Raw genomic sequence first — 220,335 nt, forward strand, 5'->3', positions numbered from 1 at the left:
CAGACACAAAAATCCCTGAGATTCTGCCCCAGCCCTGGCGGCACTGAGAATCCCGCGTGGACCACGTTCACTCCGCAGAAGACAGGGGGCTGAATTGGTTCCAGGAGGCCAGCACAGCTGGAAGGCACAGCGCAGACACTAAATGAACGGACACTAACTGAACAAACCAAGTGGGGGTCACAGAGGAAGGTGCAGTGTATTGCCAGGTTAGGGGAGGCTTCTCACAGAAGGTGAATAAACCTTTGAATAAATTCTTATGAGGCAGGGAAGAAGGAGGGCAGGGCAGGGTACGGGCTGCATGAGTAGCCAGAGAAAAGGTTCTGAGGAGGGAAGTATTTGATGGGTTCAAGGCAAGGAGCTGCCTGGCATCGCTGGGGTCCAGGATGCTGGGAAGGTCTTGCTGGAAGCTGAGATTGGCCTGGACTCAGGAGGCCCTTGAATGCCAGGGAGTTTGCTCTCTGCTGGTGCTGCTGGGCAGTGGCTGACCTGAAGGCCCCATGGGTTCCTTCTCAATCAGCCTGTGGACCCTGTAAGGCTCAAGAAATCATTTGGTCTGGCCCTGCCATGGCATTAGAGAACGAGTTCATTAAATGTTTGACCAAATATAGCAGGCCAGTTTTTAGGTTTATAAGTCTGTATGGCCTGTGAAGGATGTTATAAATACCCAAATGGCCCTTGGCAGAAAAAAGGTTCCCCACCCCTGTGCTAAATGAAGCCGCAAACGGTGGGGTCACAGCTCATGCCTTACTCCAGCCACCCCCGTCATCACCACTCATTTCCCATTTCTCCAGCACTCAGGACTGACTGTGCAAATAATAGACGCAGGGATCATGGGGCAGACCCAGAGGTCATGCCCTCGGTGGGAAGGCAGGGAGCCCTGGCTCCTTCGGAATCAGGCCAACAGGCATCTCCAGACAAGGAAGTGTAAGGGAACTGCCCTCTGGGCGTCCCCACTTCACACAGGCTTTCCCAGCCAGGTTGCTCCCCTCATCCCAGCCTGGTCTATGCACAACCAGTCGCTTTTGGTCTTGAGAGAACTAGGTGAGAAGATGTGGGATCCAAACTCATCGTACTAACCCCTAGTCACTAAATGAAGTCAACCCTGCTAGCGGTTCTCAATAGGTTGAGAACCACTGCATAGAGCCTAAGACCAGGGGAAAACACAGGTATTTACATTATGATTCATTAACAGTAGCAAAATTACAGTTATGAAGTAGCAACAAAAATAATTTTTTCGTTGGGGGTCACCACAACATGAGCAACTGTATTAAAGGGTCGCGGCATTAGAAAGGCTGAGAACCACTGGCCCAGTGAAAGGCTCCAAACTCATCCCCAGGCACGGGGGTGAAGCTGGGCCATACCAAACTGGAATCAGGCTGGTGGGGTGTCTGATGGCACCACAAGGGGGGCTCTCTGAGGAGAGGGAGGGAAGGAGGAGCTGGAATTTGGCAAAATTTGGAATTTCTACAAGTCTCACCCCTTATTCCCCAGGGCTCAGTGGTGAGGATGCTACACATCTGCACCAAATTGTCACTCCCTGGTAGCTCTGTCCCAAAGAGAAGCCTTCCCCATTCTCCCCCAACTCTCACCAGACAACCCCACAGGAGCCGTGGCCTCTCTGGACGGGGTTAGACTTCACAGCCAAGCCTTCCTTAGATGGACACAGTCCACTCTCCTGGGGCTCGGGGTAAGAAGGCAGGTAACTACCATGCTCTCTTGACCTTGGAAATATGACACGGAGGTTGAGTGATGGGCCCATCTCTCCTCAAGCCACTGGAAGAGATGGGCACTGGCAGCTTTCTTCCAGAGTCTAACCCCAAATAGGCACAGAGCTGAGCCCCGGCACCCCTGATACGGATTCCCTGTTCAGAGATGATGGTGAGCACTGTTTCCTCTGCCTTCCTAGGAATGGATTCCAGGAGAACCATGGAATCAAAGCGACACCTAAGAGACAGTGTTGCCTAACATTCGCTGAACCTCGAAAACAACAAGCGTGATAATAATAGCACCATTTCACCGAGTACATAGCAGGTGCCAGCTGCTGTGCGGCATCTCACACACATTATCTGCCACACACCCACACCCGCAGGCCGCACTCGGAGGCTCAGTGAGGCTCTCCACTGCCGAGTCCCACAGCGGGTGAGTGGTGGGGCTGGGTTCCAGTCCACTTTCCCTGCCAGGGTCTGGGCACCAGTGCAGGGCTTCTGAGGCCACTGGGCAGTCTGCAGGGAGGTCAGAAGTTCTGTATGCAGGGAACCCACTTCTCCGTCTGGGCCTCCACTTCCCTCTCTGTAAAGGGAGGATGACCTCTAAGAGTTGACCTGACTGCGCTATTTTGGGCTTCCAGTTCCTTGGGCATAGTCTCCATTATGGCTCTGTTCTTGGGCATGGTCTCCTTCTAACACTGCATAAGCCAGCACTCCGGTAAGCTGGCAAAGTACCCTGTGTCCCTGTCACTCCCAGAGGCCCAGGGAGAACTCTGCCTGTATTTGATGCGGGATTTGATTGGTGGGTGGATGTCAGAAAGGAAAAAGCGTATCCCTCAGTATAAGGCTCTGGCTCTGGGGTTTGATAGCCTGAACTGAAATGCTGGTTCTGTCACATATTAGGAGAATGATTTCAGCAAATTCTTAACTCCTCTCAGCCTCAGTTTCCTCGGCTGTAAAATGGGGCACAACAGCTCTTAACTTTCAGCATTGCTGGGGAAAGTAGGATGAAATAAAACATGCAAAATCCAGGGCCTGGAAACTGGTCCTGTCCCCGGGGTCCCGCTCTCACGGGTGCTGCTGCTGGCTGCTGGGGAAGGGGACTCCTGAAGGGCCTGCCAGGGCACACACACACAGGAATGCTGGCCCCCGGCAGGCCTCTCAGCCACAGCCGAGGTCCATCAAGGACAATTGCCTGCCCTGCAGTCGGGTGGCTGCCTCTTCCAGTCTCTGCTGCGTGGACTGCAGGGAGGGTTGGGCGGTTGGTGTGCAGGGCCCCAACCTCTGCTGGTGTCTGTTCTTGACGGCATACCCATTGCCCTTGAGACCCTGGGCCAGCTCAGAAGCCTCTTGTCTGTCTGCAGCTGCAGGGGGGGCCCGGGAGCTGGTGAGGGGAACAGCTTAGACCCCCATGCCTGCTCTAAGCAGGAAAAGAGGCAGGGATGATGGACAGGATGGATGTTACCATGCAACAGGCACTGTGCTGATACACGGTCTCTGAACACTCCCTAAGAGCCTGTGAGGAAGGTGTGGCCATTTCCCCATCGCAGAGAGAGACGGATGCCTGCAGAGGTCAGGCAGCCGCCAAGGGGTGCATCTGCTCCCCACTGACAGGTGTCCACATCTAACACTCAGTGTGTCTAAGGAACCGTTATTTATAAGTGCAGCTTACATAAACTGTGATAGATGGGGGAGGAGACCTGGCTCTGTGTAAGGAGCTCAAAGAGTCGACTTATTAGTCGTCATTCTGTTTGTCTGATAACCATGGCTTTTCATATCAGTTTCTGCCCCTGGAATGTCAGCTCCTGTGAGGGCAGGGGTTCTGATATGTTTTGGTTACTGCTATCTCCCCTATGCTTAGAACGCTGGTTGACATGTAGTACATAGTTCATGTGCATAAAGTATTGGTTGATGGAAAGAAGGGCGGGAAAGAGGGAAGACAGAGGTAAGGAAAAAGTTAGGGTAGCTCTGTGAAACATGCACTTCTCTTTTTTAAAAATATATTTTTACTAGAGGCCCGGTGCACGAAATTTATGTACGGGTAGGGTCCCTAGGCGTGGCTGGCAATCGGGGCCTTCTGTCTGCTGGCCTTCCTTCACTTTGTACTGTCCCCTGGTGGTCAGCGCACATCTTAGCAAGCGATTGAACTCCCTTCTCCTGGTCAAACTCCCAAGGGGACAGTTTGCATATTAGCCTGATAGATAGATGATAGATAGATTTCAGAGAGGAAGGGAGAGGGAGAGAGAGATAGAGATATCAATGATGAGAGAGAATCATTGACTCAGCTGCCTCCTGCACACCTCCTACTGGAAATGGAGCCCACAACTGGGCATATACACTGACTGGGAACCGAGCCATGACCTCCTGGTTCACAGATTGATGTTCAACCACTGAGCCACACCAGCCAAGTCATGAACTTCTCTCTTAAGTCAAGCTCTTGAGAGTCCAGTGCAGTGATAGAGCCCGGAGAAAAGGAGGATACATCTGGGCTCAGTGTAGTGAGTAACCCAGGTCCCCTAACAGTGCTTCCTCAGAAGCACCAGGCTCCCTCCCCCAACCATTGGCCAGAGGCTAAACCCTGCTGCCTCAGGATGAGGGGGTGAGAAAGTCCTCTGAAGTCCCATCAGAAGTCAGAGTAGGAATGACCAATTTGGTGGATAACTGCAGAAACTATGAATGTTATTGCCGATCATGAAATAACCCAGCTGTTGCATTTAGGAATAATAGGATTGCAGAGTCTGAGGGCTAATTAGAAATGTGTCAAGTTGTTTTTATCTTAACAGCAAGGAATTCCTACAAAGGGGAAATGCATAAATAAAGCCATCTGGTCAGCAGAATTAGTCTGCAGGCAGAGCACTGTCCAAGTTCTTCCTGATCACCGCGACCCCCCCCCCCCCGCCGGCCCCCCCCAATTTTCACCACCTTCTTCCTGGTCCCTTCCCCTCCTCCACAACCTCTGCAGAGCTGAATGGCAGAGGTCCTCAGGTCCATGTGGCCCTCACTGTGAGGCCAGTGCCTGTCACATACCTGAACTCCCTGGAATGGGAGTTCCTCTGCAGGGCCTGGCAGCTTCTTTTGGGTATCACCAGTTCCTCTTTGAGCATCATGGCAGCATTCACTAAACATTTGTACAACAAGCAAATGAATGAATAAATACCTAAAGCAGTAGGCTGCTGCTTCTCCCCATTCTGCCCCATGGAAATGCTACATAGACTGTAAAACCAAGGCCTGTTTGCCCATTGGGTGGTATTTGCAAGTCCTTTTCTTCCCACTCCTTCTTGTACACCTACTATGTCAGGCACTTCTGGGTTCCAGGGATATAAAAATAAAGACTGATACACCTCCATGTGGGGTTGGGGGGGGGACCAGAAGAGACAAACCAAAGAACTTAGATGCTTATATGCATAGCCCATGGAATAGGGTAGGAAAGACCTTGGGGGTGGGTAGGGACTGGGATTAGGAGGGAAAGGGAGAGAGGATGGGAGATATATGTAATACTATCAACAATAAAAAAATAGCCCTAGCTGGTTTGGCTCAGTAGATAGAGTGTCAACCTGCAGACTGAAACGTCCCAGGTTTGATTCCAGCCAAGGGCACATGCCTGGGTTACGGGCTTGATCCCCAGTGGGGGATGTAGAGGAGGCAGCCAATCAATGATTCTCTCTCATCATAGATGTTTCTCGCTATCTTTCCCTCTCCCTTCCTCTCTGAAATCAATAAAAATATATTTAAAAATATATATATATATTTATAAAATATATATAAAAAAATATATATATATAAAATATTATATATATATAAAATATTATATATATCAGGTGAACAAAACCTGATCCCAGCTTCTGAGGAGCCCAGTAACTGATATACAGATAAGTAGTCAAGATCATATAATAGAGTTCCATGGATGCCCAAAGGGGGTTCTTCACAAGGGAGAAGTCATCTGAGAGCTGAGTCTTAAAGGATAAACAGGTGGGTAAGATGTGGAAGGGAATTCTGGGAAGAGAAAGAGGCAAACAAAGGAACTAAGATGGGGAAGTATATGGGAGCTCAGGAATGGTGATTGGTCTGGTGTGTATGGTGTCGGTGGTGGTGATGGTAATGAGGTTAGAGAGGCAAGTGTGGACCAGTTAACTGACATCTGCGATGCCTCTGTAAGAAGTGTGGACTTATTCTGGAAAGCCATGGAGAACCATCCAAGATTTTGAAACAGGAAATGACATAACCAGTTATAAGTTTTCACGAGGAGGCTGAGACAAGTGGCAGGGATCACAGTGATAAAGCAATTCTGTGGGCTGGATTAGTGCAGGAACACTGGAGCAGAAGAGAAAGAGGGTAAACGCAAAGAATTTGGTGATCAGTGGGAGGTGGAGGTGAGAAAAAGGATTTGAGAAGAACATGTAAATGTCTTGTGTAGGGGTCAAGTGCTTTGGTGTAGGGTAATCATGAACTGACATGGGAAATACAGGAGGAGGTGCAGATTCCAGAGGCATGTTCAACTACACGTGAGTCCTCTGTGGTCCATTCAGGAAGGCAGCTGCCAGTCCAGGTCTGGTGCTCAGAAAGAGGAGTGGAAGAGGCCAGTCAGGTAGAGATAAGGAAACCAGAATGCAATCGGGGAAAGACATTGCTGGTGGCTGCCCATGTACCCAGCACTTAGGCATGGGGAAAAGACCATGTGCATCGGAGATTAGGACCTCTGGATTTCTCATGAGAAGATGCAGAGAACTGAGATTTTTTTGGTCCTGCCTCCATCAGATGCCCTGATTCAAGGCCCTGAACCAAGCTCTTAAGAATACACATTTCTGCCCAGACCGGTTTGGCTCAGTGGATACAGCGTCAGCCTGAGGACTGAAAGGTTCCAGGTTCAATTCCGGTCAAGGGCACATACCTTGGTTGTTGGCACATCCCCAGTAAGAGGTGTGCAGGAGGCAGCTGATCAATATTTCCCTCTCATCGATGTTACTAACTCTCTACCCCTCTCCCTTCCTCTCTGTAAAAAAAAAAAAAATCATTAAAATATATATTTTTAAAAAGAATACTCAATTCTTTATCAAGGGGCTCATCATTTTGTACATAGTTAGGTTGGACTGCACACCTAGGGCTAGGACACAATTTGGCTCAAAGAGAAGTTAGATGATAAACCAGAGAGAATTTGAACAGAAAGACCCATGGACCTGATCCTGTGTTTCCTTCAGCCTAACAGAATTAGTATAATTGATGCTTCCATTTTTCTTGAGAAACTGGGAAGCAGAAACGAAGATACTGTTCCCAGGATTGGTGTATATTTTGAAGCTCTCAGCAAGGGTGAAAATATCCATCCATATATTTTGAAGTGTAATTTCTACTCCCTCACCAGCTGAAATAATTGAACAGGAAGAAAAAGCTGTTAATGCAGGAGGCGTGTAGCATTAGAGCCACACTGCCTGAAAACTTACCATTGCCCCACAATTGAGGGTTTTCACAGCCAGTGTTTATAGCACAGGCATACGTGCCCCCTCTCCCTGAGCCAGCCGCTGAGGCCATCACAAGGCCCATCCATCTGGCTTGGATACTGAAACCATTCACAGTGTCTGGAGCTGATGTCAAAGCAGAAAGAATATTTTAAAAAACCATCCTGCCGTTTGTCAGCGTATATATCTTGGGACATTTCCTCCTGGTAGGTGCTATAAACGGCTGGGGCTGTCAGTGATGGAGCCAGAAGGGGCGAGCTCTGCGGTGCCATGCCCGACACATCCTCCCCTCTCCCTTCCATCCCGCAGGTGTCCGTGCACAGGTTGTCCTCTTATTCTGGTCTAGGGGGGGCATCGCTCCCTCCAGCCCAACAAAAACCTGCCTGCCTGTGCCCCCAGCCCTGCACAGTAGGTCCAAAGGGGTGTGCCGCCTCTAGACAGAAAATAAACCTTACGGACTTTCATCTTTTCTGTCAATGCCTGTGTGTGGGAGGAGGGGGGGGGGCGCGTGCGCGAGCACGTGCATGTGCGTGCGTGTGCGTGTGTGTGAGCGTGTGTGTGTGTGTGTGTGTGTGTGTGTGTGTGTGTGTGTGTAGGTGTGCTATTTTCCAATTGGAATTTGATTTCAGGTTTTCCCCTTGGAATTTGACTTCAGGTTTTTCCAGGAATTACTGATTTCTTTCACTATATTTGTGTGTCCAATGATAAAGATTTCTAAATCTATGACCAGTCATTTATCTTTCCTTCCATTTCTGAATCACTTATTTCTATAAAGGCCAGTAGCTGAAGATGGAGCATGTGGTGTGTTCTGGGGCAAAGGGGGTGATCAGGAGGAGGGACTCCTGGGTGTGAGTCCAGGGCATGCCACCAGCTAGATGTGACTCTAGGAAGTCACCCGGACCTCTTTCTTATGTTTAAAGTGAAATCTTTGGTACAAAAGGACTTGGAAAGTGCTTTCTAGTGCTAGCATTTTAGGATTCTATTTATTTATTTAAATTTTTAAACTATCCCCTGCCCCAGCAAGAATTATTGTCAATAAACTGAGCATAATTTTCTTTATTATCGTTTGGCCCCCCTGCATATATTACATACCCTATATATACACTCCAAAACTTGAAAATATTCCATTGGATCAGTCTGAAAACATCTGGATTACAGCATACCTAAAAAGGAGAAATTAGAGCAGTGTACAAGAAATTGGCACATCCAGGGATCCGCCGAGGAGAACTTGAGAACAGGAGTGGGAGACTTTTCACTGTACGTTTTGTACCTTTTGAACTTTTCACCACATGCGTGTATTACCCTTCATTCATTTATTTTAAGCAGTAAAATAAAATAATTTAATAAATTAAATTTTAATTTAACTCATTAAAATTTAATAAATTGAAATTAATTTAGTTAAAATAAATTAATTTATTTTAAACAAGGGTGCAGGCCCCTCATATCTGAATCCCCTCCTTCCTGCCACCCTTCCTCTGATTTCTGACTCCTCCTCCTCTGGCTGACCCAGTGCACTGCTCTGTCAGGAAGCAGCTGCCTCCCCCAAAGGTCCATTTCCCAGGCAGGAGCTGTCCCGTTTCTCTTTTGCCATAGGCCTTTCTGCAGCTCAGTTCCCCGGAGAGAGGAGCCACCGTGGGGCTGGCATCACAAGCTGGAAGCTGCCCCTCAGCCCAGGCCCTGCCTAACACCAACTCCAGCCGGTGGCCAGCAGCCTGCCTCCCTGCAGCCCAGGACCGCCAGGACCTGTGGCTGAACAGCGCTGCTGGCTGCCCTTGTCACAGACACTCCGCTCGGCTGAGGAGCTGGTATAGGGACTCCATTCAAGGTGTTCAGTGAGAGGTTAGCTCCCCTGACTCCAGCAGCCAGATGGGCAAAGAAGCCCAGGACTTCAACAAAGGGAGACATGCATGCAGCCAGATTCTCCAGATCTCGCCATTCCCTCTCAAAGACAGACTGCCTTTTGTTTTGTTTTTGCTAATATAACATGAGGACAGGAACATAAAAAAGAAAAACAGCCAAAGGGCCAGAGGTGAGTGGGGAGAAAGGGTCATGAAGGCTCCCTGTCCTCCGGGCCCCACCCCCACGCCACTTGCCTCCACCTGGCAGAGCTGGTGCAGGGTCTGCAGGGCCCCCTCCCGTAGTCCCACCCCCAGTGCCCACTCCTCCACAGCTTTCCCGCAGTGCACCTAGCTCCACGGGGCCTTCCTTTCTCACCTCCTTTCCTGATGATCACCTTGGGTGGGTGCGGGCCCCTCACATCTGAGTCCCCTCCTTCCCGCAACCCTTCCTCTGACTCACTCCTCCTCCTCCTCTGGCTAACCCAGTGCACTGCTCTCTGCCAGGAAACAGCTGCCCCCTCTAAGGTCCATTTCCCAGACAGGAGCTGCCCCCGCCCACCACAGGGATGGTCAAGGCAGTTCCTCTGCCCTCCACTTGTGTGCCTTGCACCCAAGTTCTTTTCAGATGGGGGTGGGTGGCCCCCCAACAGCCATGGGAAGGTGGGGGCAAGAGGACAACTGAGAGCCATGGCAGAGTCCAGCTGGGAGCAGCAGACAGACGTGCACATGGTAGAGCAGACACAGACAGACTCCAGGAGATGCAACGATACAGCCCAGGAGGAAAGCAGCTGCAGGGAAAGATGAAGCAGAGAGTGGAGACCAATAAAGTGTCGTAAGTGCTAAGACCAGATGAGGCCTGAGAAGACACCATCCAGAGGACAACCAGTGATGATGAGGTCAGAGAAGAGAAGCAGAGGGATGGGGAGGTCAGTGTCTGAGGGGCTGTAAGCCAGAGGAACAGCACAACAGCAATCTCTCGGGTAGGGCCACTCAGCCCCCAGGCTGCTGGGCTTATTGGCTGCAGTGAGCAGGATCTATTTAAAACATACCAGGCATGTTGCCTTGTTCTTTTTCTCTGCCCAGAAAGGGCTGGAGCCAGAGGCTGAGGGAACCATTCCAGCATTAGGACCCTGCACGGACCACCGGCCCCAGAGCAAGAAGAAGATCCCTGCCCCATCTGGGAATCACCCGCCTCTCCACCCCACACAGGCTGCCCGCCACTGAGCTTGCGGCATATTGATCGCAGCCCCTGAGGTTGCGTGTGTGATCCACTTCCAGTGGGAAGGACTCAGTGAGCTGCTTCCGTCTTCAAGCTTGTCAGAAAGCAGATGCTGCTCAAATGTGACATCTGCTCCAAAGGGGGGCTAAAAGGGAGCGCTCCGACCAGTGGGGATATCCTTAATGAGGACTGGGGAGGCCCAGGCGATTGGATTACAGAAAGACAAAGAGGACCCGAGACCGGTTTGGCTCAATGGATAGAGCGTCGGCTTGGAGACTGAAGGGTCCCGGGTTCAATTCCGGTCAAGGGCATGTACCTTGGTTGCGGGCATATCCCCAGTAGGGGGTGTGCAAGAGGCAGCTGATCGATGACTCTCATCGATGTTTCCCTCTAACTCTCTATCTCTCCCCCTTCTTCTCTGTACAAAATCAATAAAATATATTAAAAAAAAAAAAAAAAAGAAAGAAAGAAAGAAAGAAAGACAAAGAGGAGAGCATGAGAGGACATCGAGGATAAAATGGCCCTCGGGGAACCATGTGGAACTCGAATTGGGAAACACCATGAACCTCACTCCTTTCCCAAGACCTACCGTGGACCTTTGGGAAGCTCAAATCTGGAGAGGGCCTGACCCCGCGTCCACCTGCCGTAGAGAACAGAGTAGGCTGGGAGCTGGGAGCAGTGGCCAGGGAAAGCCATCCCTGCACGCTCTGCTCTCCCCTCTGCCGGAGAGGGCGGGAGTGATGGGTTCCTTCTCCCCTGGCCATTGAGCCCACAAGCTGTGTGAAATACTGCTCTGCGTGAGGTTTCTGAGTGATTTATTGGTTTGTGATCAAATCAAATTCTGCCTGCCAGAGAAGTCGGCTTTTCAAAATAAGTTGGAGGTCAGTTCAATCCAATGTTTAAAGAGGAGGCCTGTGGGAGGTGAACAGCCATCCCGGTTCACGTCGTAACTTTGGAATGCTGATTGTCTGATTCGGGTCAAGGGTGGGAATGTTTATAGATCCACCTATAGTTTGCAACCAAGCATTACTTTAAAACAAACAAAAAACTTAGCTGGTAGGTGTATGCAGGAGTTATTGCTAAAGAAGTAGGAAAACAAAAAAAAAAACACGTTATTGTGGAAACTTTCAAATATATATTTAGAAAGTAATAAGCCTAACATGAAAAACAAAAAACACCCAGCTTCAACCATTATCAACTCATGGCCAATTCTGTGAGAAACAAGGACTTGGAGCCAGCGGACAGAGAGAATGAACTTTCAGTTCAGGACATTTGGGTTATCCTACTGCGGCTGCAGGATCCAAGTTTCTGCATGAATGTCCCAGACTAGGGCCTAGAGCACGAAGGAAAGGACAGAGAAATATTAGTGCTGGTTAACAAGCACAGAAGAAACCTGGGACTTTATAAACAAAATAGTATCTCTCTCTCTCTCTCTTCCTCTCTCTCTCTCTCTCTCTCTCCCTCCCCCCCTCTCTCTCTCTCTCTGTCTCTCTCTCTCTCTCTCTCTCTCTCTCTCTCTCTCTCTCTCTCTCTCCCCCCCCCCCCATCTCTCTCTGTCTCTGAAGGAGAGACCATGTACCAGTAATAATAACAGTGGCTGTCTTTAAGGACTGAAAGGACTAGCAAGGAGATTCCCTTTTCCTGCTATGTGTTTTTGTTTTTTTACTATCTTTGTATTGATTTCCAAGAGGAAGGGAGAGGGAGATATAGAAACATCAATGATGAGAATCATTGATCAGCTACCTCCTGCATGCCCCCTACTGGGGACTGAGTCCACAACCTGGGCACGTGCCCCTGATCAGAATCAAACCTGGGACCCACAGGCAATGCTCTATCCACTGAGCAAAACCAGTTAGTGCCCTGCTACATGTTTTTAAAAGTTTTGTGCTAGGTGCATATGTTACCTATTTTTTTTTTTTTTAAGTAACTTGCTAAAAACAAACATCATGGAGTTTTGCAGTAACCAAGTCCCCTAGTAATGGCAAACTGCCTGCACTCGGACCATCAGATCTTCATCATATTTTGACCTTATAGTAACTTGCTCAGCTAGATGAATGTACAACTTTCTAATTCCAAGCTCTACACTAGGGGTGTCGAACTCAATCAGAGAAGTGGCCAAAATCTAAAATCCAGCCTAAATCGCGGGCCGAATGGTTTACTGAACAGTCATAAACTGTCATTGTGATGGAAACGCAGCGGAGTGCAGTGATGACAGCGCGGTGCGGGCCACATTGCAAGGCCTGGCGGGATGGACTTGGCCCGCGGGCCTTGTGTTTGACACATGTGCTCTACACCATCAGGACAAACATTTCACATAAAAAAAAAAAAAAACCAGCCTTAATGGTTACATGAATATATACATTTGTCAAAATTTCACCAAGCTGTAATCTTAGGATTTGTACACTTTACTGTATGTTCACTATACTACCATCCAATAAAGTATTATTAACAACAATCTCAGCCTTTGTGTACAAACAAGGCAAAGAATTTGGGGGGTTACTGGGTTGGTGGTTCACAGAAAGCTGTTGTTTTGGGAAAACAACACGATGAGGACTTTTTGCAAAAACTCGCTCTTTGGAAAGCGCCACTACAGCATGTGCTTTCGGTTAAGCATTCCATGGCTGAAACGCAACTTCATGCTGACATGCCGAGAGGATGAGGCAAAATCTTGGCCAAGGTCAAGCTCTGCTGATGGTTGAGAGGGGATGGCAGCCAACTGCTCTGCACTTGTATAACATTTAAAAAAGAAAAACTAACCCGGAGTCATCTTCTCTTCCTGTTCTGAGCCAACGTTAGCCCTGCTCGTCATATCCAAGAACTCCGAGGAAACCATATGGGCTGCAGCACAGGCCGGCCCATCCTCCCGGGCCAGACAGACAGATCTTGATTAAAAAGAAACGAAGCCAACTGACTGGGACTCCAGTTGGCCCTCTGGGGTGTAACGGAAGATGTCTGGGTTTTGGATAAAGTTAGGGTCCCTCTAGGAGAGGGTAGAGAAAAACACTTGAGCTTCCCTTTAGGCTCTCTGGTCATTTTCTGGAATAACAACCAACCTGGTAGGAGATGGGGCTCTGGATGTGTAGGTGCTTACTGTAATAAGAGCTTCGCGTTTAGCATACTTGTCAGACATCACACCACACCCCCCGTGGGATAGAAAATAAGCCCAAGGATGGACTGGAAGTGTCTTTTCTGCCAGGACGCAGGGAATGGACACAGAGGGGAATGCCTTTCAGCAGCTTATAAAATGCAAACTTTATAGTTTGCACATGACTGTCTAGCCTGGCAGAGGTCAGCAAGACATGTCCAAGGCGAATCAGGGTTATACAAAATGCAGGTCCCAGACGCCTCCCAGCTGCCCTGTGAGTTCATGTCTTGGAATTCATGGTGGATAACAATGTGTTAACAATGTTGGCCTCTCAAATTTTCTTAGGTAATCATGACATTAAAAAAAGAGAATATTTTTTTAAAATATATTTTATTGATTTTGTACGGAGAGGAAGGGAGAGAGATAGTTAGAAACATCGATGAGAGAGAGTCATTAAACAGCTGCCTCTTGCACACCCCCTACTGGGGATATGCCCGCAACCAAGGTACATGCCCTTGACCGGAATCGAACCCGGGTCCCTTCAGTCCCCAAGCCGACGCTCTATCCATTGAGCCAAACCGGTTTCGGCAAAAAAAAAAAAAAAAAAAAAAAGAGAGAGAGAATATTTTTAACTTACTGGTTTACTACTTTCCCTTTAAAGTCTCCAATTCTACTCAATTCTCTGTATACAGTATAGATTTAATTTCTCCTATCCTTAAAATGGAAAGCAGTCACTCTTCTTAAAAAAAAAAAAATAAAAAAAAAAATATATATATATATATATATATATTATTGATTTTAAATTGATTTTGAATTTTTTTTACAGAGAGGAAGGGAGAGGGATAGAGAGTTAGGAACATCAATGAGAGAGAAACATCAGAAACATCCATCAGCTGCCTCCTACACACTCCCTACTGGGGATGTGCCCAAAACCAATGCCCTTGACCAGAATCAAACTTGGAACACTTCAGTCTGCAGGCCGATGTTCTATCCACTGAGCCAAACAGGCTAAGACAAAGCAGTCAACTCTTTTTTCTCAATATCCTCCCAGCTAGAATACTTGGAAAGCTTGCCTCATTTCCATCCTGCATTTATCTCTTATTAAACCTTATAGCACTAGTACGGTGGCTGAAGATAAAGATTTCTCTTCTTCCTTTACTGTTAAATAGTGAGCTGAGTAGAAATGCAATTCCCTAAGGCCACACACACACACACAGCACAGCTTGGTGAGAAGAGCATTTTGATCCTAGGGGGAGTGCCAGATGGAGGCAGCAGGCACTCCCCAGTCAGGGAGGCCAGGAGGACATGGTGTGGCACCCTGCTTCCCTCCCACCCCTCCTTTCCATGCACAGTGTCCATTCCCAGGGCTGGGGGCGGGAGGAGAGTGTGAAGCGAGGCAAAAGACTCTATCACCCCCGGGAAAGCGCCACATACAGAAGCAGTGGGATGAACTACAGAATGCTACAGCTAAGAAGGCCCTAATAGCACACCTAATTCCAACTCCTCATTTTAATGGTAAGTAAAGGAGCCCAGAAAAGTTACAAGATTGGTCCAAAGATACCAAGTCATGGCCGGACCCAGAACCCAGGTCACCAGCTCAGCCCTCTGATCCTCCACCTCGTGACAGAACTGAGTTTAAAAAAGAGCAAAATATAAAGCCTATGAACTGTATTTCCATCACCACCACCAAATAAATGTACCTCTTTTAAAACAACCAACGTCTCAATCTCATTTCTTTCCAGTCCATTAGCTCACTAAGCTCAAATTTCTGATTCCTGCCCAGGATTTCATGGAGACCCTGACAGCCTGAGTAATCAGGAGCCCAACTGTGCCCAGCATGTGGCAGCTGAGAAGGGAGATCTTTGCAAAGCAGGAGCAGAATATAAGTAGCCTCTTCAGCTCAGGAATATTGGGGGCCACGCGTCATGCTTATAATAATGCCGACTCCAAACTCAGCAGCATTTTGAAGTTTACGCTGGCAGAAAGGCAACGGGCTACCCATTTAGCAAGAGAGAGAAATATAAGAATGAATAACAAATAAGGAAGGAGGACAATGCTTTCAGTCTGGAGGGTGTGAGATTAACCACTCCATTCAAGAGAATGATCTTCAAGGCAGTCATGTTAGAAGAGGGACAAACCAGGACGCGTGAACCAGGTCCTTGACATTCCCTGTGTGCAAATGAAGTCAGTTCTTGATTTCCCCTCAGCGATACCCATTTGTTCCTGCCACCCACAGTGTCCAGGGACCTCCAATGGGCTGTCTGCAGTCAGAGCTGATGAGTAGAAAACAACAGTCTGATGTATCAATACTTCCCACCTTCCCAAAAAATGTATTGGAATTCCCAAAAAGGGCCTTGGTGCCTCAAGCAAAAAGAAAAGAAGAGTGATTAACGCATGTACAGTAGGCTGGTGGGGCGGGTACTTCTGAACAAGTGGGCTGCTGGCATGTCAGCCCTGTTCCATCACCTGATGCAAAACTGGTCCAGGATGAAGGTATTAGGCTCCAGCATGAGGAGGCAAGATTGGTGCAAACCTGAAAATTATAACTGAGTTCTAAACGAAAAATGTTTGGGGGATTATGTATTTTTTTATGTTATTCAGATCAAGAGTTAATCAAAACAAGAATCATTCTTATACCTTCTCATGAAAACAAAAAACAAAAAACTGGTTCTCATTGTTTTCCTAAGGGATTGGGTATGCTAAAAATGACAATCTACACAACAGAAGAGACAAAAGATCAGAAAGAGGAATCCTTTAAAAATATATAATAATTAGTGAATAGCAAACTGAGAAACTATCTCCTTTAGAAATAAAAAGTGGTATCTCTCATGAGGATGAGACAAAATGGAAAAAAAATTAAAGGAAGAAAGGGTAAATGAATGAGTAAAAATCTCAAAGGGGCAAGGTAAACTAAGAATTTAAATTACAGTCAAATGTGAGAGCCCTGAACTCACAGGCAGACAGGAAGCTGAACAAAAAGCTCCTCTGCCTGCTGGGTTCCTAAGCAGCTAAAATGAGGGATTAAAATGGCTTTATTTCTACAGAACACATTTTGTCATCTGATCTCCGTCCGTGACAGGGGTAAGAATAAGTAACTTATGGCTGCACTCTTAAAGAAGCAACAAATCCCTGAATATTGTGCTTTGTTCTCTTTCAGATAGTAAATCACCAATTGCTTATCTAGGAAAAAAAAATCTATAGTTTTTATTTTAAAATAAAAACGTTCATTTTAATTTTCAAACAAGCAGTTTTTCCAAAACACTTTGGCTGCAAGGGGCAAACGAGGCGATGGAGAGCGGGACACAGAGGGACACAGAGAAAAGGCCCTGACCGGAACACTCAGAGAGGCCCTTGCTGGGAACTGTCCTCTCGCTGCTACTCACAGAGAAGCTCGGCAAATGCACTGGAACATGAGCCACAGGGTCAACGAGAAGCCGTCCCTAACCCACATCCCTAGAGATGCTTTCAACTTGTACTCACACCAGCAATGTGAGGCCCCTCCTCCCGATCCAATCTCGAGGGTTCTATTCTAATGGAATTATATATTAAAGACACGGGCAAAGATGTACACATTAAGAAAGTTCACCACAGCATCACCGATATTAACAAAGAACCTGAAACAACCAAAATTTTCAAGTATGGGGATGGATAACTAAAGTAAGGTAGATCCACTAGAGATCTACTTTTCAATACTGACACAGGAAATTACTTACTTGTGATACCATGTTAAGTGAGGGGGGATATAGGATACCCAGCTGTATATATGTATGACTCTCAACTTGGTTTAAATACATATATTACATGCATTTTTATACACCAAAAGGAAATTCATAAATATATCAGCCAAGGTTAGCTTGTTCTAGATGGAGGCAAGATGAATGATTTTTATTCTTTTTTTAGACTCATCTATAATAAACATATATTACTTTTGTATCAGAAAAAAACTAAGTATTTCTAGTATGCCTACTCTAAAATATCTTATTTAAAATAGCAATTGTCAGCCTTAGGGAAAGGCTGCTAAAGCCCAAGGCTGATGAGCCCTGGCCAGTGTGGCTCAGCTGGTTGGGCATCTTCCTGTGGACAGAGGGTCGTAGGTTCAATTCCCAGTCAGGGTACGTGCCTGGGTTATGGGCTTGTTACCTGGTGGGGGTTGTGCAGGAGGCAGCCGATCGATGTTTCTCTCTCTTTCCTTTCCTCTCTCTCTCTCTAAAAAATCTTTACAAATAAAGTTCAACGTTGACTCAGTGAACAAAAGACTCAAATCTATACAAGTAACTTCTGAAAAGGATGCGACACCTTTTGTCCTAGTCTAGCCACCATGGCTTTGCAGGAAGGTCTGCTGGGGAGCCCAATCCTCCTTCTCACAGCAACCACTGCACCTTAATTGATCTTGTACAAGTCTTTTAACTCTTAGCATGAGGATCACATGGGAAGAGAACGAAAGAGTCTTAATCCCTGTTTCAGAAGAAGTTTTTCTTAAAAAGCTATCAAAATGACCCCAAATAAGGAACACACATTTAAAAATATATACTTTTATTGATTTCAGAGAGGAAAGGAGAGGGAGAGAGAGAAAAATCAATGATGAGAGAAAATCATTGATGGTCTGCCTCCTGCACGACCTCTACTGGGAATTAAGCCCACAATCTGAGCATATGCCCATGACTGGAATCGAATCCAGGACTCTTTGGTCCACAGGTCAATGTTCTATCCCCTGAGCCAAACCGGCTAGGGCTAAGGTCCGTAAATTTTGAAACATAAATCAAGGGTTGTGTTCAGGAACAATGTATAAAAGTCTTGGCTCAAGAAGGATGTAAAACAAAATCTTTGAGTGCCACCTTGTGGCAAGTCTGACTACTACATGACCACCTGTCAGTCTCCATAGGCTCCAAACAGTATGGGCAGAGACACAGGCCCCTAATAACCTACAGCATTGAACATATGGTCCCCACAGTGCATGGTACTATTCATTTTCAAGGATTTCTAGTTTAGACCCCAGAGATGACTTTTTGAGGAAAAGGTGGAATGAAGGGGCAGAGGAACAACATGCAGGATGTGCACGTGTGTTTGTGGGTTGCTGTTGACCTGCCAAAGCTGCACTGGGTGTGTGTGTGTGTGTGTGTGTGTGTGTGTGTGTGTGTCCATTCATGCTCACATATGATGGTACTGCTGCATGGACAACTATCTCTTCCCCCAAGAATATTTACCAACCAACTTTATAAAGTTATGAAGAAACAATTTTTTACAGTTACAGTCAGTAAGTTTTGTGCTTAGAAGTTTTATTTATCAATGTTAGAGCAACCATCACCAACTTGGGCACATTTCATGTGTAAAGTGGCGACCTCACATTTTGAAAGAAAAAACACCCCACTGTTTTAACATCTAAACACATAAGAAATCGCAGTGTTCCAGGTATGGGGGAAGGTGGAGAGATCCTCACTGCAACCAGACTCCAGGAGAGGATTAAGTGCTGGAAAGAGGTCAGTATTGCAAATTGATGGAAACAGAACTCTGCAGGGACCTGATGCTGATTCTGAGAAAAGATAATCTTCCTCCCAGAAAGGGATTAAGCTAAAAGCCTCGCAGTTATGGGCAGGAGGATGGCAACCAGCAGACAATGAACAGCATAAGAGGAAAAGCACAGCAACTTATCGAAGCTCTCTGGGGAGATGGTGCTGAGGCTCCCCCGCCCCCCCCCCCCCCCCCAGGTGGAAGGCCTGTCTCAAGAAAATGATTCCTCTAGTGCTAGTGTGGAAGCAAAGAAAGGATGTGCCGCTTTGGTCTTTGACATGTCGAGGGAAGTAAGCTCAAGTGTGTGAAATAAACTGAAGTGATTCCGTTGAGAATGGATCCCAAACAGGTGCATTGTGGGACAGCAATGGGCCAAAGAATTTATCGTTATGAGGCTGAACTGGGAAAATTAATCTGAACCCTTGATTGTCTCTCAATTCCCTAGAACTTTTTCTCCCCTCCTAGCCTGACGGTATTGAAATACTGACAGCCCATTTGAGATAAATCAATGTACTGAACAGGGAGAAATGTATTAAAAAAAACCTGAGAGTCCTGACAAGTCACTTCAGGGAGAATCTTTCATTTGCCATCTGCCCAGGGAAAGCAGAAGAGAAAGAGTAAAATAAATTCAAGACCCTCCTTATCCACAAAAAATAAAATAAAATGGAGAAAAAAGAGAATTTTCATTCTGCCCAACTAAAATTCAAAACCATAAGCTCCCCTTAAAACAAGAGCCATGCTCCATCCACCAGAAGCATCCTGGGATCAGTATGGGTTAGTATTCTGAGTTGTGTCACAGGCTTTGACAATTAACAACGTATGAAAACGGGAAGAGGTGACGGCTCCACCTTGGCTGCAGCTTCCCAGCGGTCCTCACGACAGCTTGATGGGAAGGTCCTCCCCGTATTTCCGGAGCAGCTTCTGGTGGTTGTGGTCCACGGACCACTGCTGGGGCAGGTGCTTGGGCTGCATGGAGTCCAGGAAGTGCTGGCGCCAGCGGCTCTCCAGCTTCATGAGGGAGCGCAGCCCGCCCCGGCCGTGGCACCGCACCACCTTCAGCCCATGAGGAATGTAGTTTTCATTGGAAATCCTGCCAAGATACAAAGTATTATACAAAGGTCGGAGGGAAATGGGCACAGGACGGTCTCACAGATGCTCCACATGCTGCGGGCCACGGGGCTCACAGAGTATGAGGGAGGCTGCTAGACTAGCGGGCGGGCTACATTAATGTCTCCAAAGCATCCTCTTTCTCTTATATGCTGCTGCTGCTGCTGCTGCTTCTTCTTCTTCTTCTTCTTCTTTTTTTTTTAAGTTTGGGCATGTTGCCCACAATTCAACAGAGGGCATTTGGGGACTCAGAGCTGACCTTGTGGGGAAGCCACTGCATCGTGGTCAGTCCCCTTTAGAGGACTCTCCTGTCTGGCCTATGAGGGTGAAGAGGGCTAGCCCTGTATTTACTCCAGGATGCTCAGTTACCAGCTCACGCCTCTTTCAAGTTATTCATCCTGAACCATGCCCAGTATTTACACGAGGCTGTTCAACCAGGCTGTTAACCTGTGTTCCAGTTTCTCATAACAGTGCAATACCTGAGTGTAAAATTCAAGGGAGGGGGGGGGGGCCTTTCTTTAGGACCTCCCTCCTCACAAAAGGAATGCTAAATCAGATCCAGAAGAATGATCACATCCTGAGAAGTGTCACACCCATGACAAGATCACAGCCTGAGAAGCGCTGTAGTCACAATGAAAGGCTGCGGTGGCTCGCTGTGCAGCTGGTGCTGTTTAACAGGAAAACAAACCCCTGCTTCCTTCCCAGCTATGCTGAGGGGCCTTAAAACCTGCTCTGAAGCCGGGAGAACAGTGCTTTCACCTCCTCTGAATAAAGCTCTCCTTTCTCAGGAGCCCCCTGCCCGGCAAACACAGCTCCTCTCCCTGCACCCACGCCCCTCTCATCCTCCTCCCAAGACCCCGCCAGTCTAGCAGCATCAGTGCCTTCTGAGTATTTCTGGACGTTTTACTAGTTAGCTGCTGAGCATCCCCACTAACTTGTCTATCTTTTCCAAAACAGCTGTTTTTCTTGGTCCTAGCAAGATAAATACTAGAAAGGTCTGTGGGTGGAAGGGGAAGTTTGGTTGCTTCAGGAAACACATTTGGGGAGTGGTTAAAGGAGCCAGTGTCATTAATTTCTAATATGACCTTGGCAGGTTACTTAATTTTAACCTCAGGGTATCTACGGCAATATGAAAGTTGGAAAACAAAATGTATTCTATAACCTCAATGAGGATAAAATTCAGTAATAATTTTTTTAAACTATGATTTTCTTTTTTTAAAGTAAGATACAATGTTAGTTAACAGTAAGAAGCCTAAATTATACCTCATAGGGTCTGCTAAAAGAAATAAAGCAACTTCTGTAAAGGTTAGTAGCCTGCTAGATAAATATATCTATAAATATTTTATAAATATTTGCTGCTACAGTTAAAGTATTTTGGGGTTATTTATAACAAAAATATTATAGGCAACCAGCATCACTAACAGAGTTTTGTGAACTTAACAGTTCAATTATTTCAACCCCTAGGACTTCTGAAGAAATTGAGTTGGGAAGCAGAACTATAGCAGGTGGCCCAGAATTTTTATCATCTGCATTACGGAAATATTCATTTCTTAGGACCACAAACTTCTCATTGAGGAACACTGACTTAAGGCATATGAATTCAACTGTGTACTAATGGAGGAGGAGGTCTGAGAAAATAAGGAACGAAGGAAAAAGGAGAAAATAGTAATGGGATTCTGGCCAGCTTCCATCAGTGGGTCAGTACCCTGGAGTGCAGGTGGAACAGGACACATGAATCCATTGTCACAATCCCCACAAACCTGAATGAGGTGAGACACAAACCACACATGCTGTGTTTCATGGACAACTTCAGTGATTTGAGGGCATTTCCTGACTATTATTTTCATCTTATGTGCTGACTTGAGGATTTACTTTTGCACTAAACATATAAAGCACAACTCTACTGCATTTCAACTTTCCCACTAATCATGAAAACTAGATATAAGTATTATGACTTAGACTCTAAGTCTTAGAGGGTCATATACTTTAAGATAGAAAGAAGGAAAGTCTCCTATAGAAAGGAAATTCTCAAATAGATTGTTCTATCTCACCCCCGAGGTATTTTAAACCATTAGATACTGGAATAATTATGAGATTATGCACTGCACCTAAATGACTAATGGCCCTTCTCCCCACCACCCCCCCACACACACACCCCCAGCCCCCCAGATTAATCCTCACTCCTTCTCTGACCAGAACTGTCCATTGTACCTGGTCTCCAGGCTGGCAGCCTCTTGAAGCATCTCCTCTGTGACCGTGTCTGTGCTATAAAACTCTCTGAGAGGTTTCAGCAGCTCCTCCTTTCGATGGGCAGGCAGGCTTTCGGCGTTGAGCAGGGCCCTGGCCCCGGAGCGCATCTGCCGGCGCTCTGGATCCTCCAGGAGGCGCAAGCCCTCCTCAGAGCCAATGGGGGCCTGGAACTCCTTGGCCAGCTGCTGCTTCAAGTGGTTGTCGTAGTAGTTGGAGATGGCATGGCAGGAGGTGCAGAGCAGCAGGACGTCGTGGGAGTTGTGGTCCTTCATCTCAATGGGGAAGTGCTTCCGGTACTCGTGTGGGATCACGTTCTTCCTGAACAAGCCCACCCAGAAGGCAGTGCTCATTAGCACGAGACAGAGAACACACCTGTAGCTAGCACAGGGGCCGCTAGGATTCTGATCTGGGCCTGAACAAAACTGTGAAGCCTTGAGTGCCACAACCCGACAGAGATGACATAAAAATACTACCTATTCCACTCTCGGCCCACCTACAGAGAGAGGCAGCTTCTGAAGGAACTGTTCTCCATTCTTCGATGAGCAGAAGGGACCACTCTCTTTCTGCATTCCAGAAACTAAGAACTGGGCTCAGGAAGAGTAGGGGCACCAGAGCAAGGCCAGGCCGAGTGGCAAAACTCTCAGGGAAACTGGGATGCACCCTCAGGATCAAGTGGGCAGACTCCAGCAAGGCCCCTGAGGGCTCTGCATACAGCTACAAAGGCAATTTCAGTGCAGGCAGACAAGCAGGCAACCGGCACTCACCGAATGTAGGAGTCTTTCTTGCCACACACTACACACAAGTTCTCTTTAACCATCAAGTAGTAGTCTCCTGGGGATTCCGGTCTTCCCGCAGGTTCAAACTGTAGCCTGACTACAAAAGGCTCTTGACTCACCAGCTCTTGGAGAAAAGAAGTCTTAGTTAGTATCTGCCTGTTCAGTTGTGCCCCAGAGAAGAAAAACCACCTTAACTGTTCTTGGCTGTCCTGGCAGACAACACTATTTCTGGGTCTTGAATAGTCCTGTCCCATGTGACTCAAGGTCTCTCTGCCTACTTCTATCCATCCCTCTCCCTCCTCCCACTCCCCACTCCTGCCAGTGCCCACATGCACCTAATTTATAGATCAAATATGACAGTTGACTCTCAAACCTCCAATGCCTTTGTCCAGGTACCACTGAGCTTTTCTTCGGTCACAAGTGCACAGGGGCTGCCCATCAGGAGCATGGAGGAAGCAGTTATCATAGAGTGGTGATTTTCTGCTGGGAAGGGAGAAAGAGGGCTAAACCTGAAAGCTAACTATTGGTCAAGGCATCAGTCATCTTCCCATGTTCTCTTCTGAGTGAGCTAGGCTATTCTCAACACCACCGCCAACAACAAAACTGAACATGGAAAGAGCATATTAATTCCTCCATTTGCACTGAACTAGGAAACAGAAATAAAAATGAAGAACGTATACTTCTAGTTTCAATACGTATGAACTGGGACATTACGGACTAAGTTCTATTGTGAAACAAGCAGGAACAGAGCACTGCCCTTTGGAGTAATCATTGGAATAAACAAAGTAAATTAAAATGAAAGAACTTGAAGTTAAAGTAATGAGGGCCACGTGGGTTTATTTCTGGCTCAAACACAACACTTGCTTCGATTTAATTATCCAGTTCCTGAAGGAACTTTGCTACAGGACCAGAGGTTATTAGTCATCTCTCTGCAACGCGGGCATAAATTGTGCAGGAAAATTCTCCTTGGCTGGGGCGTAACATTGGCTGAGAGCTGATGCCATTCTAAATAGTCAAATACTAAATGAACAAGAAATCAGATGACACATTTCTCCTGAAAAGTATGAGGCACTTTATGTTATTCACAGCTATCCTGAAGCAAGCAGGAATGATTAATTATACTTTCATTTATAACTGGAGAAAGTATAGGTCTAAGGTCAAATCAGGGTCTGAGACAAAGCTAAGTTAAGCTTTCCTCATTACCACTCCAACTGCTCAACAATGAAGAAGTAAGAGGAGTCCTAGCTGGTTTTGCTCAGTGGATAGAGCATCAGCCTGCAGACCAAAGGGTCCCAGGTTCCATTCCCGTCAAGGGCACGTACCTCAATTTCAGGCTCCTTCCCAGCCCAGGCCCTAGTCAGGCACATGCAGGAGGCAACCAATCAATGTGTTTCTCTCACATTGATGTTTTTCTGTCTTTCCCTCTCTCCACCACTCTCCCTAACAATCAATGGGAAAATATCCTCAGATGAGGATTTTTTAAAAAAGTAAAAGGAGGAAAGTACACAAATAAATCAAAGGATAGCTCCAAATGTCCTTGAAGGAAAGGAAGAATAACCCCTGGAGAACCATTGCTTCCTTACCACACACGCCTCCTCCCATCCCCAGGGGCTTTTTGTTCATGTGCCTTTTACTGGAGGCTGGGCCTCTGACACTTTACTAGACAGGAAACAAGTCAATTACCTGGCAGAATAGCCCACCCCCAGGGGCTTTCTTTTATGTTTTCTGGGGTCTCTCCCTTGCTGGTTGCCGGGCACTGTTACATCAACCTTAGACTTCTTATTTCCTGGTTTTTGCTGAGATTCTGTTGCTTCCCCATTAACCTCTTCTCCCAATCTGCTAATTCCTTTGCTTCGGAATGGGATGTCTACAAAATCCTGGTATTTCTCCAAAACTTTTCTCCAGCCAATGCGGTCATAATTTTCTTTTAAAGCTGGATTCCTAGAGAAAGGGTATCCAAGAAGATGGAGAAAGAGAGCCACGGAAATCTGGGCATCCCTGGCAGCATAAATCACCTGAAGAGAAAAATCAGAGATCAGTGGAATCTAGAAGGCAAACCAGAGAGAGAACTTCAAAGGCATCACAAAGATATAAACAACTTCCAGGTCTAATTTAAGATGTATGATAACCTAGACATCTTCTTAACAACTTTATTTTGAAAAATGTAAAACTATACAAAAGCAGCCGAAACCAGTTTGGCTCAGTGGATAGTGTGTTCGTCTGCAGACTTAAAGGTCCTAGGTTCGATTCTGGTCAAGGGCATGTACACTGGTTGTGGGCACATCCCCGGTAGGGGGTGTGCAGGAGGCAGTTGGTCAATGTTTCTCTCTCAACGACACTTCTAGCTCTCTATCCCTGTGGAAAATCAATAAAATATATTAAATATATATATATATATTTTAAAGCAAATCAAATGTGTAATGAATCCTCATGTTCTCTATGTTTTAACTAAAATAGTTAAAATAATTACTTACTTTAAATGCTTGAAAATCCTAATCTATATAAATCAGTGAGGTTTACTTCTGTTTACATAATTTTATTGTATCTGTTACCAAATGCACTGGACAGATTTTTTTCAAATCTGGGGTAGAGTAGTTACAACTAGTACATGAACTTCACTTTGGGGATAGTCATCATCTAGAACAGCCTAGACCAACATTCATTAAGAGGCCTGTGTGACTGCTCTCAATAGTTTGGCTCAGTGGTTAGAGCGTTGGCCTGTGAACTGAAGAATCCTGGGTTCGATTCTGGTCAAAAGCACATGCCTAGATTGTGGGCTTAATCCCCAGTATGGGTGTGCAGGAGGCAGCCGATCAATGATTCTCTCTCATCATTCATGTTTCAATCTCTCTCTCTCTCTCCCTTCCACTCTGAAATCAATAAAAATATGTATTTTTAAAAATCACAAAGCCCGCCGAAACTGACTTGGCTCAGTGGGAGAGCGTCGGTCTGCAGACTGAAAGGTCCCAGGTTCGATTCCGGTCAAGGGCATGTACATTGCTTGTGGGTACATCTCCGGTAGGGGGTGTGCAAGAGGCAGCTGGTCGATGTTTCTCTCTCATCGACGTTTCTAACTCTCCCTCTCCCTTCCTCTCTGTAAAAAAACAATAAAATATATTAAAATAAACAAATAAAAATAAAAATCACAAAGCCCATTTGTGGAATTTATTTATTTATAATGAGAAGTCATTATCCAAGCAATTGGTTATAAGCAAGCTGATGATAAATAAAAGCAGTCAACAGTATAATTAATAGCTTTTCTCAAAAAGGCTATAAAGACTTTAAGATTATTATTTTTTAAAATGTATTTTCACTGATTTCAGAGAGGAAGGGAGAGGGAGATAGAAACTTCAATGATAAAAGGGAATCATCGATCCCTCCTGCATGCCTCCTCCCCCACCCTCCAGCCCCGGAAATCGAGCCCACAATCTGGGCATGTGCCCTGACCAGAATCGAACCATGACCTCCTGGTTCATATTATGCTTATTAATTATTACTAGGTCGATGCTCAACCACTGAACCTCACTGGCTGGGCTTATTTTAATTCACTATAATAACCAACTCTGTCATGGGCATAAACAATAATGTGGTGATTTCGGTGGGGAAGAGGGTGAGTGAAGATGGAAGAGGGTATAGGGGGATAAATGATGATGGGGGAAATTTTTTAAAAATTAAATTTAGCCGAAACCGGTTTGGCTCAGTGGTAGAGCATCGGTCTGCGGATTGAAAGGTCCCAGGTTCGATTCCGGTCAAGGGCATGTACGTTGGTTGCGGACACATTCCTGGTAAGGAGTGCAAGAGGCAGCTGGTCAATGTTTCCCTCTCATCAATGTTTCTAGCTCTCTATCTCTCTCCCTTCCGCTCTGTAAAAAAAAATCAATAAAATATATATTTTTTTAAATTAAATTTAAAAAGCATACACACACAAAAAACAAGCCTGGTAAACGGAACTATTTTTTTAATTTTTTAAATGCTTAATAAAATTTCCACCTAGACCCAACAATCTACATATCTATCAGCAAGCTGTCTCCCATTGGAAAATAGTATACTTGAATGAAAAGTTCTGAGTGCTTTTTAACAAATTATTTTTCAAGTGATAAAAAAACAAAACAAGCCAAGATCGGTTTGGCTCAATGGATAGAGTGTCGGCTTGGGGACTGAAGGGTCCCGGGTTCGATTCCGGTCAAGGGCATGTGCCTTGGTTGCGGGCATATCCCCAGTAGGGGGTGTGCAAGAGGCAGCTGATCGATGACTCTCTCTCATCGATGTTTTTAACTCTCTCTCTCTCTCCCTTTCTCTCTGTACAAAAATCAATAAAATATATTAAAAAAACAAACAAAAAACAAAACAAAACAAAACAAAAAAAACAAGGTACTTGCAACAAGTGGTGCTGGAACAACTGGATATCTACATGCAAAAGAATGAAGTTGAACCTCTACCTCATAACACACACAAAAATTATCTCAAAATGGATCATAAACCTAAGTGTAAGAGCTAAAACATAAGACTTTTAGAAGAAAACAGAGGAGTAAATGTTTATGACTGTGGGTTAGGCAATGATTTCTTAGATATGAAGCCAAAAGCATGAATAATTTTTTAAAAATAAAACACTGACCCCATCAAATTTAAAAACCTTTGTGTTTCAAACGACTCCACCAAACCTAGCTGTCGGAGGAGGGCGGAGGGGAGAATGGCTGCTAATGGGTACAGTGTTTCTTTTTGGGGAGCTGAAAATGTTCTAAAATTAGATTGTGATAGTTGCATAACTCTGCAAATATACTAAAATCCATTTATTTGTACATTTTAATGGGTGAACTTTATTGTGTGTGAATTACATTTCAGTAAAACTATTATATTTGATCTTAGCCAAAAGGCAGAGAGACAATTCAGTAAAATTATTAAGAGGAAGGAAGCAAAGAAGGAATGAATGAACAAACCAAAGCACAAAGAAGTAACTTACTCAGGATCACAGCAAATAAGAAATGGCTGTAGAAACCAATTTCACATAATTTGACTCCTACATCTCTCTCACAGGATAATGTTAACCTTAAGATACTAGCTATTGCTAACTCCATAAACAACATTTTGGAAGGATGAACAAGTGGTAACTGATGTGGCCACCAAAAGAAGGCTGAAACCTAGACCTCTAATAGGGGGTAGAGACCAAAAATTAAAAATCAAATTAATTTGAGCCTCAAAAAACAGCAAAGCACAAGGAATGAGAGGCAGCAGTTGTCTGTGAAAGCAAGGAGACACACAGGGGTAAAAACAGGAGGATAAGGTGAAAGTCTCCATAAAGCACACTTAAACCCCAGACCTCTATATCACAGGGCCAATTACTCCTTCTCTAACCCAAAAGAGAGAAAGTTTGTAGAACCAAAACTAAAATAGAGTCATTTATGTCAGGGACAAAATGGAGCAGGCCAAAGCAGACACATTAAAGAAAACAAAACTTCACCTAACATAAATTGCAGGAATTTATAACTCTCCTCAGAAATTGGCAGAGGATGCCAACCAATCCCCAAACACCAAGTCTGTTCATCCCATCTTTGGACTTCCTTGTTCCTGTCTCAGCTACCCGGATCCAAATAAGGAAGAAGACCACTAGACAACCAATAAGCTGAAAAAGCCAAATAACTTCGGCATTTACCCTGGTCTGTGAGCAACTCCGAACTCATTGCTCCGGTAGCCTTGAATTTCTCGGCTTGCAAGTTGAAACCCTTACAATAAATTCATCTTGCCCTAATTGGTTTGGTTCAGTGATAGAGCGCTGGCTTTCAGACTGAAGAATCCCAGGTTCAATTCCGGTCAAGGGCATGTACCTTGGTTGTGGGCACATCCCTTGTAGGGAGTGTGCAGGAGGCAGCTGATTCGTGTTTCTCTCTTATGGATGTTTCTCTCTATCCCTCTCCCTTCCTCTCTGTAAAAAAATCAATTAAATATATTAAAATAAATAAATAAGTAAACTAATCTTATTTTATTCAATGTGTAGAATTTGGTTTTGACAAGTTTAATCATATAATAGCTAAATCACAGAGGATCTGGACCTAGTAAAACCAGGCATGGCGGAGGTTGGAGGCAAAGTGTCACTGAAAAAGAGGGATTCTGAGAAAATCTACACACTGAATGGTGAGACTAGCAGCACTCAGCCATCAGAATACAGGCTGTGGGCTTATACCTCTTGAGCAGAAGACTAGAAGATTCATCTATGGAGAAACTGAGTAGACTGAGAGGAAAGACAGTTACTGACATTTAACTATTACTGATAACATTATTTAATGTTTTTTTGGTGTTTTTTGTAATATATTTTATTGATTTTGTACAGAGAGGAAGGGAGAGAGATAGAGTTAGAAACATCGATGAGAGAGAATTATTGATCAGCTGCCTCTTGCACACCCCCTACTGGGGATATGCCCGCAATCAAGGTACATGCCCTTGACCGGAATTGAACCCGGGACCTCTCAGTCCCCAAGCCGACGCTCTATCCACTGAACCAAACCGGTTTCGGCATTATTTAATGTTTTATTATCTATAGTTATTGATTTCTAAAAAAAACCACTAGTTCAAAAGCCCTGGCCATATGTGTTATGGTCTCAATCCATTTTTTTCAATGTCAAAATTAAAAATTATTTTTTGCATTTCCTAAAATTTCATTAAGAATTATTTTAGACCAATTATCTTGTTTATCATCAGACCAGGAATCTATTTTAAGGCACTTCTGCCCAATACTTCTATTTGAGGATTAGAACTTTAACAACAATTATGCTTCCATTCTTCAAGCGCTCAGATAAGAAGTACCTGGTCCTCTGTAAGGTTTTCAGCATCCCAGTTGCTGCAACGAAGTACAAGGGACTTGTCAAGGGGAAAGTTCAAAACTGTCTCAGCGAGTGATTTCAGGCTAAGCCCATTACAGAGCAAATTGTTCCTACAAAAAATAAATAAAATCATGTATCAAAAATGGACAAATAAACATAAATAAACAGCTAATAAACAGATGATAGATATTCAATCTCACTAGACATCAAGTAAAATAAAATCCTATAATTTTTAAACCTATTAGATTGCAAAGATTTATTTAAAATAACCATATCTAGTATTGGTGGAGCATGAATAATTAGACAGTCTAACCTAACATTTGTGAACTTTGCATATTTTACAACCTTTATGAAAAACAATTTAACAATAAATAGCAATCAGAATGTTGAACATGAAAATTCTGATTCAACAATTCCATTTCTAGAAATTTAGCCTGAGGACAAATGTACATTATAATAATCTTCATTACAGCACTATTTCAGTTGCAAAGAATTAGGAACAACCTAAATGCCCATCAATAGAAGACTGGTTAAATATCCATGCAATTACATTATATACAGCTATTACAAATAAGTATGTGGATCTATATTGATGTGAAAAGATGTCCATGATACATTAGTTAAGTAAAAAGAGACTGTAAAGAAAAGCATATACTATGGTCCCTTTATGTTAACAGATATACTATATAATAAATATGTGTATGTGATTCTGGTATGTGATCACAGAGAGAAGAAACACAAAGAGATAACTAGAAACAAATGGATCAAATGTTAGTGGTATTATCTCTTATTGTGAGACTTGGAATGATTATATATCCTCTTCATATTTTTCTATGTTTGAGTTGGCTACTGTTCATGTATAACTTTTCAAATTTGAAAAAAATGATAAGGCTATTTTCATCGAGGGATAGAATCTATATATATAAAAGCCTAAGCAACCGTTATGACCAAACGACCAGAATGACTGGAACCACTGGTTGACCAGTCATTCTGATGGGCACTGACCACCAGGGGACAGATGCTCAATGCAGGAGCTGCCCCTGGTGGTCAGTGCACTGCCACAGCCAACCTCCCGTGGCCCCTCCCCCTGGCCAGCCAACCTCCTGCAGCCCGTTCCTTCCCTCCCCCCCAGACAGCCAACCTCCCATGGCCCCTCCCCACCCCACTGGCCAACCTCCCCCAGCCAGTCCCCAAGGTCCCTTCCCCTGGCCGACCAGCCCCCTGATAGGCTTTGATCACTGGCCAGGCCAAGGGACCCCATCCATGCACAAATTTGTGCACCAGGCCTCTAGAATACAATAACATTAAGTATCCTTTCTGCTCTCTAAACATTTTCTGGTTAAAATAGCTATGGGGTGGTAAAAAAAACTAATGAGTGCAAGAATAAGAAATTCCAAACAAGAGTTAACTGTGAAATTAAGAACATGTTGGTCAAGAGAATCCAAGACGGCTGCACAGGTAAACACCTAACCGTAGCCGTACACAACAATTTCAATAAAATACAACTAAAATATAAAATGGGCATTACCCAGAACTATAGGAAAGTCGATTGACTGGAAATTCTATAACGAGAAGGAAAGAGAAAACCAGAAGGAAAATCAGAGGAGCTCTAAAAGCCTAAGGTATGGAGACACGTTGCGCACGCCGAGAGGACAGAGCCAGAGAGGAGGGGGAGGCTGAGTGCCTGGCTGGCGTTCCCTAGCGGGAAGGAGATAAAAGCTCCGGACTGTGCTGAACCCCAGATCCGACAGCGCTGAACCCCAGTTTTAGGCCAGACCCTGGGGACCCAGGCTCATACAGAGAGAGCCGGGGCTGTGAGGTGGAATACCAGAGGAGCGGTGAAAGGCAGAGCCCCCGGAGGTGCGCACATTGCGCGCAGAGGACGGACTATTGACGCTGCTGCCAGATTGCCCTAGGGGGAAGGAGACAAAAGCTCCGGACTATGCTGAGCCCCAGTTCCGACTGCTCTGAATCCCAGTTCTAGGCCAGACCCTGGGGACCCAGGCTCATACAGAGGGAGCTGGGCTGTAAGGTGGAAACATGGGGGAGCGGCTAAAGAAGGTCCTGAAGGCGCACAGAGAACTGATGGTTGGCTGTGCGGCAGGATTGCCCTGGCGGGAAGGAGACAAAAGCTCCGGACTGCTCTGAGTGCCACTTCCAATCCCACTTCCAACTGAACTGAACCCCAGTTCCGGGCTCATTGGAGGAGAGCCTAGACTGTTTGGTAGCAGGCAAAAATTGAGGGCACCTTTCTCTCAGAGGTGCTTGCAAGGAGTGCTGAAGGACCCTGAGGAATACTGAGACTCAGGAGCTGCATAGGGCAGGGCTGACAGAAGCCAAGGCTGTAGGCTCCACCCTGAAACCCTGACCCATCCAAGCAGAACACAGAGACTTTTAAGGCTACCAACTCAGGAAAGCTGTGAAAATGCCGAGACAAGGAAATAGATCACAAACGAAAGAAATGGAGGACAAAAAGCGACTGGATATAGAGTTCAAATCTATGCTTATAAGGTTTTTCAAGAATTTCCTAGAAAAGGTCAGTAAGACCTATGAGGATATAAAAAGGGATCAACTAGAATTAATAAGGAATCAACAAGAAGTAATAAGGAATCAACAAGAAATAAAGAATACATTGTCTGAAATAAAAAATATTATACAGAGTCCTAAAAACAGAATGGAAGATCACAAGAATCAAGTCAAAGATTTGGAACATAAAGAGCCAGAAGACACTCCTCTGCAGAAGCAAGAAGGCAAGAGAATCCAGAAAGTTGAAGATAATGTAAGAAACCTCTGGGACAACTTCAAGCGAACCAACATCAGAATTATGGGGGTCCCAGAAGATGAGAGAGAGCAAGATATGGAAAACATACTGAAAGAAATAGTGACAGAAAATTTCCCCCACCTGGTGAAAGAATTAGACTTACAAGTCCAGGAAGCGCACAGAATTCCAAACAAAAGGAATCCAAAGAAGACCACACCAAGACAAATCATAATTAAAATTTCAAGAGCAAAAGACAGAGAGAGAATATTAAAAGCAGCAAGAGAAAAGCAGGTAGTTACCTATAAAGGAGCACCTATACGATTGTCAGCTGATTTCTCAACAGAAACCATGCAGGCCAGAAGGGAATGGCAAGAAATATTCAAGGTGATGAATAGTAAGAACCTACAGCCCAAAATAATCTACCCAGCAAAGCTATCACTGAGAATCGAAGGCCAGATAAAGAGCTTCACTAATAAAAAAAAGCTAAAGGAGTTCATCACCACCAAACCAGAATTATATGAATTGCTGAAGGTGGTTCTTTTGGAAGAGAAAGTAAATAAAGATAAAAATTATGAACAACAAATACGTAACTATCAACAAGTGAATCTAAAAACCAAGGAAATTTTTTTAAAAATCTGATGAACAATATTAACTGTTGAATATAATGGAATCAGAGGTATGGAAGGGGAGTGAACTGACGATTCTTGGGGAGAGGGGGCTGAGGGAAAAGACTGAACATAAACTGTGCACCTATGGATGAGGACAATGGGGAGTGGGGAAAGGGCAGAGGGTGGGGTGGGAACCTGGTGGAGGAAAGCAATGAGGGGGAAGGGGAACATTTGTAATAATATGAACAATAAAGATTAAAAAAAAAAGAGCCAGGACCGGTTTGGCTCAGTGGATAGAGCGTCGGCCTGCGGACTGAAAGGTCCCGGGTTCGATTCCAGTCAAGGGCATGTACCTTGGTTGCAGGCACATCCCCAATGGAGGGTGTGCAAGAGGCAGCTGATTGATGATTCTCTCTCATCGATGTTTCTAGCTCTCTGTTCCTCTCAAGTAAAATCAATAAAATATATTTTAAAAAAAGAAAAAAAAAGAACATGTTGGTCTATAAAAGTGAAGCTAGAGATTCCAAAATGGCTGCAGAGTAAGTGGAAGCTACACTGACATGCTCCCAAGACCAAACTAGAATTATAACTAAAATATAGAAAAACCTTCCCAGCCGGGACCGGTTTGGCTCAGTGGATAGAGCATCGGCCTGCAGACTGAAAGGTCCCAGATTTGATTCCGGTCAAGGGCATGTACCTTGGTTGCGGGCACATCCCCAGTAGGGGGTGTGCAAGAGGCAGCTGATCAATAATTCTCTCTCATCGATGTTCTAACTTTCTATCCCTCTCTCTTCATCTCTGTGAAAAATCAATAAAATATATTTTAAAAAAAACAAAAAACAAAAAAACTTCCTAAATCCACTGAAGACTAGCAGAAGTGAACCTTGATAACCAGGGATGGAAAGTGGAGACCGCATAGAAACTGGTAGGAAATGTGGAGGCACAAAAGGGCAGGCCAGGCTCCCACAGACTGAAGCTGAAATTCTGGAGTGATATCTCAGCTGTGGAGCGTTTCCACTGAGAACTATGAGGTCTAAACCCCAAAGTGGGTCCCCTAGCCCACAGCACCAGAACTGAGAAAGAAGCCCCCATAAAATCTGGCTGTGAAAAGGAGTAGTGTTTCTGTCTGCCAGGGAGAGATGGCTGGAAATGCAAGCACACACTTAAAGGGCCAACACAAAATTTTGTGTGCAGCCACTCACCTTGGGCTCCAGCAGAGAGAGGGCAGAGTGGACTGGAGCTGTGTGAGCAGAAGATAAGGTTGGGAGTGCTAGGGTGAGAGCTCAAAAGGAAGACACCCCCAATTCTTGTGCTGAATCATTCCCTCATACTGCAGAGGACATCTTTCTCTGGCAGACCTTTACCATCCAGGCAGCTTTTGCCTGGAGGGAGGGGTGTTTTTAATTGCTCCACCCTGTGGAGTTTCTTAGCCCATTAAGAGACTGAGAATAATAATCTGCTTGCAGGCAGAAGCAACTGCCCCACCATGTTGGAAAACCTGTCACCCCACCTGTCCCTGATAGCCTGAGATTAATCAAGACTAAATAACAATCACATTGTAGGCAGAAGCTGGTCTCTGGAGGCTTTGAGTCTTTGCCTGATCTAATTCTTGGCTTAGGGCTAGGAAAAGCAGAACATTGTACACATCTAGTTTCTTTTCAAAGGCACCAGCTCCAGCAGAGGGAGTCACAAGGTGTTAATTGCTAATAGCTCCAAACAGGGTGCTCATGGACAGTCACAAACAGCATCTGACATTTACACATTGTCCTGCATTAGAGATTGGAAGTCATAGCAGATCTACCTAATACATAAACACAAACACAAATATGCAGGCAAAATAGGAAGATTAAAAAAAAAATAAGCCCCAAATGAAAGAACAAGAGAATTCTCCTGAAGAGCTGAATGAAATGGAGATAAGAAATTTATCAGATAAGAGTTTAGAATAATGATGGCAATGATGCTCAAAAGTATGAGAAAAGATATAGTAACTATGAAAAAAGAGCAGTCAGAAATAAGAATGATGTAGTACTAATAAAGAACAGGCTGGAAGGAATACACAGAAGATTATGGGAAGCCAAGGATCAGAGCAGTGAATTATAAGACAGGGTTAGAAAAAAAAAATCAATCAATCAGAGAACCAAAATTAAAAAACAGGAAGACAACTTAAGGGAGCTATGGGACAATATGAAATGTAACAATATTTTCATCATAGGAGTACCAGAGGGGAAGTAACTAAGGGATAGAGAATGTATTTGAAGAAATAATGGCAGAAAACTCTCTAACCTGGTAAAGGAAAAGGTCACATAAATTCAAGAGGCACAGAGAGTCCAGAGCAAAAGGAACCCAATAGGCCCATGCCTAGACACATCATAATTAAAATGCTAAAATTAAAGACAAAGAGAGAAAAGCAAGCTGTTACCTACAAAGGAGTTCCCATAAGGCTATCAGCTGATTTCTCATCAGACATTCTACAGGCCAGAAGGGAATGGTATGAAGTATTCAAGGTAATGAAAAGCATGATTACTATATTCAGCAAGGCTATCATTCAAAATAGATGGTGAAATAAAGAGCTTCCCAGACACACACAAAAAAAGGCAAAAGGGGTTTATCACCACCAAACCAACAATGCAAGAAATGCTAAAGGGACTGCTATATTGAGAAGAAATGGAGAGAGAAACATAGGCATAAGAATAAAAATGGCAATAAATAAGTACCTATCAATAATATCATTAAATCTAAGTGGATTAAATGCTGCAATAAAAAAACATAGGGTACCTGAATGCATATGAATACATGACCCAAGTATATGCTGTTTATAAGAGACCTACCTCAGAACAAAAGACTCACACAGGATGAGAATGAAGGGATGGGAAAAAATTTTCCCTGCAAATGGAAATGAAAAAAGAAAATAAAACCTGGGGTAGCAAAACTAATATAAGACAAAATAGACTTCAAAGAAGACCATCACAAGAGACAATAAAGGTCACCACACTGTAATAAAGGGATCAACCCAACAAGAGGATATAACCCTGGTAAGCATATATGTACCCAATATAGGAGCACCTAAATATATTTTTTAAAAAGCTTCTAGAGGACTTTAAGGGAGAGATTGACGGCAATATAATCATAGTATAGGACTTTAACAACCTGCTGACTTCACTGGATAGCTCTTCCAGACAAAAAATTAACAAGGAAACAGTGACTAGATGAGGGAATAAAAAAAGCTGTGGTACATTTACACAATGGAATACTATGCAGCTATAAAAAAGAAAGAACTCTTTATCATTTGCAACAGCATAGATGGACCTGGAGAGTATTATGCTAAGCGAAATAAGCCAGTCAGAGAAAGTATTGCATGATCTCACTCATAAGCGAATATCCTAGAAAAAACTGATTGTAATGTATCAAAAGCTGTTCCTGCCGAGACCGGTTTGGCTCAGTGGATAGAGCGTCGGCTTGGAGACTGAAGGGTCCCGGGTTCGATTCCGGTCAAGGGCATGTACCTTGGTTGCGGGCACATCCCCAGTGGGGGGTGTGCAAGAGGCAGCTGATCGATGACTCTCTCTCATCAATGTTTCTAACTTGCTATCTCTCTCCCTTTCTCTCTGTACAAAATCAATAAAATATATTAAAAAAAAAAAAAAAAAAAAAGCTGTTCCTAAAGTATTAACAAAAATTATTATTGGCAGTTGATCTCATGGTAACATGTAATGAACCTAAAGCAGTCATATTGTAGCGCAAATAAAGGCCTAATATGCTAATTAGACCGTACAATCGACCCACCATCTGGAAGACATTCTGGACAACCGTCTGGATGACTTTCCAGACAAAGCTGGGGCTGTGAGGCCCAGCCGGGGCTACGAGGGGCTGTGAGGGCTGGCCCAGGCTGCGAAGGCTGGCCGAGGCAGCCGGGGCTGTGAGGGCTGAGCCCTTGCACAGATTTCGTGCATTGGGCCTCTAATTTTATAATAAAATATTATGATCAGAATAGATTTTAATCAGGCCTTCTCTTAGTTGATTAAATCCTCCATGATTTTAGAGAGTAAGGAAGAGGGAGAGAATGATAGAAATATCAATGATGAGAGAATCACTGATCAGCTGCCTCCTGCATGCACTCCACTGGGAATCAAGCCCACACCCAGAACTGAATCCTTGACTGGAATCGAACCCAGGACCCTTCAGTTAGAAGGCCGATGCTCTATCCACTGAGCCACATCAGCTATGGCCTCCAAACTTTAATGTCAGTGTCACTGAGGCAGGGATAGAGGCTGTTTCAGTCCATATTATTAAAAGGAGAACCTGTGTATACATACATGAAAGAGTGATTGGCAACTCCATTTCCATAAAAATAGACTTTTCAGAGAAAGAGAAATCTCTCTTCTTCCAAGTAAAGGATTGGAACTACCATCATTTTGGCCTAAAGCAGGTTTTCCAAACTCATGCTTCAGGATGACTACCAGTTACAATGGGAGAGGTGGGGACTCCGGCAAATGGAATAGAGCTTGTTCATCAAAAGTGAGCAGGGTACCCAGCCAATTGTTGCCACCTAGAATTATTGACCTAGTATATTCAAATCACCTCACTTTTTCAAGAGAAATCGGAAATATACATCTTCTGCATTTAAACTAAAATTTCCTAAAAATACTATATGAGGAAAAACAAAAAAGTAATCTGCAGCCCTCGTTTATCCAGTGGGGCCATTAGTTTACAACTTAAAGAGACATCTTATTAATGTTTCATTTAAAAAGACCAATTCTAAGAAAAATAAAAAATAAAATTAAATAAAAAGATCAATTCCAGGTAAGTAAAGTTTTCTCAGAAGTTGGAATATTTCCTTACAAATTTAATATGCATCTCAGAAGCCTCTAGGCTTGTGACAAATTTTAGATGCTTCATTACTGATTCTTATTAATCTATAAATTTGCTAAAATATTTGCCCCACAGCTACAATAATCCAAGCAGCATTCACACAAACCATACCTCTGCCTCATGGCTAGGTATCGGAGGTCCAGGCACCCCTTAACAATGAGGCCATAATCCTGCAGAAGCTTGCTGGCATCTTCTGAACATCCTACTCCAACTTTTAAAATAGTGCCATCTGCCAAAATGTTCAATAATGTTTTTGGTATTGTTTTTCCTCCACTGATCAGCTTGGGCAAGCGAACCAAGACACAGAAGCCACTTGGGGAGGCCATTTGAAGAAGCGACAGAGGATTGGCTTTCCCTTCCAAGTTCACCTGTGCAAGAGAAGAAAAATCAGAGCCACAGTTCATACCCTAGCGCAGTTCCAAGTACATCATGAAATTATGGCAAACATCTAAGAGGTACATCCTTAACTTCTCAAAGGGAGCAGTTGACCAGATTTTGGTTCCAATCTAAGAATCAGCTTGTGCTAATAAATGCAATGAACTCTGTAAAGCAGTAACTTAAACAAAGATTACTGAAGGCCCAAACTCCAGAGCCTGAAATACGAGCAGTCCATAAATAGTGACCAGCTGACACAGAGGCAGCCTGGGACACACTGGCAGAGTCATGGGAAATATACAGGTTTTAAAAGGCTAATGGGGGGGCCCCCTAAGGAGCAGAGAGGCCAGTTGATAAGCATAAGCATAACTCTTTTTATTATCCAGACTCTCTTACGTACATGCTAGTGACTTTGACTCATTTACCTTATCATCACTGCTTCAAGATGCAATGTTTAAAAAGAGGAAGGAAATACAATGCTAGTACAAGTAAGTGGTACCTGTCATAATAAATCCTGGTAGCACAGAATGCTTTCTCAACATTTATGGTTACAAATATTGGTCATAAAAAGAAAAAATATATACTGGCATAAGCTAGGATCCTTATACCTTAAGAGATGAAAATAACTATATATTAACTGATCTATTATAGTTTTAATCTTTTTTTGTTTTGCTTTGTTTTTAAATTTTATTTTTCAATTACAGTTTACATCCAATATTATTCTGTATTGCTTGCAGGTGTGTAGTTGTTTTAAGATTTTTTCTTTGTTTTTAGAGAGGAAGGAAGAGGGAGGGAGGGAAATAAGGAGGAAGGGAGAGGATGGAAAAGAGAGAGAGAGACAGAGAGAGAAATATTGATGTGAGAGTAAAACATCAATTGGCTGCCTCCTACAAGCCCCTTACCAAGGATCAAACCCGCAACCTGTGCCTTGACCAGGAGTTGAACCAGCAATCTTTCGGTGTACAGAACAATGCCCAAACAACTAAGCCATACTAGCCAGGGCTCAGGTGTATAGTTTTAATCTTTTTAAGGTAATAGATAAGTTGAAGAAAATGCTTAAAGCTAAGGAAGCTATTCTCAGAAATATTTACATACAAAGTTCACATTAATTAAAGGTTCCTTAGTATCCAATAAATTCCAATCCTCATTTTCCGAGAAGAAATGTAAGGCCTAGGGTAAAGCAGTTTGCTTACTCATGGAAAGAGAATGGCAAAGTCAGGACTAGAACCTAAACTTCCCTATCTCTAGAACAGTGGTTCTCAACCAGCATTGATTTTGCACCTGCACACCCGACCCAGCACTTCTGGCAATATCTGGAGAAATTGTTGCTTGTCACAACTTGGGAGAGAGTGCACTGGTATCCACTAGTTAGAGGCCAGAATGCTGCTAAACACCCTACAATGTTCAGGATAGACCCTCATAACAAAGAATCATGTCCCCCCAAAATGTTACCAGAGGAGAACTCTGCTCTAAGCAATGCTACTCTCTTACTACTACAGTAACAGTATGCAAGGCATTGCACCAGGTGCCGCTGTGGATATAAAGTTAATAAGAGATGGAACCTGCCTTAAGGAGTACAACCTTTCGGGTAGAGTACTATACAGCTCACACCTTTAGAAACCGCATGGTAAATAACCAAAGTGTTACAAGTAATCAAGGGAAGGATATGTCATTGTTGAGATGACCAGTATCACAAAGAAGCAATCAGGATCACAAAGAATTGTTAAAAACAAAATTCAGTACAGCCTTAAGCCCTCAACTTGAACTTCAATGCTAAGTAAAACCATGGTTTAACTCATAAAAGCCTTAGGATTTCCCTACTTAGGCACTGATTTATCGATGAGGGATATTTCCATATCCTCAAATGAAAGCATGCCAGATTGATCTTTAATGTGCCTACTTCTTGGGGCTCAGACAAGGTAAAAAAAAACACACAAAACTACAAGAAATTGACTATTGCGTTTTGTTCCATAATATTCATCTGGATGTGGCCAAATTGCCTTTTTTTTTTTTTAATTAATTCCTTTCCTCTGTAATGCCAGATCTTTCTATGAAAAAGCTATAAATCTCTTCTTCTAATATTTAGCCTGCTAATTTGACACAATACTCACTGCAAATTCCTAAAGCTGCATCTCTGCACCTCTTTTTCGTCAGGTTCCCCTTTCTAAAGTACATCTACCTAATAAAAAAGTAACATGCTTACTGACCATACCTTTGCAACATCCACCAGCCAATCAGGAGTATGCAAATTAACCCAACAAAGATGGCGAGTTAGTTTGCATAAGCAGGCACCAACCAACCAGGGATGAGGTAGGATGCTTGCATCGTTGCTCAGGGCCTCTGGGAAGCGTGGGAAGGCAGAAAGGGGTTCGGGGCTGGAGCAGAAAGGCTGATCCGGCCAGAGTGAAGGCAGTGCCAGGGGGAAGGAAGGCCCATTCTTGCACAAATCATTTGTGCATCGGGCCACTGGTTAAGTAAATAAGTATGTAGGTGGACAGATAGACAAGTTCTTGTCTTTTTAATACTGTTTCTGGATTGTGCTTAAGATCCAATATATTACAATTAAGGTTTTCCTACTGGGAATTCAAATGTTTATGATTCTAATAGGTATGCAATTTATACTAAAAGTATAATTGGAAAAATAAGGCCTCTTGCAGACTCTATATGGCTTAAGTAACAAAAGATCTAGCTTTTATTCCTCATATGTTTACCCCTTTTTCTTTCTGACATCTTCTTGTCTCAATATCACTTATTACTCATGAAAACCAATGAAACCCTTAATGGGAAAAGACATGACATATTTTAATTTTATTAGCATTTAATTCGGTGGTCTCTTTGAGCCTGGCCAGTTTGGCTCAGTGGGTTAAGCATCGACCTCACGGTTCAATTCCTGGTCAAGGCACCTGCTCAGATTGCAGGCTCAGTCTGCAGTAGGGGCAGTGTAGGAGGCAACCAGCTGGTTTGGCTCAGTGGACAGAGTGTTGGCCTGCAGGTTGAAGAGTCCCAGGTTCAAATCTGGTCAAGGGCACATGCCCGGGTTCTGTGCTTGATCCCCAGTAGGAGGTGTGTAGGAGGCAGTCAATCAATGATTCTCTCTAATCATTGATTCTATCTCTTTCCCTCTCCCTACCTCTCTGAAATCAATAAAAATATATATTTTCTTTTTAAATATTTGAGCCCTGGCTGGTAGTTAGAATGACAGCCCAAGCACTGAAGGATTCAATTCCCATCAAAGATACCTGAGTTTCAGTTTCAATTCCCAGCCCTAGTTGGTCAGGGTGTGTACAGGAGGCAACCAATCAATGGCTTTTCCTTCCTTCCTTCCTTCCTTCCTTCTCTGTTTTTCTCTCTCTCCTTTCTCTCCCCCTGTCCCTTCTACTCTCTCTGAAAATCAATACAAAAAATATCCTCAGGTAAGGCTTAAAAAAAAAAGTTTGGGACATAAACAACATATATGCATAGGTATTTATAATTATATACATGTAATAATATACTAATGTGTTACATTAGTATATTATTAAATGAATGATGACATCAATCATTACGGAAGAAGTTTCTAACACTTTTTTCCATATCTCAGTAACTCACTTAGAGAATACTGGTTTAGAATCCTCTTTCCTGGGGGCCAGTGGATAATCCATTTTAGCTTTAAGATCCCTTTTATTTTCTTTTAAAAAATAAATCACTGCATACTTATTGCCAAAAACATACAAAAATAAAACAACCTATCCAAACTCCACAACCCTGAAATAACCACTGTTAATATTCTGATATTTTTTCCAGACTTTTTTCTTTGCATCTAAAAATACTTGTAGTTTTAACATATTTGTGATTATATGCTATGGAATATTGTTTTAATTTTTATATTTTATTGTCTCTATTGTGTTTTTATATACTGTGATACATCAAAATGATATGACTTGTAATTTAGAAAGCATAAATAATATAATGAACACCTGTGGAATTATTCTAACCTTTCTGCAAAATTCTTAAAAGTCCAGAGCTGATGAATTTATAGAAAAGCTCGTGATTCTTGAAGTGGCCCCACGATGGCAGCAGAGAGTAATGAAGAACCTGATACCATGTTCTGGGCTTGAACGGGTTACCTAATGAGCACTCCTAGCCTGTGGCATTCATATACCAGTTAAATTTAAACTATGACTTTGAGACAGGAATGAGATTGTTCTGTTCAAGTGATCGAATGAAGGCCCAATGAGACTGGAAAGTAATGAGGAGGATGGGAAGCGACTAGGAGAAAATTTCAGATGTTGAGAGAGGCCAGAGCATATAAATCCTTAAGGACATGTAAGACATTAAGACATCTTCGTTTTATTTGAAGCTATAGAAAGGTTTTAAACAGAGGGCTGACAATAAAAAAGGTTTAAAGAAAAAAGACTCGGAGCAAGTTAAACAGCAGATTAGACAAAGGTAAAGGGAAAATATGAAAAAGACCCAAAGGAATTATGTAGAATAAATTCAGAGATTAAGATAGATTGAATTTAAAAGTGATTACCAGATATGTAGGTTAGCATAAAAAGTTGAGAATGTAGCCTGGCTGGTATGGTTCAATGGTTGAGCATCAGCCCTTGAACTAAGACGTCTCTGGTTCGATTCCCAGCCAGGGCACATGTCTAGGTTGTGGGCTCAATCTCCAGTAAGAGGCATGCAGAAGGCAGCCCATCAATGGTGTTTCTCTCTAATCTCATTAATGTTTCTATCTTTCTATCCCTCTCCCTTCCTCTCTCTCTAGAAATCAATAAAACATTGTTTTTTAAATGTTGCGAATGTAGCTGATCAAATTCCAACAAGAAAGTGGAAGGGGGAGGGAGAGGAAGAAGGGAAAGTAGGGGAGGGGAAGGAGGGGGAGAGGAAAAAGGAGAAGAAAACAGAGTAAAGACAATCTTCAAAGAGAATTTAAAAATTGATAAAATATACCAATCCTCATCTCTCTGAATCCAAAGCTGGAAATTCAGAGAGAAAACACCTAGTCTCATCATAATGAATTTTTAGAACCACAAACTCAAAGAGAAGACCTTAAAAGGAGCTATAAAAAATTACCTATAAAAAATCAACATGTAGATTAGCAGTGATTTTCAACAGCAACAATAGAAGCCAGAACACAATGAAAAATTATATATGGTAAAAATGATAGACTGCCAAACTAAAATTTTAGATCCAGTGAAAATATCTTCAAGATCAAGAGCAAAATAAAGACATTTTCAAAACAATCTTAATTATCAAATGAGACCTCAAAAAATGAACTTCTATAGTATGACCTTAAAGAAAATTACTCTAAATAAAAATTAAAAAAGGTCTGAGGTATAAAGACAAACGAGGCCCTGAGTAAGTTAGAGCATTGTCGTGATACACCAACGTTGTGGATTGGATTCCCGGTAAGGGCACATACAAGAATCAACCAATGAATGCCTAAAAAAGCGGAACAATAAATCGATGTTTCTCTCTCTCTCTCTCAAATCAATACATTTTTTAAAAAGACAAACTAAAAAAGGTGAATTATTTGGTAAATCTAAACAACTACTAACTGTAAAGTAAGAGCAAAAACAGTAACTAAACAAACATGAAAGTAAATGAAAGAGAAAGGGAAACAGAAATGGAAGAAAGGTGAACAAGAACGGATGTCTTTTTCATAAAGTTTTTCTGTGGCAGCAATTGGAGAAATGCAATCACTCCTCAAGGGAGAGGCGGCATCAAGCATGAAATTAATACATATCAAAAGCCCAAATGAAGTGGGTTTTGGATTATTTGCCCCTTTAACTTTTCCATGTCTCTGCTATAATTACACCCTATTATTATTAAGTCAATTGCTGTTAGTAACTATTCACTTCAGAAAACTCGGTCGTTGCTGTGCTTATTCTTCATTTAGTTAGAATAATCAAGGTATTTGGCAAATGTGAATTTTCCTAATCTACTAAAGCTCACTGTTTACTAATGTTTTCTTCTATTGTTGGTGTAAATATTTCTAAAAGGATATTTCTTATATAAAATAAACTAAAAGTGCCTAATTCTGCCTTTTTCTTATTTATTAACTTTTTAGAGAGAGAGGAAAGGAGAGAGAAACATCAATTTGTTGTTCCACTTATTTATGCATTCATTGGTTGATTCTTGTATGTGCCCTGACCAGGGAATCGAACTCACAACCTTGGTGTATCGGAATAATGCTCTTATCAACCAAGCCATCCAACCAGGGCCTCCAATTCTTTCTTGGTCATCATTGTATTGACATCTAGTAGTCACTCCTACCAACTTTGGTCTGATTTTGTGGCAACTATTCTGCTTAAAGTTTCTTTTGATTACATTTTCTGGTTTCTGGCTGTTTTCTAGATATCCAGGGGGAAAAAATCAGAGATTCTTGGTAAGGTATAACACTGAATTAGTAAGATGATGCTTCTGAGTTATTTGTATTTTTGTAATATCTTCTGTTTCAAGATTAAAGTTCACTCTGTGAATCAGAATGACAGAAGAGTAGGTGTGCCATATTATTATCATCATAATCAGGCAACAACTTCCCCAAAGTTAATAGCCATTGGAAGTAACCAGATGGTAGAGAAAGCCCTGGCCTCTAATGCTAGTTACCACTTCTGTGGCTTTTGGTAAGTAACTAATCTTTTTTATGCCCCAATTTCCTATCTATAAAAGTGAGCTTAGTAATAGCATCTCCCTACATAGAATTATTCTCCCTACAGAGAGTCTAATTAAACTAAATGATATGATCAAACAAAACAGCATAGTACCTGGCTTAGAATAAACAATATTTCAAATTTTAAATGTTATCTTTTAAAATTTTGACTTGTATAATAATCCCCATTTAATAGACTTCCTTAATAAACTTCTCCATGACATCCTTATGAAAATACTATTAAAATATTCATATTAGCTAGTATTCAATGATCACTTACCATATGTTAAAATTGTGCTATAGACTTTATAGAGGCTATTTGAACCTTTAGAAATTCCCTGGGAGGCAGATACCATTACATCCCTATTACTTAAGTACCATGTCCAAGTTCACAGAATGATAAGTGGTGAACATGGAACTCATATGGATCTGCCTGGCTTCAGAATCTATGATTATGAGCATTCCCTTATCCTGAGAAGAGAAGCAACTTCTGCTAAAATCTACTTACCAGCAAGGTGAGAACAATATAATATTTAATCTTATCCTTCACCTGATGACTCAAGACCTCTAGTGGGAACAGCAGACATGATGTGTCCTATTTTTGCTTTTTAACTTACCCACTCGCAGTCGATTCCAAGTACTGGAATATCTTCTAACCCACTCCGAAGCAAGGGTTCAATTTGATCCCACTCTGCCTCCTGGGACACAGTGACCACCTTTGCTTCCAGGATCCTCTCTTCCCATGAGGCTCTGGGGGCACTGGAAGGCGGCTGGTCCTCTTCTGGCGGGGGCAGCTCGCTCCTGCTTGGAGCTTGCTGCTGCTGCTGCTGCTGGGGCTGCCAGGTTCCGCGGCTGCTCCTACTCCTCCGGCGCTGGATGCCTTTCCACAGGACAAACGCCCCCACTGCCGCACCAAGGAGAGTGGTCACTGTCAAAGCCACCAAGTGTCTAGACATCTTCAGCTTCTCTGCTGTTTAGGAAAGCATGTCACTAATCCCACAATCTGCAAAACAAGTGGCAACAAGAAGTTTACACACAGAATTTGAGCCTATATGGAAAGGAGTTTCCACTAAAAGTGGGGGGTTGTTCCATTTACAATCCTGTGCCCACAAACTAAAAAATTGTTACAAATTTTGGCATGAAGCAGTTGTGTTTTAATTTTTTTCACTTTTTTACATTCTCTACTCCATCTCTATCTCTATTCTCTCCTAAGAAAACCCTCCTTCCCTCTATCAGTTGCTTAGGGCTCTCTGAACCATATAAAATCATATCAATTAAAACAGAATAAGCTAGTCCAGCCAGCATGGCTCAGTGATTGATTCCTGGTCAGGCTCAATCCCAAGTGTGGGTCATGATTCTTTCTCATCATTGATGTTTCTCTCTCTCTCTCTCTCTCTCTCTCTCTCTCTCTCTCTCTCTCTCTCTCTCTCTCTCTCTTCCTCTCTGAAATCAATAAAAATCTATTTTTTAAAATAATAAATAAAAAATAAAACAAAATTGAGCTAGACTCTGGCTTTCACTTAGTGATATAGACCTTCTTCAAGGTGTTTGCACTTTCAACCTTCAATCTCTAACAAAAATTGAGTGGAAATTTCTGCTTCAATAAAAATCTAATCATTGGCAAGCTAGTGGAGAGATTTTTTTTTATTTTTTTATTTTTTTACTTTTCTGCAAGATGTAAATAGTGGGGGAACGAAGCAAATGGGCTTCAGAAAACATGGGTCTTCTTGCACCCGAAATCTCAGTAGTTCTCCATAGAAACAGACTTGGATATTGAGGGTAAGCTAGGGCAGTACAAAGGAATGGGTGGCCTCCAAAAGGAATAGGATAGAACCATGAGAGAATTCCAAGATGCTCAGGAGGATGCAAACTGAAATGTCCAAAGGGTTAAGACGGGATAACGTACATTCCAACAATGGATGATGGATTTGTCAGTGCTCTGCCTTCATCTAGGTGGCAACCCAATTCTTGAGGTGTTAAAAACAGCAGTCCTTGCCCTAACCGGTTTGGCTCAGTGGATAGAGCGTGGACCTGTGGACCAAAGGGTCCCATGTACTTTGATTCTGGTCAAGGGCACCTTGGTGCAAGCTCCTCCCCCGCCCAGACCCTGGTAGGGGGTGGAGGGGGTGGGTGTTCCTGCAGGAGGCAACCAATCAATGTGTTTCTCTCACATCGATGTTTCTCTCTGCCTTCCACTCTTGTTTCCACTCTCTCTGAAAACCAATGGAAAAAACATCCTCCGGTGAGGATTAACAACAAAAAACCACAGCTGTCCTTACTTTACAAATGAAGTCTTTACAGGCCAGAGTTGTGGCTCCAGAAACAATTCAAAGCCCACCAATTCATTTTATTGTCCCCAAACCTCCTGTATTAACCTCAAAAGGCTTATAAATTCTGGGTTTATGAAACCATCAGGATAGGAAATACACATGTAACAGATTGATATATTTAAACATAACATTTAAAGCTTTGGTTCAACAAAGATGCCATTATGGCTAAAGACAAGCAACAACTTTTCTTTTTTAAAATATGTTTCTTTTTAAAATATGTTTTTATTTAGCCCTAGCTGGTTTGGCTCCGTGGCTGGAGTGTCAGCCTGCAGATGGATTGGCTGCTCCTGCACGCCCGCTACTGGGGATTGAGCCCAGAACCCGGGCATGTGCCCTGTCCAGGAATCGAACAGGTAACCTCTTGGTGCATGGGATGACACTCACCGATTGAGCCACACTGGCTGGGCAAGACAAACAACAACTTTAAAAAGCACTACATTAGCTGAAGCCGGTTTGGCTCAGTGGTAGAGCGTCGGTCTGCGGACTGAAAGGTCCCAGGTTCGATTCCGGTCCAGGGCATGTACATTGGTTGCGGGCACATCCCCGGTAGGGGGTGTGCAGGAGGCAGCTGGTCGATGTTTCTCTCTCATCAACATTTCTAGCTCTCTATCTCTCTCCCTTCCTCTCTGTAAAAAATCAATAAAATATATTTTTTTTAAAAAAAGCACTACGTTGGAGATGAATATTTAAAACATATATAAATGACAAAAAGATTACTATCCAGAATATATAAAAACACTACTATATGCATATAAAAAGACAACCCAATAGAAATGAGACATTTCTCAAAGAGAAAATACACCTAACCGACAATCATGAAAATGTAATTTCACGCTCTGGCCAGTGTGGCTTGGTTAGGTGTCCTTCCAAAAACTTTGGCAGTTCAATTCCCAGTCAGGGACATACCCAGGGTGTGGCTCAATCCCTGGTAAGGGGTGTGCAGGAGGCAGCCAACCCATGTTTCATCTGACATCTCTCTCTTTCTCTTTCTCTCCCTCCCTCGCTCCTTTCCTCTCTCTCTAAACATCAATTTAAAAACAACAACATAATCTCACTAGTAACTACTTGAGACACGCTCATAAGGGCACACACACACTTGGAGGATTTTCTATGAAACACTGTGTCTTAACAGTGAAAAACTGTAAGCAATCTATGGAATCTCACATGCTATGGAATCTTAACATACTATGGAATTTACAGAGCAAGCCGAAAGAACAAGGTAGATCTCAACATAATAACAAAGAAAAAGTTCTAAGACCAATCTTTAAGCACAAAAAGTCAAGTTGCTGAGTAGGTACATCATATTTGTAAAATATACATTTGTGAAAGTTTAACCCAAATATATTTTATATGTGCAAACACCTGTCAATACATATAAAGAAAAAGAAATAGAAAAGCACAACCCAAACAGTTCTTACTTTTGGGCAAGCAACTAAAGAAAAAGAAAAAAAAAAATAGAAATGCAAAGACCCAGGTCAAAGAGCATCTATTCTGTTTTTAAAATTCCACCTATGTTTTACAAGATTGTACTCACGGACTACAACTAAGATAAATAAAGAAGAATAAGTGCATTATTGCCCTGGCTGGGCAGCCCCACGGGTTACAGCATCGCTCTAATACGCCCAGGTTGCCCTTTCCATCCCTGGTCAGGGAACACACAAGAGGCAACAATGAATGCATGAATAAGTGGACCAACAAATCTGTGTTCCTCTCTCTCTCTTTCTCTGAAACAATTTCTTACAAAAGCACATTATTAAAACAAGGTCAACTTGACCAAATTTAATCATTCCTCCATATTAAACTTCCTCTCTCCTGCAATTCTGATCATCAGCAAAACCTTTCATTTTGCAGCTCCTTCCGTCCTTACAACTAAAACGGACGATACAATTAATATGGTGTTTAATAAGAGAGTTCGTCTGTGTCCAATTATACGTCAAAAGCTTATAAAGGTTTGGGTTTGCTTCTATTCTATTTGTTTTTTTTATTTGTTATTGTTTGGAGTATTACAAAGATCAGGTATGGATTTTGTGACAGATCCTCACGAGCGTCCTGGTTTCCATCTATCCCAGGGATGCGAGAAAACAAACAGGTGTTCCCCCGCGAGGCCGAGGCGGCGGGCGTGGCCTGGGCGGAGGCGGGGACCGCGGGGGCGGGGAGAGGCCCCGCGAACCACGCGAGGGAGTGAAGCGGCCGCGCGGAGCACGCAGCGCCCGGGAGTCACCAGGTGCTGCCGCCGGCGCTTCCTTTCCTCTGGGTCCGGGAGCCACCAAGATGTGGTGGGCGCTTCTGGAGGGAGAAGGGGTGCGAGCGAGGGGGTTTCTCTGGGAGGCCGTGGGGGGCCCGTGCACTGGGTGCGAGGAAGCCAAGGAAGCCACGCCGCAGGGCGGGGACAGGGGCTGGGCCAAGTCGCTCCGGGACAGCGGGGTCCCCGCAATGTAGCCGCCCCCGCACCCGGTGACATCATCAGCTCCACGACCCCTCCTCTCAGTCCGCACTGGGAACCCCCGCCGCCCCTCGCACAAGTCGGGGAAAGGCCTCGCGGGCCTCTGACCCTCCCTTACCTGTGGCCCGGATCCCACCCGAACACCTGCGGCACCTCACGCCGAGGAGGAGCTGGAACCTCCGCAGCCACCGGCGGCTCCCACCCGGATCCACTAGGGCCGAAACCACTTCCGGTCCTGCGGCCCGGGGACGTGATCCCAGCCGGGGCTGTACCAGTGGGCGGCGCCATCTTGTACGGAAGCTGCAGGGGCAGCTGCTGCCTTAGCAGTTTCTTCACTGCTGAACAAAGGGTCGGTCAAGATTTGAAAAGCTTAACGTCTCTAGAGAAAAATGGTGTTTTCTTTTTGTTTCTAGGATGAAGTTGTTTTTTCTGGAACCCTCACAAAGGCAATAGGGAACATCTAATTATGGCTAATTAGCTCCAGGAGTGTTTTCCTGCTGCATTAATCTGCTTAACTGTTAAATAATGAAGGTAAATAGGAGAGACACTTGTTTCAATAATGTATTACTCGTTAGCAATGTATTTTGTACCATAGCCATTATAATAATGTATGTCTTTTTTTTATAACAACCACAATACGTTTATATTTAAAATCGTTCTCTCAACCAGCCTTTATCAGCAATAAAGTGCTAGTATGTGAGGCAGCTAGCGTGTGCTGCGTGCTATTGCTTTGTCAGAAAATGTAAATCAGAAGGAGAAATGAGATGTGCATAAACAATATAAAGTATACTAATAGCTGCCATTGGCTGAATATGTGATCACAGTGTACTAGGAACTTTGCATATTTTATCTCGTATAATCTTCATAACAGCCTAGTAAAGATTTTATCTCGTATAATCTTCATAACAGCCTAGTAAAGCAGGGCTATTTTTAGTGCCATTTTGCATAAAATTAAGAAGGTTAAATAAATTTCTCGGTAACAAAAACAAGCAAGCATTGGAGCTGGGAATCAAACCTCAGGGTGTCTGAGTGCGAAGCTTGTTGCCCTCAGCCTCTATTCTATCCCCTCCAGCACAGGAAGGAGGTTCTAAGTTCCACTAGATAAGTAACCATAAAGGGGGAGTTTCTGGCAGATGTAGGGGATTAACTCCCTCATTTTAAAGAGTAAATGCGAATAATTAAAACCACATACTCACCAGAAAGCCTAAAATGAAAAAACAAAACAAAAACCAACAGTATAGATCAAGTATTGGCAAGCTTGTGGGGTAACTGGAACTTTAATATGCTGCTGAAGGAAACATAAACTGGCACAATCACTTTGTTGAAATGTTTGGCAGTATCAGCTAAAGCTGAATGTACGCAAGCCTTTTCCCAACAGTTTCCCTCCTAGATATGTATTCAACAGAAATGTGTCCATATGTTCACTGAAAGAACATGTACAAAGAAGTTCACGCCCATACTTTGTACTAATGCTGAACTGGAAACACCCAAATCGCCAGGCTGTTAAAAGTCAAAGTAATCATTAGTCTTTTTTTTTTTTTTTTAAGGTATTATATGTATACATATCTTACCATTGCCCCCTCCTCCACTCCCATACTTGCCCTCCCTCCCCAGAGTTTTGCGTCCATTGATTATGCTTATATGCATGTATACAAATCCTTGGGTTGATCTCTTATCTCCCCCATATCTCCCTACCCTCCCCGCTGTAATTTGACAGTCTGTTTGTTGCTTTACTGTCTCTGTATCTATCTTTTTGTTCATCAGTTTATAATGTTCTTTATTATCCATAAATGAGTGAGATCATGTGATTTTCTTTCACTGACTGGCTTATTTCACTCAGTCATTAGTCTTGGTGGAGTAATGACTGGAGGAGAATATGGGAGGTTCATGAAGTACTGACAGTGTTCTGTTAATCTGAATGCTGGTTTACATGTATGTTCAGGAGGCATATTTGTAGTCACTTTTCTGAATGCATATATACTTCAATAAAAAAATTTTAATGCCCTGGCCTTAGTGGAGTATCGTCCTATATACCAAAAAGTTGTAAGTTCCATCCCCAGTCAGGGCACATACCTAAGTTGCAGCCCCAATCCTTGATGTTTCTCACTCATATTGGTGTGTCTATCTGTCTCTCTCTCTAAATCAGGTATGGGAAACCTCCTGCCAAGGGCCATTTGGATATTTATAACATCACTAGAGGCCCAGTGCACGAAATTCATACATGGGTAGAGTACCTGGCCTGACTGGCAATCAGGGCCTATCAGGGCCATCCAGCTGCTGACCAGGGCCTCCCTTTGTTCTGCACCGCCCCCTGGTGGTCAACACACCTCATAGGAAGTGATCTGTTTCCTAGTTGAACTCCCTCAGGGACAATTTGCATATTAGGCTTTTTTATATATATATTTGTGGGCCATACAAAAATATCAATTTAAAAATTAGCCTGCTGTATTTGGTCAGATATGTAATTAACTCACCCCTAATGCCTTGGCAGGGCCAGACCAAATGATTTTGCGGGCCTTATACAGTGTGCAGGCCAGATGTTCCCAACCCCTGTTGTAAATCAGTAAAAATATATTCTTGTGTAAGGATTTTTAAAAAATACTAAAACAAGTATTTAATGAAATTAAAGGAGTGTCAAGTTTATAAACCCAATGGGGAAAAAAAGATCAGGAGAGAAGATAATAACAGACAAACAAATGCTAATATAATTGTAGAAGATAGATTATAATGGCAGAATATTGACATGTGAGGGATCCCATAATGAACTTTCTGGGTCCATAAGTAATCATCCTTCATTGAAAACCCAATCAATAAAGCTCATCTGTGCAGAAAGAATTTCCAATCAACTTTTTAATACAGTGGTGCCTCACACAACGAACTTAATTCGTTCCAGGAGCAAGTTTGTTATGCGAAAAGTTCGTTATGTGAAATGCGTTTTCCCATAACAATACATGTTAAAAAAAATAATTCGTTCTGTAGCGTAAAATATGCTAAGATGACATAAAAAAGATAAATTTTTTGTTATTATTTTTATTTAGATACATCTAAAAACATAATTTAAAAAAAAAAACCACACATTTTTTTAATTTTAAGACAGACTAAGTAGAGTCTACCGAATCTTGCACATCTTCATCCATTTTCTGCTTTTTGGCCAATGGTTTCATGAAAAACCTATCCAAAGTCGTTTGTTTTTCTCTTTTCTCCAACATCTGCCGGAAATAACGGACAAGAGTATCGGAGTAAAGATCGTTGATCCTGTTTGCTTCAGCTGAATCCGGATAGTGGGCATTGGTAAACTCCTGAACTGCTTTCCATTTGACCAGGATGTTCTTGATGTCAGCAGTTGGGATTGGTTGATTGTTTGATTGTTGCTCCTCGTTATCAGATGACGCTTCCCTTTGAGCATTGTCCTGTTTCATTTCAACAGAAATCACCTTCCTGCTTTTTTTAGAAGCCATGATATAAAAAAAATATTGAGTTTAACTTAAAAGGACGACTGCCGTGATACGTGCGTGATTTAATTCGTAATGAAGAACGATTGCCGCGATACGTGCTTAAGTTAAGCACAGTGACTAACGACTGCCTGCAGTGCCTGCGCGGAAGGATGCAATACATCGGCAGCGATCGTGGAAGCTCGGGCGACTTCGTTGTGTGAAACGAAGTTCGTTGTATGAATCATGAAAGGAAGTTCGTTGTGTGCAGCGTTTGCTGTGCGAGGCGTTCTTTATGCGAGGCACCACTGTACTTCACTCTTTGTCTTAGTCCATTTCGGCATTTATAGCAAAATACCATTGACTAAGTGGCTTATGAAAAAACAGAGGCTTATAGGCTTTGCTTATAAACAGAGGCTTATTTCTTACAGTTCTGAAGGCTAGGAAGTCCAAGATCAAGGCGCCAATAGATTTATTGCCTGGTAAGTGGTTGCCTCCAGGTTTATAGACATCTTTCCTTTTTGTTGTGCCTTCACTTGGGCAAAAGAGTCGGGAGCTCTTTTGGACCTCTTTTATGAGGCGCTAATCCCATTCACGAGAGCTCCACCCTCATGACTTAATCACCTCCCAAGGCCCCTGCCTTATGATACCATTATGTATATTGGAGTTAGTTTACAACATATGAATTTTGAGCAGACATAAAACATTCAGTGTAAAACATTCTTAAATATGAAGATATCCAAGAATTGCCAGTCATTGCAGGAATGCCTTCAATATTATTAACATTTTCTTTTTTTAATTATTTATATATTTTATTGATTTTACAGAGAGGAAGGGAGACTAGAGAGTTAAAAATTTTGATGAGAGAGACATGCCCCCCTACCCCTACTAGGAATCAAGCTTGAAACTAAGGTACATGCTCTTGACCAGAAACAAACCCAGAACCCTTCAGTCCGCAGGTCAACACTCTATCCACTGAGCCAAACTGGCTAGGGCTAAGATTTTTGAAGGAACATGTATAGATATCCACCCAGCATTTTGAGGTCTCAGCTATTTTTCAAACATAGGAAGATTTAAGAAAATTAATTTTTATTTAGCCCATTATGCAATTTCCTACAAATTGGGAGTGAAATGCTATCATACAGATCTCATTCTCTAGCCATATTACAATTAAGTTAGAAATCAATAATAAAATTATTTTTAGAACTCCATATATTTGGAGATTTAAAAAAACAACTGAAAGATCAAAGAAGAAATCTCAATAGAAATGTATAATATTAGATTTAAGAGGTAATAAAAATACTACATATGTGAGAATTTATAGGTAGGTATAGGTAAATTAATAATCTATGATTTTACACTAGAAAATAAAACTCAAAATTAATTATATAAGTAATTGGCTTAATACATTAGAAAAAAACAAAAGAATAAATCCAAAATTCTGTAGAAGGAAGAATATAATGATCAGAGAATAAGTTAAAATAGAAATAGATGTAATATAAGTGGCAAAAAAACTAAGGTTAGATCTTTGAAAAGATAAAATCCTGTGAGATGGATCCAGATAAAAGATAATATTAGGACTAAATGATGTCCTGGCTCATGTGACTCCGTTGGGCATCATCCCATGCATGGAGAGGTCACTGGTTCAATCTCCAATAGGGGCTTGCAGGAGGCACCGATCTCTCTCATTGAGTTTTCTTTCTCTCCCTCTCCCTTCCTTTTTCGATCTCTCAAATCAATAAAAGCACACTATTTTTTAAAAGAGAGGGACAGCCTGGCTCGTGTGGCTCACCAATTAAGCGTCGACACAGGAACTAAGAGTCACTGGTTTGATTCCAGGTTTCCAGCTCAATCCCCAATAGGGGTACATGCAGGAGGCAGGCAATCAATGATGTTCCTTTCTCACAGATCTCTCTATTCCTCTTCCTTCCCTTCTCTCTCAAAATCAATAAAAACATAAAAAAGCCATTTTAAAAAGGGGGACATCACAAAATACAGCAGAGATTTAAGAAACAAAAAATAAGAGCTACTTTATGCTAAAAATATTAAACGAGAATGAAAAGGCAAGCCACAGATTGGGAGGAAATATCTGAAAAACACATATTTAATAAATATTTGTTATACAATCTATACAAAAAACTTTTGGAAACTCAACAATCCAATTAAAAATGAATGAGAGACCCGAATAGACACTTCACCAAAAAAAATATGATCCAAATAAGCACATGAAAAGATGTTCAACATTACATGTTACTAGGGAATTGCAAATTAAAAAGACAATGAGACACCAGTGTTTCATAAATTAAATCCTATTAGAATAGTGAAAATCTAAATGCTGACAACACTAAATGCTAAAGATATGGAGCAACAGGAACTCTCATTCATTGTGGGAATGCAGAATGGTAGTCACCTCTGAAAATATTTTGTCAGTTTCATACAAAGCTAAACATAGTTTTACATGCCCTAACTGGTTTGACTCAGTGGATAGAGCATTGGCCTGTGGACTAAAGGGTCCCATGTTCAATTCCGACAAGGGCATGTATTAATACCTTGGTTGCAGGCACATCTCCAGTAGGAGGTGTGCAGGAGGCAGCTGATCGATGTTTCTAACTCTCTCCCTCTCTTTTCCTCTCTAAAAATGATAAAAATATATTTAAAAACAAAAACAAAAAATAGTTTTATGATACAGCCCAACAATCATGCTTCTAAACATTCACCTAAATGAGTTAAAAACAAAAACCTACACATAAATATTTAAAGCAGCTTTAGTCATAAATTGAAAGTAACCAAGATGTCCTTCAGTAGATGAGTGGATAATCAAACTTTGGTACATCCATACAATGGAATATTATTCAGAGACTGGAGGCCTGATGCATGAAATTCGTGCAAGGGGCTCGGCCCCCGCTGCCACAGCTGCTGCTTGGACCCCTGCCACTGCGGCTGCCTCTGCTGCTGCCACCACTGCTTCGTCCTGAAGATCGTACAGAAGGGCATCCGGTCTAATTAGCATATTATGCTTTTATTATAATAAGATAATGAACTATTAAGCCACAGAAAGACATGGAGGAAACTTAAATGCATATTGCTCAGTGAAAGAAACCAGTCTGAAAAGGGTATAGTGTATGATTCCAACTATATGACATTCTGGAAAAGGGAAAAGTGTGGTGACAGTAAGAAGATCATTGGCCCTGATCAGTGTGGCTCAGTTGGTTGGGTGTTATCTATGCACCGAAAGGTTGCCAGTTCAAATCCCTGTCAAGGCACGTGCTCAGGTTTCAGTTTGATCCCTGGGTGGGGGATGTGCAGGAGGCAGCCACTCTCACATCAATGCTTCCCTCTCTCTCCCTCTCTTCTTTCCTCTCTCTCAAAAAAATTGTCTTTCTGTTTAATAAGAAGATCAGGGGTTCCTTCGGAGGGAGGAAGGTGTGCATAGGATTTTTAGGGCAGTAAACTATTCTGTATGATATTGTAGTAATGGATACATGATGCATGTGTCAAAACCCATAGAACTCTGCAAAACGAGAAAACCTTAAAATCAACTGTAGACTTCAGTTGGTAATAATGTGTCAATATTAACAAAGATCACACTATGTTAGTAATAAGGGAAATTGTATGAGGGTGGTTAGGGAGGTGTATGGGAACTCTCTGTACTTTCTGCTAAAATTTTCTGTAAAGATCGAACTGCTCTAGAAACAAAATTAATTTTTAAAAAAAGATCATACTGTGAACTGCTTGATTTATCTATAAACGCATTATGAATTTATTCATTGAGTCTAAGGACAACCTCATGCCAAACATTGGGAAATCATGTACAGAAAACTCAAAAGGAACTGTGGCAGGGAGTGGCCTGCCTCAGAGCCATCCTCCTCTTATGCTTAATAACAGAAGGCAGGAGATTTTAAAATTGCACTTACAAAAACATTTTGTCTCCATTGAGAATGAGTATGACCATGTCACTTAAGTTCTGGCCGATGAAGTATAACTAAAACTTTTTGCATTGGACTTATGATAAAGTTCCAAAAAAGAGTGCAGACAACTACCACAGGGATTTTTTTTTTTGTGTGTGTGTGTGTGTGTGTGTGTGTGTGTGTGTGTATGAGTTTGTGGTTGTTTTGCCATTTTGTCATTGCCTTTCTACTTATTTCAGGCTAAGATGAGGGTCTGACTGTAGTGGCACCTTGACAATGATGGAAGCCAAAGGCTTAGAAATATAGAATGGAGAAGTAACAAAGCCTGGATCCTTTAAGCCTTCTGTCATTTTCATATTAACACTAAATTACCTAATTCTGGACTTTTTTTAACTGAGAAAATAAATTAAATTTTTTTTATTAATCCTTACCAGAGGATATTTTTCCATTAATTTTTAGAGGAAGTGGCAGGGAGGGGAGAGACATAGAGAGAGAAGCATGGATATGAGAGAGACATCCATTGGTTGCCTCGCTCACACACCCTGACTGGGGCCAGGGATCTAGCCTGCACCCTAAGAACCCGTCCTTGACCAGAATTGAATCCAGGACTCTTCAGTTTCAGGGGTCTATCCACTGAACCAAATCAGCTAGGGCAAAACTAATTTTTAAAAGCCACTGCAACCAAATCTTTGTTACCAGGAAAATAATCCCTAACTGATATAGGAAATGAAAGCTACTAATAATGAATGAGTGCCACACAGGTCAACTAAAACCTGTTGAATAGAGTATCCAGCGCTGAAGCTACACAAGAAAGGTTTTTAATATGGTACCTTTCTTGGATTTGTTTAGCGTGTTGAAAATAAAGGTCAAACTTAGAACCACTAATTAGGCTCTTTCTGAAAAACTATTTCCTTCTATTGAAATTCTATTCATACTTTCTGCCCACAGATCTCTTCTATAAACTTTTGTATTATGAAGATTTAAAAAACCTGTAGCAAGGCACTCAAGAAGCTTGCCAAGCTAGTTGGAAACATAAAAGACTTAGCAAGTGAGGACAGGGTATCCTTTTTTTGATAGTTTAGTAGAGATATGGGGAACTGTTTTTCTCCTAAAGAACTGGAATGAGACTACCTCTTGGGAAAGATGCCTGTATTCATTTCAAAAAAATTCCATGAAGAATGAGGGTGGAACACACATGTCTCCAATGGGACAAGTTCACCTAATAATAGGGGATGGGAAGACTGGTGAATCAGCATTCCTTTGGTTCTGCAGTGAGTGCTGTCATTGGGCTGAGTGTTGATCTATGAACCAGGAGGTCACAGTTTGGTTCCCAGTCAGGGCATAAGCCTGAGTGATGGGCTCAATCCCCAATGTGAGGCACATAAGAGGCAGCTGATCAATTGGTTCTCTCTCAACATTGATGTTTCTATCTTTCTCTCCCTCTCCCTTCCTCTTTTAAATGAATAATTAAAAAAAATATATCCTATATAATAAAAGGCCAGAGGCCATAAGCATCATGACCGGAACAACAGCTAGACCAGTTGCCATGAGGTGCATTGAACACTTCTAGGTGCCTCCTCCGTGGCCCATAGGTTCCAATTGCAGCAAGGTGGGTGGCAGGTGGTGTAAGGTGGTGAGTATGGCGAGGTGGGGCAGCACACATGGGGCAGGCTACCTTGTGTAATTTCATACGTTGGGCCTCTAGTCTATATATATAAAAGGCTAAGTGACTGTCCAACTGTCTATCTAACCAACTAGTCAGTTCATATGACACACACTGGCAATTTAAAAAAAAAAAGCATTGACTCACATATGCATATACATATAAAGCTCTCACTGGCACCAATCGCATGGGATGCCAGAATGTACCTGAAGACCAACTATTGGCACAACGTACCTCTGAAGCCAAAAGAAAGTGACATCATCGACAGAATATTGTTTACTTATTAATATATATATATATATTATTTTCATATACATTTTACTTTCTTTCATCTCTGAAACTTCTATGAAAGGGCAAATAGCGATATTAAAATATTTTGTATTTTAATTTTATACTATATTATATATACTATTTTGACGCGTAATTTTTTGCAGTAATGTAATTACTGCACGAATCTTTCTTCTAATTAATTTCCTTTCAATGTGCATGAATCCATGCACCAGGCCACTAGTATATATATATAATTTTATTGTTAATCCTCACCAGAGGATATTTTTACATTGATTTTTAGGGAGAGTGAAAGAGAGAGGAAAAGACAGAAACATCAAATGTGAGAGAAACACATTGATTGGTGCCTCCTCTACAAGCCCCAAGTAGGGCCCAAGGCTGGGGAGGAGCCTGCAACCAAATTACATGGCCTTGACAAGAATCAAAAACCCAGGACCCTTTGGTCTGCAGGCCAGTGTTCTATTCAATGAGCCAAACCAGCTATGGATGTGTGTATCGTAGCTGGATGTGGGAGATCAGAAGCAGAGGTAGCCTTGACTAGTATTCTCAGTGGTTAGAGCTTTGGCCCGCAGATAGAGTGGTTGCAGGTTTGATTCCCAGTTAAGGGTATGTCCCTGGGTTGCAGGCCTCCCATGGTTGGAGCACATGCAGGAGGCAACCAATTGATGTGTCTCTCTCACATCTATGTTTCTCTTTCTCCCCATCTCTCCTTCCCTCCCACTTTCTCTAAAAATCAATGGATTAAAAATCTATTTCATAAGTAGTTAAATCACCAGATTTTCCCCCTGGATCCCAAGTAACTGTCCCTCCATGGCCTTTGAAGAATGCTTAGGATTGATTCCTGGAAAGGGTATCTTGTCTGCTTAAGAATAGGGTGCCATACTAAAAATATGAGGATTCAGTGAAAATTATTTACTTTCGAGACTATTGCCTTACTCTCACATCAACAACCAATGTTCGAAGCCAAGTATTCAAGAAAACTTTTTAGATAATTTTGTTAAGAGCATATACCAAACTTTTGTTACTATCTTGAGACAAGAAGAAGGCTTATTGTAAGGTATAGGAGAAAGTATATGATATTGTACTTCTAAGTGGAGTAAAAGATGATTGGGAAATAGAAAGCTATGCATTGTTTTAAATATACCCTTCCATTGTTTCAAATACAATGAGGTTTATGCCTTTTATTGTTTTTGAACTAAATTTATCAACCCCAACAGATCTTTTCACACGCTATATACTCCAGCTCCTCTCTACTGCTCACTTCACATATATTCTACTTCTTTCTCTTTCATTTAGTTACTGATGCTAGAAACTTGTAAAATGCCCTAGACTCCTGCCTCTCCCTTATCCCCCTTTTTAAAAAAATATATATTTTATTGATTTTTTACAGAGAAGAAGGGAGAGGGTTAGAGAGCTAGAAACATCAATGAAAGAGAAACATTGATCAACTGCCTCCTGCACGCCTCCTACTGGGAATGTGCCCGCAACCAAGATGCATGCCCTTGACTGGAATCGAACCTGGGACCCTTCAGCTAGCAGGCTGATGCTCTATCCACTGAGCCAAACCGGATAGGGCCTTATTTTTTTGGATGTACTCAACAATGTTCGTCTAACTGCTGGTTATAAAGAAATTGTTCCTCAGCTTCCAACCTGCCCACCCATACTGTGTTTTGTGGTGCCGAGGCTGGGTCTCTGAAATTCCCATTTATCCTCTGCCAGGCTGACTCTCTGTTAGATTCTGCAAACAGTGGGAGATCAGAAGCAGGAAGAAGGGAGAAGAAACTTGCTCCTTCCTGTTTGCTTCCTGTTTCTATCAGTGTCGCCCAGGCAACAGTTCTTCCTGCCAGCACCAGCAGTTGGTTCTAGCTTTGGATTTCTTTACATATTCCCAGAGGGAGCCTCATCACATTCCTCAGAGATACCAGTACCAGTTAGTCAGCCACCCGCCTTAGAGGTCAGGGTCCCAGCACCACAGGGCCCTCCTCGGAGCTACTGAGGTGCAGAGGTAAATCCGCAGCATGTTCTCCGCTAGGTCCAGGGCCGGCTCTCCGGGGCCTCTACAAGTGTTTGGTCCCAATAATCCCAACCTTGACCCTTTACTATCCTATCTACTTCTTGCAGTTTCTACATCTTTGTTCCACTTTTCCTTGTCAATTCTCCAATACATATGTCTCCAATAGCTCTTTACATTAATTTTCTTAGGTAAGATAACTGCCATAGTTCTCGCTTCTTTATAGAAACCTAATATAGGAAATGGCCCCAAGAGTGGTTTTAGGAAATAGACTTTGAGATAGAGAATTGTGGGTTGGTTTGGTCATATCCTTAAACTCAAATTCAATGTTGAGCAACTTGTCAATGGGATATGGGATGTAGTGGCATCATAAGTAATCAACTTCACAACTTCAGCAATGCTCTAGAGCCACATTTGACCGTCTGACAGTAATAGTGACTATAATAACTGTGGGCTAGGAGTGGTAGCATTTGATTTCACTGAAGAAATTTCATAAATGGAGAAAGGAAAATAAATAAATAAATAAATAAATAAATAAATAAATAAATAAATAAAGCCCTAGCTGGTTTTGCTCATGGATAGAGCATCAGACTGCTGACCAAAGGGTCCCAGGTTTGATCCCAGTCAAGGGCACATACCTAGGTTGCATGCTCCTCCCCAGCATGGGCCCTGGTTAGGGGACATGCAGGAGACAATCAATGTGTCTCTCTCACGTTGATATTTCTCTCTGTCTTTCCCTCTCTCTCTAAAATTAATGGAAAAATATTCTTGGGCAAGTATTAAAAAAAAAATAAGAAGAAAGAAATGGAGCCCGGGCAGCATGGTAAAATGGTTGAGCATCAATCTACCGTGTTTCCCCAAAAATTAGACATCCTCTGAAAATAAGACCTAGCACATGGAAAGATAATACATCCCCTGAAAATAAGACCTAGTGCAACTTTGGGAGACAAAATTAATATAAGACACTGTCTTATTTTCAGGGAAACAGGGTATTAATCATTAACCAGGAGGTTGCGGTTTGATTCCCCATCAGGGCACATGCCCAGGTTGTGGATTTGATCCCTAGAGTGGGGCATGAAGGGGGCAACCCGTCAATGATTCTCTCTCATCATTTATGTTTCTATCCCTCTCTTCCTCTCTGAAATCAATAAAAACATATTTTTAAAAAGAAGAAAAGGAAATTTCAAGTCATTAAACATTCAGAACAAAAGCTTCAATAGTAGCCTTAACAGAAATCCTTATTTTTGTACCTGCAGATTAATCTTGCTGAAAATTAAACACAAAATTGTGCAGTTTCAAAATTACAACATTAGTTGATTTCATAGCCTTGCTACAAGTCTTTAAAATATAGGGTATTGATTGGGAAGGGTTTGATACTAAAACTTGAAATGGGGATCACACAACAAAATCAAGATTCTAGGATGCCCAAATTTCTCTAACCCTCCAGTATCAGTGGAAAGCATAAGCATCAGTATCACCCTTACATCCCTTGTTTAAAAGCCCTGTAATAACATCATCTGAAGGATTTCTATTTTCCTCAAGTTTCACCCCAACCACTCATTGTTATCTCATGATATTAGCTCTGGATTATTTTTATTTTTTAATATGCTTTTATTGATTTCGGAGAGAAAGGGAGAGGGAGGGAGATATGGAAATATCAGTAATAAGAATCACTGACTGCCTCCTGCACACACACACCCCCCCCCCGCCACACACACACACAACTGGGGAGAAGCCTGCAACCTAGGCCCGTGCCCTTGACCGGAATTGAACCTGGGACTCTTCAGTCCCCAGGCGGACACTTTATCCACTGAGTCAAATGGGCCAGGGCTGGATTATTCTTTATTGTGAGGAGATGTCCTGTGCATTGTAAGATATTTAGCAGCATTTACTACCTATAAAATACACACTTCAAATAAATAAATTATAAAGACACATAGTTTGAAAGTAAATAGAGAAAAATATGCAAATAGTAAAGCATAAGAAAGTGGAATGGCTATATTAATATCAGATAAATTAGATTTCAAGACACGGGTACTACGGGAGGTAAAAAGGGATATTTTATAATAACAAAAGTATCAATATAATAACAAATATCCTATATAATAAAGGCTAATTAGGTCAAATAGCAGAAGGACCATCCAGATGACTCTCTGGATAACCTTTCGGACAAAGCCAGGGCTGTGAGGGCCGAGCCCCTTGCATGAATTTCGTGCATTGAGCCTCTAGTAATATAACTATGTATATACCTATTAAAAGAGCCTTCAAAGATGTAAAGCAAAAATTACAGAATTAGCCCTGGCTGGGTAGCTCAAGTACTTAGAGCATCATCCTGATATGCCAAAATTGGGGGTTCAATCCCTACAGGACACATACAAGAATTAAGTAATGAATGCATAAGTAAATGGAACAACAAATTAATGTTTCTCTCTCTCTCAAAAATCTATGCATAAATTTTAAAAAATAAAATAATTATCTTGGTCTATAAATACCAAACAAACTGTTATTTTCTCTCAGAAATGAGGGGAGAGTATAAATATGAGTTTTAGCTTATTACCTAAGTTTAAAAACATTCTTTTCAATGTTGGAGATACTTGAACACACTTTCCAACTAAATGGAAAGGCCAGTAGTATTCGAGTGGATTATTTGGGAAAAGAAGGGATAAACGATGAAACAGAGACCAAAAGAAGATAACATGGGATGGTGCCAGAGCACAGTGAAAGCACTGTACTTACATAAGAGGAGTTTTGCCACGGGGAGACCTAAAAATTAGGAAATTCTCAACGGATGGCCTCTATGATCTTTGTGAAGCAGATGGAGAGGTCAGGGGTTGGGGAGTGTGCTCAATTTGTGAGGGTTTAAGAAATATATGATGGTGTCATTAACAAGGTTATTTAATCCTCACATCAGTCCCATAAGGTGTTATCTCCTTCACAATATTATTCCATTTTACAAATGTAGAAATGGAAGCACAGAGATTATATAATTTGCACAAGACTGATGAAGGATGGAGCCATTTTAGGAAGCTATATCTAACCAAAGCCTTGCTGGCTTCAATGAACTGCACCTGTCTAGGCCTCACATTCCCCGACAATGAAGCAGTCATTGTCTCAAGCTGCTCCATCCTCAAGTAATGGCCCCCGCAGTGGAGTAGGACAGGCAGGCACATCCAGGGTGTGCGTGATGGATGGTCCACTGGGATGTTAAAAGAAAATGTTAGATTTCTATTTATATATTTTTAAATCTAAAATTGAGCTTTGCCACTGCTTAATATACAGATGGACACTGCAGTCCTTATTTAGTCTGGATGCCAGCTGCTTATGAGTCATATGGGTATCTTGAGGGAGACAGGAGTTCCACGGTGCAGATGGATTGATAGTGGTGCTTGCACTTATTATTTTTTTTGTGATTAAGGTATGATGTCAATGAGTTCATTTCTGAAGGGGGGGAAAAAAAAAGACTTTTACATAGCAGAATCTTTATACAGTGGTGGGCTGTGATGAAATAGAATTGATGAAAAAGATATTTGGCTCCACTCAAAGACTTGCTGGTATTTCTTGTCTGAGTATTAAAGTAGTTGTCAGAGCCTATAAATAACTTGCACTTTTCTTTTACAAGAAGACAAGTGCATTCAAATTTTGCTGACTTTTTCAATGATGATAAGGTGGCTGTCAGAAGTATGCTATTTTATAGATACTAAAAAACAATGTTCTAAAACTGCTCCTTCAAGATAAAATTAATAGTGTAACAACTGAGAAAACTGTTTTTTGAAAGTTACTGCAAATGAATATTTTGAAAAATTATTTGGTGGTGTTCTTTTTGCCAAAAAAAGTATAGAGGAATGTCACTTCTAAAAATGCTCATATTTGCACACACAACACCTTGGAAATAGTTCCCTAATATTTTTAAGTATATCCTAAATAAAAGAGAATCGGTAGATTCTAAATATATTTGTCAAAAGTACATCTTCTGATTAATTTGCAAATGCAGCTGATAAGTATCCTGAAAAATAAAAATTAACCAGCTGAATTTCAATAAAATGAAGATGGAGAAGTCAAGGGTTTGGGGGACTGTGCTCGATTTATGGAGGTTTGAAGATTAGTTTCATGTTTGAATAAGACCAGTCTCACTATAACTTCTAAACTCTCTCATGTGGCCTATAAAACTAATGATTCATAAGCTGCAAAAACCCTTGCATTGTCAAGCTTTTTCTCCAATTTCCTACTTTATTAAAATCTGACTCTTTAAAAAATATATATATATTTTATTGATTTTTTACAGAGAGGAAGAGAGAGGGATAGAGAGTTAGAAACATCGACCAACATGCCCTTTACCGGAATCGAATCTGAGACCTTTCAGTCCACAGGCCGACGCTCTATCCACTGAGCCAAACCGGTCAGGCCCATTTTTTGATTCTTATATATGCCCTGACCTGGGATTGAACCCATAATCTTTGTGTATCAGGATGATGCTCTATTCAACTGAGAGCTACATGGCCAGGGCTGGACTGCTCAATTTATTTTTATCTCAACATCCTTCTCCTTGACTCCACCTAAGCCGCCCCTCCTCCCATCACCCTTTGGCCCTGTCTTCAACTATAATTGTGCCTGTTTCAGAATCTCTAATTAAAGCATCTTTGTCAACCACAACCTCCTCTCCCACCAAAGTGCCTGTTAGCTACTCCTACAACTTTCTTCGGACACTTATTCATTGATCCTGATCAGCTTTCTTTCTATTCCTTTCTAGTTTCCCCTTCTGATTTAGCTTAAAGTACAGTAGTCTATAATTTCATTATTTTGCCAAAAACCTAAACTCCTTTGTTCTTTTTTTTTTTTTTTAACTTCATCTACCTGGAAAGTCCCTAAACCTGAATGAACTGCGTTACCTGCTTTCTCTACGGCCCTGGTTATGAGCAGTTTGTTCACTGCTCTAGAAAGCCAAACAAGAAGGGCAATTTGGTTCCCGAGAACCTCCCAATCAACCCCAACATCATCCAAACTAGGTCTTCTCACTTTCCTAGTCTTCACTGTTAATTCAAACAGTCCCTCTTTCATCAAACGTTGGTTGCCCTCTCCTCCCCCACACTCCCTGTAGATGACCTTGCCCTCCTCCTTCACAGAACTGAAACCATCATATGTGCACTTCACATTTCTTACAAACATATAATCCTGCCTTCACCTGCACCCATCCTGTCTTCCTTCACCAGGTTTTTTTAATAGAGATTGTTTACATTTTTATTTTTTCTACATATTTTTTAATTGATTTTGAGAGAGAGAGAGAAAAAATGAGAGGGATAGAAAGATAGACAACTCGATGAGAAACATCATCATTCAGCTGCCTCCTGCTGGGGATCGAGCCTGCAACCCCAGGCATGTGCCCTGACCAGAATCGAACCAGCGACCTCTTGGTTCATGGGTCCATGCTCAACCACTAAGTCACACCAGCCAGGCTAAAAATTTAATTTTCAATTACAGTTTACTTTCAATATTATTTGGTATTAATTTCAGGTATACAGCATAGTAGGTAGACAATCATATAAAGTGTTTCCCCTGATATTTCCAGTATCCACCTGGCACCATACAGAGTTATAGCAGAATTATTGATTATATTCCCTCTGCTCTACTTGATTTACATCCCCAAGAGAAGCTGTCCTTTCTCCTAATTAGGACCAAATTCCTTTCCTGTGCTTTGAATCTCCTCTGCCCTGATTTCTCAGAACTCCTCCCTGTGTACTATACAGTCTTATTTCATCTGTATATATTTTTCACTTCTCCATTTTTTCTATTAAAACAAAAACAAACAAACAAAATTCTTCCTGAGTCCTAGGTTCCTCTTTAGCTACTTACCTAACAGCCTCTATTTCCTTTCCTTCCACTTACTATTCAGTCAGTTCTCCTCTGGGTCCCGCTAATGCATCCCTGAAGGAGTTCTGACTGAGATTCCTGGTGTCTGTCTCACTGGAAAATATCCCTCCCTCCAGCTTCTCCTAAAAATTAAGCTTTATTTTATATCACTGGTAAAATGTTGGTGTCAATAAACCCAGTATTTTTTACTGGTAGTCATCTCATTGACTTTTCAGCATCAATTGATACAATTGGCCACTCTTGTGTTGAAATGCTTTCTTGTCCCAGATTCCATGACAATACTCCTCCAAGTTATTTCTTATACTTCTAGCCACTCCTTCTGTCTTCTTGCAAATGTATTTTCCTCCTTTTAAGCATTATCCCTAAGCATCTCTCAAAGCTCAGTCCTAGGCCTTCTTTCTTCCCTATTCTTTCCCCTTGATACTTCTGAATCTTCTTGCCTGTGCCTAGGACTTCACCACTTCACCACAACCTCCATTGACACCAACCTCAAACATGCATCTGAGCTCAGGCTACTTGTCAACTCTTCTTAGAAGTCTCTGAAGCACCTCAAATTTAATGTGTATATAACTGAACTCATGGTTTTCCCCTCAAAACAGCCTTTTCTAAGGGTTCTATTTCAGAGAATAGTTATGCAAGTAAAAAACCCTGACATTTCAGCCCTAGCCAGTTTGGCTCAGTGGATAGGGCAATCGGCCTGTGAACTGAAAGGTCCCAGGTTCGATTCTGGTCAAGGGCACATGCCTGGGTTGTGGGCTCTGTACCCAGTGGGGGACTTGCAGGAGGCAACCGATTCATGATTCTCTCTCATCATGGATGTTTCTATCTCTCTCCCTCCCTCTTCCTTCCTCTCTGAGATCAATAAAAATATATTAAAACAAACAAACAAACAAACAAAAAACACCCTGGCATTTCATTAGGTCCTGTCCTTAGTCCCCCCACTTTCTCTAATCTATCACCAAATTCTATCTTTGTATATTAAACCCATTTACTTCTCTCCAAGTCCACTTTCACTAGCCTTATCTAAACTACCATCTTTTCTTCTTTGTGCTTCTTAATAACCTACACTAACCCCCCCCCTTAGCCCTCTCCAATCATGTCTTCATAGTAGCCAAAATAACCTTATCAAATGCAGATCTGATCACTTCAGCCCTCTGGTTAAAACCCTGCAGTGATTCTTAGATGAAGACTGAAATCCTTAACAAGGCCAGGCTCCTGCAGAATCCAGCAGCTATCTATCTAATTGCATCCTCCTCTGATAGCACATTTCCGTTCCCTATGTGGTCAGTCACCATGGCCTTCCTCTAGGTTTCTCCACCCACAGAGCCTTTGCATGTGTTGGTGCCTTTGCTTGGAACATGCCTTCCCAACCAGCCACGTGGCCTCATTTATACCTAACTTTCCTTCAGATTATAGCTCTCCTTAACCTAACAGGATTCTCCTATTTTAACCTATCATCATCATCATCATCATTATCACTAATACTCAGATGTGTTTGTAGTCAGGCACTGATCTAAGGGCTCTACCAATAAGAATTCATTTATCATAACTCCATTAATATATGTGGAACTGAGTTATCACATACGTTTATGTGATATCACAACTGTTATCTTCCTCTTGTGCAAAATGGAATAATACTTCCTTCATGGGGTGGTTGAGAATATTCAATGAGTTAATATCGGTGAAGGACTTGGAACAGTGAGAGCCACATAAGTGCTCAATAAAAGTAATATAATCTTAAGAAATGAGGGACCCTTGTAATAATATGAACAATAAAGATTGATTAAAAAAAAGTAATATAATCTTATATTTACTGCAATTCTATCTCTGTCCTGTAAGTACTATAAAAATTGGTCAAAGTTGTCTTTTCTTTGCTCATTATTACATCTCTTGTGTCTACCTAGGGCAGTGTTACATAGAAGGTGTTCAATAAACTCCAAATTTCTTGAATGACTTGATAATTCATGTCCAATCACACAGGATTTTTATAAAGATAAAAACATATTTTTTAAACTATTTTTTAATTTATATTTTATTGATTTTTAACAGAGAGGAAGGGAGAGAGATAGAGAGCTAGAAACATCGATGAGAGAGAAACATCGGCCAGCTGCCTCTTGCACACCCCCTACCGGGGATGTGCCCGCAACCAATGTAGTAGTACATGCCCTTGACTGGAATCGAACTTGGGACCCCTCAGTCCGCAGACCGACGCTCTACCACTGAGCCAAACCGGCTTCAGCAAGATAAAAACATATTAAAGCAATTTTTAAAATTACACAAGTAGATAAGTGGATTAAAAAAAAGCTATGTACATTTATACCATGGAATACTATGCAATAATAAAAAAGAAGAATCTCTTACCCTTTGAGACAGCATGGAAGGACCTGGAGAGTATCATTCTAAGTGAAATAAGTCAGAGAAAGACAAGTATCACATGATCACACTCATATGTGAAATCTAAGTAACAAAATAAACTGATGAATGGAGTGGATCCAGAGACAGAAGCACGGAACAGAGTGAGGAATCTCAGAGGGAAGGCAGGGGAGGGTGGGAGGTAATCAACCAAAGCCCTTTCATGCATATATTATGCAGAACCCATGGACATAGACAATAGGGTGCTGAAGCCTGGGATGGGGTGGAGGGAGGGGGCAGGGGCAGGCTGGAGAGAGTCAATGGGGGAAAGAGGGGGTCATATGTAATACTTTCAGCAATAAAGAATTATTTAAAAAATTACACATGAATATAAAAATGTTAAATATTTAGAAGATAATGCCAGCTGTAAGTATGAAAGGAATCTTAGGACAGGAAAACTAATGTAGCCTAGATTTGTGGAAGGGGTTCATGGAAGAAATAGACCTCAAAGTACATATAGGATTTGGGAGAGCAGTGTGAACATAGAGATATTTAGGGAAGAATGGGCTGCCAGCCTACTTGATTGGTGTATGGTGAGTAACAGGAAATCTAATTATAGATATGGTGGAAACAAGTCAAGGAGGGACTTGACAGGCAGATAAAGGAGTCTGGATTTGATAGGACAGAGAAAAGGGAAAGTCTTGAGCAGAGGGATTTCAGAAAGATTGCTTCACTGGGGAGCCAGGAACTCTTTTTGATGCTGTAGATTCAATGGTGATCAAAACACGAGAATATAAAACAGAAATCAACAAACAAGCGCTGCACTGGTGGCTCAGTTGGTTAGAACATCATCCCCATACACCAAGGTTTCAGGTTTGATCTCTCAGGTCAAGAAACATACAAAGGATCAACTAATAATACATAAAGTAAGTGAAACAACAAATTGATGTCTTTCTCTCTCTCTCTCTCTCCCTCTCCCCCTGTTCCTTTATCTCTCTCAAATCAATCAATAAAACATTTTAAACATCAACAAACTCATAGACACAAACAACAGTATGATGGTTAATGGAGATGAAGGAGGGTAGGGATAAGATGAAGAGGCTAAATGGGGTCAAATGTACGGTAATAGAAGGAGACTGGACTTTTGGTGGTGAACACACAATGGAACATACATTTAATGTATTACAAAATTGTACACCTGAAACTTAAAATAATATTATTAACCAACTAGAGGCTCAGTGTGCAATATCATGCTGCTGGGCCCACCTGCCTGCCCTCTAGCTGCCAGCCTTGCTGCAACTGCAGCCTGTGAGCCATGGGGGAAGGCCGGAGAGGTGCTCGACGTACCTCATAGTCACGGGTCGTTTTGGTCATGATGCTTCTTGGCCTTTTATTTTATTTTTAATATACTTTATTGATTTTTTACAGAGAGGAAGGGAGAGCGATAGAGAGCTAGAACCATCAATGAGAAAGAAACATTGACCAGCTGCCTCCTGCACACCCCTCACCACTGGGGATGTGCCCACAGCCAATGTACATGCCCTTGACCAGAATCGAACCTGGGACCTTTCAGTCCGCAGACCTACGCTCTACCACTGAGCCAAACCGGTTTTGGCCCATAGAAACAATTTAAATATGATCTCTGTCCCCAAAATCTTCTTGTTTCCCCTTGAAAATATTTAACTTTGGGGAAGGATTATTGCCCAATGTTATTTTCTAAAAGGTGTTTAACACACTGAAGATGCTTAATAAACATTATTCATCTCTGGGAAAGAAATCTTGGCTATTATGACTACATACCCAGTACAGTAAACAATAACTATTTTTAACAGTTTCTTGTGCCATTCATCAGGGATTATTCATGTGGAAGCCTAAAATTAAAAATAAGTAAAAACAGCTGGCTCATAATGATCTCTGTCAAGAAAATGTCAAATATATAAAACCCAGGTGATTGGCATAGAATAGTACAAAAAATATCACTGAGTAAATACCAAATGAATAATCTGGCTAGTGAGTATTTCTGTCCACTGCCACTCCATAAAGGTTATTTCAAACTAGATTTCTTCACTCATTGTGAAGGATTATGCATGGTAAACATGAACCAAATGTCTGGAAAGTATGTTGGAATGCAATTTGAAAATTCTAGTAACAAATATTCTGAATTCAACTACTTCACAAACTGGGTATTCACTTCAAGGCCCGTGAAAAATGCCCCCTTGGAAAAATGAATTAGTTCTGGTCTGTGTGGCACGGCTGGTTGGGCATCATCCCATGTACCTAAAGGTTGCCAGTTCAATTTCCGGTCGGGGCACATGCACAGGTTGCTTGATCTCCAACAGGGGGCATGCAGGAGGCAGCCTATGGATGTCTCCTCTCTCTCTCTCTCTCTCTCTCTCTCTCTCTCTCTCTCTCTCTCTCTCTCTCCAACAGGGGGCATGCAGGAGGCAGCCTATGGATGTCTCCTCTCTCTCTCTCTCTCTCTCTCTCTCTCTCTCTCTCCAACAGGGGGCATGCAGGAGGCAGCCTATGGATGTCTCCTCTCCCTCTCTCTCTCTCTCTCTCTCTCTCTCTCTCTCTCTCTCTCTCTCTCTCTCTCTCTCTTCAACAGGGGGCATGCAGGAGGCAGCCTATGGATGTTCCCTCTTACATCTCTCTTCCCCCCCGCCGCCTTTGAAAGTCAATATTTTAAAAATGAATTATAAATCATAACGAAAGGAAATTTGGGGAATTAAAAAATTTGTGGATATTAATCAATGCACTCTTTTTTTGCTAATCTTTACCCGAGGATATTTTTCTATTGATTTTTTATTGATTTCATAGAGGAAGGAAGAGTGAGAGATAGAAACATCCATGATAAGAGAGAATCATTGATTGGCTGCCTCCTGCAAGTCCTCCACAACCTGAGCATGTGTCCTTGACCGGAATTGAACCTGGGACCTTTTAGGTCCCAGGCCGACGCTCTATCCACTGAGCCAAACGGGCTAGGGTTCTATTGATTTTGTTAATACTGCTGCACAAATCTCTTAAAAATATGAACAAAATCACAATGTTATGCAGCTATAATCAAACCTCATAAGATTAATAACACTTTTAATGCCATCTAATAGTACCCAGTTCATATTAAAAATTTCTTTATTTCAATAATAGCTATTTAAAATTAATTTGTGAACCGAGACCGGCTTGGCTCAATGGATAGAGCATTGGCTTGGGGACTGAAGGGTCCCAGGTTCGATTCCGGTCAAGGGCATGTACCTTGGTTGCGGGCATATCCCCAGTAGGGGGTGTGCAAGAGGCAGCTGATCGATGAGTCTCTCTCATCGATGTTTCTAGCTCTCTATCTCTCTCCCTTCCTCTCTGTACAAAATCAATAAAATATATTTTAAAAAAAATAAAATTAATTTGTGAGCTCTCAAGTATCTAATCTAGAGCCATCCACTGTCCCTTCCTCCCTTTTTTGTTGTTGTTGCTAATCCTCACTTGAGGATATTTTCCCCTTGATTTTTAGAGAGAGTGGGAGGAAAGAAGGGGGAGAGAGAGAGAGAAGAGAGAGAGAGAGAGAGAGAGAGAGAGAGAGAGAGAGAGAGAGAGACAGAGAAACACTGATTTGAGAGAAACACATCGACTGGTTGCCTTCTGCTCATGCCTTCTGCACATGTCCTGACCAGGGCTGGGGACTGAGCCTGCTACTGAGGTATGTGCCCTTGACCAGAATCGAATCCAGGACCCTTCAGTCGGAGGGCTGACACTATATACACTGAGTCAAACTTGCTAGGGCAATACACTCTTAAATAACCAATTGGTCATAGAAGAATTCACAAGGGAAATTAAAAAACACCTTGAGATGACTGTATCTGAATAAATATTTCTCAAAAAAAGTTATGCAAATGGCCAAAAAGGAAACGAAAAGATGCTCAACATCAATAGCCATCAGGGAATTGCAGATCAAAAGCATAATGTGAAACCATACACACACTTGTATGATTATAAGAAAAAAGATGGACAATAACAGGGGTTGGCAAAGGTATGGAAAAACAGGAACCCTCATACATTGCTGATGGGAATGTAAAATGGTCAGCTTCTTTGCAAAAACAGTTTGGAAGTTCCTCACAAAGTTAAACAGAGTTATCACAGTGAAACATATTCAAACAAAAACTGTAACACAAATGTTAATAGCAGCAGTATTCACAATAGCCAAAAAAGTGGAAACAGCTCAAATGTCCACACCTATACAATGGAATATAATTGGATCTAGAAAAAAATGGAGTACTGATACATGCCACAAGGAGAACCTTGAAAACATGCTAAATAAAGGAAGCCAGACACAAGGCCACATATTGCCATGATTCCACTCATATGAAATATCTATAATAGAATAGGAAAAATCTATTCCTAAATTGTTGCCAGGAGCTAAAGGGAGGGAGGAATGGGGAGTGACTGCTAAAGTGATGGGGTTTCTCTTAAAACTGATGAAAGTGTTCCAGGATCAGATAGTGGTAATGGTTGCACCACTGTGTGAATATACTAAGCCACTGAATTTTGTACTTTAAAAAGATGAGTTTTAGGGCATGTCAATTATATCTAATAAAGATCTTATTTAAAAAAATGAAAGGATGTATGTCCTATAGATCTTGTTGGAGAAATTTGTATTTAAATATATCAGTTTTGCCTCGTTGGGGAGGCTTAGTGGTTGAGCATCAAACTATGAACCATGAGGTCACAGTTTGATTCCTCCCAGTCAGGGCACATGCCCAGGTTTCGGAACTCAATCCCCAGTACGGGGTATGCAGGAGGCAGCCAATTGATGTTTCTCATTGGTGTTTCTAACTCTCTCCTTTCCCCTCTGTAAAATCAATAAAAACATATTTAAATAGATCAGTTTCTCCCCCCACCACAAATTAAGATAGACTGCTATTTGAAATGACCAATAAATAATGTATCCTTTAAAAGTTAAATGACATTAAAATAAACTATATATATAATGTGCATTATTTGTCTGAATTAATGTCATCTATGAGTAGCAGTTTATTTTAAAGTTGAAAATATTTTTATTTTTTTAAATCCTTACCCGAGGATATTTTTTCCCACTGATTGTCAGAAAGAGTGGAAGTGATAAGGGGACTTGAGAGAAACATTGATTGGTTGCTTCCTGCATGCACCTTGAATATCAAACCTGTAGTCCTTCGGTCCGCAGGCTGATTAACTACTGAGCAAAACCGGCCAGAGCAAAAGTTGAAAATATTTTTAAGTGAAAAATTTCTGAGTGTTAGTATCCATATGTAGCCCTTACTATACTAACATTTAGTAAATGTTTGAGAGTATTTGAATGTTTGAGTATTTTCTTAGGTATTTTTTTTAAACAAACAATTTCTAATGTTTGAGCTTTTCCTTAGCATTCAGTCAGTTTTTAAAAATTTAAAGACTCTTTCACAAGTGGTGTCAGGGCTAAGCAAAATAGAAGTCAAAGAGGAGATGAATTTCTGGGAACTCTACATTTGAACAGTATTCAATCCTTGGTGGAGCGATTAAGTAAAAAGGGTTAAGTAACTTCACTATTTTAATTTTTCCAGGATGAGTTTATAAAATAGTGTTTCAGGGCTTCCTGAGTATGAATGTTAATATACAGAAGTTTCTGGGCCTAAGGAAGAAAAATGGGAATTTTCACTTTTCTCTCTCTTCCTCCACACTATAAATGCCTGTATCAGAAAGGCCATCCTCGCATAGTCACTGAAGTTGATATGTTTGTGTTATATAGTTATGTACAATATTATCAGTTTGCAATAAATGACCCATGGGAGTATGTTAAATTCTTAATAAAAGCAAATAGATTACTATGGGATTTGATCTTCTAAAGTTGGGTTATGTTATAGGTAGGGTTGCCAGATTTAGCAAATAATAATTATTGAAATAATTATTAATTGTTCACCTGAAATTCAAATTGAATTCAGCCTGTGTTTTATCTGGCAACATAATTATGGAAATAAAGAAAGAGCGGTTTTATGTGCTCTCCTTAAAATACAGAAAATAGCTGTAGGATATAAACAGACTGAGTTGTCTACATATCTGTCCTGGCTGGTCAGTGAAAGCTAAGGAAGTTTCCAGCAAAATCCTGGAATTGGGTTGGCATCTGACCAGGTCCTGGTCTATTTTTAGGCTGCGGTAAATGGGGCAGTTATTCCAGAGACTGGGGAAAATCAAGTCCCATTTAAAGTTGTGGAGAAGAGATAAGTGCTGAAAAGGGGAGGGGAGAGTGTGTCTTAAATATTGCCACAATGAAGGCCACACCATTACTGTGCCCATAGCCTTCACCCCAGGCAAATAAGATAGGTATAAATGATGCCCTATTCATTGGAATGAGCCAGAGGACTCCATTTTTTTAATGTGTAAAATAAGTATGCCAAGCAAAGAAACAGTGAAATGGAAAACTGGCCTTGAAATTGTCTGCACTGGAATGAAGACACCTCAAACTCACACTCCCACACCTGAGTCATTGCCTTTCTCTCCAAGTTCCTCCCCACTCCCTGAGTGCTGGCATGTGTGGGCTCTGGATATGTACCCATGAGCAGAACAGACATGGTTCCTGCTCTCAGAAAGCTTATAGCTTATAGCAGAGTGGAGGGCACTATGATATAATCACAAAATAAATGATTAATTATACACTATGACATTGCTATGTAATGACAAGATAAATGATTAATTAGACACTATGATATTGCTATTTAATCAAGCTGATATACTGCTGGTATACTGATTTTTATTTTTATTTTTTTAAATATATTTTATTGATTTTGTACAGAGAGGAAGGGAGAGAGAGAGTTAGAAACATCGATGAGAGAAAGTCATCGATCAGCTGCCTCTTACACACCCCCTACTGGGGATATGCCCACAACCAAGGTACATGCCCTTGACCGGAATCGAACCTGGGACCTTTCAGTCCCCAAGCCGACGCTCTATCCATTGAGCCAAATCAGTTTGGCTGGTATACTGATTTCTAAAAAAAATATTTTATTGATTTTTTACAGAAGGGAAGGGAGAGGGATAGAGAGCTAGAAACGTTGATGAGAGAGAAACATTGACCAGCTGCCTCCTGCACACTCCCTACTGGAGATGTGCCTGCAACCAAGGTACATGCTTTTAACAGGAATCGAACCCGGGACCCTTCAGTGTGCAGGCCAAGGCTCTATCCACTGAGCCAAACCAGTTTCGGCAGGTATACTGATTTTTTATGAGGCCATTATATTAAACATGAATGAAGCATCCTGAGAATAAAATTAACTTTTTTAAAGCACTATACATTTTCCTATTTAGGGAAATAATATCCCATTTAAACCATAGTTTCTGGAATTTTGTGAATTGCTGTTAACTTCAGCAATATTTGTGATAATGTTGACTTTTAAATTAAACATTTACTTGCATATTTGTCATTAGTATAGCAGTAATTTTTTAAATTTTTTTTTTTTTTTTTTTTTTTTTTTTTTTTTTTTTTACAGAGCTACCTGGCCAGGAAAAACTTTTTAAAAAATATATATTTTTAATTGATTTTTTACAGAAAGGAAGGGAGAGGGATAGAGAGCCAGAAACATCCACCAGCTGCCTCCTGCACACCCCCTACTAGGGATGTGCCCACAACCAATGTACATGCTCTTGACTGGAATCGAACCTGGGACCCTTAAGTCTGCAGACCGATGCTCTATCCACTGAGCCAAACCAGTTTTGGCAGTGTAGCAGTAATCTTGTTGTCATTGTACAAAAAAATAAAAGTAGGTGATTTTTCTTGATGGGTGAATGTTTTCCATGTTCAGTCCATCTTTTATGGCAGTATACTAAACTGACTACTATATGCCATCTCTAAGACAGAGCATGTAATTTCTGTGAAATTCAAAGGGCAAAACTGATGCCTGCCTATTCTAGTAGGTATTGCCATTTAAAGATAGAGGATAGCTCCTTGGAAAAGTACTACAACACACTGAAAAGGGGGCTTTTCACTGCATCTGGTAGAATTCCAAAGCACTTAACCTCACTGGGGTCAAGGCCAAGGCTCCCAGCCTCCTGACGTGCAGCTACTTCTGGCCTGGAACCAGCTGCTGGCTAACAGCTGTGCAGCCTCAGACCCCCGCACTTCAGACCTGGAAGAGGACCTCACCGCGCCCAACGAAGCAACATATACATATTCCTATTTTCTAATAACGCTTCTTGTGTCTCGCCAATACACTTGGATCTAATGGGCACAAGTCCCCTCTGCATCTTAGATCGTCCTCAAGTCGGTTTTGGCAATTTTCTTTTCACTTCTTGACACATCCTCCTCCCACCCTCTTTTCCCGATAATGCTCCATTATCTACCAGACGTTACAATTTAGCCTTTTTCCGAATAAATAGCTGGAGAGGAAATTATAGCACAGAATTGGGGGAGGGGCAGGGACAGTGTTAAAAACGTATTTGGTGGGATAAGAACGGATGCACCCACAAAAATCCCTAAGCAACCTTACCCCACGAGTCCCGGCTCCCTTCCCTTGGAGAGGGCTCGGGCGACCCCGGGCTGAGACGAGAGGAGGGAAGACGATTGACCACCAGCCTCTGCCCGCAGTGTCCCCTCATCTCTGTGCCCCCTCAGGCTGCATTTTGCCCCCCGAATGAAGAAAAAAAAAAAAGCGGGGAGCCGAATGAGGTCCGGGCGCGGGGCCTCCGGGGGGGGCGATGGACTGGGGACCGCGGGCGCGGGAAGCGGAGCCGCAGCCCCGCGGCGCCCGGGATTGTTACGCGGCCCCAACTGAACAGCGTGCGGCTCCGGGGGGTGCAGCGGGGCCTCCGCCCGGCGCCCCCACCCCGAAGCCCCAGCCGCCGCCCGCGTTCTTCCGGCCGCAGCCCGCGGCCCGCGGCCCGCGGGGGAGGGCGCCGCCGCCCGCGTTCTTCGGGCGCCCACGGCCCGCGGCGCGGCGCGGCCCCAGCTGGGCATCAGCTGCTGGTGGAGGCGGAGCGGGAGAGGGAGGAGCCTGGGGGGCCGGGGAAGGCGCAGGAGGAGGAGGAGGAGGAGGAAGAGGAGGAGGAGGGCGGGCGCCGCCAGGAAGCCGCGGACGCCGCGAGCCTGCACCCCGCGCTCCGGCTGCCATGGCGGGTTAAAGCGCCGCCCGGAGCGCAGCGCGGCGCGGGCGGGGAGGGAGGGGAGCGGCGGCGGCCGCGCGGGGCCCGGGGAGGGGCGCGGCGCGGCGCGCGCGGCGGCGGCGGTTCCAGGATGAAGAGGAGAGCTGGCCTGGGGGGCAGCATGAGGTCAGTGGTGGGCTTCCTGTCCCAGCGGGGCTTGCATGGGGACCCCCTGCTCACTCAGGACTTTCAGAGGAGACGCCTGCGGGGCTGCCGGAACCTCTACAAGAAGGACCTTCTGGGCCACTTCGGCTGTGTCAATGCCATTGAATTCTCCAACAATGGAGGCCAGTGGCTGGTCTCAGGTAAGTGAACCCCCTTCCCCTGCCCGCGCCTCTCGGCCCCTTCCCGTCCCCCCCCACCCCCCGTTCCTCTCCCCGCTTTGGCTCGCCCTCGCCGCCCTCCTCCTGCCCTCCGCTCCCACCTCCTCCCTCAGCCCCCTCCTGCGGTGGGAAGGCTCGGTGTCAGGTTAAAACCTCGGCCGGGGGAGGGAGGGAGCGAGCGGGGGAGGGAGGGAGGGGGAGGAGAGGATGTCTTCTGTAAAAAAAAAAAAAAAAAAAAAAAGACCCAAAATGGTTGACAGGTCCTTAATTCTCTTTATCCCGAGTGTAAAGTGATCCCCCCCGCTGGCCGCGCCGCCAGTGCGGGTCGGGAGGGGCGAGGGGACCTCCCGGTGAAGTTGGAGGGGAAACTCCTCCTCGCGCACTTCCGAGGGGATGGGGGCCTGTGGGGAGCGGGAGGGGAGGCGGCCCGGGGGCCCGAGCCCCCGCGGCGACCCCGGGAGGGACCTGGGTGCCGGGGCCGCCGCCGGAAGCGTCCGGCCCGGGGGCGGGGGGGGGGAGAGGGGGAGGGGGAGGGAGGGAGGCGGCGGGCGGTTCGCTGCGGGCCGCCCCCCTCGCGTCCTCAGGGACCCCCAGCTCCCTCTCCTTCCGAAGAGCTTGTATGATGGCTTGGGGGGCGTCGCGGGCTCTGCAGGTGGAAGAGCCGGCCTGAACTTGAACGCGCCCCTTGGGAGGCTGGGGGCGGCGAGGGGGGCCCCGGAGACGCCCCCTCCCGCGGCTGCCGTTGCCGGTGGTCTCCCAGCCTCCGGCCTTCCTCCGGGGCTGGGCTTAGCTGCCCCTCCTTCCCCCCCTGGTCCGCCGCTGGTGTGGGAGAGTGGTGAAATCGAGGCCGGGGCTCCGGCCGGGCGGGTAGGCCTCGCTCCCGGGGCGCCTAGCGACAGGCCGCTGAATCGATAGCCTATCGCTCCCGGGAGGCGAGGGGCGACGCTGCCGGGGGAGGTGCGCCTGTGCTGGGGGGGCTCCGGCCGGCGCCGCCCACTTCCCTCCTCCCAGGGGTCGTGACCTGAGGCTGGCGAGTGGGGATGGGGTGCTCTGGGGGGCGGCTCCCCGAAACTCGGCCCGGGGGAGGAGGGGAGCGATCTTGCTCCTCGTCCCTGTTCCTGCGTTGAGAGGCTCGGAGTCCGGGCTGGCTGGACGTGGCGCTTGGCTTCACCCATGCCGGTCGGGGTGATTTTCTAATTGACGTCAGTGGGCAGCTGGCCAGAAACGCCAGGGATCAGGGCAAAGCATCGGCCTTATTTCACGATGAACTGCCGGAGCGACACGGGGTGTGCAGTCAATGTTGGGGGGGTGGGAAGGGAGGAGCAGCGATAAGACCTGTGATCACTTCACCATGAACCTTCTGAGGTTTCTCTAGAACTGACTTGACTTTTCCACCTCAGATCGTTTTCTCATTGGCCAGGCAGGCGTTGGCCCTAGATCATCCCCGGAAGAAACCCGATATTCCACTTCAAGGCATACCCCGGGGGGGGGGGGGGGGAAGCTTTCTTCCCCCACAGGGCCCCAAATCCCAAAGGCAGACTAGGTAGCCTGTTTAAAACCCGCCCCTTTCCCCCCCGCTATGGCTTCTTCTGTAATTCTGTCACCTTTCCAGACTGATGTGTTCCAACAGACACAAGGAGACTCACCCAGTTAGGGCACATGCAAAATCAACCAGTGAAAGCATCAGTGAGTGGAACCGCAATCGGTGTCTCCTCTCTCTCCCTCTTTAAAGTATAGAAATAACAGATTTATTAAGATATAGTTCACATGCCATTCAGTTCACCCACTTAAAAGTTAACACTTTTTAAAAAGCACTAAAAAGCTGCCTCCGTTCTTCTCCCTACGAGTTATACTCCTGGTTCAGCACCTTCCTCTAACTCCATTTTCTCTAGTCTTGGCCAGTTAATTTCCTTTATCTGAATTTTAAGTCTGTAGAAGCCTAGCTCCTTTCCATAGGGCAGGCTCTGGTTCTGGGCATTGTTTCTTAACTTTTCAAGGTCTGGGTTGTCCATATCCCCCGTACTTTCTGGGTTCCAGCCATCTTTGCCCCTAAGCCTCATCACTTCCTTTAGCTCAGTTCTTCCTGTTTTCTTTTTATCTACTCCTGCCCTGTTTTTAGTCCTTGCAGCTGGGTTTTCCACCCACTCCTCCAGTTTAGCTCAGATAGACTTTAGCTTTTCTTATTTGTTCCCAGAATGTAGAATTTTGCTTAAAAGCCTGTTAAGCTATTCAGCTTTGTTGTGAGTACAACTTAGGCTTAACAGAATGTTCCTCCTGTTGGCTTCAGATAAGGAAGCCCCCTCTGGGAACATAAATACAGCTTAACTTGTTAAAGCTAATTAAATTTTGTTCTGGGGAGTCCTTCAGGAATCTTTCCAGTGTTTAAAACTATTTATAGTGTCATGTTTACATTTTATCTATCTGCTGTCGGTGTAGCACCTGAGGGGAGGGGCACAGTATTTTGAGGTTTATGTTGTCCATTCCTAGTGCTTCAGGATAAGGTGGGTGGGAGGCCAGACTCTAGGGTGGTAATGAGATTACTTTAATGCATTTTGTTCTTGTATCTTGTCTGGATTGGTTAGAGCCCTCAGAAAGTGGTGGTTAAAATGACTGTTCAGAGTTTGTTCATTGTTCTCATTTCCTAAGTGTCTAGGCAGGCTCACATTTCTTGTAACTGACATAACTATTTTGTAGAATTAAATTAGACCCAGGATAAAATAATATTTGCATGATTCCTGTGGCTTTATAAAATGCTATTTGTTAAGGATATGTCATTACTTTTTGTTCTAACTGTTAGCTCTCCTTCCAGGGTACAATGAAGCCAGTAAGTATTAAGAGTAAACTGGAGAAAATCAGTAAAGAGAAAAAAGGCAGTCTGCTGGGAAGTGAGAGTGTGACAGCAACAAGTGGCAGAATACTTATTTTTCTTTCTGACATTTTAAATCATTAAAATACTTTAACCTAAGATATTTTTTTTATTGTTGATCAGAAAAGGGTATTACTGTGGCATCATGTAAGGCAGTGTACATAGCATAGTGCCATGGTTAAAATCACTGCTTTATCACTTAATATATAACCTTGAGTTGCTGAGCCCCTCTGTGTCTTTCCTAATCTATGGGAATACCAGCACCTGAAGGGCTGTTGTAAGAACTACATTAGGCAAGGTTTAGGTTGGGAGCTAAACAGAGTACCAGCCTCTCAGAGAAAATTCCGAGTTTGTTTTCTTTCCCCTTCATACTTATGTCATTATTAGCTTGTTTTTACAATACTGGTAATGAACTTGTGCAAATGGGGCAGGCAGGATAGTTTTGTGACCTTTTGATGTGGAATGAGGAGGCACAATGCGGTGTGGAGGGAGCCTGAAATTTGGTGCCACATGATAGGAGTTGGAGGCTCTACCAGTCAAATGGTAAGAAGGCAAGTCCCTCATTCACCATCTGTACTGTGGGGTTCATAAATTGCTCTCACTACCTAACAGGGCAGTAGTATTCAATGAAATGTTATATGTGAAGGTACTTTATAAACTGCATGGGTTTGAGTGAACATTACTTTTTAGAAGGAATATTTATATTTGATGCTTGCAGTCTCAGACTATTTATGTGTTAATTTTTTGAGGGTCAAAGAAAAATGTATGTTGAAGCCCTGCTTACAAAAAAGATCCCCAACATCATCAAGGATGTTGTATACATATTTAAGGAAACCCTAAACGTACCTTTAAAGTCTTTGGTTTCATCTAGTACTTCCCATCGCCTCCCTTTATGCTTCTCTTTTTCTCTAGAATGGAGTTCTTTATATGTTTGCTGAAAGTGTCTTTTTTTCTTTGGGAAGAAGATGAATACGTTGGGATCTGATTGGGAGACCAATCAGGATGTAGCTCTGGGTATCTGAGTTGAACTCTGCCTTCTATTTATAACTGAGATATCTAGTTTATTTCTATTTCACGTGGGCCTCTGACTTTAGTGATCATTATAAGCATCCACAGTTATAGAGAGAGATTAAGAGCATGAACCCTGGAGTCAGGCAAAGGTGTGTGTGTGTGTGTGTGTGTGTGTGTGTGTGTGTGTGTGTGGGGGGGGGGGGGGGGGTGGGGGGGGTGATTGAGGAGGGATATTGGTGAGTATGACCTCAACTACTTGCTAACTGGGTTACCTTTGACAAGTCATTTATTCTGTTTCCTCATCCATATAATAAGGACAGTTGTGGTGAGGATTGAATGAAATAACATTTGTAAAGTTCTTACTTAGCACAAGGGTTTAGCCCCTGCTATTGCTCTAGTTGCTACTGCTGCTGTAACTGTTACAATTTTGGTTTAACTTGGAGCTCACAAAAAAGCTTTTAAGAGATTGACACCAGTAACACCTAACATTTATGGCAGAGTACAAAGTGAAAATTTGAGGAAGATCTTTTTTTTCTTTTAAAAAAACATAATTCTTTATTGTTGAAGGTATTACATAATTCTTTATTGTTGAATGAAATATTAAAAATACTTGTTAAATGAAATATTAAAAATACTTGTTAAATGAAATATTAAAAATACTTTATGGTCCTGGTTGGTCGGTTTGGCTCAGTGGATATGGAGTGTCGGCCTGCAGATTGAAGGGTCCGGGGTATGATTCCAGTCAAGGGCACATGCCTGGCTCCATCCCAACTGGGGCCTGCAGGAGGCGGCCGACCCATGATAGAAACATCTCATCGTGGATGTTTCTATCTCCCTCCCGCCCTCTCCCTTCCTCTCTGAAGTCAATAAAAATATATTTAAAAAATAATAAAATTTACCTAAGAGCATATAACCTATAGGAAAAGTGTTTGGCTTGAGCCAGTTCAAGTTTGGCTAATAAAACTCATGAGTTTAATTAGAATGAATTGTTTTAAATATATAGTTTTATTATTATTATTTTTTTTTTACAGAGGGAAAGGGAGAGGGATAGAGAGCTAGAAACATCAATAAGAGAGAAACATCTATCAGCTACCTCCTGCATACCCCCTACTGGTGATGTGCCCCCAACCAAGGTACACGACCTTGAATGGAATTGAACCTGGGATCTTTCAGTCCAAAAGCCGACAATGCTCTAACCACTGAGCAAAACTGGCTAGGGTTAGAATGAATTTCTTGATCCAGTGGTGAGTTTATCAGGAGAAATATGGCTATTAGTTGGGCAAATTTCTGACTTAGAAAAGCTTTCATAGTTTTTTGACAAGGTGATTAGGGAATCAATTCTTGAATTTTCTTCTAGACTTTTCTGTTTACTGATAGCTCATTGTTTTGAAGGTCTTAAATTTTATTCTTTGATCTATTTATTCAACAAATAGTATAAGTGCATAATATTTTTATATTCTTTTTAAAAATATATATATTTGATTGATTTTTCACAGAGAGGAAGAGAGAGGGATAGAGAGTTAGAAACATCGATGAGAGAGAATCATTGATCAGCTGCCTCTTGCACACCCCCTACTGGGGATGTGCCTGCAATCAAGGTACATGCCCTTGCCCGGAATCGAACCTGGGACCTTTCAGTCCCCAGGCCGACGCTCTATCCACTGAGCCAAACCTGTCCCTGCTAAGTGCATAATATTTATAAGACAGGAGCTATGAGAGGATCAGAGATGATGAATCAAGTATAAATCAAGCTCTCAAGAAGCTTGCATTTAGGAGCATTTATTTCTCATTGGTAACAGTGGATGACTCTTTAATTTTTCTCCTCTGCTTTATGATACTTTAATAGATAACTGTTTTTTTGGTACTTAACATAGCAAAAATCCTCTTGCCTATGAGCTTCAATGGAAAAGAAAGAAAGTCTCGTAGAGATGGCCTTGGAGGACAGTCCTATGATAAAATATATAGATCATGTGATAAGGATAAGGTAACATGGATATTTATAGATACACTTTATTTTTCCCACTTGTTCTTCAGTCAGCTAAGTGGTATCTATCAAAGATTTTCAAATTTACAATTATGCCTTGGTTTATCACTTCTGCTTTAAAATAACCCAGGGAGGCTTAATCGATGACCACCAGTCTCATTAGACATTATTTGCACATAAAAAGATGTCTTTGTGTTCATATTGTTAAATATGACCTGACTTACACTAGTGTTTTTTGTTGTTGTTTTGTTTCTGTTAATCTTCTCAAGGATATTTTTTTCCATTGATTTTTAGAGTGACAGGAAGGGGAGAGATAGAGAGATAGAAACATCAATGTGAGAGAGACACATTGATTGGTTGCTTCCTTCACGTGTCCCAGATTGAGCCTGCCCTAAGGTATGTGCCCAGGACTGGAATTGAATCCAAGACCTTCAGTCCATGGGCCCATGCTCTAAACACTGATCAAACTAGGTAGGACCACCAATGTAGTTTTTGTTTATTAAGAATTCCTAAGAGTGCAAGCTCTCATTTTTCATATTGAAAGAGGTGTGCTCATTCACTGATAATTGATAGATTTGGTTGTCAGGTATAGCTGGTATGATTCAGATCAGGGAGACTATTGACCAGTAAAATTTGAGACACAAATAGATACTGCTTTCTGAATGCTGAGTTACAAAGTGGATGCATTTCTTGTTTTATTTTTTCCTTTGTCACCATTTACCCCCTCCATACCTTCTTCTCCCTCCCCTCAGTGTCCCCCACATAATCATCACACTGTTGTCCATGTCCATGAGTTTTCTTTTTTTTGCATTTATTTTTTCATGCATTGCTAATAAAGTGTGATTTTAATCCTTTTTTTCATAGTTTCAAGAAAGAAATAGCTTTTCTTTTTTTTTTTTTTTTTTTTTTTTTTTTTTTTTTTTTTTTAGAAATAGCTTTTCTTATTGTTATAGTCTGAATTTATATACTCAAGGGTAGAACTAAAACCTTTTGAGTTTAAAGGAACTAAAACCCGAATTCAAATGGAGATTAAGAAGGAATCAATTGTTATTAATTTTTGGTGCCCTACATTATATTGTTTCTTATAATCAAAGAACTGAATAGTAATCTTTTAGGATTAACCCTTAGGTTATTGTGAGAATATGAAATAATATTATCGACTTAATTCTGTCCTATAAAATTTAAAAATATATATATATATATTTTATTGATTTTTTACAGAGGGGAAGAGAGAGGGATAGAGAGTTAGAAACATCGATGAGAGAGAATCATTGATCAGCTGCCCCTTGCACACCTCCCACTGGGGATTTGCCCGCAACCAAGGCACATGCCCTTGACCAGAATCGAATCTGGGACCTTTCAGTCCGCAGGCCGACGCTCTATCCACTGAGCCAAACCGGTTTTGGCTGTCCTATAAAATTTTTTATTTTAAATTATAAGGGTTAGGTTATTTGCCAAAGTTTGGGTATGCAAGCAGATTTTAAGTGATATTGAATTAATATTTAAATTTTGATGGTTAGAGCATTTATTTTTATACTTATTAGAAAAGTTAGCATGTATAAAATATTATTTTTAATGAATTTATTGTTTAAGGTATGGTTAAATTTTAAAAAATCAATTTAAAGAAAAATAATGGTGTAAAAGCAGAATTCAAAAGATGATCAAGAGTGAAGCTTGGGAAATATTACATTAGGTAACCTTTTTATATCATTTTTCTTCCTCATTGAATCAGAGATGGAATGATCTTCATTTTATGGAGGAGGAGTGGAGCAATACGAAAGTGACTTACCCAGAACCGCCCAGTTAGTCTTTGGCAGTCAGGACCCTCTCAGTAGGGCTCTTGCTCCCAGGAAGGGGCTATTTCTAAGTTGCCTTTTTATGTTTCTTACCTCCTCTCCACGCACCCCCCCCCCCCTTTTCTTTTTTCTTATAGGGCAGGCCAGTTTTTCTGGAACTTTTTAAAAGAATTAAAAGTTGAATGCTCCCTTGCCAGTTTGGCTCAGTGTTCGCCTGCGGATTGAAGGGTCCTGGGTTCAATTCCTGTCAAGGGCACATGCCTGGGTTGTGGGCTCCATCCCCAGTGGGGGATGTGCAGGAGGCAGCCAATCAATGATTCTGTTTTGTCTTTGATGGTTCTCTCTCCCTCTTTCTTTCTCTCTGAAATAATATATATATTATTAAAAATAATAAAATTAAAAAAATATAATAGTTGAATGCTAGCAATTTCTGAGCACATGTACAATTCTAGTTGCTCCTCTTAGATAATAAATTGTATTTCTGTGTTTTGCTGTACAGTTAACTTGGTCCACACAAGTATCTTATGTTTACTCATTAAAAATATTTAATGTGAATTTACTATGTGTGCCTCTTTAATCTTAATAACTATAAGACTTATTTTTTTTTTTTAACGTTTAGCATGTAATGTGTACCAGGCCCTCTGCTAAGCCACTTTATATGTCTTATTTGCCACTTTGAAAACAGCCAGTATTATTTGTAGTCTAGAAAGACAAAGGAATTTGAAGGTTTGTATTAATTGTCATAACTGTGTTGGAAAATCAAGAAAGGACCTTAGTAAAGGGCCGCTGAGAGTTCTATAATGCAGAGAATAGGTAGGGCATTAGTGGAAAAAAAGATATTACAATACATTGTTTCTGTTTAAAATGAAGCAAAATATAATTTTAGGGATAAAAAAATATTTTTATTACCTTGGTCTTTGTAGAAAATTTGGTTCCAATAGGTGCTTTCCAAATTTTTGTTCTATAATATAATACTTACTAGGCACCACTGCCAACATAACAAAAGCTTCCTAAAACTTAACTCTCATTTTCTCACATCCCCTGATGATTCCTCAAAAATCTATAGTGCTCCCCATTGCCGATCAATTGAGACATTACTGTTTATAAAATAAATGTTTACCAATAAAAATAGCTAATATTTGATCATGTTATTTATCAAATATTATTTGGGGGCATTTCATATGTCTGGCACATTTACATACTAAAGCACACCTAAATACTTAATAGAGCCCTAAATAGTTTGGTTTAGTGGATAGAGCATCAGCCTGTTGACTGAAAGGTCCCGGGTTTGATTTTGGTCAAGGGCATGTACCTTGGTTGCAGGCACATCCCCAGTAGAGAGTGTGCAGGAGGCAGATGAATTGATGTTTCTCTCTCATCGATGTTTCTAACTCTCTATCCCCCTCTCTTCCTCTCTGTAAAAATAAATAAATAAATAAATAAATAAATAAATACTTAATAGAATCTTTCCTAAGGTAGGGAGAGTACTACTTTTCTTTTTTGAGATTAAAATTTTTTTTTAAAAATTGATTTCAGAGAGGAAGGGAGAAGGAGAGATAGAAACAACAATGATGAGAAAGAATCATTGATTGGTTGTCTCCTGTCTGCTCCCAACTGGCACACTCAAGGCACATGTCAGATTGAGCCCACAGCCTGACATGTGCCTTGTCTGGGAATTGAACTGTGATCTCTTGGTTCATAGGTCGACACTCAACGACTGAGCCACACCATCTGGGCAGTTCTATTTTACATCTGAGGAAACTGAAGCTTAGGGAAGTTAAGTAACTTTGAAATGTCTGTAATTCGTGATGGAACTGGATTTCCAGCCTGGGTCTGCATGAGCTCCAAGACATGCTGTTATTGGCTTTGAGATTTGTAGAATGTTAGTACATTTTAAAAGGATTTGATTTCCCCCCTATATTCTTATCTCTTGATGCTGTAACTCTGATACTTTACTAGCTGCTTTTTAAAAATCCCTTCCTGAGGGGATAGATCAGTGACCTTGGAGCTAGTAAGCACAGGTCACAGCTACTATACTCACCCCTCAAGCAGGTTTCTCTTGGTGCTGGAAATCACTTCACCTGGGATTGGCCTTGGCAGTCATCTAAAGTCTCCTTTTTATATTTTGTGTATACCCACACTTACTTACATAAACCATGTGACACTTCACACTGGGTAACATCACCTACTTTAAGAGTAAGTAATGCTCTGGTTACCAAGTTGGTGGTTCTTCTACATTTACTCAACTAAAAGTACAAATATATATGTATTTATTGAGCCGGTAGTTTGAATTTGATATCTACTGAAAGCATGCTGATTGAGTACATTTGGCTGAATTTCAGTCAACAGAAATATGTATCTTTCCTCATAATTATACATGGGGAGAAAATATCTGTGCCTGAGGCACAGATGAATAATATGGTTCAGAATAAAGTGCTTCTTAGATGAAGGTTTAAATAGTGTAACATGGGATTATTTGCCCAGAGAGTACACTCACTTGGCAAGCATTTGGAAGCACTTTTCCGCAGCTCGAGTATCATAAAGAGTGATATAACTCCTAGACCAGATGATAAGCCTGTTTAATCCTTAATGAACTGGAAGTATAGTGTTCTTGCAAGTACAATTTACTGTCATTAGCACCTTCTTTATGTTTCTGTGAAAAAGAAGGCATTTCATTTCCAAGGTAATTCACTGATTGGGTGAACAAGGAAAGCTGCTCTTTAGGTTCATCTCTTTTTTTAAAAAATGTTTTAATTGATTTTGGAGAGAGGAAGGGAGAGGGAGAAAGAGGTAGAAACATTGATGAGACAAACATCAACATCGATTGGCTGCCTCCTGCATGCCCCATACTGGAGATTGAGCCCTCAACCTGAGCATGTGCCTCACTGGGAATCAACTGGTGATCTGCTGGTGCATGGGTCAATGCTCACTTCTAGGCAACACTAGCTAGGGTCACAACAATTTTTCTAGTCAAAGGATTTAGGGAAAGACATGACAATAGTGTTTTGTCACTTTAGTTGTCTACTCTTCCCATGCCTTCATATCCTCACTCTTTGCACTTAGCAGTTTTGAATACCGAGATTCTATCATCTCTCAGGATACAGAGGTGTGTTTTTTTTTTTTTTTAAATCAATCTTTATTGTTCATATTATTACAAAGGTTCCTCATTTCTTCCCCCCTCCACCAGGTTCCCCCTCCTCCCCCCCTCCCCATCCCTCATTTTCCTCATCCATTTGCACAGTTTATGTTCAGTCTCTTCCTCCCTCCCTTTCCCCGATAGTAAATCCCTTTTCAGATAGTAAATCAGTTACTTAGCATTTTCTCATATCAATAATACCTCCACATGCCCAATGATACACTTCACACAAAAGACATTTCCAAATAGGTCAAGCAGCCTCATCCAGGCCCCACCCAAGGCACTCACAGATCAACATCCCAGCGCTATACTAACTCAACACATCCAGATCTAAGCCTTTATCACTTCCCCTTCTTGTCTCCCAAGGCCCAATTCCTTTGCCTTTCTCTCTCCTAAACTCCGTGGCCTTTATTTTGTTTTATAACTTGTTTCCTAAGCCTATGAAGCCCAGCTGGCTAACTTCTACCTCTGTAACTTTCTAAATAAACTTTCTCTTAGAATTTGAAAAGAAAAGGAAATGTTAACTCCAAAGACTTAAGTTACCACATTTTTCCTATGTACCTCCTCTTACAGTTCTATTCACTGTACATTCTTTTTTAAAGTCTTCCTGTGATTGGCTGTTTTTCAAAGAGTTGACTTTGATGAAAGGTGTTTTGGGGATTGATTCTCCACTGAGAGGAATTTCTTTTCTGAGGTGCTTTTAACTGGATATGCTATTGATATTAAAACCAAGGTATAGTTTTGTAGATTATCTATCCAGCACGTTTGGACTATGGATTGGCCCTGAGAAGGGTTTTCAGGAATTGTAGTTTTTCTGATGGATGGCAACTTGGCTCTGGAATGTCTTTCATGTATGTCAGCAATAAAGAAATTACAGAAATTGCCGGGACCGGTTTGGCTCAATGGATAGAGCGTCGGCTTGGGGACTGAAGGGCCCCGGGTTTGATTCTGGTCAAGGACATGTACCTTGGTTGCAGGCATATCTCCAGTGGGGGGTGTGCAAGAGGCAGCTGATCAATGACTCTCTCTCATTGATGTTTCTAACTCTATCTCTCTCCCTTCCTCTCTGTACAAAAATCAATAAAATATATTACAAAAAAAAAAAAGAAATTATAGAAATCTGGGCTAGAGTCCTGATTTCCTCAATCTCACTTGTGATCTTAAGCTACTGATCTTCCGTCTCTGTAGAATCAGAATTTTATTACTGGAACAGACTAATGATGAAACCTTTAATTTTACAAAAAAAGGACACAAAGGAGCAAAGAGATAAAATGATTTTTCCAGCATCTCACTACTAGTTAAGTAGTACAATCAGTATTAAAATGTGTGTCTTCTGACCTGGTCCCTCAGTAGGGAAAGTTATGAGGTCTAGTAAAGTGTGGCTTACTCTGCCAGTACATTTGATATGAGGTTTCATTGTCCCTGAACATGGTTGCTCTGATTAAGTGGGTGGTGTTTCATTGTTTTACAGATGAGTAAGTAGAGATTTTCCAGGGTGGAGGCAGACTGTCACTCTGGCTGGGTCTCCAGTTTTAATTCTCAGCCTGTCTGTACTTCCTTACTTTGGAAAGTCTGTTTCCTTCCAAGAACATTACTCAGGAGGAGGGATTTTTTGCAAATTCAGATGCCTGTCAGGATCTTGTTACATAACTTCCCTCATTCTGAATTTCCATTCAAATCTTGTATTTAAACTCCAGTTGAATCTTTTGTGTTACTTAAGGCCAAGTGACTAATTGGATCCTTTGAGATTGTAATGTTTTTTGTTTTGTTTTGTTTTTATTTTACAGATGCTGTAACATAATGCAGATATCTTAATCACTTTCTTCCATAGATGTCTGATGCATGTGTTTTGCCTTAGACATACTAGCAAGAAACAACCAAAATTTGCATGTTTGGGAACCTACTTCAAGTAGCCTTGATTCAGTTTCAGAGTTGACATCTCTGTTTATACCTTCCTAGAAGGACCAAGAAAGCATTGGAACCTGCATTGGTTTAATCTTTTTTTTTTTTTAAATATATATTTTATTGATTTTGTACAGAGAGGAAGGGAGAGAGATAGAGAGTTAGAAACATCGATGAGAGAGAGTCATCGATCAGCTGCCTCTTGCACACCCCCTACTGGGGATATGCCCGCAACCAAGGTACATGCCCTTGACCGGAATCGAACCCGGGACCCTTCAGTCCCCAAGCCGACACTCTACCACTGAGCCAAACCGGTCCCGGCGGTTTAATCTTTTTAGAATTGCCCAAGAAGAGAAAAGAAAGCTAATTATATTGTTAATATTGTTTTTGTTTTGTTTTGATTTGAGAGAGAGAGAAATACCAATTTGTTGTTCCATTTATCATATTTATGCACTCATTGGTTGCTTCTTATGAGTCCTGGAGATCAAACCTGCAACCTTGGGTATTTGAACGATGCTTTAACCAACAGAGCTCCCTGCCCAGGGCTTGTTAATATTTTTATTTATTTATTTATTTATTTATTTATTTATTTATTTATTTAAAAGTATGTTTTAATTGATTTGGGAGAAAGAAATATTGATGTGAGGAAAGAAACATTGATTGATTGGCTTCCTACTTGGGATCAAGCTCACAGCCAGGGCATGTGTCCTGTCTGGGAATCACAGTGATACATGGGATATCACTTTTGGTACATACATTTATCATTTTTGGTACATGGGATATCACTCAACCAACTGAGCTACATCAGCCAGGGCATTGTTAATGTTCTTTGTGGAAGGAATTTTGCAAAAGTCAGACAAGTAGTGTTTTACTGAAAAAAACCTGAAAAATCAGAACTTGCTTAGAATGAATGAAGAGCATATGTGATATAATTAGGGGCAGCATATTGTCCAAGTTAGTTTTCTGTCAAAAGAAGAGGGACTGGACATATAGACAATCTATGGTCTGGAGTACCTTTCTTTCTTTCTTTCTTTTTTGAATACCTTTCAATGCATCATTCACTACCTTAATAACCTCTTTGCAAATCCTTACTGTTGTTGAGGACTGAGCATCTATTTGTTGCTGTTGTGCATGTGTGTGGTCTTCTAGCTCTATTTGAGGAGCTTTTATTTCTGGACATTTCACTAATTCCATACTTTACTATTAAGAATTTCCTATTGAATCATAAACTAATCAGAATATGGCACTTATAAGACAGGCTTCCCTCTTATAAGTTTTAAAAACATCATATATTAATTATCATGTTAATTAATTTGGAAAATAAAGGTTTTTAAATAAAATAAAAAGTGTTCCACCTACCCAGGATGACCATTTTTAACACATGAGAAATATTTTAGCCTTTTTATATGCATACGTACATATTTTAAAAATAAAACTGGAATTAGGCCATCTCTGCTGTTTTGTAACCTTTCTCTTACATAATATTAACATTTTTTATAGGTCATTGAATATTCTTGAAAAGCAGAGTTTCTCAACCTCAACAGTGGTTACATTTTGGGCTGGATAATTCTTTGTCCTGAGGGCTGTGCTGTGCATTGTAGGATGTTTAGCAGTATCCCTGGCCTTTAATCAGAAGATACCAAGTAGCAACTCCCTAGTTGTGACAACCAGAAATTTCTTGGGACATTGCCAGATGCTCCCTTGTTAGCAAAATCACTCTGGTTGAGAACTGTTGTTCTAAAGCAAAACTTCTTAAATTCTCTGGTCTCAGGAACAGTTCACATTCTTAAAAATCATCGAAAACCTCAAAGAATTTCTTTTTATGAGGGTCATATTTATTGATTTTTATTGTATTAAAATTTAAAGCTGAGAAAGTTTAAAAGTTTATTTAAAAAGTGTAGTAATAGTTCTGGCCAGTGTGGCTCAGTTGATTGAATGACCACCCATGCACCGAGAGGTCACTGGTTGGATTTCTAGTCAGGCCATGTGCCTGGGTTGTTGGCTTGATCCCCAGTAGGGGACATACAGGAGGCGGCCAATCAATGAATTTCTCTCATCATTTATGTTTCTAGCCCTCTCTCCCTCTCTTTGAAATAAAACCTTTTTTCAAAGAGATCTAATTTTTTTAAAGGTGGCTTTTACTAAAAGAATAGCAATAATAAATTTTAGCCAAAATCGGTTTGGCTTGGTGGATAGAATGTCGGCTGGGGACTGAGGGGTCCCAGATTCGATTCCGGTCAAGGGCATGTACATTGGTTGTGGACACATCCCCGGTGGAGGGGGAAGAGTGTAGGAGGCAGCTGGTCAGTGTTTCTCTCTCATCGATGTTTCTAGCTCTCTGTCCCTCTCCCTCTCTGTAAAAAATCAATAAAATATATTTTTTTAAAATTTTACATTAACAATAGCATTTTAATTAAATAACTTCTAAAATAAAAATATAGTGGCAAGAGTAGCATTGCTACACTTTTCCAAACCTCTTTAATGTCATAATAAATGTTATGAAGACATTTATGTTTATTTTGTTGTGAAATATTGGTTTAGCTGATGTATGTGAAGAAAATTTAGCCTTAAACAGATATGTAATTAGAAAAGGGGATGAGTATTTAAATACCTTATCAAATAATTGTGTATGTTCTTCTTTGGTACTCTTATCAGAACTCAACAAGTGGAAGTTTCTTAAAGGTTAGTTACAATGTATAATCTAAAGCCATAGTGGAGAACTTTTCATAGTCTGTGACATTAAAAATTATTAGTCTGTCTTTAAATCCTTCCCCTCAGGTTGCTGGTTTCTTTTGAAAAATTGGAACATCGGGCACCTTGGCGCCTGCATTTCTCTATGGCAGGGGTGAGGAACCATTGGCCTGTGGGCCATATAAGGCCCCCCCAAAATCATATGGTCTGGCCCTGCCAAGGCATTAAGGGTGAGTTAATTAAGTGTTTGATCGAATATAGCAGGCTAACTTTTTTTTTTAGTATATTTTTATTGATTTCAGAGAGGTAGGGAGAAGGAGAGAGAGAGAGAAACATCAGTGATGAGAGAGAATTATTGATTTGGCTGCCTCCTAGCAGGCTAATTTTTAAGTTGATAATTTTGTATGGTCTGCAAATCTGTACTAATAAAAGGGTAACATGCTAATCAGAGCAGACATCTTCCAGACGACCTTCTGGACGTCCTTCTGGGCAAAGCCGCAGGGGCTGTGAAGGGCCCAGGCTCAGGCCAGCAGTGGCAGCAGCAGTGGGGTAATGGGGGCGGTGCCTTCCCCTCCTCATCTGCTAGGTTGCCTCCCACAGAGAGGGGCCAGACTGTGGCTTAGGTCAGGGCTAAGGCAGAGGCAGTTAGGGTTGATCAGGCCAGCAGGGGGGCAAATTAGGGGCTATTAAGCTGGCAGGGGGGCAAGTTAGGGGGATCAGGCCAGCAGGCAGAGGCAGTTAGCCTAAACTGGCAGTTGGAAATCCCCCGAGGGATCCCAGATTGAAGAGGGTGCAGGCCACGCCGAGGGACCTCCCCACCATCCCCATGCATGAATTTCATGCACCAGGCCTCTAGTGATGTTATAAATATCCACATGGCCCTTGGCAGAAAAATGGTTCCCCACCCCCCGCAATACCTGGCTGGAGTTGAATAATGGCTTGTCCTTTAAAAAGGGTTGTGTAGCCCTGGCAAGCCTTGCTCAGTGGTTAGCTGGGGGCGTGTGTGGCAACCAGTTGATTTGTCTCTCTCACATCAATGTTTCTCTCCTGTGTCTCTCTCCCACTCCCTCCCTTCTTTCCACTCTCTGAAAAGCAATGGGAAAAATACCCTCAGATAAGGATTAACAAAAATAAAAAAATAAAATAAATAAAAAGGGTTGTGTATTCTCCAGTATGCCATTTTATCTGATAGCTTTGCTGTCTAGCCCTCACTGTATTTGAAAGGCTGAGTTGTATATTGGTAAAGACCAATCTCTGGAGCCAGACGACCTAGTTCAAATCCCAGCTCCCACTCTTGTTGTGGTTTCACCTGGATAAAAAGGGTAACAATACCTGCTTTATAGGGTTGGTAAAGGATTAGAAGAGTTCTTTGTATTGTTTTAGAACCTCATGCATTGGTCATTTAGAAGATAGTGGTTTGCTGAGTAATGTTGATTTTCCAAATCTTGACACATTTCACTATACTAATATATTTTAAGAAATCAGCCCTATCAGTGTGGCTCAGTGGTTGAGTGTCGACCCATGAACCAAGAGGTCATGGGTTCATTCCAGGTCAGGGTACGTGCCTGAGTTGGGTTAGATCTCCAATAGGGGGTGTGTAGGAGGCAGCCAATGGATGTTTCATCATTGATATTTCTATCTCTCTTTGTCAACTGCTTCCTCTCTCTGAAATCAATAAAAACATTTCTTTCTTACTTTTTTAAAGAAAAGAAACTTTATTTGTTCCTATAACCACCAATCCTCATCAGAAATGTTTTTAATATTGGGAGATGATAGCTCTTGCTGTTGTAAATACAGGTTTTCTGAATTTTATCATTGGCTAACAAATACGACCAGTTGTTTCCCTTAAAGTGACAGGTTCATCTTGTTGGTTTTTTGAGAAAATATCTGCCAAATATTCACGAGTAACCATAGTTTGTTAGTTGTTTTAAGTAAAAATGGTATTACATGAAAAAAAGCAACCAGTTCAGCTCACAATGCAAACTATCACACACATGTTTTTCCACAAAATAACCATTGTTCTTTACTATTCAGTAGAAATGCTTTCTGTGTACAATTCCCATTTCATCATACAGATTATTAAGAGGTGAACTGTGGTTGAAATGTGATAAAATTATTTTTACTGCTTCATCAAGGACCTAAGTAAAATTGCATTTGTTTTTTACTGCTAGCATATAGCAGTTAAGGATACCCTGATGACTATATCTGTTCCTATCACCACCAGTCTCATCAGAAACGTCTGCTGTACTGCCTTCATTAGCACTGAGACACCAGTAGTTTTACAAACCACCATTGCTCTTGCACCATCAATGCAATGTCAACACAGTGAAAAAGGCAAATAACTTAGTTATTATGAAAATAGTTTCAACTTTGCAATTCTCCTGGAGTTCATGGAACACTCTAAGAACAACTGTTCTAAAGCATATTATGGCAGCATTGTATCCTGTCCAGGGACTGTATCAGAATTTGACCAATTCTCTCATTCTATTTATTTTTTGCTTTCATCACAATTTTTGTAGCTACCTTTTGTGAAAATTTGTTCCCCCCCCCTTAGAATAAAACCTTAAAAATGGGATTCGAGGTCAAAGGATATGAATATCTTTTTATATTTATAAAACACATTTAATATATATTTGCCCTCCAAGGTGGTTGAACAAACTAATTTATACTTGTGCCAGTTCATGGTTATTGCTGAGATCATTGAATCTTTGCCAATTCAATCAGCATGTGAAAAATTGTATCATTTAAAAAATTATTATTGCTTCAGTTCTCATATAACCTTGATTATTAGTGAGTCTGAATATTTTTATCTTAATTTTGGCCATTTTTGTAGTCTTTCTTTAGGCTGATTACATCACAACAGATTAGATTGCAACTTTCTTACTATAGTCACACTCCTATTTGCATAGTTACCCTATTTGCATTTGAGTGTGTTATCAAATTCCAGCCTTAAATTTAGAGGTCTTCCCATTAGGAGCTGCTGTTGTTATAAACACTCCTGATAGCTTCTAAATTTCAGAAGTTTGTTCTTTACTATTCATTTATTTAGTTATTTATCTTTATTTATTTATTTATTTATTTATTTATTTTAACATTTGTCATATGTAAGGGTATCACCTATGATGTTACTTAAAATTATTTTTTTTAGTTGTCTTCTCTTAAAAGAATGCTTGAAAAGGCCTGATGACGTAGTTCAGTGTTGAGCATCAACCTATGAACAACGAGGTCACAATTTGATTCCCAGTCAGGGTACATGCAGGGTTGCAGGCTTGATCCCTAGTGGGGGGCATGTAGAAGGCATGGTTCTCTCTCATCATTGATGTTTCTATCTCTTCTCCTTTCCTCTCTGAAATCAATGAAAAAATATTTTAAAACAGTGCTTGAAGGAAACTTATATAATATCTATGAAATCATGTTTTTAAAATTTTTTTATTAAAGAATAGTTGGTGAATAATATACAAGGATTCAACAGAAGACTAGAAGATCCCAAGAATCAAGTCAATGATTTGAAAAACGAGGAAGCAAAGAATACCCAAACAGAAGAGTAAAAAGAAAAAGAATCCAAAAATATGAAGATAGTGTAAGGAGACTCTGGGACAACTTCAAGCATACCAACATCCGAATTATGGGGGTGCCAAAAGAAAAGAGAGCAAGATATTGAAAATCTGTTTGAAGAAATAATGACATAAAACTTCCCCTACCTGGTGAAAGAAATAGACTTACAAGTCCAGGCAGCACAGAGAACCCCAAACAAGAGGGATCTAAAGAGGACCACACTAAGACACATAATTAAAATGCCAAGGGCAAAAGACAAAGAGAGAATATTAAAAGCAGCAAGAAAAAAACAGTTAGTTACTTACAAGGGAGTACCCATATGACTGTCAGCTGGTTTCTCAACAGAAACTATGTAGGCCAGAAGAGAATGGCAAGAAATACCCAACGTGATCAATATCAAGAACCTACAACCAAGAATACTCTATCCAGCAAAGCTATCATTTAGAACTGAAGGTCAGATAAAAAGATTCACAGATAAGAAAAAGCTAAAGGAGTTCATCACACCAAACCAGTATTATATGAAATACTAAAGGGTATTTTGTTTTATTTTAAAAATATATTTTATTGATTTTTTTTACAGAGATGAAGGGAGAGGATAGAGAGCTAGAAAAACTGATGAGAGAGAAACATTGATTAGTTACAACCAAGGCACATGCCCTTGACTGGAATTGAACCCAGGACCCTTCAGTCCGCAGGCTGATGCTCTATCCACTGAGCCAAACTGGTTTCTGCTAAATGGTATTCTTTAAGAAGAGGAGGAAGAAGAAAAAGGTCAAGATAAAAATTATGAACAATGAAGTGACAATAAATACATATCAACAAGTGAATCTAAAAATTGAATTAATAAAAAGTCTGATGAACAGAATAAACTAGTGAATGAATAGAGTCAGGGGCATGGAAATGGAACAGACTGATGATTTTCAGAGGGAAGGGGGTGTGGAGGATATGGGAAGAGAGTAGACAAAGAGCTTATATGCATATATGCATTACCTATAGACACAGACAATAAGATGGTGAGGACCTGGGTGGGGTGGGAATCGGGTGGAGGGAAGCTATGTGGGGGGAAAAGAGATTAATTTTCAAAAAAGTATTGAGGAAAATTGCTATCCATGAGATAACCTTTGTTAATCATCTCGCATCTTGTCCTATGTATAAATTTGGTATATTTTTGTTTTATTAAAATATACCATACTATTCATATTCTTATGCTACCTAAAACAAGAGTATGAAAGATTAGGACAAAGTCATGGATGGTACTTAAAGAGAAACTAGGGTGTTTTTAGGGATGTATATTCCTCATATATACATACTAGGCTAAATGCTTTTATATATATATTAGAGGCCCGGTGCATGAAATTTGTGCATGGGGTGGGGGGGAGTGGATGGTGGTGTCCCTCAGCCCAGCCTCCACTCGCTCCAATCTGTGACCCCTTGAGGGATGTCCGACTGCCCATTTAGACCCTACCCAGTGAATTGGGCCCAAACAGGCAGTCGAATATCCCTCTCACAATCCAGGACTGCTGGCTCCCAACTGCTCACCTGCCTGCCTTCCTGATTGCCCCTAACCACTTCTGCCTGCCAGCCTGATCACCCCCTAACCACTCCCATTCCAGCCTGATTGATGTCTAACTGCGCCCCTGCCAGCTTCTTTGCCCCCAATTTCCCTTCTCTGCCAGCTTGGTCACCCCCAACTGCCCTCCCCTGCAGGCCTGGTCACCCCCAACTGCTCTCCCTGGCAGGCCTGGGTCCCCCTTAACTGCCCTTCTCTGCAGGCCTGGTTGCCCCCAACTTCCCTCCCTCGCAGACCTGGTCCCTCCCAATTACCCTTCCCTGCTGGCCATCTTGTGGTGGCCATCTTGTGTCCACATGGGGGCAGGATCTTTGACCAGGTGGGGATAGCCATCTTGTGTGTTGGAGTGATAGTCAATCTGCATAGAAGTGTCAGAAATTAAAGAAAATTAGTAAAATGTATATGAAAATCTTCCTCCTGTCAGTCACGGGCATGTCTCGGCCAATTCTTCATGCCCCCATCTATCCCCTCTCATCACAGCCCCCAGTTCCCTGTCTGCTGGCAGCCCTGTTCCTGCTGCTGCCATTCCCACATGCTGATGGTGCTGGTCCTGTTCACATTTGCTGAGAGCACGGAACAATTGGGACTGCTGCCAGCAGTGGGTGTGAGCGGGGCCATCACTGTCAGCAGGTGTGAGCAGTGGTAGCTGCCCTGACTGTTCCTCAGGAGCAGGGGGAGGTGGAGAAACCCTCAGGGGTGGATCAGGGCTGGAGCCAGCTGCTGCTGACACTTGCTGATCGCACTGAGTGATCGGGACTGGAGATGGCAGCAGGTGGGAGCGGCTGCTCCGGTGCCAGATGCGGGTGCGAGCAGGGCTGTTGGCGGCAGTAAGTGTGAAAGGCGACTGCCAGCCCCAATTGCTCCTTAGGAATGGGGAGGTGGAGAAGTTCTGAGGGACAGTTGAGGCTGGCAGCTGCCGCTCCTGCTGATGATGCCAGGTGATTGGGCCCAGTGCCAGGTGCCAGGAGCATGTGCGAGCGGCAGCTTGGGCGAGAGCAGCAGTTGCAAGCGTCTGGTGGGACTACAGTATGCTGGAGCAAAGAATTTTCAGTAATTACCAGAGGTTCATCCCGATGACAGTGACCAGAACCCCATCTTGGTATGGTGCCCCACACATCTGCTCTACCATCCTGCTGCAGCCGATACTCACCATGTTCCACGTGCTCCCCCTGGTAGCCAGCACACGTCATAGCGACTTGTTGTTCGCTTGTTTTACCTTATGGTTTATGTGCATATTAGGCTTTTATATATATATATATATATATATATATATATATATATATATATATAATCTCAATTCACGCAACAACCTGGGAGATAGTATTTATCACATCGATCATCTGCCTCCTCCATGCCCCCCCCACTGGGGATCGAACCATCAACCCAGGCATGTGCCCTGACCTGGAATTGAACTGGCAATCTTTTGGTGCATAGGATAATGCCCAACCAACTGAGACACACCAGCTGAGGGTCTTTTAACTATTTTTAAGTGTATTGTTCAATTGCATTAAGTAATTCAAATTGTGTACAACCATTATCACCATCTGTCTCCAGAATTTTTTTATCTTATAAAACTGAAACTCTATACCCATTAAAGAACTCCACATTGCCCCTCACCCCAGGCTCAGAAATCCAACATTCTTCTTTAAAAAAATAATAATAAAAATAAAAAAAAGTAAATATATATGATTGTGTGTGTATATGTTTCAGAGAGGGCAAAAGAGATAGAAACATCCTATCTAATAATCTAATAAAAGAGTAATATGCCTACAAGCCATGCTCACAAGCCACGCCCACAAGCCAATCAGGATTGAAGATGCAAATCAAACCAAGATGGCTGAGGGAGCAGAGGGAGGCTTGGGAGGCAATGGAAGAAACCAAGCTTTCCACCTGCCCTTGCTGGCCCAAGCCTCCGCCTAAGGCTATAAGGTTTCAATTATAGGAGATACATAAATCCCAGCCGAAATGGTTGCTACCACAGAGCGAGCATAAGGCTTGGCTCTGCTCCAGGCTACAAAGTTTCAATTGTAGAAGGTAAATAAATCCCAGATACCAGGGCTTTCGCTTGGGTAGCTGGGTGGTGTGGCCAGCCTGCAAACTACCAGAGGCCCCTCGTGCAGGCTGCCCCATACCCCAAGGGAACCCCCACCCTGATCTGGGACACTCTTCAGGGCAAACCAGCTGGCCCTACCCATGCACCAGGCTTCTATCCTATCTAATAAAAGAGTAATATGCAGATTGACCATCACTGCAACACACAAGATGGCTGCCCTCATGTGGTCAAAGATCCTGCCCCCATGTGGACACAAGGTGGCCACCACAAGATGGCCAACAGGGGAGGGCAGTTGGGAGGGACCAGGCCTGCAAGGGAGGGCAGTTGAGGATGATCACACTAGCAGGGGAGGGACCAGGCCTACAAGGGAGGGAAGTTGGGGGCGACCAGGCCTGCCGGGGAGAGCAGTTGGGGGGACGAGGGGCAGGCTTTCAGGGGAGAGCAGTTGGGGATGATGGCCCTGCAAGGAAGGGCTGTTAGGGGTGACCAGGCCTGCAGGGGAGGGCAGTTAGGGGCAAATAAGCTAGCATGGGGGTGGTTAGGGGTTGATCAGGCTGGCAGGCAGAAGTGGTTAGGGACAACCAGGAAGGCAGGCAGGTGAGCAGTTGGGAGCCAGCAGTCCTGGATTGTGAGAGGGATGCCTGACTGCCGGTTTAGGCCTGATCCCACCGGGCAGTCGGACATCCATAGAGAGGTCCCAGAATGGAGAGAGTAGAGGCTGGGTTAAGGGACACCACCCACACCCCCCATGCATGAATTTCATGCACCGGGCCTCTAGTCAGTGATGAGAGGGAATCATTGATTGGCTGCCTCTCTTGCATGTCCCCCACTGGGGATTGAGGAGACAAACCGGGTATGTGACCTGACTGGGAAGTGAACCATGACCTCCTGCTTCATAGGTTGATGTTCAACCAACTGAGCCACACCAACTGGGCCACCATTCTACTATGAATGGTCACTATGAATTTGACTACTCTAGGTAGCCCATATAAATGGAATCACACAGTGCTTGTTCTTTTGTGATTGGCTTATTTCACTGAACAGTCATTGTAACCAGGTTTCTGTTGATAGACATTTAAATGTTTTGGGTTTGTTGCTCTTCAAATGGTGTTTTGCTGCTGGAGCATGTGATTCAGATTGCTTTCTCAGTTCTGTCTTGTGCTTGGCTGATTCTGAGGAGGAAACCCGAAGCAAATTCTTTCCTTCTGTTCCTCAGCTTTTCTGGGCTGTGAAATAAGAATGTTAAATAATTTCTTTTGTTACAGTATGTATGAGGGTGTGCATAGTTTCTGCTTATAGCTCATAAACTCTTTGGAAACAAGTACTCTTTAAATATAAAGGTTACTTACCCCTGCCCCTCTGATTATTCCAGTTAAATTGGCTTCTGTTTCTATTGCTGTGGTCCCCGTGTTATTCTCACCTACACATTTTTGAGTTTGCTACCAAGGCAGTCTGTCAGATGAATATGCCTTGTCAGTTATGGTGTGTTTTGTTGTTGTTGTTCTATAAGGCAGACAATCCAGAGTACTGGTTAAGAGGGAGAACTATGGAGTCTTAACTGCTTGCTTTTAAATCTTAACTTAAGCACTTTACTTACTGTGTGACATTGGCAACTTAACTCTCTGGTACTGGCTTTATAATCTAAAAAACGATGAGGGTAGAGCTATTATGATCCTCATTTTATATTTGGTGAAACTTGGGCTTGGGGAGATTAGGTTTAGAAGCATGAGTAAATAAAAGAAATACACGAGCCTCTATCTGTTAATTTTGTACTTTTGACAGAGACTTGGGCACAAATAAATAGTTCTCTAATTAGTATAAGTTACACTAGAGGCCAGGTGCACGAAATTTGTGCACTGTTGGGGGGGGGGGTGTCTCTCAGTGCAGCCTGCACCCTTTCCAATCTGGGACCCCTCTGGGGATGTCTTACTGCCAGTCTGGTCGCCCCCAACTGCCCTCCCCTGCCAGCCTGATTTCGCCCCTCTCCCCCACTACTCTCCCCTGCAGGTCTGGTCCCCCCCAACTGCTCTCCCCTGCTGGCCTGGTTGCCTGCAACTGACCTCCCCTGCTTCCCTGATCTCACCCCCAATGGCCCTCCCTTGTAGGCCTGATCTCATCCACAACTGCCCTCCTCTGCCAGCCAATTTGGTTCTGATTGGTCAGTTTCTATGCCAGTCATTGTCTCTGGGCCTATCAACGGGGCCTGATCAGAACGGCAGGGCTGATTAGTAGCCCGGGTGGAGGATTGGAGAGAAATGGAGGTATGGCTGCTGACCAGGCCCTGAGCTAAAGAGAGGCAAATGCTGATCAACAGCTGCCACAGAGGCTATGGATCAGACCCTGCTTCTCTCCTTAGGCCTCTTTCTTGGCCTGATTCACAGCCCCCTCAGCAGTCAGTGCTGGGTCACTGTGCCTGCAGCCATAGCAGTCAGCTGCCATGACAGCCCAGCGCTGACTTCAGGTTGGTCAAGACTCCTGGTCGTTGCAGATGTGATGGACCCACGGTTTTTATATATTAGGATAGTAGTAAAAGCAGTAATAAGTCTCTGACCTGTGGCCTCAGTGTTGGGGAAAACAATAAGAGACTATGTAGAACTAAAGTCCCCACAGGATAAAACAAACTACTTTGTGTCATTTTTCATTAAAATAAAACAACAAAAACTGAAACCTCTGTTTTAATGATCTTAAGCTTTAAGAGATACAGAATTTAACCAAAACCAGTGTGGCTCAATGGATAGAGCGTCGGCTTGGGGACTGAAGGGTCCCGGGTTTGATTCCAGTCAAGGGCATGTACCTTGGTTGCGGGCATATCCCCAGTAGGGGATGTGCAAGAGGCAGCTGATCGATGACTCTCTTTCATCGATGTTTCTAACTATCTCTCTCCCTTCCTCTCTGTACAAAATCAATAAATATATTAAAAAAAGAAAAAAGAGAGAGATACAGAATTTAGATAACCTTACCCTGGGCCAGAAAACTCAGACTTGAAATAGGTAAATTATAAACACAGAACACTGTGGACTATACTTAGGGAGCATCTAATAGACAATGAAATACTTTCAAGGAAGAGACAGAACTTGATTTTGATCAACAATCATTCCCATGATCCTCTCCTTCCTCTTCACCATCCTTCCTGCTCCCCGGCAGCCGCAGCTGTGAAGGTCGAGCTGTGCAGCTTCAGTGGCTACAAGATCTACCCCGGACACGGGAGGCGCTATGCCAGGACCGACGGGAAGGTTTTCCAGTTTCTTTTTTTTTAAATATATTTTATTGATTTTATACAGAGAGGAAGGGAGAGAGAGATAGAGAATTAGAAACATCGATGAGAGAGAGTCATCGATCAGCTGCCTCTTGCACACCCCCCACTGGGGATATTCCCGCAACCAAGGTACATGCCCTTGACCGGAATCGAACCCGGGACCCCTCAGTCCCCAAGCCAACGCTCTATCCATTGAGCCAAACCGGTCCTGGCAGTTTCTTAACGCAAAATGCGAGTCGGCATTCCTTTCCAAGAGGAATCCTCGGCAGATAAACTGGACTGTGCTCTACTGAAGAAAGCACAAAAAGGGGCAGTCGGTAGAAATTCAGAAGAAAAGAACCCGCCGTGCAGTCAAATTCCAGAGGGCCATCACTGGTGCATCTCTTGCTGATATAATGGCCAAGAGGAACCAGAAGCCTGAAGTTAGGAAAGCTCAGAGAGAGCAAGCTATCAGGGCTGCCAAGGAAGCAAAAAAGGCTAAGCAGGCATCTAAAAAGACAGCAATGGCTGCTGCTAAGGCTCCCACAAAGGCAGCGCCTAAGCAAAAGATTGTGAAGCCGGTGAAGGTTTCTGCTCCCTGTGTTGGTAGAAAACGCGAAGTTGGCAGATGAAATTCTTTTTTTTTTTTTTTTTTAATATATTTTTATTGATTTTTGTACAGAGAGGGAGAGAGATAGAGAGTTAGAAACATTGATGAGAGAGAGTCATCAATCAGCTGCCTCTTGCACACCCCCTACTGGGGATATGCCCGCAACCAAGGTACATGCCCTTGACCGGATTCGAACCCGGAACCCTTCAGTTCCCAAGCCGACGCTCTATCCATTGAGCCAAACCGGTCTTGGCAGATGAAATTCTTAATAAAGACCTAACTATAACTAAAAAACAAAACAAAAACAAAACAATGGAAGGAAGAAGGAACTCAAGAAACAAAGGAGCTACCTTTTTTTTTTTTTTTTTTTAAGGGAAGAGTGAGTATGATTTGACCAATGCATCTTCTAGTATGTTTTTTAGTTAGTATTAGAGAAAATACGTTTACGGCAAAAAACATTTCCTCAGGTGAGGATTAAAAACAAAACAAAACACCGTAGAAAAGAAAAAGATCTAGTGATTTAATGGCTGTGTGGAGTGGTATTGAATGGAGGAGGGGAAGCAGAGGTATAGAGCTTCCTATTTAGCTCCTATTTGTAACCCAAAATTTTATTAGGAATATAATATAGGCTTGTAATAAAAAGTCAAGTTTAGGAAGTATAAAGTATAAAAAGTGAAGTAAAAAAAGTAGGATAGGAAGGTATAAATTAAAACATAAAAATTTCTCAACATTATATACCCAAAAGAATCGAAAGTAGGGAGTTAAACAGATACTTGTCTTAGCAAAGCCACTTTAGGTTTCTGTTTTTGGTCAAAATGTTTTTTAAAAAAAGATGTGACCAACTTCTCAATTCACTAACAAAATTGTTCAGGAAATTAAAATAGGAAATGGGAAGGCGCTGCACATTATTTTATTTTATAAAATATACTTTATTGATTTTTTTACAGAGAGGAAGGGAGAGAGATAAAGAGTTAGAAACATCGATGAGAAAGAAATATTGATCAGCTGCCTTCTCTCCTGCACACCTCCTACTGGGGATGTGCCTACAACCAAGGTACATGCCCTTGACCGGAATCAAACCTGGGACCTTTCAGTCTGCAGGTTGACGCTTTATCCACTGAGCCAAACCATGCTGCTAATTATTTTAAAATGCAGTAGAATAGAGCAAAAGAAAGATAATTAGGAAGAAATTTTCATCTGGAATGAATTCCCACATCTTAACCAAGGTCAGAGGCTTCTCAATGCAGCCTTCGGGACCCTGCCATTCACCCTGATCGCTCTGTTCTCTGAAGTAAAAAATAAATTTTTAAAGATTTAAATTCACGTTTAGCCCTGGCCGGTGTGGCTCTGGTTGGGTGTTATTTTGTGGATCAAGAGGTTGTGGGTTCGAACTCCTGTCAGGGCATATGCCTGGGCTGCAGCTCGATCCCCAATATGAGAGCATAGGGTTAGCTCCTTGCATGGGAGGCAACTAGCCAGTGTTTCTTTTTCTCTCCCTCATCTTCTCCTATTCCCTCGCTTCCTCTTCTTCCATTTCTCCCTCGGTTCCTCTCTAAAATCAATGAAAACATTTCCTCAGATGAGGATTAAAAATAAAATAAAAAGCCGTAGAAAAGAAAAAGATCTAGTGATTTAATGGCTGTGTGGAGTGGTATTGAATGGAGGAGGGGAGGCAGAGGTATAGAGCTTCCTATGGTTTGCTGTCTGTGTTAGCTCCTATTTGTAACCTAAAATTTTATTAGGAATATAATATAGGCTTGTAATAAAAAGTCAAACAGTCAGTGACAAATATAAAAAGTAAAAGTAAAATCATCTAATCTGTCCTCTACCTCTTTTTTTAAAATCTTATTTCCTGAAGTAGTAGCCACTATTAACACCACTGTTGACAGTCTGTAGTTTATCTTCTAGACATTTTTAATGTGTCTGCAAATATAAAGAATATATAGAACATATACATTCTTATTCTCTAGAAGCTGGCTCACATAGTGTAATATTGCTCATCTAATTCAGACTATTGAGAGCTAGTTATGTAGAGGAAAGAGCTGGACTGAGCTTCATGAGATCTGGGTTTCTGTCTAGGTTCTGCTCCTGTGACATGCAGTTCCTTAGTTGTCATTTGTATGGTGTCCACAGTCAATGAGATCACTTCAAGGCGAGTGCTTTGAAAACTAGGGTGCTACAAATATTTAATGCCTTTTGTAACAAGCACTAGAAACCAAACTAAGGTTGTGTTAGACTCCCTCCACCTCCCCCCAAAAAAGATATTAGTGAAGGATTTTAGGTAGTAAATGAAGAAATATTTATGTTCTCTGGAAAGTTAGGAATGGGGTGAATTTGAAGTTTTCAGTATCTGTACTTATATCTTTCCATTTCTGTATGTCCAAGATTTAATTCCTGGGGAAACATGAGTGGCTTAGGGGTGATGTCTATTGATGGTTAAGGGGATTGAGTCTTGGGTTTATGTTGCCCCATCAGAATTTCTCGGGGTTAAGGAGATGCAGTTTTGGAAAGAATGGGATTCAAGGCTGGCAAAACTAAGTGTCAGCCTTGAAATATCAGCTATTTTAACCCTGAATTCTTATTCCCCGTTTAAGGAGGAGATGATCGCCGGGTTCTGCTATGGCACATGGAACAAGCTATCCACTCCAGAGTCAAGCCCATACAGCTTAAAGGAGAGCATCATTCTAACATTTTCTGCCTGGCTTTCAACAGTGGGAACACCAAAGTATTCTCTGGAGGTGAGAAGAAGGGAGATTTCCACATTGGGAAGTTTCATTGGGGCTGATATTTTACATAAAGGAATGCTAAAATTACTCCTTATTTTCCTTTGTTGTTCTGTGCAATTCCTAGTTTTCCATAGCCTGTCTTCTCTGCATTACAGTAATTTAGACATGTGTATTAGAGTAATCCCTCCCTCCCTCCCTGCCTGCATCCCTTCTTTCTTTCCTTTCTTCCTCCCTCCATTCTGCCTTCTCTCCTTTCCTTCTGTTCTTTTGCTCTCATTATTTCTCTTTCTTTTGGTAGAAAACTCTTTACATTGCAATCTGTTACACAGAAACACACACACACGTATTTAAAATAGTACTTAACCTTACTATGTGTGGTGCATTCTAGTTTTTTTTTTTTTTTTTAATTATTATTATGTTTTATTTCACTTTTAAAGATTTTAAAGTTTTTGACTCAAGTCAGTTTTCTGACCCATGGATGGCTCCCATTTGAAAAACATTGTGCTAAGGTATAATTGGAGCACAAGCCAGCCTCTGGGTGAAGGTTTCCATCAACCATACATACTCCTTTCTGACCAGCACATTTCTAGCCCTGACCTCTCTCTGCACTGCAGATTTCCCTATGTGTTCCAGAAGCAATTTAAATGCAGTAGATCTAAAACCAAGATTATTAGTTATCCTCTCCTGCACCAGTATTCCTCTTATTCCCTGGACTTCCTTTCTCAGTTATTATCCCCATTTACCTACTTATTTATGCTGCTTGTTTTCACTTTAAGCAACTGCTACCCGGCCTGTTTGGCTCAGTAGTTGAGCATTGACCTATGAACCAGGTCAGGGCACTTGCCCAGATTGCCCGGGCTCTGGACTCAATACCCAATGAAGGTATCCGGAGGCAGCCAGTTGATGATTCTCTCTCATCATTGATCTTTCTCTTTCTCTTTCTCTCTCTCCCTTCCTCTCTGAAATCAATAAAAATATTTTTTTAAAGGAAAAAAAAAGACACTATTGACATTGAAGCTTTTTTAACTTACAGAAATGACAATTTCACATAGTTCAGCTTAATAGAAACCTTGAAGTCATTCTTAAACATGCCTTTCATTTACACATTCAGTTAGTCAATGGCTAGACTTGAAAGCCTCTCATTCATTCTTTAGTTTCTGTTCTCTTCCTATACTCACTGCTCTGATTCAGGTCCTCATCTTTGGCCTGGACGATTGTAATGTCCTCCTGTCATTTCTCTTCCCGTCTTTAACCCTTCTTCTAATTCTTTGCTTATACAAATTTTCTTTAAAAAATAAAGGTTTTTTCTTTTCTTTTATTGAATTTATTGGGGTTGCATTGGTTAATAAATTTATATGGGTTTCAGGTGTACAATACATATCATCTGTATATTGTATTGTGTGTTCACTACCTCAAGTTGTCTTCATCACCATTTATCCCTTCCTATACCTTCTAGCTCCCCCATCCTCCTTTCCCTTAGATAATCACTATACTGCTACCTTTGTTTATGAACTTAACAATAAAGGTATAACCATGTGAATTTTTGACTATAGTGTCCATAGGAAAATGTCTAAACCCTAGTTTTCCTCTGGCCTCATCTCCTTGCCCTTGCGTCTTGTACTCTAGCCCACTAAACCATTTACCATTTTAGATGCCCTTGTGCCTTTTGCTCATGCTCTTCCTCCATGGGTTATGATTATTTGTCCAGTTCCCACCAGTTTCCCTAAGTCTACCATTAGTAAGAGGGTTTTTTTTGTTTGTTTGTTTTGTTTTTAAATATATATTTTATTGATTTTTTACAGAGAGGAAGGGAGAAGGATAGAGAGTTAGAAACATCGATGGGAGAGAAACATTGATCAGCTGCCTCCTGCACACCCCCTACTGGGGATGTGCCCGCAACCAAGGTACATGCCCTTGACCGGAATCGAACCTGGGACCCTTGACTCCACAGGCTGACGCTCTATCTACTGAGCCAAACCGGTCAGGGCCATTAGTAAGAGTTTTGAATAATTTGAAATTGTCTCCTTCGCCATAAAAACATTCTTCCCTTCTGCCATGCACTTTCATCCTGCTCATGAGGGAAATAATTGTTGCTTTATCTGTGTCCCCATTTGAAGCATATTGATACAAGATATCCTATCTTGTACACTGTTAATTATTTGTGCAGTTGGACTGTGAATTCCTCAAGGCTGAGCAGAATCTTATTCTTCTCATATTCCCAGCACCTTGGCAGTGCCTGTTGCCTGAAAGGCATTAATTAGTATGGGTTTGATTCACTTGATATGCACCCACAAGAGAATTTATAGCCAGAGATTTAAGATGGTCAAGGCCATTGCTAACTTTACTTTTGATTGTGCTTTCAGCACAAAATGGGAAGTTTTTTACTTTCTTTCTTTTCATATTTAGGTTATTATTATTATTTTTTTTTTGCTATGTAATCTAATTGAAGGTAGCACTACACATAATCATAAATGTAGTGTTTTTAGATTTCTTGATGGTATAAAAAAATGCAAGAGACAAAAGTTGTGGATAAAAACTTTCCCATTATTTAGAATCATATAGTCATCAAATTTTAATGCTATAGGTGAGGATGTGAATAGTTGCAAACATCTGTTGGGGACTTATTAAGTGCTCAGCCCTATTCTGAATGCTTTTACAAATGTGCTCTTATCCTCACAATAAGCCTATGAAGTAGGTACAATTATATGTATTTTGCAGATAAAAACTGAGGCATATAAAAAACTGAGGCATCAAAAAATCACAAATACTGTTTAGGGTCTCACAGTTAATGAGTGTTTGCTTAAAAAAAAATAAAGAAATATAAAAAGCTAGCTTGAATTGATTCGCTCGTGATCATTTATTTTTTTTCTTAATGGCCAATAGATTAAAAAAAATTTTTTTTTTACATTGTCCACTGGATAATACATTTTGGAAACTTATAATTAGTTGCTATTATGCTTTTTAAAAGAATGCCTTATTCTTAAATTATTTTTATAAATATTTTTGTAATTAACACTTCTAATTTGTACTAACATTTACTTTGTTCACATTTAATTTTCACTGAAAATCTTAAAATACTAAATTATAATATGGACAGGGATCACTTTGTAGGAATGATCAATTATCTGTTTTTTTTTCCTTACAGGAAATGATGAGCAAGTTATCCTCCATGATGTTGAAAGGTAAATAAATTGTTGCTATGAGAAGGTGATTGATTCTGTTTTTTCATATGAAGAGAATCAAATATTTCTTTAGATGACAGTAGTTTTAGTTTTCTGAGAAAAAAACTAATAAACCATGAAAACAGCTTGCCTTCTTTTGAAGAAGATTCCTGTAATAGTTTTGAAATAAATTATTGATTAAAAAGAGAAGAAAATTCGCAAAGTTGGTATGAAATACAGCTTTTAGGAGAAAATCTAAAAGGATAGTTGGAAGGGAAGGAAACGTAATAATAATTTATCATAATAATAATGGCTAATATTTATAAGTGCTTTGTATGTATTAATAAATTTAATCCTGCCCTAGCTAGTTTGGCTCAGTGGATAGAGCATCAGTCTGGGACTGAAGGGTCCCAGGTTTGTTTCCTATCAAGGGTACATGCCTGGGTTGCAGGCTCAATCCCCAGTAGGGGGCAAGCAGGAGGAGCCAATTAATGATTCTTTCTCATCATTGATGTTTCTTTCCCTCTTCCTTCTCTGAAATCAACTATATATATATTATATTATATATATATATATATATATATATATATATATTATATAATATATATTATATATGTGTGTGTATGTATGTATACGTATACATATATGTATACTATTATGGTCTCAATTATAGATAAGGAAACATAAGGTCATGTAGTGCTAGGATCTGAACTTAGGCAACCTGGCTAAGAGCTCTTATTCACTGTGCCAGACTGCCAGTAGATCCCTCTTTTACCCATCTGGCATCAGGCCTGGCTGCTTTAAAGCTTTCCTTTGCTTTTTGGAAATCAAAGGAATCTGTACACAAGCAGATGCATTCTGTAGTAAGTGAATACACAAAACTTATCTGTTTAGTCACTTTTAAATAAATGTTCATTTAGCACCAAAAGCAACTTACTATGAAATCTATAAAAAATCTCTTTAATGTATTTTTTCACCTGAAAGTTACCTACTATTATTATTACTATTATTATTATTATCATTATTATTAATCCTCACCTGAGACCTTTTTCCATTGATTTCTAGAGAGAATAGAAGGGTAGAAGGGAGCGGGAGAGATGAGAGAATCATCGATATGGAAGAGACACATCAATCAGTGGCCTTCCACGGGTGCCCCAGCCAAGACTAGGGATTGAGTTTGCAACCTAAGTATGGGAGTTCTTGACTAGAATTGATCTAGAGACCCTTCAGTCCGCAGGCTGACGCTCTATCCACAGAGCAAGCCAGGTAGGGCTTGATTACCTACTTTTAAAGGAAATATGATACTCTTTGGGTTTAGTTAAATTGACTTTCTCCTGGAAATGAAAGGGAATCCTACCCTAAGAACTAGAATAGAGGTTTGGGAGTCTAGCTGTTTGTGTGTATGTGTATATGTGTGCTTCTCTCTGCTCTCTTGTCTCTCAGCAGCGAGACCTTGGACGTGTTTGCTCATGAAGATGCAGTATATGGCTTGTCAGTAAGCCCAGTGAATGACAACATCTTTGCCAGCTCCTCAGACGATGGCCGGGTTCTCATCTGGGACATCCGGGAGTCTCCCCACGGAGGTAGGCTCACTTGCAAAATGCTGTTGGATTGTGCTGAAGGGCTTAGTATCGAGTTCACTACAGATCCCGTTTATGACCCGAGTAACCCAGGCGGGAGTGGTTTAAAGGGAGAGGAAACGCTCACATAGGGGAATAGATGTGTTTCTGAGGTTCCACCTTACCCCTAAGTAGTCAGAAGTGAAGCCCCTTGCCAGTTCTTTCCGACCATAAACGCTTGTACCCATAGAATAAACACGGCAGTATCTTGGTGTTTAGTGGCCCCAAAGAACAGAAGATGTGGTGCTTCACTTGTGGAGCTTAGCAAGCACGGGCCAGCTCTGTGTGTGGCTCTGGCGTGTACCCATTCTTTGTTATTTACGGAAAAGGGGGTGTTAGGCACTTTCTTGAATCCTAATTTCAGGGGCTTGTTATTTTGCTGAAAGAACCACAGAACCTCACCTTCACTGTGTGTAAGAACTTCAAATAATGTCACATACACTGTTTACAGGGGGTTATCTGGGTGAGTTCCTCCTCCAAATGTTTCCTTTGAGTCTCTGGAGTATAAAATGAAGACATGAATGTTGAAGTTCTCCAAAGTTCTTCGGGGATGCATCTTTTCAGCTCATTTTCTGCTGAGAGATTTCTCTCTCTAACTGTGCCTGTCTTCAAAGGCTCTTTGCTCCAGTGCCATCCCTACCCCACTCTTGGTGCAGCTTTGTCATGATTACACCTGTGCACATAGAGTTACTTTCCTGCATGCCTTGTCTGACAGGATCTGGGTGTTTTTATTCTATATTCTGAGCATTTAATATGCTGGGAATGTTAAATGCCCATTATTGAAGCTTGCAGGTAAGGTAGCTGCAAGCAGCAGCTTGGTAGGTAAAATTTATCTTTATCTGAGATACCTGCTGGCTGAGATGACTGATTGTCCCACCCCCAACCCCCATCCCTGTGAAGTGTCACATATGGAAATTACAGACAGGAATGCTTCCTATTGCTTCTAAACAACTTCCACAAGAGTATATCTTCCTAGGTAGCAAGTAATTCCTTCCTCACTTGGAGCCAGCTAATATATGCAGAAGGGTACATGATTTCCAGATGAAGTTGATCAGGAAGGAAAACTGTACTATTGTCTTAATTTTTCTCATTGTTTTACAGTGCCTTCATTAAATTTTTTTATAGTTTAAAACTTTTTTTAAAATGTTCTTACTGATTTTGAGAGAGAGAGAGAGAGAGAGAGAGAGAGAGAGAGAGAGACATAGAGGCAGAGAGACTGATCAGTTGCCTTCCACATGCACCCCAGGGGCTGGGGACCGAACCTGCAACCTGGTCATGTGCCCTGACTGGGAATCATACCAATGATCTTTCAGTGCATGGGACGATGCTCAATGAACTGAGCCACTCCAGCCAGGAAAAACTTTTAACTTTTAAAACTCATAAATTTGAATTAGGGCATAATAATCCTACCCTGTTTCCCCAAAAATAATACAGTATCTTATATTAATTTTTTCTCCCAAAGTTAGGTCTTATTTTCAGGGGATGTCTTATCTTTCCATGCGCTAGGTCTTATTTTCGGAGGATGTCTTATTTTCGGGGAAACACGGGTACTAGTTAATTGGTTGTGAATTTTTTCAGCTTATGTGGAATTCAGTTTTACTTACTGTAATGCAGCTTACTTACTATTTACAGTGACCATTCCTGTTGTATTACATAATCTGAATAGGTACTATATGTATTTTTTAATATTATAGCTTAAAGTTTGTTTATATGCATTTGAATTGCTTTTTCTATGTGCAGAAAGTGTGTGCTAGGACTTACGGGAACCTTGTGAGTAAGGGTGACCAAGTTGGGGTTCTGGCCCATTGGTGTGGTTATTAAAGGGTCGTGTACGACCTTCCTGCTCCGGGCCCAAAGGTGCCTGAAATGGACTGATAGTAGTTTCTTTCTTCACAGAGCCTTTTTGCCTGGCAAACTATCCATCAGCCTTTCACAGTGTCATGTTTAACCCTGTGGAGCCCCGGTTGTTGGCCACAGCTAATTCAAAGGAAGGAGTGGGACTCTGGGATATTCGAAAACCTCAGAGGTGAGCCTCTTTCTCCACTTCAAGCCTCAGGTAATGTGAACAGCCAACAAAGGTTGAGAGAACCTGCTTGGCAGTTGGTCTCAGTTGGACATCTAACGTGAACTAATATCTCTGCAGCCAGGGGAGCCGTGTTCCCAAGGAACTGCCGTGTGAGAAATCATACCCCTTGCTGAGGAGGAGTCTGCACTCTGGGAAGATCAATTCTAGGCAATTAATGATGCAGTAGTGAGAGCCTCCTTCAGCCCTGCCTTCTGTCTTCAGCCCAGTTTTCCCCAAATGCCTGAGAGCTTTTGCTTTTTTATCTCGTTTACTTACATGTTTCCAATGTTGGTACATCCTGGTCTGAAGTCACTCTCCGAAGGGAACCACAGTGAATTGTTTCTTTTCTTTTCTTTCTTTTTAAAAAAAAAATATATATTTTATTGATTTTTTTTTTTTACATGAGGAAAAGAGAGAGATAGAAACATCAATGAGAGAGAATCATCGATCAGCTGCCTCTTGCACACCCCTACTGGGGACGTGCCCGCAACCAAGGTACATGCCCCTAACCGGAATCGAACCTGGGACCTTTCAGTCCACAGGCTGACGCTCTATCCACTGAGCTAAACTGGTTTTGGCGAATTGTTTCTTATGTATCTTTTTTGGAATATAATTTACTTCATATACTGGCATGTAGTATGTCCTTAAAAAACTGTAGACTAAAGGAATCATGTAATAATGCCCACCATTCTCAACTCCTACTCCCCTCATTAATAATATATATTGAAGTTTTACATATATCAGCACTTACAGACCTAGTACATTCTTTTAATGTCTACATGATATTCCATTTATATGACAAACCCAACAATCAGGGCTTTTTGTTATAGACAGTGCTGCTTTTCACCGCTTGCACATCTGCTTGTCCTATTTTTGCAGAAATATCTGTAGGGAGTAGCTATATCAAAGGGGGTGTGTTTCTACTTTTTTCATGAAATTTTCAAATTGTCCTACCACCACCAAAGATTGTACTGGTTTATAAGGCCACCAACTGTGCATAAGACCACATGTTTCTCTAGACTCTCACCAACACTTAAACTGTTGCTAGAATATGAGGGGGCGGGATATTACCTTGTTAAATGGTAATGGGTGAGGTTATATGGTTTCTTTGGTACCAATAGTTTTCAAAGCCCATATGGGAGAAAAGTCATCTAATAAGGTGAATTGGCAATCTTGATAGATTCCTTTCTGATAAGCAGAGGCGCACAGTGCTCTGAGGACTTGGATGTTTTTACCTGTTTCTTTAAACTCTTCTGAGATTCTGTGTGATTTTATGGGTATGAAGCAGGAAAGGGGCATGAAATACTCTTGTGTTCTTGGAGTTCTGTTCTTCATCCACTGGTATTTTGGGATTAAGTTACAGATCTTCTCCATTTGAATTCTCTCAGTAGATGTTGATGTGGGGGAAAGAAGAAAGGGCCTTTTGTATTTTCCATGCGGGACTCATTATGTTGAGTTGCAGTACATGCTTTGTCTCCTAGTGAACAAAGCTACCTCAAAAGTCCAATCCAGATCTTGGGGCAATTCTGAATCCCCTGGGAGGATAAGCTGAACCTGATAGGTCTATTTGAGAGATTCTTAAAGTCTAGGGAAAGATGTTCACTCTGGCCTGATGGCTCTGCTGGTTGGAGCATCATCCTGTACACCAGAGGGTATCAGGTTCGGTTCCTGGTCAGGGTACATGCCTAGGTTGCAGGTTTGATCCTGGGTCCTGGCATATATAGGAGGAAACCATCTCCCTCTCTCTCCTCCCTCCATCCCTCTCTTCCTCCAAGCATATCCTCAGGTGAAGAGTGTAAAGAGGGAAAAAAAATGTCTAGGGAAAGATTTTAGGGAATTTACCTAAATTATGGTAAAATGTGTGTGCTTGTGTATCTGAATGAGTACACATAACATTCCCCCCCCCCCCCCAAAGACAAGGAAAGAGAATTTACTAGGTCTCATAGATACCTTGACACCCCCAAGAGGATAAGAGTCACTGGTGTTCTAAAGATTCTAGATTTAGAGCTTATTGTGGTTCCTTAGTAGGCTAATAAATGATTTCTAGCTTGTAAAAGGTTGAGCATGTGAATAAATTCTGGGCCTCCTGGAAACAAGTGTAATCACCAAGGATTAATAAGGAGGCCTCGCACCAAACACTGTTCTGCTCCCTACACACACACACACACACACACACACTCTCACACTCTCACACACACATGCCCCGGCTTAATCTACGGATTATTCTATACTGGAATGGTTTCTCTGACCTACCCCAAGCCTAAGCTATACTTCCCTACCTTAGCTTGGTAAACGATAGAAGTGTGAGCAGGGTTATGTTTTTGTTACTATTGCTTTGAGATAAACTATTTAGCGGGTTTCCTGGTAGAATAAAAATGCCAGCTCTAGAAGGAAATTTAGTTATCATTTGGTCTGACTTCCTCATTGTACAGATCTAACCCAGCAAGGCTGAAGAGCTTCTTAGTTTAGGGCAGTGGTTCCCAACCTTTTTTTTGGCCATGCCCCACCTAAGCATATCTAAAATCCTGGTTACCCTTCGCCCCTCCCCCACTCCCCATCTCCTCTCCCCCCCCCTCGTCCTCGTGACATAATACTCTTAAAAAAAAAAAAAAAAATATATATATATATATATATATATATATATATATATATATATATATATATATTATTGATTTTTTACAGAGAGGAAGAGAGAGGGATAGAGAGTTAGAAACATTAATTAGAGAGAATCATCAATTAGCTACCTCTTGCACACCCCCTACTGGGGATGTGCCCTCAACCAAGGTACCTGTCCTTGACCGGAATCGAATCTGGGACTTTTCAGTCGCAGGCTGATGCTCTATCCACTGAGCCAAACCGGTTTTGGCAACATAATATTCTTAACATTCAAAAAGTGAACTATTCACATGGAGGATGGCCATTAACTTAGTCTAAACAAGCTTCCAAAGAACATGGCATCCATGAAAGAGAAAAATAAAAGAATGAAAGGACAGTTGAAGTACTGAGGAAGAAATCACTAAAAATTGTTTAAAAAAAAAAAAATGAAGTGATATGAAAAAAATAGAAAATAGCCAAAACTGGTTTGGCTCAGTGGCTAGAGCGTTGGTCTGTGGACTGAAAGGTCCTGGGTTCGATTCCAGTCAAGGGCATGTACCTTTGTTGCAGGCACATCCCCAGTAGGGAGTGTGCAGGAGGCAGCTGATCGATGTATTTCTCTCATTGATATTCCTAACTCTCTATCTCTCTACCTTCCTCTCTGTAAAAAAAATACATATTTCTTAAAAAATAGAAAATAAAGTTTCAAATTATATAATAGAGAACTGAAATACATAAATATGTCACAATATATATTTATTCCTATTTTATTGATAAGAAAGTCACAGAGAGGTAAAATAATGTGTGTGTGTGTGTATCATATTCCCACCCTTTTTTAATCAATTAGTGTCCCTGTACATTCTAGTTTTTTTTTTTTTAATCTGTACCTTCTTGCAATAGAACTTTGTAAGAATTCCTCTTAGGCTTTTTAATGCAGACCAGTTCAGCTCTGAAGTTGGTCCACTTCTAAGTCCTTTAGACTTTGTATCTCTAAAAGTTAAATTTCTTTTTTACTGTCTCCTGGCCCAGTCCCTGTCTGCATGCTGGCTTTCCCGGTTTCTTGCTCTTCTAACCCTGGAAACCCGCACATGCTATTAATCTTGCTGCAAAGCTTTAGAACAGAGATTGTAAATTAATTGTCCTGTAGGCCAGAGTCAACCCACAGAAATATTTTGTTTGGCCACCATGATGTAATAATGTTTGGAAATTTACACAGAAAAATCATGATTTTTAATATCTCTTAAAAAAGTCAAAAGATGTGTTACCATTGGATCTTTATTCTCACGTGACAGCAGTCTGCTGAAGCTAAGTCATGAATTCCTCTTTAAACCTTTAGGATGTGTTATGGGTCTCACCACTTCTTGATGTCTGAATCCAAGTGTGCTTTTCTCATTTACATTACTTGCCTGGCAAAGATCTGCTTTAGCAATTTTAGTGACAGGTGTGTGTGTGGGGGAGACTGTGAGTGTTAGTGACTGGATAAGAGAGAAAACTTCACATGTACAAGTATATATTGCACGTTTGGAAAGGTTTCACTTACTTCATTTGAATTATTTTTGCTGATGTCTTTTTATAACTGTCTTCTTTGTCACTGCCCACGTCCCAATTATATCTTGCTTGGGCTATTGCAGTGGCCTCTGAACAGTTTTCAGAACTGAGATCCTCTAACATCTAAAGTGTTCAGGAAAAATGATGTTTTCCCCCTGTTGCTCTCCTTGTCTCACCCTTTTTATTGCCAGTTTTAGCTGTCCGCTCACTGACTACCTCTCTCCCTTCTCATATCTGTAGTTCCTGAAAGTTTTTGTCAGGAACTATTAGTTCTGTGACAGTAACAGTGTCTTTCTTTGACAAGAATAATAAGGAGAGTGTTTCTTTCCCACTCAATAATAAAACTAGGGCAAGCCAAGAATTCCTGTAAAGACTTAACTAATGAGATGATGCTTTCACATGTATGAATGACACATCTGAAAATGGGCATTGAGTGTCAGTTTCTACTATCAGAAAGAAGTTGCTCTTAGGACGTGGCCTGGCTTTGGAGGTCTCAGTTTAATTAAATGTCTGTCCTGCAGGATTTGTGTCAATCCTACCTCTGTAGAGACCAAATTAAGTGTAACTCCTTGCCTTCTGAACAAGCCAGACAATCTCTGCCACATTGCACTCAAGGTTGCTCATACTATTCTATGTAAAATAGAGCACTGGGTGTAACTTGAAAGCCTGGAAAACGCACTCATGCTCTGGTGTTTGCTGAAATTTTAAGAATGACCTTACTCTCAGAATGCAAGGCCATTAGGTTAGACAAAGATTTCTTAAATTTTTGTGAACAAGATCCCCCCCAAAAAATAATGGGGAAAAAATTAATAAATTGGATTTCATTCAAAGTAAGAACTTCTGTTCATCAAAGGTATCATTACATGAAAAGATGAGCTAAAGAACAAACCATAATCTGGGGGGGCGAATATTCAAAATATATGTATTGAGCAAAAATTCATATCCATAATATATAAAGAAATACAAATCAGTAAGTAAAATACACAAAACTAAAATTTTTAAATGAGTAGAAATGTTGAATAGGCCCCTCACAAAAGATGATATCCAAATAGCTAATAAGCACTTGAAAGGAACTCAGCTTCATTATTCACTTGAGGCCAGTGCACGAATTCATGTACCCACGTATCCATACAGTTCCTTATCCTGGCCTGCGGGATCTGGTTGAAACCAGCTCTCTGACATCCCCAAGGGGTCCCGGATTTTGAGAGGGTGCAGGCCAGACTGAGGGACCCCACTGGTGCACAATTGGGGCCAGGGAGGGATGTGGGAGGTTGGCCAGCTGGGGAGGGACCACAGGAGGGGTCCAGGGCATGTCCAGCCCCACCTCGCTCAGTCCTGATCAACCGGACCCCAGCAGCAAGCTAACCTACCAGTTGGAACATCTGCCCCCTGGTGGTGAGTGCACATCATAATGAGCAGTTGAGCAGCTTTAGCACATCATTAGCATATTACACTTTTTTTTTCCCCCCAAATATTTTATTGATTTTGTATAGAGAGGAAGGGAGAGAGATAGAGAGTTAGAAACATCGATGAGAGAGAGTCATCGATCAGCTGCCTCTTGCACACCGCCTACTGGGGATATGCCCGCAACCAAGGTACATGCCCTTGACCGGAATTGAACCCGGGACCTTTCAGTCCCCAAGCCGACGCTCTGTCCATTGAGCCAAACCGGTCTTGGCAGCATATTACACTTTAATTGGTTGAATGGATGACCAGACACTTAGCATATTAGGCTTTTATTATATAGGATGAGAGAAGTGCAAATTAAAACTACAATGAATTATTACTATACAAACTGAATGGTTAAAATTAGAGACTGAAAGCACCAAATGTTGCCAAAGGAATAGAGCAACTGAAACTGTCATGCATTTTAGATGAATGTAAATTGGTACAATAACTTGGGGAAATATCCTATCTAATAAAGAGGGAATATGCAAATTGCCCATCACGCCATAATGGTCAAGATGGCTGTGCCCACAGCAGAGGCAAGGATTCTGTAACACAAGATGACTGATCCCACAGCAGAGGCCAAGTTCCCATAACAAGCCTTAATGAGCAATCAGCAGGGACCTGAGGCTGCATGGTGCTGGGCCAGGGCAGGTACCTCAGGCTATGCCTCCCGCCTGGTGGGGCTTGACAGGCGACCTCAGGCTGCACCCCCCACCCTGGCGCTGGGCCAGGTGACCTGAGGCCATGTCCCCCACCCAGCGGGGCTTGATGGGGGTGGGGCCGCCCAGGGCTGGATCTCGCACAATTTTGAGGCACATGGGGTGGGTGGAGACTTGACTCTGGTCCTTGTGGTGCACCCCAGACTCTGATAGGAAGAAGGTTTTCATATACAATTTACTAATTTTCTTTCATTTCTGATACTTCTATTACAGAGAAAGGGCAAATTGCAATATTAAAATATTTCCTCTAATTAATTCCCTTTTAATGTGCAAAAATTTTGTGCACCAGGTCACTAGTTTGTCAATATTGACTAAAGCTACACGTGACTGCAATCTTACTCTACTCTTAGGTATACAACCCAAATGTTCATCAGAGAAGAAAAGGATAGGTAAACTGCAGTAGAACCATACAACAGATTATGACATAGACATAAAAAAGAATGAATAGAAACTTACATTAACATGGATGATTCTCATAGCCTAACGTTGAATGAAAGAAGTTAGATACAAAAGAGCATGTGATTCCGTGTGTGCTGTTAAGGATAGACAGGCTATGAAACTCAGAATAGTGGTTACCTCTGGGTAGAGTATTAGGAAGGCATAAGGGAAACTTCTCTGATTCTATATCTGTGGTAGTTTCGTAAGTGTATATTTATGTAAAAATTTATTAAACTATATGCTTAGAATTAATGCACTTTATATTATATCTTAGCGTACATTTAAAAAAATATTTTTTTATTGATTTCAGAGAGGGGAGGGAGAGAGAGATAGAATCATTTTTTTAAAAATATATTTTATTAGTTTTTTACAGAGAGGAAGGGAGAGGCATAGAGAGCCAAAAATGTCGATGAGAGAGAATCATCGACCAGCTGCCTCCTGCACACCCCCCACAGGGGATGTGCCCACAATCAAGGTATATGCTCCCGACCGGAATCAAACCTGGAACCTTTCAGTCCGCAGACCGACACTCTATCCACTGTGCCAAACCGGTTTCAGCTAGAATCATCACTGATGAGAGAGAATCATTGATTGGGGGCCTCGTACAAGCCCTCCACCAGGGATCAAGCCCACAGTCCAGGCATGTGGCCTTGACCAGAATCGAACCTGGGACTCTTCAGTTCGCAGGCTGATGCTCTATCCCCTGAGCCAAACCAGCTAGGGCTTAGCGTACATTTTTTAGAAGCATCCAAGGTCACTTGTATATTCGAGTGGGTATTTATCTTCTTCCATACAATTCCAGTTATAGCAAAATCACCTGCTCTTTAGGGAGCAACTTGAAGGGGGCAGAAGAGGGAGAAGAAGAGCGAAGTCAGGAGGAACCAGCAGTTTACACTTAGAAACCTTTAGGAGAAACGCTAGGGGTCACTGGTGTGTAGTTGTCAGAATGGTTAGCTCTAATCAGGGATATGTCTTCTGGTTAGCCATTCCTTTCTACAGTATATCTCTTTTCTACTCATTCCTTTTTACTGTCTGTGTGTACATACACAACACTTAGGCAAGTGTTTCACTCACTGAAACCTGTAATAAGATTTTTTTTCTTCCTAAAAGTGTATTCCTTTCTTAACTTTTATTTATTTATTTTAATCTTATCACTCTTATTGTATAATCAACCTGGCTGAAATCCCAGAGTCCCATTTGACTCTTCTGTCCCTTCATCTTTCTCCCATAACCGGCCTTGCTTTGTGTCAGTGCCTGGCCACTGTTTTCAGTTCTTAAAGTCCCTGCCCCATTTTAGGCCCATATCACTCTTTCCATAAGGTAATTACTGCCCTGGCTTCTTAACTTTCCTCTTTCTTCTGGAATATAGCGCAGATCTTTAAACATCACTTTTGCCATTACCCTACTCAGGAGCTTTGGTAGCTTCTCGTTATCTTTGTTCATGGCCATGTCTCCAGAACCTCTTATGTGGGATGCTCTGGAATGTCTGCATTATGTCCTACTTTACAGGATAAAATAAAACTCCTTGAACAAGCAGTCTGCCCCTTCTCTGGTGCCAGCATCCCTTCCCTCTTATTCCTCTTCCACATACAAACACACAGAAGAATTTCTCCTTTTCTCTTTGCCTATTCATGCCCTAGTTATCCGACAAGGCACCAGGGAAAACATCTTTGCTAAGACCTCCCTGCTCATAAAGCTTCCTTTGCCCACTGGATCCTTAGCACCTAGCACAATTTGGCACAGAGTATGTGTTGAATGAATGAAGCTTTCCCTTACTTCTAGAGCAGGGGTGAGGGAACTTTTTTTCTAACAAGGGGCATTTGGATATTTATAACATCATTTTTGGACCATGCAAAATCATCAACTTAAAGGTTAGTCTACTATATTTGATCAAACATTTAATTAACTCACCCCTAATGCCTTGGCAGGGCCAGACAAAATGATTTTGTAAGCCAGATGTTCCCCACCCCTGTTCTCCAGGAAGGGATTGCCCTATTTACAGCCCCTGTAAAGCATTTATGATCTGTGGCATTCATGTTGCATGTCTCAGCCATCATTGGTTATCTTGAATATGAGTATGTTCTTGCTTTCCTTCCCAGTGCCCAACAATTGCTTCTTAGAAAGGAAGCACTTGTCCTAATCTGTACTATTACTTGTAATGTTTTTCTGTGGATTTTTAAGGACAGGATCATGTTTTATTCATCTTCAATCTCTAGTGCCTAGCATAGCGCTTAGAATGTTATGGATACTCAGTAAATATTGAAATGAATACACAGTGTTTTGCTCATCCCAAAATAGTCTACATTTTCACAACTATCTTTCTATAAATTCTTAGTGTAATTGCATGGATCAAAAATGCCTCTAAGGAATAAACCCTTAGAGGAGGTTGTAAGAGTTCTTTGGGCTTTGAAAGCCTGTCGATTAGAACTATGGGGGAAGCAGAGATTCTGGAAAAGTTGCTTTCTAACTTCTAGACCACAAGGTGGAGCTCTACAATTAACTTTGTCCACTGAAACGTGCAGGGCTTCTGGTGTCCTAACCTAGTGATTTTCACACTTTTTAACAAACTGGTTGTATTTTTAGAAGATTTTTAAATATTTTTATTGATGTCAGAGAGGAATGGAGAGGGAGAGAGAGATGGAAACATTAATGATAAGAGAGAATCATTCATCTGCTGCTGCTTGCACGCCCCCCACAGGGGATTGAGCCTGCAGCCTAGGCATGTGCCCTGACCAGGAATCAAACTGTAACCTTTTGGTTCATAGGTTGACTCTCAGCCACTGAGCAACACTGGCCAGATGATTCTGACATGTTAGAGGGCATCAGAATCACCTGGGGAAACTTGTTAAAGAGCTCCTTCCTAGGACACAGGCTCAGAGATGGAATTGTTGATCTGGAATAGTGGGACATGTGAATCTGCCACTTTTTTTAAAAAAATATATTTTATTGATTTTTTTACAGAGAGGAAGAGAGAGGGATAGAGAGTTAGTTAGAAACATCAATAAGAGAGAATCACCGATCAGCTGCCTCCTGCACACCTCCCACAGGAGATATGCCCACAACCAAGGTACATGCCCCTGACCGGAATCGAACCTGGAACTTTTCAGTCCGCAGACTGACACTCTATCCACTGTGCCAAACTGGTTTCGGCGAATCTGCCACTTTTTAACAGATACTTAGGTGATTTAATAACTTTGCTTATGCTGCAAGATGGGTGCTGGTTATTCAGTAGTCCTTGTTGAATTTTCTATGTTTATTCAGACCCAGGGTCTTTGACTTTTGACTATTTTTGTTAATCCTCGCCTAAGGATATTTTCCCATTGATTTTTAGAGAGTAAAAGGGAGAGGGAGAGACAAAGAGAAAGAAATTTCAGTATGAGAGAGAGAGACATGGATTAGTTGCCTACCCTGACCAGGGCTGGAGATCAAAGCTACAATAGAGGTACGTATCCTTATTGGAATCAAACCCGTGACCCTTCAGGGCTGATTTTCTATTCCCTGAGCCTCACTAGCCATGGTAACTTCCTAAAATTTGATTACTAATTTTCCTTTTGAACTTTTATTCTAAAAATTGTATACATGATATAATTAATAATCCTATTTACCACTCTCTTCCTTTTTATTTACTGCTAATTAGCAAGCAGATGAATTTAATTCACTTGAAGTATGTATTGTACTTCAGTGTTACATGAAGAAGTGGAGATCTGGGTGTTCATTGGCAAATCATTTTGCTTTCTGGGCCATAGTTCTTTGCCTTGTGAAAGAGGACATTGATTCAGTAATCTTCCTGCTATTTTTCTGATTTTATGCCGCTCTGTTGCTTACCTCTCAAGATTAGGTTTTGTGGGCAGACAAGGTATCAGGAGCCATATGAACCTTGATGAAACCTGGGTCATTCTGTTTTGTTTTTGTTTTCTTAATGTTCCAAGTCAGTGTTTTTCAAACTACTGCCTATAATCCATTAGATCATGCATTTAACAGCTATTTACTGAATGCCTGTTATGTGTCTGGCACTGTTTAAGCCACATGTGTCAAACACAAGGCCCACGGGCCAAATCCGTCCCGCCAGGCCTTGCAATGTGGCCCGCACCGCGCTGTCATCACTGCACTCCGCTGCAATGACAGTTTATGACTATTCAGTAAACCATTCGGTCCGCGATTTAGGCTGGATTTTAGATTTTGGCCCCTTCTCTGATTGAGTTTGACACCCCTAGTTTAAGCACTTGGGACCCACAGGGAAATGTTATAAAAGCTAATAGTTCAGTGGGAAAAGACAAAGAAGAAACAAAATACATATATTACGTGACATGTAATATGGTGATTCATGTAGTAGAGAAAAGTAAAGCAGGCCAGCGAGACCAGGTGTATGGGGAAGTTGCATTTTTGCATAGGGTATCAGAAATTCAGAGGTAAGTAAATGATCTATGCTCGTATCTGGGGAAGAACATCCTGGGCTGCAGGATCTGCAAGTGCAAAGGTCCTGAAGCAGGAGCATACCTGATGTGTTCTAGGAATAGTAGGGAGGTATCGTGTGGTTTAAGTAGAACAAGGTAGCCGAAACCAGTTTGGCTCAGTGGATAGAGCGTCGGCCTGAGGACTGAAGGGTCCCAGGTTTGATTCCTGTCAAGGGCATGTACCTTGGTTGTGGGCACATCCCTAGTTGGGGGTGTGGAGGAGGTGGCTAATGGATGTTTCTCTCTCATCGATGTTTCTATCTCTTTCCCTTCCTCTCTGTAAAAAAAAACCAATAAAATATATATTTTTCTAAAGTAGAACAAGGTAACTCTGGAAGGTGGCGTCAGAGACATAATGGATGAGAATAGAGAGGGATTGTCTAAGGTCTTGTTGGCATTGTAAGGAATTTGATTTTTACTGTGGTTGAAATGGGAGAGCCACTGGAGGATATTTAGTAAAGTTATGATGTGATCTGACTATATGGTTCAGTATCCCTCTGGCTGTTTTGTTCAGGATAAACTGAAGCATGGGTTTAAGAATGGAAGCAAAGAGACAAAAAATAGGAAGCTCTTTCAGTAATCTAGTGGGTCATGAAATCAGTTTAGGTGTCACAAGTGTTTGTTACATAGAAAATATAGAATAAAAAGTCAATGCATTGCATATGGTAGGTGGTAAGTATTTATTGTTCAATGAATTTGTGCTAAATAAGTGTGGGTATACTGGGATGCAGTATAAAATGTCCTTGTTACAAAAGTTTACTATCTAAAAAAATTGAAAGCTGTTATTTTAGGAAATTTCTATTATTGCCAAGTAGAGGTACTTGGGGTTTTGGACATTCTCAGTGAGTGACTCCTGTATGAAACGGGCTGTCTTCTGTAATCATTCTCACCCTCAGCAGTCTGGCTTTCTCTCCCTTTTCCTTTATGTTCCCTTCCTCTCTTGTTTTTGTGTAAGAGATCTTAGTAGAAGGTACCAAATCGATTTTTGTTTTCAGACTCTCATCTGCTTAGGATTTTTCCCAGAGTTTGCTTCTTTCCTCTTTAACATTTCTCTAGCTTCATGGCCTTGAAACCTACCTAATAGCACACTCGCCCCAGTTTCTTTTCCTGCCTATTTACCTGCAGATATACCCACTCACTTCTGCACTGTTAACTGTTGCTGTAGCAACTGGCGTCATCTCAGTCTCCCCTCTTCCTCTTGCTTTTCTCTTCCTTCTGCCAAGCACTGTTCATTAAACTCTTCTTCGCAGTTTCATACACTGTGAGGTCCGGGCTGATAACATCTTTCAGAAGGTAGAACCAGGAATAGTTTTAAGATGATTTTACTGGCTGCTTATGAAATTGCTCTATTTTCTGTAGCTTGGAAAAAGGGGGTGTTTTGAATAAGCCAGGCCATCTGATTAACTATTGTTGAGTCCCTAATTCTGTGGAAAATTCATGAGTGTTTTAGAACAATCTGTTATGGCACTGCCTTTTCATTCATTTTGAAATTTTTAGTAGTTCTGCGTGCTTTTGGTATCTTTAAGACAAATGCAAAAACTTGGACTCTAGTTCTTCAACTCTGGACATGTCCCTGTTCTGGAAGATGGTGGTTAGAAGCATGCCAATGCCTGTTGTCCATGTTTGCTGTGTGGAGGACTGGATATGCCATTTAGTTATCTAAGGTCTCTTCCTCAGCAATTTAGTCTGCAGACCTCAGTCAAACTTAAATTTCTGGATGTTCAAAAAGGGAAAGAAACTTTACCATGTACACGGAAGTTATATATTTCAAGCCAGAGAGGCTTAGAGTAAATCTTGTTCTAAGGAAGTTTGTGCAGTCACAGGTCACAATGTATTTTTCAGGGTGATTGTCCAACAGTTCTGCTTTCTTCTAGAGAGTGTCTGTCTTGGAACTGAGGATTATCTTAGAAAAAAAATGAAATGGTTAAGGGATCATTGGGATCCTGAACACACTTAAATGGAACTGGTATGGGCTGAGACTCCCTGAACTAATTCTTCTTTACCTAACTCTAATGCCTCTTGGATTTATCTTTCTATGGATTCTGTTATAGGGAAGTACAAAATGACCCATATTCCTTACAGGTTATCTTGCCCTAAAGCAGAAGCTGGAGGATTTTTTTTCTGCTCCTGTAGACCTTGGTTTTGCCTCTTTGGTTATGATACCAGCTCTGATGTCTGTGATGTGGAATAACAGTGCTTTATCTCTAAGCATTTCACAGGTCTTATGAAACTTTCAGATAGAAATGAGGAGGAATTCATGTCAGTGGGCTTTGGAAAATCTTATTGGCATTATCAGATGAGTTGCTTAATTATGGACTTAGGGAAATCTAGGTTTGTGGAGCCTGATCTGGGAACTTTTATGATTGCTTTATCTTGTGCTACTGGACAGGATACTCCCATACTTTACCTGAAAACAACCTTAACTTCTTTCTCTTCTTCTTTTTTTTTCCCCCTAGTTAAACAATGATTTTATTGCTCGAGTACATACATATTTTATGCAATCAGTGCAGAGGCTGTGGATGACTTGTATTTCCAATTGGGGGGCAGGACTCGTTTGGTCTTATAATTTATATCGAGCCAACCAGTGAATACGGCTCTCGATCAGAATCAGACGGAATTTAGCATCCTTATCTTTTCTGTTCTTCTCAAGATGTTTTCAAACGGCAACAGCTTTCTTAATTAAATGGTAGAGGTCCTCAGGAAGATAAGGAGCAAGTCCTTTAGACTTAAGAATTCTCAAGATCTTATTGCCCATCACAAAATGTAGTTGTGTAACGCCATGTGAATCTCTCAGGATTACATCGATCCACACAGCAAACATGGACAACAGGCATTGGCATGCTTCTAATCATCTTCTTGGCCAGTTTGTAGATCTGCTCCTTCATGTGGTCAGACGTCAATTTCAGCCAGGTAGGGACGCTGCAGCGGTAGGGCAGAGCAGACTGGGACAGGCCCTTCTCAGGAGCGTGCATGCGACCCATGATGGCGGTGGATTGGCTGTGGAAAAGAGAACTTGTTTCTCTTCTGTTTCAAGACTATAGCCTTGGCCAAGTACTCCTTTTAATGTTCTTTTTACTCCACTCAAGCAATAAAGAAGTCCAATTGAGTATTTGAGCGGGGTGTGCAAAGACTAGGAAACCACGCTAGTGAAGAATACCTTCCTGATGTCGGGTTCTCTTGCTTTTCATGCTGGGTCTTTTGCATGCTGACCCTTGGATCACCTCCTACCCCATTTCTACTGCATTTTATGACAAACCCTTGGTTGAAGAAAGGTTGGGAATATTGCTTTTATTTTGTATAGGTATATTTTGGTTTAAACTCATTTTAATTTGTTGCTAGCCCTTTCAAAATACTCATCACTTTATTTGGGTGTATAATGGTGGTCATTTCTTTGGAGGAGTAGAGTTAGTGGCATCTCTGTTATTAAGATCAGAATCCAGAAAGCAAGTCAGGATTGAGGCATTCTTGTTATATACAAGTATCCTCAGTTCTTCAAGAAGAAATGAGAAGCTTCTTCCTCTTCAGAGAATGTGTTGAGGACAGCAAAAACAAAACAAAACAAAACAAAACATTTCATGCATTGTTGGTGGAGTAGAACTCTAATCTTAAAAGGAATTGGAGATCTTTCTGTTAATAGACATGGGGCTGTAAAAAGTGCCATATAGTTTGGTTGGCTTTTCATCTTCTTTCTCTCCACCTGGCTTCCCCCCCTTCCAACCTCCTTCTCATTCCCACCCCCCAAAATTCCAAATGGAACCATGTTTCTCAAAGTACGATTTCAAAGTTGCATTTATCACAATTAATTTGGATTGTTTGTTAAAATCAGATCCCTGAACTAACTTCCCGGATTGCATTAGAATAGTAATTTTCAACCAATGTGCCACAGGAATTTTTAAAAACATGCAATACCTAACTCTTATATAGAGGTACTAACCTCTTTTCCCTTAGCTCACATGTGTCAAACACAAGGCCCGCGGGCCAAATCCGTCCCGCCAGGCCTTGCAATGTGGCCCGCACCGCGCTGTCATCACTGCACTCCGCTGCGTTTCCATCACAATGACAGTTTATGACTGTTCAGTAAACCATTCAGCCCGCGATTTAGGTTGGATTTTAGATTTTGGCCCCTTCTCTGACTGAGTTTGACACCCCTACCTTAGCTTGTCAAAGCTAACATAGCAATAGCCATCTGATGTGTTTGCCCTGCCTTGAACCATAAATATATAGATCATATAATAGAGTTGCACCTTATTGGTTAATTCTTGGTACCAGAAACTGTTATATACAAGTATAGGTAACTGATTTTTTTAAAAATATATTTTATTGATTTTTTACAGAGAGGAAGGGAGAGGGACAGAGAATTAGAAACATCGATGAGAGAGAATCATTGATCAGCTGCCTCTTGCACACACACACACCCCTCCCCCGCCAAGGATGTGCCCACAACCAAGGTACATGCCCTTGACCAGAATCGAACCTGGAATCTTTCAGTCCGCAGGCCGACGCTCTATCCACTGAGCCAAACCGGTTTCGGCTGATTTTTTAAAATTCACTAATTTTTTATAAATCAATCAAAATTACACTTTTTTTGTGTCAGATCTGCAAAAAATATATTTTTTGGTGTGCCACAGAATTTTAGTAATTAGCTTATGTGTGCCAAGAGATGAACAAGGTTGGAAAACACTGGATTAGACTGTCTGGGCGTGGATTCTGAGAATCTACATCTTAAAAAAGTAATTAATTAATTTAAAAAATCTTTATTTTTGAAAGTATTATATATGTCCCCCTTCCACTCCCATTGACCTCTTCTAGCCCACCCCCACCCCCACCCCAGGCTTTCATCACCATATTGTCTGTGTCTATGGGTTATGCATATAAGCATCCAAGTTCTTTCGTTGATCTCTTCTCACTCACCCATCCTCTCCCACCTTCCCTCTGAGGTTCGACAGTCTGTTCCATGCTTCTATGTCTCTGGATCTATTTTGTTCATCAGTTTATTTTGTTCATTAGATTCCACATATGAGTGAGATCATGTGATACTTAATCTTTCTCTGACTGGCTTATTTTGCTTAGTATAATACTTTCCAGATCCATTTATGCTGTTGCAAATGGTAAGCGTTCTTTCTTTTTCACAGCTGCATAGTATTCCATTGTGTAAATGTACCACAGCTTTTTTATCCACTCATCTGCTGATTGGCACTCGGGATGTTTCCAAATCTTAGCTAAAATCTACATTTTTAAAATGTCCAGTTGATTTCTCATGCACATTATACTTAGAACTGAAAACAAGAGGATCTTTGACATTATATTGTGACTATGAGGGCAAACTGCTTCCAAGCACTTACCATTCTCATCAGGAGGAGCCAGCTGTAGAACGCCTAGAAATTCCCATTAATGTAGCTCGCTTTCTGGATTTCTGGTGTAATTTCACCCCTTTGGAAGGAATTAAATTTTGCACCCAAACGTGAAGTATTCTGTGTTGTAGTTGCTGCTCTTTTTTTTTTTTTTTAATGTATTTATATATATATATATATATATTTTTTTTTTTTTTAATTAAAAAAAATTTTTTTTTATTTCGCTGAGGAAGGGAAAGGGAGAGAGAGATAGAAACATCAATGATGAAAGAGAATTACTGATCAGCTGCCAACTTCATGCCCCCCACTGGGGGGTCAAGCCCGGAACCTGGACATGGGCCCTAATCTAGAATCGAACCCTGACCTCCTGGTTTATAGGTTGACGCTCAACTGCTGAGCCACACCGGCCAGCCTTTAGTAGCTGCTGTTCTTTACATAGCACGCCTAAACACTTTGGGGGCAAGATTCCTATGTACCTACCCTATCAGTGTGAGAAATAGGAGTTCCCTGCTCAGTAGCATAGGCAAGAAAATAGCAACTCTCCCTAAGGTCCTTGTGGAGTGGCCAGATTTCAACCATTGGTCTGGGAGCCTGGCTGGGGATGGGATGGGCCCAGATTCCTGTCCTGGGCAGATTACCACAGACCTGACTGGAACTGCAGAGGAAGTTCCTGTTAACAGATGGAAAGGGCGTTTGCCAGAGGCCCCAGCTTTCCTGAGGGGTGCCTGAGCTGATACAAACCCTTGCTGCTTGGGCTGGTGGGGCTTAGCCAAGTTTCTTTTTGTTGAGTCTTGTTTCCACCCCCAACTCCTCTTCAGTCCTACAGATGCTGGTTTATTTGCACACTCCATGCTGATTTTGGGTTGAAAGCCTCTCATTGTTTTTGAGCTCAGTGTTTAGATAACACCACATGCCTGTAGGAGCGAGGGCACCCCGTAAAGGAAATGCCTGGGCTCTAACAGCCCCGTCATTATTCTCTGTGTGTGAGTGACTGTGGCCTGTGTTTAGGCCCATTATAAGAACATTTTTCTGCAGAGGTTATTAGTTGGGGCCTGCAGGGATACCAGGCTTCTTCTTGATGTTTTAGTTCTTGGGACCGTTCTAAATCTTTTTCCTGCCATTCCAATCATAAAAATTAGAGTCTGTTTGCCCAAGACTTGTTTCTACAAATAGCTGGAGTACCAGAGTAATCTTGTCTCTGGTGAGAAGTCTGTTTTGGGGACACGGGACTGACTGGCTAGTTGTGGTGTAGACTGTGTTTTTATGACCAGGCAAGGTTGGCAGCTGCCTTTGTACTGATTTCAGAAGCTCTTTTTCCCATGGGATATTTCTTTCTTATTCCCTTAATTCCCCATCAACTTTTCTTACCAAAAAGAAAGGAAAAGGAAATGTGTTCTCTTTCAATATTAAATCTCTTCTGGTAGTATTTTTTTTAGATTTTTCATAGGAAATAGTTTTAATCCCCAACTAATTGCTTTTTAAATGACTTGACAAATAGTTTCTCCAGTTCTTAGTATGAAGTCCCAAAAGAGAATCCAGTTATAGATGTGGTAAAGGGAAACAAGTCATCTTGTTCTTCTAGTTGTTGTAACTGCTTGCTCTGCATTTAATTAAAATTTTTTCTTTAATATTTACTCTTGAGTCATGCCATATGAAATATAAAAGTTTTTTGTGAACAGATTAAAATTGAAAAATAAAGACAAGTAATAAGGTGATTTTTGAAATATATTCAGAATTAACTATAGCCCTGGCCAATTGCTTGGTGGTTAGAGCATTGGCCCATGGACCAAAGGGCCTTGAGTTTAACCCGGTTAAGGGCTCGTACCTTGGTTGCATGTTCAACCCCCAGCCCGGTTGGCAGGAGGCAACCAATTGATGTGTCTCCCTCCCTCCCTCCCTCCCTCCCTCCCTCCCTCCCTTCCTTCATCCTCTCTTTCTTCCAAAAAATCAATGGGAAAAATATCCTCAGATGAGGATTTAAAAAAAAATGTTTTTAAGAAATTAACTATAAAGTGACCAGCCGCTGTGGGTCAATGGTTGAGCGTCAAGCTATGAACCATGAGGTCATAGTTCAATTCCCATTCAGGGCACATGCCTTGGTTGCATGTTCAATACCCAACTGGTTGGCAGGAGGCAACCAATTGATGTGTCTCTCTCACGTTGATGTTTCTCTCTCTCTCTCTCTCTCTCTCTCTCTCTCTCTCTCTCTCTCTCTCCCTCTCCTTCACCCCCCTCTCTCCCCCCCCTTCTCCCTTCTACTCTGAAGTCAATAAAAATTTTTAAAAATAATCTATACTAATAAAAGGGTAATATGCTAATTAGACTGGGAGACCTTCCAGACGTCAATCCAGACAAAGGAAGGTGGTGGGGCTGAGGCAGAGGCAGAGGCTGTTAGAGGTGATCAGGCTAGGAAAGGAGGGCAGTTGGGGGTGATCAGGCCGACAGTGGGGGCAGTGGGGGCCAGTTGAGGGTGAGCAGGCAGGTGGAGGGGGGGAGCAGTTGGGGGTGATCAGGCAGGCAGGCAGGCAGGCAGATGAGCAGTTAGGAGCCAGCTGTCCTGGATTGTAAGAGGGATGTCCGACTACTGGTTGTCAGACATCCCCCAAGGGGTCCCAGATTGGAGAGGGTGCAGGCTGGGCTGAGGGACACCCCCCCCCCCCCCATGCATGAATTTCATGCACTGGGCCACTAGTAAAGTAGAATTAACTATAAAGTATCTGTTACTCTTTCTAATGGTTCTTATGTCTCTAATAAATATGATAAATATATCCCTTAAACACCATCTATGATTAACAAATTATCATGGGCATGACTCATCTCCCCGCATCTTGACGGAATATGTGTTTGATTCTATAGTTAGCTCAGGTAAATGAAATGGCAAATCATTTTAATTTGTCTCTTTTTTCAAGATGCTTGTGTTATCCTTGAAAGTAAATTTAGTGGTAATTCACCTTTTGGAGGTTGAAAAAGGGAAGTCGTAGAGTAAATAACTTGCTTTAGTGTAATCAAGGAGCCTCTCCTATCCTTGTTATTACCTTCAAGCTTACTGCAGAGAAATACCTTTCTTCTGAAATTGAGATTACAGGCTTGACTGGAACCTGGGCACATTTTGGGGAGAAATAAATGCAGTGTGTTTTGCAGACTCTTGCCCAGCCTGTCTTAATGCCCTAATCCTGTGCTTTCTGCCTTCTAGTTCTCTCCTACGCTATGGTGGCAACCTGTCCCTTCAAAGTGCCATGAGTGTGCGATTCAATAGCAACGGGACTCAGCTCCTGGCCCTGAGGCGTCGCCTGCCCCCTGTGCTCTATGACATCCACTCCCGCCTGCCTGTGTTCCAGTTTGACAATCAGGGTTACTTCAACTCTTGTACCATGAAAAGCTGCTGTTTTGCAGGAGATCGTGATCAGGTAAGTGCTTTCTGCATCCCACCCTCCCCACCCCCACCCCTTTTTTTTTAATTAATCCCACCAGAGGATATTTTCCAACTATTTTTTAGAGAGAGTGGAAGGGAGAGAGACACAGAGAGAAGCATCGATGTGAGACACATCCATCGACTGTCTCCCGCACATATCCCAGCAGTATCGAGCCTGCAACCAGGCACATGCCCCCCCAAACGGAATTGAACCCAGAACCCTTTTATCTGAGCCAAACCAGCTTGGACCCCACACTCTTGCTTTCTTTTAGATTGCTGTTCCTGTACTGGTCTTTATTTCTCTTTAACATAATGCCAGATAGGAACAATTAAGGGAAAAGAGTAAGTGTCTGGGGGTGTTCTGGTTTACTAATGAGTTTCTTTATCAGGGCAGCCATTGAGTAATGTGAGGCACACACCATAAACCGAGGCTGGCTACAATATGGTTCTGAGCAATCTAGCTCTGCCAAGTTTGTGAACAGATTTTAAGATTCTAAGACTGTATCATTTCGAAAGAAAGGAGAAAGTTTATGGAAAATTAGCTTGCCAAAAAAATAAATGTATCAATAAACTACAATGATGAATGAAACACTTTAAGTACCATCCAAGAGACATATATCCTGAATGGCCCCTTGGGACAACATCTTTTTTCTTGGATAAAATGGGCTGAGCAACTTATTTGAGAGGAAGCCAGATGCTGACTCTTTTTCTTTTTATTGCCAACATCACAACTGAGGAGAACCCAAGCTGTGAATCTCCAGCCTTTTCACAGTCAGTATCAAGACATTGATACTGACTTAGAGCGGGCAGTTCAAAAACAGGCATTCTTGACTGTCTGTCTTGGCCATAGAAGTTCTGAAGTGGTGTCAGTGAATGGACCTATTGGACTGGTCTGAGTAATCAAGATGAAAAAAGACAAATATAGAGAAAGATTGATCAGATAAACAAATGGACTTTTTTTCTTCTCAAACAAATCTTATTACTACTTCACATTTAGATTGGAAACAGAAACCTCATTCTCCTGCTAATGTTTAGTGTTCTCTTTGGATCAAATTTTGACATGTAATTTGCATGCCATACTCCATCTCTTTAAAGTTATTTGTGGACTTCGGGCATAAAAGAAACAGTTCTTTGAGAATCTTTGAAATTTCTGCATTTTGAAGGCAGGTAGCTAGGACTTTTCTTCTTAGATTGAGGTTGTTAGAGAATCCCCAATGTCATAGTTTAAGGATTAGTATATGTAGTAGGAGCATAATATATGCTTGTTGAATTGGGTTGAATGTGAAAGAAGTTGGGAATACCTCTTAAGTTGTCTGGGCTAGGGATTTCCTCTTTTGTAAATAGAGAATATATACCCAAATTCAGAATTTATATTCAAGACTGATTCCTGGGGCCTATTCAGCTGTGACCCACACTTGAAACCACTAGGTGGCCTCAGTTATATAAGCATTGTCTCCTTGGAGAGGCCACAATGCTAATGACTGTTTTTATTGGCAGTTTGTTTCTTGGGTGGGAAGAAACTAACTGCCAATAAACAGTCTAGAAATGAACAGTCTCAGAATAGAACAGACCATTGTAATTGTCTGCTCTGCAGATTGATTGATCTAGTTTCATTTAGCTGTGGAAGTAATAACCAAGCACCTCCTTCTCTCTTCCTGTCCTCCTTTCCTTCTTCCTTGCTTTTATTGATTATCCATCTTCTGTCAGTATGTATGAGATCCTGTTTCATTTAATAACAAAGAGTAGGCACTATATGTGATGGTTTATAGGCTTTTTGCCAGAAACAAGGACTGAGGGAAAGGTGAAAGAGAATGGATTTTGTGTTTCCTTTCAATTTCTATATTAGTAATGAGGCATGGAGTCCTTAAAAGACTCAGAATAAAGGCTTCTAATCAATATGTAGAACATCATGGTTTCTTAACCTTGGCATTATCAACATTTTGGTCAGTTAATTCTTTGTTGTTCAGGGTTATCCTTTGCAACATACGATAGTAGCATCCTGTCCTCTTCAAACAAAAAATGTTGTCAGACATTGCCAAATGTCTTTTGGGAAAGGTAAAAGGAGGGGGCAGATTGCCCTGTTTGATAACCTGTGGCCTAGATTATAATTACCCGGTTTCCCCAGATACACTGGGACAGGTGTTGCCACATGCAAAGCCACACAAGGTATTTTGTGATGGTTCTGGTTATATACATTGACAGAATGTAGTTGTTTTGCCTTTCAGATTATATACGATGATAAAAACATTGAATGACTTTTGATTTTCCCTATTCAAATTTGATTGACTTGTTATTTGTGACTTTTGTCCCATGGAAAGATTTTATGGGCACTATATAGCCTCTCTGATGAACCAGATAGCTTTTTTATTAGGGTAAGTGGTTTTTCTATGGGTAAAGGAGGATGAAAGTCATTGAATCTAACTTTGGGTGAATTTTAAAGTCTGTTTATAGTCCCTGTATATATTATCAAAAGTATATAACCTACCCTAGCTGGTTTGGCTCAGTGGCTAGAGCATCTGCCTGCAGACTAAAGGGTCCCAGGTTCGATTCTGGTCAAGAACCTGTAGTTCTGTTGCAGTCTCAATCCCCAGCTAGGGTCTGGGTATGTGTGGGAGACAACTAATCGATGTATCTCTCACACATTCATGTTTCTATCTGTCTCTCCCTCTCCCTTCCACTCTCTCTAAAAATCAATGGAAAAACATCCTCAGATGAGGACTAACAAAATATATAACCTAGGGTATAGGAAATAGAGATTTATGTTTACTTATGTTGTCCACTCCTTGGGGACTAAGAAATGTAGCTATTCATTATTTTCTTGTGTTCATTGCCTGTCACACTGCAAGGGCACAATAAATGTATTTGTTGAGGTGAGTCTTGAGTACAATGTGTGTGGGGTTTTTAGCTTTCTGGGCCTATTTTTCTGCTCAACTTCTTAGAGCTTTAGGAAGGTGAATTAAATCATGGATTTTTAATGAAACTAATCTGAGTTTATATTTTTTAAGTGTAGCACAGAAGGCCAAACTTCCTGTCTTACTCCTGCAATAAGTCTCTCAAAGGTGATTTATAGGCTCTGACTTTGCACACTCAAGGCTAAAACAGCAGCTGCCACAGTTACAGTATGATCTATAGGACTAACATGTGCAGTCCTTGACTAGTCTAGACAGGATCATTTTTGCTGCTTTCACATTCCAAAGACTACCCTTTGCTTACAGTGGTCTTTACATTTGATCTGTTCTTGTATAATGTAAGAATGTGCACAGCCTGAGGCTCTGTGCTCTGGAACTCTTTATGTAGTCATAGGCTGGATAACTATCGCAGAGAGAAATCTGAAAATTTCCATAATAGGAATGAACATGGTAAGAAAGGCACTAAGCGACCTATCTATCTGAAATAGTCTTTTGGTTTTCAATTACAGTGAGACCAGTCAGTTCACACAAATAGACCCAGATACACTGGCAGAGAGTATGCACTTCATTTTAGACTGTCTTAGATTCACAAAATATTCATTAGTATTAAAATGAAAGGAAAATTTCAACAAATTGTATTCAGGGAATAAAGTATGAAATAAGCTGAGTCAACTCTGTGTCTCCCCCTGCTCATTACACAATTGTATATGAATTCTATTATACAACTGTTAGAGATCGTTTTGTATAAACTTTCCTTTTCCAGGGAGAAAACTGCAGCTCAGAGCGGTGGTACAGCTTACACAAATTAAGATATAAGTTTGTAGCTGAGCCAGGACTAGAACCCAGACTTTTGAGCTTTCATTAGATACCCCTTTGCACTATACAGTCACATGTAATGCCAGCTATAGCAAGGCAAGGGGCAAAAATGAGTGGATTGGTCTAGATGTACCATAGGGAGCGGTGGGGACTGTGGCCAACAGGAGAGACCACCCCATCTAAATCTAGAAGACTCCCGTTTGAATCTTTGACTCAAGTTTTAGCCCATGGTTGCCAGGAGGGCCTCTGGGTATGTTCTGTTTGTTTTTTTAAGGGATGCCAGAAGTAAAGATTTACATGTGAAATCTTCTGATTTTTAAGAATTGCAACAAATTCATACTTTATTGTATGGATAAAACAAATCTGTGCACCATATCTATTTTTCTCAAGAACCACCAGTTTGAAACTTCTGTGCTTGAGCAGAATGTTTTACTCTCATGTTTAGTTTCATGGTCTGTTACTAATTCATAGGTGAGTGGAGACCTGTTCCTTTTTTTTTTTTTTTTTTTTTTTTTTGTCTCTTACTAAACCCTTCCCAACTACATGCTTCCCCCAACCCTGTCTTTTAAAATAAGAAAGCAGATATTTGCTGAGCATCTGCTCTATTCCAGATGCTATGATAGACACATTCACATGACTGCCAGGCAGTAACTTGTTTGAGATTTTCATTTAAAACCCTATACACAGGGCTGGACAAAAGTAGGTTTATAGTTGTATGTGAAACACAGTTTATTCTTGTATTATTTCCCATATAAACAACTGTAAACCTACTTTTGTCCTACTTGATATAAATATATTTCTCTCTTTTCCATGTTTAGCCCAGCTAGAGAGTGGGTCCAGTTTCTGAGTAGAGGAGCTGGGGATTGAGCAGTAAAAGAAAGGAAGAGACTAAACACAAAAATACAAGGAAAAAGCTGGGAACTGGTTGCAGCCCTCTTCTACTGGAGAGACAGTGACCCATATCTGATGCAGTGTGTTTATTTTATACCCCACATACCAGGAAGTTTCACCAAAAGTCAAGACATAGGAGCTTATTTGCATTTTTGAGTACGCCATAGCTAGCATTCCTGGTTGCTAGACTGGATGTACATATCAAAACCCACTACCCAACACCTGGGCTGAAATGAAGGTCAAGCTGATAACATCCTTGACTTTTTGGCAAAGCATGTTCCCAGGGCGTGGCTTTGCCTGCCGCCTTGGGTTCAGCTGACAATTTTAAAGAAATGCCCCATGTGCCTTCCCAGGCGCTCTCTACACTACTGTATAATGTCTTCCCACTTTGGGCTGAAAATACGTAGTTTATTTCTAGTATAATCTTTCAATTATTCAAGTTTAATAACTTCTATCAGATAAGGTGACATAAGTGACATGAAATTGGTTGGGCATCCACAGAAACAATTAGTACACATTCCTGCCCCTTCAAAGCCTGAATTTATCTTTTATCTTTCTTAGCCAGCCCACCTTCTAGTCTTGTAGTATAGTGAGGAATCTTGCAGTAAAACAGCATTCCTTTCTCTCGAGCCTGCCTGAACCCAAAGGTTCTCCTTGCTTTATCATACTTGGATTTTTTGTGTGTTTGTTTTTCATTTTCTCCCTGAAGCCAGACTGGGTATACATTCTGTCTCCCAAGCTTCACACTCTCCCCTGTATTAACTCAGTGAGCCAATCTCTCAACAGAGTTAAAAAGAAGGCCAGCACTAGCAGGTTTGGCTCAGTAAAAGAACATCGGCCTGCGGACTGAGGGGTCCCGGATTCAATTCCGGTCAAGGGCACATGCCCTGGTTGCGGGGAGCTTGTAGGAAGCAGCCTATTAATGATTCTCTTATCATTGATGTTTCTATTAGTATATCTCTCTCCCTCTCCCTTCTCTCTGAAATCAGTAAAAATATATTAAAAAGAAGGCCAATTTTCCACCTGCTAGCTCTTCTGGCACACACTCGTGGGACAGCACTTGGCTTTTGTTCCTTTTCTTTCACAATTTCTTAAATGGCTCTTGTCCTAGATTATGAGAATCCAGCAGAACAGCTCAGGCTTCCGGAAAGTTAGTCTTTCAGGCCAACAGGTATATGTTGCCTGGAAATGGACAGTGTGGTAATTTTTAAATCTTCCCTTGCTTTAGTTTCAGCTCATGCCTGGCTTTGGTCTCATCTAATGTCTGTCCCTACATCTTGTTGAAAGAGGAATGCAAAAGTATAATACAATTTTTTGGAAAGGGCTGAATACAGAAGGGTCTGAGCACTTGAATTGCTTTACACAGGTCTTTCTTTTGAACTTAATGTCAAGGCCTCTGAAATTTTGATAATTTAATAATTTTATCTCATTCCCTGGAGAAAAGAGCTTGACTTGTACCCTTTGAATCCAAAAAAATTGGCCTTGAATACATGGCCTGGCCTCAGACATTACATCACCACTCAACTTTTCTGTGTTGACATTATATGGGTATAGCAGAGGTGCAGGAATTCACCAGTTAGTACGCTCCAGGCCAGTGAAGCACCTTATAAAGTTATAACTTTATTTTTTGTATAATTCCATGCAGTACTGATTACTCTCACTTGGGGGCAGTCCACAGGTTCTTCCTCTGAAATAAAGGCACACTTTTTATGGGGGGGGTTCAACTCTTGGGTTCCATCCTGCGACTTTAGGCTAATTTCTTCTTCTCTTTGCCTTTCTTTTATATCATATGTTTTTAACCCTTTACCTTCTAAAGCAGTTTCTTTTAAACAATCTTCCAGTGACCTTTGGGTTTGGTTGGGTAGGCTTTATCTGCATATGAAACTGAGGCCTATGGTAGTTTGAAATGGCAGATCTAATCGATAGTAGAAACAGGACTAGACTCAGTCTCTTGCCTGTGATTGTATTCTCTTCCTTATAAGCATGCTACTACCTGTGTTGTACAGATTAAGTGGTGATAGCCTCTTCCATGGCTGATGGAGAAAAGCTGAATACAGAATGTTGTGGCAGAGGAATTCCTTGTATGTGTTATTTAGATGAATATTTAAGGATACTTTATTTTATAGAAAGTAACATTAAAATAACCTCTTTATTAAGTCAACTATTTATAACTCTTTTTGAATCCTGAGCCTCTCTCAAATTCTGAAAGCTATGAACATTATTTCAGATTTATTAAAATAACTGAGCTATATGGGGTTCTAAGTAGGAAAAATTCTATTAATAATGAAATACTCCATTAAAGATAGACAATACTAGTCAAATAATCAGTAAGGGGAAAAATTTGAAAATGTTTTAAATCTCCAACAGCTGCTTGTAACAAGGTAGCCTGCATTTCTTAAAAATGAATCTTTATTCATTACATATAATATTAAGGAGTTTATGGAATTCCTGAAATAGGGATTTCAGGTATGTATTAGCAATCCTGGATTAAGGTTTTACCCATGGATTATATAATCTTTTAGTTCACTTGTTGATGCAGTTTTAGAATTTAGAAAGCTTAAAACATTTTGAAGTGTATACTGACCTGTTTGTTATGGTCTGGTTTATAATTATTCAGCTGAAAAGGAACACTAGGCACCTGATTTCTTCTTAGGAACAAACAGAATTGATAAGATCTGGTGATACAACATGACAGTTCTCATTAATGGTTCCTGGCCAGAAGCCTGGGCTTTACTAAAAAATCCCTGGTAGATATGTAGATATTAATGACGGAACAGAGTATAACCTTTCCTGCTCTACTTTTCCATCCTCCTTAGAGTGTTTACTTTCAGTAGCTCTTCCCTTTTGTGGGGTGTCTTAAAAAAAAGGAAAGTAATATTCCTTCCTCTGAACAGTGAAATCTGTGCTTGAATGAAAAGTATAAATACTCATACGAAAACTGAAAGGAGTGATGCCTTCTCTCCACTTCCCAGGCCCCTCATTCAAAAACAGGCCCACAGAGGGGACATTGCTGAAGGCCTTTTGGTTGACGGCCCCTCATCTTGCTAAGGTTTTCAAAAGAGTTTATCAAATAAAGATTCATTTTTAAGTAATGCAGGCTACCTTGTTACAAGCAGCTGTTGGAGATTTAGAATATTTTCTAAATATTTTCCTTTACTGATTATTTTTATTGTCTGTTTTTATGGAGCATTTCATTATTAATAGAATTTTTCCAACTCAGAACCCATACAGGTCAGTTATTTTAATAAATCAAATAATTCCAGGAGCCTAATGGAACTGAAATGGCAAATGATCCAAAAAAGCAAGAATCATGTGACTTCATATGCAAAAAAATAGTGTTAATCTTATGGGTATATATATTTGTGTGCTTTTATTATATTGGGAGCCAATGGAATTCTATGTTTTTCCAACTGCAAATACAATAAATATATGGTTTTAGCCATTTCCGAAGAAAAATTTCCATGATTGTTTTGGATGGTGTTTGTGGCAGGCATTGGATATAAATGATATGATTAAAGGCATATTGGCAAACTTTTTTTTTGGAAATAGTCTTCTAGAGAGCACATCACGAAATTGTTCAATCATATCTCCCCTCCCCCTCCCCCCGCTGACAAAAGGTCAGGGAGAAATAAGAGCTATGCTTGATTTAAATGTTAAATTGTAATTTCTTTGCTGTTACTGATCTGGGCTAGAGAGCCATCTGGTTTCTCTATCCTAATCAGTACTATTAATTAGAAAGGCATGCCATATACTGGATAATAATTAATCAGTTACTTTGGAAAGAGTCTTGAAGAGAACTGGGTAAGTTGATCAGTGCTCAGTGAATAGTAACTGATTGATATGTTTCCTTTTCCATCAACAGATGTTGGAGAACATCAAATGCTGCGCAAACACATACACGCATACTTATGCGTACACATATACGTGTACAGAGAGAGAGAGAAATAGTGAAGGGCCTGTTAAGACATATTCTGTGTTATTATTAGACTAGTGATCTGATGCACAAAATTCGTGCATATTAAAAAGGAATTCATTAGAGGAAATATTTTAATATTGCTATTTTCCCTTTCTAATAGAAGTATCAGAGATGAAAGAAAATGAGTAAAATGTATATGAAAATCTTTCTCCTGTCAGAGTCTGGGACGCACCATGGGAACCAGAGTCAAGTCCCTGCCCACCCATGTGCACCTTGAGACCCAGCCCCAGCTGACCCCACCCCCATCAAGCCCTGCCAGGTGGGGGGCATGGCCTCAGGTTGCCTGGCCCGACACTGGGGCGAGGGGTCGCAGCCTGAGGTCCCTGTCAAGCCATGCCAGGTAGAGAGTGTGCCTTGAGATCCCCTGTCCAGCCCCGCTGGGCAGGGGACACAGCCTGAGGTCCCTGTCAAGCCCCACCAGGCGGGGGCCCAGCCTCAGATCCCCTGCCCCAGCCCAGCACCATGCAGCTTCAAATTCCTGCTGATTGCTCGTTAAGACACATTATGGAAACTCGGCCTCCACTGTGGGCACAGCTATCTTGTGTTACAGAATCCCTGCTCCTCAGTCAGGGCAGCCATCTGACCATTATGGCGTAATGGACAAGTTTGCATATTCCCTCTTTATTAGATAAGATGGATGGTCTGTTCCTCCTGCCTTCTAAAACTTTTCCTTTCTCTTAAATCCTCATCCAAATGTTGAGAGAGTGGAAGGGAAAGAGAGAAACATTGATGTGAGAGAGAAACATCTATTGGTTGCCTCCCATACACACTCTGACCTGAGATGGAACCTGCAACCTAGGTATGTGCCCTGATGGTGAATTGAACCTGCAGCCTTTTGGCACTCTGACCAGTAGGTTAGCTTGCTGCTGGGGTCCTGCTGATTGGGTCTGAGTGAAGTGGGCTGGGGACACCCTGGAGCCCTCCCACAGTCCCTCCCCAGTTGGCCAACTTCTCACGTCCCTCCCAGGCCCTGATCATGCACTAGTGAGGACCCTTGGCCTGGCCTGTGCCCTCTCACAATCCAGGACCTTTCAGGGGCTGTCAGAGAGCCAGTTTTGGCTCTATCCCGCAGAACAATCCAACTAACCGAGCTACCAGGCCAGGACACTTTTTCCTCTTTTTAATGTGGGTTTTGGGTGGGGGCTGGAAGGATTATATATATCATGTTTCTAAACTCAATAAGGCCTTAGAATAAAATTGGTGGGTTGTTATCTGTATTCCAGATTTGTACTTTTTTTGTTTTGTTTAATTATTAAGGTATAAATCAGCGTTTTTCAACCGCTGTTCCGCGGCACACTAGTGTTCCGCGAGATGTTGCCTGGTGTGCCGTAGGTGCAGACAAGACAAGAATTTTATAATTTTTCACTATTTTGTTTACTTAATATTTCATAATAAAGTAATTATAAAATACTTTCTTTGTGTTTATTTGATTCCTATTCAAGAGAATTACTTTATATATAGTCAATATAGGCACAGAGTTAAATTTTTTAACATTTTCTAATGGTGGTGTGCCTCGTGATTTTTTTCATGAAACAAGTGTGCCTTTGCCCAAAAAAGGTTGAAAAACACTGGTTTAAATAAAGGTGTTAGGAAGGGAGAAATAGTTACTTTGTTTGAATTTGCTAATCCATACTTTTCCCCATTTAGCTTCTATAATATTTAGTGAGCAGTTTTACTATGGCTACGTTTAGATCCTTTTTGAACCTTCAAGTTGTTAAAAATTTCTTGTGACTTCAACAAAAGTGGTCTATTTATTTAGAAGCATGGGCTTCTCTGGGTATTCATCTAATGAAGGTCTTTCTTAAGAGCATATGTAATTCAGGACTGCTAAGAGCTGAAGAAAGGGGCAAGAGTTCTTGGAGAGTGCTGGACATCACAGCAGTCTACAGGAGAGGAGGGAGCATTACATGAGTCATTGTTTTCTATGATTAGTGGGTTGACAGAGGACATGTGGGCAAGTGAGACAGTGACAGAGTGCTAATACGGCAAACTTTTCTTTTTATGGTGGTGGTTCCTTCTTGAAAGTGATTTAGAGGAACAGTTGTTTGTCTGCCCCTATGCCTGAACAAGTTAATACAGTAAAACTGTGATATAATAGACCAATTTGGTTGAGAGGGTATTAAAGCTAAAAGTCCATTGTAGGTTTTCCAAATGTGTATGTTAAAAATTTGACGAATGCGTTATTTTAGCCCTAGCTGGTTTGGCTCAATGGATAGAGCATTGGCCTGCAGACTGAGGAGTTCCAGGTTCAATTCCAGTCAAGGGCACATGCTAGGTTTATGGGATTGGTCCCCAGTAGGGGGCATACAGGAGGCAGCCAATCAATGATTCTCTCTCATCATTGGTGTTTCTGTCTCCCTCTCCCTTCCTTTCTGAAATCAATCCTATATAATAAAGCCTAATATGCTAAAAGTGTCTAGTCATCCAGTTGGCTGTTCAACCAGTCAAAGCATAATACAGTAATGATATGCTAAGGCCGCTCAGCTGCTTATTATGATGTGCACTAACAACCAAGGGGCAGATACTCTGACCAGTAGGTTAGCTTGCTGCTGGGGTCCTGCTGATTGGGTCTGAGTGAGATGGGCTGGACACACCCTGGAGCCCTCCCATAGTCCCTCCCCAGCTGGTCAACTTCTCGCATCCCTCCCAGGCCCTGATCATGCACTGTTGGGGTTCCTTGGCCTGGCCTGTGCCCTCTCACAATCCAGGACATTCAGGGGATGTTGGAGAGCCAGTTTTGGCCCTATTCTGCAGGCCAGGCTGAGTGACCCCACTGGTGCATGAATTCCTGCACCAGGCCTCTAATAAAATTTTTTTTTTAAAGTTAAGTATGTTATTTCACAGAAAAGTTTTCTATATGTATTACTGTAACATTAAATTTATACTGAATAGGTCTAGTAAATGCATGCATTCACCAGTCACCGCAGGGGTGTGGCTTAGCACATGTAGTTTGAATTTCTTTTGATAGTGATCAGTATTGGCACTATTTGGTCTTTGTTTTCTTGCTCCTAATAGCAAATGTTTAAATATTTGTGAGATGGCTGATCAAGACTTGCAATGCTGCCCTCATTGGTTTTGCTTAGTAGTTAGAGCATCAGCTCATGGACTGAAGGGCATGTACCTGGGTTTAGGCTTGATCCCTGGCCCAGGATTGGGGTGCGTGCAAAAGGCAACCAATCTATGTGTCTCTCTCACATTGATGTTTTCTCTCTCTGCTCTGCCTCCCTTCCACTCTCTCTAATCTAAAAAATCAATGGAAAAAATATCCTTGGGTGAGATTAACAGCAACAACAAAAAGAGATTTGCAGTGCTGTTTGTCCTCTTGAGCACTAACCATTTGAGGGACCGCATTTAGAGGCTTTAGAAGAGAGGAATCTTTCCAACTGGTCTGATGATGTTAAATGTATCTCTGCACTCAGCCCACTTGAAATAATCTTTATTTCCATAAAGCTTTTAAAAGGAGGAAGGGAGGGAGGGAGGATAAAAGAATTCTTTTGGTTACCTTATGTTTTAAAATGGCCCAGAACTCTGTTCCCTCTCTTGGAATACTCACCTCCCAGATATTCAATGACTTGTTCCCTCATTTCCTTCAGGGTTCTGCTCAAAATGCCATTTTATCTGTGACTACCTATAGAAAATGAAAACTAACCACCCCAGTACTCCCTATATGCTCTAACCTGCTGTTTAATTTTTCTCTCTACTACTTCACCACTGGATAGAGTACATATCCATGTTCTTTTTATTTTTCCTCTACCCATTCCACTCACATCATCCTATATAATAAAAGGCTAATATGCAAATTGACTGAACAGCGGAATGACCGGTCACTATGATGCACACTGACCGCCAGGGGGCAGATGTTCAACACAGGAGCTGCCCCTGATGGTCAGTGTACTCCCACAGGGGGAGGGTCACTTAGCCAGAAGCTGGGATCATGGCTGGAAGCTTAGCTGTGATGGCAGGAGCCTCTCCCACCTCTGTTGCAGCACTAAGGATGTCTCCTTGCTGCCTTAGGCCTGTATTGGACATTCCCAGGAACTCTCAGACTGCGAGAGGGCACAGGCCAGGCTGAGGGACACCCTTCCACACCCATGCACGAATTTCGTGCATTGGGCTTCTACAATAGTATATGTATATAATTCTTTCCCTCTTCCCAACCAGTAAAATGTAGGTAAAGCTTCATGAGGATAGGGGCAGGGTTGTTTTTTTAAGTCCTGTATTTCTTTTTCTGGAACAGTATCCAACATATAGTTGACATTTAATAAATATTTGTTTAATGAATATAGGACTGGACTCATTTTTATTTCAGTCTCACTGTCAGCACTGTCCTAGGCAGCCAACTTTGAATGCTGGAAAGGGCCCGGCAGATAACCATGAAATGCCATATATGAATTCCTCAGGAGAGGTTTGTGATTCCAGTGTGTGAACACTTAAATGGTCTGACTAGACGGCAGTGGGTCAAGGCACCCTCCTTGGAAAGCATCCTGAGCTGTTCCCTTGTGGTGGTTCCAAGAGGAAGAGAGGGACAGGAGTTGCCCTTATTTATCCCTGAGAGGAAGCCTGGATATTGTATATGCATTTCTACGTATTTTAGGAGCTGTCATATTAACTCCAACAGGCCTTAACTCTGTGGGAGTTTTCTTCCTTAAAAGGCAGTCTTCTGAGTCAGCGTTACGTGACTCAGAATCAGTCCCCTTTTACCTTTTCATGGCTTTCCCTGGTGAATAGCTGAATAGGAAAGCGCTAATTCTTCACAATGAAATAGTAAAACCTCTGAAAAGCCCACCCTTGGCTCACTCTTGTTTAATTTTTTCTTTCTTTCTTTTTTCTTTCTGTTTATTGATTATGGTATCACATAATTATCCTCATCCCCCCATTCCCATCCCAAACCCCTCCCTACATATGCCCTCATCCCCCTGTTGTCCATGGCCACTGGCTAGGCCCATATGCATGTACACAAGTTCTTTGGTTGATCTCTTCCCCTTACCCCCACCCTTCCCTATTTTCCCTCCAAGGTTTGAGAGTCTGATCACTGCTTCTCTTTCTCTGGGTCTGTTTTTGTTCATCAGTTTATGTTGTTCTCTTGTTTAATATTTATTTTTTTATTGTTTAGTTTGGGGAGACAGGGTAGCAGGAATTCTATATGAAGTTTTATAGCCTTTTTGAAACATAGAGCATGAAATGATATCTTTAATAATAAATGTTATATATATATATACAAGATAGACAAAAGTAGGTGTACAGTGTGAAAATGCGAAACAGTTTATTCTTTTTTAAAAAATATATTTTTATTTCAGAGAGGAAGGAGAGGGCGAGAGATAGAAACATCAGTGATAAGAGAGAATTATTGATCGGTTGCCTCGTGCATGCTTGCACCCTCTCTAGTCTGAGGCCCCTCAAGGGATGTCTGACTGCCCATTTAGGCCCGATCCCAGTGGAATTTATTTACCTTCTCACAATCCAGGACTGCTGGCTCCCAACTGCTCGCCTGCCTGCTTTCCTGATTGCCCCTAACTGCTTCTGCCTGCCAGCCTGATCTCCCCCTAACCACTCCCATGCCAGTCTGATTGATGTCTAACTGCTCCCCTGCCAGCCTGTTTGCCCCCAATTTCCCTCCTCTGCCAGCCTGGTCACCCCTAACTGCCCTCCCCTGCAGGGTTGTTCACCTCCAACTGCCCTTCCTTGTAGGTCTGGTCCCTTTCAACTGCCCTCCCTTGCAGGCCTGGTGACTCCCAACTGCCCTCCCCTGCTGGCCATCTTGTGGTGGCCATCTTGTGTCCATTTGGGGGCAGGATCTTTGACCACATGGGGGCAGCTATTGTGTATTGGAGTGATGGTCAATCTGCATAATACTCTTTTATTAGATAGGATAGAGGCCTGGTGCACCTATGGGGGCTAGCTGGTTTGCCCTGAAGGGTGTCCCAGATCAGGGTGGGGATTCCCTTGGGGCATAGTGTGGCCTGGGCAAAGGGCCTCTGGTGGTTTGCAGGTCAGCCATGCCCCCTGGCACCCAAGCAGAGGCTCTGGTATCTGGAATTTATTTACCTTCTACAATTGAAACTTTGTAGCCTGGAGCGGAGCCAAGCCTCTTGCTCGCTATGTAGCTGGCAGCCATTTCTGTTTGGATTTGTTTACCTTCTATAATTGAAACTTTGTAGCCTTGAGTGGAGGCTTAGGCTGGCTAAGGCCGGCGGAAAGCTTGACTTCTTCTGTTGCCTGGGAAACCCAAGCCTCCCTCCTGCTCTCTGTGACTGTAGCCATCTTGGTTGGGTTTATTTGCATACTCGCTCTGAATGCCTGGTGGACATGACTGGTGGGTGTGGTTTGTGGGTGTAGCAGAGAGATGGTTAATTTGCATATTACTCTTTTATTAGGTAGGATTAGTGGACAGTTCTTTTGTGTTCTGTTTTTCTCTTGCCCTGCCTATGTGTTTTAATTTGGGTTCAAGTTTCAGGTGCAAATAGTTTATTTGGGAATGCAGGAAATAGTAGAAGAATGAAGTAAGATAGGGAAAGAAAGGGTGATTTAGTGAGCTAACTACAACTGCAGACAATTGGAGTTGATCTTGAGGGGAAAGAGTATAGAAAATGCACTTCAGAGTTATTCCACCTGAGGATAAGGCAGCTGGGATATTGGTTGGATATCCAGTCATTAGTTGAACCTGCTCCCAAGGAGTGTTCATTCCCTAGAGCAGTGTTTCCCAAAGTGTGGTACGCGTACCCCCAGGGGTACGGGAAGAGTTTGGTGGGGGTACGCGTTGCACTGGAGTTTGGTGGGGATATGCACTGCACCGTGCTTAGCTGCGCCTAATTATACATTCTCATGAGGACGAGGGGTACTCAGCGTTATGAAAATTATAGAAGGGGTACACATATGCCAAAAGTTTGGGAAACACTGCCCTAGAGCAATCTGGCTGCAGTCTCCTCGGCTTTAGAGAAACCTTGGTAAAGGGACATGAATACTGTCAGTTGGAGATCCAGTGGAGTATACAGAGCAGTAAGGCCTGAGAGATTTGAGCATCAAGGAGTGACGTATGGCATACTTTCTATTCCTGTTAAAACAGTAATCTACCTGGCACCATTCCTTTATCTTTGTTCCTTCTGTTCCCTCTTTTACCCATATCTATACCTGAGCTGGCTCAGTACCTCATATCTATCTTGTCTTACCTCTTTTGTGAATCACCAGGCACCTGTTTTCTCTAGTGATTTCTGCTTCATGGCATGTGTCTACATGAAAACTTTCTGCTTGATTTAAGCTCCTTGGGAACCCAAGTATTACCTTTTATATCTTTGTAAGCACCAAAGTGCATGGTACATAAATGCTTGGTTAGTTAGAACGAATTGTTCCTCCCAACTGATAGGTGGTATTGCTATGAGAGGAAAGCCCTTGAGCTTCTGAATTCCAATTTCTAACTTTAACTAGTGTAGTGCCATAAATTTCAGGGAGCTACTGGATGGACCCCGAAGTCAGAGCAATGAGGATTTTTTTTTTTTTTAAGTATTCAGTTTTATAGTATTAATTACATTTACATTGTTGGATGACGATCACTACCGTCCATCTCCAGATGTTTTTCATCTTGCAAAGCTAAAACTCTACCCTTAAACACCAACTCCCCTCCCTCCTCCACCATTCTACTTTCTGCCTCTATGAATTTGATTGACTGCTCTAGGAACCTCAGAAGTGGACTCATACAGTATTTGTCTTTTTATGACTTTTATTCACTTAGCATAAGGTTTAAGGTTCATGTTGTAGCTTGTGGCAGAATATCCTTCCCTTTTAAGGCTGGAAAATATTCCATTTTATGTATAGACCACATTTTGTTTATCCATTCATCTGTTGGGCACTTGGGTTGCTTCTACCTTTTGGCTATTGTGCATAATGCTACTATGAACATAGGAGTAAAACTATCTTTGAGAAATACTGCATTCAATTCTTTCAGATATATACCCAGAAGTGGAATTAATGGATCTATGGTAATTTTATTTTTAATTATTTGAGGAACTGTTTTGTTTGTTTGTTTTTAATAGTAGTCATCCTAATGACCGTGAGTTGATACCTCATTGTGTTTTTAATATGCATTTCCCTAATGATTGGTGACGTCGAGCATGTTTCATGTGCTTATTGGTCATTTGTAAATGGCATTTATATATTTCTTTTTTGGAGAAATGTCTATTCAAGTCAAGTGGTTTGGTTTTTGTTGTTGTTAAGGAAACTTTAATTGAAGTATAACAGGGTTGGTCTTTGAGTTTCCTTTCCTTGAACATATTTATGTAGTGATTTGTCAAGTTACCATGGACTGGCATCTTAGGGACTTTTCAGCTCTGATCTGTCTTCTATCATTCTTTCGCAGAAAAATCAAAGAATCTTAAAATTAAATTGAGCCTCAGAGAGTGTCTTAGTCTGTTCTGGCTACTATTAACAAAATACCACAGACTGGGTGGATTACAAACAATAGTAATTTATTTCTCACAGTTCTGGAGGCTGAAAGTCCAGGATCAGGATGCCAGCCTGGTTGGGTTCTGGTGAAGGTCCTCTTCCAGGTTGCAGACTGCTGACTTCTCCCAGTAGCCTCACATGGTGGAAGGGGCTAGGGAAACTATGTTGGGTCTCCTTTATAAGAGCGCTAATCCCATTCATAGGGCTCTACCCTCATGACCTACTCACATATCAAAGGTCTCACCTGATGCCATTATATTGCATATGAAGATTTCATCATGTGAATTTGGAGGAGATACACTCAGACCATAGCAGAAAGTGACCATACAAGGCAACTGAACCCATTTCTTTTCCCACTATGCCCTGGACCCTGTGGATAGCATTTTCGTCATCTTTAAAAATGCCTTTTTCTCCTTTCTCATGTTCCTACAAATATTATGAAAACTGGTAAATTGATTTTTCAAGTATTGAGTAAAGTATTTGCATTAGGCATGAAGTTGATATATATTGGACTTAGACTTTTTTTTAATTGTTCAGTGTTATTTTTAAGAAATTTTCTTTATAAAACTACAGGCCTTCCCCCCCCCCCCCCCCCCCCTAGGGAAATAAGGAGATGGGGCCAAGATGCAGTTAGTAATGCTGACCTCAACTTAAAGTAGAACACCTTTGTTAATCTTGGAAATAAATAAGCTCTCAGAATTGCTCATTGGTTGCTGTTAGACAGTGCTTTTCTGAGTCCTAATTAAAATACATCTATCTTAGTGTATATTATTCCACAGTAGGCCCACCATTTTTGAGATTAAACTGTTTGAAACTCACATAAAAGGGGATTGCGTATGCCCCTGGCACTAACTTGTGGCTGAGTTGGCAATGACTTCCTGCTCAAAGATATCTGCCTACAGCAGGGAGGTTCAGGATGCCTGGCCTTGCATAAATGTTCCTAAATTATTTTCTACACTTAAACATTTTTTAAATTGTGGTAAAATATACATAACATAAAACAAAACTTACCATTATAACCATTTGAAGTGTACATATGTGTAAATGCACTTAATGCCACAGAACTGTACACTATCCATCTCAGAATATTTTCTTCTTTCCAAACTTAAAGTCCATACCATTAAACATAACTTCCCATTCTTCCCATGGCAACTACCATTCTTTCTGTCTCTGAATTTAGCTAGGTACCTCATATAAGTTGAATCATATAATATTTGCTTTCCTGTGTGGCTTCTTTCCTTTAGTATGTCTTCAAGATTCACCCATGTTGTAGTATGTGTCAGAATTTCCCTCCTTTTTTGAGATTGAATAATACCATTGTATGTATATATCACATTTTGTTTATTCATTTGTTGATGGACATTTGGGTTGTTTCCACTTTTTGGCTTTTGTAAACATTCTTCTATGAACATTGGTATACAGATATCTCAAGTCTCTGCTTTCATTTGTTTATACACACACACACCCACACACTAGAGGCTCGATACATGAAACTCGTGCACAAGGGTGGGATGTATGTGTCCCTCAGCCCAGCCTGCACCCTCTCCAATCTGATCCCTCTCACAATCCAGGACTGCTGGCTCCCAACCGCTCGCCTGCTTGCCTGCCTGATTGCCCTTAACCGCTTTTGCCTGCCAGCCTAATCACCCCTTAATCACTCTCCTGCCAGCCTGATTGATGCCTAACTGCTCCCCTGCCAACCTGATTGATTCTAACTGCCATCCACTGCTGGCCTAGTCGACCCCAACTGACGTCCCCTGCCGACCTGGTCACCCCTAACTGCCCTCCTCTGCTTGCCTGGTCACCCCTAACTGCCCTCCGTTGCCAGCCTGGTAGCCCCTAATTGTCCTTCCCTGCTAGGCTGGTTGCCACCAACTGCCCTCCCCTGCAGGCCTGGTCCCTCCTAACTGCTCTCCCCTGCAGGCCCGGTCCCCCAAAACTGCCCTCCCCTGCAGGCCTGGTCACCCCCAACTGCCTTCCTCTACCATCCCGGTTGCTCCTAACTGCCCTCCCCTGCTGATCTGATCACCCGCAACTGCCCTCCCCTGCTGGCTACCTTGTGGCAGCTATCTTGTGTGTTGGAGTGACAGTCAATTTACATATTGCCCTTTTATTAGATAGGGGACACACACACACACACACACACACACACACACCTAGGAGTGAAATCGCTGGGTCATATGATAGTTATATGTTTATCTTTTTGAGGAACTGCCATACTATGTTCCACAGTAGGTGCACCATTATATGTTTCCAGCAGTGCATAAGAGTTCCAATTTCTCTGCATCCTTGCCAACACTTTCCTGTTGTTTGTTTTTTGGTAATAGCCATTCTAATGGGTGTGAAGTGGTATCTCATTGTGGTATTGATATTTATTTCCCTAATGATTAATGATGTTGACCATCTTTTCATGTGTTTATTGTCCATTTGTATATTTTTCATTGTAGAAATGTCTGGTCAAGACCATTGCCCATTCTGAATCAGGTTGGTTGGTTGTTACTGAGTTGTAGCCAAGGAACCTTTTGATTTGCAAATACTTTTAAGAGGGTGTTTGCTATGTAGCACCTTTTGAATATATCTTCACTTGTTTATTTTCAAAGAATCTTTTGGTATTTAAGAAGATAAATATAGAAATATATACTAGAGGCCCAATGCACAAAATTTGTGCAAGGGGTTTGGCCTCCGCCCACCGCTACTTCACCTGGAAGGACGTTAGGCCTAATTAGGATATTATGCTTTTATTATTATAGATTATCAATCAATTGATATATATATATATATATATATATAAATACTTTTTTTGTCCCAACAGTATATCCTTTCAGGCTCTGATGACTTCAACCTGTACATGTGGAGAATTCCTGCAGATCCAGAAGCAGGTGAGTATGTCCCTAGTATAAATCTGCTGCTGATGTTGGCTCTACCGACTTTTGGCATGCTGTGCCCTGAAAGGACAGATCTATAGCTTTAGAGGAAGGTATTTCTCTTTTAACATAATAAGTTTATTAGGCCGAAATCGGTTTGGCTCAGTGGATAGAGCATCGGTCTGCGGACTGAAAGGTCCCAGGTTCGATTTCAGTCAAGGGCATGTACATTGGTTGCAGGCACATCCCCAGTAGGGGGTGTGCAGGAGGCAGCCGGTCGATGTTTCTCTTTCATCGCTGTTTCTAGCTCTCTATCCCTCTCCCTTCCTCTCTGTGGAAAATCAATTATATATATATATATGTATATAATTACATATATACATGTATAATTACATAAATACATATATATATGTATATGTGTATATGTATATACAATATATGTGTGTGTATATGTGTATATATGTGTGTGTATATGTATGTGTGTGTGTGTATATATATATATATATATATTTTTTTTTTAAGTTTATTAGAAAAGTGACCATAGGAAATTATAAAATAAAAATTAGAAGCCAGGCTTAACTATAACCTTCATATATATCTGACATAATGATGCTCAAATCTTTTTCCTTCTAAGAACTTTTTTTAGACTTCATAGACCTTTTTTATGTCCATTTGTCTCTCTCCTATTTCACAAAGCAAGATAGAATATTTTTATCTTGTTTTAATACATGTTTTTCCTTTATTATCCATCTGCATGTTCATGCTTATTACTCTACAAATAGTTGTTAGGGCCTCTTCTTTGTTTTTCGCCTCCCTGGTAATTCAACTAAAGTGAAATTTTCTTTATTGACTGACAAGTGCATTCCTTGGGGTTTGGCTGATGCCAGACATCAAAGAAATTAGGAGGAATATTTCTGCATTAGTTGTAGATGTATTCTGTAAACAAACAAACAAACAAACTGCAGCTTTCCATAAATTGGGATCTAGGCCAGCTAAGATTTCAAATAGCATGAATCATTCTTCATTCTTGATAATAGTGATCTTACATGCTCAGTTACCTATTACACTGGTTGCTTCCTTCTGGTAGAAAATGTATATATTTTTTATTCTCAGGACAGCTTAATGTAGCCATCTGTTCTGGGTTATACATGGCATCAAACTGGAAAATGACCATTAGGAAAATTATAGAGGATTATGCCCATTGTATATTGCACAGGTGTATCTAGTGCTCAGTTTAGGGAAGTTATTGGCTTGCCTGTTGCTGAATTAACAAATATTTGCCTTTCAAAACTTGTTGAGGACCTCTTTGGTATAACTCTTGTTGCTGTAGTCTAGTTACTGAACACATTGCAAAAGGCCTTTTTCCCCTTCTGGAATTTGGAAAGCATGAGTAAAGCAGCTTACCTTTGAAACACAACCAGAAGGGACAGCATCATTTATCTGAACCAAAAGCAATGTTCCTGGCCCCATATGTTCTAAATTGATGATGAATACACTTTGGGCTTAATTGTATCATTTATTAGATCTTGAAAAACTTTTAATTATTAAGTCAATATGTCAAAATAGAAAGTGGATAATCCTGTTTCCCCAGCATGTTCTCTGGAATCTTTTTCATGTTTGTATAAACAGAGAAAGGGGAAAGAATTAGCAATAGTCTATATTATAAAAGGCCTGAGGCCTTAATGTTGTAATTACCAAAGACCTAAAGACCAGTGCGCGTGGGTGAGACTGTGAGTGCAGTGTGGGTGGGGCCACTCCATTTCACTCGTGCTGGACTTCTAGTATTGCAATATTTTCTTCCCCCTGTTGATTTCTCTTCTAACTTAGGATATGGCCCACTGTTGGACTTACTCTGTGAGTAGATGATTATGTAATCTCTGGGTTTGTGGAAACCTGATAGCTGATTTAGGATTCCAGTATTAAAACTGGAAAATGGTACCTGTACTTTCCAAGGATTGTATAGGAACAGCTGGTTTAAAGGAATCCATTAAAAGCATGTTTGTTTTGATCACTTGTGTTCCAGTAATAATTGTAATGGTAACTCAAATCCAAGACAAAAATTTTAACACTTAGAACCTTATAGTCACAGTAAATAAAGAAAAATTTTAATTTGTTGGTGAAACTATAATAGAGTTCTAATAAAAACAAATTAGGTTGAAATTTTAGGGGATAAAGTGTAAATATTATTTAAAGGAAGAAAAAGGAATGATGAAATATTTTTATTTAGCTGAAACCGGTTTGGTTCAGTGGTAGAGCGTCGGTCTGGGGACAGAAAGGTACCATGGTTGCAGGCACATCCCCAGTAGGGGGTGTGCAAGAGGCAGCTGATCTATGATTCTCTCTCATCGATGTTTCTAACTCTCTATTCCTCTTCCTCTCTGTAAAAAATCAATAAAATATATTTAAATATATATATATATATTTTTATTTAAAAAAGTACATGTTAGACTTCAGATTCCACATGCCTATGACTTTCTGGTGCACAGATAGGATAACACTCCAACCAGTTGAGCCACACTGATCAAGGCACCATAACAGTCTTATGGTTCTTTTATACTCAATGTTCAGTATATAGTAAAAAAAATTATGAGGCAAGAAAATGTGGCTCATAATCATGAGAGGGGGGAAAAAATCCACAATTTTATGCAGATATTTAACTGACAGTGACGTCAAATATTATAGATATGATAAAGAAAATAGAAGAAAAGATGGACAAAATGGATGAAAATATGGAAAATTTCAACAAAATTGGAATCTATTTAGGAAAATAATCTAGATATTCTAAAGCTGAAATGTCTAAAATTAAGAATTTATTGGATGAGTTTAACTTTCAGAGGGCAGGTTTGGTGAATAAAAGACAGATTAATAAAAGATAACCTCCCTCACCCCCCAAAAAGATAACCAAACCATAGGACAATGAGAAAAGAGAATGTAAAGAGCAGGACAGAGAGCACAAGAAACAAGTGGAACACAGATGATGTGGTATATATGAAGTTGATGTTCCAGAAGAATAAGAGATAAAATGGGTAGAAACAATATATGAAGATAAATAGCTAAATGAATTTTCCAAAACAAATGAAATACACCAATTCTTAGCTTCAAGAAACTCAGTAATGATAAATGTGATAAATAAACACACCTAGGCACATCATAAGCCCAACTATTGAAAGCAAAAGATAATGAGAAGCCCAAAAACAGCCTGAGAAAATGTCTAAATCAGTTATATATATATATATATATATATATATATATATATATATATAGAGAGAGAGAGAGAGAGAGAGAGAGAGAGAGAGAGAGAGAGAGAGAGAGAGAGAGAGAGAAATATGCTAGTTAACTGGGATGCCATAATGGGTCGACTGGACAGGAGGAGGTTGCACGCGCAGCAGGGGTGGGGGGGCGGGGGACACTGTCGCCTGCACTGGAGGAGGGCCTCATCAACAGTGACTGCACTGCTTCAAGGGCCTGAGAGGCAGGCAGGGTAAGACCAGCGACTCCAGGGTGGGAAGTGCTGTGCAATTTCGAATATTGTGCTGGGCTCCTAGTAAATAAATAAAGTGCTTAAGGAATTAAAGCCAGCTGACCAGAATTCTATATCTAAGGAAAATAATCCTTCAAAAATGTAGGTAAAAGACATTTTTAAAAATTATAGAATTTTAATATAATGACTTAGCAGCCCTTAATGAATTAATACATCTAAAATATCGAACATCAACAATAAGTAACATTACAAAAGGAAAGGCAATTAGACATGAGCCTCTGGATGAAAGAACAGTACTACCCATAGTCTTGCAAAATAAAATCACCCGAGTCTGAACAGACCTCAGGATCCACCTTTTGATTTGCAGGAAGTATAGAGGTCAGAGGAGTATATTGTACTATATTATGAGGATACAACCCATAAAATCCAAACTGTCAGAAATTCTCAGACCCATGTTCTTCAGCAAATACATTCTAATGGGAAAAGAAGGATGGATAGGAAGAAACCTATTGTTAAGAAACATAAGAGACCTAAAAACAAAAACACCACAGGCAAAATTAAAGTATTTAGGAGCCGAAACCGGTTTGGTTCAGTGAATAAAGTGTCGGTCTATGGAATGAAGGGTCCTAGGTTCGATTCCGGTCAAGGGCATGTACATTGGTTGTGGGCACATCCCTAGTAGGGGTTGTGCAGGAGGCAGCTAGTCGATGTTTCTCTTCATCGATGTTTCTAGCTCTCTATCCCTCTCCCTTCCTCTCTGTAAAAAATCAATAAAATATATTTTTTAAAAACAAAGTATTGAGGAATGCACAGCTGGGTAAATAAAATTATTTTTAAATGCAGAGAAGTGATTAATATAGAAGTCAGGATAATGGTTACTTTATTATCCATTAAATAATAATGTATAATAATGGGGGAATGAAGGGGTTGTAATTGTAATGAGGCATGTAAGGGCCTCTGAATGAATGGCCAGAAAAATTCAATTTCTTGACCTGGGTGTTGGTTATAAGGGTATTCACCTTATGAAACTTCATTAAGCTATACTTTTTATATTTGATTTCATATCTTTTTTTTCTTAATCCTCAATGGAAAAAAAAATAAGAAAAATAAGTAAATAGCCATGGTCAAAGAATAAATCACAATAGGAATAAATTTTCTTAATAAAAATAAAAACATAAAAAGTGCTCAAGTGTTGATCTTATGGATATTTGGCCCAGATCAGGGATCTACAAAATTTTCTGTTTACATACCCACCCCCACAATCATTTTTTTTTTTTAGTTATATGTTACATTTAAAGAGTATATATTGAAGTACACTTTTATTGCGGCATAACTTAAACCTCTGTTAAGATGCCCACCATGATAGGGTGCTTGTTGCCCCAAGGTAACTCCAGTGAAGAGAAAGTTTTCTGGAAGCCTTACTCTGCAACCCTCTGCAATCTTTAAATTCGGCTTGCTGAGAAGGGCCTTATTATCATCCTTCCTTCTCAGAGCCTTTTACTCATGTGAAGGTGGCTCTCATGTTCCCTTCTCTATCTCCTCCAGAGATAGTACCCCAAGTTTATTTAGCAACACCTCAACGAAATGAGACCAGTTTCTTGGATGTACTCATTTCTTTCCTCTAGATTTGTCCTACCTTTGTTTAAGGATTAACTGAATTAATGAATAAGTTCAACAGATGTAGTCTGACTAGAATAGAGAAAAACTTGGGCTCCTTGCTACATGGTGTTTCAGAAAGTACACACGATCACAAAAGCTGTTTTTGGAAGTCACAGAACCAATATCCACTCATACTTACTTAGAGTTGGCTAGAAACCCCATAGTTTCCTTATGGGCTGTGTGGTTGGTCCTGGATCATATATTTTATTTGGTGCTTGGGTTTCGTTGTACAAAAGGGCAATGCCGTGTAATTATTTCTCTTGTTAGATTCACTAACTGGTGGTTGAGGTGTTTGTTTTTTCTGTACTTCAACTTTGCATCGTCAGTCTGTCACAGTGAGGCTGTCTCTTTGATCATCATCTTGCTTTCCAAGTAACTAAAGTACTTTTTTGGATTATTTTTAGCAAACCTAGGTTCATTTGGGGATTCAGTCTTCCTGCTATTATCCTATCCCACATTAAAAAAAATTTTAAATTAAAAAAAATTTTTTTTTTCTGTTCTTCCTTGTTCTTTTTTCATTTTATTTTACTTTTTACTATTTTTAGAGTTAAGTATTTTTATTATCAAAGTAATACAGGAACATACATTTTAAATAAAATAATATTACAAAGTTTCTTTTAAAAAAAATGCAAGTTTCTTTTTCTTCCGAAAACATAAACATAATATTTTAAGTTTTAAATTTTGTCCATTGTCCATTGGCTTTCTACTACTGAAATTAGCCAGCTTCTCCACGTAAGAATCTTTGATTTCCTATCAGGACGATATTTACCTAGCAGTTGAACTATGGTACCAAGAGCCAAATAGGGGAATAGAACTATGGATCTCATATCTATACACAGATTTTTGTTTAATCCCCATTTCCCCATCTGTGTCTGTTCCCAGTACAAACTCTCTTTCAGTTGGCAACCCCCAGGCTGCTTTTGTGTGGGGAAAGGGTAGTTTCCTGACCATGTGTACTGAGGGAAGGGTGTGATGGTGAAATAAATCGCTCTTTATGTAGGCTTTCAGTTCATCCTGTTTACAGTCCTACCCTTCAACCTGGCTTCAGGGATAGTGAGCACTTCTTATTTTTCTATGTAATCTCTCTATTTTTAAACCTTGGTAATTCATAGTTCAAAAAATATTTGGCGAAGTTCAGCAAGCTAAACATAACATATAAGGGCCAGATGTGGTTCTTGGATTCTAGCTTAGAATGCTTAAAGGACCAAAAGTCTGTAGGGAGATTTCTAATCTAATCTACTGCCTCTTTGATTTAAACAAATATGGAATGAGGCTGAACTAGCTCTCTATGCATGCCAGTTGAACGTAAGAAACTAAGGCAGTCTAAAATTGGTTTGCTGTTATATGCCACGTGGCATAATCAGATGACAAGCAATCAGCATTTATTGAATGCCTGCTGTGTACTTCACAGTGTATGCCAAATGCTGGGAGTTAGATGGAGAGAAGTCCTGAGTGTGAGCCAAAAGAAGGGCATCTTTTTCTTCTTCGCTCTTCTGTTCAGAAAGACTGACAATCCCTAGGGAAATTTTTTTGCTACACAAACTCCAGAGAGATGAAATTTATTGATTATATAACAACGATTTGGCTAAGTAATTCTCATCAGGCTTCCTAGTGGGCTGAGAAAATCATTTTGAGATGTAGGCTATAAATTCATTGTAAAGCTTGTTACTGGCAAGATTAATTAGGCTTGATATTTTAGTTAATGTTACAAAGCAACTCATTTCTAAAAGCCTCTTTAAAAATTCGAGGAGGACTAGTCCTGGGAATTTTACTGTGGCCAAAAAGCCCATCAGAATATGTTTCACATCTCTGCAGCACATAGGAAGAACATCTGTTTTTCTGTGATAATTCAGAAAAGAAAATAGACCTTCAGTGAAGTATAGAGTCACTGTGGTGTATTGGAAAGAGCATTTGGCTTAAAACCACACCTGGTTTCATGTCCAGTGCTGCCTCTAAGTAGCTGATCCAGTGATTCATTTCAGGCAAATTATGTAACAATAATTGTCTGAGCCTCAGTTTCTTCTATAAAATTGCTTCTGCACCTACCACCCCAAATCATGAGATGATTTTTAAAATATATTTGTTTATTTATTCATTTTAATATATTTTTATTTATTTCAGAGAGGAAAGGAGAGGGGGGAGGAGAGAGAGAGAGAAACATCAATGATGAGAAAGAATCATTGATTGGCTGCCTCCTGCACACCCCATACTGGGGATCAAGCCTACAACCTGGGAAAGTGCCCCAACTGGGAATCGAGCCATGACCTCCTGGTTCATAAATCAACGCTCAACCACTGAGCCATGCTGGCCAGTCTCATGAGATTATTTAATAGTCTTAGAAGCTTTCTGAAAATTGTGTGCTTTCAAGTGTAAGACATTGTTATTGTTATGTAAAATAAGACCAGTGCCCATTTATGTATATAAAACCCTAATATGCAAATAGATCAAATGGTGGAATAACTTAACAACCTGTCGCTATGATGTGCACTGACCACCAGGGGACATGCACAAAACATATCAGGTGTCAGCAGCAGGTGGCAGAGCGCAGAACATGGTGAGCATTGGCCACAGCAGGATGGTGGTGCAGGCGAGTGGGGCTGCCAGACCAAGGTGGGGTGCCAATTCCTGTCATCTGGGCTAGCCTCTGGTGGTTACTGAAAATTCTTTGCTCCCGTGCACCACAGTTCTGCCCAGTGCTCACACCTGCTGCCGTCACTGGAGCCACTGCTTGCACCCACTGATGGTGCCAGCCCTAATCACTCCGTGCCGTCAGCACATGGGAGTGGTGGCAGCAGGAGTGGGGCTGCTGACAGACAGGGGACCAGGGCCATGGCAGGAGGGGCCAGGTGGGGCGCGGAGGATGGACCAAGGCCTGTCCCTGTGCTCACCACAGCCTTGCGGCCCACAGTTCCTATTAAGGTGCACAAATTTGTGCACTGGGCCCCTAGAAGAACCATAATTTCCAAAGCATTTTTTCCCTGGTAACTTAAGTATGGACATAATGGATTTGATAACGTGTGGTGGAGGTGGGTGTCTCTAGAAAGTATTCATATTGCCTTCTCCTTCCCATTCTCCTAGTTCTTGTTGGAAAGAGCTTTGGATTTTCATAGATAGTGTTGCTTCCCCTGAGACATGCCTCCACACTAAGACCTTACTGTTTATGGAAAGAAGCAGAGTGTAATTGAGTTGGTAGGTCTGGATTTAAAATTCCTGATCCATTCATCTTCTAGTTGGAGATTTTGGAAAAGTTATTTAATCTTGCCAAGCTTCTGTTTGTCTTTTTCTTTTCTTTCTTTCTTTTTTTTTTTTTTTAAATATGTTTTGTGTGTGTATGTGTTATTTTTTTTTTTTTTTTTTTTTTTTTTTTTAGAGAGGAAGAGAGAAAGAGAAGGGGGGGGGGGAACATTGATGTGAGAGAAATATTGATTGGCTGCCTCTCGACCAGGGATAGAGCCAGCAACCTGGGCATGTGCCCTGACCATGAATGGAATTGGCAGTCTTTCAGTGCATGGAATGAAACGCAACCAACTGAGCCCCACTGACCAGGGCCAGACTTCTTTCTTTCTCTGTAAAATAAGAAGGTTAACAATAATAATAGCAATATCTACCTTCTTAGGGATATTGTGAGGGTACTCATTCAGTGAGTGCTATTTCTTTTTTATTGATTTCTCAGAGAGAGAGAGAGAGCCTGATCTGGGATCCAATCCACCACTTTCTGGTGTAAGGAAGGACACTCCAACTAAGTCACTCTGGCCAAGCCCCCCCTCCTTATTTTTTAATAACAATTTTTTCCATCATTATTTATTCCCCCTCTGGTGCTCTCCAGGATAGTCGGTTACATTGTTTTTGCATGAAGGTTGCTTTTGAAAGAGAGGGGAAGTTATATGACAAATTTTTCCCTGAATGGAGGGGCTAGACATGCAGTTTCATTGCCAACTCACTGCAGGTACCCCTACTGCCGGTATGCTGATAAAGTATGTGGAAATTGCTGTAAATGCATTTTCAGAGGCCTGCCTGTGTGTGCATGCTCTGTCTCCTCCTTTTTCTACACCTGCATTGACTCTCAATGAGTTAGGCCTGGGCACCTGCTTTTTCCCATGTAATTAGAAGAACAACTGGGTTTAATTGGTACAAGTAGTTGGTTGCAAGCACATGTGCAATACAGATGATGAAAGAAGAACTTAGCCTAATTGATGCAATTAAGCATTGCTGCCTATGGGTGCCTTGAGCTTTACTGACAGCACTGCCTGTCCCCATCTGGCTTTTTTTAACTCTTAAGTGGATCATGATCCTCAGGAGTTAGACACTACTTTTTCTGTCTTGTCAGTACCCTGATTGTACTTCTCTTTATGGTTTGAAACTTGGAGACATTAAGATTGTTTACTCAAGCCTTTTGGAATGGTTAAAAGGATGTTTAGAAAACTCTTTGAATGATAGCAAAGAAAAGAAGTAGTCCCTTGACCCTTATAGCTGTACATTCTTTCCTTTTAAAAAAAATGTTCTTATTAATTTGAGAGAGAGAGAGAAAGAGCGAGAGCGAGAGAGAGAGAGAGAGAGAGAGAGAGAGAGAGAGAGAAACATCAGTGTGAGAGAGTAATATCAATCAGATGCCTCCCCATATGCACCCTAACCAGGGATTGAACCTGAAACTTAGTTACATGCCCTCCCTGACCTGAAATAGAACCAGAGACCTTTCAGTGCATGGGACGAAACTCAGCCAGCTGAGCCATACTGGCCAGAGCTATAACTAAAAATACTTTAAAGAAAGAAAGGAAGAAAATGAAACATTCAAAACTGACAGCAGAAAGATTGAGAAAGAGAAACACTTGCATAATCCACATGTTGGATGATGGAGCCCATTAATAGAGACTGCATTTTTCCCTGCATGCTTATATCCCATGGTCTAATACATTCATGTCTTTCATTCATTTATCAAATATTTACAGAAAACCTACTATATGATCAGCACCATTCTATAGGCTTGGAGTACAACAGAAGAACAAAAGAGACATGCCAACATGGAGCTTACATTCTAGAAGGGAAAACAGTCAATAAACAATAGACACAATAAGTTATATATATGTTTAAAAAGTTAGAAGTACCATGGAAAAGAAAAAGTAGAGCAGAATAAAGGGACAGGAAGTGGTATTGGGAGAGGGGGTCAGGGAAATGCAATTTTTTATAGTATATTTAGTATAGGCCTCATTGAGAAGATCACATTTGAGCAAATTTTCAAAGTGGTGAGGGAGTTAGCCATGAATAAATCTGGGGAAGAACATTTCAGGTAAGATCAGTGCAAAGATTCTAAAGTTGTGCCTGGTATATATGAGAAACAACAAAGAAATCAATGTGTTGACACAGAGTGAGGGAGGGAGGTGAGTATATAGGGGTTGAAGTCATAGAGGTAAGTGGGACACAGGGTGTCTAGTCATGGGTTCTTATTGTGAGTGAAATAGAGAGCCATTAGAGAGTTCTGAGCAGATGAATGACACGATCCAACTTATTTTAACAGGATCACTGCATTTACTGAGTTGAGGATAGATGGTTGGGAACGAGGCTGCCAAGCATAGAAATGAGGAGAATTAGCAAAAGTGTCACATTATATATTTGTGTGGTGATAGTGGCATGAACTGAGGCAATAGGGATTGTAATCTAGATATACTTTGAAGGAAAAACCATCAGAATTTCCTGATAGACTAGATTGGGGAAGATGGGGAGCAGTGTCCTGTTCTATAGCCCAAGTGCCATTGAGGACCACTTTGTAGCATGTTGATAAATTGATGTTAGACTAAGGCATAAAAAAAATAAAATAAAATAAAAACTTGACTAGGTTGCTTTTACCTTTTAAGTTGACAGCATAGTCATTCTTGGAGAACTTTGTTGAAGCAAATTAAATTGACTAAAAGAAAAGTAACAAGTTAGTGAGAAATGAGACTGGTGTCCTGAGCCTTGAGGTGCCTGAGGGACAAGTCTCTGGTTGAATGTTGTGAAAAGAGGAGTGAGTACTGATGTTGGAATCTTATGAAATGGCCCAATTATTTTATTTTCTGAGGTTTTAGAGTAAAGTGATTTATAGCCTTCCCCATCTTCCTATCATCCCTACTGAACCAAAGGAAAGATGGAAATAAGGGAACTTTAGCCTTGACTTATTAAAGAGATCTACAAAATGGTGCTAACTTGTTTGGTTGAGCTGGCCAAACTGATGCACCAGAGAAATGATCATTGGTTTGTACAAAATTGTACAAGTAAATGACAGCTCAAGGATGAATGTCACTTTTCCTGGGTGTGTCCTAATTTGTTCATTGCTACCCATTATTAATGATTAGGTCATGGCTTCGTTTGGTAACCATGGGTGAGGTTGATCCTCACCAGGCCCCTAACCTATAGTCTAGAGATGACCTTCAGGGGACTATATAGGTTGTGAAGTTGTTGGGAGAAATAATCTCTGCCTAACTCCTTTCAACTTGATCCATCTAATGATGGGCAGGGTCTGGGTAAGTAATGGAGGAGAGGAGACACCAAGTTCTTACTGATACTACTATTTTTGCTTTAGCCATTTCAGAATAAAGAAATCTATCTGAATTACTCAAATCTCCAGAACTGATAAAATTTATTCTCTGAAAAATCATTGGGTCTAACTATATAGTAGCAGCTGTAGCCATCACTTGAAACCTGGAAACCAGAAAAGGAACTATAGAGAACCTTTCTGAAGCCCTTTCATTGCTATGATTCTATGTACATAGCTTTGGTTACTTTAAACAAATGGAAACAATAATTTTTCCTGTAGTTGTTTACACTATCAGTCTCTTGGTCTATTGGCTTCCTCCTCTTTTTCAGACTTTCTAGGTATCAGTTTGGACGGAAAGAAGAGAGAAGACTTCATATTAAAACTAGAGACCCAGTGCACAAATTTGTGCACCAATGGGGTCCCGCGGCCTGGTCTGCAGGATTGGGCTGAAACTGGCTCTCTGACATCCTCTGAGGGGTCCGGGATTGCAAGAGGGCACAGGCCAGGCTGAGGGACCCCACTGGATATGATCAGGGCTGAGGAGGGATGTGGGAGGTTGGCCAGCCAGGGAGGGACTGCGAGAGGGATCCAGGGTGTGTCTGGCCCATTTCGTTCAGTCCCCAGTAGCAAACTAACCTGCTGGTTGGAGCATCTGCCCCTGATGATCAATGCATGTCATAGTGACTGGTCGACTGCTGTCTGTTCCTGGTGGTCGGTGCATGTCATAGCAAGCGGTTGAGCAGCCTTAGCATATTGTAGAGCTGTTTCTCTCCCAAGTCCAGCATAGGAAAGGAACGAGTCCAGTTCCTGAGTGGAGGAGCTGGGGATTAAGAAATAAAAGAAAGAGAATAAGACGCAGAAATAGAAGTAAGCTGGGAGCCAGGTGGGACACTGCCACTTTGATGGAGGGACAGGACCCTGAGCCCATGCAGTGCATTTATTTTATACCCCCAAATACCGGGAAGTATCACTAAAACTTAAGATCAAAGGAGCTTATTTGCATTCTTGAGTAGGCACCCATTCCTGGTGCTTGACTGGATTTACGTATCTAAGCCTGCTACCTCGACACCTGGGCTGATTTAAAGGCCAAGCTGATAACACTTTCTGCCTTCTTGGGGAATGTGTATCCAAGATGCAGCTCTGCCAATTGCCTTGGACTCAGCTGACAACAATTTAAAGAAATGCCCATGTGCCTTCCCAGGCGCTGTCTACAGCATATTATGCTTTGATTGGTTGAACAGACGACCGGACACTTAGCATATTAGGCTTTTATTATATAGGATTGTTACCAAGAAGAGAAACCAGATGAGGTCACAGTGCACGAAGGAGTAATAGAAACGGTTTTTTCCATGGTCTGGAATTTTCAAGCATTGATACCCCATTTAAATTCAGGACTTAAAAAGAAAACCAGCCCTGGCTAGTGTGGCTCAGTTGGTTGGCTGTTGCCTGGTGCACAAAAGGTTGCTGGTTCAGTCCCTGGTCGGGAGCATTCAGGAGGCAGTCAATTGATTTTTTACTTTCACATCAATGTTTCTCTCTCCCTCTCCCTTCCTCTCTCTCTCAAAGAAGAAAAAAAAAAGAAAAAAGAAAACCAATCTATAAGATAAAATTTAGCCGAAACCGGTTTGGCTCAGTGGTAGAGCGTCGGTCTGACTACTGAAAGGTCCCAGGTTCGATTCCGGTCAAGGGCATGTACATTGGTTGCAGGCACATCCCCAGTAGGGGGTGTGCAAGAGGCAGATGTTTCTCTCTCATCGAAGTTTCTAACTCTCTCTCCCTTTCCCTTCCTCTCTATAAAAAATCAATAAAATATATATATTTTTTAAAAAGATAAAATTTAGAAAGATTTGGAAATCAGTTATGAACTTTTAACTTCATTCTTATTCAAATTTTTTTAAGGCTACCAATATGGTGGAAAGGTAGTAGATTAGGCCTGATAGCCAAATAGACTCTGATTCAAATCCTAGTCCTGACATTTACTAGCTGTATGACTTGGAAGAAGTCACTTAAATTTTTGAATTACTTCAATTCCTTCTCTTGGAGGCAGTAGGATTAAACAAGAGATTGGTACTAGGTTTAACCTGAAGTTTCTTTGCTAGTGACCCACCCCCATGGGGGTATAGATAAGAGTAGGATGTTGTTAAACATAGAATTCAGAAGAGATTGTGAGCAGGAATGCTATTTGTTGAATCAACCTCATATAGAACAAAATTAGACTTGAAGGAATTCCTTGGTGGTGGTGAGATTCCTCTATTAAGACAACTGTTTTAGATTCCCATGGATCCCTTTTATTTTGAGTAGACTCATGTTACTCTTCCCTCCCCTCACTCCAGCCTAGGAATGCGGGGCACTGAGGCTGTCTAGGGGATTCCGTCGTGGCATCCTACTTTGGTGCTTAACCTTTTCTGATCCTACTTTTCTTCATAAAATCATAATAGCTCTATGACTAGTCACTCTTTTCCTTTATGGCATATTAGCAAATTTGGTGTTAGGCTGAGATAGTAATAGCTTTAAATGTATTATCCATCCTGGGTAATTCAAATATTAGTAATGTCAAATATGTGGTGGGGGTTTAGTCAAAGGATATTTTTGTCACCCACCAAGTAGAGTAAGCACCTAGTCCTGCATAAGTTGGCACTGCCAAGGGACAGATAAGTACAGTCTGAGACCTTGATGTTATAAAAAATATATGTATATTTACATGGCAATAAAGAGGAATATCTTCCATGAGGCAAAAGAGGAGTTGTATTGGGATTCCAAAAGCAGAGGACCCCCTCCCCAGAGCCAGAATGTTTCTAGAGAAGTGATGTTTTAGTCATATTCCTTCCAAACACCGAAAAAATACGTGTTTGGAATGATATTTGAGCAAGGTGGGGTTGGGAGTGCGATGGTATGGAATGTGGAGTTGAAACTAGACTACTAGGGTATAGTTTCTAGGGTATGCCATGCTCCTGGTAGAGACTAAGAAGGTATTTATTGCTTAGATAAGTGTCTGTGTCTGAATGCATCATATTTGCCAGTTTGCCAGGGTCACAGGTTGGCCTGTATGTACTGAGCTGTTTGTTGACGGTTGCTCAGAAGTTTGGGTGCATGTATTTTGTGTGACTGTGATGTCCTGACCAGTGAGGTTGAACCTTTGCAATTATCCTAAGTTCATAAATGATGACATACATTTATGGTGCAAGTTCCAGGCCTCCAGTACTTTTCTTAGCCATTGAAGAAAGAAGTTTTGGGGATGGTCTTTAAAGTACAACTTTCTATTGTGGCCTCTTGATTTTAATCCATATGCGATGTCTTTAAGGCCTACACACTCTAACTTCAGATTCTCAAAACTTGGGCTCTGCTTATTATGAAAGTGACCCAAATCTCCTCCCTTTTTCCTTAGTTCTTCCCTTCTATCAGGGAAATAAACAAACAAACAAACAAACAAATAAAAGTATATATTTTCTTCCATTATTTCCCAGTGGTTTTTTTATATTTGTTTGTTTTGTTCACTGTCTGTATCATAGAAATTGAGAGCAAATGGACCAGAGATGTTTTTGTGCATTTGAATAATTACATGCTTCTGGTTCTGCTTGTTCCTGGCTCAGCTGCCTAACTGTTCCAGAGCAGTTCAGTCTCATTTTGCTCATGACTGGCTTTTTCTAAGGTAACACTTGGATGCTATCTTGGTATCAAAAAGCTTATGAAATGTTTTAGGTGGATGTAGCTTCATTGACAATGGAATTACAGTGGGTGGGCGTGGGCAATGCTTAAAGGCTAAATAAAGGCTCTCGGTAAGAGCACATATGCTGAGAGATATGTCATCTTCCCTCTTCCCATAGCAACTTTATCTGTAAGATTAAGCTATCTGCTGGTGGAATAGTTAATAAAGAAACTTGACTCCAGTTCAGAGCTGTTTGCCTGCCATTACTGGAACATATATACTTTTCTCTTTTGATTTTTGTTTCCTTCTGTCTTCCCAGGTGGCATTGGTAGAGTGGTCAATGGAGCCTTCATGGTGCTGAAAGGGCATCGGTCTATTGTTAACCAGGTCCGATTTAACCCCCACACCTACATGATCTGCTCTTCTGGTGTAGAGAAGATTATCAAGGTGAGGCAACTTCCTTTTCTGTCCTTTTAGAGAGATTGTTACAATTCACAGTTGGAAGAAATGTATGTAGGACCTCATATATAAACATACTAACAGTCTATCAAAATTCTCAATTATTTATTTATTTTTTTAATAAATACATTTTTATTGATTTTGTACAGAGAGGAAGGAAGAGAGAGTTAGAAACATCAATGAGAGAGAGTCATCGATCAGCTGCCTCTTGCACACCCCCTACTGGGGATATGCCTGCAACCAAGGTACATGCCCTTGACCGGAATCGAACCCGGGACCTTTCAGTCCCCAAGCCAACGCTTTATCCATTGAGCCAAACCTGTTTCGGCAAAATTCTCAATTATTTTGACATTTTACAAAATATTGAAAAATTGATTTTTAAAAAATATATATTTTATTGATTTTTTACAGAGAGGAAGGGAGAGAGATAGAGAGCTAGAAGCGTCAATGAGAGAGAAACATCGACCAGCTGCCTCTTGCACACCCCCTATCGGGGATGTGCCTGCAAACCAAGGTACATGCCCTTGACCGGAATCGAACTCGGGACCTTTCAGTCCGCAGACCGACGCTCTACCACTGAGCCAAACCGGTTTCAGCGAAAAATTGATTTTAAAAATATTTAAAACTTACCTCCTTTCAGGACTTTTTTTTTTTTTTTTTTTTTTTAGATAAAAAAAACAATGTATTGTCATTTATTCAAATACTGGAGGCCCAGTGCATGAATTTATACACTAGTGGGATCCCTTGGCCTGGCCAGAAATCGGGCCAGTTGGGGCTGTCCCTAATTGCCTTCCCCTGTAGCCCTGGTCCCCCTCCAACTGGCCTCCCCTGCAGGCCTAGGTCCTTCCCCCACTTCCCCCAACTGCCCTTCCCTGCAGGCCCAATTGCCCCCAACTTCCCTCTGCCGGCCTGGTCACCCCTAACTGCCCTCCCCTGCAGGCTTAATTGCCCCCAACTCCCTCCCTTTGCAGGCGTGGTTCCTCCAAACTGCCCTCCCCTGCTGGCCTGATTGCCCCCAACTGCCCTCCCTCGCAGGCCTGTCCCTCCCAACTGTCCTCCCCTGGTGGCCATCTTGTGTCCACATGAGGCAGCCATCTTATGTGTTGGAGTGATGGTCAATTTGCATATTATTCTTTTATTAGATAGGATTAACTGGTTGATGTTAATTACATAGCTACTTAGTGGTAAAGTAGGATAGAACCCTGTTCTTTGTTCTTCCCAGAGCACTGCCACATTCACCATGCTAGTGGGAAGGCAGCAAGCTGGCAGCCTGATGTTCTGCTAGATTTGATCATCTCAGTAGTCCTTGACTTGGGCAGTCATTGAATTGACCTTGTCCCTCGCATTGCTTTCCCTTCTGCTTTGGCCTATGACTAATGTGTTGGCATGCCCTCTCCAGGTCTGTTGACATCATTCTTTTTCTCAGAGAGCTCTGCTTGGGCATCTCCTTTAGAAGAAAATTTCCTGCATGACTGTACAATCTTGGATGCTTCTGTGCTGAGTCTCCCCAATTACTATTTAGTCAACTGGAATCCTTACCCTAAAGGTCATAGGTTGGAAACTAGCCAAGCTCTCAGAAGAGAAAGAAGAAAATGTTTCTCTGTGAGGTTATCCAGACTAAACTATAGAGCTTACTGCTTCTAGGTTCCAGTAGGATCTCAATCTTGTCCCACCAGGAAGCACATTAAGCCATTTGAAACATTAAGTCAGTTGGTACCCTCAAGCAGCTTTTTGAGTCTGTCTCCTGTCTGTTAAGTGAAAACACTAACCATGAGTTGTCACCCAGGAGAGCCTATGATTTACCTGTGCTTATAAATTTACTGTTTTAATAAATGTCACTTTCCTAGTTGCTGTTTCTGAGAAGGTCAGTGGCTCAAAGAAGATCATCCCACCATGCTCTAGTCCACCCTGACACCTGCTTTTCTCTCTCTCAACTTTATTCCACCTTCTCCCTGTTTGTCCTTCACTGCTGCCTTTCTAGCCCAAAGAAGAATCCCTATTGTCAGGGCCAGCCTTTTCTCACCCATAACAGGTTTTCTGTCCCCCTGAATGCTCACATTTAGCAAAAGAGGGGTCTATTTTGTAATTAAACGCAAAGTGGGACAAATAATATTTTTTTAAAATATCTTTTATTGATTTCAGAGAGAAAGAGAGAGATATAAACATCAGTGATGAGAGAGAATCATTAATTGGCTGCCTTCTGCATGCTCCTTACTGGGGATCGAGCTCCCAGCCTGGGCATGTGCCCTGACTGGGAATCAAACTGTGACTTCCTGGTTCATAGGTCAACGCTCAGTCACTGAGCTACACCAGCAGAGCAAATACTGACTTTTTTTCCCTCAAAGACCAATATTTATTCACCCCTTATGTGTGATATAACTTTTGTGTGCCATTTGTGCTAGACCCTACAGGGAACACAAAGGAAAGAAAAGTAATGCAAATCCCCTGGGAATTGATGAGCTGGTAGGAGAGACAAGAAATAAAGATAATGTGCCCTAGTCAGTTTGGCTAAGTGGATAGAGCATCAGCTTGTGGACTGAAGGGTCCCAGGTTCGATTCCAGCCAAGGGCACATTGCAGGAGGCAGCCGATCAATGATTCTCATCATTGATTTTTCTATCTGTCTATCCCTCTCCCTTCCTCTCTGAAATCAATAAAGAAATATATTTAAGAAAAAAAAGGAAGGAAGGAAGGAAGGAAGGAAGGAAGGAAGGAAGGAAGGAAGGAAGGAAGAAAAAAGGAAAAAGAAAAAGAAGATAATGGGAAATGCAATAGGTATTCAAGAGACATCAAAAAATGCTGTGGGAGGAGAGATATTTTTCCCCATATGGAGGAATCTCAGTTTATGTAATATTTGAACTAGATTTTGAAGAATAAAGACTGCAAAAAAAAAAAAAAAAAGAAGAAGAAGAGTAATATTGGAAGGACATTCTAATTGAAGGGGATGGATATTTAATTACTTCATTGAATCAACAAATATTTATTGATCACCTACTGTGTTCCAAGCATTGTGCTTATGAATAAATGCTCAGAACCAGCAAAGTATAGGACCGGTTTAGGCCAAAATGATCATGTTTGGCCAAAGTGGAGAGCACAAAAAGGGAGGATTAAGATATAAGGCTGGAAAGGTAGGCTGGAGGTGGGCCAGATTAAAGAATGTGAAGAGCATTTGAATAAGAATTGAACTGTACCCTTTTCATTAACAGTCTCTGGAGCTAAACTTTACACTGGACTTGAAAAAAGAGAGCTGCTCATCCCTCTTCCTTTTCTCAAGAGCCTTGCCCTATGAGGAGGCATGTCTAAGCTATCTTTCATTGTAAATAAATAAACAATTTCACAAAAGCTTGAAATTTATATTATGGATGATGGAGGACTACGATAATAGGGACCATCAGTACTTCTTGTGTTCAAAAGTCTCTTTGAGGATGAGTCTGAAACTTTCTGATTGAGGCATTCATCTGCTAAATGAAAGAGAAAGTACCTCATTTATTGGTGTTTTGGTATGAACTGTAGGAATGATCCTTATTTCTACAGCTGAGAAAAGGGACCTTTATACAGGAGAGAAAAGGACATGCAGTGGGGCTGGGGTTCCTATCTGTTCTACCTGCTCCAGCAGCTCTGCTACAAGTCTCCTGAGTCTAAAAAACTGGCTGTCTATGATGAGGGCTTTGTTTTGCTCTGAACTTTAGGATTGGGTAATCTGTTACATCTATTCACTGCTTAGATGAGGGAGCTGAGCTTCACCCAAGGTCAGCAGCTAACTAGGAGCTGAGTGAAAACCCACACTCAAGTCTCCTGTTCCATTACTCCAAGCTTAAGGAATGAAAGTTTGCCTCAGCTTAATGTATTCCAGAGTCCAAATAAAAGCTGACTTTCAGTGTTTTGGTTTTCATTCCTTAAGTGAAGACGTAGGGCTCTGGGTAGTAGATTAGTACCTCAAAACTAGCTTTTTGGGTTGTTAGACCAGCATCTTGCTAATAATACTTTGTGCTTCTGTTAACAAATTCTGAGTTTCTGTGAAGTGCATATAGATTTAGCTCATGTTTGACCACATGGTTGGTAACATTTTACCATTTTTTAAACTGGGGAAGTGTGAGATTTGGTCCAGAATATAGTGTAGCACCACAAAACATCCTAAGGGCTTTGCCTCATTTTCCTTTCTAAGCCACTAAACTTCTATTCCCTTGGACATCTGTTCTCAGAGATAATAATTTATAGGTTGAGCCTGTGCTGAAGGCCCTGTTTAAATGTTTCTGAAACATTGAATCTCACAAAGGATTTAAGATTCTTTAGCTAAATCTGTTATTTCCTGCTACTTATTTTCTACTAACTATATTCTAGTGTTTCTTATAAGTTAGTTCCCCTCCACTTGCTCATTCCTTGAATGCTTGTTAAAAATTCAGATCCCTGGCCCTTGCCGATTTGGCTCAGTGGGTGGAGTGTACGCCTGTGGAGTGAAGGGTCCTAGGTTCGATTCCGATCAAGGGCACGTGCCTGGGTTGTGGACTTAATCCCCAATCCGGGGTATGCAGAAGACCACCAATCAGTGATTCTCTCTTATCGTTGATGGTTCTTTCTCTCCCGCTTCCTTCCTCTCTGAAATCAATAAAAATATGTTTTAAAAAAGTTTTAAGAACCCTGACACCTCCCCCATGACTTATTGAATCAGAATCTTTAAAGGTGGGTGGGGCTCAGGATTTAATGTTGTAATTATTCTTCAGGTGATTTTCTGAGAACCACTGCATTCAAACTCCCCTGGGTGAGATTATGTAGCTGGAGGGGGGAGAACAGCTGAGGAGTTAGTTGTAGGCAGGGCACAGCTGAGGAGGAATGAGTCTGAGTTGGGAATTGGTAGAGAGCTAACCTTCAAGGTTTCCTCAGCCCCTTTTGAAATGGGGGTCCTCCAATGAAGCACTGCCAACCAGGACTTCAAGTAAAGCATGGAGGGAACAGGCTCCAGTAAATTTATGGAGGCAAATTTGACTTTGGATAGCTTTGGGGAAATGAAGCCATTGTCTTAACAGAGCATAGGGAATGAGGAGCCACTGTTTTCTGGGTTCGGTGCCAGCTAAAGATAGACACCAGCCTGTCAGACAAGAAAATCGCCTAGAATTTTATCTGAGTTGCCATGGCTACTAGCCGATCTAACCAAGCTTCTTTGTGCTGCTCTGTGGACCAGTCTGGCAGTCAGGTGAAGCTAATCGTCTTCATTTGCAGTGACAGCTTAATTACCTTGAACTTGATTTTTGCATAATTTATTCAGCTTGTTAAGTTGGGCCTTTGCATTTAGACAGACCTGAGTTTGAATCCTAGGTTAGCCACATTTTAGCTGTGAATCCATGTTTCTGGCCATGGAGTGGAGGGATGTTACGGGATGAGGCTGCAGTCTTGGGGTGAGGGGTGCCCTCTATTCCTGCAGTAACAGAAGAGTTGAGGAGCAAGCCAGCAACTCCCTGGGTTAAGAGAACCCAGTTTCCTGGGTAACTAATGTCTGCATGTCCAAGAGGGAAGTGCAATGTAGGCAGTTGGCTATTCTCATCAAGCTCCATAAGCAATTCCCATTAGTTAAAAATAGAAATGTTACAGTTGGAGAGAAGTGGAGTTAGAGGCTAAAATATTAACTGTCACAGAGGACTGACTGCTGGATCTGTTTCGCTTCAGCAAAGTGGTGCCTCTCTCTGTGCACAGCTTCAGTCTTCTGAGTTTTAAACACATTGGCCAATCTTAAATCCTCGTGTATCCTCTGAGATTATGAGGGGAGTATTATAATTTGCATTCTACTAATAGAGGAAGTGAAAGAGGCAGATGTATTTTGGGGGAGATGGTGGGTGATTATCATGGGCCTAGAGACAGGATTTAGGACTCCTGATTAGTGCTGTGGCCTAGACAAGGCTTTTCCCCATATCTGATGTTAGAAGCCTCAGTTTTCATATGTGCCCCAATATATTCCAGTCTGATGAAGACTATTTTTAAAGTTGGTTGACAAATCCTGGCTAAATGACAGGAAGGGTCTGGGAAAGCTCTGCCTTGGTGTTCTCTGTGGCCACCAGGTTTAGAATACTTGCCAATCAGCCCGCCTTGGTCTTGTTTTCACCCTCTGTGCAGATCTGGAGCCCGTACAAGCAGCCAGGATGTACAGGAGACCTGGACGGTCGGATTGAGGATGACTCCCGCTGCCTCTACACCCACGAAGAGTACATCAGCCTCGTGCTGAACAGTGGGAGTGGCCTGTCGCACGACTATGCCAACCAGTCTGTGCAGGAGGACCCTCGGATGATGGCCTTCTTTGACTCGCTGGTGCGCCGCGAGATCGAGGGCTGGAGCTCTGACTCCGACAGCGACCTGAGCGAGAGCACCATCCTCCAGCTGCACGCAGGGGTCAGCGAGCGCTCGGGCTATACCGACTCCGAGTCCTCGGCCTCGCTGCCCCGGTCCCCGCCGCCCACAGTGGACGAGTCCGCAGACGGCGCCTTCCACCTGGGGCCCCTGCGGGTCACCACCTCCAACACAGTGGCCGCCACTCCTCCGCCTCCCGCTTGCGAGGACGCAACCTCCCGCCAGCAGCGCCTGTCGTCCCTGCGGCGATACCAGGACAAACGCCTCCTGGCGCTCTCCAATGAGTCGGACTCTGAAGAAAATGCCTGTGAGGTTGAACTGGACACGGATCTCTTCCCCCGGCCTCGGTCTCCCAGCCCCGAAGATGAGTCCAGCAGCTCCAGCAGCTCTAGCAGCTCCGAGGACGAGGAGGAACTGAACGAACGCCGAACGTCCACCCGGCAGCGGAATGCCATGCGGCGCCGGCAAAAGGCGCCCCGAGAAGAGAAGCCCCCTGCGCCGCCCAAGCCCGCCAACACCTACATTGGAGAAGACAACTATGATTATCCCCAGATCAAAGTGGATGACCTCTCCTCCTCCCCCACCTCCTCTCCCGAGCGGAGCACTTCTGCTCTGGAGATGCAGCCAGGCCGGGCATCACCAACTTCAGACATTGAGTCAGTTGAGCGCAAGATTTACAAAGCTTACAAGTGGCTCCGCTACTCCTATATCTCCTACTCAAATAAGGACGGAGAGAGCTCCCTGGTGTCTGGGGAAGCAGAGGACAGCCCGGGCCCTTCCTCCAGGAAGGAAACCTGTCTAAACACCTTGGCAGCCCAGAGGAACCAGGACCTACCCCCTGAAGGCCACAGCAAGGATGCTTTAAAAGAAGGGACTTCCGCTAAAAATCCCAGCATTGCCCCAGGCCATGAGCACAGTGGCCACTCTTGGGCAGAGGCACCAGAGGACACCGCTCAGGACACTAACAATGGTGGCTCCATAGAACACTCTTTTGAAACCAAGAAGCTCAATGGGAAGGCTCTGAGCAAGGCCCTGAGCAGCCGGGCCGAGGAGCCGTCCTCTCCTCCTGTCCCCAAGGCATCTGGCTCTACTCTCAACAGTGAGTCTGGCAACTGTCCCAGGACCCAATCTGACGACAGTGAAGAGAGAAGCCTCGACACCATCTGTGCCAACCACAATAATGGACACTTACACCCTCGCCCCCCTCACCCTCACAACAATGGACAGAACTTTGGGGAGCTGGAAGCAGTGGCCTGCTCTTCTCCAGGACATTCAGACACTGAGCACAATTTGTCCCTGACAGGAGGTCTCCTACACAAAGATTGTTGTGGGTCTGAAATGGCCTGTGAGACCCCCATTGCTGAAATGAGAGAGGACCCTCCTGACCCCCCAGGCATAGACAGCAGCAGGGCTGTTCATGGCCATGGTGGCCTCAAAAGGCACCGAGTCGAATTGGAAGATACAGATTCAGAGAATTCCTCTTCAGAGAAGAAACTAAAAACATGATAAATACAAAGGGAAAACAAAAAGCTACAAAAAGGAGCTTTACAAAAAAATTTTTAATCCTGTTTAGTGAATACAGAGGAAAGGAAAAAAAAGTATTAAAGGCACATAAAACCAGGGCCTGAATTTTGTGTCTGATGCTGCTCCCTTCTATTCAACAATGGGTCTGATGTTTAGTTGTCCATTGGCTTGTGCTGTGCTAAGAAAGGGGGAAAATCCAAGTGACTCCTTTCTAGTCAAACTTGAGCCTAGTGTACCTGTGCAGATTAGATTCCGTCAAAGTAAACCCTTGTTGAGACATTTGATTTGTTCTTGTGTGTGTGTACACTGGTACGCGTGAACTCATTGTTTCAGACTTGTCCTTAGTTCTCCATCAGAAAAGGATCTATGGATCTGTGTTTTTTGCCATCTCACTTTGTTTACATGCCATAGGTGTTCTGGTCTTAATGATGAGTACCTGCTAAGTCAGGTTGTGCTGCCAGTAAGTAGTGGATTTGTGCTGAAAGACTAGGGAGGAGAGTAGAGACAGGCCTTCAGCCCATTGGCTGTGCTGGAAAGGAAAGCATGGTTCCTTTTTAAAGAAATCTTCCATGTTTTCTCTCAGTAGCACTTCTACATTGAGCATTTAACATAGACGTACTAAAAGTGAAGCATTTTTAATGCCAATAAGAGGTTAGCACTTAAGATGGGATTCAAGAGAACATAGATCTCTGATAAATTTCACTGATTACAAATTGAGTGATGCTGCAACACATACTACATGGAGGCCATACAACATAACTAGTTGTGGGTGACACTTTAATCAGTTAGATACTTAGTTCTAAGAGACACTCAGAATGCCCGCAGACACTTCCTTGGCCCCATGGGATGGTGTCGAGGCATATTGAAAGAAGGGGGAAAGATAGCTCTCAAGAACTTTGTGCTCAACCTACTAAAGTGGATGTTATATGTGTGTTAAAAAGTGTAGTAAAGAGCAGAGCGTGGTACTCTATTAATTTAACTCAACCCAAAATGATTGATGAGAATTGGTGGACCTAGCATCTTCCCCCAGGCTTGCAATTGGCAGAGGCTGTGGTGCTCTGACTAGATCTTGCAGAGCAGTGGACGTCTTGAAGTAACAGATTCTTCTTACGTAGGTCTGTTAGGAGGCAGAGTGTGTAGAGAGAGGAGTCACTGGTTTAAGACTCCTGGCTCCTAGAAGAGACTCTGTTGCATTGAGAGGGGGAAAGACCAAGAGATTTTCAGCGTCGCAGTGGTAGTTACAGTCACTTGGTTATCAATGAAGAGTTGTGCAAGACAGGAAGGACTAAGGATGACCAGATATCTTGTCATCGAAGTCATGAAAAGGCAGGAGAATAGTGGCAAGAAATGAGGAAGAGAGAGAGGAGAACACAATCACTTTCTTGGGCACAAAGGTGCTAGACAACGAGGAGCCCAGGCGGCATTGGGTGTGGGCAGGAGCCAATGTGTGACTGGTGTGGCCTCGCTGATCCTTTTAGAGGAGGACCTGTCCTACTGGAACTGGGACCAAGGGGAGACAGCCTGTGCAGGATGGAGACTCGGATGGATTTAGGCACTGGGGGAAGAGGGGTTATTTATAAATAGAACGTTGTTGGTTAAGCCAAAAGGAGATAGCTTGCTAAGCTGTGTGAAAGGAGAGATGTGCCTCGTCTGTGTGATGTGACTTGGGCGTGAAAACTGTCTTAGGAGACGGAGCTGAAGGAGTGTGAGTAGCAGTGGGGATGCTTACAATTTAACATTTGTAATCTCACTGGGGGAATAAAAATGGTTCTGTAACCATTAGAATTGCTTTGGATTTGTAATCAAAATGGTTTTATGATTTGTCTTTTGACTATTCACAGATAATTGTAAATTCTGGTTTTATAAGCCCAAGTCATTTTACATTTGCTTTTCCAAAATTTATTAAATTGGAATTTTTTAATCCTTTATATACTAAAAAGGATATAATCATTCAGTGTGTGTTTCTCTTCCCCTTCCTAGTCAGCATACCTAATGTTTTTGTTTTATTTAATCAGCAGGTATCCAATCAGTAGGCATCCTTTTCTGACTTCTCTGACAATTCACATATATTCCTGGAGAATAAAGAAGTTGTTCAAGTTCCCTTGCGAACTAGCCACTTAGTTACTGTTCCCAAATGCAGAATTTAGTCTTTTCATGTTAAAAAGCCTTCATCTCATTTGGGTACGCAAAAGAGAGGTCAAAGTTTATTCTGGTTCAACTTTAGTATTCAAGAGAGATCCTTTTTTAGTAAGGATGCCATTCATCCTTGAGAGAGACTCTTCCCAGCACCCCAGGGTCAGCATGCCAGGAGACAGATAGGCCCTCAGGATATCCACAGGAGCAGGAGAGATGCTTGTCTCTGTGGCCACTCCCCTCTTATTTTTAGAAATCTGTCTGTGCTTGTGGTCCTGGAAACCTGGCTGGAACCACTTCCAGGATCCCTTTGCCCAAACCCCCATAGTATAGAGGCTCCAATGTGGGAGCACATTTAATCTCCAGATTCTTCCAGGAGAGGTCTTTTTACCAGCAGGACTGTGGCACTCATTAGATCAAGAGCTATTCAAAAGTGCCTCGTGTCTTTTTCTGCATCCTACACATAACATTTTAAGTTGGCTGGACCAGATATATAAAACCATTTCTCACCACTTTATTTTCCACCTGGTTTTGTGATTCCTGTGTCGGTAGGACAGCAGGTAAATGAGTAGTTGGCTTGGGGCAAATGAAGGTTGCTACTGTGCTTGGTTTTCTAAGCCGGAATCCCCTGCTTGTCAAGGTGCCTTCCTGTGCTGAAGCCTTACCTTCTCACAAGCCCACCTCTCCCAGCAGCGCTAACTCTTCTCCTGTGTATATGCAAATAAACCTGTTATTCACTTCTCATGGCTTCCTCTTCTCTTCCAGGGGAGACTAGGTTTCTTAGACACCTGTCTTCTTACATTTCTTTTCTGGTTTAATTCTTGCCTAGTTGGAAACTTGATTCAAAACTACACTGAAGCCCTGACCGGTTTGTCTCAGTGGATAGAACGTCAGCCTATGGACTGAAGGGTCCCAGATTCGATTCCGCTCTAGGGCATGTACCTTGGTTGCGGGCACATCCCAGTAAGGGGTGTGCAAAAGGCAGCTGATTGATGTTTCTCTCTCATCAATGTTTCTAACTCTATTCCTCTCCCTTTTGGTAAAAAATCAATAAATATATTGATTTTTTAATATTATATATATATATATATATATATATATATATATATATATATTTTTTTTTTTTTTTTTTTTTTTTTTTTTTTAACTACACTGAAGACCAGAAGAAGAACTGGCCAGTGGTCACTGTCACTTCTAGGTATTGGGACAAATGCCACATCTGAACAACAAAATGTAGGATACACAGAGGTATTTATTTGGTCTGGAAACATTATTAGTTGGAACTGAACAAGTGAGGCAGTAAAGCAACATTATAAACAGTCCCCAAAGAAATGTTTTCTGATGTTTCCAAATATCAGATTGCTTTTCCTGCCCTGTCTCAGGCATGCACTACAAACTTGTTTTCTTAAAAGAAAAACAAACAAAAGGCCTTATACATTCTGCCTCTAAAACTGCCTCCAGTTAACTGAAAAATCTTGCCAGCCAAAACTCTTGTGAGGAAAATAGACCTTCCAATGAAAGACTGTCTTCCCTTAGGACCTGAGCAAGACACTGTGCCAGGGATGAACCACTAGGTAAATAGGGTTCGTGAGTCCAGACCTGCCCACAGCAGCAGGAAAATGGACAAGGTGTGTGGTTCTCAGAAGAGAGATTTCGGTCTCAGTGCTTGTTTGTCCTTGAGTACTCATCCTGGAATGAAATAATGTGAATTCAAGTGCTTGGAATTGTTTTTGAATTTCTTTAAAAGACAGTGCTTTCCACATGCAACAGAAGAAAAGTGTATGAAAGAAAATCTGAGCCATCTGTACCCTCATTACATTTTACTGTTAGTGCAAAGGTGATCAGATGCTTCTGAAAATGGAGGTTTAGCGGCAAAGAGAAACATCACTGGCCCAGCTCTGACATGGCCGGGAACAAGCAGGAGGAGCTGCTCACTCTTCACACAGGTTTTACTGGAGCCGAGCAGCAGGGCCCTGCAGGGCTGATCTGTAAGACAGTCACAGTAAGGAAATGGGATGTCTAGCACTTCAAATGACTAAAGTTGGGAAATGACTTCTGGAACCCAATGCCATGAGCTAATGGGATATTCCAGTTAAAGTACAGAATGCTAGTTACAAGTCTCCTTCTATTCAGCTTTGTTAGTCACCCCAATACCGGATAAAGTCGATAAAACACTGAGGAATCTGGGTGCTGACCCATGATCCTTAGGCAGGAGAGTCATTCTTGTGGTCTGGGGAAGACATTTATTTGTAGGGAAGGGGATTAGGAAGACTGGAGTGGAAGAAATGAAGTATCAGGTGGCTTCAACAGCTTTCCAGATCCACAGAACTAGCATTGAACAGGAGAGGAACCAGCGACTGAAACACTTAGTCATTAAGATTGTTTAAAATCGCCAAAACTGGTTTGGCTCAGTGGATGGAGCATCGGTCTGCGGACTCAAGGGTCCCAGGTTCGATTCCGGTCAAGGACATGTACATTGGTTGCGGGCACATCCCCGGTGAGGGGTGTGCAGGAGGCGGCTGGTCGATGTATCTCTCTCATCTATGTTTCTAATTCTCTATATTAAAAAAAAAAAAAAAAAAAGATTGTTCAAAAATCCCCAAGTAAAAGTCTTCATTTATAAAAATGGGCATTAGTAAAAATGCAGCATTGGCTTGGGAGCAGCTCTCTTTTCTAGAATGCATAAATTCCATGCAATGATTATCACCAGCACACTTAAATCAACTATATACCTAAAACAGGTGAGTGTGTGATTATTGGTGATTGGCATAGGCTTTCATAGGGAAACAAGCATCCTCCAACTTGACTTCCCAGACAGGTTAGCGATGCTACTCGGGGCCAACCCCCACCACCTTTTTCACTAATTTTCTCTATGCCTCAGAGTCAATGTTTTTTGTTGTTGTTGTTTTGTGTGTGTGTGTTTTTTTTTTTTTTAACATTTCTAGTCTGTCCAAGACCTTTCCTTAAATTATTAAGCCTAACTCAAATTCTTGAAAACAAATACAGAGGTCCCTCTCAACTCTGAAATCTGATCCCCCCCCCCCCCCAATTCCATGAATTCTCAAGTTGGGGATGGTGAGGATGGCACCAGGTGTTAGGTGCTAGACTGGTGGGATCAGAATGGACCCGGGTTCAGCAACCTCAGTACTTGAGTTTTGGCTAGAAAAGAATTCAGAGCCAAGACTCAAACTATAAGTTTGGAAAATCACAGAAGTACAAGTAACTCGTAGAAGAAATGGGCTTTGGAAACGAGGAAGGGCCCTTGGAGCTTGGGAATGAGGAAGTCAATGGTAACGTCTGAGGGGATGACAATGGGGAAGGGACCGGCACCCAAGAGGGAGTATCCTGGGTCCTCTGTCCTAAGGGTGTTAAGGATGAAGGTTTTAGGGGAGGTCCCAGGGGGAGATCTCAGTAGAATATTCAGCAGCTTTCCAGCTGGATTCTTTTAGGGTTGGAGTTTCTACTCATTGATTGGTCAGCACCAGGGCAAGGGGTTATTCAATGCAGCTGATCCTGCCATCAGCCTTAGCGTCACTTGTCTGGTTTTGCTTCTTTTCTGGGCAAGGAGTTGAAATCCAACTGAGGCCTAGATGTTATCTCTAGGGAGGAATGGTCAGGGGATCCAAACCTTGTGACCATCGATATGCTAGGGGAGGAAAGGTCTCCCCGGAGGCAAGGTCCCACCCTACAATTGTCCTTTGCTAGGAACCTATGGCTTTCTGCCCTGATGACCTGTACCTGGCCCGTCGTCCTTGCTCTGCCCGTGTCAGTTTAAGCGCCTACCAGAAACAGTGGGTGAGCCAGGATTTCTGACAAGAGTATAACTGCTTAGAGCCTCATCTGTAAAATGAGGAAAGAATGCCTGTCTTGGCATATTGTTAGAGAATTAAATGAGCATATAGTTAGCTTGGACCAGTGCCTTGTATACAGAAAGCACTAGCATTTGCTTCATTAGCATATCTTTTCTGGTCTCATTGCTTGTTGATAGCAGCATGCACATCATATAATAGGAAGGCTTTTTTGGATGGGGTCTGCCAAGGAATATAGAAAGTGAGTCTAGAGAAAGAATTTACTGTTTATTAGTCTGAAACCATAGGGAAAAAATAATGTGTCCCCATTATGGTGAACTTGACTAAAGCTGAGTTTGGAACCTTGGACACCACCTCCAACTTGGGGAACCAACTGTCTATAAAGACTGAGAGCTGGGAGCTTTAAAAAAAAAAAAAAAGAAGAAGAAGAAGAAGAAGAAGAAGAAAAAGCCAGGTCTGGCTGACAGAGGCCTCCAGATCCTTGCTTAGGCAGCAAGTCTGTGGCGGGTAGGGGAGGAGTGGCAGAGTAAACTGAAGTCTTAATATGGTGGTGCTGGAGATGACCCAGACCTCAGGAGCTGGGACAGCAAACTTCTCTCTGGCCTTCTGAGCTGAAATTCCCCCATCTGGCGCTGGGCCAGCCCTAGAGAATCAGGAGGGTTGCAAGCCATCGGAATGCTGTGTGTTTGTGCTAAAGAAAGGTTTTGACCAGAGTTTTCCATGCAGGATTGTTTTGTGTGTGTGTGTGTGTGTGTGTGTGTGTGTGTGTGTGTGTGTGTGTGTGTATTAAATATTTTGCAACATTGGGCTCAGCCAAGGGGAAAAGGGGTCAGAGTTCAGTCCCATCCTACTAAATCTCAGGACAGATCTGGATTAGAGATCTTTTGGCCCGTTGGTGGCATGTGGAGAGGGCAGGCAGAGAAATGAGAGGAAGGTTTTGAATTGCTGATGGAAAAGAGGCAATGGAATTATACTTGGGAGAACAAGCTTTTCAAATAAAACACATCGGCCAGGAGAGAAGCCAGAGCAAGGGTGGGGGAGACTGGGAGGTCATTGATGAGTTCAGGCCTAAATTAGCATTTTGACCTTATCCTGAAGGAGGTGGGGTGGTTAACAACCCAGTCCAGTCCAGCCCTCGGTTTAGGGATTGAGAGCCCAAGGCCAGAGAATGGCTTGGCCTGGCTCCTAAGGCTAGTGCTCTCCCCACATCTTGCTCTTTCTAGATGTGGTTCTTTAATTAGGGGGGTTGCTTACCTTGATCTACCCACCCTCACTCAGCCTGGCTCCAGTGGGTTCCTGCTTACAATATGCAGCTGTAGCAAGGCACTGAAAATGGCCCAGAAGGAGGCCGGGCTAACAGGAAAAAGCTTTATGCAAAGGAAAAAACGGGGCCAGCTGAGCTTGGTCTGCCCTAAGAAAATCAACACAAGGTCCCAAAACGCAGACTAACATGTGCCTTGTCCCTTCCTGTACCTTTCAGCAACTTGAACCCCTCCTGGGTTGCTGAATGCCATCCTGGTGTTTCAGCACCGGGAGGTGTCAATAAATCCCCATCCTTCGAATGCCTTTCAGAGAGGAGCAATCAACACGTTGGGGAACGAGAAAAAAAATAAAAGGCCCAGATTCGGGGGAGAGGGAGTGAGGGGCAGGGAACTGAGGTCCTTAGGTTTTAGGGAGGTGGGGGCTCAATGGTGGAAGACCTTTTAAGTTGTAAGCACCCAAGGATCCGAAGAGGAAAGATCAAGTTTTGAGTGGAATCCGCCAAGTTGCAGGCTCGGGAAACTGGTTCAAAGCGCTGTGCTCTTCTTGGCTGTCGGGCCCTGGTAAGTAATATCTTTTTCCTAAACTAGCTGTGAGGAACAGCTTACAGCTCAGATCCCTTTATCATTATCTCAGTTTTCAACTTCCCTGCCCAAAGGAAACTCCTGGCACTTTGTTCCTCAAGCAGCTGCCTGGGCTGGAATTCATGAGCAAGGGCTGCCAAGCTTAGCCTTCCTGGGGAAGGCTGGTCAGCGCCAACGTGACAGCCTTGGGCCCAGCCCCAGTAGGTACAACAGCTGGTGGAGACTGGCCCATTTCAGGTCTGGCTGACCGGAGGGGCAAGGGTTGGCTGGAAGGCAAATGTGTCCTTCTGCTCAGGCCAGAGTCCAAAGCCTACAGCTCCACCAGCTTGTCCTTCTGTGGAGAGACCTGTGAGGCTGTCCCAGGCCGGGCTCCTGATGAATCAGGCCCTCTGTCCCTTCCTCCTGAGGCCAGTTGGGTCTAGTCAGCAGCTACATCTGGCCCATCGACCCCCTCCCTGTCCTCTCCTGACTCGTGGTGCAGTTGGCAACCTCATTGCCTCCTAAGATGAAATGGTATCTCCGAGAAGTGGGGTTTGGTCCCCCTGCCTGTAAACATCTATGCTGTTCCGCCCTCTCCATTCTATAGATTAGCATGTGTGAAATGAAGAATTCAGGGAAAAGCGGGTTCTTGGGTACCACCCAAAAGGGGGGAAAGAGAGGGGTTGGCGGGCCGATCCTCTGGACAACGGGGGCTGCAGAGATCTGGGAGGAGGATGGGAGCCCGAAAAGGTGGAGGACCATGGGCAAGCCTGCCTCTGGGGTCTCCTTCAGAAAGAAGTCAGACTTACTGGACAGACTGGAATTATTGGAACAGGAGGCCTGAGAGGCCAGGCTGTTGTGTCCAACAAAATCACTTAGACTTTGTATTAAAGTGAGATAGGCTCTTGTGAAGCTGATGCGGTGATAGATAAGACTCTGCCCCTTCAGCCTTGGGGGCCAAGAGAGCCGGGGGCAAAGCCTGGACAGCCAGGAAGGAGACTGTGGCCAGGCCCTTGCCAGGAACAGCTGACCTCGGGACAGTAGATGTCCTCTTCAATTCCCAGACGGTGCTCAAGCTCCAGGGTTCCAGTCTTCAGCATCTAGCATCAGGGAGGCTCTCTGCGGTGATCTCTCTGCACCTGAGGGCAGGCCCCTCCTGTGCCTCTGCGGCCGGGGGAGTGCCTCACCCCGAGGTCTACTGGAACGGCACCTCCCAGAGCTGTGGGAGGCATGACCTGCTCAGCTGTACATCCCAGTCCTTCCCCCAAGCTCTGTCAAGTGGAACTCAGTCCAGAGAGGGGGGCATGTGAGCCCCGTGGTTTCCTCCTTGGTTCTCTCCCTGCCCCCCATGCCGACTGCACTGGGGATCTTTCCCAAAGCTTTGCACATTACCCTCCCCAGTCTTCCTTCCTCTCCCCTCTTCCAACAGACCCACTGGCCCGGCTTGGGAGCAGTCAGGGGTGGAGGGAAAACATCTGTGACACTTGCTGAGCCTGGTCACAGGGACTTTCTTCTTTTCGGCCCTCGGTATGGCTTAAAGGCCTAGGAGAGGTTCGGCTGCCCGGTTTCCCAGGCTGCGGCGGCCCAGTCCTCCTCCCCTGAGCTGTGTTGTGGGCCCCGCTCTGGGAGGGGCAGTGGATCGGAGGGTGAGACTGAGAAGTAGCCTCTCATGACCCGGTCCCCCCTCTTCCCACTTCGGGGCATTTCTCCTCTGCTGCTGCTGCTGCTTCCCCTTTGTCTGGACACAGAGGGAACTAACAGGTTTACCCCATCTCTACACTGTCTCTTGAGCCCCATGTCCCCTCTTGGTGCCAAGAAACCTCCTTTCCCTCATACGCTGAGTCAGAGCCCAGGCGCCTAGAATAGCAGAAGTAGTGAGTCAGGGAGGCCTGTGGTGGGCTGGAAAGTGGGGCTCCAGGGGAGCTGGGGAGAAGAATGTGGCCCGAAGAGCCAGAGAGACCGGCCAATCTCTGCTTTGTGACATGGAACCGGCTTCGAAACCTGAATTTCTTCACCCACAAAGTTGAGGTTGAGCTCACCTGTGATCCTGCTGTGTAGATTGCAGTAGGCCCTCGGGTTATGACGGAGATCCATTCCTACAGCTCGATGTAAGTCGATTTTCTCTGTAAGTTGGAACCCACCTACATAAGCACCTACGTGACTCACATGGAGCATAGACACAGCAGTAATGAAGGGAAACAGTAAAAAAATTTTAAAAGAAAGATAATTCCTGACCTTTACTTATGGTAAATAAATAATAAAAAACATAAAACACATATATGTACATATGTCAAAATGATGGAACTTTATATATATATATATATATATATATATATATATATATATATATATATATATATATATATATATATAAATACTGTAAATGGGTGATGGCAAAGTAACCCCAAAACGATGTCCAACATAACCTGGGGACTGCCTGTAGTAAGTAAATAAATAAATTCTTGTTTGTTATATATCACCAGCACAATGTTCAGCAGACCATAGGCATTGTATAAAGAGAGCTGCTATTACTGTCATCATAATCATTTCTTCTTCCAGGGACAATGTTCAGGATGAGGACAGAAGGCAGAAGAGAGTCCTGAGGACTCCAGAGATGTCCTCTCCTCCTCCTCCTCTGCTCCCTCAGCATTTGTGAGAAAGCGGCACTGGACATGACGCTCCGTGCTGTGTAATGCTGGGTTCTCTCTTTGTCCGGAACACTTCCAAGGAAAGCCAGCCACGGAACTAGGTTTGGACACCTGAAGCTAGTGACGGGAGAGAAGGGGCAATGGGTGGAGGGAGCGCCAGGCACTCGCAGCCACTGTGTCCCCTCCCAGCTGGCCTCCCAGGTACTTGCTGGGACTGTCCAGCAGGAGTATGGCTTTCACTTTTAAAAAACCAAGTCTGAGAAATCCAAGCTTAGGACAAACCAAAATGAGGACAAAGGGACTCACAAGATGTGTAAGGAGATTCTTTGCTAAGGACTTCTGCTGGCGCCCATCTGGTGTGTAATCGGGCACCCTTGGGTGTGGGGATGCAGGGTAACTGGAGGTGAGTCCTTTAACAGGAAAGCTCTTCGGTAGACCCGCAGTGCTATAACCATCCTGAGCGTTGCCGAGATGAGCAATAGGCCTAAAATGTGGGGTCCCCCAGGGAAGAAATTTCTCAGATTCCACTATTTAAGGATTTTAACCTCTCCCTCTAGGACAGTGTTTCCCAAAATTCTCTCATGATAAGAATCACCTGGTGGACTTGTTAAACTACAGATTCCTGAATCCCAACTAAGAAGTGCTAAACTAGAATTCCAGTCACATCACTTTAGATCAGTGTTGTATACAATTTTACCTATATGTTCCCAAAAATTCTAGTTTAGCACTTCTTAGTTGGAATTTAGGAATCTGTAATTTAACAACTCCACCAGGTGATTCTCACCATGAGAGAAGTTTGGGAAACACTGCTCTAGGAGATCACCGCAAATCAGAGATAAAAATTCCCAGCTGATCACTTGACTCCTCCCTCTCCTTCCGTTTCTGGGCGCTCCTGAGTGCTGAGGATGGTTTTAGGAGCCAGTCCCTCGTCCCCCCGCACCTCCTCTTCAGTTAAATCACAAAAATGGTCATTATAGGGTCACAGATCTTTGCACACACACAAAAAAGTTTGGGGAACGGTTTTTCTTCAAAATTTTAATCCATGAGGGATTAAGAACAACCTCACTTTATGAGACCAGAATGTTTAAATGGAGCCAGTGTTCTAGAAACTTAGCAAAGTGATGTAAGACATGAAACAAAATGATACGTCTGTCTTTTTTCCTTCCTGGGCAAGGTGCATCTCAGCACTGGTGTCCTGCGGCTTTGCAGACCTGCATGGTGAGTATGTGTTTTGGCTATTATTTCTATGTAAGAAAAATGAATGAACAATTCCATCTCCTTGTTGCCTGCTGTCAGGAGACCGTTCACAATCCGGCCCTACCCAGAGTAAGCATGTGCATATTCTGTGTCCCAGCAATCCCACCTGAACATATGCTTGACATTCTCACCAGGTCTGGAGGGGACGTGTACCAGGATGTCCACAGTGGGTTGGTGGGTGGTATCAGGGAAGTAGGAGCAGTAAAATATTTGTTTCTGTGGGAGTGAATGTGCAAAATGCGGTAGCAGCCCATCTCGGGACCCACATAGGTAGATCCAAAAACACAGTGCTGAGTGAAGAAATAGAATAAGAATTATAACAATACCACGTACATACATTAAAAGTACACTCACACGAGAGGAATACACATTTATCATAAACATAAAAGTTACACATTTTATGCACAAGAACTGTTACCAATGTGGGAAGGAAAATGAGAGTGGGGCTGACACCGGTTTGGCTCAATGGATAGAGCGTCGGCTTGGGGACTGAAAGGTCCCGGGTTCGATTCCAGTCAAGGGCATGTACCTTGGTTGCGGGCATATCCCCAGTAGGGGGTGTGCAAGAGGCAGCTGATCGGTGACTCTCTCTCATCGATGTTTCTAACTCTCTATCCCTCTCTCTTCCTCTCTGTACAAAATCAATAATATATAAATAAATAAATAAATAAATAAATAATAATTAAAAAAAGAAAAAAAGAAAAAAAAGAAAATGAGAGTGGGGAACAAAGATGAACACACAAAGAAACGCAGAGAAGAGAGGACCATACAAAAATTTGTACACCGTGTTCTTGGCAGCATTGTTCATAATACCCAGAAAGTGGAATCGGCCCAAATGTCCATCAACTGATAAATAAACTGTGGTCCATCATGCAATGAGTTGGCCATGAACAGACATAAAGTACTGATTCATGCTACCACATGGATAAACTTTGAAAACATTATGCTAAGTAAAAGAAGCCAGTCACAAAGGACCACATATTGTATGATTCCACTCACATGAAATGTCCAGAATAAGCAAATCTAAAGAAACAGATTAAGGTTGCCTAGGGCTGGAGGAGGGGAGGCAGTTACGGGGGAAGTGGGATGTGACTGCTGATGGGCGTAGGGTTGCTCTTTTGGGGGTGGTGAAATGTTCTATTTTTTAAAATTGATTTGAGAGAGAGAGAGAGAGAGGGAGGCAGGCATTCATTTGCTGTTCCACTTAGTTATGCATTCATTGGTTGATTCTTGTATGTGCCCTGACTGGGAATCAAACCTGTAACCTTGGCGTATCAGGAAATCGTCTAAATTTAAGATTGTAGTGGCAGTTGTACAACTCAAAATAGACTAAAAAACCCATTGTTGTACATTTTGCATAGCAGAGTTTTATGGTATGCAAATTATATCTCAATAAACATGTTTAAGAAGAAAAAGCAAAGGGGAGCATGTGCTCACGTGGTTGCCCTTTCGTCCTGCTTTGTGCTTCTGGTTTCATGTGGGAACTGGGTGAGCTTCACCCACCTTAACCCTGCCCACAGGCCATTGCCCTTGAGTGGCGCACAGTTGCCTCTGGCCCTTCCTGCTCGAAAACCCAGCACTGGCCAAAGGCTCCAGGAACTGACCCAAAGCTGACTCCAGGCAGAACTAACGGCCAGAGCAGACCACTTCCTCAGAGCCTGAGGCGCACCCCAGATTCCACCCAGGGCTTCCTCGCCCTGGAAGTTGGGAAGGACTCTGGGGTCTTGGCTGTTCTGTTAACTAACCATGTTTATCACCAGTCAGCAGTGTGACTCTAAGAAGACACGTCTTTCCTTCCTGGCTTTGCCAGTATTAGCTGTGTAACTTTAAACTGTTACTTAACTTCTCTGAGCTTCAGTTTCTCTCTCTGAGAAGTGGGCCTAAAATTAGCTAGAGCAGTTTGGGATCGTGAGTGAAGTTATCCATGTGAAAACCTAGCCCTGTTCCTAACACACAGGCAGTACTTGGTAGATGTTTGCTGAATCTGCTTCCGCAAAAACCTCACCTGCTTCTCCAAACAGCCCATCAAAAATACTAATACAATCTTGAATTTGGCAAAATTGGTAGAAGAGTCCATATCATGGGAAGAATAAATTATAATCTTTATAACTTCTGTCGGGTACAAATGACAGAAACCCAACCGAAAGTGACAGCAGCAGAAAAAGGGATTGCAGGCCCGGCTGGCATGGCTCAGTGGTTGAGTATTGACCTATGAACCAGGAGGTCACGGTTCTATTCCCAGTCAGAAAATATGTCCAGGTTGTAAGCTCAGTCCCCAGTAGGGGACATGTGGGAGGCAGCCAATCAATAATTCTCTCTCATCACTGATGTTTCTCCTTCTCCCTGCCTCTCTGAAATCAATAAAAACATATTTTTAAAAAGAAAGAAAGAGAGATTGTAGTGGTTCAGTAATGGAGCTGAGTTATTGGGACTTCCTCTTCCCTCTCTACGATCCACCTCTTCCACTTCTTTTTCCTTCTCCTCCTCCTCTTCTTCCTCCTCCTCCTCCTTCTGCTCCTCTTTCTCCTTCTGCTCCTCCTCCTCCTTCTGCTCCTCCTCTTCCTCCTTCACCTCCTCCTCCTCCATTATCATTTTCTGTGGGTGGGCTTCTGCTGTATGGCCTAGAAGATTCCTGTCCCTCCTAGCTTATGGACCGAGATAGGAGATGAGAAGAATCTTCCAACAGATTCCTAAACCCTTTCCTGTGGAACCAGAGTGGATATGTCCAGTGGTTGGACTGCAATCATTGGATGGAAATGACAGGGAAGCCAATTTCCTGTCAAGAATTCCAACCCTTTTAAGCCTGAATGATGTCTCTCCCCATTAGGAGACTGGTGGTGGCAAGTGACAGAAAATGCAGCTCAAAGTGCATGAACAATGATGGTGACTGATTGGCTCCCAACATAATGGAAAAGTCCTGTGGCAGAGTGGCCTCTCGATTCGTCAGGGCACTGTCTCTTCCCCTGCAGTTGTCTCAGCTCTGTCTCCATATGTGTCTGCTTTGTCTCAGACTGGCTTCCTCCATCAGAATCAGTCAGAGCAACACAGTGCCTTGTTCTCAGCTGGGAATGGACCAAGAGTGGCTTCCTGTAGTCACTGAAGGAAAGTCTGAAGGGGTGGCTCTGCCTGGACACTATGGCAGGGGCAACACTCACGATGACTCCTGAGATTAAACGCCAAAAGGCATGTCTTTGGGCTGATGCATTTTGATAGATCAGAGTTCACCTGGAAAAGCACAACTTAACAATGGGAGAGGGTGGAAGGACACTAAGAACACAGCCACTGCCTACCACGGGGCCACAGATCTCATTTATAGATGGGGAAATGGAGCCAAAGACCTCCCAAGGTTCTACACCTAGTTTGTGGCAAATCTAAGACCAGATATCAGTGGTCTTGGCTACCGTTCGCTGGTTTTCTGTTGTGTTGTTGTTGTTGTTTTCCCAAAAGTTTCCCAGCTTAAGTCCAGTGAATTTTATTTATTTGTTTGTTTGTTTATTTATTTATTTCTGACCCAAGAATATTTTTCCATTGATTTTCAGAGAGCATGGAAGGGAAAGGGACAGACAGAGAGAAACACAGATGTGAGAGAGACACATTGATTGGTTGCCTTTTGCATGCCCCTAACCAGTGCTAGAAGCCTGCAATGCCCTTGCCGAATCGAAGCCGGGACCCTTCAATCCACAGGCTGATGCTCTATCCAGTGAGCTAAACCGGCTAGGGCTGTTCTATTTTTTAATTGAATGTATTGGGGAGTGGGGATTGGTTAATAAAATTATACAAGCTTTAGGTGTACAAGTCTATAATACATCATCTTGTATATTGTATTGTGTCTTCACCACCCCAAGTCTACCGTTGGCTGGTTTTGCTCAATAATGAAAAAGAAGGCTTTGATGGATAACAAACACCCCATCACTAGGGAGAGTCAAGCGAGACTGGATGGCATCATAGCTATAAAAGGAATGACCACAGTGATCTTCAAGGGAGAACAGAGGCCTCTATTATCGCTGCTCTGTGGGAACAGCACAGGGTGAGACAACTACTCCCAAACGGGATGGTGGAGATGGGCCCTGCAGCAGGGATGGGCTCATCCTGTCCGCTTTCTTGGATTCGTAACTTCCTGAGAGGCTCTGACTCCACTCTGCTTCCCCTCCTCCCCACCCTGTTCCCAGGCTGAGACGGACAAGCTGGGGCTGGTAATTGCGTTAGCTCAGTTTCCTCCCTGGCCCTGCCCTCCTGGTAATCTGATTTTCAAGGTTCTAAGGGGTGGCTGGGCCCAGGCTCAGGAAGGAATCTGCTCCCTCATGTCTGTTGGGCCTGCTAATTTGATAGAACTACTTGCTGAGCTTCCACAGAACCCCCATTAGGGACAAATTTCATCTGGTTTCCACAGCCCTGGCCCTGGAGAGCTCTCCAAGTCTCAGCCCAGAAGGAAATCCAGCTTCCAATTCAATTTCTGCAGAAAGAAATTAAGTCTTTATTATAATAATAATAGCAACCAGAGATTGAACACCTACTGTGTGCCAGACACAGCACCAGGTGCTTTGTTTCTGAAGACTCACCAGGTGTGCTGTCACCGTTGTGAGTTCACAGGTGCTCCAAGTTGGTCTTTGGCTAATGATCCCCTTCCTCGCAGGAGTCTCCCTCCATTTGAATGGACTTGCCCTTGGGTTTGGGGCCTTTGGCTAGCTCTTGTATGATCGTCAGAGTAGCAGTGTTTCTAGGGCAAGATGGCTGTCTGGGTGTGAAGCAGCATCTGACACAAGCCTCCTCTCTAACCCCAGGGCTCCTGGTGCCTAACGGGAGCCCTTAGCCACTTGGGGCAACCAAGCTCAGCTTGCCAAGCATCCTGGAGGGTGTGTGGACAGGTGCAAAGAAAGACACTGGGCCCTGGGGAGAAGCAGCTTTGCCACCTCTTAGCTGTGTGGCCTCTGAGCCGGGGCCTCCTCGTCTGGGAAATGGCAATGGTTTAATCTACACCGGCAGCTCTGAGAATTAAATGAAGTAAAGGACAGGCAACCTAGTCTCTGTTTCACTGTGTGGGCTAAGAATTATGACTCACCCTGCCCAAGAATTTTCCCAGAGCTTGCACCACCTGTCCCTGGCCATCTGGCCTCCACTTGACATCCTCCCCAGGAATCCTAGGGTCCTCATGGAGTTTGGGAGGATGCAAGGGGACTTGCCAGGGTGCTCATCACATGGAAACTGGGGTCACCTGCTGTTCTTTGAGGGTCCCTGTCCCCATGGAGACAGACAACAAATACATGAATGAATATGTGAAGTATCATGTTGTGAAACATGCTCTGCCCCAATAGTCCTGGGCCCCTAGCTACTGCCACCCATGGAAGTGACACATAACTTTCCATGCATTACTTCATCCAGATAAGAGGCATCTGCTTCCCCAGGCAGTCAGCCTACCATCAGAATCACTCTGGCTGCCCCAAGATACAGTCTGTATCACCCCTCACCCCCAAGGAAGCTCCTTTTCTCAGGCGGGGCTGAGCCCCCTGCTTCTGCTGCCACCATTATTGTGAGGGAAGATTCTGGGCAGCCCTGCAAGACACCCTCTCCCCCTGTCACAGAGCTCCCTGCCTCTCTTTCAAATCCATTTATACATCACTTCGCCCAGGGGGACCTCCCTGACTCCCTGATCCAAATTAGCCATCCCACACATGACCTCGCCCCACTTCCCATTGTCCTGACTGCCCATCTCCTTAGACAAAACAAGTTTAGCAAGGCCAAATGATACAAAGTCAATATACAAAAATCACCTGTATTTCTATAGTTTGTTTTGAGTTAACTTTTGAATATGGTGTGAGGTAAGGGTTACTTGTTTTCATGTGGATATCAAATTGTTCTAGCAGCCTTTGTTGGAAACATTATTGTTTCTCCATTAAACAAACTTGGTGCTTTTGAAAAAAAAGAAGAAAAAAAAGGTTAACTGACTAGCCCTAGCTGGTTTGGTTCAGTGGATAGAGCACCTGTGGTTTGATTCTGGTCAAAGCACATGCCTGGGTTGTGGGCTAAATCCCCAGTAGTGGGTGTGCAGGAGGCAGCCGATCAATGATTCTCCCTAATTACTGATGTTTCTATCTCTCTCTCCCTCTCCCTTTATCTCTGAAATCAATTTTAAAAAAAGGTGTAAGGAGGTGAGGGGTGAATCACACAGGCGTCTTGAGTAAGAGGGTTTCAGCTAGAGAGAACAGCAAGTGCAAAAGGCCCTGAGGAAGGAGCATTTTGTGCAAAGGGATGACATGATCTGACTGAAATTTAGCACAATCACCTGTGTGTGCTGCTATGTGGAGAATAAGCAAAATCGAGAATTTAAATAGGAAGACCAACCGGGAGGCTGTTGTAATAATCCTGATGAATCTCAGAGGGAAGATGGGGTTGAGAGGTTTGGAGGGTGAGAGATTAACCTGGGAACCTATATGCATATATGCATAGCCCATGGACACAGAAAATAGTGTGGTGAAGGCCTGGGAGGGGTAGGTGTGGGGTGGAAGGAGTCAATGGGGGGGGGAAAAGGGGGAAATATCTACAATAGATTCAATGACAAAAGATTTTTTTAAAAAAAGGACGGTGGTATTGGCAAAGGTTAGCCAATACATCAGTGGAACAAGTAGAGTCCAGAAACAGATACACACAAAATGCAGTCAATGATTCTGAGAAAGACAGCAGGCACTTCAATGGGTAAAGGAAGTCATATCAACAATTTGTGCTAGAATAACAAGTTACTCATGTGAAAAAAATGAACCTCAGCCCCATCTCATACACAAAAATTAGTTCATTATATATCACAAACCTCAACACGAAAGCTGAAACTAGAGCTTCTAGAAGAGAACATGGGAGACTATCTTCATAAGCTTAGAGTAGGCAAAGATTGTTTTAAAAATACAGGGCCCAGAAAGCAATAACCATAAACAAAATGGATATGCCCTCCTTGGGTGGCTGGGTTGGTTGGAGTGTTGTCCAGTGCAACAAAAGGTTGAGGGTTCAATTCCTAGGGTGTTAGGGTGCATGCAGGAGGCAGCCCATTGATGTTTCTCTCTCTCCATTCCTTTCTCTCTCTCTCTAAAAATATCTATATAGATATATAGATATATATAGATATATAGATATATATAGACCTACCTGTATGTGTGTATATATATATATCTCCTTTGGTGAGGATTTAAAGAAAAAAATGTATAACTTTCCCTTTCCTTCTAGGAGGATCTGAGAATCTCCTTCCACAGCAGCCATGCCCCCCTGCACCTCCATGTGCCGACACTCCCACATGCTCCAAGCAGAGCCCCAGCCCTCCATTCCGTGGCCACCATATCTCCTCAGGGTGCAGGCCTTCAGGGATCATTCCAGGACCCCCGCCCCAATTCACTCAACAATTCCCTTTAAAGCAACTTAAATCTTGTCCCACCTTCTTCCTTTCTCCTAAACAGTCACTGCTGTGAAATCACTAGTTTGACAGGTATGTCTTTATTCTTCATTACATATTAAAATAAATCCCTAACCATTAAAAATATTTTAAAATATGCGAACCACCTAAAATTATTTCACATACTGTGCTTTTTATATGTTCTTGGGAGTATGGGTGTGAGCATGCATGTGTGTATCTAATGGGATGTGTGTATAATTATACATGTGTGTGCATATGGGTGAATGCGAGCATGGGCATGTGTATGAATATGTATGTGGATGTATAAGTACATGTTGCTGCCTGGTAGGTGAGTGTGTGCATGTGTCAGAATGATTGTAAGTGTATGTCTATTCCTGAGTGTGTCTGAGTGTATAGTGTGCATGAGTGTCTGGTGGGATGGAGTGGAGGAAGATGAGAGGATGAAGAGTCCTAGTGGGCGGTGACCACGTTCCCCTGCCCCCCAGCAATGAGCCCTACTCACCAGGAGCAGACAGGGCAGAGAAAAGGCATGGGCCAGCAGCCCCTCCAGTGAGTCCCTGCTTGTTTACCCACAGGCCCTTCGGGAGGAGGGAAGTGCCTCCTTGGCCACAGGAGCACCTGGTTACAGCCGGCATCCTGGTAACCATCGCCAGGGACTGGGAGTCCTTCCTGGAGCAGCCGCAGCCCGCAGGCGGGGGCAGATCCTCTGCTATATTTACAGGCCTGCATTTAGCACAGGACCTTGAGACGAGGGACTGAGCTCCCAAGTCTGTGTTCATCCCCCTGGCAACCTTATGCAAGGGATGTTTGCAGGAGCTCAGAGGGGTTAGGTAATTGCTCAAGGTCACACAGCTCGGTATTCAGAACCAGAGTAGCACCCAGTCTTCTGGCTCCGAGGTACAGTGTGTTTCCACCACAGTGCAGGGAGCACGGCCCTCCCAAAGCCGTTTCCTGGCCGAGAGAACCCTGCGGGAATGCCAAGTGCCACCTGAGTTCTCGGTGGCTGTTATCCTGTAGAGGTCAGCCCCTGTGGTCTTAGCTAAGTGGTTCTTCTGCTCGTTCCCATGCCAAACCCCCTCGGCCAGGAAGCAGCTGGTGTCTTGGGTACAGAAAGTTCATGAGTGGGGTGATACTGGCACTTGAGGGCACTGACCAAACAAATGATTCAGCTTGATGAGCCGGGCAGGATTCTGGAGGTGGATGAGGGTCTCTGAAGAAGAGCAGGGTTAGTCAGGGTTTTCTAGAAAAACTGTATCCATATCTATATCGACCTACCTGTATCTATATAATATATGAGAGGTTTTTAATTTTTTTTAATGTTTTTTTAAATATATTTTTATTGATTTCAGAGAGGAAGTGAAAGGGAGACAGAGATAGAAACATCAATGATGAGAGAATCATTGATTGGCTGCCTCCTGCATGTCCCACACTGGGGATTAAGCCTACAACCTGGGGGAATGTGCCATGACAGGAAATGGAGCCATGACCTCCTGGCCAACGCTCAACCATGGAGCCACAGCGGCCAGCCGGGCTGAGAGAGATTTTTAAGGAATTGGCTCACTTGATTGTGGGGTCAAGTAAGTTCAAATTCATAGTGCGGGCTGGTAGACTGGAAATTCAGGTGAAATTTTACGTCGCAGTCTTGATTCCAAAATCCACAGGGCAGCATGTTGGAAATTCAGGCAAGGTTTCTAACTTGCAGTCTTTTTTTTTTTTTTATTATTGATTTTTTTTTACAGAGAGGAAGGGAGAGGAATAGAGAGTTAGAAACATCGATGAAAGAGAAACATTGATCAGCTGCCTCCTGCACACCCACCACTGGGGATGTGCCCACAACCAAGGTACATGCCCTTGATCGGAATCGAACCTGGGACCCTTCAGTCCACAGGCTGACGCTCTATCCACTGAGCCAAACTGGTTTTGGCATAACTTGCTGTCTTGAGGCAGAATTTCTTCTGAATCCTCAGCCTTCATTCTTAAGGCTTCCAACTGGTTGGACGAGGCCCACCCACATTATGAAGGGTCATCTGCTTTGCTTAAAACCTAGTGATTGTAAATGTTAGTCACATCTAAGAATTCCTAGACTAGTGTCTGGCCAAACGGTTGGGTGCCATAGCCTAGCCAAGTTGATGTAAAATTAACCTCACACTTCCCCTGACCTCTAGGGAAGATCTGCATCAGCACCCTTTCCCTCTTCTGCTCCTACTTGCATGCAATTCTAGGAATGTGCTTATTGCTTCCCCATCATAGAACTGTGACACTTCCTAATACTGTCTGCTTAGCTTTGCTCTTCTCCAGCGCCCAAGGTGTGAACGTGTGTTATTTATTCTCCTCAGGTCTCTTATTCAATCTGAAGATTTAGGTGTTTTCCCCCCCATTTTGATTCATTCCTACCTTTAACGCTTCAAATACTGCTCCTCCCCCATTCTCTCTCTGTTCTCCTGGGTCTGCCAGCTAAGGGTACTAGATCTTGCCATCATTTCCTCTTCTCTCAGCCCTGGTTCCTTCCATATGTTTCTTCTCTGCTTTTTCTTACTGTGCTACTAGCAAAGTGGTTTTTTTTTTCTAAAGGTATCACCCAATTTGCTAAACATCTCTTTAGCTGTGTCTTATTCTGCTGTTCAACTTAACCAATTTTAATAAAGTATTTAAACTGTATTTTTCATTTATAGAACTTCTATTTGGCTTGTTTTCCATCCATCCTATATAATAAAAGCCCAGTGACCCTTATGGCAGAACGACCAGAAGAACCGGTTGCTATGATGCGCACTGTTCACGAGGGGGCAGACGCTCAATGCAGGAGCTGCCCCCTGGTGGCCAGTGTGCTCACACAGTGGGAGTGCCACTCAACCAGAAGCTGGACTGGCGAGCACAGTGGTGGTGGTGGGAGCCTCTCCCGCCTCCGTGGCAGCGCTAAGGAGTAGCAAGCCAAACTGTAAGAAGCGAGCAGGCGGGAAGTAAGGAGCAAGGGGTCCTGGATTATGAGAGGGTGCAGGCCGGGCTGAGGGACATCCCCTCCCCATTCCCAGCACAAATTTGATGCATCGGGCCTCTAATTTTGTCATCTTATCCTATTCTTTATTATTATTTTCTTTCTGATAAATATTTTTCATAATCACTTAAAATGTTTATTTTATGTTTTCAAAATTTTCTATTTCCATTTCTTAGGGGGTAAATTCTTCTGCATTTTTTGGTCTTGGCTTTGTATTTACTGTTATCTCTTATAGTAGTTTGTTTCCCTGTGCAGTTTGTATTTTTTTATTGGGAATGCATCTTCATTGGGGTTTGTTTTTGCCTTGAGTTGTGAAAATATTCTTACAGAGTACTTTGGGTTATGCTTCTGTCAGGGCCCTTGGGTCTGGACTAACATTTATATTAACTTTTTGGCACAAGAGTCCTGGGGTCAGCGGCTTACCAAGGAAGCTAGAGCCATGCACCTCTCTCCTCCTGTGGGGTAGGCCTAGGCCTTCCATCTTCCACAGCAACTTCCCTCCCCAGCCCAGGACAGCAGCTCTTTCTGCAGCCCTGGTTGGTAGAGTTTTTGTAGCCTTTTCCCCTTAGACTTATCTTCAAGGCTCCAAGCCTTAAAAGGATAAATTCAAAGGGACAAATTCCAGCTCTCCTGCCTCAAACAGCCTGGGGCTGCCTCCTATTTTTTCAAGGGCCATAGACCTCTTAGGAACCAGGCCTTTGAGCCTTTATCTAGTCAAAACCCGGTGAATCATCCCTCTGACCAGCTTGCTCCGGCTTTGAGTTCTTCTACTATCTCTGGAATGTGAGAATGTTCCTTTCTTTCTTTTGAGGTCAGCAGTATATTTTCAGGTGTTTTTCTTGTATGTTATGCAGGATTTATATAGGGTAGTAAGAGAGGGTTGCCTGAAATAGCTTAATCTGTCCTGTTGCCAAAAGAATTCTGATACATCTGCCTGTGGATTATCTCAGTAATCCACAGGCAGATGTATAACTGGACTGCATACTCCACAAGACAGGAACCGTGTTGGCTTTTGCTTCCAAAAAGAACTGAGCATATATATATTGGAGCATATATACATATTGGATGGGAGCCAAATATATATTTTTAAAATAAAATTTTATTGATTTTATTTATTTATTTTAAATATATTTTATTGATTTTTTACAGAGAGGAAGAGAGAGGGATAGAGAGCTAGAAACATCGATGAGAGAGAAACATCGACCAGCTGCCTCCTGCACACTCCCCCCTGGGGATGTGCCCGCAACCAATGCACATGCCTTTGACTGGAATCGAACGTGGGACCCCTCAGTCCACAGATCGACGCTCTATCCACTGAGCCAAACCGGTTTTTGCAATTTTATTGATTTTATTTTTATTTTATTTTTATTTTTTAATATATTTTATTGATTTTGTACAAAGAGGAAGGAAGAGAGATAGAGAGTTAGAAACATCGATGAGAGAGAATCATCAATCAGCTGCCTCCTGCACACCCCCTACTGGGGATATGCCCACAACCAAGGTACATGCCCCCTACTGGAATCGAACCCCGGACCCTTCAGTCCCCAAGCCGACGCTCTATCCATTGAGCCAAACCGGTTTCGGCAATTTTATTGATTTTAGAAAGCGAGAGAGATAGAAACATCAATGATGAGGGAAAATCATCGGTGGGCTGCCTCCTGCATGCCCCCTACCATGCCTGCAAGCCTGGCATGTGCCGTGACTAACCTCCTGGTTCATAAATCTATGCTCAGCCACTGAGTCACACCAGCTGGGCAGGAGCTTAATATTGTTGAATGAATTAAGGAAGATACTCTCTTTGGGGACATTAGTACCTAATTCATAGGGCTGTTGGGAGAACTTAACCAAAAGAAAGTATGTTAAATGCTTAGTACAAGGGAGGCATTTAGATATTATATCTATGATAATAAAAGCATAATATGCTAATTAGACCAGACAGCTGAACAACCTTCTGGATGTCATTCTAGACGTCCTTCCAGATGAAGCTGGGGTGGGTGGGTTGGGGGGGGCTGAGGCAGAGGTGATTAAGGGTGATCAGGCAGACAGGCAGGAGGGTTAGGGGTGATCAGGCAGATAGGCAGGCAGGCAGGTGAGCGATTAGGAGCCAGAAGTTCCGGATTGCAAGAGGGATGTCTGATGGGGATTGGGCCTAAACTGGCAGTTAGACATCTCTCGAGGGGTCCCAGATTTTGAGAAGGTGCAGTCTGGGCTGAGGGACCCCCCCCCCCCCCCCCACATCCAAGTATGAATTTCGTGTACTGGGTCTCTAGCCTATTATAATAATCATGTCTATTAAGGCAAAGGCTCAACCATGAAGGTTTCCCTGTACTAGTAATTCAGCTCCCACCCCTCACCTCAGACATCAGTCCTGGCCTAGGATGGCAGACAGATTCTGTGAGTGTGACCTCCTGACACTTACTCAGAGCACAAAGGTCAGCCACCACATCTTGGTTTTAACCCAAACCCCAAGGCCTGAATATGAATTGGCTAAATGTTATTCTACTACCTCACCCGCCCCCACTGCCCCTCTGATTGATCCTGTCCTGTCTAGGGGTCCCTGATCATGTCATGGCCAGTGATCCCTTTTATTGCCAGGATTTTTCTCTAGAAATCTCATATTTGAGAGGTTCTGTTGAGGAAAAGTGCACTGAATAAGTATTCATTGATTTATTTGTGCATTTTAATTAATCCAAGGCATTCACCTGCCAAGTGAGATAATTTGAGCCCAAAGCGAGGTAACAACAATTTAATCAGGCTGTGCAGCTTGAAATGAAAAAGTCCTACCTGGTGGGACCCACCAGCAGCAGCAGTGCCTTGCAAGCTGGACTCAAGGAGGACACAGAGAGGCTTTGAAGATGTCAGCCAGGCCCTGACCCCACAGCTCATTTGGTTAGTGTCATCCCAATAGACTGAGGTTTTGGATTCAACCTCCAGTCAGGACACATACAAGAAGCAACCAATGAATGCATAAGTAAGTGGAACAACAAGTCGATGTCTGTCTCTCTCTTTCTCTCTCTCTCTCTCTCTCTCTCTCTCTCTCATCAATACATTAAATAAATAAATAAATAAATAAATAATCAATAAATAAAAATTTGAGAAACAAAAACACAAATAATGGCAGCCAGGGGCAATCTCCTAAACATTACAATCCCAAGAAAGTGGCTGGCAATGGTGAGAGGCAAGAAGGAAACTAAAAAGGCTTACAGTAGGATTTATGTAGCCTCAGAGAGCAGAATTTAAAATGTGGGGTGTATGTGTGTATGTGTGAACATCTCCTTGGCATGCTGGAAAGTTTACTCAATGAATGAGGACAAGTTTGAGCTATGGACTATACTAGTAAATCATAATACATATTAAATGCCTATTATGAATCAGGCACCCTATTTAATTTAATGTTATTCTTCAAAACTTAATTGTGGCCCTAGCCGGTTTGGCTCAGTGGTTAGAGTGTCGGCCCACAGACTGAAAGGTTGCTGGTTCGATTCTGGCCAAGAGCACCTACCTCAATTGCAGGCTCGATCCAAGGCCCCAGTCAAGTGCATGTGGGAGGCAACCAATCCATGTGTCTTCCTCACATCAATGTTTCCCTTTGTGTCGACCCCTTCCTTCCACTCTCTCTAAAAATCATTGGAAAGTATATCCTCAGGTGAGGATTAACAAAACAAACGAACAAACAAATTAAGAACAAAAACAAAAACAAACAAAAAAAACCCTAGTTGTGAGATTGGTACCATTCCCCTCTTCATAAATGAGAAAACTGGGTCAGAGGGATCTTAGGTAGCTTGTTCAAGGCCCCATCATGTAGCTAGTAGGCCAAGAGTTGGTCAAACTTGTCTGACTCCCAAGCCCAGGCTCTCGCCACCAGAGGACGGCCTCTCCTGTGCAGGAGGAATGAGCTTTGAGCACTGCCCAGTGTTAGCCACTTGTTGGAATCTTCTGGGGAGCTTTAAAAAAGCTCACTAATCATCCGAGAGATGCAAATCAAAACAACAATGAGGTACTCTCTCACACCTGTCGGAATGGCTACAATCAATAAATCTACAAAGAACAAGTAAGTATTAGTGAGGATGTGGAGAAAAAGGAACCCTCCTGCACTGCTGGTGGGAATGCAGACTGGTGCAGCCACTGTGGAAAATAATTAAAACTGGAACTCCCATTTGACCCAATAATTCACTTTTAGGAATATATCCTAAGAAGCTAGAAACACCAATCAGAAAGAATATATGCACCCTTATGTGTGTTCAAAGCAGCACAATTTATAATAGCTAAGATTTGGAAACAGCCTAAGTGCCCATCAGCAGATGAGTGGATTAAAAAACCATGGTACATCTACACAACGGAATACTATGCTGCTGTAAAAAAGAAAGAACTTTTACCATTTGCGATAGCATGGATGGACGTGGAGAGCATTAGGCTAAGCGAAATAAGCCAGTTGGAGAAAGATAAATATCACATGATCTCACTCATCTGTAGAATATAATGAAGAACATAAAATGATGAATAAAAATAGATCCAGAGACAAGAGAAGCATTGAATAGACCATCAAATCTCAGAGGGAAGGCAGGGGAAGGTTGGTGTGCAGGTAAGAGATCAACCAAAGGACTTGTATTCATGCATATGAGCATGACCAGTGGTCATAGACAATAGAGGGGTGGGGGCATGTGTTGGGCGGTGGGAGCGGGCAGAGAGAGGTCAGTGGGGGGAAAGGGAGACATATGTAAAACTTCCAACAATAAAAAATTTTAAAAAATATTGATGCTTGGGTCCTACTGCCAAAGATTTTAAGTTAATAGGGCATTTTAATTTTTTAAAAATAAGTTTTAATAGATTTTTAGAGAGAAAGAAGAGAGCCAGAGAGATCAAGTTGTTGTTCCACTTATTTATGCCCTCATTGGTTACTTCTTGTATGTGTCCTGACCTTGGAATTGAACCCACAACCTTGGCTAATCGGGACAGGCTCTAATCAATTGAGCTAACTAACCTGCCAGGGCTCAGCGGCTTTTTCAAAGGTTCCCCAGGTGATTCCAGCAGGCAGCCAACCAAGCACCACTGGCTTCCTCCCAAGCCCCAAATCTATGAAGGTCATTGGCTGTGAAGGTCACCTGGCCTGACTGTCCCAGGATGAAAAAAAGAGCTGGAGAAGTCCAGGGCAGGAGCTCAGACTCAAAGTCCAAGGTCTGTACTGGGGGCAGGGAAACGGAAGATCCTAACCTGAATAACGAGCATCCAAGATCTCCCAGCCCTCTGGGGCCAAGTGCCTGCGTGGCCACCTGGGTCCCTTTTACACCAACACACAGGTTTGCAGGAAAGACTGAACCAACAGAGCCGGCCTGGCTCAGTGTCCTGGTCGATGCCCCTCACAGTGGCAGCCATTTCCTCCCCTCGGCCTGCACTTCATCCCCAGAACCCTGAGCTCACTTCCTGAGTCTGGCTTTCCAAGGCGAATGGAAACTCTGAGAAACCACATCCCTTTGTATTTCCAAGCAGCCAGCAAGGGCCTGGCACCGGGCTCCCTCAGAAACACTGCCAGGCCACATTGTTCACGGCGCTGAGTGGCTCACCCCTCCCAGAGATGCTCACAGCCACACCAGCCAAATCAGGATCTCCAGGGCCCGGGCCCGGGCATCAGCATTACTTACCGTCTCTTTCAGGGCCGTGCCAGGGTCATTGAGTGGAGGCCCATGAATCCGGAGGTCAAGATCTGATTCTCAGTCAGGGCACATGCCCGGGTTGTGGGCTCCATCCCTAGTAGGGGCCATGCAGGAGACAGCCCATCAATGATGCTCTCTCCTCATCAATGTTTCTACTTCTCGCACCCCCTCCTTTCCTCTCTGAAGTCAATAAAAATACACATATTTTAAAAACTCTCTTTGAAGTGTCTGTCAGGCACCCTAGGGGAGATGCTGGGTGTGCAGCTGGAGGGGTGAGGCTGATGGCTCTGGGGTGAGGGTCACGAAGGGGAGGAAAGGCTGGTGACACCCATTTCCACAGCTTGTATTGATAGATGGAACTGGCAGCTGTGGGAGAGATGGGATCCCTGGGGACACTTAGAAGGGAGGGCACGGGGAGTGAGCGCTGAACCCTGGTCTCCACCTTGGAGAGGTCCAGAAGAGGGGGCTGAACCAGTCCTGGAGACTGAAAAAGAGGAGCAGCGAGGAAAGAGTGAGCCGGGGGAGGGGGAGGGGGATGCTGACAAAGGTAATCAGACAGACAGGAAAGAGGGAGGGTCTCACTGTGCCCAAAGCTGGTAAGACAAGGACTGACCCCGAAATGCTTAGATTGCCAAGTTGGAGGTCATGATGACCTTGACGAGAGAGCTTCAGCAGGTGGCGAGGACTTAGGCCTGATGAGGGTGAGGACAGGAGCGAAGGAACCCCAGGAGACGGAGGTACAAAAACGGAGAAAGCAATCTGAGGGATGTGGTTTGCCAGGGAACAGAGACATGGAGCCATAGGCGGGCCCGTGGGACCTGCAGGGAGAAGGAGGAGAATCCTGCGGCCACAGCGACCTTGCGGAGGGTTTCCGAGCGCAGAGCGGAGAGGCGGGCCCTGCGTGTCAGTCATTCGGGAAGCCGCAGTCTCCCTGAGGCCGGGAGGAAAGAGAAGAGCCAGGATAAATACGTGGGTACGTCTGTAGGAGGCTCCTGCCAGTCAGTATCCTTTCTCTCTGGCCTGAAGTTTCACCGCCACTGTTTTTGGAGACCTGACTTTTAGCAACCACAGAGGAAGATGCTACCTGAAGTGGCCCTCCCCTCACTACCTGGAGTGGGGCTGAGGGGAAGGCTGGTGGAGGAAGGTCCCAGGAAAAGGATGAGCGCTAGTTAGAATCCCTTTTGCTTCAGGCGGAATCTGCCCGTGGGTGTGAGTCCGTGGGTCCGGTTGGACAAGCTGGCCTGGCTGGGGTAGCGAGCAGCAGGCAGGACTTCCACAAATGCTCCACAGCCTCAGGAGCAGGATGGCTTATCCCTGGATGGTGCAGCAACTTAGGAACCCACCAGCGGGGGCCTGCTGCCACGTAGCTAATGGACCCCTGGCAGCGAGGGGCCCTTCCCGCTGTCTTAGTGCTCCCAGGGGGCTCCCTATACCTGCCCCTGTGAAGTGAGGAGGGTGACCTTCGCATCCAGAAAGAGGATATATCAGGACACGTGGAGCTAGTGTAACAGTGATGCTTGCTACTCAGAGTGTGGTCCCTGAACCAGCAGCGGCAAGATCAACTGGGGTCTTGCTAACCATACAGAATCCCACACCTGCCGAGTCAGTCTCAGTCTAGCAAAAGTCCTAGATGACTCTAATTTGTTCGTTTAACCACTAACTTTGAAAACCACTAAGGTAAACCATAAAGTTATTATTTTGAGGTTAGATTCCAGAGCAGCTCCTGTATAGGTACAGCAGCCCCCTGATCCCCTGATGTAATTGAGGACTAACTATTACCAGAAGTTTCTTTTTAAATCATTAGGCTTTTGCCTCGTGATTCTAAGACGGCAGCCACAGCTCCTGGAATCATGTGCCCACATGGACAGAGCCAAGGTAATAAGAGATTTTTTGGTGTGTGTGGTGGGGAGAGAGAGAGAGAAAGGAAAAAAGGCTCCCACATCCCAATAACAAATATCTCCTTGGTTCTCAACAGGCCACCCTTAGCCGCTATGGAGTCTGGAAAAGAAGGGGGTTGGAAAGGGCTACTGGGTAGCCAGCCATAAAAGGTACACATGGAATTCAAATGCACATATGGCAAACCTAACTAAATGTTTAATGAGAGAGAACAAGAAAGATCAAGGTCTTCCTTTATTTATTTTTTTATATTATTAAACTAAAGGCCCGGTGAATGAAATTTGTGCACTGGGCGGAGGGATGTCTCCTCAGCCCAGCCTGTACTCTCTTGCAGTCCAGGAGCCCTCGGGGGATGTCCGACTGACGGCTTAGGCTTTCTCTCCCCAGCCTAATCCATCAGTCAGACATTCTTAGTGCTGCCCCAGAGGCTGGAAAGGCTTCCACACTACCCCTGCACTCACCAGCAGTGAGCCCAGCTTCTGGCTGAGCAGTGCTCCCCCTGTGGGAGTGCACTGACCACCAGGGGTCATCTCCTGCATTGAGCACCTGCCCCCTGGTGGTCATAGCAACCAGTCGTTCCACCATTTGGTTGATCTGCATATTAGCCTTTTATTACATAGGATTCATTTAGGGTGTCCTGGCCAGTGTAGCTCAGTTTGTTGAGTGTTGTCCCCTCTACTGAGAGGTCGCCAGTTCGGTTCCTGGTCAGAGTTGCAGACTCCATCCCCTGTAGGGGGAGTGCAGGAGGCAGCCAATTAATGATTACCTCTCATCATTGATGTTTCTATCTCTCCCTCTTTCTTCCTCTCTAAATCAATAAAAAAATATATTTTTAAAAAGAAAAGAAATAATAAGTGACAAACTACTTATAAAAATTGGGAACTACCTAAATGTCTGACAGGTTGGATGATGCAGCCATACAATGGAATACCACACAGCCTTAAAAAGTTACAGCATTAAGTAGTGTTTAATGGCATGGGGAAATGTTCACAATATATTATTAAGTGAAAAAAAGTTTATAAGACAGTACATAATATAATCACAGTTTCACTTTTTAAAGTATGTTAAGAAAAAAAGACTACAACAGACTAAAAAGACTACAACAGACACTATAGCAATATTGTCTTCCTAGAGGGTAGGTTTTAATTTTTGTTTTAACTCCTTCATAGAAACATGATTTATTTTTCTATAAGGAAAAAAAAAGTTAGAATTATTCAGCCCAAGCAACCGAGCTAGTGTTGAGGGGCTTGGATAGGGATCTAGGTCTCTTTCGCCCATCTTTCCTCTGCCCCGCAGGCTTCATAAGAAACTCCTCCAACCCCCAATGTTCTGGAGGCTTCTGGATGCCCCACCCACTTGGCCAAGTTTATGTTTTGGTGGAAAGTCTTAATGTTTCCATTGTCTGACTTGAGAGTGTTCAATTATTCATCCTAATTAACTAGGGCCTAGGTGTTACTCTGACAGAGACTCTCACTCACGGATTTTCTCTACCTCTACCTCGCCTTTGTTTTAGAAGCCAAGAACGGGAAGGCTTCAGAGGGGGGTTAGAATGCCTCCATGCAGTATCTACATCTGAAAGGCAGCCATTCAGCCGGAAGAAATGACAGGCAGGACAGCCCCAGGCCGCCAGACCTCCCACAGGCTTTTCTTGTTCAGGAAAGCCTGGATGAATGGTTTCTTTGCAGACGCAGCTGCCTGGGTCCCAAGGTGAGTCAAATAACATCCCTTCCCTCATAGATCAGGTGGTGGTTTGCGAGAGCACATGCGTCCCCTCCACCAAGATCTGCATTCCTACCGCGTGCCAGGTGGTTTCTGGAGAGAGGGAGCAAGTCCAGATGCCTGACTATGGGCAACCGCTCAGAGGTGGTGTCATTTGAGCTGAGACTGAAATGGACACTCAGTTATGAGCAAATCTGGGGGAACAAAGTTCTAGACAGAGGACACGGCCAACGGGAAGATGTGTGGTAATGAGCTTGACCATCTCTAAGAAGGGAAGGAAGCGTAGGAGATCCTTTCCTGGGGGAAATTCTACAGTGGGGTGACAGGACCAAAAGTTATAGACATCTTTATGGCTCTTGATATACATTACTGGATTGTTTTCCAAAATGAATATATATACCCTGTTTCCCCCAAAATAAGACAGTGTCTTATATTAATTTTTTCTCCCAAAGTTGCGCTAGGTCTTATTTTCAGGGGATGTCTTATCTTTCCATGCGCTAGGTCTTATTTTTGGAGGATGTCTTATTTTTGGGGAAACACGGTATAAGCTCATGTGTCCAGTTTATAACAGCCATTTTCCCCGGGGAGTGCAATTCAGAGGTCGACAGGATGGGAAAAGGGACTTTAAAGTTTCCATCTTCTGCATGGTTTGAATTTTGTACCAAGACTATATATCTTTGGTTGTTGTTGTTAATCCTCCCCTGAGAATGTTTTGCCCATTGATTTTTAGAAAGAGTGGAAGGGAGGGGGAGAGACACACACAGAGAGAAACATCAATGTGAGACACATCCAACTGGGGCCAGGGATGGAACCTGCAACCTAGGTACCAGCCTTTGACAAGAATCGAACCTGAGACCCTTCAGTCTCTGGGCCCATGCTCTTACCACTGAGCCAAAGTGGCTAAGGTGAGTATATATCAGTTTTATAATTTTAAAAAATAATTATTGTTTTCATTGATTTCAGAGAGAGGAAGGGTGAAAGATCAGACAGAAGCTGAAAACCAGGTCTACAGGCTTTGTTAGAGGAGAAGGACCTGCCGGGCTGTCTCACAAGGGGCTAACAGCAACACGTGCAGAGGTGAACACGCCTTTTGGGGAGGAATGGGGGCTTAGTGTACTCGGCACGCACTGATTGGTGGCTTAATGTATGGACCATATAAGGTACATAGTTAGTCACTCAGGTACTTAGGGACAAGGGCTTAGGCCCAGAGTGTTTGGCAGGTGCTGATTGGTGGTTCGATGTATAGTCCATATAAGGTGCCTGGTTAGGTACTCTGGTATGTCGAGGCCGCAGGTTACGTCATACTCTGCCCACCAGTTGGGGGAAGGGAGGAATCTATCAAAGAGAGATTGAAACATCAACGATGAGAGAGAATCGTCTATCAGTTGCCTCCTGCACCCCCCCTACTGGGAATACAGCCGAAAACTGGGGCTTGTACCTAGATCAGGAATCAAACCCTGACTTCCTGGTTCATGGGTCAATGCTCAAGCACTGAGCACACTGGCCAGGCCCATTTTTATAATTTAAAGTGACTTAATGCTTTAGAAGAGTGGTCAGCAAACTGTGGCTCTCGAGCCACATGCAGCTCTTTGGCCCCTTGAGTGTGGCTCTTCCACAAAATACCACATGCGGGCGCGCACATACGGTGGGATTGAAATTTCGTGGCCCATGCACAGAAGTCGGTTTCGGCCTGGGCGAGTGTATTTTGAAGAAGTGGCGATAGAACACTCAAGGGGCCAAAGAGCCGCATGTGGCTCTCGAGCTGCGGTTTGCTGACCACTGTCGTAGAACATTGGTAATAAGCAGGGGGATAGATATAGCATTTTATTAGTGTATGTTATATATATGCATTATATATGAAATATTCCATACTAAAAACTTGATTTTTATAAAATATATTAATTTATACACCACAGGTAGCTAGCTCTAAGTTTAACCACATACACATACGGATTGATGATTATTCCTCTGTAACATTTTTGCTTTTTTATTCCAGTTCAGGTTCTGGTTTGCTCTTGTGTTAGCAAAGTCACTTTATCCTCTCTAGGTTTCAGTTTTTGGTCAAATGGAAAAAAGATGTGACCAACTTCTCAATGCACTAACAGAATTGTCCAGGAACAATAGTAAATGGGAAGACACTGCACATTTTAAACTGCGGTAGATCAGAGGAAAGAGAATGAGGAGGGAATTTCAGCCCTTCTCAGCGCAGCCTTCCTGGGTCCTCCCATTCGCCCTGATCCTCTGTTCTCTGAATTCTGTCTTAGATGTTCTTAAACTTAAGACTATACAAGGATACATTTGTTTTTAAATTTATTTTTGAGAGACAAAGCAAACACTTCTTTGTTATTCCACTTATTTATGCATTCCTTTCTTGTATGTGCCCTGACTGGGGATTGAACCCACAACCTTGGCATATTGAGATGATATCCAACCAACTGAGCTACCTGGCCAGGGCCTCACACTGTGACACTTTTAACTGTTTTTTTTTTTTGTTGTTGTTGTTTTTTAAATATATTTTATTGATTTTTTACAGAGAGAAAGGGAGAGGGACAGAGAGCTAGAAACATCGATGAGAGAGAAACATCGACCAGCTGCCTCCTGCACACCCCCTACCAGGAATGCACCCGCAACCAATGTACATGTCCCTGACCAGAATCGAACCTGGGACCTTTCAGTCCGCAAACCAATGCTCAATCCGCTGAGCCAAACCGGTTTTGGCACTTTTAACTGTTTTGCACACATTAATGATGATTTCCCCCAGAGCAGGGCCCAGTGAAGCAGGATGTCCCGATGATGGGATTTTTGGCATTAGTGAGGAGGTAGAGGAGAGGAGATAATTTGGGGGAAAGCAAAGAATCGTCTTTCCAGAGACTAAAATGACAGGGAGTTGGACGTATTGGGAAGAACTTCAAATTAGGCTTCAGAAACACTAGGCTTGAGTCTGGGTATTTCAATGACTAGCTCTGAGCATGCCAAGTTTCTCCACCTTGGTGTCTTCAGTTTCTAGAAACGGGGCTATGAAATATGCCCTGCTTTTGCTTCTCCATGGTGTTTCAGGGATTTGGTGAAGCAATGTACATTTTGAAATTTTTGACATGGGTGAGGCTTTGCGGAAACACACTCGAATTACATAAAACCCTGAGGTTCTTGGGGCTGTTTGTTACCGCAAGGCAACCTAGCGTATCCTAGCTAACATTTAGCCTGAGTCTCTGTTTCCCCTCTTCTGGGAGAATACCTATGTCTCCTAGTTGCAGTGAAGATTTAATGAGCGAATGTGTGTCAAGCTCTTAGCTCAATGTTGGCTCACAGAATGAGCTCCCTGAGCATTTGATTCTTACCCTCCCCTAGCAAGATGGTCATTCTTGGCAAAAGTAGACAGGCCACCTGACCAGACCTTCCCATGGGCCCCAGGGGCACAGCAATGAGGTCAGTAGTTCCTCCTCACATATAGTCCTCATTCAGCAGCAGGTATTATGGGTTCTGTCTCTCCACACTTCCCAGTTCTTTCCATGCAAGTCCTGGGGCTGTAATTTGGAGCTGTTGAGAGATGTGGCACTGACAGCCCCTGGCATCCACCTTCCACTTGCAACAAGCTGTGGCAACTCCATCTTTCCGCACCACTGCCACCATAGGGGTAGGGGTGGGGGGTGGGGGGTGAGGAGTGTTGAAGGGCTGATGAAGGGGAGCCTTCCTGCCTCGTTTGCCATGAACTGTCCCCTCAGTGCCAAGCAGCACAAAATACTTTGGGGAATATCAGCATTCAGCAGAGCCTCTGACCCTCACTAGTCCATGCCTTGACTCTAATGACAACATTTAGAAGATAAAGAAACTAAACACAAAATTGAGCTTTGGCCAAAACCGGTTTGGCTCAGTGGATAGAGCACCGGCCTGTGGACTGAAAGGTCCCAGGTTCGATTCCGGTCAAGGGCATGTACCCTGGTTGTGGGCACATCCCCAGTAGGGGGTGTGCAAGAGGCAGCTGATCGAATGTTTCTAACTCTCTATCCCTCTCTCTTCCTCTCTGTAAAAAAATCAATAAAATATATTTTAAAAAAAACAACAAAAACAAACCTGAACTGTGGGTGCCATTTATGTAGGTAGGTATGTATATATGTAAAGTTTAATGAAATGGTGGTGTTCTTAGGAGCAAAGCATGAACATGAGAGCTCAATAGGGAGAAGCAACCCCCGTTGGAAGAAGCACCTTGGCCTGCGGGTTTGTCCCAGGCAGGGCTCTGCACTGCCCGGGAGTGGGAGGGGAGGGCAGGGCTTTGCAATCAGGCCGATACTTTCAGCTGCATCAGGAAAACAGTTTCCTGAGTCCCATGCTGAGGGGCAGGAGAAGTTCGCAGCCCTTAGACACGTAAGCCAGGGCTACAGTAGAGTTTCCCCGAGCCAGTGACTCAGGACTGCTCACCTGGGCGCCTTCCCCATCCACAGCCACGCCCTCCCCGCCCCCACTCTCTGTCTCTATCTCCTTCCCTCCTTCTCTCTCTCATCCAGTTATGGAGCAGAGCATAGGAACTTAGAAATATTTTTAGACTAGCCTTTGAAGACTCAAAAGAAATTCAAGTCTATTTTCAAATCTAGGCCAGGCTGTGGTGGGCCCTGGTCCTACTGCAGTCCCTATCCCGACCCCCGGAAGCCGTGGCCAGGCTGGTAACAAACGACCCCAGACAGTTCAGGGAAATGGATCCACTCCCAGCATTCCACCTGATGAGAAACAGATGACTCCTTTCTCGGACTTGGCGGGCGCCTCCAGAAATCCATCCCTGTCCCTTCTTTGTTCCAAAGCAAACACTTGTCTTGGCTTCTGTTCCCGTGCCCAGACATGCTCGGCGGGAGCGGAGCTCCTGAGCCCAGGGCCTGGGTCTGGAATGGAACTCAGCAAACACAGGTGAGCTGTGGGCACAGCGGTGGGGCCGCTTCCATAACAAGCGAGCAGACTTAGGCATCCACACAACTTTGTCTCCTTCCAAACAGGCCCCTAGGCCGGCCATAGACTTTCCTCAAGAGTGGTAATGAAGACAAGGCATCAACATGTATGGAGCATGGGCCGCAGGGTAGGCTCTGTGCCAAGAGCTTTATAAGAATTACCCATTTGACCCTCTTAGCCCTCTTGATAGACGAGGAAATCGAGGTTCAGAGAGGTCAAGTCTGACACTCCTGGTGGCAAAGCTGGGAGTGAAAGCCTGTGGAGAATGACTCCAGAACTTGGAATGAATGTTGTCCTGTCAGGTCCTGACTGATGTTGTGAGGATTCACCTTCATTCAGGTTCATCCAGGAAAATCAGGAACTTTCACTTCCTAATGCCATTGAACTCTCACCTCAGTGAGGCATGTGGGTGATCCTCACAACTGGCTTAGGGAAGAAGCCAGGGTGCTCAGAGAGGTTAAGGAACTTGCTGTAAAAGGCAACGCAGCCCAGCCGGTCAGGCTTAGTGGTTGAGCACTGACCTATGAACCAGGAAGTCAGTTCGATTCCTGATCAAGGCACATGCCTGGGTTGCAGGCTCAAACCCCACACCCCAGTGGGGGGGTGCAGGAGGCAGCTGATCACTGATTCTCTTCTCTCCCATCATTGATATTTCTCTCTTTCCCTCTCTCCTCCTCTCCCTAAAATCAATGAAAAGTGTGTATATATATGTGTGTGTGTATATATATATATATATATATATATATATATATATATATATTTTTATTTATTTTTTTTTTTTTTTAAAGAGGCAAGGCAATAACTCTTGGATTTCATGTTTGGAAGCAGCCAAAAGCTATTTTGAGTGAAGTCTTCTAAACTAGCTACTTCATCCAGTTTGGCAGTATTAGATGCGTTCAATATAAATTTACGCAAAACTGGTCATCTTGTGTGGTTTGTAGGCTGGTCATGAAGGCCATTCCAGAAGAGGTATTGCAAGAACAGAATTTTCTCCTCGTCTTGAACCCAAACTGGCCTCCTTGTCATTTGCTCCTGTGGCTCTACTTTGCATCGTGGAGCCACATGGAATTGCCTCATTACGATCCCTCTGGGCAGGCACTGTAGACGTTTCTAACTTACCAGTTTCCCGGTGTGACACCCAGAGAGTCTCATTTTATAGGTCTGGCTTTGGGCCCGGGCATGGTTGTTTTTTGAAGTTCAGCAAGCGACTTTAGCCAGGATTGAGAACCACTGAGCTCAGAAGAGAATGTTAACCCAGAGAGGCTGGCTAACTAGCCCCAGGTGTCACAAGAACCATATCCTAGAGCTGTGCTTTAAGCCTTCACCCACCTGCTCTTCCCTTCCTCTGATCACATCCACCCTCCTGACCCAAATGGGGGCCCCTGAGCGTGGGGTACCAGCAGGGGTGAGGGGTGAGGAAGAGGGTTTGATGGTCTCTGCAGTCTGCCCAGTTCTGAAGGTGTTGCTCTCGCCCACAACAGTGTTGGATTCCTTGTGACAAAGGCATCTGCGTGGGTGGTGCTGTCTGGAATGCTGGGAAATGGTGTAGACATGCCCAGGGGTCCCTGAGAGCTGACTCTGCTTAGCCTCCCACCCGAAGACATGGCCCTGGAGTCAGGTCCAGACCAGGAGAGGCTATGTTCGTGAGCATCCTCTTGACCCCCACTTAGATTGTTAAAAAGCACATTCTTTTGAGACCATGGGATAAGCCCTACTCTCATCTAGCCTTGCAGGGATTGTGTGGGTAAGCGTTGGCACCCACAATCTTTAGTTGGGACTGGCCAGGCCTTGCCTGGGTCCCTCTCACTGTGGCCCTATATTTGAGCATTTCTAGTTGTCTTTTTTCTTAATCCTAAAGTTCCCCAAGATGCTCAGGTCCTGGCTCTCCATATGCTTTTTTGCTACTAACAGAAACATTCATCTACTTGCTACTTCCCTTACCTTTTCCTCTGTGGCTGTCCCTACCCTTCCCCCTTAACTCAAGGACATACTTTATCTTGGAAGCAAGATACAAGGCCAAGAACAAGGCACAGGTGTAGTGATAACTCAGCTGACCACTGTCTATACACCTGAACATAAATGAATTGCTTCTACACATTCAAATTCATTTGGTGCATCCTCAAAATAACCTTGTGGAATGATTAATTTTATGGGTCAACTTGACTGGGCCACAAGTGCCCAGCTATTTTGTCAAACATTCTGGGGTTTCTGTGAGGGTGGTTTTTTTGGGTATTTTTTTTATGAGGTTAACATTGAAATCAGTAGACTGAGTAAAGCAGGTTACGTTCCTTAACGTGGGTGGGCCTCACCCAATCAGTTGAAGGTCTGAATAGAACAAAATAAGCTAATCCTTCTTTGAGTAAGAGGTGATTCTTTTTGCCTGATGGCCTTCAAACTGGGATGTTGGCTTCTCTCTCTGCCTTTGGACTTGAACTGAACTGAAACATTGGCTCTTCCTGGGTCTGGAGCCTGGTGGCCTTTGGACTGGAACTACACCATCAGCGCTCGCTCTCTCTCTCTCTCTCTCTCTCTCTCTCTCTCTCTCTCTTTCTCACACACACACACACACACACACACGTGCTCTCTCTCTCTTTCTCTCTCTCTCTCTCAAATCTTTTTATTGATTTCAGAGAGGAAGGGAGAGGGAGAGACATTAATGATGAGAATCATTGACCAGCTGCCTCCTGCATGCCCCTTAATGGGGATTGAGCCTGCAACCCAGGCACATGTCCTTGACCAGAATTGAACCCAGGACCCTTCAGTCCACAGGCTGACATTCTATCCAAACCAGTGAGGGCCACCATCAGCTCTCTTGATTCTCAGGTCTTCAGATTCAGATTAGAACTACACCATTGGCTCTGCAGAGTCTTTAGTTTACTGACTGCAGACCTTGGGACTTTCCCACCACTATAATCACATCAGACAACAACTCCTAATAAATCTCTTTCTATATATTCATCTTATTGGTTCTGTTTCTTTTAAAATTAACTCTTTAACTCTTTATTGTTGGAAATATTACATATGTCTCCCTTCTCCCCACTTCCCACCCCCCATTGAAGGTTCTGTTTCTTTGCAGGACCCTGACTGACCCACCTTGCCTCAGAGATCTTGTTAATATTTCTATTTTGCAGATAGATAAACTGTTTCAGAATCAAAGCCCACCACACCCATTCAGGTGTCCACTGCCCTGCCCACTCATGCTCATTCTAGCTTTTCTCTCTTCCCCTTCTTTCTGCCCAGGTCTTTGTGGTCCAGGTGGAAGCCCCATCAGCATCCTCTTCCTCACTGAGGCCACCGTATGCCTGGATCTAGGATCTGTGAGTCCTCCCTGGGGAAATCATACTCACCGGGAGGAGCTAAGCACATTCACTGGCCTTTCCTGGCTCTGCAGTCACTTCCCTTTTCAACCGTTGCAAATATTTCAGAACCCACATATTCATTTGGTTGTTAAGCCACACCATTGTTTTTGAGAGAAGGCTGTATTTCCTGGAGACTGTCTTTCTCATCTCCTTTTTTTTCCTCACCTCTTTGTACATTCCTTTCTAAGGGGAGGGCAGGCGGGGGGCAGGGGGGCTTAAAGCTCAGCTCTAGGATATGGTTCCTGTGACACCTTGGGCTAGTTACCCAGCCTCTCAGGGTGGACATTCTCTCCTGAGCACAGTGGTTCAGAGCACATTGTACAAAGCAGCTTTGTGCATTCCTTTGTACATTCCAGATAATCTCCCCCGGCCTGTGGGTTTGTTTCCAAAACAATTCGGGTGTTTAGCCTACATATTTTGACCTGCTGTGATTCCAAAATGTTCTTGAGATCTCCAGGCTAGCTTCTCCTTGGCTTGGTTAGGCTGGGTGCTTTTGGCATGACAACAAATGTATTCTGAGTTTTAGGTGGGAAAAGAAAGAACAAAGGAGAGGGAAGAAAACAAGACAGAAACCAATAACCCAACAACCAAGTTTGCAAGTGCGTTACAGTCACAGTTCCGCAAGAACAGCTTGCTCTTGCAGATAACTCTTCCTCCAGCCAGCCAGGCACAGGGGCACCAATAAGCACAGCAAGCCATGCACCAGCTACACGATTCCAGCTAGCCAGCTGTGTGTTTTTGTGTTTGTTTTCTCATCCTCTGTATTTGAAAACACTTCGATACAGTTACCCTTAATATTTCTTCTTCGCACCCTGGCCCAGTAGCTCAGTTGGTTAGAGCATCATCATCATATGCCAAGGTTGTGGGTTCTGTCCCTGATCAGGGCACATATAAGAATCAACAAATGAATGCAAAAATAAGTGGTTCAACAAGCTGATGTTTCTCTCTCTCCCTCTCCCTCAAATAAAAAATAAATAAAATAAGCCAAAACCGGTTTGGCTCAATGGATAGAGCGTCAGCTTGGGGACTGAAAGGTCCTGGGTTCGATTCCGGTCAAGGGCATGTACCTTGGTTGTGGGCATATCCCCAGTAGGGGGTGTGCAAGAGGCAGCTGATCGATCACTCTCTCTCTCATAGATGTTTCTAACTCTCTATCTCTCTCCCTTCCTCTCTGTACAAAAATCAATAAAATATATTTAAAAAATAAATAAATAAATAAATAAATAAATAAATAAATAAATAAATAAAATCAATCCTTCTTCCTCCTGAGCAGAGAGAGGAATCGCTCAGTGAAGGAACTTGCTCAGTATTGAGGTGGGAGACAAGATTTTTGAAGCCTGAGCATTGTCCTCCATGAGGCAAGGGAATGTGCCAATGTGGAATGGAAGGGCTTTCCGGAGGCAGCAGGGTGGAAGAGGGGCCTGACGAAAAGGCCTGTGGGAGCGTTCCAGGAGGCCCAGGAGGTAATGGCCCCAGAGCCCTCTCTGGCCCTCTGGCTAACGAACCATTTAACCGTGAATTATTACGCTGGCTGTTATTTGTGTCTGTAATAACAGCCATAACAATGGATGCTGCAAAGGTCAACCCAGGGGCTGCTGTTGCCTAATGCTTTTAGTAAGGGTTGGAGGCGGAAATGAGTTGATGAAATTTGCCGTTGATCCAAACACGGCTCCACTGGCTGAGGCAGTGGAGGCCTGCGAGCAGTGCCAGATGGACCTCATCTTCCTGGGTCCCAGGCACGGGCGGCAGCTGAAGTTTAACTTGGGCACAGTCAAGGCAAAGCACCATCTCCTCTTCTGTGATGCAGGGCCGGGGTGGAGTCCAAGGGGCTGCCACAGGGCAGAGCCTGGGCACTCAGTCAGCTCAGGGCAGAGGCCCACCTTGGTCCCCAGAGCAAGCAGCATGCCAGTGTAGAGGGCTCTGGGCTCTGGCCCCCTGAGCAGCTGCTGGATCCCCAGGGAGTCTGGGTTGCCCTTTTCTATCTGGAGTCGCATCAAATCCCACCTGGCATTCATTGGTGAAATCTCAGTCTCTCCACCTCTTCATCCTACATTAGAAAAGGAGGCCCTGCCCTGGCTGGGTGGCTCAGTTGGTTAGAATGTCGTCCTGATAGGCCGAGATTTTGGGTCTGATCCCGGGTCAGGACACAAACAGGAATCAACCCATGAGCCCTAACTGGTTTGGCTCAGTGGATAGAGCGTCAGCCTGCGGATTGAACGGTCCCAAGTTCGATTCCAGTCAAGGGCATGTACCTTGGTTGCAGGCATATCCCCAGGAGGAGGTGTGCAGGAGGCAGCTGATGGATGTTTCTCTCCCATCAATGATTCTAACTCTCTATCCCTCTCCCTTCCTCTCTATAAAAAAATCAATGAAATATATTTTTAAAAAGTCAACCAATGAGTGCATAAATTAGTGCGACAATAAGTTGATGTTTCTCTCTCTAAATAATAATAATAATAATAATAATAATAATAATCAATCAAAACAACTTGAAAAGAAAAGAAGGCCCTGAGGGGT

General features: G+C 42.6%; 2 protein-coding genes, 1 long non-coding RNA gene and 1 pseudogene across 8 annotated transcripts; 3 read left to right on the forward strand and 1 right to left on the reverse strand.

The window, feature by feature from the left end:
- Positions 1 to 16,523: 16,523 nt before the first annotated feature.
- On the reverse strand, positions 16,524 to 77,915 carry EXD2 (exonuclease 3'-5' domain containing 2). 4 transcript variants are annotated; one of them, XM_045579353.1, is made up of 9 exons: positions 77,779 to 77,915; positions 45,622 to 46,007; positions 38,104 to 38,360; positions 29,738 to 29,864; positions 24,623 to 24,954; positions 23,313 to 23,422; positions 22,928 to 23,063; positions 22,125 to 22,481; positions 16,524 to 19,896 (listed from the first exon to the last, which is right to left on the reverse strand). In XM_045579353.1, the coding sequence occupies exons 2-9, from the start codon at positions 45,958 to 45,960 to the stop codon at positions 19,680 to 19,682; spliced, it is 1,875 nt and encodes a 624-aa protein (XP_045435309.1). In that variant the 5' UTR covers positions 45,961 to 46,007; positions 77,779 to 77,915; the 3' UTR covers positions 16,524 to 19,679. The 4 variants fall into 4 exon arrangements, with proteins under 4 accessions (XP_045435309.1, XP_045435312.1, XP_045435304.1 ...); XM_045579356.1 differs by lacking the exon at positions 77,779 to 77,915 and adding an exon at positions 61,180 to 61,337; XM_045579348.1 differs by lacking the exon at positions 77,779 to 77,915 and adding an exon at positions 49,896 to 50,036.
- A 499-nt stretch (positions 77,916 to 78,414) lies between these two features.
- On the forward strand, positions 78,415 to 181,078 carry DCAF5 (DDB1 and CUL4 associated factor 5). Of its 3 annotated transcripts, none has more exons than XM_036433170.2 (9): positions 78,415 to 78,556; positions 107,757 to 107,900; positions 111,034 to 111,070; positions 112,493 to 112,632; positions 114,565 to 114,694; positions 134,481 to 134,694; positions 154,540 to 154,606; positions 170,205 to 170,332; positions 176,449 to 181,078. In XM_036433170.2, the coding sequence occupies exons 2-9, from the start codon at positions 107,789 to 107,791 to the stop codon at positions 178,183 to 178,185; spliced, it is 2,565 nt and encodes an 854-aa protein (XP_036289063.1). In that variant the 5' UTR covers positions 78,415 to 78,556; positions 107,757 to 107,788; the 3' UTR covers positions 178,186 to 181,078. The 3 variants fall into 3 exon arrangements, with proteins under 3 accessions (XP_036289063.1, XP_036289054.1, XP_036289047.1); XM_036433154.2 differs by having other exon boundaries at positions 78,444 to 78,735; XM_036433161.2 differs by lacking the exon at positions 107,757 to 107,900 and having other exon boundaries at positions 78,442 to 78,735.
- LOC123651531 lies at positions 103,573 to 105,191 on the forward strand (annotated as a pseudogene).
- Positions 181,079 to 185,864: 4,786 nt separating the features above from the next.
- Positions 185,865 to 209,909, forward strand: LOC118716284. The gene is made up of 4 exons (XR_004987107.2): positions 185,865 to 185,968; positions 188,528 to 189,177; positions 189,435 to 189,942; positions 209,319 to 209,909. It is a non-coding gene; the product is annotated as an uncharacterized LOC118716284 (long non-coding RNA).
- The last annotated feature ends 10,426 nt before the right edge of the window (positions 209,910 to 220,335 follow it).

This window comes from Pipistrellus kuhlii, unplaced genomic scaffold, assembly GCF_014108245.1.
Source record: "Pipistrellus kuhlii isolate mPipKuh1 unplaced genomic scaffold, mPipKuh1.p scaffold_m20_p_1, whole genome shotgun sequence".
NCBI classification, from domain to species: domain Eukaryota; kingdom Metazoa; phylum Chordata; class Mammalia; order Chiroptera; family Vespertilionidae; genus Pipistrellus; species Pipistrellus kuhlii.

Coding starts and splice junctions, on each gene's coding strand:
- DCAF5 (XM_036433154.2), top strand. CDS start 78,522: ATGAAGAGGAGAGCTGGCCTGGGGGGCAGCATGAGGTCAGTGGTGGGC. Junction 107,901..111,033: donor CACCAAAGTATTCTCTGGAG/GTGAGAAGAAGG, acceptor TTTTCCTTACAG/GAAATGATGAGCAAGTTATC. Junction 134,695..154,539: donor TTGCAGGAGATCGTGATCAG/GTAAGTGCTTTC, acceptor TTGTCCCAACAG/TATATCCTTTCAGGCTCTGA.
- EXD2 (XM_045579353.1), bottom strand. CDS start 45,960: ATGTCTAGACACTTGGTGGCTTTGACAGTGACCACTCTCCTTGGTGCG. Junction 29,865..38,103: donor TACCTAGCCATGAGGCAGAG/GTATGGTTTGTG, acceptor TATTTTTTGTAG/GAACAATTTGCTCTGTAATG. Junction 19,897..22,124: donor GCTGCCAGCCTGGAGACCAG/GTACAATGGACA, acceptor GTATCTTGGCAG/GATTTCCAATGAAAACTACA.